The 288358-nt window shown below is 45.7% G+C and overlaps 4 protein-coding genes and 1 pseudogene across 6 annotated transcripts; 1 reads left to right on the plus strand and 4 right to left on the minus strand.

The window, feature by feature from the left end:
• Positions 1 to 42147: 42147 nt before the first annotated feature.
• Positions 42148 to 167180, plus strand: KIAA1549L (KIAA1549 like). Of its 3 annotated transcripts, none has more exons than XM_087854736.1 (20): positions 42148 to 44400; positions 45303 to 45908; positions 47955 to 48070; positions 50894 to 51113; positions 51931 to 52064; positions 58600 to 58762; positions 60317 to 60376; positions 66835 to 66986; positions 72031 to 72202; positions 82164 to 82327; positions 89372 to 89562; positions 96789 to 96916; positions 102091 to 102269; positions 108556 to 108773; positions 115104 to 115233; positions 137005 to 137355; positions 148435 to 148532; positions 151002 to 151150; positions 152203 to 152354; positions 157344 to 167180. In XM_087854736.1, the coding sequence occupies exons 1-20, from the start codon at positions 42240 to 42242 to the stop codon at positions 157623 to 157625; spliced, it is 5826 nt and encodes a 1941-aa protein (XP_087710862.1). In that variant the 5' UTR covers positions 42148 to 42239; the 3' UTR covers positions 157626 to 167180. The 3 variants fall into 3 exon arrangements, with proteins under 3 accessions (XP_087710862.1, XP_087710863.1, XP_087710864.1); XM_087854737.1 differs by having other exon boundaries at positions 96792 to 96916; XM_087854738.1 differs by lacking the exon at positions 157344 to 167180 and having other exon boundaries at positions 152203 to 152608.
• Positions 104003 to 106853, minus strand: LOC123799547 (forkhead box protein H1 pseudogene; annotated as a pseudogene).
• An 8486-nt stretch (positions 167181 to 175666) lies between the features above and the next one.
• C24H11orf91 (chromosome 24 C11orf91 homolog) lies at positions 175667 to 178470 on the minus strand. Its single transcript, XM_045808682.2, has 2 exons — positions 177958 to 178470; positions 175667 to 176651 (listed from the first exon to the last, which is right to left on the minus strand). The coding sequence occupies exons 1-2, from the start codon at positions 178448 to 178450 to the stop codon at positions 176566 to 176568; spliced, it is 579 nt and encodes a 192-aa protein (XP_045664638.1). The 5' UTR covers positions 178451 to 178470; the 3' UTR covers positions 175667 to 176565.
• An 8984-nt stretch (positions 178471 to 187454) lies between these two features.
• On the minus strand, positions 187455 to 208339 carry CD59 (CD59 molecule (CD59 blood group)). Its single transcript, XM_045808527.2, has 4 exons — positions 208187 to 208339; positions 198586 to 198664; positions 195180 to 195278; positions 187455 to 189100 (listed from the first exon to the last, which is right to left on the minus strand). The coding sequence occupies exons 2-4, from the start codon at positions 198644 to 198646 to the stop codon at positions 188898 to 188900; spliced, it is 363 nt and encodes a 120-aa protein (XP_045664483.1). The 5' UTR covers positions 198647 to 198664; positions 208187 to 208339; the 3' UTR covers positions 187455 to 188897.
• A 3877-nt stretch (positions 208340 to 212216) lies between these two features.
• Positions 212217 to 243624, minus strand: FBXO3 (F-box protein 3). The gene is made up of 11 exons (XM_045808526.2): positions 243484 to 243624; positions 239508 to 239597; positions 237451 to 237614; positions 228098 to 228212; positions 226372 to 226576; positions 224738 to 224783; positions 221404 to 221488; positions 220375 to 220497; positions 218759 to 218874; positions 217673 to 217863; positions 212217 to 212539 (listed from the first exon to the last, which is right to left on the minus strand). Exons 1-11 carry the CDS (start codon positions 243585 to 243587, stop codon positions 212366 to 212368), a joined length of 1413 nt encoding a protein of 470 aa, XP_045664482.1. The 5' UTR covers positions 243588 to 243624; the 3' UTR covers positions 212217 to 212365.
• Positions 243625 to 288358: the final 44734 nt, after the last annotated feature.

A 288358-nucleotide genomic window follows, 5' to 3' on the forward strand; every position in this document is an offset into this window, starting at 1 on the left:
AAAAAAAACCAAAACCAAAAACAACCTACCTATATGTTTACTTTATCTGTGAAATTATAATTTGTGTAATTAATTTAGTTAAGTCTCTGTAATAAGTGATATTGTAGTCAGAACAATGTTTTATTAAAGGCTAATGATTTTTGATAGGAGAGGCACCATAACAGCTTTCTATTTTGTCATCTCACGAAGGACAAATTATCTTTTGAATCAGTGCCTATGTCTAGAAATTCTTTTAACATCTTTCAAATGTCAAGGTCTTTCCAGATTAAAAAAGAAGAAGAAGAAGAAGAAGAAGAATCTGTGAATAACTCAACCAAGGAGCTGCCTGTAAGAGTCAATTTCTGACGGTGATTACGTATGTCACAGAAACCTGATTACTGGTGATGGAGCAGGTATTCTCAGCCTTGTTCTAGCTAAGACTTACTTTAGCCCATCAATTCCTAACAGTTTCATTTATTGGAACCACTACATTGCCATCAAATACTTTGTGGACCCATGAAATCAAGTGGCTTTAAACATTTTCAACAAAGCCTCTACATGATGAATATCGAGAAGTATTACACGGATCTCCACAGTAATTGATGATTCACCCAGTCATAAATAAATTGCATTTCTTCACTCTGCCTTGACCTCTAGGAGGCCCACTAATGGGGAAAAGATAACATCTACCAATGAAAAGCCTGGTTGTTTTTCTAGGTGTCGAAGTTTCGAGGTCAGCTTCCAGCAAGGACAGAGTCATTTGAGTATGTTATTAACCATGTCTTTTTCTTGGCTGTGTTTGTAGATCATCATTTAGGACCATGGAGACTAATTTGGAGAGGGCAGGGCTGCCCCTCCAAATGGAAGGTGGGGAGGTGATATGTACTGACCAAAAGGTCCAGTCCACTGGCTGGAAGCAGTTTGCTAGATGGTGAGCCCTAGATATCAGGGACTGTCGTCTATTGCTTTTGTATCCTTAGCAGCATACAGTTCTTGAATGTTTATTGAGTGAAGGCCATGGAGTTTTGGAGGGTAGGATTTTCTAGCATTTCAGTTTTTGAAACTCTTCTTTCCCCCTCACCCCCACTCGTAGCCCTCAAAAGTCCTTGAGCTGAAGCAATGGTTCGTAAGAGCAAATGCATTTTTGAATCACTTGGGAACTTTTAAAAAAGTGGTACTTGGGCCCCATCCTGAAATTCTGATTTATTAATCTGGGATGGGGCTCAGGCACAAGTATTTTTCAAAAGTATTCTCATGTGACACTAATGTACAGTCGAGGTTGAGGACCTCTGCACTAATAGACACGTAGTAGTCTGAAGTTGAAAACCCAAGGTTATGTGTGTTAGAATCCACACTTGATCAGGGCTGGTTGGGAGCCTACAGATGAGTAAGAACTCTATATCTTACAAATAGTAGAAATCTGGGAAATTAAATCTAGAATGATCTTTCAGAACTTTTCCTCCTTTTCATTTCCATTGCTTCTTGTTTTTCTCTTGACTGTCCCTTGGGGAGCAGGATGACAGTACTCCAGGAACTGGGCGTTGAGAAACTTGGATTTTGATCCATCCTCTTATAACTAGCTGTGATCTTGGCCAAAACACCCAACATCTCAGAATCTCAGCTTTCTAACTGGTGAAACAAGGACTTGGAATTTTAGAATCTTTTCGATTCTAAATATGGTTTGGTGAATGTGCATTTTTGTACTGACCCACTCCTGCGGTGGTGAGGCTATGATGTTTGTGGTGCTTAAACCCAGAGGGAACCTTAGGAAAATGAGTTACACTAATGTCATAATTATTTACAGACCGCTGCTCTAGTTTATGGGTAATTCCTAAATTTGAGACAGTCCATCTATAAGTGTATTCCCATCAGTTTTCTTCAAGAACAAATATTAAAGGGTGGCAAAAGGACTAAGTCTACTTATTTTAGTTGTCAAAAAATTTGTATTTGTCAAATACTATAAATTTTAATAGGAAGGGAAACCAAAATGGGCAAAGCAAGAAATTTGGGTAATTGATTTAATATGATGTCTTGTTTAATAGTAATAGCCATCAACATTTGTTAATTGCTTGCCATGTACTAGATGCAGTGTTAGGAGGTCTATGCGTATCTACTTATTCAGGACTCACAACAACCATATAAGGTAGATTCTATTATTTTTCCAATTCTGTGGTTATGGAAATTGAGGCACATAAATGTTAATTAGCTTGCCTAAGGTTACTAACCAGGAAGTAACAGATCAGAGGATTGAATTCAGGAAGACTAGTTCCTAAGCAGTAAGTCAAATTGCCTCTTAGAATAACAACTTTTACTTCTATGATGCATTTACTTAGAAGAGCCCATCTTACCTGCTTCTGCGATGTATTCTTTTTTTTTTTAAATATTTTATTTATTTATTTGACAGAGAGATGACGTATTATTCTTAAGTTCATTTTCTAGATTGGCTCAGAGAGTGTAAATAATTTATGCAAGATCATTCAGTCTGTGTGCAACAGTGCTTGGATTTGAACTTGGTCTAGTTGGCAGGGAAGGTGATTGTAGCATTGTTCCATACAGCCATTCAGGGGCCCAGGCTGATGGAGATGCTGCTGTCTTCAGCCCATGATTTCCAAAGCCACTCCATCCAGCAGCACATGGAGGAAAGAGAGTGGAGGGTCACACAGGAGGTTTTGATGAGCCGGGCCTGGAAGTGGCACCTGTCTCTTCCAGCTACATCCCACTGGCCACTCCAGACAGAACGGAGGTCTGGAAAATGTAGTCTAGATGTGTACTCAGGAATGGCGGTAAGTGGGTTTGGTGGACAGCTGGCCAGATTCTGCTGCAGGAGGTAAAGATAATGAAAATATCAAACATTACTGATTCTTGCTGTATGCCAGGCACTCAGTGATCTAGACAGTTTATAAACATGCATCTCAATAAATTCTCCTAACAATCATTGAGATAAGTACTACTTCTTACAAACACCAAATTTGAGAACATCAAGAGAAATCAAGTGACTGTCCCAGGGTCCTACAGATAGATGATAGGTGGCAAGGCTTGAATTCAAGCCCAGGTCTGTCTGACTCTGGAGTCCATATTCATAACCATTCTGTACATTTTACATCTCCTCGGGGCAAGTCAGTCAGGAGAGTGGGGTTCTAGTCCCACTTTAGCGATTAATAATACAACATAGGACTTGAGTAATGAGGCACCTGAGAATGTGGGGAGCACTGGTTATCGTCCCTCTCTCCTACCCAAGACCCAGGCATGAAGGGTCTGAGTCTGGTACAAGAGCTGGTAGAACTACTTAATGGACTTTTTCTAGCTTTTTCTAAATCCTGCTTCCACATACATTCAAACAAATATAAAATGTTTTTCCCTGATTACTCCTGGCACATTGTCCTTGCAGCCGCAGTCAGGTACATTGGCAGGGATCCAGGTGCCTGCCTTTTCATTGACATTTAGCATAGAGCCTTTCAAACTCTAGCATGCCTATAAATCACGTGGGGTCTTATTAATATGAGGATTCTGCTTCAGTAGGTCTGGGGCAAGCCCTGAGATTCTGCATTTCTAACAAGCCCCCAGGTAATGCCCACCCTTCTCGCCTATCAGCCACACTTTGAATAGCAAGAATCTGGTGCTTATATAACAGAGAATCAGCCTGCTCCCTTCTCAGTTTGTTTTAGCTCATTGTTCCTATCTGCCATTTAATATAGTGCACTGTAGCTAATGAGACAGGTGTCTGTCTTCTCAACTAGATTCTGAATTTCTTGAGGCCTGAGCCCATTGATACTTAAAACTTTTATGTCTAGCTTAGTGCCTGATTCATAATCATTGCTAAATCTATGTGTTCTGAATGAATGACTAGTGACTGCAAAGTATAAAGAGAGGCTTCAGGAGTCCGGCTCTTGAGGAACTGTCTAGGCCATTACTTCTCACCCTGTAGGTGCTGCTAGAGCTGTGGGGCTAAGCCTTTTTGTGGATCACCAAACCTCTCAAAAATCGGATGGGATTTCTGGCCCCTCTGCCCAGGGGGACACATACATGCAAGATTTTGCATTTGACTTCAGTAAGTTCAGGCTGTCTTTGGATTCCAGGTTAAGAAGGCCTGGAATGAAGAAATGAAGAGGGTATGTGCAAGGTGGGATAAGATTTAAAGAGGTTCTCAGGGGTGCCTGGGTGGCACAGTCGTTAAGCGTCTGCCTTCGGCTCAGGGCGTGATCCCGGCGTTATGGGATCAAGCCCCACATCAGGCTCCTCCGCTATGAGCCTGCTTCTTCCTCTCCCACTCCCCCTGCTTGTGTTCCCCCTCTCGCTGGCTGTCTCTATCTCTGTCAGATAAATAAATAAAATCTTAAAAAAAAAAAAAAAAAGATTTAAAGAGGTTCTCTCTCTCCCTCTCATCTGTTCCTAAGTGGAATTTCACACAGGTACTAGTCATGGGCAGGGTTCTATCTTGTGTTATTTCGGCTGCTCAGAGAAAGCTTGACTTCTTTTCAAACACGGAAACAGTCTCAGAGATGACCAGAGATGTCAACAGCCATGATAATTGTGCTGCGTAGGTCACTGTGTTAGTTCTGCTTCTTTAGCAAGATTAGATTTTATTGTCCCAGGCACTGGTATAGTGTTTCCTATCAAAAGCAGTCCCACACACTCTATTCATTATTCTCTCCGCCTGCAGTGCTGTCATCAGATGAATACCAATCATTCTGGTGGATAGTTCTCAGTGCTGTTTGGAGTCACTGTTTTTCAGCTTGGTTAATATTAGTACTTGCAGTAATAATGCAGGAGTGGGGGGAGGGAGTTGCAGCTTATGTTCATCATCAGGAGAACACGGTGTTTTCTTTTAGTGGGAGTCCATGTAGTTGTCATGATTTCTAATGTAAAGAGAGAAAGAACAGGATTCCTCATTGTCTGACTAGCACCTCCAGTTCACGGAAGTGGTGACAGAAGGTCTTGGTCCCTCCCTTGGGGCTTGGCTCATTGCAGCAATGGTGAGTTTTTCATTTGAGCTGCATCTGGGATGGTAAACTTGACTATGTGTATTAGTGAGGTGCTAGGGGGCATCTTACCTCTATCTGAGTTCCCACTCTGTTGGAAAGGATGGTACGAGTAAAACACAAAATTCCAGAATCATGGAGACTGTTTCCCATGTGTTTGTATGTCAATTAAATTATGCCTTCCTATCTGGGGAAAAGGATGGAGAATTGTCATTTTGACATTTTGGCTGCCTAACTTCCATTTGCTCTCCAGGTAGCACTGCAGTGTCCTTTTGGAGAACTTTCTCTTCTCCAGTGTTACAGTCTGGCAGGGCTGGTAACCAGGTGCCCTGTTCTCCCCTAGCCAAGGGGCAGGCGTATGAATCAAACCGAGCCAAGAGTACCCTCCCTGCCCTGCGACTGCAGTCTCAAACAGCATGATTAGGGGACTGAAGATGGTTGAAGAGCAGTCATTTCTAGCAGCAGGTCTTCAACAAGACTAGTCCCATCCCAGGCCAATTATATCAGAATCTCAGAGGACAGGGTCAAGACATCAATATTCTTTAAAAGCTTTAAAATCTCCCCCGATGATTCCAGCATGCATCCAGGATGAGAACCACTGCCAAAGAAATGCTTCTGGAGCCTCCAGACCTGCCTGCTTTCTTGCTGCCCTTCTTGTTCAGTCTGTGAGTTCCTAAAAGCCTCCCTTTAAATCCTTAGAATATTTGCATTAATCAGAGTTGGTTTTGTTTCTTGTAGCAGATAAGCCCTGATATTAAGAGAAAAAATAATTGTATGGATATGTTTTACTCTGAACCCAATGCAAGTAAACCCCCTTGCAAAGAAACCCCAAACTATGGACCTGACAACATAAAGCCAACAAATATTCTTCCTTTCCTAATGGAAAAGCAAGATCGGCTCATGGAAGATAAGCCCATTATTCCACCAACATAAAGACTGGGGATTTGCAAGGTATTAGGAAAAAATTTTAAGAATCCCTGGAAGGCTTAAGTAAAAGAACACTCTAAGTACCAACATGCTCTCTTTTCCTTCTCTAGGTCCACTAGAGATAAATTAACAGGTAGCCAAATAGCTACTTACTGGCAGCAAATATGTGTAAATCAGGGACTTTGCAGACACTCTTCAAAGGTAGTTGGCAACAGGAGGGCTTTCTGGACCTTCAAAGAGTTTCTAAGTGCCTTAGATTTTCCAGTGGGCATCACAGAAGAGGAAATTGTATTTTAGTGAATGAGGGTGGTAAGTGGCCAGTGAAAATGGAAATTTTTCCAAAAGCCAGATTTCATTTCGATTGTGTTGCAAATCCAGACAGGAGCTACTCTGGCCTGATGCTCCTCCCCAGGTGCATGGTTGAATTTCAGGCTTCTGAACGATGAAGGTGCAGAGGCATCTTACACAGCTTTCCTGTGAGAAGTGAGAAGAAGGGATTTGTAATCTGGTAGACCACGCTGTGAGTCATTTACAGTCACGTCACTTTTAATCATAACCAAATATTGAAGCATCGTGATCTTGATAGGAAATAAATGCAGTCTTTATTAAGTGCAAAGAAAGGACAACACTACGTTGTAGAGAGTCACACACAGCTCGTCCTCGGGGATTATTGTCAAGTGTATTAATGGCCGCCTTAGGCCACTTTTAGAGAAGTTAGAATGCAGTTGTCACTTCAAAACTCTCAGGGCTTCTTTCACTCACAGACAAAGGACCTCTGAAGTCACTGGGCTTCTTTATGACATCTGTGAAGGAAGAGTTTAGGATCCCGGGATCTCTGGGTTGGACGGCACCAGAGGGGGCAGTGGTGGCCGTCATTAGTGCGCTGGTAGCATCCCTTCGGCAGTATTGCTTTCTGGGCTGATGTATGTCTTGGCTTAACATGCCCAAAGCACAGCTTTTGAGTTCTACTCCCAGACATGTTCTTAACATCTCAGTATGGATGACTTGCATATCCGCTTCTCAGCATCTCCACTGCCACACCCCGTGTTCAATCACCATAAACTTTACCAGACCATTGTAATAATTTCCTAACAGCTTGTCTTGCTTCCGCTCTTGCCTTTGTCCCCCCCAACACTGCAATTCATTCTTCACAATACAGCCAAAGTAATCATTTAAATACACAGCTCAGATTTTATCACTACCTCATTTAAAAGCCTCTGAGAACATCCCATCTCAATAAAATAAAAGCCAAACTCCTTGTGGTAACCATAAGGGCCTATGATTTTTTTTTTAAGATTTATTTACTTATTTTAGAGAGAGAGAGAGAGAGAGAGAGCGCGAGCAGTGGGGGAGGGGCAGAGGGAGAGGGAGAGAGACTCCTCAAGCAGACTCCCTGCCCAGTGTGGAACCTGACATAGGGCTCAACCCCACAACCCTGAGATCATGACTTGAGCCAAAATTAAAAGTCAGATGCTGAACCAACTGAGCCACCTAGGTGCCCCCATAAGGGCCTATGACTTAATACCTGCCTCCTTTTTAATCGTACCTTGTATATTCCTTCCCTTTGCACATCGTATTCCAGACAGTAGCTTCCCACTTCCCACCCTCCCTGGTCCTTAAAGGACCTCTGGTCCTTTAAACACACTGACCTTATTCCTACCCCAGGACCCTTGTAATTATTGTTCTTTTTGCCTACAGTCTCTTCACCAGATCTTTCCATGATGACTCCTTATAATTCAGATCTTAGCTACAGTGTTACCTCTTTTGAGAAGCTTTCCCTGACTACCCAGTCTAAGGTAGCCTGGCGCTCTCTAGCACATCATCCTACTTTCTCTTCTTGACCACTTTTGTGTCCTGATCAACTGTTTTTTCCCCATTAGAACCTAAATGCTGTAAGAGCAGGGATTTAAAAAAAAATTCATTGGTGTATCTTCAGTGTTTGGAATATTGCCCAGCAAAAAGTGGGTAACAGTAAATCCCAAAGTAAAGCCTAATTTGCAGACCCAGCATTCACCAAGTACTTTAAATTGCCCCACCTAAATACATGTCTTTATTAATAAGCAAGTGACATGTGTTCTGAGAAAACTAAAAGGTCACTATTGCAGCCCATCTAAAACCAGTTTTTGTGGCCACATTTAGGTATGGTGTTACTCTCAAAGACCTATCACTTGATCCTCCAAAGTCTTCAAAAGGAATTAAAATCTTAACTGGAGTTTGAAGTCAAAACTGCAAAGCATTCTAAAACTTTTTAAACATTCTCTTTTTTCATTTTGTTCTTTCTTAGTGTCTCTAAGGGGGGAGGATTGCAATCTATTTGTTAACACTTTCTTTCCATTTACATTACAACAATAAATTTCAAAAATTAAAATATAAGAAAGAACACAACCTAATAAGACCAGTATTCTTTCCATGCAGACACATTTTGTATTTACTTCACCTTTCTCCAAAATTACCAGTGAAGTTTGTGTTGAACAAATACGTGCACACAAACTAAAAGTCCATTCGAACTTAAATATGCAATTAAAGTTAACAGCTATTGCACTCTAGTTGCCAGATCTTGATGTTTATTTGAGCTGTGGTGCCAAACTGACCTGGATTCAAGTCCCAGTTCTGCCATTTGCTGTGATCTTGGACAAGTCATGTAAGCTCTCTGAGCCTTGGTCTCCTCATCTATAAAACAGATACTAATAGTGATGACCTTATGGTATCCTTTGTGAGAATTAAATGAGATCATTTGAAGAGCATGGAAAGAAAACACTTAGCAAAGTTCTCAACTTTTGGTAAATTCTCAACAAAGGTTAATTTCAACACCATGAATTACTCTTGTTAATGGGACAGGGTGTGATATCAGAGAATGTTAGTATTATCTAGGAACTCCCCTGGAAGCTTCCTCACACCCTGTGTCTCTACCACCATCCTACAGGGCCTGCCCAGGACTCACTCTGCCGTTCTTCCCCTTTATAATCTTTTCTGTCAGTCTGAACTTGATGGCTACATTGAGAGGAGGATTTCAGCAGTGCCTGTGCCCTAAGTGGAACATGATGTGTAGTTTGCCTTACTCAGGATCTGGCCAGCTGGGTCTTTAATATACTTCTGATGTATCCTATTCCTTAGGGCATAGTGGAGATGGCTAGTATATGCTTCATCATGTCTGGGATGGCTTAAACAGCTGAGGGCAAGTTGAATAGCTCAACTGGGGCAATATATATGGGTTTTTCTTCTGCATAGTCTTTCCACATTGCTAGCTTAGGCTTCCTCATAGCATGGAGATCTCAGGGTAGCGGGACTTTTTATATGGCAACTGTCTTCCTCCCAGAGAGAAAGAAGAAGCTGCCAGGACTTTAAAGCCTAGGCTTAGAAGTCCTGAAACATTTCTTCCATCACATTCTATTAGTCAAAGTGATTTTAAGTTCAGCCCAGATTCAAGGGGAGGGGAAAAAGACTCCACACCTTGATGGAGAATGTGCATATGGAGAGGGAAGGAATTGTTGGCAGAGTCTTTGGAGGTGATCTGTCACAGTGAGAAAGTGCCCATTTCCTTCCTGCAAAGGAATGATGGGAGGGGATTGACTCTTCATGCGTAGTGCACTCCCTATAAGACCTCCACTCAGAGATTCTAGTCCTTTTCTTACATTAACCTGTGAGAATAGGGAGGTAGCTGATTCTTCACCCTGATGACTCTGAAAGAACACTGTGAAGAAATGTAGATGGTTGAGAGCTAGTAGCTCTTTAAACTTAAATATGAACACTTAAGCCTTTTTCCCTGTTTTTTTTTTCCTTCTGAACCACTGCATTGAGCAATTAAAAGACAAAACTCCTATTTGACATTTTGCTGCATGGAAAAGATCCTGCTCTTTTCCCTCATGTTAGCCTCTTGATGGTCTTCTCTATCCAGCTTACTTTAGCAAATAGACTTCTTTATCCAAACTCAGAAGCCGAATAGATACATTTACTTGTTAAATAAATCCATACCATCTGAACTTTGATTACTCAAGAAAACTTTGGTTACTTTTTTGATGAAGCTCAGAGAGCAGCTAATGCACCAGGTGGCATCCCTTATTATCCAGACTTGTATCCAAACTCTCATAGGTTTAAGTATTTGGATGTTTTTGGGGTGTATATGGGGTCTGTATTCCCCCTCTAGAATATGAGCTTTATTGAAGTCAGGGTCTGTATTCTAGCCCTATGGTTTATTTAGCATAGTGCCTGGCACATAATAGGTGCTCAGTGAATAGTTGTTGATCGAATGAGTGGAGAGAGTGTTATGTGCAGAGGCTTACTGTCCCCCGAAGCCAGAGTGAAGATCCGCATCTTTCTTCCACTCTGGTTTTGTGCAGTCCATTTGTGGACAAACTCCTAGGCCCTCAGGGATATCTCACTTCCGCTTCTTGTTAGATCTAGCCCATGATGGGAGTCCATTGTAATCTTTTTGGATGTCGCTTAGGCCATTAGCTACTATCTAAGCTTCTTCAAAACCATTCATTGTATAAATGTGTATTTATTAAGCACTTACTATGTACCAGCCTAATAGTGGCAACTGTGTGTGTGTGTGTGTGTGTGTGTGTGTGTGTGTGTGTGTGTGTGTGTTGTGAGGGGGTGGTGGTAAGAAAGAAATGGAAAACATAGTCCTGGTCATTAGAGAAGTTCTTTAGGGCTATTGATATGTCTGAATTTTTTGGCTTGACTTTCAAACGCTCTGAAATTTGGCTCTTGTCTTTCCCCACCCATATATTCAGCCACCTGTGTCCTATCTCTCTCCATTCACTGGTATCAGGCTTATCTTCTCACTATCTCAAATTTGGCACATTCATTTATAGCTTAGTGCTTTGTTACCTCCTATCTTCTACTCCACGTATAGCATGCAGTTGTCCCGATTTTACAGATAGGATTACTGAGATTTATTATAAAGAGAAGTTTTAGACTGATTTTCCAGGCCGATAGGAAATACGGTCTCTTATTTTGTTTTATTTTTTATTTTTTTATTTTTTTTTGAGAGAGAGAGAGGGCGAGGGGCAGAGGGAGAAAGAGAGAGAGAATCTCAAGCAGACTCCACACTCAGCACGGAGCCTGACTCCAGGCTCAGCCTCACAACCCTGAGATCATGACCTGAGCCAAAATCAAGAGTTGGACGCTTAACCAACTGAGCCAGCCAGGCGCCCTCTCTCCATTTTATAGATTAGAAAAGAAACTTGGAGGGGTTAAATAACTTTCCAAGGTGGAGTCAAGATTTAAATCCAGAGTTTTATGGCTCTAAGTCCAGTGTTCTCAGAGTGTTAACATGAGAATTAAATGAGATAAGTATATATAAAACGCCCCACACAGTGACTGGCTCGTAGTTTCTTTATACAGAAGTCAAATTCATTCCCCATTAATAAAGCAAACAAAAAACACACATGAATTATTCTCCTTTAAAACTCCATGCATCTCATAGCAAAATAAAGGAATTTATATGGAGTCTTTCTTAACTTTGAACAAGAATATTCATATTCTGAACCATAAAATGGGGTGTTCAAAATGCCTCTGCCCCACATGTTGCTGTCCATAGTGCTGATGCATTGCTATCCCATCTCTGCCAGGAATTTTGCTCTAAATGTCAGGATCAAGAGTGGTAATAGAGGGAGCAGAAACATGGAGACAAAATGGACAGAGCTGTTGGAAGGACCTATTTGTAATTTCCAGGGAGGGGTGCCTGGGTGGCTCAGTCATTAAGCATCTGCCTTCGGCCCAGGGCGTGATCCCGGGGTCCTGGGATCGAGCCCTGCATCGGGCTCCCTCCTCCGCTGGGAGCCTGCTTCTTCCTCTCCCACTCTCCCTGCTTGCGTATCCTCTCTTTCTGGCTGTCTCTCTCTCTGTCAAATAAATAAATAAAAACTTAAAAAAAAAAAAGAAATTTCCAGGGAGAAAAAAGAGAGGGCTTTGTTTGCTTTTCTTTTCAAATACAGACATCCTTTATCATTCAAACAGGAAATCAAATAGCTGCAAATATATTTCCAGATAAATCCCCTGCTCTCCAAACTCTTGCTACCCATGTTATCAGAAAATCAGGAAGCAAACACATTTGTATAACAAAGTATCTCTCACTGTACAAACTTTTCTATTCAATCTCAGAAATTGAAATAATTTTGATAATCTAGGACAGTTGTAATTGTAGTTCATTTATTTTAGTAATGTTTATTGAGCCTTCTATATTCTAGAGACTGTACTTGGCAACCAGACATAGAGTAGTGATCAAGAAGGATAGGGTCATTGTTGTCATGGAAATAGCATTTTTGTGGGAGACTGAAGGTAAATAAATACAACTAATTTGAGGTACTAATAAATACTATGAAGAAAATAATCAAAAGTTATCAAGCAAGAAAATTATCTTTCTTTCTTGGGAATTATACATGTGGAGAATATTGTATATAAGTGATAATACTAACAGCTACTAAGAACTTAGTGCTATACGCCAGGCATTCTGAATATCTTACCTGCATTAGCTCATTTAATAATTCCAACAATTCTAAGAGGTGGCTACTATTATTATCCCCATTTTATAGGTGAGGTGGCCAAGGCACAGGGAAGTTAAGTACTTGCCCAAGGTCACTTGGTAAGTCTGTGGTAGAGCTGAGATTTGCGTCCAGATAGTCTGGTTTCAGAGCCCACCACAGAGTCTGAGATATCCAGAGGCTAGTGGTGAGGGAGAGGAAGATTATATGGGAAGAAAGGGATAAGAGAAGCAACTTCCCCAAGCACACAGGCAGACAAGGAGTTCAGAATCTCAGGAGAGGGAGGGCTTTCAGAGAAGTTCATGCAGAACTTGCAGCTTGCTTTCGCAGAGCTCAACTTTCTGGTAGGAATCAATCTTCATTTTTCCCTCTTGTGACACCAGTGATTCTGTTGCTGAGACCTGATTCCTAATGAGATTCTGCTCCACTAGCTTCTGGATAGGGCTACATCCCATCACTCACAAGAAGTCAGTTTTAATCGGGGATTTTATGACTACCTTCTATCTCTGAGAGGAACTTCAGAGACAGGGAAAGAGGCAGACTGTCAGTGTGCTTTATGGAAAGTTTTGCACTGAACGCTTTAAACACTTCCCTAGATCATCCATTTTTCCTTTGTTTGAAGGAAACTTGGTGATACATGGACCTGATTCTCCCTAATCTGTCCTCAGGCACACTTGCTTTGTAGGCCTTTTCAGTTTCTCAGGCTGACCATGGAGCTTATTTCATTGGGTGCCATTTGTCATGGAGTTTTAGTATTTTATTTTCAATACCAAACAAAAATTACATTGAATGGGAAAATTGATATCTACCAATATAAGTGTTGAAGAAAGCTAACAAACAAATGCTAATATATATATTTCTAAGAAATAATTATCTTTATTACCAAAACATGCTTCATGAAGTATAATGTGGTCTCACTGAAAGAACATAAACTTCTAAGTTAGTGAGACTTGGGTCCAAGCCTCAGATCTACCACTTGTGAGCTCTGTGACCTTGAGAAAATAATAATTTTAGAAACTTGGTCATCTTTTGTCTTAAAATGGGAATAACACTGAACCTCATACAGTTGTCTGTCAAGGTCAAATGAGATTATGCAGATGAAGTTCCTAGCGTAGTGCCTAGCAATAGTAAATGCTAGTTGATCTATCGTTTTTCAATGCAACTTTGTATGAAGTATAACATACATAATAGAAAAGTGCACAAACCGTAGATATACAGCTTCATTTTTGCAAATGAACACATCTATGTGGCCAGCACCTAGATCAAGAAACCAACCCACCTTCACAACCCCCATGTCTCCTTCTAATCACTATCTTACCTTACTGCAGACAAGTTTTAAATGTTTTTGAAATTTATATAAATGGAATTAGAGAGTACATCTTTGGTGTCTGGCTTCTTTTGCTCAAGATTATGTTTATGAGATTCATCTATGTTGATACGTGTAATTGTGATTTGTTCAGCCTCATTCTATGTAATATTCCACTATTTGAATAGATCACAGTTATTCATCCATCCTGCTGTAGTGGCCATTTGGGTGGTTTCCTTTTTATCTATTATGAATATTCTTGTGTATTATCATTCTAGTAAATGTCTATTGGTGAGCATTGGTAGGCATTTCTAGTGTATATGTATAGGCGTATCTCAGAGATACCATGGAATCTATACCAGACCACTACAGTAAAGCAAATATCACAATAAAGTGAGTCAAATGAATTTTTTTGGTTTCCCAGGGCATATAAAGTTTATGTTTACACTCTACTGTAGTCTTTTAAGTGTGCAATAGCATTATGTCTAAAAAAACAATGTACATACCTTAATTAAGAAATACTCTATTGCTAAACATTGCTAATCATCATCCAGGCTCTCAGTGAGTCATAATCTTTTTCCTGGTGGAGAGTCTTGTGTTGATGTTATGGCTGCTGACTGATCAGGGTGATGGTTGCTGAAGGTTGGAATGGCTGTGGACATTTCTTAAAATAAGACAATAATGAAGTTGGCCGCATCAATTGACTCTTCCTTTTACAAATGGTTTCTCTGTAGCGTGCAGTGGTGTTTGATAGCGTTTTACCCGCAGTAAAACTTCTTTCGAAATTGGGGTCAATCCATTCAAGCCCTGCCACTGCTTTATCAACTAAGCTTATGTAATATCCTAAATCCTCTGTTGTCATTTCAACAGGCTTCACAGCATCTTCCCCAGGAGTAGATTTCATCTCAAGAAACCACTTTCTTTGCTCATCCATAAGAAGCAATTGCTCATCCATTAAAGTTTTATCATGAGATTGCAGCAATACAAATGTAACAATAATGAAAAAGTTTGAAATACTGTGAAAATTACCAAAATATGACCCAGACACGAAGTGAGCAAGTGTTGCTGGGAAAATGGCACCAGTAGATTTGTTCAACACGAGGCTGCCACAAACCTTCAATTTGGGGGAAAAAAGTACAGTATCTTTCAGCGTGCCCGGGTGGCTCAGTCGGTTAAGTGTCCAACTCTTGATTTCAGCTTAGGTCATGATCTCAGGGTTCTGAGATTGAGCCCCACGTCGGGCTCAGAGCTCAGCACGGAGTTTGCTTGTCTCTCTCCCTCTGCTCCCCCCACCTCAAATAAATAAAGTCTTTTAAAAGTGCAATATCTTCGAAGTGCAATAAAATAAGGTATGCCTGTATGCCTTTTTGAGCATATTTCTAGGGGTGGAGTTTTTGGGTCATAGGATGTGTATGTATGCTCAGCTTTGGTAGACACTGCCAAATAGTTTTCCAAAGTTGTTCTATTTCTTTCCTTTGCTTTCTCTCCTACTTTTTTTCTGATTTTTTTTTTTTACAAAGGAATATAGAATGTACCTTAAAGTTCTTTTCAATAAGTGGGTTAGTACATTTATCACATGAATCTATTTGTCAGAATTATATTGATGACTTATACCTTCAGTAAGATTCCCAGATATAAAATGAAGTATGTCTGGGTGTGTTTATAACTTTATTCCTGAGAGCTCCTTTTCCTTGGGATTTCTGCTCTCCGTCATCAAAAAGTCGTTTGACAGTTTCAAATACAGTGGGGCTTAAACTGGTCAAATTTCAATAGTGGTTTCAGGGTTTATTCCAAGCTCTTCTCACCTCTCAATTATATGAATATAACCATCCAATTACTCACTTGTTCTCACCGAGTCTTGGCTTGCTATTCTAATATGCAGCAGGGACGGTCGAAAGTACAGAGTGGATAAACTTCTAGAAAACTATAAATCCAGGCTACTTCCCACCCCTGCTGAACCGCCTCCCCATTTCCCTCTGATGATCCCTCTATAGTCCCCACTGTCATCAGATTGAGCCTTCACCTATAATGTCTGCTGGTCCTCCTGTTATTTCAGGTCTGAGCAGAGCAATGGGGACAGTTTCTTTCTTTCACCATCTGTGCGCTCTAGGAGGTTAATGTAGCAATATTTGTAACAATTAGTGAAAAGGAGACTTCTCTTGGATCCCTCCCACCAGTAGCTGCAGTTCTGGGTTTGTTTTTTATGGACAGAATTTTGGCATCTGAGAGTATGATTCCAAGACTACCAAATATTTCAGAGGCAAAGTGAAAGATTCTAATGTTCGACCTCCATAATAATAATAATAATAATAATAATAATAATAATGGCAGCTTATATTTATTGAGCACCGACTGCATGCTAGGCATTCTTCAGGGTAAATTATGTATGGCATATGACATATTAATTTGTCAACACAACAACCTTGAGAGGTTGGTTATTGTCCTCATTTTATAGGTGAGGAAACTGAGGCAGAGAGAGTTAAGAAATTTACCCATGGCTGTCAGCTTAAAAGTGGCAGCACCAGAATTTGAACCCAGGCAGTCTGACTCTAATAACGTTTACTTACTCTGCTCCGCTGCCCAACCATGGATGTGTTCTGGAAAGAGCTCAGCATTATGAATATTATCTTCTCGTATTACTCCTTGAGATGCAGCCTCAGTTCATTGAGATTCTATGCAAACACATGATGGGGCGACAAGGAGCTAATATTAGAAACCATTTGATATTTTGTCAGAAAGATGCATTGCTTCATCACCATTTCTGCTATAGTCAAACTATGAAAACATGCTGATTTGGGCCCATTGGAAGAACATAAAAATATTTGAAGGGTTTCTGCAATTAGACTTCACTTGATATTGGAGTTCTGCTTTCTTAGATCTGCTGATGGCAAAGTCCAGTTTGCTGCAGGAGCTCACCTCCCTCTAAACCAGGGCCCAGAGGTGGGGCAGATGGAGCACAGAGAGCATGATGCCTAGGAAGAGCCTCCCAAAGGTTGGGGGCCCTTGGAAGGAATGAGGTCCAGCCCCACTCAGCTTTCTATGTCAAACTCCTGAGCAGCTTGATCTCCAGGGAAAACCCCTAATTGCTTCTGTGGCAGTACATTAAGTGGGAAACAGCAAGGAAGAGTGGAAAGAACACAAGGAGATCTGGGTCTTGTTGAATACTGGCTCCCCAAAGCCCATCGGATTACCTGCAACGAGGACATGGTTGAGTTTATTGCCTGCTTCAGTCAGGCAAAGCATCTCAGGGTGAGGAAAGTACAGTTGGGGTGTATACGATGTTTTGAGGGTTCTGAATTAGGATTGGGTGAGGATTAAGGTATAATAGTTTCAGATTAGTGGACACAGCAAGGCAAGAGTTTCAAAGGGTCTTGGAATATCAAAAGTCATTTGATGCTATACACTGAAAAATCAGGCAGCCTACTCAAGGTTTTGGGGAAGTTAGGTGCAACTTTTGTCTTCCTGGCCAAGAGTTTCCTGGAAGAATAAAGTCATGTTGATGAAGGCAGTGGAGTAGTAAAATCCTACCAGGGAAGTCAGCTGAATCGTCACATCACTGTAGACGGTGAGCTGTGTGGGTGTAGACAGTTTTCAGTTCTCATTCCAACTCCTGGCAGTAGCTTACCAACTGTGTGATCTGTTGTTACCTGTGAAATGGAGATATCTATACCTACTTTACAAGATATTTTTGAGGATTGAATCATATGATATGTATAAAATACCTTGAACAGAGTAACTCTGAGTGAGTTTCTGAATTTTCCTAAATAGCTTCCAAAACTATCTAGAAGAACGCGGCCTTTGCATAATCATGGAGCTGCTTCCAGAGCTGGTGGCTGGAGAATCGTGCTGCTGTAGGCACAGCCCAGGGCCCCAGCGTGGATGTGCTGCCCCCTGCTTTCTCTGCAGGTAACCTAGCTTCAGACCAAAATCTTGTGTGACGCATCTCCTTGATGGAACCTAATTTGCACTCAAAACCCCAGCAGCAAGGGCATTCTGGGAAGTATACTTTTTGGTTTTTCAGCCCCTATGTGCTAGAAACAGGTTGGATTGGGTGTTGAGCAAGGCAGTTCACGTTATCCAACACAGCATGCTATTAAAACTTTGCTGTCAAGAGAGGGTGGCCTCCTGAGTGAGTAGCCCCAGGCACTGTCCTCTGCTCTTCCCCCCCAACCTTATCATTCTCCTGACCATTAGAGTCTTAATCTCCAAAGGGAGTAGAAGCAAGGAGAAGAGAAATAAATTGCTGTACTTTGCTTCTTGCAGATAAAAGAGGAAAGGTTAAAAACCAGTGGCTACTGGTATAATGTACAGATCACCAGAGTTGAAGATTTATACCTGAGTGTCTATCCAGGTTCATTGCCCCCATTCTGCCTACCCTAGGCTTTGACCAAGGTGCCTTCCCCCTAACCCAGATGTAGCTCATCTCCTTCCCCTCCGACCTACCCCTCCACCCTTACTACACCTTGCTCTTAGCCTGCTAAGTACTTAGTCATTCGTGAATTATGCCACATCACACAGTGGCATGAGAAATAGGTGTCTCTATTGTGCACCCCAGCATTTCCCACCACCATCTTGCAAATCCCTATGAGATATGTTCTCTGAATGAGGAAGGGCAAGAGCGGTGTTTGAAGAAAGTGAAAACCTGGGTTTTTGCCTTAGGACTGCCCGTTTCCCTGCTGTGTGTATTGGTCCACGAGGGCTGACATTACAAACTACCAAACTAACACACTGGGTGGCTTTAACAACAGAAATTAATTTTCTCACGGTTCTGGGGGGTGGAAGTCCAAAATCAAGGCTTTGGCAGGTTTGACTTCTCCTGAGGCCCCTCTCCTTGACTTGCCAAAGACTGCTTTCTTGCTGTGTCCTCCTGTGGCCTTTTCTCTGTGTGTATGGATCCCTGGTATCTTTCTCTTCTTATAAGGATAACAGTCCAATTGGATTAGGGCCCCACCCTTATGATATCATTTAGCCTTAATTACCTCTATAAAGGCCCCATCTCCAAATACAGTCACATTGGAGATTAGGGCTTCAACATGAATTTGGGGGGGGTGGGCGCCACAATTTGGTCTATAACACTGTGTGATCTTGGGCAAGTCATCTAACCTCTGGGTGTAGTTCCCTTATGTATAAGATGAAAGGATTGGAGCAGATGGCTTCCTTTCTGCTCTTCGATTCTGTCATCTCTTTGGGAGAGTTTAGCTCTTAAATGATCGTTGAGAGGGTGATTTGTTTTCTGAAGTGAGACCAGTGGGTTATGTCACCTTCTCTGTGACCTTGACTGTGACCTTGACTCCTTGAGGCGTCCCTAACTACTGGGTTTCCATCACTCTTCCAGAACTTTCCATACTCGCTACATTGTATTTGTAATGATTTGCTGGCACATCTGTCTTCCCCACAGTCTTTACAGACAAGGACTCCTTCCTTACCCTAGCTTGAGGAGGAAAGGCCAAGCCTACCCCGCAAGATTTGCAAATGGAAAACACCAAAGCCATATTCTAGGCCCCATTTTAGTTTTTGTTTCTGCATTTTGCCTCTGGTGGGCCTTGCACCTGCTCCCCCTTTAATTTCATCCCTCACTCCATGACCAAAAATGACAGTTCATTTTATTTCCGGTGGTCATGGGACCACATCAGATGACATTTGTGGTTCAGGAAGTACAAATAGGTGAAGGGGATTAAAAGTTACAAACTTCTGGTTATAAAATAAATAAGTCACAGGGGTGTAAGGTACCGCACAGGGAATACAGTCGATTAAAAAAAAAAGTACAAAGTCAAGCAAGCTTACATGTTATTACAAAGGAGAACTATTGCCTTTGTTACGCAGCAGAAAGGGGCCTCTCTGGAAGTGAAGGTTAATGTTCATTTTCACAGTGAACTATAAAAAGGTCAGGGGAGCAATAAAATTTTCATACTGTTTATGCTGTCTCCTCTGGCTTGGCCTGTGTTCTTGATACCATCTAAGGCGGGAGGAATATGATTTAGAGCCTTAGCTGATCTGCATAATCCATTAAAATGTCACTCCTTTAATTGCAGAAGCTATTCCTCTGCAGCACACACCTGCTGCTGCTGCTGCTGCTGGAATTTATAGCCAGGACACAGTGTGATTTGTGTTTGGAATGAATATAGCCATCTCTGCCATCCCGGGCTGCCCTCAATAATGTTGCTCTGACTGTCCCCAGAAACTGGAGGCGAGTAGAAATGACTCCCTCACCAGGAAGTTCTGTGTTCTCCACCTAGCACCTCTGTGGACTCACTTCTCTGCTTCCGAAATTGCTCTGCTGGTGCCCTGTTAATACAGGGGAGAAATGCATGGGCAGCGCCAAGTAAGAAGTGATTTTTGAGGAAGGCTTTGGAAATTGACTGCTTATAGCAAATCGGTGGTCGCGGTTGGACCAAGAAACTGCAGAAGGAGCTTTCAATTGTGTACATCATAGGGAATGGCTTGGACAGCATAGAGTGGCTTGCTTCTAGAATCCCAGGATTGTGTGCCTCTAAAGTAACCAGGTTTTAGGGACACCGATATTGGACTCAGGCTTCTGAGATGTTCACCAGAAAGCCAAGAGCTCCTAGATCAGGGGCAGGCAGCTGTGAAAGCAGAGGCGTGCTGATGCTGGAGAGGATATGAACATAGTCAGAGAGGAGAGGGAGTCTGAGATGCTTCTGAAAATCACCTAAAGCATGGAGTTGTGACGGCTCCGAGCTCCTGGTGGGTAAGAAGCAAACTGAAACAAATGCTGTTCCTCTGAGTCAACTGTGGAGCTTCTTCAAGTGTGGGTAGTCTAGATCCTGGAGAGTCTGACTCAGTAGGTCTGGGATGGCTGTACCCAGAAGCTAAGCTAGGTTTTGGGAACCACCAAGATGAGAAACAGGAAGGAAAGCAATTGGGAGTAGCATGGTGCTGTGTAAAGAGCATGGGCTCTGGAATCACGTGGCCTAAGTTCAAGTCCCACTTAGGCAAATCACCACTAGAAACCCCCTTTACTACTCTCCCTTTCTAAATGTGCTCTCCTAGGCCTCAGAAACTGGAAAACTAAAAATTACTTTTCCAGGGCTTTCATACAGGTAGGGTTCTGAATATGAGCTAGGGTCAGCCAATCAGAGGTACTTCCATGACACCCAGAATCAAAGGCTACACTTCTGCTATGGCTCCTTCTTTAGGAGAGCAAAGGCATGGCTGTGTTGGCTTCTTTTCTACACCATCCTGGCTGTGTTTGGATGTGTTCCTGGAAGCTTCAGCCATTCCTTAAGCCATTTATTTATTATCCTTTGTAAACCCCCTTCCTGCTTATGGTGGCTTGTCTGCAATGAAAGTCTAGCTGATACATGGGGACAGTAATATCTTAGTCAAAGTGTTGTTGGGAGGATTAATGAGATAACATACAAAATGAGATAACATTCAAAAATTAAATACTTTGCAGAAAGAAACAAAACTTCCACTAGAAGACAGTGGAGGAGACATGTGGAGGATTCCCGGTTAATCAGGGAATCAGTCATGCGGTATTACTCAGCATCTGTGTGCACGTCCACCTCAACATTGAAACTCACGGTTTCCCAGGTGAATCCAAGCTATTTGGTCCTTCACACCACAAAACACAAAGCCTTGGCACCCAAGATGGAGGACTATAAAATCTCAGTGCCAAGTACACACTCGTGTTGGAGTGTTCTTTAGAGCCTGTACGTGGAATCTCCTAGCACAGATGGCAGATGTCGAGGATAAAGACTCTGGAGTCAACTGCACACGTTCAAATTCCTTGCTCCCCTCTCTAGCTTAGGTTGGTAACTCTTAGCTACTCTGCTTTCAGCTCTCTGAGCTCGGCTTTCCCACCCATAAGATGAGGGTACTGAGAGTATCTACTTCAGCGTCACTGGGAGACTTGACTGAATCAGTGCATCTGAAAGACTCAGCCTAGCCAGGCTCAGTGCAAGTATGTATATAATAACTCTTAGCTACTGGAAGGGTGAGAATGATCATTTACCTGGAGAACTTCTGAGTAAGAAATTTGCCTTGGGTCATTTCCACAAGCTAGTTAGCTATTTCTCCTGGATAATCTTGATAATGTACTGCTGTAGGTATAGGCCTATCTCAGAATATTCTGATTTTAACAGTGTAGATGATTAGGCAAAATTCCAGGGGCTAGATTGTTTAGTTGATTATATTATTGCAAGAAATCTTCATTAAAAGATGATCGGATTTAGGGGCGCCTGGGTGGCACAGCGGTTAAGCGTCTGCCTTTGGCTCAGGGCGTGATCCCAGCGTTCTGGGATCGAGCCCCACATCAGGCTCCTCCGCTATGAGCCTGCTTCTTCCTCTCCCACTCCCCCTGCTTGTGTTCCCTCTCTCGCTGGCTGTCTCTATCTCTGTCAAATAAATAAATAAAATCTTAAAAAAAAAAAAAAAGATGATCGGATTTAGGTTTAAAAATAGACAAGAAGTGTAGATATCCTGGCATTTTTCTCAGAGTGACTGGATGTTTAACAATTTAGTGGACAGGGATAATAATTATGCTACAGTGGTATCATGATAATTTTTTTATTAACACATTTAGACTTTTGAATTTAGCCAGCATTTTGTTAAAATATTTACCTTTCCATGCTGCAGTGGTGGTAATGATTAATAAATATTATAGCCATTTTTTTTCAGACCATCTGGTTTATTTCTGTCTCATAAATATTCCAAAGAAAGGAGGTACAAGACGACGAGGTGGTTCTGCTTCATGAAGCCATCTAGGGACCCAGGTTCTTTTCTCTTACTGTTCAGCAATTTCCTAAGAGGTGTTCTTTGTTTATACAGTAGAAGCTGGCTTACCAGTTACCTATCTTACGTTCCAGCCCAAAGGAAGGGTAAGCAAGACTACGGGGACAGCATTTTCTTTGTAAGAAAAGAATATTCCATTGGTGAGAACTTAGTCACATGGTCACACCTATCTGCAAAAGAGAGCCAATCTTTTTTTAAAATTATTTATTTATTTTTAATAAATAATTAACATACCATGTTATATTAGTTTCAGGTGTGCAATATAGTGATTCAACAAGTCTATACTGTACTCAGTGCTCATCACAGTGAGTGTACTCTTAATCCCCTTCACCTGTTTCACCTGCCCCCGCTAACCATCAGTTTGTTCTCTATATTGAAGAGTCTGGTTTTTTGTTTGTCTCTTTTTTTTCTTTGTTTGCACATACGAGTGAAATCATATGGTATTTGTCTTTCTCCGAATGACTTTTTTTTTTAAGATTTTGTTCATTTATTTATGAGAGAGAGAGAGAGCACATGCATGTGGGCACTCGAGCAGGGAGAGGGGCAGAGGGGCAGGGAGAGGAGAAGCTGACCCCATGCTGAGCAGGGAGCCAATGTGCAGCTCATTCTTACAACCCTGAAACCGTGACCTGAGCCCAAACTGAGAGTCAGGCACTCAACCAACTGAGCTACCCAGGTGCCCCTCTGAGTGACTTACTTCACTTAGGGTTTCAGGGTAATTACCCTTTAGCTCCATCCATGTTGTTGCAAATGGCAAGATTTCATTCTTTTTTATGGCTGAGTAATATTCCTGTGTGTGTGTGTGTGTGTGTGTGTGTGTGTGTGTGTGTGTGTACCATATCTTCTTTATCTACTCCATGGCAGGCGCTATTCTAAACCCTTTTAATGCTTTGTCTCCTTCACTTCTTACATCAACTATGCGAGGAAGGTAGTTCATAGGTGAGAAAAGTCAGGCATGGAGAGAGGTAAAGTGACTTACCCAAGGTCTCACAGCAAGTAAATGTAGAGTTGGGATTTTCATCTGGTCTGTCAGATCCCAGGGCTCATGTTCATACCCACTGAAACTGAAGAGAAAAAAGAAAGCTAAAAGCACATTGCACAAAGTAGAGAAACCTGAATGTGTAACCTTCATCTGTGTTAAACCTTGGCCCTGGCCCCCTCCCCACAGTGCTCCATTGATGATATGGTGCAGTTGACCTCAAGACATGAGGGACAAAGGACATCAGCCGTGCCTTCTCCCAGGTTCTCCCCACACAGTGGTCAGAAGTGTCAGCTGGTAAGCTTTCCTTTCGGTATCTAAATTTGTAATAAAATCTTATCCAGCATCTTCAAGAAAAAGTGAATTTCAGGTGTTATGAGGTATTTGGGACTACAAAAATGGGTAAAATGCAAATAAAGTATTTTCCAACTCAACAGAAGATTATCTGGTAGAAAAGTGGAATCTAATACTGGAGAGGTAGGAGTTTTTCCTCACGGAGATGGGGGTGGTGGTGATTTGCAATTGTGCATAAGGTTTGGATGGTGAGTCTTTGGTTGCTAGTACCATTTACACAAGCTGAATTAGAGATGGGGATTTTACTGGAAGGCTGCAGAGGGTATCTCCAAGGAGACGGTACATCTGGGTTTGGTGAGAGGAGAACCATCGTATCAAGGGCTGGCCCACTTCCTATTTTGTCTCTGCCCTTCTGTCCCCCTTTCTTTGCCCTGCACATTCTCTCATTTCTGCTTCTCCCTGTGCTTTCCTTTATGTTTCTCTGGGTCCATGGTAGTTTCTCTGGGTCCATGGTACTTTCTCTGGTACAAGTAGCCAACCTGAAATGGCAGCATGGAGCCCAGTGTCCCACACACAACCAACTGAAGACTTCTGTGGTCCAGAGACAGCCTGGCTGCAGCGAGGCCAGAAGTGATTGACTTCCTCTGTGACAGGTGTTCACACTTGGGCCAGTTGGCAATAGAGGATGGTACTGAACCAACTTAAAGTTTTTAAAAGAGAGTATTTTGTAGAGAAGGGGCTTTGTACTGGACAGAAGTTCCAAAGGTGTCTTCCACAGCTGGACAAAATGACCATTTATGGGTCATTTACCTTGTACAAGACCTTCTACTGTCTAAAAGTGGAAATCAGGATTGCCCCAACTCTTCCATATAATTTTATTCATACCCCAGTCTAAAGCATCTGGACAGACAGGTGTCCAACCAAGGAGATAAATAAAAGGAGATGAAGCTACAGCTCTCTCTGCGCCAGTGACAAGGGCACCTTGCTTAGAAAGTGGAGTCCTGTTGCAGTGTGAGTGACGCAGCCGCTCTGCACTGTTCCAGACATCTCTTTTGAGGCATCTGGTTTACTGAAAGACTTACAACCTGGAAAACACCAGAGGTTTCTCTCCTTAGAGGTTAAACATTAAACATGGTTTTGGAGTCAACTGGAAGAAGAATATACTCAGCAAAGCTAGAGTGATAGTTTATGCAAAATTACTGAAAAAATCTGAAACAATGAAAAATTTAGTCTGGAGAATTAGTTTCCCAGAATGTGTGGTGGCAGCCACTGACTGATCAACCCTTCACAAACCACAGTATTTTTATGGGTCTCTGTTGTCAGTGTTGGCCCTCATGACATCTCCAAAGGGTTTTCCCTCACTGTTCTCATTTTCTGTGCCAGATTTGGAGGACTTCACTGAAAATCCAATCCCTACAAAAGTGAATTGTCTTTTAGAAAAGTTGATTTCCCCTGACTTGGTATCATTTTGCTTTCGTTCAAGGGGCCTATGGAGTAGTCTTTCAACAGGCTTTGCCTGAGCACTTGCTGGTGCTTCACTTAATCACAGTTTTATGAACTCTTCGTAAACCACCAGCCAATTTTACGGCCCAGAATCTTGCTCAGGAGACAGACACTGATTTTTCCTGCAGTTGATTTTAAAGGCTTTACCATCTGGGATTTTTAGTAACTTGTGAATAGCAAATGGATGCCATGTTTTCAGGATTTTGTTGCCCAAACTCTAGAGTGGTTGTGCGAGAAATGCGTGGTAATAAATAAGTAGCATAAATTTGTTTGTGGAGCTAATGATCAAAATCGATTTTAATAACTGATATCTTGTTTAATTTGATTTATTGCCTAAATGCCTAACTTAGTGGATAAAAGGCAAATGTTAGTGTATTAATTTGGATTTCCTGAGAACACTTGACCCCTAATAAAATACCATTTCTCATCTTCCCCTCCCCTACAGCAGTGTTACTATGTTCAGAAAATACAAACCAACCAGGGTTTAATTGACTTAATCAGGGGTTATATTTGCTTGCAAGGAGCAGAATGTACCTGAACCAAAAAGCCTTCTATTTTGGAAAGCATGCAAGGGTATCTCATGGAATCTAATGGTTTGGAGTGTGGCTGAGTCTGCCTAAAATGTGGAACCGGAGCAGTTAATCTAAGTTTCTTTTGTTAGGGTCACACTTGCAGATCATTGCATCTTTTCTGTTCTTCTCTCTTTCCAAATCAGTGTTCTTTGTTTTGGCATATACGTGTACCAAACGTGGCTTCCTGTCTTCTGTCACTTCCCTAAGCAAGCACCCAATATGGAATGACAGGGTCTCCAGGTCCCAGTTTCAAATTCCTGGGGAAAAGTTCAATTAGACCAGCTCGGACCAGTTATCCATTCCTGGTCCAAGCATCTGTGGCCGGGAAGCCACAGTCACATGATTAGCAGTCTGCTCAGCTGGAGCTATGAGAACTGATTCTCAAGGGTAGAGGGGGGCAGGTGATACAAAGAGGTTCTCTCAGGTGGGTGGTGAGGAGGAAATCATCCATGTCTTTGATTCACCAGGTGTGGTAAAATCTTATTTGCATACCACCTGCAGCCTGGAAATGATACCTGTTTCCTGGCCCATTTCTATTAATCCTGCTGATTTGTTTCTGTTTTTCATTTGGTCATACTTTCACCTCCTCCCTTTGGTTCTCCTCATTTCATTTTCTCTCCTCCATCTCTCAGCTGATGCTTCAGAAAGGTAACATGATACATCTATCTGGTGGTGGAAAGAGCTCTGTCAGAGGGAACCCAAGAGTAGCCTCTCATTCCAGCTTGCCCAGTGCTAGACCTTGGGCAAGTCACTTAATCACCCTTGGCCCTGGTTTCATTTTCTGAAAATGAATGGACCTAGGCTAGATACTGGGAGAAATCTTAGAGATCACATTTTCCAGGATGCTAAATATCTGTCTACTCAGCTGTCATTCTACAAGTAGAGCACCCATGGCAGACATTACTAATTGATCCCAGCATGCTTCCCTGCTGATCCAGGACTGCGTTTAGAATCCTCCACAACAGTTCAGGCAGTCACTGCCAATCAGATGGAGGCAACCAACCTTTGAGACGTGACCAATTAGCCATCCCCAAGCAAGAAATGGAGGCCTAGATGTCTATAATCTTTTCTTCCTCTTACTTTCCTTAGAGAGATGGGATATGTGCTGCCATTATTCCTAATTCTCTGAAATTTTGAAGAACAAAATAGTAAATGCCCTCCTCTACCCTTTTCTTCCCAATTATTCATTCTTTTATAAAAGCTCTGCTTACTTTTCGACTCCATGCAATCCAGCCTTTAATTTCTCCTGTGGCTGAAGAATCGACCGTCTTTTAGCAAAGATGAATCAGCCATGTTTGTCTGGGAGCCTCAGAATTAGTCTGGCTCCCTTTGCAACTGTGTGGTGGCAGGCAACAGTGAGAGTTATTTTACTTTTTGAAAATATGTTTTCTGCAGTTATATTTGGACTGGAAAAAAGATCCTTGCAGTCTCAGCTCAAATTACATTCAATGTTCCTAATTGCTGTTACCCTCAAATACGATAGTGAGTGAGGTCACATCTTCAGTTTACATTTCTCATCTATATTTACAAATGACACAGCTTTGGAACATCTGCTCTGCCTACGGAGCACTCATTTTTGCAGATGATGCAGCTGTAATGGCTGCTGGCCCCATTGTTTCCTCGACGACGATGCTAGGAGTCATCTTTTCGTTTCTGCCTTTCCTGCTGGTTGCTGTTTTTTAAGTTGCCTTCTGGAGTTCATTTCTCCAGGAGAGATGGGCTTAAACTTCTAAGGCAGCATATTTTTATCATTTCTGCCGAAAGGCTTCTTCCTGGAATAGTTACTGATGGCAGTCTCCCTGGGGCAGGGCCACCTTATTATATAACAGCGCTGTAGGTAGAGAACTATAGGTCTAAAATAAAGGAGACAAATGTAAAACCTTTGCAAAGGTCGGACCTGGGAGAACATCTGTATCTTTAATGCATAGACACCCAGTGCTGGCTTCCCAGTCAAGAGAATCCTTGGTATTCCTAGAGAACGTGGCCATCCATTTTATTCGTCCTTGGAAAGGGGTAGTTCTCTAGATGAATGAGGAAGAGTGGGGGTGTGGTTCATACAGACTACATTTAAATGCTTTCCTGTTGTTGTTATTTACTTCCATTTTAAAATACGATAAGTTAATAAAAGTGAGGACTTAAATACTTTCATTTCTGGAGCCAGCTGTCCATTTGCAGGAAATGCAGAGGACAGAGGAACATGTTGAGTTGCACCATGAGCATGCATCGGCCTGGTCCAGACCGTGGATAATATGGGTTCTTCATCAGATATGTTGTAAGCAAACAAAAGGAAAGGAGGGGAAAATCTAGAGATTAAAAGACACTTAAAAGACATGGCAAAAAAATTTTTTTGTTAGATAGGATTAATCTATGTCTTAAGGGGATAAAACTATTTGAAAATGATATCTTGGCTTAAACTATGCCACAATTAATGGGCTCTTATAGATGACTTGATTTTGCCCTCTTGTGTTACAGACGAGGAACATGGGGCCAAGTCAGGCAAAGTGATTTGCTCCATGGGGGAGGAGGGAGGAGAACCATGGTGGGAATCCAGATCTCCTGGCTCATGCATGATGCTTCTACTATTTCCCCTGAGTATGATCTTTATCATACATTAATTTTATCTTTGAGTTCATTGACATAGATAAAATCACAGCTGAGTTGACTACATGTTGGAGACTCTTTGTGTTAATCTGTTCTGTTAATTGCTTTTCAAGCAGATTGGCTCTAGCTTTGTCCTGTGTAAAGTGGCTGTAAGCCCAGGAGCTGTAACATTCTCTGACTTGTGGATTCACAGAATAAAGTTAGTCTTCTGCTTTCTACTTGCTTTGACATTATAAAGTTAGTTTCATTGTTCAGCACTATTAAAATGCTCTAAGGTTGCAATTAAAGCTATAAAATAATCTTTACTTTTGTTATTAAATCTCATTTTTTCCCCAGTAGTTCTCACACTGACTTAAATTACGTATTTCCACACGCGTAGCACTTTTTCTTGGGGAATATCCATTCTTAGATAGACTGGCTGTTTTGAAAAGGGGGAATTGCCTGATAGAAATCCTCAAGTTTTTGAATAAAGATGTGTATCACTACCAGGCAAGCAAGTCAGCCAACAAATTCACTTTAATGAAATAGATTTCGGGTTCAATTATTCAATATTTCCATCCATTTTGAGAAAAAATAGATTTTAATGAAGGCTATATAATATGCCATATTATGCTCAGTGACATGTTTGCTATTGATTATTTTTAGTTTTGAAAAGAGCCAGGATTTGAGGCTCAATTACAAGTAATTAACAGTCCAACTGAGGTGCCACAAGAACCATCGAATTCCACTTGGTATTTGTAAGAAGTCAACAATACATGCCACTAGTGCACTGGCAGTGGCTCTTACAATTATTTACTGTGAAAATGATAGCACCGACCATTCAGGGTGGAAGATAGAAATGAATGTGACTTATCTGGAGGATAATAATGTATGTTTTAACTTGAAGAAGCTGGTGCATTTAAAATTACACTGGAGCAAGAGGTGTAGACAGTCACAAGCTAGATAAATTAATGACTTGGAGAGCTGTTCTTTTTTTTTTTTTTTTTTAAGATTTTATTCATTTACGTACTCGAGAATGAGAGCCAGAGTAGGAGAAAGAGAGCGCACACAGAGGGAGAGCAGGGAACCCTATATGGGATTCGATCCCAGGACCCTGGGATCATGACCTGAGCCAAAGGCAGATGCTTCACCAGCTGAGCCACCCAGGAGCCCCGAGAGCTCTTCTTCCTTTACGGACAATCAGAGAAGGAGAGAGGTTTCCATCCCTTAAAATGTCATCCTGTTTTCAGTTTTTCCTTGGTCATCCAGATGAGCCCCTCCCAATCCTTAGTGTCACAATGTTCTGTGGAGGCCGCCGCTCCACGTCAGGCCCTCCTCACGTTTCCTCCCTGCCTCCCCAACTCCATGAGTGATGAGTGGGAAATGCCTTTCTCAGTGGTACTCTCACCCATGAAAAGAAACTTCAGGTCTTCTTCAGAAAAGATCCATCATTGATTTGTAGGCTTGGAGAGCTCATGGACTAGTAAAATGAAGAATTTTGAAAGCCCAGTTTAGATTGGCTAATTTTAATTCTGTCAACTAAGGGCATGGCTACACCTGCTGTCATTATCATTTAGAAAAGCAAGGAGGGGCGCCTGGGTGGCACAGCGGTTAAGCGTCTGCCTTCAGCTCAGGGCGTGATCCTGGCGTTATGGGATCGAGCCCCACATCAGGCTCTTCCGCTATGAGCCTGCTTCTTCCTCTCCCACTCCCCCTGCTTGTGTTCCCTCTCTCGCTGGCTGTCTCTATCTCTGTCGAATAAATAAATAAAAAATCTTTAAAAAAAATTTTTAAAAAAGTAAGGAAATGTTGACACTAAAAATAGAGGATTGTCCATTAGACCCAGAAAGGCAGTTGATGAAAACATACATATATGCACACAGTTACAGTTGCATTTCTTGTTTTGTCTTGGTTGGGTGGAAACTGCTTTGGATCAGAGTTTGGACAGGCATTTGGAAACCTTGTGCTGAGTGATTTTTTTTTTAGAGATTTTATTTATTTATTTATTTGACAGAGAGAGAGGCAGCCAGCGAAAGAGAGAACACAAGCAGGGGAAGTGGGAGAAGAAGCAGGCTCCCAGCAGAGAAACCTGATGCGGGGCTCGATCCCAGAACGCCGGGATCATGCCCTGAGCTGAAGGCAGACACTTAACGACTGAGCCACCCAGGCACCCCTGATTTTTTTTTTTTAATGACATCTTTAAAAGGTGGACCATTTTCAAATTCCTTAAATAATGTTTAATACCTTGGGGTAGGGGACTCATTTTATATGCTCCTCTCTATTGAGACAGGGTATAGTTATTATTAAGATATTGACTCTGGAGCTAGAATGCCTGCAATATGTATATATTATACAAGAGGTTTATTATGAGGTTTTGGCTCATATGATTATGGGGGCTGAGAAGTCCCACCATCTGCAGGGGGCAAGCTGGAGACCCAGGAAAGCCCATGCTGTAATTCCAGCCAAATCTGAAGACCTATGAACTGGGGAAATGGATGGTGTAAATCCCAATCCAAGGGCAGAAAATTATTATCCCAACTCAGACTGGCAGGAGAGGAATGAATCTTCCCTTGCTCTGATTTTTGTACTTTTCAGCCCCACCCACATGGGGGAGGGCAATTGACTTTATTGTGCCCACCAGTTCCAATGCTGATCTCATCTAGAAACACCCTCACAGACACACTGAAGTGTGTGGGTAGCCCATGGCCCAACAAATTAAGACATAAAATTAATCATCACAAGCATCTTCCTGATAGTAGTGTTGTGAGGATGAAATGTGTTCATATTTGTAAACAGGACAGAAGTGGACTACAGGAAACATTCAGGAAGTGCTAGTCTCTGGCACACAGTAGGTGCTCAGATTAATGGAATCAGTATAGGGAGGATAAGTTTCACGTCTATGGTAGAATACTTTTATTGTGGACTCTTGTCTTTCAAGTAGATGGCAGTTATACAGACACTCATGGCATGTCCCCTACAACCAAATGGTGTGCAGTCTGTCCTAGGCTCCTCCTGGACAAGTGTTGGGTAGGCCAGGTGGGGAGAGCACCAGCATTCTGGTGCCCTTCTATGGGCACCCCGACTTCTGGCCAGACATCTCATCTGTTGCTAGTCACAGATTGTCCTGGTAACGAGAAGGATGAAGGAAAGTCCATTGCCAATGCTGAACAATTATGTCTAATGATTTGGATTATTACTAGATAAACCAAGGCATTGGGAGATAGAAGTGGAACTTTCCTTGATGGAATAAATTTAAACTTAAAATAGATCTCACCACTTTATACCAAATGAGAGAAAATGTAGTCTCTGAAACTTCTAAATTATAGAATTAAAAAAAATAAATGCTATCTTGATATGACCACATATGTAAACACTAGGGCAAATAAACTATTCCTGAAAATTATTTGCTGTGAACACATTGGCTCTTTTTTTGAGTTTTGGCACTTCTGAAGGGTTTGAAAACTATTTACTTAGAATAAATATTTTCTCTTTTTTACCTTAAAGGCAGTTAGTTTAATTGTTATTCAGTCCTAATAGAGTTGGTCGATAATTTCTTTTTATAAGCATCTGAATTAATAAATCCTGAAGTAGTGGTATTCATTATTTATGAGGCTAGACTTCTGTCGTAAAACTTATGTCTACATCAGTCATCAATGAATATGAATTAAAGATGAATAATATTTGTCATTAATATGGGCAGCATATTCTGCTTCTTGGCCCTCACATAGACACTTGCAGAGTTTCAGAGTTTAGTTGTAAAAAGAACATCAGTATCCATGGGGTATCACACAGCCTTCCCAGTAGAGCATTTTTCTTGTATGTCTCCAGTCGGGGGCGGGGGGGACGATCAACTTATTGACATATTATCATTTTACTTAAATCAACTTCATGCCCCAAGAAGGCATTAGAGCCAGTCAGTATGATGAGGGTCCCTCACGTTTGTTATACAGAACTTTACAAATTTCCTAGTCCTCACCCTTACGCTCTCTCAAGTGATGAATATCGATAGTAGAGTTCATGAATAAGTCTGATAAAATACACGGTGAAACGAGCATACCCGGAGCAGAATTTGCCAACTGTGTAATTTCAAAGAACATGTTTTCAGATTCCATGATGGATTTAGTCCACTCATCAGCTCTTCTTTGGTTTTTCTGTATCTGAAATTGCTCAAGGGCCATGACTTTATACCCTGAAATGATCTTAAGTTAGAATTCCCTCAAGGTGTTCTTCAGAGCGGTGGCTCCTTGGGATATTAGCTGCTATCATGCAAAAAAGAAAAAGAAGAAAGAGTTCCACAGTCAACTAGCTTGGGGATTTTCTAGATGAAATATAACATTTGTTTACCGTAAGACTTTCAGAGACTTTGGTGTACTTGTCTGCACTGTGAATCTCCCGGAAGAGATTTCCTAAGCTCTTTGAATACAAAAACTTTTTGCCCTCAAATTGTCGCATGGGACCAGTATTTATGGGAACAGTTGTTGGGACATGGTTTCCTTTGCTTGTTCTCAGTTTTAGAGGCTGTCAGGTTGTCTGGATGTCCCTAATACAGGACTATTGTCTTTTCAGTCTAATAAAATACTCTGTGAGATGCAAAGTGAACGGGAAGGTCTCTGCTTATCATGAATAACAATGTAGATGATACAGTGTTGGGTTACAAATAATAACCTTTACGAAAACATTTAAGAGTGCAGAGTTTGGCCTAGGATCATACTATTTGAACCTTAAATGCAATGGAAAGTCTTAACAACCTCCTTTTGTGTCTAGTATATTTTGTGCAGTGCTTGTGCATTGTGTTGACTGTCATGGACCTTATAAATTTTTAATTTATTAATTGATAATTTATGCATTAAATCGTTTATTATTATGTATACACATACTTTTTTTTTAATGATTTTTTATTATATTATGTTAGTCACCATACAGTACATCCCCGGTATCCGATGTAAGGCTCGATGATTCATTAGTTTACACTTACTTTTTTTATAGAATTGCATTAAGTGTGATCCTGGAGTACGCCTGGGTTTCTACTTTTTATTTTGATCTTTCCCTCCCCCCACACAGAGTTTTGCTGGGCTGCCCTGCGTTCATTTACATATTTTGATTATTGTTTGTTTACTTCATATATCTGTATTGGATTTTGATATCAAAGCAGTACTGGTTTCATAAAATGAATTGGGAATGTTTTCCTATATGTCAGAGGCCTGAATTCGTTTCATAATGTTAGCATTACCTCGTTTTTTTATTTTTTTTAATTTTTTTTAAAGATTTTTATTTATTTATTTGACAGAGAGAGAGACAGCCAGCGAGAGAGGGAACACAAGCAGGAGGAGTGGGAGAGGAAGAAGCTCCCTCTGCTGGGAGCCCGACGCAGGGTTCTATTCCAAGACCCTGGGATCACGCCCTGGGCCAAAGGCAGACACTTAACGACTGAGCCACCCAGGTGCCCCTACCTCATTTTTTTAAAAGTGAGGTGGAACTCAGACGAATATATCTGGTCCTGGTGTCTTTTTCAATAATGCTTCCTTTTTCCTGCGTTAATTTAAGTTGCTTATTTCTGGGTTAATTTGGGTTATGAAAGTTACTCATTTATATATGTGTATATTTTATTTTATTAATTTATCTCATAATAATATATTTTATTATGAGAACACGCACACGAGAAGCTCTTCTTGTTCTGTCTCTGCCTTCTCCCCTCAGCATCTCAGCTCTGGCTGTAGTGAGATTCGCGCGTCAGGTTTGTAAGGAATCTTACTGGGAAAGGGTTTACTTTGCGACTATGCTGAGTAAGTCATTTCGAAAACCACATGCTTGATTGTGGAAATAAGCAGACTTCAGGGGAGAAATCTAATGCAGAAGCTCAGTGAGGCTTTACTAATGCCGGGAAAGCCAGGTGGATCACCCAGGCACTCACTGGAGAATTACAGCTGGAGACAAGGGATTCATTGTTAAGAAATGTGAACTGTTCCTGAGAAGTTTGAACAAGTTTACCACAAAGTGGGAGTATAATCATTTACTGTTATCATAGTTTAGAAAAAAGGCATGACTCTGAAACCTCTTAGATTTTGTGCTCCTTGATGACCGTCATGATAAGTAACATATGTTACTGACTGCTGTTAATATATGTAACATATATATATGTAACATAATGTATGTTACATGCCTGCTGACCACGTACCAGGACGTGTTCCAAATATTCTACATGCCTGCTGACCACGTACCAGGACGTGTTCTAAATATTCGGCCTCAAGACGACCTGTGAGACAGAGATTATGACTACGCTCACTGTGTGAGGAGCAAACCGGCACAGAGAGGTCTGTAACTTGCCTAAATTGACCCAGCTGGAGCAAAGCAGGTGGACTGTAAATGCAGCTGCTCTGATTCCAGATCCCACACCCTTCACTGGGACACTTAACCACCTTCCCGGTAAGGATTGCAGCTTGTTCACCTGTATAGAGGAGGGACTAGCCGAGAGAGGATTTGGGGGGATATGGCTAAGTGATTGAGCAAATAAGGGAGATAATTGGCCATAATTCTAAGCAGAAAGGGAAAAGTACTCTAATAGAGCTAAAACATGGTGTGTTGTAGAAACAATGACATCTTAATTATGGGACTATCACTTAGAAGCGGTTTACACTTTTCAACATGGTGTGAAGTCCGGCAATATGCCTTTTGCCCAACTTTCTAAAGCCCTATTACTGCTTTTCATTTGGCTCACTTCCTTACATCTCCAGTCTTTCTTGCCTAATGGATTAAAATGGTCTCAACTCCCCTTAGGGCTGTTAGAGTGAAATAGTAAGAATGAATAGGAAGGTTTGGAAAAGTTTGCTGATAGGATTGTCCTGTTCTGGAGGACCAGTTATTGGTGGCTAATCGTGTTTTCTGTGGTTGAGTTTAGGCTGTCTACTGGGGTAAGGTTTGTTTTGTTTTGTTTTTGTTTTTGTTTTTTTGAAAGAAGTAGTGTGCAAGTGGGGAGGGGCAGAGGGAGAAGGAGAGAGAGAATCTGAAGCAGGCTCCACGCTCAGCACGGAGCCCCACACCGTGCTCGGCACAGGGCTCAATCTCACAACCCTGAGACCATGACCTGAGCAGAAATCAAGAGTCGAATCCTTAACTGACTGAGCCACCCAGGCGCCCCGTAGTGGGGTGAAGTTTTTAAACTTATAAATGACCCTATCAGGTCAGGATGATGGCAGAGTAGAGGGGGAGGAGAGATGCCTCACGTCCCATTGATGTACTTCTGATGCAGATGGTGTTAGAGTTAGACGTGTGTGGTGACCTTGTCCATAAGAGGAGGTCATTACGTCTGTCCCACCTACCACGCAGCGGTTATGATGCCAGAATTGGAAGAAGATGAGGCTATTATTTATAACACTGAAAACGTATATATAACCTGTGTCTTAATAGTCGGGGCGGGGAGGTTAAACAAACTATAATACCATGTCTTGGTGGGAACAATATGCAGCCTAATCCAATATGAAAAAATGCTTTAAAATAATGGCAAAAAACCAAAAGCAGGTGCAAAGATGAATGTGCAGTGTGATCACAGGTCTGAAAAGCACGTAAACCAAAGCTCTTCCAAGGCTGAAATCTAGAAGTACAGTTCCCCACAGTGCGAATTTTCTCGATGTGGTGGGGCATGCCTGTGGAGGGGGCAGAGGGATGCGTGGGACTCTTTTCCTTCAACTTTTCCATCGTTTCTAAAGTTTCTGTAATGATCACATAAAGTGAAGCTTTAAAAAATGAAAGAGAAAATGTATTACTGCCATAATGGGGGGAATCAATTTTATTTTTAAACCTGTTCACAAAGGATTTGAAAGCAATAAACTTTTTTTTTTTTTTTAAAGAAAATCGGTCTGAAAGAGCTTTGATAGTTAAAAAGCTTCTGTTGAAGCAGTAAACACAGCCTTCTATTTGCTGGCATCACTTCAAGGAGTGGCAATCTGATTGTGTTTAACTGGCACATTGAAAAAGCCCCAAGAGAAACCATGTCAGGAAGAATGTCCCAGGTGCCAGGCTTCAGAACTGCAGGTCTGGGGGTGGGTGTTTCAGCACAGCAGTGCTGCCTGATTCATCTCCCTTGACCTTCTGGGAGTCGGGGTCTCGGTGATTTAAAGCTACGCTCAGTAATGTTCGTCGAGACTCACCCTCACACTCAGGGGACAGGGTCAGCTACCTTGTGGCCTCCAGTCTGTCGGGGTCCCTCTGGGAGGACGGAGGCCACTCTGACCTGGCGTTGGAGGAAGACCTACTCCTTCCCACACGGAGCAGAGAGCCTTGGGTCTGAAGTCAGAGGGGTCGAGTCATACTTGGCTGTAGAGTAGCTGTCAGTGTGACTCTGGCCAAGCCAGCATTTAACCTCCCTGGGGCATGGTTTGCTCACCTGTAAAATGGGGGTAATAACCTTTATCCTCTACCTCACAGGCACTGGGAGGAACGAGGTGGGCTGAGGGTGTGAAAAGATTCCGCAGACCATAGGGGGATCCACATATGTGTGGGACCGTGACAGTGCCTGATCCACAAGGCATTTCTGAGTTTTGACTAGCATCCGGGGCCTCTGAGGAAGCCTGTCCATGCCTACTCTGGGCTAAACAAATAATGATAACAACAACAATATCAATAGTAGCTAGGGTTTTGGGAGCACTCATCATCTCATTTTAAAGACTTATTTATTTGTTTGAGAGAGAGAGAGAGCGCACAGGGAGGGGCTGAGGAAGAGGGAGGGAGAGAGAAACTTTAGCAGACTTCTCTCTGAGCATGGAGACCGATGCAGGGCTCGATCTCATGACCCTGAGATCAGGTGGCGCCCCTGTATCACCTCATTTTAATACTTAAAACCATTTCATGGTAATGTAGGTACCATGAGGTAGGGACTGGAATAGTCCCCATTTTACAAATGAGAGAGAGGCACAGAGAGGTTAAGTAACTTGTCCAGGGTCACACAGCTAGCAAATGGAGGAGTGGGATTTGAATCCAGGCAGTCTGACTCTAAGGCCTGATAGAAAGCTGCAGATATTTTTCTCTGACAAACAAGGAAGAGGGGTTTGGGATATGTGTTTATTAACTGATGGTCTTAGTTTCTTATGTTCAAGAGCTGCTGTTGATCGGGTTTGCTTTTCTTTAAGTGTTGCAACTAAGAAAACCTGCTGGTGGGCAGTGAACGGGACAAAGTGGATGGCTTCAGACCATGGTGGGAAATGGGTCCCAGGCTGGCTGTGGGAAGGCCTCCTCTTCAGTGTCTCCAGCAGGTGAAGGAAGGAAGCGCTGAGTGGGAAAGGGCCATGACTACGGCCGCGTTCTAGGAGTAGTTTGAGGAAACCAAGAAGCCATCCAGGGCAGCACTGGGAGACCCTTTGATCTTGAGAGGAGAATATTTCTTAAGTAGGAGACTCTGATGACTTTGGAAAGGAGGGTTTCTGCTGGGGTCTGGGATCAAGACAGCCATGAACAGGGGACTGATACAGTCCTAGGGACTGAAGAGAGAGGTTCGAGACAGAGAAAAAGCAGCAGAAGAGCCTGATGCACGTGTGGGCTTTTGCGAGATTTGTAGGCTATGCAGCGGGAACACTGAGCAGCCCTGGGGCCCAGGTCTGGCGTTATGGGCAAGTATTGGGAACGAGGCACTAGCAGGGCTAAGGGCTTCGGGAAGACAGAGGCCCGAACAACCCATCGTTACGCAACTGGCTGTTACCAGCGGGGGCCCAAGGTCTGGGGAGACTAGGGAAGCAGTTCTCACTGTTTCTGACATTCTGTTTCCAAACCTGGCCAAGCACTTCCTAACCCGTTTTATATTTCATTAGTTAATGAATTTCAGTTCAAGGATAAGTTTAGCCCTGGTGGGACTATGCAAACTTGATAAGCAAGTTATTTCCAACATAAATCCATCTCTGCTCCCCATCTTTCTTTATCTAGAACTTCCTTAAATCTCTTACCATTTAAGGTACTTCCTTTTAAAATTCTTTAGATGACCCTTGGTGGGACACACTGTCCAAACACAGGTCATTGTTAGCTTGTTCCTAGAATGAATGATATTTATTTTTTGTTTTTGTGGGGTTTTTTTGTTTTTTTTGTTTTTAGAATGAGTTATATTTTTAATGTTCAGAAAGGATAGCCGGTCAGGGGCTTATGCAGGAAATCATCATTGTCTGCCATCTCTCCCTCTAGTATGTGGGATATATCATTGCATTTTTTAAAGACTGTTACCATATTTATCCACAAAGAATAGTTCATGTCATTCTAAGTAGAAGAAAGGGGTTTGGGACTGGAAGGGGGGGTGGGTGGATTGGAGAGTCAGATTTCATTGAGAGAAAAAGAATTCAGTAATTTGATTAGAATGGTGTGGCTTCTTTTTTTCTTTGAAAAATGGGATTTAAACAGAAGAGTACAACCTGTTTCATAGCAACATTCCGGCATGTCTGCTGCCATTTGCTGCTGTGGCTTTGTTTCTACTCTTGCAAAGCCCAGTGTTCTCTTCGGGTAACTTCCTCTGAGCCCCAGGTGCTATGTGAGGATTGTTGTTTCGCAGCTTTTCTGTGATGTTCCAAATAAATGTATTAACTTGGGCTTCTTTTTTACTGTCTTGATGGCAACTTCTCACCATCCTTTATGCTAGTCTTCCATTGTGGGACCTCATGCTCCACCTCTTTTTCCTACGCTCCCGTTCCCCATCTAACCTCACAGCTCCTTATGGTCCACCTCTGGAGCATAAGTTTTCTATTAGTTTTCTATTGCTGGAAAACAAATTACCACAACCTTCTGGCTCAAAATAACACGCACTTACGATTTCCCAGTTTCCATGGGCACAGCTTCTTCGGCTCCTCCGCACAAGGTCTTACAAGGCTGCAGTTGTCTTGTCCGCTGGGCTGTGTTCCCATCTGGAGGTCTGGCCGGGGAAGGAGCTACTTCCAGGTTCACTGAGGTGGCTGGCAGAATTCATTTCCTTGTGGCTTCCGTATTGAAGGCCCTAGCTTCTTGCTGGCTGTCAATGGGAAAACATCCTCAGCTCTGAGAGGCTGCTCATAGTTCCTGGAGACTGCCTGCAGTTCTAGAAGCTACCCACAGCCCTTTGCCACATGGGCTTTTCCAGTATGGCCTCTTAATTCATCAGGCCACCAAGGACAGCAGGTCTAATAGCAAGACTGAGTCTTAGATATTATAAACACAAGTGTGATATCCCATCACCTTTACCATATTCTGTTGGTTAGAAGGAAGTCACAGGTCCTGCTCATACTCAAGAAGAGGGGTCACACAAAGGCATGACCACCAAGAGAGAGGGATCATGGGAATACTGTAGAGTGTGCCCAATGCACTCTCATATCCAACCTATATCACACTTCTACTTCACTGCCTTTTTTTGAGTGTTTTAAGCTCTCTGTAATTTGGTTTTGCCCTACTTCTCCTAATTTAATTTTCCCTTCTTAATAAATTACCTCTCATTTCCCCCTCAAAATTTTTTCTTCCCTTTCTATCCCTTCCATGATACATTAATTAATACAAATGTATTTTATTTATTAGCATAGACATAATTTTAAAATCTTGTGTATACAGCAGAAGTAGTTTTCATTGAAATGAAGAGTTCTTAGCTGTGCTTTGGCTCCGGAATCCTTTTGAGACTCTCATTAAAGCTATAGAGATTCGTTTTCCAGAAGTGAGGGACACAATCCTGTATTGTTTCAGTTATTATTGCCGCATAGCAAACCACCCCTGGCTTAGTGTGGTAAAATCACAACCATGTTATAATGTTCATGGTTTCAGGAATCCAGACTGAGCAGAGTGAGGATGGCTTGTCTCTGCTTCATGATTCTTGAGGACTTAGTAGGGAAGATTGGAACAGCCAGGGTGACATAAATTGAATGGTTAGGGACTGGAATTACCTGGAGGCTTCTTTATTCACGTGGCTGGTACCTGGGCGGGGATGACTGGGAATCTTGGCTCAGTTGGGACTGTTGACTGGAGTACTTATACATGTCCTCTCCATTTGGCTTGGGCTGCTCACAGAGTGGTGGCTGGTTCCAGGAGGGTGAGTAAGGGAGTATAGAGAGAGCAAGCCTTCCAAGAGGCGAAGTGGAAGTTGCCTGGCCTTTTGTGATGGTAGCCTTGGAAGTCACATGGCATTGCTTCCGCCATACTGTAATTGGTTGAATGGTTTCAAGCCCACTTAGCTTCAGAGTGAGGGGACATAGACCTCACCTCTTAGTGGGAGGCAGATAGGAGAATTTGCAGCCATTAAAAAAAAAAAAGTGTGTATATATATATATATATATATATATATATATACACACACACACACAAACATATTTAACAGACTAGATTATCTGGGAATTGAAAGGGATCATCAAGGATGATCTATTCCAGTCCTCTACCATGGCTCAACTCCTTTTCACAACTTTCCAGTCATCCCATGTCTGGACCGCTGTCGGGGGTGGGGGTGGTTTCCTTCTGGTCTCTCCTGTCATCCACTCCCACCCCTTTTCAGTCTGTTCTGTTCTTCACTCCACAGCCAGAATTCTTCTTCTAAAACACAATTTTGCTTCTGTACTTCACCCATCTTCACCTCCCCACCCCACTCCACTTCAAACCAGATTTCCTAACTTCAACTCCCCTTGGCTTATTTCTGTCAGATAGTTCTAACGTTTTTATGTAATAATGGAGAAAGCTCTAGAAGTACCTTTTCTTTTTTCTTTTTAATTTAAAATATGACTAAAGGGCACTTGACCACCTCTGGGGTCATGAACACCATCAACACAGCAGAACCACGGAAAGGGGGCCCAGACAATCGTCAAGCAGGATTGTTTCTCTTCCCGAGCACATTTCCAGCTCTCTGCCCAGTTATGTTCTTGCCTCCTTTCCTGTGGAGCTCACCATTTTGTGCCCTTCTCTCCCTGCCTTTCTGCCTGCAGCTTTACACAGGAAATGTTGGTGCCGATAGTCTGATTTCTCTGCAGGTGCTTATAGTGACCCTGGGTCTTGTGAGGCGTCTCTAGTCCTTGGTTGCATGTGAATAGTGTATCTTTCAGAGAAAAAGATGTCACTGGCGCTGTCTTTCTAAGCACGGACAACCTCAGTTATCTGCCTGGAGAAGACTTAGGGTCCTAAAAACACATTTCCATCCAGATACAGAGTCCTTTCATTTTGCATTTTGGGTTCTTGCATGAGGTTTATTCCATGGCAGGTGGTCACGCTGATCTTCGATTTTCTAGGTTGTGAGTTTCACAGTCCAACCCTTGTAGGTGGTACAGAAAAAAAGATTTAAGTTACATAGATATCTTCTGTATCTTTGCTCAAATATCACTTCGTCAGAGACCGTTGCTCGCTATCCCTGCCCCACAGGGTAGCTGCAGCATTTGCTTCTGTGTAGTTACGTCATTGTCTGAATACGCTGAGTGAGTCTTCTGTGCTGGGGCTGCAGCTCTGTGAGATGGGAGCGGGGCCTGCCTTGCCCACCCCTTCTCTCCAGGACCTCCCACAGCAGGTGTTGATGATCAGCTGCTGCCTGACCATGTGGTATTTTGTTTCACAGGAATAGACAGTCTACAGATAACAGTCAGCCCGACCCCGGAGTCATTTCCTCATGGGAAAGTGTTACCGGTTTCACCAACATGGCCTTTCTCAGAAGTCCAGTCTTCCTCGGCAGTGGCCAGAATCCAGAATGTGCTAGGACCGTCCCCTGACAACACTAGCGCGCTGCAGTTCCCCCGAACATCTCCGCCCAAGGCACACCGCAGAGCTAGAGCTCACGGGGACTTCTCTTCCTCCCCTTACCAAGGAAGCGGCCATAGCGCCTCCCTCGAGCCTTCCAAGGATTCTACGGAGTCTGTGGTCCAGCCGAGACCTCAAGGGGGAAAAGACGCAGCCTCCGTGTCAGGTTTGCCTCACACCAGCATGCTTCCCTCATTCTCCACGATCCCATCTCAGCCAGCATGGGTAGGGACTCCTTCCATTTCAACACAACATTCCCCAAGACCAGACATGCTCCCGTTTCTCCCTCCACCTTCATCCTCTTCATTGGCTCCTGACTCACCTCATTCCATCATCTTTTCTAAACCAGTCGAACAACCCACCCAAGTGGCTTTCTTCCCCCAAAGAGCTCCACCTGGCTCCTCTTCAAGTCAGAGCATAGCTAATTCCCCAAACCCATTTGCTGATGACATGAACCACACTCCGTCCAAAAATGTCCAGGATTTGATAGGCATCCCTCATCTAGGTTTTTCTGGATCCTCAACAATGCAGCGGCCCAAGCTGCCCCCCACAGCAGGTCCCTACCCTGCAGGCCCCCCCACACCTGAGTTTTTGAGCTCCGTGGCAGAACTGACCCATCTGCCTCCCCTTCCCCTAGTGCGTGGAAGTCTTCCTCGGCTTCCAGATGGACCTCCCTCATGGTCAGTGTCGGAAGTGGCTTTGAGTCCTACGTCCACCCAGCCAGTCGAAGCTGGGGTGGCTGAGGGAGTGCACAGTGGGTCGTCTTTGCCGACTTCGAGGAGTGCAGCAGCGGCAGCAGTGACCCAGGAGGTTGTGTCTTCGCTTTTCCAGACTGCAAAATCAGTGGCAGTGGAAATGACCGGCAGAAAGCTAGCTGCTGCTACTGCAAATGACTTCGCTCACCCAATGCATTCGTCAGCGGCTCCAGAGAATTCCAGAGGGCCCGTCCTTTCCGCAAAACACACGGCTTCCTCGTTGGTACCTTTTCCTCTGCCTCTCCCCACTGCCAGCAGAGGGCAAACCATCCTTTCCGGGGCATGGAAAAGCACAGCAGCAGACTTTCCCTCTGTGCCCACTTTTCCCCAGCTGGCACAGAATCATGCCTCCCCATCCACCTGGCCCCAAATGTCAAGTCCTCAAGAAGGGGGCACCAATGGATCCCCTCCTGCCGCAGCTACAGACCTCCCCCTCTCAAGCAAATCTCCCGATCTTCTTTCTACGACTTGGGCATTTCCCCTGCAGGAAGAAGATAGCGTGACAGCTGTTTTAAAGAAAAACGAAAAGGCAAATTTGACAGTTGCTCCCCAGACCCTTCCAAGTAAAGAGACTCCAAGTCTTCACACTGTAAATGGATTCACCTCTGATTCCAGCACAGATCATACTTCCTCTTTTTTCATTACAACACTAAGAACAAACCTTCCTTTAGAATCAGCTCGCCCTTCCCTGTCCTCCGTACGAAGCACCCAGACTCTTTCGCCACCCCCCAGCTTGTCCAACATCAAACCAGAGGCTCATGCAGCTGTGGTAGACCACGCTGAGTCGCCAGCTTCCCAACAGGTGACAGCATTTCCCTCCTCCGCTGAGGTCTATGATTTCTCAACAACAAGACATGTGAAAAAGCCAGCAACCGCAGATGTTTTCTGGAGTTCTCTTTCCACGGAAACTGGATCCCTCTCCATAGAGCCAATGATATCTGGCTTGCTGCAGCAAACAAATTATGATTTAAATGGGCACGCAATTAACTCCACCAGTTGGGGAACTCATTCAGCTTCAGCTCCTCCTCCCAGTGGTTCCACTTCAGCTGCCAATACAATAAAATCTTCGGATTTCAGAGCTACTGCTGGGCTCTTTGTGACTACAGAAGGCTTTAGCATTCAGCTTCCAGTCCTTCGTACAAGCACCAACCAGCCCATTCAGCAGTCAGAGGTTACCATGGTTGGAAGCCATACAGATGTCGTGTCCATAACCAGTAACTATTCCAGAGACTTCCAAACAGCTGAGGTTGAAGAGAACCCAACCGCAAGCCAACGTGCTGCGTCTCATCCCCATCTGCAGCTGCCTGTGCCTCCAACACGTGCCCTTCTGCCAGCCTCTCCGAGTCTGACTTCCGCGGCCAGCTTGCACCAAGTGCTTGCAGATGGAATGGATACGAGCCTCTCCATTTCCAGGGACGTCTCTCCATCTCCTGTGCTAGGTGCTTCTCCACCATTCCAGAGTCTCTTGAGATATCACTCCACGGCTGAATCTCCTCCTCTGTCACCCAGGGCCATACTCAGGACCCCGTCCAAAGTGCTGCTGGCTTCTCAGCGCCCCGACAAATGGTCGGGTGCAGCCACTCATGCAGGTAGTTTGTTTCCCGGTACCCCCAAAACAGGTATGACTGCTTCTGTGGACAAAGGATCGTCAAGTGCAACACAGATACCCAGCTTTGCTTAGAAGCAGCAGAAGCACACTTTGAGGACAATGAACGAGCTAGCAGCCCCAAGTAGTCATGTCCTTGGTCCTCCGCTGACTTGAGTTGTTTGAAAGTACAGTCGGTCTCCAACTTACAGTGGTTTGACTTACAATTTTCCAGCATTTAATGGCGCAAAAGCAATACGCGTTCAGTAGGACTCATGCTTCAGATTTTGAATTGAGCTCTTCTCCCGGGCTAGAGATAAGTTGGTATGATCCTCTCTGGTGATGCCGGGCAGGGCAGCGAGTCAGAGCTTCCAGCCGGCCAGGCGACCACGAGGGTCAACAAGGGTACAATTACAACCATCCTGTACCCACACAACTATTCTTTCACTTTCAGTATTCAACATATGACATGAGATATTCAACACTTTATTATAAAATAGGCTTGTGTTAGGTGATTTTGCCCAACTGCAGGCTAAGGTGAGTATTGTGAGCAGGGTTAAGGCGGGCTAGGCGGAGCTCTGCTTTCGGTAGGTTAGGCGTATTACGTGCATTTTTGATTTATGATATTTTCAACTTATGACGGGTTTATTAGGACGTAACCCCATCGTAAGGTGAGGAAGATCTTGTATTCAGAATTTAAATGTCCTTACTGCCAAGCATATGTTTCTGTAAGTGGCATTCTCACTATGCGTAATTGACTTAATGAACCTAGAGCCGTTTTGCCTAAATTCCAGAGCACAGAGACTTTTCACGCCAGCAAACCCGTAAGTTACATCCGTCCATCACCACAACAAGTGACACGTGCCCTGTGGACCAATGACAGACTGCTTTTTTTTCTCTTTGCAGCGGACCCCTCAGTGTCGTCCAAGGTGGAACCAACAGCAGCAGCAGCCACGTCGTTCCTGGGGAAATCAAGTCCACTGGCGCTGTCTGCAGCCCTGGTCGCCAAGGGCACGGGCAGCAGCCCTTCAGCCATGGCCTCAGGATTAGTCAAGAGCAGCTGGACCACTGCTCTAGCTAAAAATGCCACAAACAACCCAGCGCCAAAGACGACAGCGGGGGCAGTGCATCCGGCCTTCTCATTCACACCAACCTACATGTTTTCAAGAACAGCACACACCGTGAGTGCTCATACAGCCATGCAAGGGAACACAGGCACCGCCTCTGGCCTGCTGTCCACAACACACCTCCCCAGGAAACCACAAGCCATGCACACGGGCCTCCCGAACCCCACCCACCCGGACATGCCCAGGGCGTCCACCACACGCCCACTGACGATCACAGCAGCCTTGACGTCCATCACCGCCCCAGTGAGGGCCACCCGCTTGCCACCTGTGCCGGCAGGAAATACAGACACTGCTCTTCCCGCTGCGTCGACTGCCGTGGTCACCACCGGCAAAATGGCATCCAACCTGGAATGTCAGATGTCCAGTAAGCTCCTGGTGAAGACAGGTGAGAGTCCGCTGTCCTGGTCTGACTTGAAAGCAGCGAGCACGTCCTGGTCTCAGAGATGTAGCAGAGTTATTGGTTTTCTTTGAGATGAGTGGTTCTCAAGCAGGGACCATTTTGCTCCTTCTCCCCCAGAAGGCATTTGGCCATGTCTGGAGACATTTTGGGGTATCTGTGACTTGGAGGGTAGGGAGGGTGCTACTGGCATGTAATGAGACAGAGACCAGGATACAGCTAAACACCCCCCAGGGCCCAGGACGGTCCTACAGCAAAGGATGATCCAGCCCCAAATGTCACAGTGCTGACGCTGAAAACCCCTGATGCTTATCCTAAGTGACAGAGGAGAGGGGGAGCTTTATGTGACACGGAGTCTAGTCCCAGGATCAGTCCTGATATCAGAGGCCCCCAGGAAACCATTTCTGCCAGGGGGTCTGAGCAAACGAACACGTAGCAAGTCTTGCCTGTAGAACATACCAGTGATGTCTCACATGAATGACAAATGGTTAGTAAAATATTCCATCTTGGAAGCACTACAGAATTCAGAAAGGCTTTTGTTACGTATTTTCTCAGTCGGCAGATAGTAAAAGTACAGCTGCATGATGAGGGTGCCCAGGATTTCTTTTGATGTAGAAAAGGAGGCCTTGAGAAAGTTGGGTGGTGTCTGCTATCTTGGGCCCCCACCTCCCAGCTGCAGCCAAGCAGGGCAGGAAGGCACAGGGTGCTTTTAACAGTGTGGTAGTGTGTGCTATAAAAAGCATTAGACACATTATTTGAAAGAGCATGCCAATGCTGAATGCTCGAGTCCCGCCTTCCTCTTCACCCCACAAAGGATTAAATGAAATTATATCTTGAGACGTACCCTATTCTAAAATGGGAAATTGTGAAACTAGGCATAGCAGAAAGTACAGTATCGCTTTCTATTTCTCAAGAAATTATACCATCTGGTTTTCCACTCCCCCTCCTCTGAGAGGCAGGCCACCCCAACCACCTAGATGCAGAAGTCTGGAACATTCTCCCTCCAGCTTCCGTATCACCCCCGTCACCCCAGCCACACCTGGTCAACTACCGGTGCCCTTCAGTTCTAACTCCTTGAGTACCCCTTCTCTCCACCCCCACTTCCACTTCCACGTCCCTGGTTTCACCCTGTCATCACCCACCTCAATTTCTGCAACAACAACCAAATTTATCTCTCTGCCTTAGACTAGCCCCCCCTCCAATCTGTTCTCCAGTCTGTAGGCAACGGAACTCTGTGAAATGTATGCCTTTGCTTAAAACCCTTCACTTCCCGTCGCCCACAGGACCACGCCTAAACATATAGACCGAGAGGCTTCGCTTCTCACCACTGCGCCTTTGCACTTGGTCTTCTCTCTGCTGGGAGCAAGTGGGGGCGGTCCTTCTCCCTACCTCATTCCCCGTTATCCTTCAGGACTCAGCAGAAGTTTCAGGAAACCTTCCCTGAACCCTACCCCCTTGCCCAAGTCCGGGCTGGCTGTTCCTTCTAAGGCCTTCGACAGCATCAGAGGCTTCCCTTCAAACAGCGCCTGTCACATTCAATCACAGGCGCCTATTGTCCACTCTGGGTCTCCATCTCACTCTCTGTCCCACTTGTGGGGTGGGGGGCACTGCACCTTCCTGATTCAGGGGTGTTTTAGGCTACAGGACCTCACTCAGGGCCTGCACCTCCGCAGGCTGGCAGGGAATGCTGTTGCAGGAATTTTCTTGCATGCATTTTCTTGCAGACCCATCAGGGCCAGGCACTGCTGAACCCAGTTCTCAAACTCAAAGGCAGCGTTGGTCAGAAATGAGGTGCAGCCAGCATATTTGCTCTCTCTCCTCTAGGGTCACACAAATACGAGGGCCTCCCTTCTTGGGACTTGAGTGGGACCAGCAGAGCTACTACCCCTGCCCATGGCTCTCATTGGTTGGTCCTGCACTCCCCAGCTTTATTCAGAACTTGCAGAAGGTGGAGGGTGGAGAGGAGAGGGGAGCTCAGTAATTAGGGGGTCTGCTGCCTTACCCTCACTACCGTGCTTCTGTTTGGTCCTACAGTTCTCTTTCTGACCCAGAGGAGAGCGCAGATCAGTGAAACCTTGAAGTTCAATCTAGCCAAAGGGCTCACCCAAGCATTGCGCAAGGCTTTCCACCAGAATGACATCTCGGCTCACGTAAGCCCCTCGCTTTTGTAATTAGACTAAACCATCCACATCTTCCTCTTGGGCTCAGAGTATGTCTAGATTGTTCTCCTCCTCCCTGGGTACCATAATCATACTCGTCAGAAGTAGCATCTTCCTTCATTTTGGCAAATAGCTAACGTGTGGTGACTGAAGAGAAGAAGGTCAAATTTTGAGATGGAAAAATGGACGTTAATTGCCTTCTGTCTATTTTTTTTTCAAGCCTGGATATACTGTTTTAAAATTGTCCCATTACCCCATCGTTTAGGGAAAGTATTTAATATTGTGAGTCTAATTCTCAAGAAACTGTCCATTGCTTTTCCCTTTATCTTCCTCAGCATTGTGAATAGTGATTTATTTCTGGACATTTAAAAATTATTGTAAATTGAGTCCAACTTTGCTTCAATAGCCAGCAGCAGACAGGGAAATAAACATTTTCCCCCAAGCACTTTAATGCCAAGTACTATTTAACAACTGCCAGCTGATTTCCATGGCATATCCCAGTGATGGAAGCCTTGCTTTACCCTCGCTTGGATTGATTCCAAGTTTTAAAGCCCTAAATGTGATTGGCAGTTGGTGGACAACGCTTTACACCACTTAAAAATATTGCTGTGGCTTTTTTCCTTTGAGGCTTGTCCTGCAGCTGCATTCAGCTTCGTGGTCTCCATGACCACATCGAGGACTAGGAATGAGGTTTGTTACATAGTTTATTGGTCATTGTCAATCTCTTTTTTTGGTGGGGGGGCGGGCGGTAAGAAGGAGCAGAGGGAGAGGGAGAGAATCTCAAGCAGACTCTGTGCTGAGTCTGGAGCTCGACATGGGACTCGAACCCACGACCCTGAGATCATGACCTGCGCTGAAACCAAAAGTCAGATGTTCAACTGACTGAGCCACCCAGGCGTCCCTGTCAATCCCTTTTATATAATTCTGAGAGAAAAAAAGAAAGAAAGAAATGCATTTTGTGAAAAGCATCTGTGGTTTCTGCACCAGAAACTTTACTTGAAAGTTGAAAATGTGAGTATTTCTATTTGGTCACCTGACAGGTAATTTTCACCAAACTTCGGTTGTTCGCAAACTACTTTCAGTGTTGATCTTTTCTGCATATCATCGCAGACCACTGTGATGATTAGTTATGAATTCATTTTTTAAAAATTGGCCCATTTTTTAAAAACTTTTGAAAGGATGTTTGATATTACTGCCATGACTAGAAATCGGGGTCATTTACCACAAATAAAAGGTAATCATAAAAATGAGAATAATGGTAACGACTTGGTAATTTCAAGCTAGACATTGTTGCTTGAGAAAGGCTCTAAGGCTGATGTCCCTGGTGTCTCTTTGTTTAAAAATATGATGAGCCAGCATTAGAGAGGTGCTAAAAATAAATAATCCCCAAACTGAGACTTGCTCCTGGAGATCGTTAGGATTGGAGTGGGAGTCACTTTCTTAGGGGGTGATCTGCTGTTGTTTAACATTGTGTCCTTGTTCCACGCAGAAGTTTCTCTTGTTCCACGTACCGTCTTCTTGAACACCACCTTTAGGTCCCAGAGTGGCCAAGAACACACAGTGTGGAGGGGGCAGAGGCACACGCAGCCTGTTGCTGGTTTCTTTGACAAGTACACATGACATTACCAATAGAAATGCAAGAATTAGATGTGGTGGGGTGGAGGGGCATGTATTAAAAGCACCCTGAACTGTTAATACAAAACACTAAAAAAGCAGGGGCGCCTGGGTGGCTTAGTCAGTTGAGCATCTGACTCTTGGTTTCACCTCAGGTCATGATCTCAGGGTCCTGGGATCCAGCCCCCACCCCCTCAGACTCTGAGCTCAGCAGGGAGTCTGCTTGAGATTCTCTCCCTCTGCCCCTTCCCCCACTTGCATGCTCTCACACTGTCTCTGAAAGAAATAAATCTTTTTAAAAAACCACTAAGAGGGGTGCCTGGGTGGCGCAGTCGTTAAGCGTCTGCCTTTGGCTCAGGGCGTGATCCCGGCATTCCGGGATCGAGTCCCACATTGGGCTCCTCCACTGGGAGCCTGCTTCTTCCTCTCCCACTCCCCTGCTGTGTTCCCTCTCTCGCTGGCTGTCTCTCTGTCACATAAATAAATAAAATCTTTTAAAAAAATAAAAAATAAAAAAACCGCTAAGAAAGGAGAACAAAATAAGAATAAAATCTAAAGCCTCAGAATCTTCCAGTTAGGTCAGAAAGAACTCAGTGTATCAGTGTGTCTGAGGACTCCGTTTTAAGAGAGACTCTTCATAGCCCATCCACATCCTCTCCTCGGTCTTGAACCAATTTACAAGCCAGGAATGGAGTGAAGTCCAAACAGTCCTTCTCTTAGCTTTTAGAAAGAGAAATTCACCTCATTTACTACCTAATCCCTGTCCTGAAGAAGCCCCCACTTCGTCTATCATCTCTGCCTTTTAATTTTCATAAATGATGGGAACTATAATAAAGCTGTTTTTCCCAGCATTCTGTCTCTGGAAATCTCTTTTGCCTGCCATCTCCTCTCTGCCTTCTTGGGTGACATTTGGTGCTCATGGAATTACACTGAGGCATTTGAGGAGTCAAGAAAATCCCCACAGATTTAATTCTATTCCATGTAGGTTGGAAATAAATTGTATTTTGTTGTATTCCGATATTTTGAGACTTGCCAATCCATATATGCTTTATAGGATTATTAGAATATTTGTTGAATGAGAACATCTTATTCCCCAGCCCGGCTAAATAACAGAACAGTTGTGGTTCTAAGAAACACCAAGAAGAACTTAAAGTACCACGGAAATAAACTCTGAGTTCTGTGGGTCTGTTTGTTTTGTAGGTGGACATTCTGGAACATTCTCACAACGTCACAGTTGGTTATTATGCTACCAAAGGGAGGCTGGTGTACTTGCCTGCCGTCGTGATCGAAATGCTGGGCGTCTATGGGGTCAGCAACGTCACGGCAGATCTGAAACAACATACCCCAAACTTGCAGTCGGTGGCGGTACTTGCCTCCCCGTGGAATCCCCAGCCTGCAGGCTACCTCCAGCTGAGAACAGGCAAGTACCTCAGAAAGAAAGGATTCCTGTCCATTCCGGGATCGGGGCAGTATCAAGAGGACACCTGTTTACACACTCCAGGGCTAGCTTCTCTTAAGGTCCTGTGCACCTTCCTCAAAGGCCCTACTAATCAACTGTCCCCGTTCCTTGCTCATAAACCTAAACTCCCAACCCTGGATTTATTAGAAATAGTCCTTTGCGGGAGCCTTCCTTCTCAATTCATTTAATTAGTACTTTATAAGCAACAAGCACTATATTTTTAATTTTTTTTTCTGTATTACCAGTGGATACTGATAAGAGCTACATTCATAAAATCTATGCTTTGGAGCAACACGTCCCCAATGCCCCCGAATCAGAATCTCTGAGCTTAGGCCTTGGAATCTTCCTCTCAAGCTCCCTCGTGATTCTGATCAGGTGGTTGATAGACCACGAGAGTGGAGAAACCATTGAAATTGAAAGACTTGATCAACTTAGTGATGCAGGTCAATTGACTTCTTCCCCCCTCCAAAGAAAGAGAAGGCATGATGATCTCTCTTTGATTGTTTTTTATCATTCTTGGAGGAGATGTCTGCAGAATCCAACCAAATGGTCACACAATCCTTTGCATTAGGGGGAATCTCGGGTTTGATCATGCTTTTAATTCTTCTCTATCACAAATCATTTTAAGAGCCACTTCCAACATTACAGCCAAACCTTGTCTGTCCTTATTTGCCTGATTTCACGGATGTAAAATGCTGTTTTATATGATGACTGCTGTGGAGTCCAAGGAACGAGACACAGAACTTCGGCGAGTGTTGATTTATTACTCTCTTTCTAGTGCTGCAGTTCGTGAGCCAGTCCGACAACATCCAGTCCTGCAAGTTCGCTCAGACGATGGAGCAGAGGCTGCAGAAGGCCTTCCAGGATGCTGAGAGGAAAGTCCTGAATACCAAAAGCAACCTGACGATTCAGGTAACTTTACCTGTGTGGTTGACAGAGGCCAAGCATAATGCAAATGTTGGCAAGAAGTGACTTGGTCTCCTGTTTCGAAGCTGCGGTGTGGCCAGGACGGGAGGGATGCTGTTTTGCTATACCTGCTATGGTTTGGGATTTTATACTTATTTTCCCATGTGAAACTTCCTCTGGCCTTCCCAGTACATTTGCTATTTTGTTTTATTTTGTATTGTTTGTTTGTTTAGACAAAGTCAGGGGGAAAGGGCAGAGGGACAGGGAGAGAAAATCCCAAGCAGGCTCCGGGTCCATTGCGGAACCGGATGCAGGGCTCGATCTCATGACCCTGAGATCTTCACCTGAGCCGAAATCAAGAGTCGGACGTTTAACCGACTGAGCCACCCAGACGCCCCAATATATTTACTATTTTAAAAATTGAACTAGATATACCATATAAGATAGAGTCTCATAAAATGAATCAAATGTCTCATAAAATGAGTCAGTTCTAAACAGCTAACTCATCAAGATTTGCCTACCCTGTGATTTGCTTTGAGTTATTTTTAGACATCCGCATGAACCATCACCTTAGTTTAAACACACACACACACATACATACATGTTTTATATTTGGGGCTCACCGTATGCCAGGAGTGTGCTAGGTGTTTTAGAAATATTTTGCCACATAATACTCAAGACATCCTTTTGAAGTCTTTATCCTTTATTATCACCATTTCACAGAAGATGGAACTGAGAAAGAGGCTAAGAAACTTCCAGAAAGTCACACGGTTGGTAAAGAAGGAAACAAGGACTTGAGCCAAAGCTGATAATCTTATTCACTATGCTATACTATGGAACTTTTGGCAAACACATGAATTTTTCCTGGGAAAATCCCACTCCTGGTTTACTATATTTCGGTTTCCTGGACTTACAGTAGACATGCCACCAAAAGCTTTTCTCAGACCCACTTTTCTGCAATTACATAACTAACATCCCACTAAAAACAGTTGCTTTTATTTTTTTTAAGTAAGCTTCACACCCAGCATGGAGCCCAGCGTGGGGTTTGAACTCAATGCTGAGATCAAGACCCGAGCTAAGATCAAGAGTTGGGATGCTCAATTGACTGAGCTACCCAGGCACCCCAAGACAGATGCTTTTTAATGGTATTCATCCAGCCCCCAAATTTCTCTGATTAACTGTATAACCCAATGTCTCTGTTTTCACTGAACTAAATCTTTTGCAATTAAACCCAGTGGTTTTGAAATTGACATTTAGCGTAAGTGAATTATCAGCAAAGCCAGTATGATGTAGAAAGCACACAATTTAATTTGAACGAGCAGCTTTCCTTTTCTAGATTTATCCAAAGTCTATATGGAAGTATCTCATTATGATTTGGTTCATATTAGATTAAGATCTAAAAACGTGTCACAAACATAAGATTTATGTAAGAAGTATGACTCAGCTCCCTTGTGGGAGATCTTTTTCTTTCTGATTGGATTTGTGATCCTCACAGGTGCATGATTCTAGTTAGGGCTTGGCGGCAGAGCATGCTCTGATTGTATTCAGGAAGCACAGACCCATTGAGCACCTGCCATTCATCAGGCACTGGGAGGGACACCAAGATAAATAAGCTGCTTCTGGCCTTAGGAACACCGTGTTACATGATAGTCATGGGCCAGGAGATGAAACTTTATAAGCAAGTAACAATGTTTCCTTGGAAAAGACTATAACGGACAACCTGAAAACTGCATGTAAATAGATTTTAGATGCTCTTGAACGTTTCCACAGCTCTTTTTTTTTTTTTTTTTTAAGATTTTATTTATCTGACAGACAGAGAGAGAGAGCACAAGCACAGGGAGAGGCAGGCAGAGGGAGAAGGAGAAGCAGGCTCCCCACCGAGCAGGGAGCCCAATGCGGGGCGCGATCCCAGGACCCTGGAACCATGACCTGAGCCGAAGGCAGTCGCTTAACCAACTGAGCCACCCAGGCACCCCTTCAGCAGCTCTTGAAATGAATGGATAATTGGGCTAATTGTTTCATTTACCCTGTTTTGCTTTTTGCCATGGCTGACGGGAAGCCCAGAACCAATTTGTTGCCTGGATTTTGGAACCCTCTAGGCCCCTGTATCATGCATATATGTAACTACGTGCTAACCATCCCTCTGGGCTTGTTGTAGGACCTGGTTTTGTAATTAATAACTTTCTGTTTAATGTATCAAGTATAATTTGGGGGGCACCTTGGATTCTTTCTGGACCACATAAATACCTAATTTGTTCAGAGAGTCATTGAAAAAGTAACTTTTAAAAAAAAACTTGTATAGCATTGGTATTAGGGGATAGATTGCAGTAGACTCAATTAGGACCTTTTTGTTTGTGAATGACAGAATCAAGCAAAAAAAGTAATTGGCTCCTATAACTGAAAGGTTCACAGTATATTTCCTTCAGGCCCAATTTGATTCAAGTACTTATATGATTTCTTCCAGAAATTCTCTTTATCTCTCGGCCTTGCCCTGGGTTTGCATCATCTTCAGGCCCAGTGGGGTGGCCCCTGGCACCTCCAGGTTTGTCTCATCCTTATTGCTCACAGTCTTATGAAACCAAAATGCCTTTTTTGGTGGCCTTCCAGTAAAATCTGGGGATCAGCTCTCATTGGACCCACTTGGCCTGTGTGCCAATTTCTGGAGCAGTAACCGTGGCCAAGGAGATCAAATGTCCCAATCAACTAGGCCTGACTATCCCCACTTCTAGAACTTGGGTGGGGCAGCCCCACCCAAACAAAGCACATGAACCCAGTTGGAGAGAAGAGGTGTTTACCTGAGGAAATTGTGGTGCTGTCATAGAAGAAAGGAGAATAGATTCTGGGTAGGTAGAACAACAGCCTTCCATTCTACCAGTCTTTTTTAGGTCTAATCAGCTAAATGAATTGTGGCGTGAGCGAGTGGGAAGTAAGAGATAAGGTCAGAAGCCACAGGAGCCTAAGAGTAAAGGGGAAGTGGTAAAGTACCCCCTTTAGGGGCTGCTTCTACTGGGAACAGGGCAGGATTTTCAGGGAACGCCGAGATGACCTTGGTCTCAGGCCTTTGAACCTCTTATTGATGAAGCTAGTGTTAAGTAGCCACCAAGATTGGTCACACTCTTCTTAGCTATAAAAAAAAATGAGAATATTAAAGAAAACCAAAAAAAAAAAAAAAAAGGACAGTCTATGCTCATGAACTGGAAGACTTGATTTTGTTAAGAGGTCAGTACTGCCAAGAGCAATCTACAGATTCTGTGCAATCCCTATCAAAATCTCAGTGAATTTTTTTCACAGAAATAGGAAAATCTATCCTAGACTTCGTATGGAATCTCAAGGAACCATGAATAGCCAAAACAATCTTGAAAAAGAAAAGCACAGTTGGAGGTTTCTTGCTTTCTGATTTCAAAACTTACTACAGAGCTACAATAATAAGACTGTGTGGTACTGGCATAAACACAGACATATAGATGAATGAAACAGAAGAGAGAATGCAAAAATAGACCTTTGCATATGTGGTCAAATGATTTTTGGCAAGGGTGCCAAGAGCACTCAATGGGGAAGGACAGTCTTTTCAGCCAATGGTATTGGTAAACTGGATATCCACAAACAAAAGAATGAAATTGGACCTTTTCTAACACCATATACACAAATTACCTTCAAAGTGGTTCAAAGACCTAAACATGAGAGCCAGAACCATAGGACTCTTACAAGAAAATAGAGGAGAAAACTTCATGGTATTGAGTTTGGCTATGATTTTTCCTGGCTAGAACACCAAAAGTATAGGCAACAAAAGAAAACATAGATAAATTGGACTTCACCAAAATTAAACACTTCTTTGGATCAAAGGACACAATTAATGATCAAAAGGCAACCCATGGAACGGGAGAAAATATTTGCCAATCATATATAGGATAGGGGGTTATAATCTAGAATATATAAAGAAGTGGTACAACTTAAAAACATAAAAACAACCCCATAAAGAAATGAACAAAGAGCATAAATAGACATTTCTCCAAAGAAGATCTAGGGATGATCAATAAGATAGATGATCAATAAGCACATGAAAAAGATGCTGTCCGTGACTCATCGTGAGGGAAATGCAAACCAAAACCACTTCGCATCTATCAGGATGGCTTTTATAAAAAAGAGACTAACAAGTGTTGGTAAGAATGTGGACAAACCGGAACCCTGTGCACTGCTGGTGAACTTCTCAAATGGTGTAGCCCTGTGCAAGATGGTATGATGGTTCCTTAAAAAATTAAACACGATGTAGCAATTCTGTTGCTGAGTATATACCCCAAAGAATTGAAAGCAGGGTCTTGAAAAGATATCTGTACACTCATGTTCATAGCAACATTATTCACATTAGCCAAAAGGTGGAAGCAACCCCAGTGGGTTGGACAAGATGAGTGGACAAGAAATGTGCTGTGTGCATAACAATGGAACGTTCTTCACGTCTAAAAAGGAAGGAAATGCTGACCCAGGCTACAACATGGACGAACCTGGAGGGCATTATGCGGAGAGAAATAAGCCAGTCACAAAGGGACAAATACTATAGGATTCCACTTACAAAAGGTGTTTAGTTTTGTCGAATTAATAGAGACACAAAATAGAATGGTGGTTTTCAGGGGCTGGGGAGAGGAAGAAATGGAGAGTTGTTTAATAGGTACAGAGTTTCAGTTCGGGAAGATGACAAAGTTCTGGAGATGGTGGTGGCGATGGTTGCACAACACCGTGAATGTGCTTCGTGCCGCTGAGCGAACGCTTCAAGTGGTTAACGCGATAAAATTTATGTGTATTTTGCCACAATTTACCTGATCGAGTGCAGTATGTGTAGAAATATCCATACCTATATCCATATAGGCTTCTTTGGGATCCAGTGAGATTCCGTTTTATTGAAAAGCAAAAAAGAGAATGTTCACACTAGAGGTAATGGTTGAAAAGCTATTGTAGTTACTGTTTTTTTAGGTGGCAGTATGGAGAGGTCTTTTGGATCATTCAGAAAGAAGCACCTTTCTTTTTGGTACTCTGGGAAGGAGGCATGAAAACCTGTGGCTCAACCCCATTCCCAAAAATTCTTTCAGAGAGGAGAGAACAAGTTGACTAGCAGTGTTGACGTGGTGTACCCTAAATCATGGGACTATAGGCTCTGTGTTAAAGAATTAACTAGCAACTTCCACTTATGGGGGAAAGTGCGAAATAATGTGAAGAAGCTATTCTTGACAGTCTTCTTCAAAATAACGTTTAAAAGGAAAGCTACAGGGATATTTATGTCTGAATGCACAAAGTCCAGGAAAGACAGGACAGCTCTCTACAGGAAGAAAGGGCACACTCAGATGAAGGTAATTTGAAGAAAGTCTAATAAAAGGGACCCTTTGCAGCAGTGTGGGCAGGCTCTTGGGAAACCACAGGGCGAGTCCAGTACCCTTGGCTGTTAAGTGTTGGGGCCTGATGGGGCGAGGGGAGGGAGCAGTTACAGGAAGCCAGAGCTGCCCTACGGGAGCCATGCTGTGGGGAGGGAGTCCCCGACACCAATTCTCGGACCTCACTCTCCTCCCACTGTCCCACAACTTCCCGAGCTCCTTTTAGCCGAAGCGGGAGGGAAAGGAGCCCACTGAGGTGGTCCACAAGGGTCTGCCTCGGGGGTTGCGGAACAAAACGAGGGTGGGTGGGTGGCGGGTGAATCTGGAAGGGGGAGGTGTAGACGCCAGTACAGAGGCCCACACTGTCGCACCCAGTCGAATGACTTCCTACTGCATCTGTTTTTCAAATCTCATCTGTGGGATATTTTTGTCCATACATTGACCCAGAAAGCCGCATTTTCCAGTAACTAAAAAACTGCGACAAAATTCGAGAAGAAAACCACACCATCTCATAGTAATAGTTACATATTCTATATTGAATTTAATAGGTCACAGGAAATGTAATCACTCTCTAAAAAGACTATTTTATATTTCTGAATTCCTTTTGGAATCAGGTTTAATCACTGTCTGTTCACTAAGTATGGTGATCAGCCGTGTAGAAACTTAAAGATGCCCCCAGAATTTAACTCAGGCTTTCTCTGAGCAGTTGAGCCCTCTCAGATGTAACATTTCTATGCTCTGTTTTGTATTTTCAGAACCATAAAAGTAACCTGAGGCTATTTAGGCCTTGGAAAAGATACACACACCTGCTTAAAACCTAAACTCAGACTGCCTAGGTTCGAATCCTGGCTACATCACTTATTATCTGTGTGATCGTGAACAAGTCTCTTGATCATTCTGGGCCTCAGTTTCCTCCTCTGTAAAATGGAGTCCTAACTGGATACACCTCATAGGGCTGTGCTGAGGACTGAATGAGACCACATGCCCTTAGCACGATGCCCGGCACGCAGCGAGCAATCCGTCAATGACGAGGGTTGTTATTCTTGTCTCTTTCTTGCTCTTTTTCACCTCCCTTTCATTTCCCCCCTCAACTTCTGCTTGAACTTCTCCCATGGCCTCCACGAAACAGACCCTCATCTGATGTGGCATGTCTCGCTCCCCTTTCCTCCTGTTCGATTCAGATTGTGAGCACATCCAGCGCCTCCCAGACGGTCACCCTGGTGTACGTGGTGGGCAACCGGAGCTCCTTCCTCAACGGCACGGTCGCCAGCAGCCTCCTCCGCCAGCTGTCGGCTGAGCTGGTTGGGTTCTACCTCACGTACCCGCCGCTCACCATTGCCGAACGTGAGTATGTCACACCACGCGGGGACGCTGCCTTTCCCCACTGCCCCCGGGTCCTTTCCCCATTTAAGGAACATCTATGGTTCTGGGCACAGACTAACCCTTTTATCATAAAATAACTGGAATTGGTGATAAATGGGGGTTGAATTGATGACAAGTTTATTGCACAGCGGAAGCAAGCACTCGCTTGGTGCCTTTAGCCTTCAGGTATCTTACGTCATCGAATCCTCACAAAGCGCCCTGTAAGGTAGGACAAGATGAGCCCCACCTCGCAAAGGAGAAAACTGAAGTTCCAGGAGGTTCACAAGACGCTCACTCTCACATAGCTAATGAGATATGGAACCTGGGGTTGAACCCAAGCAGTCTGCTTTTGAACTTACAGTAACTGCCCCGTAGGGCATCAGTCCTCGTGGCAATCTGGGTTGCAATCGTTTCCCCCACTTGTGCCATCACCACATAGTCTTCGGCCCTGGCCCTGGCTGTAGATGTCATAATGCAACTCATATGCAGTCAGCACTGTGACTTCACTGGATCAAGTCCCCGTAGTCAGTCGTGCGGCCTCTCTTCCTCTGATGCTTCAGTTACGTGATCCTCATTACCATGCAGCGGGCATAGCCTCCGAAGACAATGCAGCCTACGTTTTGTGCCCAAACACTTACTCGGTAGCCAAAGGAAGTCAAGATGGGTGCTGTTAAATTTAATTGTTAATACATTTCTCAAGGTCACTGGTCAAGTTTTCATTTAAACACACATTAGCAAGATCGCTTCTGTTTCCTTCTGTGGTTACATTTGATACTGTAAATTAATAAAATGGTGTGTGTGGATGTACCTAGCACACAGTAGCCACTAAGACTTTTTTTTTTTTTTTGAATGTTTAATGGCAGGCTTTTGTGAATTTCCACGTAGTAAGGAAAGATGACTCTGGATTTTACGGAAAAGATGATCTCATGAAAGATGGCTTTCATTATGTCACATGGCAGCATGTGAAGAATTTATTTTCTTTCCTCTTGATACTCTGATAATAACAGCAACTAAGATTTATCGAGCACTTACTATGTGTCAGGCATTGCACTAAACCCTTCCTATCAATGAACTCTTATGGTCACCATACCTGCAAAAATATGAGACTGTTTGTCACAAACATTTGGCTAATAATACACTTAGTCCTCAACATTGGAAAAATCCATTCAAGAGATGATCTTTCCTAAAAACATTAGTGATGGTTGGATAATTTTCACAAAGAAAGCTAGAGTTAAGATAGGTTCTAGCTGTGAGCCTTGATAGTGAAGACATTCCACTTAGGAATCTTTTGATGGAAAAAAATAGAACAGAAATTCACAAACCCTAGAATACTCTTCATCTGAAAGTTAGCCCTTTACTGAGTATTTCACTTTTCAGAACAGCAAGATAGTTTTGGCCTATATGCCCTGGAATTCCCCGAGAATGTTAAAGCCAAATTTAGCTGTTCGATGTTTTGTCACCTGTGTCCATTTTCCTTAATAATATTTGCATATAAAGCTTGCGAAAGTAACTTGGTGTGTTTCTTGTTTGTTTTAGCGCTGGAATATCCTAACCTTGATATATCAGAAACAACCAGAGACTATTGGGTAATTACAGGTAATCTCTTATTTTACTCCCTCTTTCCCCCTATCAGGTTGGTTTGTTTTTTTTACAACTGCATGTCAAAAGAAGACCCCAAAACTAAAAAATAATTATAATAATTAAAACTGCATGCCATTCAGTGATAGGATCAGCATCTTTTCCTTGGTCCTGCCTTATAGGTCAGGGAGTTACTTCCATAGGACCAGAATGGATAAAGTAAGCTAAGAAAAGATAGCCCTGAAGGTGAATCTTAGATAACCATTCAAAACAGCAACCTGTAAAGTCCACTGGCCTCCTCTTTGCAAAACGTGGACCACTCAGAAGGTACGGCAGTAACCTGTGGGTGTCTAGGGGATGTCCATGGGATGGTTGTTTATTTAAAGATGATAGGCCTTTCTGCTCTGCCCTACAAAACCCCAGTGAAAGGCAGAGGAATGCTGGGCGTGCACTTTTCTCTCTCCCCTGGCACACGCCCCACACCTACACTAATCCTGGTGGAGCCCAGGCGTGTCCTGACAGTGAGGGCGGATGGAAGTAGAAGGGTGTTTTGGTGACATTTTCTTTTTTTCTTTGACATTTCCCAGCTGAGCTTTATGAAACAGCAAAAAAGTTCTTGTTTGTGTTTTTCCAAAGCCAGACAGTTGCTTTGGAAATCGTACAGAAGCAAGGGTTGGGAGCAAAGAGAGAAGACATGTTTGTGGGGGAAGTGACCAGCCCAGCTGTCCCTGGGGGGGGGGGGGGAAGGGGGAAGGGAAGGTATTAGGTTGGTAGGGCTGCCATAATGAAGTACCACAGACTTCTGGGGCTTCCGCAACTAGTTTATTTTCTCACAAGTCTAGAGGCTGGGAGGCTGACATCAAAGTGTCAGCAGTGTTGGTTTCTTCTGGAGCTTCTCTCCTTGGCTCGTAGATGGCCGCCTTTCCTTTACGTCTTCCCTCTGTGTGCGTCTGTGTCCGAACCTCTTCTTAAAAGGACACCCAACATATTGGATTGGGGCCCACCCATACGACCTTATTTTGCCCTAGTCACCTCTTTAAAGGCTTCATCTCCAAAAATAGTCCCATTCTGAGGTATAGGGGGTCAGAACACGAACATACAATTTTGGGGAGGGCACAATTCAGCCCATAACAAAGAGGGAGGAAGATCTTACAAGTCATGGAAGATGTGCCTGGGCAGGCCTGTCTGAAACCTCCCTCCCTTCGTCCCTGCCCCATCCCCTCCCTCACGTGCTGTCCCAAACATGCAATCGCTAGGCTAGACTGCTGCCTAGAACCCTAACAAAGGAGCACACCCCCTGCTCGAGGAGGTCTGCTCAAGACCTCTGTGAAATCGCAGAAAATTGCATTTCTTTCTCCCCCACGGAGCCATGGCTCTGTAGAGATTATTTTACCTGCCAAGAAGGCAAACTAAAGAAATGTATTTTAAAAGGAAAAAAGGGGCACCTGGGTGGGTCAGTCAATTACGTGTCCGTCTAACTCTTGGTTTCAGCACAGGTCATGATCTCAGGGTTGCAGGATCAAGTCCTGCATCGGGCTCTGGCCTGGGCCTGGAGTCTGCTTGAGATTCTCTCTCTCCCGCTGTCTCTGTTCCTCCCCCCCACCAACTCTCCTGGTACTCTCGCTCTAAAAAAAAAAAAAAAAAAGAAAGAAAGAAAGGAAGAAAACAAACAAACAAACCCAGAGTTTATGCCCAAGAGGGAGACGCCTTTTTGAGCCAGCAGGTTATGCAACACGTCCAGCATCATGTTTCCTCCAGCAGGAATGCTGCTTTTTAACTTGCAGCCGGCTCTCCTTCGATTAACTGTGAGGTTTACATCTGCCCTTAAACACGGGCTGTCCTTGACAACCTCCCCATGTACATGGGTCTCGCCCCGCCTCTGTTTTAGTGGCATAACCTTCACAAAATCACGCTGGGACGTCACCCGTTGCCCACCCGCCGAGGTAACCCTCATTTGCTTACGTTGTTGCTGTTACTGCTGTTGGTAATCAGAGTACACGGTGGCCCCTGCCGCTGTGTTTGGGGCTAGCTGAGTCAGGTAGTACCAGTGGGAGGGGTGAGGACCAGTGTCAGCATGTCCCTCCTTCCTTCCCTTTGGATTAGGACCCACTTTCTACACTCCTGTGCAGCCACCACCGGCCTTTGGCCATCATTTACAGAAGGGGTAGGGGAGTGGACACTGAGATGAAGACAGCTTTGTTTATCCGGCTCAGAGGCACAGCTCCTTGAAACCGCTCTACTCTTCGCCCCCAGATATCCGACTCGGGCACTCTGTCTTTTCCTCATGCCAACAGCTCAGCGAATGGGGAGTACCTTTCCTTTTTAGTGTTGGTATTATGAAACCCTGACATGTTTCCATCTGCTTTCCTGCTAAACTTACATTAAATATGTTCTGAGCACCTAGGCGGCTCAGGTGGGTAAGCATCTGACTCTTGGTTTTGGCTCAGGTCATGATCTCAAGGCCATGAGATCGACCCCCGCATCCAGCTCCATGCTCAGCATGAGTCTGCTTGGGATTCTCTGTCTCTCCCTCTGCCCCTTCTCTGCTCGTGCTCTTTCTCTTTCTCTCAAATAAATAAGTAAAATCTTCAAAAATATATGTCTTTGCACTCTTCTCCCCTTCCTGAGCGTGGGTCCTTCGCTGGTGGAAAAACAGTGGCTTAGTTAGGGTGCTTCCTGCAGCCCCCTCTGCTGTCCATGGGTCCCATGGTCAGGGTTGTAGGGATGAGGCCAGATAGAGACACTGACTTAATACTGCTGCCTCACAGAGGTCAGAGCTCATCTTAGGTTTATCTGCTTGTCTTTATTGTACCGCCAGAGTCAGAGTATCCCAGACCCAGCAGTCTCAGGATTTCTTCCGGTCTCAGCCCAGCTGCTGCTAACCTAGTGTGTCCTTCAGCAGGTCACTCAGGCCCTCTGGGTGTCCTGCTGTCACCTGTGGAATGAGAAGAGAGGAGCTGATCCTTCCAGTTCTTTTGACTCTGAATGTATGGGATTCAACAACACATAAAACGGCTCAGCTTCAATATAGGAAGCTGAACCAGGCTGAGCTGATTGTTGGAATTTTAGAGCCCAGTGCAGTTGTAAATAAAGAAGGACTAAGAGACCAGCGATGTAACAGCCACGGAATCTTCTGGAGAGCTCCTAGGAACACAGCCAGGGACTTGCCCGCCTCCTATAAGCTGAGTCAGCACCAAGGGTGGGTGGCCAGGGCCCTGGCTGATGTGCTCACGGGCTCCTGTCTTCCTGGGCACCTGTGCCAGGGTCCGAGCTCCCCTCCTGCTTCACGGCGGCTCTGAGAGTTGCACGCCCCTTTCCAGTCCCTTCTAGGTGGGCAGAGAGGGCTGGGAGCCTGAGGCCTGCTGCACCTCTCCAGGGAAAGGAAAGGAGCCGCGGGAGCCACCATCCTGGAACACAGTTATTTCTTCCTCTGGGAAAAATGTGGCTAACAAGAAGGGGCACATTTGAGCAACAGCCACAGCTAGCATTTATGGGACCCTCTCAAGTGCCTGCAGCACTCTGCTCAAAGCATTTATTTTAAATAAAGTATCTGTTCTCCACAATGACACAGTCAGGAGTAGATTATGATGCCTGTGTTTTCAGATGACGAACCGGGGTACAAAGGAACTAAGCGACTTGCCCAAAAGTACTCACTAAGGGGGAGCCAGGATGCAAAGCCAGACCCCTGGCTCCAACCCTCAGTTCTTCTCCAGCTGCCTCCTAGAGGGGACGCGTTCTCTTTGCAAACGGAGCGGTGAGGCATGTGGGAACTGTCCGGCTGTAGGTTCCATGTAACTCTGTGGGAGGTTCCCACGGCCTCCTGCACCTCCCTGAAGGCTGTGGTTTGGTTTGGTTTTTGTGTTCCCTCAATTTAAAAAATTGGGGTAAAATACATATAACATGCAATTTACTATTTTAACCATTTATCAGCATACAATTCAGTGGTATTAAGTACATTCACAGTGCTGTGTAGCTGTCACCACTCCCTATTTCTGAAACTTTTTCATCATGTGGGGGCTTTGACTGTCCCTTTCTTTGATGTCGGCCCTTGAGTCATCACTGGGATTCCCTTAGAGTAACCCATGATGATGCCCTTTGACTGTCCTGTGGCCCCACTCTTCCTCTTGCCTGGGAGTCAGGAGAGGCCAACTGAGAAGTCATCTTTCAAGGGGCGCCTGGGCGACTCAGTTGGTGAAGCGTCTAACTCTTGACCTCAGCTCAGGTCTTGATCTCAGGGTTGTGAGTTCAAGTCCTGTGTTGGGCTCCATGCTGGGCATGGAGCCGAATTTAAAAAGAAAAAAAGAAGAAATCTTTCAGCAGTGGTTCTGTAATTTTACCAGAGGCACATCTTTGAAGCAGCAAGAACGTGCCTCTCCTCTTTGGGGCCAGGAGGTAGGCTGGCCCTACCTCAGCCTGACGGCTGTGTCAAGGGAAATTCTGAGGGGCCTCTCTGGGACCTGCCACGGAGGGAGGGAGCAGTGCCAACGTGTCTTATCTTTGTTTGCAGGAATTCTGCTGACAGATGAGCTGGTAGTCCCTCACAAGGGCTCTAGGAAGGGAGCTGCTTTATGTCCTCCATGGGGATTATTTGGCAATTGTGGCTTTGAAGAAGCAATTTCGGAGGCTCAGCTGTGGGTTGTATTTTTCTCTTGATCGGTTTCAGCGTCGTCCTCTGCATCGCGCTGCCCTCCGTTGCTCATTGTGGCCCTGTTCAGAATGCGCTCACAGTAACAACACGTGCTCTTTCTTTGGGCTATTCTCATATCCCTGTAGGTGGGTGGTGGTAATGGCCCTTGGCTGGACTATGGTCAAACAAATTCTGTTGAACGAAAAATCTTGGGGCACCTGGGTGGCTCATTCGTTAAGTGTCTGTCTTCAGCTCAGGTCGTGATCCCAGGGTCCTGGGGTAGAGGCCCACATCAGGGTCCCTGCTCGGCGGGGAGTCTGTTTCTCCTTCTCCCTCTGCCTGCTGCTCCCCCTACTTGTGCTCTCTCTCTCTCTCTCTCTCTCTCTGTCAAATAAATAAATAACTTAAAAAATTAAAAAAAAAGAAAAATCTGGGGGCGCCTGGGTGGCTCAGTCCTTAAGCATCTGCCTTCGGCTCAGGGTGTGATCCCAGCATTCTGGGATCGAGCCCCACATCAGGCTCCTCCGCTGGGAGCCTGCGTCTTCCTCTCCCACTCCCCCTGCTTGTGTTCCCTCTCTCGCTGGCTCTCTCTGTCAAATAAATAAAAAGATCTTTAAAAAAAAAAAAAAAGAAAAAAGAAAAATCTTGTATTACCTCCAGAGCCCATTGTAAGTTTTTGTCTCTTTAAAAAAAGTTTTTAGCATCTTTTTATTTCAGGGCTGACTGTGTTTAGAGGCAGTGTTGGCGTGTTTGGGGTGATGTGTGTTCCTCAAGGGATTTGGAGGAAGGACTGGGCTTTGGGGGTAGACAGCAAAAGGAAGTTGTTCCCCTAGTGAGTGACCTTTCAGTCCTAGGATAGCCCTGCTGTTCATGGCGGTCTCCTCCGTGCATGCACTAGCCATTGCCTGGAGGTCCATCATTAGTGCCTTACCTACCCAGATAGCCCAGGGTATAGAAGAAACACAACTGCGAGCAGGGCTGGAAAGAGGAATTTCATTCACCTTCTACGCACCAGGCACTGTGCTAAGCTGCTTCGTATGTCTTGTCTCATTTCAACCTTATAGCCCATGAGGAATAGATTTGCTGTGATGTAGACTTTCTTATTCCCTTTCTACAGAGGACTCAGACTCAGAAAGGGCCAGTGGTTTGCCTGAAGCCCCACAACTGGCAAGTGCCAGCCCACTCTTTCTATTACACTGTCCTTCTCGTATAGGGGAGTACCTGAGAGGCTGTGGGCCACTTGAGAGATGGGTCCCAAAACGACCCCATAGAGGAGGGAGAGATGAGGACACTGAACAGGACACTGGCTTGTCTAGGCATTAGGAGCTGAGTTGCAGGAGGGAGCTCCGATTCCTTAGCAAAGCTGCTGAGAGGGGGAAATGCACTAAGGGTAGCCCTGAGCCAGGCCTTCCGAGTGGGAACCAGCGAAGGATCCAATTAGTCATACCTGCAGCTATGCTGTATTCCCACATGGTCTCTAACAACACATAACATCTTAAATAAGGTTGGGATTAAATACAACAGCATTAGGCATGTCACAGCTTCTGGAGGAGAGCCTAGGTTTTGGAGTTACATAAGCATGAGTTCAAACCCTGACGGTGCCAGTTACTAGGTGCATGACCTTGGATAAGTCACATAACTTTTCAGCATCTATAACATGAGGACAGTGATTCCTACCCCCTGGGGCTGTTCTGAGGGTGAAATGAGGTAAGAACTGCCAAACCCTAACATGAGATAGGGCGCACGGCCCTTTGTGCCTGGTGCAGGGCTGGCGGGTGGGGGGGGTTGTGTTCTCTGAGTCAGCAGGGAGTCTGTCCTCTGAGCAGCCCCCTGCCTTCTGCCTCCACAGTGCTACAGGGCGTGGACAATTCGCTGGTGGGCCTGCACAACCAGAGCTTCGCCCGGGTCATGGAGCAGCGCCTGGCCCAGCTCTTCATGATGTCCCAGCAACAAGGCCGGCGGTTTAAACGGGCCACCACCCTGGGAAGCTACACCGTGCAGGTGGGTGTGTGCCAAGGCACTGGGGTCTTCTAATAAATGTGCAGAATGTCATGAAACTAAGGAAACCGTGCTGTGTGCAGAGGAGCATTTCATCAACACGGCTCTTAGGCTTTGGGGGTTCATGGTCAACGACCATCAAAATCATGGAGGAGGGTGAGAGTGAGCTACTCCCCTGCCTGTCTCCCTCCTAGACTGTAAAGTTTCAGAACAAATTCTGTACACGTGCACATATTTATTAAACAAAAGTTATTAGTAAGCAAGCACAGATTGACTGCTCCCAACCTGTTCTGGAGACTGGATGGAGTCCCAGAGCTCGGGGACTTCGGGCCTCTTGCCACCACTACTGTGGATGGCAGACGCACTGATCAATTTTCCAGGGGCAGGATTCTGTGATCCTTAATTAGTCAGTTTCAACAGACAGAGCCCTCCACGTTCATATTGGACAGGGGACCACACAGGGACTTAGGCGAGGGAGCTGTAGCAGACATTACTGGTGCACTGTCCAAATCCCTTCCCATTTCTATCGAATGCCAGTGGACTTCCAGCAGCCACTGCTGTGTCTTTATTGAAGGGCTGCTCTTGAGATGCCAGAACCCACTTGGTCCATGCCGTGGCTGGCTGGAAGTAGCTGGGCTGGAAGTGCCTGGGAATTCATGAGTGATGGGGGTGTGAACATGACAGCCCTCTTGCTCCCTGGCTAGGGGAATTCCGCAATGTATGTGTTCAGTAATTGCCAGAGCTTTCCCGTAGAGTTAAGCTTTAGCTACCCACTGTGGTAACTAGATTAATAACGTACCTCTCGCTAGCTCCCTTCCACCCCCTGGATCACGTCCCGTCAGTCAGTTCCTTGCACCTCCCCGAAAAATCTCCAAGTGCTCAACTCAGAGTCTGCTTCAGAGGGAACCCAACGGACGCCATGGCCATCCCAAGGTAGAGGCTCCAAGGTTCTTTCGATTCTTTATTCAATTCAAGCCAGAGTGGGAGCATCTCCAGCATATTCTAGCCAACCCACATACCTTGAATACCACTAATTTCACCGAAACTGAGAACGGGTGGCTAATGTTTGTTATGCTAATTAACAAAGCTCTGTGGAGCTAGGTATCAAAGTACAGAAGCAGGGCTGGTGGCTGCCTCCAGAGTGTGGGCTTCCTAATTGGAATCTAGCAGACTGCCCCTGGGGTGTGAACCCGTGATCCAATTGCCACATGGAGGGTGTAACTTAACCCAAACACACATGTCTGATATCACCGTGTCTAAGAGGAAGCGTTTGAAAGGAAATTACAGACATTACTCCAATCTGTCTGCAGATCCTGTCCCCAGGCAATTTTGAAAGTACAAACAACCCGTTTTCTGGAACACGCTTCCCTGCCTGAGTCAAGCATCATGGCCCTGAGGGAGACTCACGGTCCTCCCTTCACAGTTGGTGAATTTGGCCCCTTGTCCTGTTAGGTGTTGCTTTGTGGTCTGTGACAGCCTGGGACCAGGTAAAGCCAGGGTTAATGATTTACCCTCTGTGGGGTCCATGTGAGCCCTATAATTCACGCTTCTCCAAATAACAGAAAGGGAATTGTTGGGACTCAGACAGTGAAATGGGATTTGCCTCAGCTGAAGGGGGAGAAACAACGACCCTATAATCCTGGAGTTCTTTGTAAACTTAAGACACCTAACACATTCTACGTGTTGAAACAATGAGCCCAGCGAGGTAGTCTTTCCTCATTTCTTCTGAGTACTCAATGTGCTTGGCCCATAGCTGCCTGGAAAGTCTGAGTGAAGTAAGCAGGGATTTATTTCTGCAAATCCCTAGTTTATAGAAGCTGTGGATCACGTTCTCACATCATCCTTGGAGAAATCTTGGTAAGAAGAATTTGCAATGAAATCGAAATTGAAATTGAGTGAAGTTATTAAATATTTGAATGCCCATTCACCTTCTGCCTCCCTTGTGCCAACACTGTCCTTACCTCCTCTCCCAGGAGGGACAGGAATGACATGCCCGAATTTCCCGAATAAAATTCGCTCTACGGAGCTTACATCATCCTTCCACCCAGAGGCCTTTTTTCTGGGCTCAGAGAGTTTTAAAAGATGAGCCACTTTCATGAGTATGAAAATGTGTATGTCTAGAATGTAACGATATTTCTCTAGTGAACACATCGGAAAAACTGAGTCTGAAGAAGAAATACATATGACCAGTAAACATTTTTTTAAATGTTTAACTCCATTTGCCATCAACGTAATGCAAATTTTAACCACCACAAGTTATCATTTTCACGTACCAAGGATTTATAATGATGTCCTCCAGTGTTGGTGAGGATACAGTGAAATGGGCGCTTTCAAACACAGTAAATGGGTATGACCTCTGTGGAAGGGAGGTGAGTAATTTAGACAAGAACCTCCTTGATAGTCACAAATTTACTCCTGGAAATTCATTTTGAGGACATAGAGGTGAACACAAAGAGAGTGGAACAGTGTTTCTCAGAGAGTGTCCAGAAAAATGGTCCTAAAAGGTGCCCTGGGGCAAAGGGGCTCTGTGGCCACATCATTTTGGGCAAGGCTTCATCCTGTAGCCCCTTCTTGAAGATTCCCAAGGCCTATTGGCATACCAAAGACTCTAGAAAGACCTGCAGTAAAGAAATGCCTTAATTTTGTTCAGCGCGCTGGTCCGTAAATTTAAGGGCCAATAAGAATCTTATTTTTAGTAATACCTATATTTCTCCAACATTTGATTATGAACATTTTTAAACTCACGCAAAAGTGAAAAAATTATCTAGTGAACACCAATAAACTCACTATCTAGGTTCTATAATTAACAGTGTACGGTGTTACTATTTTATAGTCGGTAACATATTCATTTCCATACCATAGATCAGTTTGGACTGTTCCAGAACTTCATATACATAAGTAGATTCTCTTTTGTATAAAGCTTTTTTGACTCAGTGTAACATTTTTTTAGGTCCATCATGTTGTGTTATCGGGGAGTTTACTCCTTTTTATTGCTGAATAACGTTCCCTCGTATGAATATGCTACAGTTCGCTTACCCATTTTTCTGTTGAGAGACCCCCAGACCTTTTCCAGTTTTCAGCTATTATAAACAAAGCTGCTATGCACATTCTTCTTCAAGTCTTTCTATGGCCGTATATTTTCATTTCTCTTGAGTGTGTAGGAGTGGGATTGCTGGTTCCTAGAGTTGGTGTATGTTAGCTCCGTGAGAAACTGCTAGACCTTTTCCCAAAGTTTACCATTTTACCTGCCACCAACCAGATGTAGAGTTCCAGTTACTCCTCACATTCATCAACACTTGATATTGTTGGCCCTTATTTCAGTCATTCTGCTGGGTGATAGTGGTGTCCTGTGGTTTTACTTTTAATTTCCCCATTGAGCATTTTGTATACGTTTGTTGACTATACAGATACCTTCCTTTCTGAAGTGTCTGGTCAGATTTTTTTAAACCCATTTTTTATTGAGTTGTAGTAATATCTGTTTGTAATTGGTATGTATAGTAGACATACACAGGACTATAAAGTCATGTAGACTTCAAAGAACACTAATAAAAGGAAGCCACAACCCAAAGCACAAGAACATTCCCCTTACCTTATCCCAGAAGCCTTTTATGTGTCTTCTCTGATTATACATACTCCTTCCTTTCTATCAGAGTTGAGTGTGCTTCTGAATTTTGCTTTAATTCATGCCTGTATTTCCTATGTAGATTTTACCATCCACGTGTATATCCCTAAACACTACACCACTTGGTTTTGCCTGTGTTTGAATTTTATATTCTGTGATTTGTTTCTTTTGCTTATTATCAGGCTTTTGTATTCACCCGTGTTCATACAAATGGCCATAGTTTATTTATACTAATCTATAGTATTTCATTTTGTGACCGTACCATAGCTTATTAATCCATTCCACTGTTCGTAACTTTTGAATTTTCAGGGTTTTTTGCTATCGTGACCAATATTGCTATGAACATTTCTGTAATATCTTTTAATATCCTATGAAGCTCGTAATCTGTAATATACACTTTGGAAAATACTATACTATAATGTTGGTCAGTTGTTAATTAGAGTAGTGAAAACTTGATAACAAACTAACCGTTCAAAAATGAAGTGTTAGTTGAGTTTATGAGGCATGCATATAGAACATTAGGTCGATATAAAAATTTATGTTTTATGTATTTATAGTGATGATCAATTAGCTACAATACTGAAAAATGAGTAACAATTCAAGTGCTTGACGAAAAGTGATTTGCTAAATAAGTTTATGAGGTGTACATTGGAATGCTGTGTAGAAGTTAACATTTATGATTTGTTACATTTAAGGTCATTTAAGGGTGCAAGTAAAAATAGCAATGTGTGATTCTATGCAGAGAATATGATAACTAATTTTGTAAAATAATAAATAAGTTTGTGTGGAAAAAACATAGAGGCAAATGCTCCAAAATAATATAATTAGCTTGGGGTGAAGGGATTACAGATTATTTTTATTTCATTTCCCGATGCTCTTCTGCTTTCAAAGTTTCTGTGTATCACTTGTACAGGGAGAAAAAGCAACAAAGGTTATTTTAGAAAAAGAACTTTGAGTCTCCACGTCCTGCTTTTATCAGAGATCTTTTGAATTACAGACATATAAGTTCTTTTTTTTTTTTTCTTCTCTGGCAATTGCAGGAGTTTGAAATTAGAAATCTTGTTTGAGAATAACCTAACATGCCCTGAATTAATGTGCAGGCCTATTTCCAAATGAGGCCAGAGTTCTCTGGAGGCTGGAAGACATCACCATTTCAGCGTTTTCTTCTCCAGTCTCAAGCTGTTCTTTCCAGATGTTCGTTTTTTCAAAACCTTTTTCTCCTCCCTGTCTCCCCCTCCAGCAATAGCAGGGCTTCTTGAGATGCTGGCGATAGGGAGGTACACAAAGGTCGATGTCTAAAATATACGTTGTGGGTCCTGTTAGCCACGGAAGGCTTTGGCAAGCGGGAGAGAGCCTGCAGTCGCCCAGGTGATTGCAAGGCTGGTGCAAGATGCCCTGTAAACATGGCCTCTCTTTTTCTGAAAGATGGTAAAGATGCAGCGGGTGCCGGGACCCAAGGACCCAGCGGAGCTGACTTACTACACCCTGTACAACGGGAAGCCTTTGCTGGGGACTGCAGCAGCCAAGATCCTGAGCACCATTGACTCCCAAAGGATGGCCTTGACCCTGCATCATGTTGTCCTCCTGCAAGCTGACCGTAAGGGGATAGTCTTTCCATTCATTATTTTTAATGTCATTAAATGTTTCCTGCAAATTAAAGTGATGCCCCAAACTCACGTTAATGGACCCAGAGCTAAACGTATTTGTGTTCTAGAAGGTTCTTAAATCAGTCGGCTATTTTCTGTGTTGTTTGAAGCTATAGGATTGGGGTAAGGGATATGTTTTGGATGTCTGGATGATGATAACGATATTGCTTTGCCCCAAGTCCTACCCACTCTTATCTCCTCAGTATAGTCTAGTGAAAAGCTAGAAAAATCACCGTGGCTGAAATGATATTGTCTGCTGGGGAATTAAAGATAATTTGATTCAAGAAGCATTTACGGAGTCCTGCATGAACTGTGCTCGGTGCTGGCGGACATACAGAAATGGGCAAGACCTGGTCCGTGTCTTTAAGGAGTGGAGAAGGAGTTAATGCGGATATAAAGGAGCAGACTGCGGGAAAGCGGAGTGAGGAGGCAGAGCGATCCAGGGCTCAGGGGAGGGACAGTCCGCGCTGAAGGGTCACCCAGAAAGAACGAACGGAGAAAGGGCAGGAAAACAACAGTTACCTTCTGTGCGGCAGGCCCTATGCTTGCTGCCCTACATCGCTTTCCTGCCTTCCTCTTCTCACTGGGGCAGCTTTCTGCAGCTCCAAATTCCAGATGTGGAAACACAGGCTCAGGAAAGTGAACTCACTGGCTCAACATCAGAGAACTGGTACTTGGGTCACCAGGATATGAATCGGCATCTATCTGACCTCAAATGTGTGTTTTCAACTGTGTTACGTGCTAAGATTTCAGCAGGAGGAGAAGAAGGGTGTGTATTCCAGAAAGAGGGAACAACATGAGCAAAGGAAGGGAGGTGAGAAGTGCCAGGCACGCTCGAAAAACAAGGGCTCCGAGTTGCCTGAAGAGCAGAAACGTGAGGAAGAGCTGATGAGCTCAGAAAGGTGTATTGCTTGAGAGACTGGGGCCTTGGGTGGCGGGAGGAGATCGTGCATAATATGATGGGCTGTGGGAAGCTATTGAGGATTTCTGTGCGGGGGAGTAGTGTCATTAGAACCACCCAATATTTAGGGAGGTTAACCTGTCAGCAGTGTCCCAGATGAGAGGAACAGGACTAGTGAGGAGGCTCTGTGGTGACGCAGGTGTTGGGGACCCAAACAAAGCCTATAAAGAAAGCAAGGTGGGGGGCGGTGATGACGGTGAGAGACCATGTGGTAGACATTTTAGATTTGGCAGCCTGCTGAGCATCCGGGCATGGAAGATCATCGTCCCTCATTGATTTCCTGGCTGGTGTCCACACTCCTTAAGGATTTGACTCTTGGCTCATGGTTTTCCTCTCATGCTCATCTCTTGCCTTCATCCGGGTTGAGAGTGGCTTCCATGCTGATGCAGAGTCACTTCTTGGCCTGCACGTCCTCACAGACACACTTTTGCCTAGAAATGATGGCCACCCTGTGCAGTCTCGGCTTTGAAATGACGTTTCTAACCCAGAGTCTCTTCTGTGCCTCTCTCTCTCCTTCCCTCCCTGTGGGCTCCGTCCCCGTGTCTGGTCAGGTCAGCTACTTGCTCCATCGGTTTTGCTGCCTCCTCTTTATGTGAGTTCCCCACAGTTCCATCCTCAGCTCTTTCTCCCTCTCCAGCTAGAGAATGAATTGGAAGGGACAGGAGTGCAAACCATGGCAGGTGCCCAGGAGAGAGGCGAAGGTGTTAAGGTAGAGACCAAGGAAGTGGATGGATTTGGGATCTTTGGGTAACAGAACTGATGGGGCAAGATAACGGATTCTGTGTGTGGTAAGCGGAGGTAAGGGTCAGAGGAATCAAGCCTAACTCCTACATGTTTGCTTGAGTGCTGCTTGTGGTGTCATTTGTTGAGAGGCAGGAGAGAAAGAAGTTTATTGGAGCTGGAGCAAGAGAGGGGAGATGGAATTGAGAGTTTGGTTTGGACACATCAGGGTTGAGATCTCTATCAGACATCCACGCAGAGCTCAGGAGCTAGAACCCTGGAGTCGTCAACACAAGTGATGGACAGAGCTAAGGGAGCAGGCGAGATGAACCAGGTTAGCCATGACTATAGCTGGAGAATCCACAGGAGGAAAGAGCTAGAGCCAGCAAAGGGCACAAGAAGGAGCAGCCGGGGAGATTGGAGGAAGCCCAGGAGAGAGGAGGGTTCAGAAATAAGCAAAGAAAGGAATGACCTGGGAGGAAATGAGCTACGGTGTCAACTTCTTTTTTTTTTTTTTAAGATTTTATTTATTTATTCGACAGAGATAGAGACAGCCAGCGAGAGAGGGAACACAAGCAGGGGGAGTGGGAGAGGAAGAAGCAGGCTCATAGCAGAGGAGCCTGATGTGGGGCTCGATCCCAGAACGCGGGGATCACACCCTGAGCCGAAGGCAGACGCTTAACCACTGTGCCACCCAGGCGCCCCTATGGTGTCAACTTCTATTCTTGAGAAGCAACATGCTATAAGGACAGAGGTTAACTGGAAATGCTAAAATTGGCGATGGTTGGTGACCTTGGCAAGGAGGGGTTTCTGGGAAGAGGTGGTGGAAACGCCTGGCTAGAGTGGATTGAGGAGAGGACGGGGGTGGGGAAGTAGTGACAGCAAAAGGGAGAAGATTGGGTGCACTTGCTGGAGAGAAACATGGGAGATATTGGGGTATGGTTGAATATTGATGTGTTACTGTAATAGAGAGAAATAGTGAAGAAGAGAGACAAGAACTGTCTTGGAGTGAAGTCCTTAAGGGGACAAAGTGGCTCAAGTGAAAACGGTCAGACTCTGTAAGGAGCAGCAACAGCCCATCCTTTGCACTGGGAGGGAAAGCGAAGACCTGGGGTGTGGGTGCTGGTCAGGGGTCTTTGGTCATGGCCACCCAAGGACATTTTCTGTGATTGTTTCTGCTCTCTTGGGACAGAATGAGGTGAGGTTGGCAGCTGAGGCTGACGTTGTGTGTGGGGAGTTTGAGCAAGGGTGCAACAGTGCACACTGAGAATCTGCAAACTGATGAGACAAATACCGTAAGGTTGGCAGGGCTTCTGTCCTCCTCGGGCTTCACTGCCATGTCCAAACCATTTCTTCTACTCTCTCAAAATCCCAGAACTTCTGAAGCTGCCTCCCCCTTGCTGCAGTCCCCACTAGACCCCCAGATCTATCCCCCCATAAGTCACTGGAGATGTAAACCCAGTTCATTGTCTCTTCCTCCCCATCATTTCTCCTGTCCCCAATCCATCTTCGATGCTGAGTGATTAATCAGTCCTGGGACCTCCTCACTTCCAGGCCTTTTGGTACTTTGGGAAGGGGTAGGAAAGGGGAGCTGGCTTTACTTAGAGCAAGAAGTGAATGGAGCATCAGGAGGAGAGGTTGAGGCTGTGGGGACTTCGCCGATGGTGGTTGATGGGGAGCAGTGGAAAGTTGGAGAGCATGGGGCAGGAGAGAAAGATCACATGAGATTAGGACATGCATAGAGCATCTTGGAATGAGAGTCTGGATCATCTGGGGATGACACAGAGGCTCGATTCCACCTGCCTGCAAAGCTGCCGTCCCTCCATCACTCCTTGTTGCCTTCACGGCCACTTGGTCCTCCGCGTTCCCTTCTGTAATAACTCACACGTGTTTCCTTCTCTCCACTTTATCGTTGTCTCTTCTCGGACTTCGTGGGTCCTTCCCAAATGACTCAGCCTCAGTCGCTGTGCCATGCATGTACTGTCATCATAACACACGATTCTGATCTCACATCTACTCCATTCAGAAAATATTGGGGGCTCTCCATTGTCCACAGAATAAAATCTGAACTTCTTAAAGTAGGCCTTCCAAGCCCTTCAGCACAGGTACTTAAGAGAGTTCGGGTCCCTTCACAACCTGGTCCCATACCGCCTGTTGCAGCCATACAGCCCCTTTTCCTCTCCTTCCTCCCTTGTGCTTCAGCCACACAGGAGGATCCATTCTTCATGTCCCTCGGTCCTCTGAAGCCATCCCTGACCCCATCTCCCTTAGTTCCATACGCTTCCACTGCCCTGACGACATGTGCAGATGAGTTGTTTTCGCTCTCTGTCCCTCATGAGCTCTCTGAAAGCGGGTACCACATCTCATTCACCTTTGACTGTCCAGCCCCAGCTACTGCCTGGCTCCATTCTTGTGAGGGCAAAGGACTGACCTTTGCTAATGTCTCTGCCAGGCCTTGTGTGAGGCACGTGGTTGGAAGACACCACAGCAGAGCAGTTGAGAGCAGAGCCTTTGCAATATGACAGACCTGGATTTATGCCTCTGCTCTTCCACTTGGTGGCTATGGAGCTCTAGGACAATAAATAAATAAATAAATAAATAAATAAATAAATAAATAACCCTCTCTGACCTTCATTTTCCTCACCTGCAAAATGGGAATATAAAGAACACTGAGCTTAGAGAGCTACTTGGAGGATGAAGCAAGATAATTATTGCATGTGAAGGGCTTAGTACACTCCTGGGGGACCTGCTGAGGGCTTAATAAGTGGTCACTGAATGTCCCATGGATCCGTATGGTAGAAGGGCTAAAGGAGAGAGGGAATGAAGAAGGAAAGGTGACTTAAAGTTTAGGAACCCATATAATTCAGAGACCAGTGTGCTAGTAATGAAAATAGGAAGGGGATTGGAGAGGAGAAGCATTTTTTAGAAGGGAGAACGTAATTTATTCAGTTTCAGCCATGCTGAGTTTAAGGTGATGAGATATTAAGAGCCGCTGTTCAGATATCAAGGGGCAGTGTTGGGATATTAAGGGGGTGTTGTGGGATATCTAGGTGGTGCTGTTGGGACATTGAGGGGGTGCTTTTGGGATATCAGGGATGTGTTACAGTATATTGAGTGGGTGCTTTTGAGATATCGGGGGTGTGCTGTTGGGACATCGAGGGGATGCTGTTGGCATATTGAGGTCTGAGTTTAGGAAAGTTGCAGGAATTCAAGCCTAGATCTGAGGAGAGAGGTTAAAGTAAACACTATAGGTTTTGAAAATGTTGTAGATACAGGTTAGAAATAAATTCCCAGAGAAAATTCGAGTGTCTGGGGATGGTATAGAGCTGGAGGACAAACCCTGGGAAACGTCTCCATACTCAGGATCAGATGAGGAGGAAGCTAAGACCAATGAAGAAGAAGAGGGGCAGAGATGTTTTAAATCTCATTTTCTCTTAATAGTTTTGAAATCAACCAGCAATGTGAACCTGAGGTCAGCACCTTAAATGGAGAATGGTGTTGAACGAACACCTTGTCCCTCTGACAGGAGAATGTTAAAGTTCTATGCGTTCTAGTGTCTTCTAAATCACTAGGGCCAGGGTATAATGCCCTGCGTGCAGTGCCCTATGATGGAGCATGCAATGTTCCCTCACCCCCCCATCACCTCTGAGTAATGGGCAGCAGTGACCGCTACGGAAGCGGCCATGTTTCTGATGGAGGTTTTCACCTGCTCCGTTTGTGGAATCTGGAGTGAGGGGCCCTTCCCAGCAGTGATCCAGCTGCTGGAGTAGGGAAGATTCTTGCCACACTGAGTCGGACCAGCGCAGGGATTGGTTTACCTTACCTGGCCATCAGACTTTATTGCAAAAAATGTCACTTTAAAAAGGGGATAGATCGATCCTTTGGCAAAGGGGATTTTGTTCATTCAGTCTTTCGACAAACATTTTTCAAAATTTTGAGAACCTGTTATGTGCTGGCACTCTCCTGGCACTGGAGATAGAGCAGTGAAGGAAGCAGACAAAACCCCTGCCCCCTGGAGCTGCCGTTCCTGAGTGGGCAGATCAAAGAAGCAAAATGGATAAGATGTTAGCTGCTCATAAGCGCCATGGGAAAAAATGAAGCGGGGAAGGCCAGGGGGTGTCGAGGAGATAAGAGTCATGATTTTCAATGGTTGAGGGGGTAAGAAGACGATCCATGAGTGACTACCTGAGGCTACCAAGGGACAAGGCAGAGGGGGAGGGTTTGAGGCCCAGCGAGGATGTCGCTGATGGAGGAGAATAATAGCCATGAGGTCAGGGTGCAGGGGAGGGACCACAACCACTAAAGCCCCGAGGGCCACACCCCGGTGGAATGACAGCCACGGGAGTGTTTGGGCAGGAGAGTGACATGGACTAACTGCTCACGAGGGGCTGGGCCCCGGGCCAGACCCTCCCTGCGTGGGTGCGCGCGCGCGCACGCACACACACACACACACACACACACCCCTCCATTCCAACTTAGAACTGACAAACTGTGTATTTCGGAGAGATGACTTTTCATAAAACCCTCTCTCCTCCCTGGGGTTCAGTTTCCTCATCTGCAAATTGAGGATAAGAATAGCACCTGAGCAAAGAACCTATCACAGTGCCTCACACACAGCAGAAGCTCAGAACATAATGTCCCCCTTTCTTATCCTTTCTCTACCCACGTTCTTGCAAATTAAATAGCCGTTCATGCCTCTTCACTTCTGTACATGACTTTGCAGTTTTAGATTCCAATGCCAATGAATGCATTGGGTTTGAATGATTTCAGTTGACCTAACTTTCCTATCTCTTTGACCGTTAAATGAATTTACTAGTGTACATAAGAGAAGTGTATTCTCTTTCCATTTAAATAGAGGTGAAAGGATTTTACATACTGCACCAAGAAGGAACATAGACACAAAAATGACAAGGCCAAGTAAAAGCAAGACTCATGTAAATATTAACTCTTGCTAATGAAATATATATTTAGGGTATCATGTTCTGATACACTGTACATCTTTCTTCATCAGGATAGAATAGCATAGCCAAAAGAGGCATATTGTTATTTTTCATGGAAACCCCAAGCTTTAAAAATGTTAATGGCATCAAAACTCACTTGTAAATACCAAATTACTAAAAGCAGTAGCAATTAAATGTTTGATGTCAACAGAAGCACATTATCTAATGAGCTGTTTTCAGAAGTTAATAATGTGATTAATCACCGATTGATAAAAACTATGGAAAAGAAGTTTTTTGTACTCAAAAACTCGAGATCCAAGTGCTGCTGGATGAGAGGCAGATCTTGGCTACTGAGGTACCAGTCAACGTCGGAGAGGGTGGTTGAAGTCAGAGAGACCAGCTGACTCTGTGTCACTTACCAGTGGGGTCTCTAAAGTATTCCAGAGTCTTGTCCTCAGCTTTGTGGGTCTAGAACCCCTCAGAGTTCAGCAGGATCCGGAGGACCAACATATGCTAGGCAGACTTATGAAAGACTGGTATATAAACCAGATTGGTAGTGTATTCATTTAAAATACAGACTAGAACTACCAAAGAGATAGGACTTCTCCTTTAACTGGCCCTTATTCTTTGCCATATGAAAACCTGTATGGGGAGCCAAATTGCAACAGGGATAATGGTAGTTCATTTATATATGCCTTCAATTTTTAATTGAGCACCTACTATGTGCAAGGCCCTGATCTAGGCCCTGGGATTGTAGCAGTGAACAAGAGACCAAAAAACTCCCTGTCTCTCTTAGAGTGTACATTTTAATGGAGAGGCAGAGACAGGTGATGAGCAAATACATATGTTTCTGTTAGATAGTAATGCATGCTTGAGAACCTTACCATTCCACATGTGGCCTGAGGCCTGCTGCGTGGGCACCACCTGGGAGCTTGTTAGAAACGCAGAATCTCAAGCCTCGCCCCAATTCACAGAATCGGAATTGTACATTTGAACAAGATTAAGTAGGATGCGGGGGATGGAGAATGCCAGGGGCAGGGATCGCTATCTGATAGAGAGTAGATGTAGTGACACTTGTCTAGAGCCCTGGAAGAAGTGAGGGAGGGAGGGAGCCATGGATGTCTAGGTGAAAAGCACTCTAGGTGGAAGAATAAGCTGGTGCAAAGGTCCTGAGACAGGAGCATGTCCAGCACATTCGAGGAACAATAGGAGGCTGGTAGGCTGGAGCAAAGTGAGTTAAGGGAAGAGTAGTGGGCTGTAAGGCCAGAGAAGTAACCAGGGTGGTTGGAAAAGCAGATCACTTAGGGTCTTCTAGAAATTATAAGGACTCTGACCCTAGTAAGGGGAGGGGAGTGGGAGCCTCTGGAAGGTTCTGAGCAGAGGAATGTTGTGATCTGGGTTTCTAAAGGATCCCTCCACTGCTGTGTTGCAAATAGACTCTAGAGGACAGGAGACAAGGTGGGAGCCATTGCAGTAATTCAGTGAGAGATGTTGGTAGCTTAGACTACAGTGGGAGCAGCAATAGAAAGAAGTGAACAGATGGTGGATTTATTTAGAAGGTGGAGATGACAAGGTTTTTTGATGCATAGAATGTTGGGTGAGAATAAAAGGGAAGGGTCAACATTGATGGCAAAGGTATTGACCAGAGCAACTGAAAGGAAGGAATTGCAATTTATTGGGTTGGAGACTATCACAAGAAGAACGGGTTTGGGGGAGAAATTGAGAGTTGGGTTCTAGACATAATAAATTTGAGATATCTCTTAAGTGTCCAATTAGAGATTGAGCTGGCAGTTAGATGTAGGAATCTAGAGTTCAGGGTAGTGGTCCTGAATGGGGATCTGTCTCTGAACATCATCACCATAGGTGGCATTTAAAGCCATGAGTCTCAGATCATCTAGGGTGTAGGAGAGCAGAGAACTTGAGTGGGATTAGGGGACAGTATCAGCAAGTTGAAACAGCCAGTTGCAGCCATCTTGTTCACCAGGATAGACCTGTCCCAGCTGGATTTCCCACATCTGCCAGTTGGGGCACATTCCTATGGCATGGACAAGTTCTTTCCTGCCCTTTGGCTCTCTTTTCTAGATTTCCTATAGACCCACTCCCTTCCAAAGCCCTTTCTTTTTCTACATGATTGTTTTGGTTACTGTTTTCTTTACTCAAGTTCTAAGAACATATTGGTCTTTTTGATTGGATCAAAGTATCGCCCAAGCTTCCCCACCAGTGATCATGGGGGAGACTCATCCACCACATGCCAAGGACTTTTTCACATTTTCCTAACCTACCTTATGAAAATGTTGAAAGAACCGTACAGTGAACACCCGTATTCCCACCACCTAGATTCCACAATTAGCATTTTACTATTCTTTCACTATCACATATTTATCTATCTGTCCTTTCATCCAGCCATTAATCCATCTTATTTTTTCTTGATGCATTTCAGAGTAGGTTGCAAACATCAGCAGACTTCAGCCCTAAACACTTGAGCATGCATAGCATTGCCTAGAATTCAATCCTTGTTTATGATGTTCAGGTAAAATTCACATAGAGTAAAATGTACACATCTGAAGTATATCGTTTGATGAGTTTTGACAGATGTTTACACCTGCGTGACCCTAACCCCGATCCTGATACAGAGCGTGACCATCACCCTGTGGCCCTTTGCAGGTCAATTAATTCCAACCCCACCTCCAAAGAGGCACCTCCTGTTCTAATAACTTTCTTCCTGCTGACAATAGCTTTGGTTACTCTTTACTTTGGCTTGGAGAGCAACCTGATCCTTGTGATTAGACCAAGGCATTTCCAAGCTTCCCCAGCCGACTCTTGCTGGGGGTAGGTCCATCTACTCAGCTACGTTTATTTACTGCTCTCTCAGAGGTGGCTTCACTACAGTATTTAGAGACATCTCTCTGTGGCCTTTGCCTCCTGCCTCCAGTCCAAACTATGACCCTCCGATGTCTTCTCTCTTCTCTTTGGATTCATGGACATCCCTGTAGGGAAAATTGATACAATCCATCTTCCTCTCTCTTAATAATAGCGAAGGCTAGTGTTTTATTGAGCATCTACTAGGGACCACACCAGCGCTCCATCTCTCTGATGCCTCACAAAGGGATAGCCCCATTTTACAGAGGACGAAACAGAGGCTCCAAGTAACTTGGAGTAACTTGGCCAAGGCAGGAGACTTTCTGATCCCAAACCCTGTTCACCATCTCATGACTTGGGCCCGGGGGTGTGGGGGCTACTCTCCCCCTCCCAGTGCCCCTTGTCACGTGCTTCCCTCTGCTTTTCCCACAGCCGTGGTGAAGAACCCACCCAACAACCTGTGGATCATCGCCGCGGTGCTGGCGCCCATCGCCGTGGTCACGGTCATCATCATCATCATCACTGCTGTGCTCTGCCGGAAGAACAAGAACGACTTCAAGCCGGACACCATGATGAGCCTGCCTCAGAGAGCAAAGGTGCGCGACGTGCTGACGAGGGGCTCTGCCTGCCTTTTTTCTCTTGGCTTTTGAGGCCATTGCAAAAATACCTTCAGAGACATTCTAGCAAGCTGTCATTTTGAAGGAGACCCTTTATTTATTTGAATCTTTTAAAAAATTTTGCTAAATTATAGATAACATAAAATTTACCATCTTAACCCTTTTCAAGTGTATAATTCAGTGTTCAGTATATTCACATCGTTGTACACCTTTTATGTTTATAACCAGGACACAATAGCGAATGCATATCTAATGCTCTCTCTTTGCCACAGTGCTTCTGATGGCTTTAGAGATGGCAACTCAATCCTCCCAGCAATTCTTTAAGGAAGGGCCATTATTTTGCAGGTGAGGAAACTGAGGCACAGAAAATTAGGAGCTAGGTAGACCTGAAAGGGGCCTTGGAGGTCATCTAATCTGACACCCTCCTTTTATAGAGAGGTGACTTAAGATCACACAGTTAGTAAGTAGCAGAGTTAATGGTAGAACCAGGTCTTTTGGCTCCTAATGCAGGGCTCTTTGGGCACATTAGACTCTCAAAATGTTCCTTCCTCCATTGGCTAGAGTGGCTTATCACCAAATGCCGCCATGATGGGCAAGCTGCAGAGCCTTGGCCCAGTGGTCATCAAACACCAGTTCAGTGGCTCCACTGAAGCCTGGCTGGGAGCCCGTCCACCCTGCACTGCCTCCACACCTCTGGTGACAGGGAGGGAAGTGGACTCAGAAAATTCCAAAGGTTGCTTTTCCAGTCACATAGCTCCCTTCATGATACTTCCTGAAGGAAATATAATAATCTCTAACACCTGATGTTTAAATAACGCCTTACCATTTGCCGGGTTCTTCTGGGTCTATCGCCTCGTTGGCTCATCACAGTAGCCCTATGAGGTGGGTCATATCAGGACAGGTTTTATTATTTTCACATTACTGTTGAGAAACCCAAAGGAAAGAGCGACTGTAGGGATTTGTCCGAAGTCACATAACTAGCAGCAGAGGAGCGACTCTGGCCTATACCCGTGTATCTGGCTCTTTCCACATTACATACCTTCCTGAACCCTGAGATTTGGCAGGTAGACTCCTCTTTCAGCATGGGATTGCCGAGCGCTGCCCACCTGTGCAGGAATGAAATGAAAGAGCGAAAGGAATTTCATTCCGTTGGAATGAATGTCATAGAGATGGTCCTTCCCAGGTGTCACGCATGCCTTGTCCTTTCTGGATGGTCACACCTCGCTTCAGCAAAAGAAATCAAATGGGTTTTATTGTTTATTAAACTAATTCACCTGTTGCAAAGCTGCAGTTTGATCTATGAAAGAGCCAAACTCCAAATAATGTTGTTCTGTTTTTGTTGACCCAAAGGCACCCGCTTTCCAGAAGCAGCGCAGTGTTGGTAATGGTCCAAGCAGTGAGACATGAAACTGTTCCAAGAAGGGGTATTTCATTTCCATCTTAGCTTAGTTACAACCTGAGCCTTTCAGACATGACAGTAATTACCAGACTTTAATTGCAGCCGAGTCCGGGAATGCAAAACCTGTCACACGGAGGTTGTAAATGCCAACTTTGTGTTACAGATTAAGCCAAAATTTTATTAATTTGCCAAGGTGAGGTGGGCAGCCCACGATTTCAACATACCTTCTGGCTTTGAAAGCTGTTCGAAGTTGGAAGAGAGTCACATTTGTGGGTTTTCATCGCCCCTCTTATGTTCCTACCCGGTGCATCGTGCTTGAAGAGATACCTGGCCGATGTTGACCATCAAGCCAATTGACGTCCCAAGAGCAGCCTGGCTTCACTTGTGTGCGCTGGTGCTGGTGGTTTCCTCCCTCCATGAGGCTGGGCTGTGCACGTTGATTTGCAAAGCCCTTTTATCACAGGAAGCCAGTGGGAAGGAACTGCCTCTTTCTGACCACAGTCCTTCTGCTGTGGCAACCCAGGGACGCTGCGGTGTTTGAGAGGAGAGAGCCGCCTGCATCACTTCCCACCACCCGTGTGTGTGAGCAGAATTCATTTAATGCCAAGTGATGAGGCGGAATGAAAAAGTTAGCCTTCATGATCAATCCATAGAGCGGGAGGCTGGTCTCCTAGTCTCCAGGGACATCACTGTATCTTTGGAATGCAGGCTGCAGGGTCAGGCGACATTCCTGGGGATCCCTGCTGAGACTCAGTAATAGACTTGACAGGCTAAGAGGAGGTGAGTGTACACGCCTGTCCTGGGAACTGAGGTCAGGGCGTGCACGCCCCCTACCCTTCTGCAGAGACAAGGTACCATAGACGGAACCCTGTTAACCATGGTGGTCAGCTGGGAGGGCCAGGCATCAGGGCTTTTGTGACCTTCTTTCTTCCCGGTTCATTTCTCTTTACTCTTTGTCATTGGATTCACAGCCTTTGCCCAGTGGTTCCCTTCATATAATTGATGAGAACATGGCTCCCTGGAACAGGCAGCCTTACGGGAAAGTAGTTAGGGCCACATCCAGATGCAGGATGGAACTTGGAGGGCCCGCAATGGTTGGCATGACCATCTGCTCGGGACAGGTCAGTCACCCCCTAAAGATGCCCAGCTGTTTCCTCTCTTTCACATACTATCTGTATGACCTGTACTTAACCTCTTTGTGCCTCAGTTTTCCCATCTGTGAAATGGGGATGATAACAGTATTTATTTATTTATTTATTTATTTTTAGGCTGTTGTGAAGATTAAGTGAGCTATGAAAGTTACTTTGAGCTGTGCCTAGCACATAAATATTACATACACATTGGCCTTTATTTTTTTCTTTTTTTAAGTTTGAACTCAATTAACATAGTGTATTATTAGTCTCAGAAGTAGAGTCAGTGATTCATCAGTTGCATATAACACCCAGTGCTCATTCCATCCAGCGCCCTCCGTAATGCGCATCACCCAGTTACCCCATCCCTCCCACCCACCTCCCCTCCAGCAACCCTCAGTTTGTTTTCTATGATCAAGAGTCTCTTATGGTTTATCTCCCTCTGATTTCATCTTATTTTATTTTTCCTTCCCTTCCTCCTTGTTCATGTGTTTTGTTTCTTTTTTTTTTTAAAGATTTTTTATTTATTTATTCGACAGAGATAGAGACAGCCAGCGAGAGAGGGAACACAAGCAGGGGGAGTGGGAGAGGAAGAAGCAGGCTCATAGCGGAGGAGCCTGATGTGGGGCTCGATCCCACAACGCCGGGATCACGCCCTGAGCCGAAGGCAGATGCTTAACCGCTGTGCCACCCAGGCGCCCCATGTGTTTTATTTCTTAAATTCCACATATGAGTGAAATCATACGATATTTGTCTTTCTCTGACTGACTGATTTTGCTTAGCATAATAGTCTCTAGTTCGGTCCATGTCGTTGCAAATGGCAAGATTTCTTCCTTTTTGATGGCTGAGTAATATTCCACTGTGTGTGTGTGTGTGTGTGTGTGTGTGTGTGTGTGTGTGTGTACCACATCATCTTTATTCATTCATTGGTCAGTTGGCCTTTATTATTATACATGCTTTTTTCTTAAAAGGTCTTAACGTGTCTATGTTTGAAATTGTGGGGGATTATTTTGATCTGATAATTTTATAAAACTCATTGAAGCAACTATAGATACTTCATGATGTCTCAGTGGTGTCAGGGGTCCCTAATGTGTGTCCAAGGGCAACTAATGAATCGCAGGTGATTTTCAAATTGAAGGTTGAAAGACCACTACCCATCAGTCAGAAGAGTAAGGGACTTGAGTCTTGAGACTTTCACCACTTAGCTGTGTGATCTTAGGCAAGTCACTGAACCTCTCTGAGCTTTGTGTTCTTACCTGCAAAATGAAGGCTGTGATGTTTGCCCTGCTTCCCCAGGGGGTGGTTGTGAGCATGAAATGAGGTGTCAGTGTTTTGCAGGCTCTGAGTACTGAACATATGTGAGAACTGTTATTATTAACCTAATAACAGTGGCCACCCTTGAACTTGTCATCCCTTAATGTCTCTCTTTCTGCTCACTCATTGTCAACCCAGTCCCCTGAAGTATCTAGCAGATAACTTCAACCCAGTGTGAGGGATGAGGGGCCAAATCCAGGGAGACTGGGGGCAAGAGAGAGAAGGCCACAGCCCCCTTGTTGTCCTCACTAGGTTCTTGGAAAGTCTTAGCTGCCATTGGAGACTCGCAGTTCCTCACCGACAGGCCAGGAGTCTCAGCACAGGAGCCAGGCCAAGTATGGTAGCAGATGCCCAACCAAGATGGCAGGCTGCAGAAGGAGAGAAGAGGCCACGGGAAGAATCATCAGGCAGCGGTCAGATGTTTTGGTTCTGTAGCACGCAGAACTGGGTGCAAATCCTGACCCCACCACAGACCCTCTGCGTGAGCCTGGGGAAGTGGCTTAACCTCTCCAAACCTCAGTTTCTTTATCTTTAAAATGTGGAATGATAATCATAATACCCACCTCCTTGACTACAGTGGGGCTGAAGTGTCATAACTGATGTCATGCGTTTGGCACGGTCCCAGTGGTACGAAAAGCTCCTTGAGGCAGGGGGCCGGCTCTTACTCATCTTCATATCTCCAGCACCAGGCACGGTCCCTGGCACAAGCCACTGCCCAAGAACTATAGTCAGCACCACGCTAGATTGGATCATGGGGGGCCTGGGGTATTACGGAAAAGGGGCCAACAGGAGGTGCGGCTGGCGGGTGGGTCCCACCAGGCTGGGAAGGGCCTGAATGCCTTGCCGAAGAGTTTGGGTGCTGTGGAACATTTTTAGTGGGGGAGTGACATGACCTGAGTGGTTTTCAGGGAGATAGCTTTGGAAGCTTGTCAAGGGTGAGCCTAGAAAGGACCTGAATGGAAGCAACAAGATCAAGCCAGGAGACAATAAAACAGTGGACCTGGGGAGAAAAGGTCAGCTTCTAGAAACATTTCTGTAGAATCCACTCAGTGACCATCAATCCAGTAGTCTAGGAACATGACCAGGTTGTTCAAAGGCTCACTCCATTTCATGCGGGCCCCACAGGAGGGAGGGAAACGAACAGACAAACACTATTTCAGAAGCACGTTGCCAGATCCTGGCACAGAATGTCCCTGGTCACATCTGGGTCAGAGTGTGTGTCTCGGCAAAGAGGGAGGGCTGAGTGCCCTTCCCAGAGTGAGTTTCCCTGGGGATTGGGGGAACTGTCCACAGCAGAACTACAGACAGCTTGACATAAGGAAGCTTTGCTGTTTTTAGCAATAAAACTCCATCCTGTCCTGAGATGCAGTAGGAAGATTTGACGGGTTGGGGCCATTGTCCTAGACTGTTCCATCCAGCTGGATGCTCCCTGCTACATTTCTTAGCAAAATTCATTGCTGAAGGGGCATCTCCTCACCATGTGAGGTTCTGAGGGGACCCACATGGTGGAGGTTGAGTTTCATCCCCAGATTTTCTTTTTTTTTTTTTAAAGATTTTATTTATTTATTTGACAGAGAGAGAGAGAGACAGCCAGCGAGAGAGGGAACACAGGCAGGGGGAGTGGGAGAGGAAGAAGCAGCCTCCCAGCAGAGGAGCCTGATGTGGGGCTCAATCCCAGGACTCTGGGATCATGCCCTGAGCCGAAGGCAGACGCTTAATGACTGAGCCACCCAGGCGCCCCTCATCCCCAGATTTTCTTGAAGACCATCACTGATTTCTTTTTTTTTTTTTAAAGATTTTATTTATTTATGTGAAAGAGAGACAGCCAGCGAGAGAGGGAACAGAGCAGGCGAGTGAGAGAGGAAGAAGCAGGCTCCCAGCAGAGGAGCCCGATGTGGGACTCGATCCCGGAACGCCGGGATCACGCCCTGAGCCGAAGGCAGACGCTTTAACGACTGCGCTACCCAGGCGCCCCCATCACTGATTTCTATTTCACCTGGTCTGTGATTTAATAGGAAGGTGAACAATATTAACTAATATTGACTGACCACTTACTATGTGCAAGGCTCTTCACTAAATGCTGAACTTGCATTTACTACTTAATCCACGCAGCGTGTCTTTGACGGTGGTTCAATCACTTTCAAGACTTACACATTTGATCCTGTTTACCCTCCTCTTATCTCCATTTTGCAGGTGAGAAAACTGACGTGCCGAGAATTTCGGTGTCTAACCCGAGGTCACCTAGCTAATACGTGGTAGAGCCGGGGTTGGGAGCCAGGCAGTCTGTTTCGGAGCTGGTACTCTCCACCACCCCACTGTCCTGCCTCGAATCACTGTTGTGCGGCTCTGGGGCAGAAAGCAGAACAGAGACACTCCCAGGAATTGTTTAAACATGCCTCTTGGTTTTTTATTGCCCCACTAATAGATGTCTGTTGGGCTTTGCTCACAGCTGCCCTATTCACTTGGGGGTTCAGACATAGTGCAATAAAAGCCTTGCTAATTACCCAGTAATGAATCATAGGAGAGCCATAGGTCTGGATTTGAGTGATTCCATAAATCCCATTTTATTATTAATGATGGTACTGCCTCACGTGTGGAAGCATGTTTCTTTCCCTCTATTTTCAGAGCTGTGGTTCCCCTTTAATACTCCGGTGGCGGGGGGAGGGGGAGTGTAGGTAAAGCAGATCTGATTGTCTTCATTTCTCAGGTGAGGAAATTGAGGTTCAGAAGTCAAGTGACTTGGCAAGGTCACACACCTCTTACTACGCCTAAAGCCATGAAAGTGGGGTTCAGGATGACGGGACAGTCAGAGGCAGGAGATTATACAGGACCTGTTTCACATAGCAATTAAGAGTCTCTAATTAGCAGTATCTAGTGACTCAAAATTGGTGGTTTTAAATTCTTGAAAGAAGTTTGTTCTCACATACATATTTGCATCTCGTTTATACTCTTCATTTTTCCAAGTAAGTCTTGTCTAGGGAGATTCTGTGGCTGGGCGGAATGAGCACGGATTCTGATTTTGCAGACAGGAATTACGGGGGAGATTCGAGTTAACTCTTGTTCATCAGAAAGCTGAGTGTGGTCCTGTCACCTGCACCCCCTGGCCTGTCTTCTCTTAAAGCCATCATTGGAGTCACGCTCTGTCAGAAATGTGACCACAAATCCATTTCCTCTTCGCAGCCTGTGCAGGGCTTCGATTATGCCAAGCAGCACCTGGGCCAGCAAGGGGCGGATGAGGAGGTCGTCCCTGTGACTCAGGAAACGGTGGTCCTCCCACTGCCTGTTAGAGATGCTCCTGCCTGTCAGGAGAGAGACATCGCCCAAGACGGAAGCACCATCAAGACGGCCAAGTCCACCGAAACCAGAAAGAGGTAGGCACGGGGCCAACCTCCGCCTCTCGGTCTCAGCTAGGGGAATAATTGATGGTGAGAGCAGCTGAAGCCCCCAAGTTAATACCACTTTTCTCTTTAAAAATTCCCCTTCATCCCTGTTTTGAATATTTGAGATGGAGACAAAGAGAGATGATTAGAATCATAATACTTGCTTCTCACGAGCCACGGTTTGTAAGGTTTTATATCACCGACCAGCAGAGATTTAGCTTTCATATGTACTACAACAAATCTGGCGCTGGTGTCACACTTTATTTTTGAACTTAGAAGCAGTGCCTTTGATTCAGTAGAGTTGGTTTTATCTGGCTGTTTTTAAGAGTTCACAGTTTGACTAGCCAAAAACCATTTTGGGAGGGGGCACCTGGTGGCTGAGTTGGTTAAGCATCTGACTCTTGGTTTCAGCTCAGGTCATGATCTCAGGGTTGTGGGATTGCGGTCATGGGATTGGGCCCTGCATCAGGCTCCACCCTCGGTGGGGAGTCTGCTTGAGATTCTCTCTCTCTCTCTCTCCCTCTACCCCACCCCCTCACACATGCGTGCTCTGTCTGTCTCTAAAATAAATAAATCCTTTAAAAAAAATTTTAGGTGTTTTTACCATGAACAGAGCACTTTGACAGGCATTGGAAAGGCTGCAGAAAGGTTTACAATTGAGTCCTAACCCCAAGGATCTCCTGATGGAGAGACAGAGAGATAAATACCTGGAAACCAAGCATGATGTGCTGGTGCTCACAGGGGAGTCTAAACGAAGTACTGTGGAAAAGAGAGGAGAAAGAGCTTAATTCTGATGAGGGAAAGGGTGGTGGAGGAGCTTCTGTTTTAGCTGGGCCTCTAAGGGTGAGTGGAGTGTCAATAGTTGGGGAGATAAAGGTGTCCAGTCCAAAGGAGCTGGGAGAAAAGAGGGACTGGCACATGTTCCTGCACTTGTGAATGTCCCTAAGGTTTAGAGATCACAGTGGCTGGGGTACAGTGACAGATGAAACCAGATGGATGAAAATTGTGGAGGGGCTCAACTGCCAGGCTAGGGAGTTTGACCTGTATTCTCTGGGCAGTGGGAAGCCACTGAAAGTTCTTTAAGACAGTGATGTCCGGCCTGTATTTCAGAAAGACTACTCCAGTGGCAATGTGGATGATAGATGGGAGAGGTTAGGCTAGAGGCCAGGAGACTTGTTGTAAGGACTTTACAATATTCTTATAAAGAGGTAATGAACTCTGTGGCAAGCCCTGTTGGCTGGCCAAACCGACTCCCATTGCCAAGTCCCTTCTCTCCCTTGCCTGAGACCACAGTGGAGGCTGGGAAAGCTACATCATCCCTGCCTCCTTCCTTCTCTCCCTCCCTGCACCTAACAGATTTCTGTTGAGTGCTATTCACCAGGCGCTGGGGATCCTGCAGTGAACAAGACACAGTCCCTACTCTTGTGGTGCTTACAATCTGGCGGGGGGAGCTAGGCAATAAACAAAGAGAGAAATAGATACACAGTAAGTCAGGTGGTAATGGGCATGAAGAAGAAAGCCAAAGCATGGTAAGAGCATAGAGCAATGGAACGGGGCGGGGGCGTGGTGCTATTTTAGCGAGGGAGTCAGGGAAGGCCTTTCTGATAAAGTGACACTGGAGAAGGACCTGAATGAAATGATGTGTAAGCCTCAAGGCTATCTTGGACAAGAATGTTCCAAGCAGATAGAACAGTATGTGCAAAGCCCAGAGGAGGAAATCTCTTCATATGCTTGGAGAAGAGCAAGAAGGCCAAGGAGGCCAATGTAAGCTGGGAGGAAGTGGTGGCAGATGGGTCAGAGAAGTTGCCTGGAGTTGAACATGTCAGGCGCTGTAGACCAAAGTCAGGACTTGGGATTTTATTGTGAGTAAGGATCAGAAGTCATTGGAGGGTTTTGAGAAGAACAGTGACATGCTGCAACTTGCAGTTGTAAAGCCTCACGCTGGCTGCTGTGTGGAAAACAGAGGGTAGAGAGGCAGAGTGGAAGCAGAGGGACAGTCAGGAGGCTATTACAGTAGTTCAGGTGAGACGTGGCGGTGTGGGCCAAGGCATGGTGCTGTGAGAAGTGATGGGGTTCTAGACACGTTTTGAAGGAAGAGCTGACAAGGCTTGCTTTGCTGATAGATTGCTGCGAGGAATGGAAATAGAGAGGAAGGCATCTGCCACTGGTTGTGTTGGAGAGGACCAGAAGAGAAGACTCTAGAGGACGATCGTGAATTTGAATGTGGGCATGTTAAGTTTGAGATGCCTCTTAGATACACAAGTGGCAGTGTTCAGAACTAAGCTGTCTAAGTGTGCAGTTCAGGGGAGGGGTCCAGGGTAGAAATTTAAATGGAGGAGCTGTCAGCATTTAGTTATTTAAAGCTATGGCACTGGATGAGGTCACCTGGGAGCATATAGATGGAGAAGAGACCCAAGACCCGTCCCCTGGAGCATTGCAGTGATTAGAGGTCTGGTGATGAAGAAAAATCAGCATAGGAGACCGAGAAGCATTGGGGAAAAAAGGCATGAGGAGAACAAAGCAAGAATGGAATCCAAGTAGCCAAGAGAAGGGGGTAATTTGAGGGGGAAGGAAGGATTGTCTGTGTCAAATACACAAATTTTGCACCGGAGTCGTGCAACAGTTCTCTGTGTTTTTCTCTCCAGGGGCTCTTGGTACCTCAGAAAGAGGTACGGAGAAACAGAAGGTTGGATTCCAGCTTGGGTAGGAAAGAAGGTCGAGGAGATGTGGATTAGCAATCTATTGTCCCACCACAAAGTGCTCCAAAGCTTCGCAGCTTAAAACCACCACCACTTCTTTAGCTCATGATTTTTGGTGGGTTGGGAGTTTGGGCTGAGCTCAGGTAGGTGGGTTCTGGGCTGAGCTCGGCTTGGCTGATCTCAGCTGGGCTCACTCATGCATCTGTAGTCAGGCGGTAGGCTGGCCGGGGCCGGCTTGTTGCTGATAGCCTTGTCTGCGGTGGCCCCTAACTGGGGCCCCCTGGCACATGGTCTGTCATCCTCTAGCAGGCTAGCTCTGGCTTTCTCACACGGTGGTTACAGGGTGCCAAGGGCAGCAGGAAAACAAGCCCTCAAGTGCAAACACTTCTCAAATCTTTGCTTGTGTCATGTTTGCTACTGTCCTATGGGCCAAAGCAAGACACGTGGTCTAGCCCAGAGTCCGTGTGGGAGGCCACCAAAGCTTGGTTACGGGGAGGTGGGAATAAACTGGGGTCACAACTGCAGTGGTCTGCCCCAGCATGGACAGCTGAAACAGACAGAGAAGCAATAGACCAATTATCTGTATTGACTGGCAAATAGAATTACCTACAGTAATTATTCTTATTATGATCTTTGCCAAATACAATAAAGGCGCGGTAACAACTTACTTATCACCTATTAGAGGACACCAAAAAGACATAAATAGAATTACTAAAATTAGGATATTAACACAGCACTGCTGGAAAGAATAAAAATTCTTTTCCACCCATTCTAGATGAGTGATTTAAATTGTATAAAGATTAATTAAAAAAAATTTTTAGAACAAGCATTTCTTCTTGAATTAGCAAAGAGTCTACCATTGGTAATCAAATTCAATTACTTACCCTCAGAGTTTTATTAAGAAATTATAGCTTAAAGGGGCGCCTGGGTGACACAGCGGTTGAGCGTCTGCCTTCGGCTCAGGGCGTGATCCCGGCGTTGTGGGATCGAGCCCCACATCGGGCTCCTCCACTAGGAGCCTGCTTCTTCCTCTCCCACTCCCCCTGCTTGTGTTCCCTCTCTCGCTGGCTGTCTCTCTCTCTGTCAAATAAATAAATAAAATCTTTAAAAAAAAAAAAAAGAAATTATAGCTTATGAAACAAATACAAAGAAAACCATGTCTACCCAGCTGAATGATTTCTACATTTGCCTCATAATGTTACCATAAAATAGAATTTTACTAAGGGCTGGTTGTATCATTGCCAAAGCTATGCGAGAAACCTCACCTCTGTTCAAGTTCAGCTGACCACGGGAGTCTCTAATCATTTGGGAAGATATTAAGATGCCAAGACCAACAGCAAACCCGTCATGCATTTATTTTTCTGGCTTTCCCATCTTGCCACATCAGTTCCCTCGTTCCTGCTGGTTGAGGACTACATGACCTCTCAGAATGTGTCTGTTAGGTGATCCAAAAAGTTTTGCGAGTGAGAAACAGGAGAAACCAGTGTTTTGATGGTCGTGAAGATATCTCGATTTTTTTTTTTAAGATTTTATTTATTCTACAGAGAGAGAGACAGCCAGCGAGAGAGGGAACACAAGCAGGGGGAGTGGGAGAGGAAGAAGCAGGCTCATAGCGGAGGAGCCTGATGTGGGGCTCGATCCCATAATGCCGGGATCATGCCCTGAGCTGAAGGCAGACACTCAACCACTGTGCCACCCAGGCGCCCCGATATCTCGATTTTTAAATGTTTTTAAAACTGTTTTAAAACTGTTTTAAGACTGAAATCTGAGGATTCAGCCACTTGCAGACAAACAGACGGGTGTTGCAGGCCCTGTTCCTCTGGCCAAGGCTCTTGGTGATGCTATTTTGTTGGTCTGTGACTGGGATTAATGGGCGAGGATAGCGAATCAACCTCATAGGGAGAGCCGTTCAATTCAGTGATTGGTCATGACTGCTCAACATCTGATTAGTCCCCATCCCCACCCCCATCCCCACCCCCTACCCCTGCCACCCCTTCATCCAGGCCCCATGTACACCCATACCCCCAGAAGGGGGCCTGTTGAGTTGAGTAGCCTGGAACTACAGCTTCACAGGCGGCCCTTCCTTACTTTCAAAAACATCTTTGTTACTGTCATGTGAGTGGACACACACCTACAAATCTCACTTTCTGTTTTTGACCAGATGTTTGAGCTGATGGTCCCATGTAAACATAAGTCTATAAGCTGATCAAAGAGTAAAGCAGAGGTGGGGCTTCTCTCCAGAAATGTGCTCGTTCATACCTTTCCCTGTAGTGAGAGGAGCAGCCAGAAAATTGCTTCAGGAGCAAATGAAGGGAAGAATATGCAAATGCTACAAATACCATTAAATCTTTTATAAACATAAAATAGGTTACAAGAAGCCTTTCCCCTTCCTTCCTCTCTGGACCTCAGTGGAAGTCTTGTTGTCCCAATAAAGCCAGTCGGAAGAGTAGATGCCATTAACTGTGAGGTTCTGAAAACAATCCGAGGGCTTATGTCTTCTCTGTGGATGTGTCTGTTAGAGCCAGGACTCAGTGATCAAGCAGCTGTTGGGTCAATAATATATATTTAATAGGGGCGCCTGGGTGCCTGAGTCATTAAGAGTCTGCCTTCGGCTCAGGGCGTGATCCCGGAGTCCTGGGATCAAGCCCCACATTAGGCTCCTCTGCTGGGAGCCTGCTTCTTCCTCTCCCACTCCCCCTGCTTGTGTTCCCTCTCTCGCTGGCTGTCTCTATCTCTGTCAAATAAATAAATAAATAAAATCTTTTAAAAAATACTACTACTAATAATATATATTTAATAAATTAATACCTTATCCATATTTTCCCAAGCTACATTCTTTGTATTATTGTCTCGTGGTGAAAGAGATCTGGGGCCAAAGAAACTGGAAAATGCTGGATTAAACAAAAGGAGAGGAGTCTTTTTCCGATAGGACTGATGGGGGGCTTTGATATGTGAATGTGCGTTAGGAATATCCAAAGAAGGAATATAATAAACAGCACTTCCCAGGCTTATACTTGTCTGAGACCCTTTGGGCAGGAACGTGGGATTTGGCTCTGTTGTTCTGTGGAACCCTCTGGACAGATGTTGCCTTATCCCATGGATGTGAGCGGGCCATTTCCCTGGCCGTGGTTTTAGGGTGCTGACGTTCCCAGCGCAGGAAGGGGGAGAAGGGAGGGGAAGGAAGAGGAGCACCGTCAGGGACATGCAGCTTTCCCTTTGGAAGCTGCTCACTTACTGGTTAAGGGCCACATTTTACTACAGTCAATTTTTTCTATTGTAGAGGCTGGATGCCTTTAGGCTCTGAATTTGGACAATTGACAATAGAAGAATAAGGGGTTGGAGGAGGCCTCTGGATATCTGCCTTCTGACTGTCTCCACAGAAGGCTAGGCAGTTGGTCTCTATGACGATCAGAGGCCTGAGAAAGCACGAACCTCAGCAGGGGCTCAAAGAGCCTATTTCCTGCAGAGTTCCAGAAAACCAGAATTGGCCCCAAGGGCAGGGGAGAAGGCGCCGTGGCTTGCCCTGTGTACAGGCCTGCGTCATCTGGGACGTTTTAGGAGGCAGTAAGGCAGTAAAGGAGACATGCTCTGGCATGTAGGGAGAGCCCCTACCTGCAGGGGGAGCCCTGGTTTCCAGGACTGATCTGCCACTTCCTAACTCAGCCCTGGACAAAACCCTCCCCCTCCTTGAGCACCCCATTCTTCACTTGTGAAACAAGGGTGACAATCACCAAACCAGTGGATTGTCCTAATGATTCACTAAGAATTTCGAAGGCGTTCGTGTCGTCCTTGGCACTCTGGTGCTTCTAATGGGAGCTCTTGGAGAACGTGGGTGGTGTCTTGTATCTCTCTATACCAGGATACTTGGCACAATGCCCAGCACAGAGCTGGTGCACAGAGAGTATTTCCTGAAGGAATGAATAGCTCAAATGGGTAATTTCAAATGTAAGCAGTTGCCAGTTAGCACAGTTAAAGAACGTGTGTGCGCACGCGCCTGTGCGGGAGACAGAGTGATGAACTCAGTGGGGGGTGACTTCAACTTTAGTGGTCAAGGTCTATTCTGTAAAGAGAATCGCCAAAGAGAACCGTGTCTTATGCGTGTCCCTGCTGATGCCACGTGAGTCACACGCTCTGCAACGCTCCTCAGAGTGCTGTGTTTTAAAAAGAGGGCACACTTACAAACGCCATCACCGCTGTTTCCATAGTCACGGGGGGCGGGGGCGGTTAATGGAACAGAGATGGGACCTCAGGGCCGCGCTCGCTGAACTTCTCTGCGGAGCTAAGCACTCCCCATAAACGACATACTTCACCATGACCAGCTGCTTAACCCCTGCGGTAACGTGGCGCTAGTTTTGTTTTGCTTTTTGTTGTTGTTGTTTTTTTTCCTGTATCATCTCTTCTTTGTGGATAAAAGCAGAATGCAAGGCGACAGACATAAACTGTGCAAATACAATAACCTTGAGAGGAGGCTGCTGGAGTCGGAACTTACCGTCTTCCTGTTGCTATGGTTACTTCCAGCAGGTCGCCCAGTGAGAATGGATCTGTCATCAGCAACGAATCAGGGAAGCCCAGCTCGGGGAGGCGCTCGCCCCAGAATGTCATGGCACAGCAGAAAGTGACAAAGGAGGAGGCACGGAAGAGAAATGGTGAGAAGCCTTCCTTGCCAGCAGCAGCCCCGAGCCCCTCCCACACACACTTGTGCACACACAGGTGCCCACACTCACACGCAGCCACGTGCCTTCACCCTAGATTCTACTCTCTGGTGTGCCCCAGAAAAGGCAGGAGTCTGCTTCCTGCCTCTTGGGACATTACCTGTCCCCCTTCTCTGAATTATCCTGTCGCACGCCCTCTGCTTCCTGATCTTATGGAATTGCCTACTGCTTTAGAAAAGCCCTATGCAGAATGCACCAGTGTTGGCTTTGCGATTTTTCTAAATCTTGGCTGAATCGACAGGATTCCTAGCACCAGGTCCCCGAGGGGGGCAGGTCTCTGAAAGGCTGCTTGTCTTGGAGATCCCTCCCATTTTCTTGCCCTGACTCCCTTGATAAGTTTCAGGGATTCAGTCTCTGCCAGAGAGTCCAGATATTGCCAATCCACCTCTCCCAGGAAGAATAACACGGTGATAAATCTGTCATCATAAAAATCAGCCCATGCTTCTGCCTTTATTCTCCAGGGAAACGTAACTGGTTGGATTCTCCCTCACACAGATCTTTTCCGTCCCTCTAAAGGATGGGGGTTGGAGTTTATTTATAAGTCTTTGGAGCTGCCTTACTGTGTTATGACACCATCTATACATGGCATCCGTCAGACAGGATTGTGTGTCCCCTCCTCCTGGTCCCACCTTTTTCATTCCATGGGCTCTTTCCATGTGTGATGCTGGTTGGCTGGAGCCCAGGTGCAAGCACCCAGTGCTGCCACTCGGATCCGAAGAAATTCCTTTCAGATTTCAATGGGTTGTTAGGTGGAATCCTACAGAAATGCCAGGTGAAGAGCCTGGCCCTCAGGTTAGCTCTGCTTCCCTTTTAAAGGGCTGTGATGGGATAGGATTCAGGGACTCTCTCTTGGAGCCAGTGCCAGAATATTCTTTTGTTTCCAAATGTCACCGATTTCTTTCTTCTGACCCAAAAGAGAAAGAAAGAAAAGGAATAATGACACAATGGATTTGTCTTCTGCAGGGCAAATGTGGTCCCCATTCCCATTTCCAGCCATTCTGTAAAGCACTAGTTAAAATTGTCCTACCCATTTGATTCCTGAATTTCTTCTTCTCCTGAATTCCCCATGCCCTGTAACAGACTGTGCTTTCTACATCTGAATCAGGGTATGGCATGTGGGGTTTTCTTGGAATATCTACCCTACATGAGACCACCACAAATCCTACCGATCAGCTCTCTGCCAAGCCAGCTCACGGAAAGCTTCCCAGAAATAAATGAAGTCCAGTCAAAGTCTGTCCTCCTGCACATGCCCCGTCACCCACCCCGGTCCTCAGATGACCTTGAATAATTCAGCCTGTGTCTTTCTTAGACCTTCTTACTATGCATATGACAGCACACACATATCTGTTGTTGTTGTATTGCTTTTTTTTTTATAAAATGAATCCATGTACCTACTGTTCTGTGCCCTTTTTCTTGCTTAGAAATGTACAATGCTCCTCTGTCAGTAAATCACATTTACGAGATGATGCCTTTCCCTCTCCCTTGCATTTAATCCATAGAAGAGGAGGGAGCAGGGCCTGTTTCCGACCCCATCACTCCCCACCCTGGCTGGTGAGACACTGACCTGCCCAAAATGTTCCTGCCAACCTTCTGTTCCTGTTTTTCCACAGCTCTGCCTGCCTTCTTATTGTTTAGGTCACTTTCATTATTTAAATATCAGGCTCAAAAAATAACATGAGCCAGGTGCATGAATAAAATCCAATTAGGGTACTAAGTTGGGGTTTTAATGTGTGTGTTCTATTAAAAAGCCATCCCTTCTCCAGGTTTATAGTGCTTCATTGCATTTTATTTCTGCCAGAGGTAAACCTAGTGAGTTAGCAGGGGTGGTGGCCTCTCTTTCCCTGCAGGTTCCCATTCAGTGAGGTTCAGCTTGAAATTTTCAAACAGAAACGATGGGACCAATTCGTTTACTATAATATCCAACAGACGCTGAAGCAGGCCAGAATTCTAGGCTGGACCTTCCATGGAACCTTTCCACTTGTCCTTTTTTACCATAGGGCTCCACTTCATCATATCATATCCACAACATCAGAGTTCATCAAAATATCAACAGTGTATTTTATTGGATTGGAAGATGAACCGAAGTGAGGGAGGGAGGGAGGGAGGGAGGGAGGAAAACAGATTGCTGATTTAGGGAAGTTAAAACCAACAGTGCAAATAAGACACAACTAGATTGGGGCCGGTGACAGTTGATGATGATGATATATGGTATATGGGACACTTCCGTGGTTCAACTGTGGCCCTTTCCTTTAGCATTCTCTCACGCTTTTCCCTTTAGGGCCTAGCTATGCATCAAATATTCCCATGAACCTGCTGTGCTCCCTCGCTTTCACAGATCAATATTTAATGTAACGTCTTTTTACGGAAGTCTCCTGAGGAAGGGAGCAGGATAGCTAATTATTTTTCTTTTAAACCTGGAGGGATTACTGTGCAAATCTGAATCTTTTTCGAGAGTAAGGATGGAAAAGAACTATAGTTCGTACAATTTCCAGGGTATCCTTTTTCCATCCCATTATAGTTATGCTCTCTCCTTGCCCTGTCCTCGGGGTGGGAAGCGAGGGTATCACAACCCAGAATCAATAAAAACGCTGAGTACCATCTCTTCACCCTCTGAACGGTTTAGTGATAGCAAAACTTTAACTTCTGCGTGTTCACCTGTTTTGCAGGTACTAACAACTAACAACAATCTCCTTTTCTAAATCAGGAAATTTTCGTCATTCCTTCCTTCATTCATTTATTCAACAAATCCCTTACTAAAAGCCAACTACACGTGAGACATCATTAAAGGCAATAGGCATCAGCCTTTTAAAAGATGGGCCAGAATGGAGCTTCTATTCCAGGGGCCCGGGTGGGGACAGGTTAAATCAATACACATCAGCAGTAATAAGTGCTATGAAGAAAATATAACAGGGTGATGGGCAGGCTATTTTAAATTGGTGGATAAGGAGAGGCTTTTTCAAGCTGCACTTGAAAAATATGAAGGAACCAGGCATGCAAAGATCTGGGGAAAGAGCATTCTGAGCAGAGGGAACACCTAATGCAAAATTCCAGAGGTGAGAACAAGCCTGATGTGTTCCAGAAGGCCATTGTAGCTGGAGCAGAGTGGGTAACGGAAATGTGCTGAGCCAGGTGGTCAGATCGGAGAGACTCTGGGTTTTATTCTAAGACAGATGAAGGCTTCAGAGGGTTCACATCAGGGGAGGACTGTGATCTGGTTACCTTTCGAAGAGATACCCATCCTTGCTGCTGTGAGTATATATCTTGGGTAAGAAGACAAGAGTGGAAGCTCCCAAGGGGAAGGGTGTTTAGGTGTATTCGGTACTATTGCTGAGTAACAAATTGCCCCAACACCTGGCAACCAAAAATGACAATCTATGCTTATTATCTCATATAGTATCTGTGGGTCAGGAATCCAGGAGTAGCTTAATTGGGTGGTTCTGGCTCAGGAGGTCACAGTCAGGGTGCTGACCAGGGCTGTGGTCATCTCAAGACTTGACCGGGACTGCAGAATGCACTTACAAGATGGCTTACTCACATAGTTGTTGGCAGGAGTCTCAGTGTCTTGCCACGTGGACCTCTCCATAAGGCTGCTTGAGTGTCCTCATAACATGGCAGCAGACTTCCCCAGAGTCAGCGATCCAGGAGAGAGCAAGGCCGAAGCCACAAGGTTTTTTATATGACCTAGCCTTGGAAGTAACACACTGTCGTTTCTGCTACTTCCTGTTGGTTACACAGCTCAGTCCTATTCATTGTGGCTGTGAATAGCAGGAGGTGAGAATTATAGGTGCCATCTTGGAGGCTGGCTGCCATGGATGGTTTTCATAGCAGTTGTCCAGGTGGGAGATAATGGTGGTCAGGCAAGAATTGCCCAGCAAAACTCTACTCCAAAAACATGTGTGAGTAGAGATTTTCTTCTCTCATGGGCTGATTGGTGTCCTGCTATTTGCAGATAAGTTCACAGAACCAAAAAATACTCCAATTATAGCCCATTGTTAGACTCTGAGGTGTTTTAGCTACATTGTGCAATGACGATTTACTCAGCTTACTTTGGCAAATCTGTGATTATGATAAGTGACAATATGATACAAACTATGTGTTTCTCAATAATTTAAAGAACATCCCAATGTCTTGAGAAAGCAGTAGGAAAGATGAATACACTTCTATTACATTCATATTTTACAGAACACCTATTTTGCTCCTAAATTGCCCACTGGTCTAGTTGTTTGAACAGGCTTAATTTATCTCTTGCCCAGCCGTGCTCAATAAACTGTCATTCTTAGAGATACCTGATGGGAATGTGCTTTAAGCACAAGTCAATCAGCAAGATCCACTGGCTCTGGGACTTCTTCTGCCAGCTTAGTTATGGACGCACAAGGCAGACTGGTGTCTTTCAGCAATCAGAGCAGAATTATCTGTCAGTGGGGAGAATTAATTTAACAGTGTAGGCGGAATTCACTCTATTTAATTAGGGAAGTTGTCAATAGTGTTAAATTCATTTCTCTGGCGGTTATTTCTTAGCGTTCTTTTGTTTCAACAAATGAAAAAACCCAAACCCAAATCATCGGAGAAGCAGCCCTGAGAAAGAAAAAAACATAGAGTGTCAGCGGCAATTACTATGGACAGTTGACCAGGGAAGACTCATTACTTAACCTCGTGCAAAAATGGGTGGCTTTGGTGCCAGAGACTGAACTGAATGAGGTGACTCCCGTTGACTGTCAGAGTTTAAGAATAGTTGTCGGCTTTGGCCAAATTGTACTTTTTTCATCTCCGACTCAAACATAGAGAAAAAAAATTTACTTTTTTTTGTTTCCAAAAACATTTTGTCACGGTTTTGAAAGAATGGTTTTCAGTGTTTAAATCCAAACCTCTATGATTCTTTCCGACCCATTGAGAATGCCGTGGAGGAATGAATGGTATAGCTCTTAAATTTAAGGGAAATCCTTGAAGTATTAATAGTGAGCCCTTGGCACAGAACCGGATGCTGTCGCTCCTGAGGTCACTTTGAGTAATGTAATGTCCTTAGTCTGGGAGCCTCACACCAATGCCCTGACGGTCGTGCAGCATGTCCCTCCGTGGTAAAAAATCAGTGTGTTTATGTTGTGCTTCAGTGCCAGCGAGTGATGAAGAGGAAGGAGCGGTGCTTTTTGACAACTCGGGCAAGGTGGCTACCGATCCCTTTGACACATCTTCCGGATCTGTGCAGCTCATTGCAATAAAACCCACAGCCCTCCCTGTGGTGCATCCCACGTCGGACAGGAGCCAGGAGTCAGCAGCCCTCAATGGCGAGGTGAGCAGCTGGGGACCAGCACAGCCAGGCCTCTGGGAATTCTGACTAGGGAACACCAGCTGGGCTTACTGGATGCAGGTCACATCCGGGTGTATAAGGCTCTATCGGTCATTTTTACCTCTGGGTGCGCAGGCCGTGATGGGATCGATCAGGACACAAGTCACCCAAAATGAGTTTGTTGGGTGATGCTTTTGAAACATTTTTGCCTTTCTCAGGAAGCCCAGAGGGACTTTTTAAACACAGTAGTTATGGGGGCACTTGGGTGACTCAGTCGGTAGAGCATGTGATGCTTGATCTTGGGGCCGTGAATTCAACCCCTACATTGAGGGTAGAGTTTACTTAAAAATTGTTTGTTTTTTTCTTTAATTGTAGTTATGAAGAGAAACATCAGAAATTCTTCCCCATCCCCTTACACACATACACAACCTTCTACCGTCCTTGGTGACACTCTTAACCTATTCATTATGGGATGCCAGTGGTAGTAGGGTGAAAGGCGAAAGGAGAAGATAATGTCATATGGAAGGGAATGTGGCCTACTTAGAGGCTTCGAAGTGACCTTTAGTCCTTTTCGCCAGTTTGAAACAACCCTTTGCCTTCTTCCGGGAGGATATGAGTACATATCATGATGTTAATCAGTTTTCCTAAGAGTCTGAAAAAAATTTTGTAACATGCTCCAGAGAATGATGATTTGACGAAAGAAAACGGATGGATGGATAGTGGTATGGGCAGCTTAGAGAAGAGCAAGAGAGGAAATCGGTAGAGAATCCCTGCCATTCCTCCGTCTCTTGCAGCAGAATGGCCAGTGGGCTGAAAATGTTTCTGAGCTTTTAAGACCATGCATGTGGAACCCGCATGTGAGCATCTGTCTTACATGTGGGCACACACATGTTCTGGTTTTCTCTCTTGTCCAGCTGCTGCGTTGATTGCTCATTGCATTTGTCTATACTCTGCGATTGTTATCTACAACAGGTGGAAATTTCCAAGGTTTTAAAGTGTTTTTCCCATCACACCTCAAGGAACATGCCAGGCCCCTCCCTATACACCTGGGCATTGTGAACCACATCAGGGGCTCTTCCTCATTCCTCCATCCAGGCCACGTTTAAAACCTGATTCGGGAAGCTCCTCTTGCTTTCAGGACAGGAAGACTGAGCTGGCCTAAAGGTGGGATGGTTGAGGTTCATCAGTCGTTTTTTTGCGGGGGCCGGGGGGTCTGCTCCTTTACTGTTATCTTCCTCAGTACCACCACCAAAGCCAAGTAGAGTCTTGATTTCCATTCCCCAAAAAGGCACTACCTCATTCCCAGGCAGATGTGGGAGGACAGGACTTCAGGCTGGAGCCACCATTAGGTTCTCCCTCCCCCAGCCCAGAGCCAGGAAGGGGGAGCAACACATGGTGATGGATGGATGGAAGGAAGGAAGGATAAACGGACTGAGAGGGCCAGAGAAAGTGGGATCAGGAAGGGGCTACTCCAAGCAAAGCCCCACTCCTTCCAGTCTTGCCTCTGGGGCTAGGCGAGGCGTGACCGACTATCAGGGCCAGGGCGGTGCCTGGGCCGACCCCAACCCTGTGTGGGGTAGTCCAGTAAACATCGTGGATTCTCAGCACTGCTGATGTCTCATGTTTCAAGGCTGCTGTGGCCACAGACACCTCTTGGTCCTCCTGACCTAGGTTTCCCAGCAAGCCAGCGGTGGCAGGAGCAGGTAGGAGATGAAAGCGCCCCTGCCCTGGGGGCCTCACAGGCTGTGCCAGGAGAGTCATCAGCCAGGCGTGGAGGCTGCCAGATCCCGGGGCTGGCTAACCCACACATCACAGATGCCCCCGCTGAGTGGCACCCCTGGAAGAGAGCATCTAGATCCCGAGCAACCCTGGGGGGCCTTGGGCTTCAGGAGCCACCCCCCAGGAGACTGGGCTGGTTGAAGGGGTAAGCACTGGGGGCAGAATGTGGGTAGTAGTGGAGCCAAGGGTGTGGCCACACTGCGAGTGTAGATGGGCACGTAGGAGGTGGGCAGCTGTCCAAAATGAAGCCCTGTGACTGCCCCCACACAGTCCCCCGGGGTCTGGGGTACCCTGCAGTAAGTGGAGGGGCAGGCTCTGGGCTCAGGGGAGAGGGGTGGTTCCCCCCTAGGAAGTCTCCTCCTCTGTTCCTCAGAGGGCAGGGGTGGAGTGGGCACCACTTCCTCCCCACCATGCCCAGGGCCAGCTGCACCTGGGCTGCTCCATGGCACCCCCTCCCAGGGGTTCCCCAGCAAAGACTTGATGCTGAAGCCCTTGCCGCGTGGGGGCTGGGCACTGGGCAGCTGGTAGGGCCAGCTGTGCAGCACACACGGGCCCGGGTCCGTGGCAAAACTCCCCGCACGCCCCCTCTTCCAGCACCAGCACAAGGCCGTGCTCTGCAGTCGCAGCACCTCGGCTGGGAGCAGGCTCACGGTGACCACCCAGAAGCTGCCCTTGGCCTAGGGCTTCGCAAGATCTTTAGGCACCTTGCAGAAGCATCAGTTGGAGGAGAGGTTGCGGTGGATGGAATCCTCCCAGCCCTTCCAGTCATCCCTGAAGAGGGGGATGTGGGCCGGACCTGATGGATGATCCAGGCCTGCCTCAGCCGGGGGAGGGTGCGGTCTGGATCACCAAGGTAATCACGGCCAAGTGGGGGGGGGGGTGCTTGTTATGCCACAGGTATCCCTTCTTCCTCCTCTTGGAGTTCTTTAAAAAGAGCTTCACTGGTTATAGACTTACAGAGCACTTCTGTGCCAACTTCCTCATAGTTTTGTGTTTTTTTTTTCCAACTTCCTCATGTTTTAGACAAAGGAACTGAGGCCATAGGGTCAACTGGCTTGCTCGGAATCACGCTGTGGTTATTGTGATAGCCCTGATAGGATGTTCAGGCCCCTTGGCTCCCTGTCCAGTGCTCCTTCCCTCTCTTTGACTTACTGTGGCCTATCAGTGAAAAATAGCATGGTGTGCTTGAAAGAGTACAGACTCTCAAGCCGTGCTATAAGGATTTGAAGCCAAGTTCTTCTTACTATTTATGTGACCTTAGGCAGGTTAGTTCATTTCTTGATGCCTCCGTATTTCCATGTGTAAAATGGGGCTATTGGGAGGATCAAATGAGATAATATAGGTAATACACTTAGAAAAGTGCTTAGCACACAATCAATACATTATTATTATTATTATTATTATTATTAGTCAACCAATGAGCAAGGATTCATTGATCATTTATCATCCTTAGTTCTATAACTTGGGAGCCTTTATGTCTTCTCAAAGCCCATCATGCCCACTGAACCTTTCCTTAGGCACAGGTCTGCCACCTGACACACAAGCCCAATGATTAGAGGCCTCTGAGGTTGTCACTAATAAACTGGGAACTGCTCTTGATTAGGACATCTGTCCAGTGTGGACCGAGATAATGGCTGCCATGCCTGGATCTTTTCAGCCCAGCTTTGTGATATGAATGTCTTGGGGGCACATTCCAGATCTTAGCTAAATTCAACGTACAACTCTCTCTATCTGCCAGACCCATCACCCTGTCCCAGAAGGAAAACAGATGAGCATTTTGCCTGTCCAGAAATGGATACTTGTTACATTCTGGTAGTTAAAGGAATGGACCTTGCTGGAATTTGGATTGGAAAAGAGCCCTGAACCGTTCTCTGTAATTTGCTGCGTTGCAGCATTTAAGGCAGATTGTCTTATGATTTTCTTCCTTCTTCTCTTATGGTTGGCTTGTTTCAGTGGAGAAACCACAACCCCAAAGCCATAAATTTTCCTTTTATGAATTATAGGTAATTCTTTTAAAGATTATTTTAAAGAAAACATAATAACCACATAGAACGTTCTGAAGAAAAAAGAAAAATCACTATAATCTCACTACCCTAACATATCCTGTTTTCATTTTCTCTACCTCCTCCCCAGACTTTTGATCAAACTCATGTATATTTTAGAATCTCATACAGACAACTTTGTATCTTATATCTTTTTTTTAAGATTTTATTTATTTATTTGAGAGAGAGAAAGTGGCAGAGGAGGGAGAAGGCAGCTCCTCCCCGCTGAGCAGGGAGCCTGATGCAGAGATTGATCCCAGGACTCTGGGATCATGACCTGAGCCGAAGGCAGACACTTAACCAACTGAGCCACCCAGGTGCCCTTATATCTTATATCTTAAACATTTGCAGTTGTTGCTATTGTCTTTGGGATGATCATTGTTAATGACTTTGTGGAGTAGGTATACCATTGATTGGAAAACTGATCGCCCATTGTTCAAATCCTCCAGGTAATTTGTGGTTTTAATTTTGGTTCTGGTTATTATATTTGAGTAATTTCATGCTTGACTTTTAAAACCTTTTTATTCTGAAATAATTTTAGATTTACCCAAGAGTTGCGGTAACAGTACAGAGAACCCCATCGGCTCTTTACCTAGCTACCCTGAGTGTAAACATCTTACATGACCATAGAATAATTATCAAACCCAGGAAATTAACATTTATACTCTATGATTGGCTCATCTACAGATCTCATTTGAATTTCATTGGTTTTCCCACTAATGTCCCTTTCCTGTTCCAGGATCCGGGCCAGGATCCCACATGGCATTTCGTCACGTGTCCTCCAGTCTGGGGCAGTTCTATAGTCCTTCTTTGTGACCATTCTTTGTCTTTCATGACCATTACTCTTTTGAAAAATACCAGCTAGTTATCACGGGCTGTGTCCCTCAGTCTGGGTTTGTCTGATGTTTTCTTATGATTAGATTGCAGTTATGCATTTTTGGCATAACCACGGGAGTGAGGGGCCTTTTGTGGGCATCAAGCACTTGATACTGATATGTCTGATGACTGGTGATGTTAACTTTCATCTCTGACTTTGAAGCTCTCTTGGAATGTTGCTTAAGGAGAGATTCCAGAGATGGGATTCCTGGCTCAGAGGATGTCATGCTAGCTTCTTCTCCTGACTAGTTTTCTTTGTGGCAAGCAGAATGAGGGAACAATTAAGACCTGTGAAATGCTGCCAGCCTAAAAATATCATTAAGGCCAAGGGTTGGGAGATCTTTGCAAAAGTCAGAAAAAATATGCTGTAGACCTAAAACATCTAAGGTGGGGCTTTGTGTTAGTGAACCTTGGGCCTCATCCTGTAGGTTGATCTATATCTTATCACTAGATGAATCTTGTTTATGAATTACAGAAAACCCTTTTAAAGCTTATTTTATTTTATTTTATTTTATTTTTTTAAAGATTTTATTTATTTATTCGACAGAGACAGAGACAGCCAGCGAGAGAGGGAACACAAGCAGGGGAGTGGGAGAGGAAGAAGCAGGCTCATAGCAGAGGAGCCTGATGTGGGGCTCGATCCCAGAACGCCGGGATCACGCCCTGAGCCGAAGGCAGACGCTTAACCGCTGTGCCACCCAGGCGCCCCTTAAAGCTTAGTTTAAAGAGACTATGATAACAGCACCAGACACGGTTGTATTAATATAGTCCAGTCTGATTGCAAACAGCACTAATGGTCCTCTGTATCATCCAGTAGGTGTCAGGCTGATTTCATTGGTCAGCTCCATTCTTGGATGTAACATCCTCATCGTTTGTTATTTATTATTTATTTAGTGTAGCCATCTGCTTGTATCTTTGACGGGTCAGAAGGTGTGCTGGCCGTGTTCCTTTCTATATGACCAGACTGGCTGGCTTCGCCCTCTCCAGTAGGCACTAACTGACATGAGTGGCCATACAAGGCTTCAAAATTACCTGTCTCTCAAGAAAGATACAGACTGACAAAAATAAGCTCTTAAATGCAGTTTGGTAGAGTGGAGAGACCTTGGGAACAGGATGTCTGCTCCACCTTCTCCCTCCATTCAACCCAACTCAGTCTCTTCAAGAACCGGCTGTCTTATCCAGCTGGGCATCAGCTAAATGGCCAGGGAGGCCATTGGGTTCCTCAGGGCTGGAGCTAGAAGTGGGCACCAGGATCCAGCTGGGTTTCCAAGTCAGAAGCTCCCAGACAGGGGAACCAAATGGGTTTAGGTGGGATTAGCCAACACTAAGGCCTGAGCAGACATGGGTAGACTAGGGAGAAGGAGCCCATGATGGAAGGTCCAAGTGGCTTAGGTGAGTGTCAGGTTCCATATTGTTTGTGGCCCACTATTGTGGGCTGGTCTTGGAATGGGACACAGGTGGGTCTGGCTGGCTCAAAGGACAAGAAGTGGAACCTGGGACAGCTTCTGCAGGCATTGTAATCTGATGAAAACCTCCCACCTGTTGGCTGTGCCTGGTCGGATGTGGTCCTGAGACTCTCTCTTTCCCCCCAGGTGAACAAAGCCCTGAAGCAGAAGTCAGACATCGAGCACTATCGGAACAAGCTACGCCTCAAAGCCAAGAGGAAGGGGTATTACGACTTCCCCCCGGTGGAGACGAACAAGGCTCAGACAGAAAGGAAAAAGATGTACGAGAAAACCCAAAAGGAAATCGAGCACGTTTTGGATCCAGACCCAGAACTGTGTGCCCCATTCGCTGAGTCTAAAAACAGGTACAGTGTCTAAGGGATTCTCTGATGGTCCCTGTACCCTCAGTGGGATGAGGGCAGAGGGTGCCTTGGGTAACACGGCCCTGGTCCCTCGATCTGTTACCTTAGACTGTGATCTTGCTGGCTGCTGATCTGGACCATGCTGGTCTGTGCGAGCCGGTGCTCCATAATGAGTTTAGAAAAGCCATTTAAAATTGAAGCCATTAAAAAAAAAAAAATACTTGGGCAAACAACCATAATTGTCCTTTAGCTCAATAATATTTCCAAACCAATAGCCGTTTCAGAGCTGGGTAGAGATACAATTATCACCTAGCTGGTTTTTGCAACTTCCAGATCAAGGGACATTGTATTTTTCAACTAATTCGTGGCTCTTCCATAAGAAATGCAAATTTCATGCCTCGCGTTTTCATGCAGCTGTAGTAAGTACTTACTGCACAGCTACTCAGAGCTCTGTGCTGGGTTCACCTCTTTAATTCATCGATTTGTTCATTTATTTGACATAGATTGTCACCTGCTATGTATGAGGCAGCATGCAAGCTGCTGAATGGTCTCCTGGTCATGTATGCTTCATCTTACACATTCATTTGTCCAGTCCACTCATGCAGCATTTCGTGGTGGGCAAGACAGCCCCGTCACTGCTCTCGTGGGACCTCAGGTCTGATGGCAGAAAAAAGATAACTACCCCAGAAGTTTGTTACTCACAAGTGCAATGGGTGTTTGCAGTGCGATGGTCTCTGGCCTCAGAGGGAGGGTCCGGCCCAGCAGTTTGAATTGATATCATCCCCAAGTTTGTTTGTTTGTTTTTTTTAAAGATGTATTTATTTATTTGAGAGAAAGAGTGCGCAGGGGGAGGGACAGAGGGAGAGAGAGAATCTCAAGCAGACTCCCCACTGAGCGCAGAGCCTGACACGGGGCTTCACACGGGGCTTCACGCGGGGCCCAATCCCACAACCCTGAGACCAAAGCCGAAATTTGGAGTTGGACACTTAACCAACTGATCCCCAGGCACCATGGAATTATCCCAAGCTTTGCTGCTAACTAAGCAGAAGGTGACCTCAGCTACTGGGTAGAAGGGAAGAGGCTAGCAAAGCTAAACCATCTTTCTTCTTTTCCACCCCACCCTAAAGCACGTCCTTGGAAGCACTGTCATGGTTTGAGAACATCCCTTTCGAATACACATGCTCCTTGGCAGCAGCCCCTTGGCTTTGGGCACGCCAGCTCTCCCATCCACCCCGTACATCGTATTGGCAGGGGCACCCTCTGCAAACTGGGTGAGACAAGACAGCTCCTGGCCCGAGCAGCCATTTGTTCCAAGCAAAAAGGATTATGTCACAGGCTTGGATGGAAGCCACAAAATCAAGCTGGGAGGTGGGGCTGAATTTTAATAATGGAATTGACATAATTTATTTTTAATAAAGAGGGAATTCTAAACCAGTGCTTCATTTACCATGCTTCTAATTCGACTCGATGGCTCTGATAAGCTAGTGATCTAAAAATCACACTTTGACTGGGGTCGCAGTGCATGTGTCGCCATGTTGATAACTGTAGAACAAAGAGAAACTGTGGGAAGGCTGGCTGTTTCTTTAGCTTTTATGCCGCTCTTGGGGACTTTTTAGTTCAGCAGTCTTTTATAGACTGGGGCAGGGAGTTGTTTTTCCCGGGTCTCCTGCTTGCACTTGGAAAATGAATCAAAGATCATATGCAAATAAGAGGAACTTATCTTGGAAGTTATTTGGGAAAATAAAATAAAAAATTTCGGCTGAAGCTTTTTATAAGGAGAATGGACACAACTTTCTTTCCCCATAGAGATGCATCCCCACTGCCCATCGGAAGTTCAGGCCGGATCCTCAAGGCCCTTCGCTGGCCCGCGGATGCTGTAAATGTGTAGTCCATTCTCCATGAATGTCTGTGGAAGAAATGATTGAATGACACTAAAAATAAGGTTAAAATTTGCTCAGCCAGTGAAGGGGAAACTATGGAAGACCACAAACTGGGTGAGGTGGGGGTAGCAATGGAGATGAGATCAGCAAGGGACGAGGTTGGGAAGGGAAGGCGTCCCAGAGAAACAGAGGGACCGTGACTTGGTAAGCTCTGAGGTGTCATTCCTGCCACACTCAGCCGTGGACTCCAGAGGCTGCCGCCGAGCGTGTGGTGTCTGTGCGCACACGCTGGAGTTACCCGCTGATTGCTGCTCACGGTTCAGCTCTGCGGAGTTTCTGCTCTCGGTGACCTCGCCACGGCCAGGCACGCGTGTGGGGCTCATTCTCCAGGCCAGGGGCAGCATCAGTAACCAGGACTTTACCCCGAGACCTAAATTCGATCAAATCAAAGACAACGTTTAAGTTCCAAATGTTGACTCATTCCCCACGTCTTTTAAAAGAGTCTTCACAGCTTTTTCTTTAAAGTCAGAAGAACACCCCCATTTTTATGTTATAAACTCTTACCCGGAGGCACAAAGAACGTCGTCATGTAACTGAGGACGATGTGGCAGGAGCTCCTCCCCATAGATTCCCTCGGCTCCCACTGCCCCCGTGCCCCCCGCACCCGGCAGCGTCCTGCTTCCTGCAGGCACTGTGACTGCCCCCCGAGGCTTTTTCTCGGCAGCCCCCACCCGAAGCGAGGCGTCGATAACGTGCTCTGGAGCACCTTCGGTCAATGGCAGGTGGGAGCCGAGGGGTAAACACCCTGGCGGGAGAACTCCGAGATGTAAGCTACGCTGTCATAACAACAACATTTTCTAGCTTCTGTTGGACGCTTTGACATCTGGGGCCTGGCCAACTCTAGAGAAACACCCCTCCCAGGGCCGTCTAGCCAATTCCTGGAGACAGTACGGGGCTCGCCTACAAGCTCACCTTTTATATGTGAACCAAACAAGCCAGAGCCCATGCCCCAACCACCTCCTTCACACAGGGCTCTCCCACTCCAGGCTCCAATTCCTGTGCCTTAATCACCTGCAGGTTGGGACCACACAGCTAGGAACAGCCCCTCTGCCCCAGAGGCTGCTGGACTGATTCCAGCAATCCAAGCTGACGCCTGTTTACCTTGCCTTGCCTGTTCCTTCCCCCAAGAAACCGCAAGAAAGCCTCTTGCCCTCGTTTTCCCCTCACTGCTACTGCCTTGTGATTGACCCTGTTGCTTCCCCATGTGGCGTCCCGGGGCAGGCCCCTTCCTCTTGGAATTGTGAGTGTAACAAGCTATCTCTTCCATGGCAGCTGCCTCCTGATCTGTTGGTCTTGGCCATACTAAATAAAGTAAAACCTACATTCTAACGCCACTATTCCCCATACTTCTCCAGTAAGTTTGAGCCCCAGTTGCCCAAAATACTAATCTGCTCTATCTCATACCCTCTATTGGCCTCCTTCCCTTTTCTCTCTCATTTTTCTGCTTCCTAACCTGTGCTTCCTGGAACCCTTTCCCAGGTAAACCACTTGTACTCAAATCATCACAGAGCCTGCTTCCAGGGAACCCAACCTAAGGCAGTAACTAATAAAGGTGGAGTTGCTTTGATGGAAGCCGAGCTACTCCTCCTCCTCGGTGGCTGCATTTCATCTTTATGGAAGCCTAAGGTTCCGTAGAACACAGTTTGGGAACTACTTTCTTAAACTATCCTGGGGTTAAAAAGCCCCTGAAAGTGAAAATAAAATTTATCGCTATCTACCCAGCAATGTTTTCAGAGGTTAAAAAAAAAAAACTTTTCAAGTTTGCAAATTTCAAAATGTATTAACTTTTAAAGAGTATAGCAAAATGCCCCCAAGAAATGAATATACCTAATGGAACTCTTTTGATTAAAATAAGTAATTCCTCTACCCAAGAGCTTTATTTATTTCTAAGTAGTTGCTTACATACCAGGCACACATGGGTGGTCTGGTCCATTGAGATCCATGTTAAGTAGCAGCCTTTAAGCTGGATATCATAATGGAACATTGTCTTCAATGTAAAAGGAGACTGGAGTGCACCCCAATGTCTAAGTTCTCACCCACGTTCGTGGTTCTTGAAAGGGCACACACAATCTTGCTATTGTATTTCTAATATTTCCAAAATAGCCTACTTAAATGTCAATTGCTAATCCTAGTGTTTACTCCCCCACCACCCTTATTAGTAAATCTTTTCTAAATGGGTTAATTGGCAATCTCAGGACAGTTGTGAAGTCTGCTTTTTCAAAAAGTGATCTGTAATTAGGTCAAGGATGAGAATTCTTTGGGGTCTTCCTCAAAGTGTGAATCACCCTGTTTCACAAGGTTGTGCTCCATTCCTAAAGGAAGTCTCTAATTGCAGATAACCATAGGGCAGAGTTTAAAATGTTAGGCTTAAGCTCCTATATTAGTCAGGATTCTTTGGGTTGCAAATGATAGCAATCCAGAACAAACTGATTAAATAAAATGAGAATTTGTCATTGAACATGAAAGGTCAAGGCTTCAGGCATGACTAGATCTAAGTGTTCATACAATGTTCCCCTTGTTTAGCTTGTTCTCTCATCACTCTGCTGGTTCCTCTTCAGGCTCTTACCTCATAGTGGCAAACCGGCTGCCAGCAACTCTCCGCCTATATCCTATCTTCTCAGAAACTTCAAGGCCAAGAGAATGCCTCCTTCCTGATTGCTCTAGCAAAAGCCCTGAGACTCAGTCTCAATGGGACCAACTCCTGTGCCCATTCTCTGACCAATCATTGTGGCCATGGGTATGTGATGCTTGATTCTCCAGGCCAACTCCTGCAGGAAGGGTAGCCCTCAACGGACATCAGAGTGCTCCTACCAAAAGAAGGTTATCCTGGGTATCAGGCAAACAGAGATCACAGAGGCTGTCTAAACAGCTGTAAGTTCCTCATGGTGAGGGGGTAGGTCTAATAGTGTCTATTTTATTCCCCAGGCTAATTGCAAGGGCAGTGTTTTGCCTTGGGGGTTCTAATGTCTGTTCTAAGCTAACAGCGTGTGACTGTCATGCTATGACTAACCAGGTGTGTGAACATGAAAAGCTGTGTATATGTCTACCTGCCAGGTTTCTGGCTTCCCACATAGTCACTGGGAATAAATAATGTAACCTCTTCACCTTCAACCTATGAATGGATAGAATCTTAGGATGGAGACTTAAAACAGGTGCTGTTTGGGGGGAATTCTCTGAAGACAGATGCTCTGAAATACCAGTTATTCACAGAGAAACATGCTGTTGGACGGGAGGGAAGTAGCCACCTTTGGCGCTCTGCAGTGCCATGTGAAACCACCTCTCCCCACTGGGCCTCACTCCCCACTTGTAAGAGTTGCCTCGTGTGGAAGGAGAAGAGTGCAGCCACAAGCCTCACTATATTCCTGTTTCTTTCTTCCTCCTCAAAAAGATTCCTCTTATGGCAAGTGTAAACAGTGGTGACAAATGTATGTCTTTCCTAAGGGAGCTGAGTGGAGCCTCTCAACGTGCTACTCCCTGGGCTTAGAATGTTCTGTGCAAGATTGACATGTGACTGGCTCTCTTCGAGTCTCAGCTGAACTGTCCCCTCTCTAGAGGGGCCTTCCCGAAGCATCCTATCTGCAGTTGTCCCCCATTTTAGCCATGCTCCGTCACATCTTATTTTTCATACTAGCACTCATCATCCTCTGAAATAATCATGTGAATTGTCTGTCTTCCTCATTGGAATGGGAGCCAGGAGAGCAGGGCCATGTCTGTCTTGTTCACTGTGGATCTTACCATCTTCCACAGTGCCTGGCACATGGTAGGCACTTGGTAAATATTGGATGGATGGATGGATGGATGGATGGATGGATGGATGGATGGACGGACAGATGGACGGATGGGTGGATGAGCTCCAAACTTCCTCTTGGTTCGTGGCTCCTTAGCCCAGAAAGAAATCCCCTGTGGGGAAGGTAGAAAAGAAAATCTATCAACAGTCACAGTATTAAGTGGCCCATTAGCCACAGGGTTTATTAACACGTCATAGAACCCTATGTGTGAAATCAGAAAGATTAACAGGAACAGCAGGCTGCTGAGTCAACAGTCAACAAAAGCAAGTTTAGAGGTCAAGGGAGAGCCCCTGGCCTTCCCAGCAGCAGAATTTCAGAGAAGTTGCAGTGTTGCAATCGATTATCATTACCTGGTTTCCATAAGAAGAGTATTTACAATTAAGCCAAACGGTTGCAGCATCTGGGGGAAAAAAACAAAAACAAAAAAAGCAACCTTTTATTCTACTATTCCTCTGGCCTCTGACGGCCAGAGAAGAAATCTCACGAATCCTCAGATCTGCAAGGCAAATCCAGACCCTTCATTGGTTGCCTGTAGTTTGGATCAGTGGAGAATTCCATCTGTCAGGGCATTTGCTGCATCATAACAGTTGTTGAATTTTCTTCAGGCAACAGATGAAGAACTCTGTGTACCGAAGCCGGCAGTCTCTGAACAGCCCGAGTCCGGGGGAAACAGAGATGGACCTTCTGGTGACTCGGGAGCGACCCCGGCGCGGGATCCGCAACAGCGGATACGACGTAAGTCTCTGCTGGGCTAAGGTGCATACAGGCTTGGCTTTTCCCTGAAAACGAAGGAGAAAGAACATCCCATAATGTTTCACTTTATATTTGTGGAATTTAAAAGTGCACGAAAATGTTTTCTATTTTTATTATTCCTTGTTACCTATTTTGCAGAGTAAGACCACTTGGAATGTGTCAGAGTAGCAAAGTATTGCTAAAAGGGCTTTGATGTCTAAATCCAACCGTTTTATGAATAGGACAGTATTGCTCTTCAGTCAACAGCGATTCTGAATGTCCTTAATTGTTTTTCCCTCTGTCCTTAAGACTCAGTACGAACCGCGGCTGTAGGTTAGAATTCATTTGAACACGGGCTTCTTTTAACCCGTAGCCATGTCGAGCAGTTGGACGGGTTCCTGATTTCTAACTCCTCGGTATGCCATGGAGACAATCAGATGTCCGACAGAGCAATTTGGTGGTTTCATGTGATGAAAACCACGTTTATGTGCAGTCATGTCTCCAAACCGCAAAAATCGTGCTCATCCCACCGAACTTGCCAGCCGGGGAGTTACCAGGCGGTGTCTCGCATCCAGTGGCTCCCATCCTATTACTGTAGTCGCACCCATGAGCTCACGCAGACGCTCCTCCGAGGAGCTGGTCCATCAGGCTTCACCCTGCCCCAGAATTTCAGAGGGCGTAAATCTACTCTTGGGTTTCATGAAAAAGGCTTCTTTCCCATTCTCCTAACACATTTCCCTAGTTACAAACAGAAGTGTTTTGTATCAAGAATTATGATTCAAAATGTCCGGATAAAGTTTTGTTATAATCTCTGAGGTCATTTGAAAATGACGCTCAATTTCTTAAATATACCATGCTCATTGGAAGGCAAGAAGGTTTTTTTTCCCCCCTCGGGATTGGTCACTGTTGGCCACAAAAGTTTAAAATGGGATTTTTAATTGTTCCATTAAAACCAGAGATGTTCTACCTGATTGGAATGTCTAGTCACCTCACACTTACACTTGATGTCTGTGTTGGTGGTGATAACCTTATCTTTTATTTGTTTTCCTTTCTCATATAAAACAAATTGACAGTATAGTTTTATAAAATTCTAGATGCTTCGGGCAAATCTTTTTTTTTCCCTCCAGGTGAAATTACACAACATTCATTGTTCTCATAAAAATATCTTTTATGCTAAACCCGGTCAGCAATTTGATAATCAGCCTGTGGTTAAAAATCAGGTACTTGAATTTTCCAGTTAATCTCTCCCTACCAACAGTGAACGTTCTTCCTATGTGCTCAGAGTTGGCGGGAATTCTTTTGCTCAGACATACCTGAGGTATGTGATAGGATTCTTAATGTATTTGAAGACTGGCATTAATGGGTCTCTTGTGAGATTCTAGGCACAGACATTTTTACAGTTTGAGGAAATAGGACAGTTCCCCTATTAGTCTTGAAAAGAGAACAGTGCAGTGGTTTTTTTTTTAACCGTAGACTATGCCATGACTCGCAGTAGTGACTTCATACTTTTAGAATGCCCTGTTAGTACGTTACTCACGGCAACAGAAGGAGAGAGATGATTTTTTATTTATTTATTCGACAGAGATAGAGACAGCCAGCAAGAGAGGGAACACAAGCAGGGGGAGTGGGAGAGGAAGAAGCAGGCTCATAGCGGAGGAGCCTGATGTGGGGCTCGATCCCGTAACGCCGGGATCACGCCCTGAGCCGAAGGCAGACGCTTAACCGCTGTGCCACCCAGGCGCCCCGAGAGAGATGATTTTTAAAAGGAGGTTGCTCACCCCTGACAAACAGGTGTAAATATTCCAATTATGGGTTTTGCTTTAAGGGACGCCCACTTCATCCTAATAGATTTTTCTTAAATATACATGTCTTGAGAATTGCGTGTAGTCTCAAAAACATAAGCAAAGATAAGTTTCCTTAAGACAAAATGATCATCTAGGGACTAGTTTTAAGAATTTAGACTGTTGTCTGTAAGAATGCAATTGCCTGCTGTTTCTTCTCCCCATGCCATGTGCTGATCACATGAAAAGTAGCTATCCTTTCCTGACTGCACACGATAGACCTGCCTGTGTTCTAGTCTTTTTACGTGAATTATCTAACAGAAGGTAGGTACCTCCCTACACCTGTTGTACAGACAAGGAAACGAAGGCACAGAGCAGTTACATAATTTGTCTACCCAACTCCAGAGCCTCTCCTCTTAACCACCATGCAGTAGGGCTTCCATATAAACCCATCGCACTATATATCTGTCTTCCCATGATTATATATCCTATACTTCTGATCTCACGAAGAGGCTGGATGGCAGGTCTCACAAGAATTCTTGCACAGATAACTCACACAAGCAAAAAAATGGACTCGCAGATAAAGGAGGAAAGAACGAGAGTCATGGCTTTAAACGATGCATTCATTTTCTGAACTCCTGATTTTCCAATAATGCTAGGGCACCTCTGACGAAAGAACCCATTAGCCCAGCAGCGAACAGGTCAGTCAGTTGCAAGTGTGTCATTCTTCCTATTGGGTCTGGGGATCTTGAAGCGAGGCCCAGATTTCCAGTCATTTCTGCCAGATTAGGAAACACCAGGGGGGACCAGCTCCTTGACATGGTAGAAACAGAAGCACTGGGAGACTGATTTAATTTCTCCAAAGCTGACCGCATTAGAATCCCTACAGGAAAGGCTGCATGTAAAAATAAATGAATGAATAAAGAAAGAAAGAAGCAAACACACACACACAAAGCACAGACGAATCTTAGCCCCAGGACTGATGGCAGCCTGGATTGTTTGAAAATGTTTCCATAGAGCGGGATGTGTTGGGACATGCCCAAGAGAGACTCTCAGCTCCAAGGGGGGTGGCAATCACTGTGTTTTGTAACCTCTTGGTCCCCCTAAACAGCTCAGGGATGCAACAGACTCCTGGCAGTTCCTGTGGCTAGTAATTTTCTAGGGGGCGGCACCCCCTTTTAGACGAAGGCATGATTTTTAGAAAGATGGCCAGACCAGCTCTTTAAACTAACTTTGGCATTGAAATGAATTCCTCCCAGTGCGTGAAGCTGGAAGAAAAGATAATGTCAGCCTAATATTTAAAAGCAAAAATACCTCTATTTCAAAGTATTTTTTAAAATGTTATTTTCTGAATAAAAGTCGTATAGAAAATAATGAGCTGGGGAGGAGGGAAAAGAAAATGCCCTACATGTGAATTCTCAGGCAGAGTAAAGACCCAAGTGATTTTCCCTCTATGAGGCAAATGAGTAATCCCTTTATGTCGTTGAGGAATCAACCTTTGCTTCCAAAGGACAAGGAATAATCAAGTCATTCCCCAGAAATAAAAATGTACTTCCTCAACCTCGATTTGTGTTTGGAGTTTTAAAATGTGACAGCAGTGGGGTCAGCTAAGTGCCTTGGCTATGAGGGAGACTCTGAAAATGAATGCTCCCCTCTCAGAACCAGAGACCTTTACAGGCTCCTTCCCTTAGGTTTCTCTCTACACCTTGTCAAAGCTCCACACCTTGGGGGTGCTCACAGAGCCTTCACGGGGAAACCCTAAAATACAGCCAGAAGGTTTAAAAATGTTGAGAAGGATGATTGATCCCTTAACGCCTCTCAGAAGAGGGGATGCCAAAGATTCCACTGTAGTGACCACAATCACCAGTCTCTCCAGAGGCATTCTTCCCGGAAACGTTTGGAAATGTTAGTGGAAAACCAGGTGGTTTCGCAATTGAGAAGTAGACATAAACCTACAAAAAGGGATACGATGTCAGGCATGGTTCTGCTGCAGAAAACAGAAAACCTCAAGCCATTTGAACAGACCAAACATGACTGTGAGGAGTTAGGCACTCACCAAATCATCAGAGGGCTGGCAGAATGTCCTGGGAGGGACTGAGAACAAAACCACAGGATTGGTCCTGACCAGGTGGGGTGGGGGTGGGGGGTTGCCTCTGCCCCAAATAGAATGGAAGGGAAGGAGGGGCCTGTCCAGGAACTGCCAGGGAGCAGAAAGACAGGCCCTGCCTCATTTCCTTAGTCCAGCCTGCACACCAGGGCTCTCACTGACAGAAGCCCAATCTCAGGCACAGTCACTGCCTCACAGAGGGTAGTGAGCAAATGTTGGCTGGTCAGCCTCGGCACTGCAGGAATGCATATGCTGCAAGGAGGCTGCCTAGTGCCAGCCCACCAGCCCTACCACAGGTACAAGAGAGATGAGAGGAGAATTGCCAGGCAGAGCAGTATCTGGGAAGCAGTGGGGAGAGCTAGAGGAGGCAAGTATGGCTACGGGGGAGATTGAAGCATCGCTCGGAGCTTGGTTCCAGTCACTGGCTGAAGGCCTGGGTGCACCGTGTGGTGTGTGATGGGGCGTCTATTTGCTGGCCTCCTTCAGCTTACAAGGCAACCAGCTCCCTTTGTTCCAGGTGAACGGCGGTTACTAGAAGGGCAGGAGGCCAGAGAATCAGAGCGGGTGTTTGATGGGTTCCATCCACAGAGGAATGCAACATGATCTGGAAAGCCCCGGCTGCCTGTGATAGCTTATAGCAAGTGTGGGGCCTTCTAAGTAAATTGTCAGTCCTATATTATTAACGGAAGTCTCTCTTCCCCACTCCCCACCCCCTCCCCAGCATCTTATGGCTTTTGCATGATAGTTGGAGATGATCATCAAGAAAGTACAAGGCTGCCCTGGCGTGGCAGGATGTGGCCAGTCAAGGGTACGACCAACTCTTGGTTTCTTTGGGAGGCAAACGGTTGGATTAGAGGACTTGATCCTTCACCTTGCTCTCTGAACTGGGTGCTCTTTGTTGACCCCACCCTCACCACCATCACCCCCTTAGCATCCCACCCAGAGCTGTCTCGCATGTGTGCTCCCTGCTCAGCTTTTACTCTCTTTCTCTTACCTCTGCCAGCTAGCGTAAGCTATTAATAAACCCAGCTTGATATGTCGTCTCAAGTTAATTTAGGGGCTCTTAATCCTAAGGAAATATCTGATAGTAAGAAGTCAGTCTCCCTGGTTGAGCCCAAGGCAAAGAGGTGGAGGGGTCTGGTGGTGAAGCGGGCCTTGTGGTGCAGGCCAGATCTCACCAGGCTGTGGCTGTCCAGATGATTTGCTAACCCCACAGAGATGGGTGCCACTTGGCAAGTGGGGAGCAGGAAGCGGATTCTGGTTGGCAAGTTTGAGAGGGAGTGGGCCAGGTTTCAGGATGGCCTTGTGACCTCACTGGGAGCCAGGCCTCCCCTGCAGGCCCAGGACTTCCCTCCCATGTGGGCCATTTCCCATGGGGCAGGAAACCAACAGCTTCCCCTCTGTTGTAAGCACACAAGTGCCATCTGCCTGCTCATGCTCTCTGATTCCTGTGCTCTGAGCACTGCCTGCTTCTCCTCATGGTGCCCACCTACCCATCTTGCTTCTCCTGGACTCTTGCAGGCCAGGGTCCCCTGTGTGCTGCTCTGGGTAGGAACACCTGTAGGGGAAGGGAAGGAAGCAGGAAGAGGCAGAGTTAAAAGTTGGGCTATGGTTCAGCTACGACAAGGCCTCAGCTAAGCTCACGTAGCCCTGCAGAGTTGTTCCCAGCGTGTGCGAAGCGTCTGGGCTTTCGTACTCTAGCGCTGACCATCACTGGGTGTCCTTGGGCAAGGCAGCTCTCTTAAGCCAAGGACAGTTGCTACGGAGAGAGTTGACATTGCCGATTCCCACCGACGCCCAAGGCAATTGGGAGCTTGCCTTGGGAGCAAAGGGAGAGCAAAGACAGTGTGCCCAGCAGCTGGAGGGAAAATCCTGTGGTCCTGAGCAGTGCTCTCCACGCTAGTTCCTCCCCACCTTGTGTGCTCCCTAGCCCACCTGTGCCCCCAAACCCTTGCAGGAGCCGGAGCCCAGTGGACTACCGAGAATTCCTTAGGCACTGCCATCCCTTTCATTTCTTCTAGCGAACATTTACCAAGTGCTGGAGCCGTTTAGCATGTGTGAATTCAGCAACATGGGCCCTGAAAGACAAAGGAAAAAACTTAAATGTTGCCCAAAAAATTAGTTTTTGCATGTATTCTATTTGTGTTGTACATTAGAGATGATATGTTGCTTTTCACATATTACTCTGTAAGATTGCATACTCAGGCCACGCATGCTGTACCAACAGGGATAATCTAAAGGCCTTTCAAAGTTTTACTTTCTCTGATTTTTTTTTTTTTTTGTAAGTTTCTCTGATCTCTACTTTCTCTGCTGGCGTTAGCGTGTAAGCCCCACGGGTGATCCCACCGCATTACCTGTGCGGGGCTGGAGAAGAGAAGGATGGAGTCACTCGAGCGCTTGTCCACACCAGTGGAGCAGATGGGCGGAAACAGGCGCAGCAGGCTGGGGGAGTGACCTTGGAGGCCTGTTCCTGTCCGGGCCACAGCTGCTGCCGGTCCAGTTCCCAGTACTCACCACTCAAGAAGCCACCAAACAGCTGCCAGAGGAGTCCTTCCAAAGCACACGCCCTCGCTTCAATCCTTCGGTAGCTCCCCACGGCGCTCAGGTTAAGATTAAACCCTCAGCTCCTGGCTCAGGCTGCATCTGCTCTGGCTGGCCCGGGCTCACCTCCTAGCAGGTGCTCGCCGCTCCCTCACCCACCCTGGGCTCCGGCCCCCTACGCCCTTCCCACATTCGTCATGTGGACTCACATCTCTGTGTCTCTGCCTGTGTTCGTCCCTCTGCTCAAAGACATCCCTTCCCACCCACTTTGTGCAGCCACAGTTTCTCAGCCTCAGCTCTGTTGGTTTTGGGGCTGGATCATCCTTTGTGATGTGTGTTGTAGGCTGTGTAACCGCATCCCTGGCCTCTCCCACGGGCCACCGTAGCACCTCCGAAGTTGTGACAACACATTTCCAGACGTTATCCTGGGGGCAAACCCGCTCTGGCTTGCAGACCAGTGATCCAGGCAATGCTTGCAGAACTTATCTAAACATTTTCACCCCCAGAATCTTCTCCTTGGCCCCAGTATCTGTGAGGCTGAAGGGGGCGCCTGTCCTTGGTGCTGCCTTAGCACGGGGGACTCACTCCCATCAAAGCCCTTACTCCCAGGCCTCCATCTGTAGGTTTACTTGTGTTATTTTCCCCGTTTGACTCCTCAAGGACAGGAATCATGTTTTATTCATCCTGGAAACCTCAGCACTCGGAATAGGAACCGGCACATGGTAGATTGAGTGTCTCTATTTGGTGAGCAAACAAGCAAACAAGCGTGTCAGCTAGAAGAGGTGACTCCTGATGTGACTTGAACATATAGGGTGGATTTAGGATGGATTTAGAACGCCAAGCCATATAAACATTTTATTTGACTGGCTTATCAAATCAGCGTAGACAAATGTATGTTACCGTTTGAAGTTCTGTCTAAGTAGTGGTTATCGGTTAGGACGTTTGGCTAACGTAACAGAAAACCCAACCCGGATGACATGATCTTAAATCATGAAGGGAAGGTATTGGGTACGATAAATCCAGGCGGGGTCCGACTGGGGCTTCCGTTCCACCCCTCTGCTTGTGCGGCGCTGTCCTCCCGTCGGCTTCATCTGCAGGTTGGCTCTGCTAGGAACTGGCAGCAGCAGCTTTGGCCCCATATCTACATACTACATGGACCAGAAAAGAGAGAATTTCTCCTTTCCAGCCATGAAACAAAGTTTACGGGATTGACTCTAACTGAGCCTCCGAAGGTCAGGTGCCCACCCCGTGTATCCATCACTGTAGCAGTGGGGGTGGGAGTCTTACACGGATCCGTTTAACCCAGTCAGACCTCCCCGAGGGAGCTGGGGCAGGCTAGTCGCCCCCCTCGCCGTTGGCTGAGGCCATCATGGTAGCCGCTACTCGAGGATCATTGGTGGTTGGGCCTTTTAAGGAACAACACCAGCCTAACCCTCCAGGTCGCTCATTCCTCCGGTGTCCACCTCTAATCTTTGGTTCACTGTCCGTGAGGGAGAGTTGGGTGCGCTGAAGAGCCACGGACCGCTGTTCCTTATGGGCGCGGGAAGGCCTGGCTACAGGGAGCGGTTGTGTTTTAGGGGAAGATGGAGGGAGAAAAAGGGATTTTGTGAGTCTGGCTGGCTTTTTCAAGACCTGAAAGGAGAAAGAGCAGGTCTGAGTGGGCGGTGGGGAAAGCCTGTTTTGTTACCGTAATCGTGAGGGCTCTCAAAACTAACCTTCCGGGGCGCCTGGGTGGCTCAGTTGTTAAGCGGCTGCCTTCGGCCCAGGGCGTGATCCAGGGTCCTGGGATCGAGCCCTGCAGGGGGCTCCCTGCTGCGCTGTGAGCCTGCTTCTTCCTCTCTCACTCCCCCTGCTTGTGTTCCCTCTCTGCTGGCTTTCTCTCTCTCTCTGTCAAATAAATAAATAAATAAAATATTTTAAAAAACAAAACAAAAAAAACTAACCTTCTGTCCCCTTGCTGCCCACAGCACCAGCTCAGCTAAGAAAATGAGAGAAAGCAGGGGATGGCTCCCCTCAAAAGCGCCCAGTGACATAGCTTCCCATGCTTCCGCCTTCCCTTTGTGCTTACTTTGCAGTTGAATCCTCTTTAAAAGGCACTTGTAATTCATTGGCGGTGGCTCACGCCTCGTTCTCAGCGTTAACACGCGGTGTTGTGTAATGGTCAGGCTCCTGGCCTCTGGAGCTCGGCTGCCCTCAAGTTCCAGCTCAGCTTCTTACCAGCAACATGAATTTGGGTTACTCCACCTCCCCGGGGCTTTAGTTTTCTCATCTAGAAAATGGGGACACAAAGGACACCTGCCTTATAGGGTCGTTGTAAGAATTAAGTGAGACAACGCAAGTAAAAGCACATCGAAAACACCCAGTGAACATGAGCTGTTAGAACTAAGGCTAACAGATTCCATGAGGGAGAGAGGGATCCTATTTTTCGTTTCTCTTCCATCCCAGCACTCTACATCTCGGGACTGCTGGGAATTTTGTCACACATTGTGGTATTGTGATTTATAAGAAGAAATATATATTTGGTTTCCGTCCACTATTCCAGACACAGAGCTCCAAAAACCCTTGGAATTTCCTAAGTGATGAGCAAATTAAAGTGTGTTTTGTTATGTTAATGAGGTGATTTGAAAAGCACCTAAGGATGGGGCTGGTTGCACACAGAGCCAACCACCTACCCGCGATTAGGGGGTTGGAACTTTCAGTGAAATTTGCAATTTTGCAGAGACTTTTAAAAATTCCATTTGCATGCCGATTGCAGAAAAGAAGTCACCAAACCACGGTGCCTGTTCTGAAGGGTACCAGTCTCCCTTCATTGTCAGAGAAGCTCTTGAGAGGTGGGCTCCGGAGGAAGGGGCTGCCTGCACCTGGGCCCCGGATATCGCTTCTCCCCGCAAGGGGAAGTGAAAACTCCCTGGACTTTGGTTTCCAAAAGCAGCTTTGTAAATATGTCTCTGCTTACTTGGTGACAGGCAGCACTTGCACTGGGGCTGGTCAGCCCAGAGCTGGCGTCAGATGGCCAGAAGCAGCCCTAATTTTGTGTTGCCCAAAGGACCCTGTTTGGTAGAGAGAAAAATGGACATGGAGCCAGATCAAGGCGTTGTGGCCAGATGGCCTGAAAAAGGATCTTGCTGAACCCTCCACTTGGTCTCTGGGCTCCTGCTGTGAAGTTGCAGAATTTGTTCAGAACCTGTTCTCCTTGCCGGACGGAGCTGGGATTAGCACGGAGCGGAAAATCAGGGCCTGGGGGCCAACTCTGGTACTCCGTAAGTGGAGAGACTGAGCGAGGCAAAGTGATGTCGTACATACTCGTGTGTCTTGGAAAGTGTGGCCTTGTAAGACATCTATCTGTTGTTAGGAAAATGTCATTTATTATTGTCCAGTAAAACTTTGGTCATGAGACCCTTCAGAGGGCCATATGCTTGGAGGATGATTGCTAACATATATCATGGGAGTTTAGAGATAAAGGAAGTTTCCAAAGGAATGTTTATATGTTAAAGGAAGTGGACTTACGGGATCTTGGGAGGTCGGGATAATGTTGAGCTAAGATTGCCTTTTGCCCTTAGCAAAGTCTTAACATCAAGGCAGTTGAGTTCCTCGAGGAAGGTCACTCTGCCTGTCTCAAGGACTTGTCAGGGGGCTGTAAGTTATAAGGAAATTTAGGTTTTTTTCTCTTGCCTGTGTTCCCACGTCATCAAGAGCCCTTCATCCCTCCTCTTCCACTGCATTCTAAATAAAGCTATCTAATGTGGTGTCTAAATGTGACATCTCTTCCAATGGAGTGGGGGCCCCCAAATGTGGGGCGACAATCAGGTAGAAGCTGGTGGCTTGGGCAGTAAAGGAATTCACCTGAGACAGAACAAAGAAGATAGAATATTGAACACACGGCAAGGGAGCAGGCAAGGAGCAGAGAGCAGGACAGCAGAGGAGAGTTTGTCTGCCACAAGGCAGTGGGTGGGGGCCATTTTTAAAGGGGGAAGACGAAGAGGTATAATGACGTATGGACATACGGAATTTTCCCATTTTTGACAACTGTGCCTAGTTGTAAGTAGCCCATTAGTTAGGGCTGATGGATATTTTGAGGTGAGTCACCTGCTGGGCTTGTCTGGATTCAGCCGGCGGGGGGGGGGGGGGGTCACTGTGAGCCTTTTCTAGGTCCCGTCGCTCAAGCCTGTTTGCCTAAAAGCGGCCTCTACGTCTAATTCATTTTAGACACTTGGCAATGTGTTTTCCTGGTAGAGGCTTTTGAGCAGAAATCCTCCAGGCTCTCATTTAAGATGAATTTCCATTTATTCATTCAACTAGTATGTATTAAAATCCTACTATTTGCCGTGGACACAACGAAGTCCCTGCCTTCAGGGAGCTTATATTCCAGTAGGAAGAACTTGTGATCAACACCTGAGCGCAACCTGTTCAGCACAATGTCAGAAATGCTCCTAATAGGTTGACCCAGGGGAAGGCTCTCAGGGGGAGGTGACTTCTGAGCAAAGACCAGAAATGAGGGAGCTAGCCAGGCTAGCCCTTGGGGGAAGAGCATTTGGGCAGAAGGAACAGCAAGTGGGAGGAGCCAGAGGAAGACATATGCCTGGGGAGCTCAGAGAACATCAAGGAGACCCGAGTAGCAAGATGCCCTTTTTTGGTAAAGGTCTCAGCTTCATCTCCTTCGTTTGTTTCATCCCCACATCTCTTCTCTCAGCAAGCCTTGTCAGCTCTCTTCCAAAACATCTCTCCAGCCTGTCCATACCTCGTTTGTCCACGAGCACTCTAATTCACGCCCCTGCTGTTTCTCCTTACCTGGATGACCACAAGAGCCTTCTCACTCGCCCTCCGTAAATTCCAGTCACATTTCTCCCTTGCTTAAAATTCTTCAAGAGTTTCCCATTGCCCTTTGAAAACACTCCAGCCTTCTTACCGTGGCCTTCAAGACTCTACGTGATCTGGCTCCTGTCTGCCTTTCTAGCCCCTTCTCCTGACAGCTGGGGCTCCAGCCACATGGTTCATGTGTTACAGCTCAGACTGCCCTAACGAAGTGTCACGGACCTGGTAACTTAAAACAACTGAAATTTATTTTCTCACAGTTCCAGAGGCTGGATATCTAAGATCAGGGTGTTGGCAGGATTGGTTCCTTCTGGGGGTCGTGAGAGAAGGATCTGTTCTAGGCTTTTCTCTCTGGATTCTAGAGGGCCATCTTCTCCCTGTCTTCATACCATCTGCCCTCTTCACATCCCTGTGTCCGAATCTCCTCTTCTTATAAGGACACCAGCCCTACTGAACTAGGCCCCGCTCTCATGGCCTCGTTTTAATTTCATTACCCCTGCAAAGACCTTATCTCCAAATACAGTCTCATTCGAAGGTACTAGGGTTAGGACTTCAACATAGGAATTCTAGGGGTTCTCAGTTCAGCCCATAACAGCCCACCTTTCTCTTTCTCAAATACTACCAGCTCTTTCCCATCTCAGGACTTTTTCACAAGCCTCCCTGTCATCATCACATGGCTAACCCCTTCTCCTTCGGGTCTTCAAAAATGTCACCTCTTCAGAGAGGCCTTCCCTGACCATCCCCATAGAACTAGCTATGTTACCCAAGCCATTTTGTTCTGTGTTATAGGATAAAATATATAGGTCTTTAGCGTACCACTGAATGTACCCTTACAATCACCAGTCCAGTCAAAATATAGGACATTTTTATCAGCTTCTGAAGGTCACACTGTCTGTACCATGCCCCCCACAGGCAACCAGTTTTACCTATTCTTGGACTTCATATAAATGACATTATTTGGTATTTACTCTTTGTGTCTGACTTCTTTTGCTCAGAATTCACCTATGTTGGGACACCTGGGTGGCTCACTCAGTTAAGCATCCAACTCTTGGTTTTGGCTCAGGGCATGATCTCAGGGTCCTGATCTCAGGGTCGTGAGATTGAGCCCCACATCAGGCTCCACGCTCAGTGTGGAGTCTGCTTAAGACTCACTCTGGCCCTCCCCTCTGCCCTCTCTCTTTGTCTCTCTTAAATAAATAAATCGTAAAAAAAAAAAAAAAAGAATTCACCTATTTTGTTGCATGTATCTGTCGTTTATTTTTTTATTACTGAGTACTATTCTGTTGTATAAATATACCACTATTTGTCTTCCACCCTGTTGTTGGACATTCGGGTTATTTCCAGTTTGAAGCTACCAGAAAATACTACTATAAATATTTTCATATTTTGTGAACATATGTGCTATGGTCTGAGTGTTTGCATCTCCCCCCCCAATTTTTTTTTAAAGATTTTTATTTATGTGAGAGAGAGAGCAGAGCAAAAGAGAGAGCACAGGGGCGGGGGGCAGAGGGAGAGGGAGAAGCAGGCTCCCCACCAAGCAGGGAGACTGACTTGGGGCTTGATTCCAGGACCCTGGGATCATGACCTGAGCTGAAGGCAGATATGTAACTGACTAAGCCACCCAGGCACCCCCCCACCTTTTTTTTAAAGATTTGCTTCCCCCAAAATTTATATGTTCAAATGCTAACCTCTGATGTGTTGGTATTAGGAGGTGGGGCCCTTGGGAAGTGATGAGCTCATGAGTGTGGAGCCCTCATGAATGGGATTAGTGCCCTTAGATGAGAGACCCCAGAGATCTCCCTGACCCCTTCCTCCATCTGAGGTCTGCAATCCGGAAGAGGACCCTCACCCAACCGTGCTGGCATCCTCAGACTTCCAGCCTCCAGAACTGTGAGAAAGACATTTCTGTTGTTTATAAGCTACCCGGTCCGTTGTTTTTTGTTCTGGCAGCCTGAATGGGCCAGGACAGTATGTTTTCCTTTATCTTGGATAAATCTGTAGGAGTGGAATCTCTGGGTCGTAAGGTGTGTGTTCAACTTTTTAAAAAACTACAAACAGGTCTACGAGGCATGTGTGCTATTGACCCTCCCACCAGCGGGGTGACCCTTCTGATTTCACTCCTCCACCTCACCAACATGTGTTGTTCTCAATCTTCTTAATTTTAGCGGTTCCAGTGAATGTGAAATGATATAACTTCCCTAATTACTACCAGTGTTGAGCGCTTCCTCGTGTGTTTATGGGACATATTATGTATCTTCTTTTATTGATAATGCCTATTCCAGCCATTTGCCAATTTTTAAATTGAGTTGTCTTTTTGTTCTTTATGTGTAGGAATTCCATATATATCCTGGTTACAAATCCTAGTATTTTCTCCTGGTCCATGGCTTGTCCTTTCATTAGGTATCTGATAGAAAAGTACTTTTTGGTTTTGGGTTGGTTTTTTTTTTTTTTTAAGATTTTACTTATTTATTTGAGAGAGAGAGAGAGCACAAGGGGAGTGGGGAGGCAGAGGGAGAGGGAGAAGCAGGTTTGCCACTGAACAGGGGGCCCAATGCAAAGCGATGGGATGCAGGACTCCATCCCAGGACCCAGGGATCATGACCTGAGCCAGAGGCAGACGCTTAACCGACTGAGCCTCCGTGCACCCCAGAAAACTAGTTTGTAGTTTTGATGAAGTCTCAGGGCTATTGAATATGCTCTGGGACCAAGCAGTAGGACTGAGTGTCCTAAGCTGTGTGCTGTGTTGGAATACTTTCTAGAGTAAGGTACTTGAGGGTCCCAGCAGGACTGTCATTTCCTTCAAGTCTGTTCTGCAGTGCTTCAGAGAAGCTGAAATCACGCGGGTACTTAGCCCCTGTGTGAGTCATCTTGGTGCGCTTTTTTGAAAACAACACTGAAAGGGTTACAGGTTCTCCCTCTTTCCAGTAGGCACCTGAGCTCAAGCCCCTCGTGGGGGAGGGGTCATGTGTTCAGGTGTGGAGAAGAAATGGCCTTAGTTTATTCTAAATACCTGTGGCCTTTGCTGCTGAGTGATGATAAACCGTAAGAGTCCAAGGTCTGCAATATGTGCATATCCTCTGACCCCATAATTCCCCTTCTAGGAGTTTCACATAGGGCTGAATCCGTGGTTGTGTGCAGAGCGTCAATCACGAGTATGCTTATTTCAGCTTTGTTTCTGGGGCAAGATACTAAGACACCGCCTACAAGAGGGGTCTGTTCCATACAGCCCGAGAACTCCATGTAGCAGAATGCTATTATTGATGAGGTTGGGGAATATACGGGAGGTTCAGTGGGGTGGAGTCCGGAGCCGACAACCAAGAAAGAATTCTTGAGGCATCTTTGGTGCAAAATTGGTGGTTTATTAAAGCACGGAGACGGGACCCGTGGGCAGAAAGAGCGGCTTCACTGGAGTTGTGAGGGGTGGCTGATTATACACTGTGCGGTTGGGAAAGGTAAGGAAAAAGGGACGTTGAGAAAGGACTTTCGTATGTTAAAGAAGACTTACAGGATACCCGAGGCCTTGCCATTGTCGAGTTAAAGGTTGTTTACCCCCTGGGGCGCCTGGGTGGCACAGCGGTTAAGCGTCTGCCTTCGGCTCAGGGCGTGATCCCGGCGTTACGGGATCGAGCCCCACATCAGGCTCCTCCGCTGGGAGCCTGCTTCTTCCTCTCCCACTCCCCCTGCTGTGTTCCTCTCTCGCTGGCTGTCTCTGTCACATAAATAAATAAAATCTTTAAAAAAAAAAAAAAGGTTGTTTACCCCTCTAGTAAGGCATTAACATGAAGATAGTTGGGAACTTCCTGGATTCCTACAAGTATCTGTCTATGATCTGCAGGCTATAAGACATTTAATTGTATTTACATTCCCTTCTGGAAACTAGGTTAGTGATAGAAATGCTTTGTTCTTGTAAACTGCTAAGACATTTGTAAACTGAGGGAGACTTAAGTCTTGCAGGATTGTGGTATCTACAGGTTAACTGCTTCTTTGTCCTTTAACAGCCAGAAGTGCCTGAGGAATGTCAGGTACATCCCATGGGGGGGGGTGCGGGGTGTCAGTTTCTGCTTTGTCCTCAGCTTGCCTCTGTTCCCTCATCACTATGAAATCATTTAAAGTTATTCTCTATAATACGTATATTTACCGGCAGAGACATTTCACAATATTGTATAAAAAGGGTTCCAAGATATTACATACAACCCCATTTTATAAAAAACCTTATATATGTATATAAGTGCATACATACATGTGTATGAGTGTTTGTGTGTTCTGTTTATAAAAGCATGACCCAGAGGGCTCCGTTTGAGTGTCTGTGTCAACAAAAGTGATTTTTAAATACTTCTATTCCTTTACTCATATTTTTCATATACATGAAGGTGATTATATCTTGCCCAGTAATACTTATAAAATTCCCTAAATTCCTCTCCCGCTCATATGTCATGGCTGCTTCTGCGCCCCTCTCCAAAATCCCATTTAAAAATCCTGTAGCCCACACCCCTTCTGCCTGTTTGTTCTCCCCCGCTTCCTGTTTTCCATCACCATAGCTGGAGAATCTATGTGGCCAGTGCTGGGCCCTCCTTGAAAGGGGGGAGGGGAGGAACTGCAGGGCCCAGCCCGCACTCTTTGTCTTGGCCCAGGATGGGGTAGTGGGGGTGGGGGTTGGTGGAGGGGAGTGATAGCAAGGCTCCAGCATTGATAATCTTCCTTCTATTTCATATGCATAGAAAACATCTGGAGGGATACGCACAAAGGCCAAAATGTTAGCAGTAGTTATTTCTGGCGGTAGGATTAGAGTGGATTTTAATTGTCTTCTTTTTGCTTATCTGTGTTTTCTAATTTCCTGCCATGAACAGACATTCCCTGAATAATTTTTTAGAATTTTTATTGAAGTCCATCTTGATTAACTTATAAAAATAGTTTTAAAAAAAATAGTTCCCCAGTGCTTCGGGAGGTTAGAGAAGCAAGTACAGCAAACTTCAAGTTAAAGAGGTTTAAAAATAAATTCTCTGTCCCAGACACAGCCCCCAACATTGTACCCTAGTCAACCATCAGCCGACACTGGGAGGTTTGTCTTTGCTCCTGTCTCCCTCTTTTTGTCAAATAAAAGCAAAAGGTATTTTCAGAAATGTACAAGTTAGAGAAGGGCTTAGGGCAAGTTAAGTTAAGCCAGTATACACATGATATGCCTTATCTGGAGAATGGATACAATCTCAAGGAGGGGTGAAGTAACACATATGGAAAACCCGGGACAAGGCTGCTCATGACAGGTCCTCAAGTAGATCTGAGCACCTGCCATGTTAAGTTCTGTTGCTCATCAGATGATTCCTGGTTCCAGCTTTGGGCTTAGCCCTGGATTGGAGGCTGTGCATATAAGCCTGAGACACAGGCTTAGCCCTGTCGGCACTCCCAGTCTATGTAACAGTAATGACAGCCGCTGATAACTATTAAATGCTGATGTGCCAGACACTCATACAAGAGGTTTATATGTATAGATTGATGTTTTCCATCTTTCTAGGAATCTATGAGATTATCTCCGTAATTAGTTTATAGTCTGTCCTGGTCACAGAAGTCTGTTTGTCCCTCTGTCAGAGCCCGTATCTGTAGTATGGTAATCTATCTGTTTAGATGTATACAACGGGTAACAGCTTGGGAGTTGGAATCTGACTCTCTGGGTTCGAATTCCAGCTCTGCCAATTATAGGCAACATATTCAATGCCCCAGCTTCTTCATCTATAAAATAAGGACAATCAGAGTTGCTAGCTCATAGGTTATTGAGAGAAAAAGAGTGAGGGGTGCCTGGCTGGCTCAGTCGGTAGAGCACGCAACTCTTTTTTTTTTTTTAAGATTTTATTTATTTATTTGACAGACAGAGAGAAAGCCAGCAAGAGAGGGAACACAAGCAGGGGGAGTGGGAGAGGAAGAAGCAGGCTCATAGCGGAGCAGGGAGCCCGATGAGGGGCTCGATCCCAGGACCCTGGGATCATGCCCTGAGCCGAAGGCAGACGCTTAATGACTGAGCCACCCAGGCGCCCCAAGAGCCCTCCACTCTTGATCTCAGGGTCGTGAGTTTGAGCCCCACGTGGGGTGTAGAGAATATAAATAAATAAACTTAAAAAAAAGAAAAAGAAAAAGAGTGAATATATATAAAGCACTTAGGACAGTGCCTGGCACATAAGCTGTGCATGAATGTGAGCTGCTGTGATTATTGCTGCTGTCTTTGTTGCTTGTCTCCTCCTATAGACTGGGAGCTTCTTGAGGGCGGGCTCACCATCTTATTAATTGCTGTGTCCACAACTCCCAACCCAGGGCCTCGTTGAAATAATAATTGTCTATTAAGTAAAAGAGCAAATGTATCACTGCTCATATGTTTCCAGTTGGGGAAGGAAGTTGGGCAGGGGTATTTCCTTCATGAGTAGACATGAGATTCCCCCAAGAGTGGTGAGAGTAGGAGGAACCCAGGCCTTCTTGGAGAAGGTAGAGTCCAAGAAACAGTAAATGTGAGAACCGGAAGGTCCTTCCCAGATCAAAGCTCATCTCCCCCATTTGACAAACGAGGAGCCTGAGGCTTAGGGAGTTCATGTGACTTGCCTGTGGTCATCCAGCTCGTCAGCATTGGAGTGAATGTGTCAGGGAATGTGGGCCCTTTATCCTAACCTCATGTTCTCCCCATGGGCAATTGGACAGAATTTCTTTTTGGTTTAATTTCACAAAGTTTTTTTGAATATGCCAAGTGCCTTAGGCTAAGCTCATAAGAGACAGAGGTGGAATGGGCTCAAGGAGCATCCAGATTTGGGCAAGACAGACATTAAATAAGGAAAGGCAAGTGTGCTGAGGAGGACGCCCAGCGTATAATGACAGTTTGTCTTGTTTCCATTGGTAGATGTCAAGAGACTGAAAAACCAAGTGAGAACAGTGGGAAAACAGAAGGAGGCTGGAACAAACCTATTGAGGTCACTTGGGGTATAACTCTGGGCCCTCCAGCTAAAGGATGCAGTGGGAGCCTGGAGAAAGTGTCTCTACCTCCTCATCGAAGGTCGTATCTCCCCCACCAACCTTAGTCCGAGAACTCCCGAGCCCAAGCCAGGGCTCCTGGGAGAGTGGCAAAGCAGGCAGTTGTTGCTGAGAAGTGTATTTTTGCCCTGCTTAAGGCACAACTATAAATTCACATAATAGATCCACCAATATGACTGGAAATGCACAGGACAGCTCAGGGTGGGAAAAATCATAGCTCACCGCAGAGCCATTAATCTTCCACGCGGGAGTAGTTTAGCATCAAGCATCCATTATTTATTAGGGAGACAGGGATGTAGGGAGGAAGGGCAGTGTGGGTAGCAAACAGCACTGACAGGGAAATGTAACGGGCAAGGTGCTGCAGCAGGATGTGGGAGGGATGGGAGCTGGGAGAGCCAGGCTCCGCCACAGCCACCCCTGGGTGACTCGGGAGGAGTCACTTAAACCACTCCGGCTTTGATGGCCTCATCTTAAAATGGGGCTTGGATTAAATGGTCTAAAGTCCTTTCAGGGTCTGAAATTCTGTCCAAAATGATTTCTGCATTACGAAGATAATTTTTTTCAGAAGTTGCATTCACTACCCTAGGAAGGTGTCACGAAGCCATCAAGGAGCACATTTCTGGAGAGCCATCTCAAGTCTTTCCCTAAAGATCCCCAACTGATAAGAGCCCCATGGGGGACATGCACCCAGGTGTGAAATGTTTTTGAGTTTGTTTATCAGGGCAAAAGTAATTTTGCATTCTACTCCATAACCTGTTTTTGCTTGTGTTCCTATAAAAACAGTATTCTCAATTCTTACTGTAGATGTTTGTTGATAAACCTAGATTTGAAGGTTGACAGAGAGCCTCATCTTTTGATCTTGAACTATGGCCACGCCTTAACTCTGGGTGATAAGATTACAGGAGATGTCTCATTTCTTCTTGGTGTTTTCCCTATTTTCTATTTCTTCTCTAATGCACTTCTATTAATTTAATACTAAAGGAAAGTGAATACATCTTCAAAACAGGAAAAATAACAAATTTCTGACCTTCCGTGTATAGATTCTGGGGAAGAAAGACTTCCCTTTATGAAGGAATTCCCCAGGGACATTTTCTTTTTTTTTTTTTTTTAAGATTTTATTTATTTATTTGACAGAGACAGACAGCCAGTGAGAGAGGGAACACAAGCAGGGGGAGTGGGAGAGGAAGAAGCAGGCTCCCAGCGGAGGAGCCTGATGTGGGGCTCAATCCCGTAACGCCGGGATCACGCCCTGAGCCGAAGGCAGCCGCCCAACGACTAAGCCACCCAGGCGCCCCCCCCCCCCAGGGACATTTTCTTGTTTTGCTCTATCCCATGTATCCAAGAGACTTACACATAGTAATTACATGAGAAACAGGTGCAGTTGAATACATAAAAGTAATAATAATGACAATTATGGTAACGACTGTGGCCATTGGGTTTCACCGTATGCTACTGTTCTAAACTCTTCGTACATCCTATTTAATCCTCGTAAGACCCCTGGAGGCAGATGCTACTGTCCTCACTTTACAGATGAGGAACTCAAGCAACAGAAAGTGAAATAACTTTCCTGGTTAGAACACCGTTTATGCTCTGTCTTCTATCTTCTCAACACACCTTTTATTTTATTTTTTATTTTATTTTTTAAAGATTTTATTTATTTATTTGACAGAGAGAGAGAGACAGCCAGCGAGAGAGGGAACACAAGCAGGGAGAGTGGGAGAGGAAGAAGCAGGCTCCCAGCAGAGGAGCCTGACGCGGGGCTTGATCCCAGAATGCCGGGATCACGCCCTGAGCCGAAGGCAAACGCTTAACGACTGAGCCACCCAGGCGCCCCTCAACACACCTTTTAGATCTGGCCTTCGCAGCAGCCACTTGACCGTACCATCGTAGCGGTCCCTTAGCTTTTGCTTCTGCCCTGAGGCTTCTTAGTCATTGTTCCATGGGACACCCATGGGAGTCCATTGTGCCCATCTGGCACCTGCACAAATCTCAGAGTTCAAGGACACTTTCAGGAGCAACTCTTGACTAGTGAGGGATGAGAGCTGGTGGACAAAATTTTGTTATACAGTCCTCAGGCATGTTCTGCCTGGTTCCTCGGGGGGTCCCCAGGGGAGTAAGCCTCAATTGCCCACAGCAATCACTAATTTAGTGCCTCCCCTTGATGGGCTTTTTTTCCTTCCCCCAATTTACCCATTCTAGGCCCTGACTCCTATTCCCTAGAATTGTTTTCCAAACGAATGGTCTGTATATAAAGTATGTCTCAGGTCCTGCTTTATGGGAGGACCTCAGCTAAGACATTGCCCCAAGGTCACCCAGCTATTAAATTGTGGCACCCAGGTTCCAGAATATTCATTCTCTGTAAAATAATAAGAAGCACCCAGAACCAGGATTTAAATACCTAATCTTTTTAAATGTGTGTGTGTGTATGGAGAAGGAGTTTACACGCATACCCCAATAGGCTTGGGAGTAGAGTAAGTACACCAAAGGTTAATGGATTTTTAGACTTTTTCCCTCTTACTTACTGTCTAATTTTGCTAAAGTGGCAGTCTGTCACTACATCATAGATGGAGAGCAGGATGGCGAACTGATCTATGCTGATTTGTTCTCACAGAACCCTCAAGTTCTTTTAGCAGACAGTAGTAGCCAGAGACCTGCTTGAGTGAACGTGGACTAACTATGCTCCCACGACCTCACTCTCAGGCTATCACAAAAGCAAGTCTCAGAGCCAGAGACCACGACACAGGCAGACTTATTAAATAAGCATTCATTAGCAAGCGAGCGTGAGACAGTCCGCGCAGCCTGCCCTGGAAACGGATGACGCCCCAGCCTCTGCCCTCTCAGGTACTGCAGCTGCCCCCTACATGAAAGGTTCAATGGAGGAAGGCAGGAGAATATTCTAGAGCTGTGGGTCTCAAACCTGAGCAGGCAGGAGAGTCTCCTGGAGGGCTGGTTAAAGCACAGGTTGCTGGGCCCTGGTCCAGAGCTTCTGACCCAGTGTGTAGCCCACTTTGAGATCAGTGGTCTAGAAGCAGAATTTTGTTGCTCTCTCTGATAAAACTGGCATCGGGCAGCCAGCGATTCCCTACATGGCTGGACACAGGACCATTTAGAGGGTTAGTCCAGAGTCTAGAGCACCAGCCATTGGGGTATAGACTACCAGACACTCTAGATCTTTTACCTAAAAGTCATGAGGGTGGAGAATGTTTCCAAGGAGTTTTAGAGAATACCACTAATGCCGTCAATGAAAAGCCATTTCTCATCATCCTTAAGCCAGTTAGCTAAGCCCGCTGCATCGCTAGAGCTCTGGAAAAGTGAAATGCACATGGATAGCTGGTGGGTGGCCTTCCAAACACAGTGCTAGCTGACCACCCCTGTGGGGGGGATTCCTGGATAGGGCAGCTACATGCTAACATAAATGAGCCCTACACCTAATGTGCAGCGTCCAAGCTGCACATTGTGAAGTGCAGACAGCGTTAATGGGAAGGAAGTTCATTAACAAATCAATGGGCATGTGTTTGATTCCCCCAGACGGAGCCCGAGATCATAGAGGAAACCAACATTGACAGAGTGAATGAGCCTCGGGGCTACGCCAGGTCGAGGCAGGTGAAGGGCCACTCGGAGACGTCCACGCTGAGCTCCCAGCCCTCCATCGACGAGGTCAGGCAGCAGATGCACATGCTGCTGGAGGAGGCCTTCAGCCTGGCGTCCGCGGGCCACGCGGGCCAGAGCCGGCACCAGGAAGCCTATGGCTCCGCGCAGCACCTGCCCTACTCGGAGGTGGTGACCAGCGCTCCGGGGACCATGACGCGGCCCAGGGCAGGGGTGCAGTGGGTGCCCACCTATCGCCCAGAAATGTACCAGTACAGTCTGCCTCGGCCGGTAAGTCAGACGTCCCACCCACCTGCCACCAGCGGGTCAGTGCTGCCCAGTGTGTTCCCACAGGGGTCTCAGGGCGGGGCCTTCTACGGATAAACCACCTGGGGATTTGGAGACAAACTTTCTGGGCTCTCATCCCATCCTCCACCCATGATCCAAGCCTAAGCCCGTGGGCACAGGCACACAGGAAGCCCCTTATATCAAACCATCCATACATTGCAGAATGAATTTCCTTTCTGACTATCCCTCCTGTAAAGGCTTGGCCTCATTCATCATGCACTGGTGGTTTCCTGCATTTCCAAGTGTGAGGACCCATTTTAAATGTCAGAACACATTGCAGAGCTGTGCGTTAGGGGGCCCTGGGCCTGGTGGTTCAGAGCAGAGGCTCAGGAGGCCGGTGGTTTGACTCTGAGTCCCTGTTCCACTACTCACTAGCCTTGGAGACAGCTCTTAAATTCTCTACAGGTGAAATCAACAAGAAAAATAACCTACTTCCTAGGGTTGTTGTAAAGATTAAACGAGTCGATCTGTCTGAGGCACTTAGAATAGAATGCCAGGCGCAGAGTAAATACTACCACAATGTCAGTCTTGCCTGTTTCATTTGCTGGTAAGTGCACTTCAGGATCGAAGAAAGCATCCAGTGACTGAAAGCTTCCATGATTTAAACAAGAATTTTAATTAGCGTGCATTTCACTCATTACCAGAGCATATACAGATATCTTTTTAAAAAGATGGGTAAACCATGGACCATAATGAACAATGCATTGCGCGTGTATAGATTTCATCCTCGTAATAGTCTATGCCCTGTCCCCGAGGGTTACTCATTAATAGAGCTTTATGAATTGTCATTGTGATGTGTAATAACCTAACAAAAGCCAACGGTTGTTGTTTTATTAGGTATTGATCACGTATATGGGTATGCTCTTGATCATGCTAGCTCATTTATTTAGTCCTTACTACAAGCCACTGAGGCAGGTACTCGTTTTATCCCTATTTTACGGATGAGGGAACTGAGGTTACACACGTGTTCAGGTCCCACAGCCAGGAAGGGGCACCGCTGGGACCCAGAGCCAGGCGGTCGGCACCAGGGCCCGTGTTCAGAACCAGCATGCTGTGCCCCCTCGTGCAATGTTACAATACCCCTTCATCCATAGTGTTTCTTTCATCTGCAGTAGACTATCTGGGACACCTGTGGGCTTCTGGACCCTCTGATAATTTCACGCCCCTCCCCTCCCTGGACCACACCACACAGGCACTTAAGAAATTGCTGCTACACTGTGTGACTCCGTAGCCCGCACACTGTCGTGAATTTCCTTATTCTCCTTTGCTCCAGATCCCTCCCTCTCCTCCAAGGCACTGAGGTGTCGCGCCTTGACCCTGTTCCTCATCCCCTCTGTCAGTTCCCTCTCTTTGAATGTCAGTGTCTAGCCTTCCTTTCCCGTTGGCTAAGCTTGAGCAGGAGAGACTGAGGTTGATTTCGAACTGAACCTCTAGGGTGGGATGGCTGTGTATATGTGGGACCATTGTCTGCAAGCATTTGTTCTTAGGTTGGCAGGTGCAGAAATTTCTATCTTACCTATTCACTCCACGGGGATTGGCTCCTGGGAATTTGACTCACGCTCATTAGGCTCCCAACAAGGATTCGAACTTACAACCTGCAGTGAGAAGCTGGCTGACCACATGGGCCAGGATACTTACGTTTGCTGGTCAGTGTGGTCTTTCATTAGGTAGAAGCCAGCTGAGGAAGTAAGACAGTGTCAGAAGGAGAGCTGGTTATTACTGGAGCTGTCCTCTCCGTCTGTGATAGGCAAACCTGGAGAGTACAGACAAGGAAGGACGTGGGGTAAACAGCAGCCATCTTTCTTACATCCCATTTGCTGAGATATGGGTAAATACAATGCAAAATTCTTAAAATAGTCTTTAAGCTAAAATAGAAGACTTTGGGGCAATGCCCAGATCTCAGGAATCTGAGTCTGCCTCCACCGTCAGGGAAGTTTGCTGGTACGTTCAGGAAGCACCACCTTCCGGAAGGGTGTCAGCAACTGTGGGGCCACCACTGGCCATGTTCCCATCACTTGGAGTCCAAACATCCTTTTTTCAGAAAGGGAAAAATTCTCACTGAGCTTTACAAATCCATCACCTGTAAGAGACTTTCCTTTGGGCCTCATGTTATAGTTTGCACAATTACAGTTTTCTAATTGTCCATTAAATCGGTACCCACACTTATGGGCGAAGAAGGGGTTTTGCTCACTGAGATTTAGAAAGCAGCTGAATCTTACCACATTTATACGCAGCTCTGAAGTGTCTGTCCCCTGAGAAGAGTCACCTGTATCCATTCTCTATTGATTCACACTGACTTCAGTTTCTCTGGCTCATCCTTCTTGACCTCCAGACATTGACCCCATCCCTGGACTTGCCCTCGGCCCAGAGTAGAAGGGCACACAGCGGCTGCATGACTGTAGCCTGTGGCTGCAACTCTGAGCCTCGGATTCCTCGGCCGTGAAACGGTGGTGATAAGAGGGCTTCCATGAGGGTGAAGTGGCCATTCATGGAAAATGTTTAGCGCGGTCCCGCCCCCGGGGAGCACCTGCTACTTATATATAGGGCTTCCAATGATGCCTAGCACCTCAGATTGCTCGATCGATGGTAGTCATCATTATAAAAATATTCTGCCCTTTTCACTGAATTGCACTAGTTATACCCCTTCTCCTGACAGTTCTGAGACTACACTTGTTCCTCCTCCTGCTCTGTTCAGTCCCTTTAAGAGCATGCTCCGGGTGCCCCAACCGAGGGTCGCAGAGATGCTTCACTTCTGTTGAAAGATGATTCTGAAGAACAGCAGGGCCCCTCCGGCGGGAGGCCAGACTCTGGGGATCCACAGAGAGATCCGATTTCAGAGAGAAAAACTTAAACAACCAGGACGAGTCTTCCAACCGAGGATGGAATCCGCACCCATGGTGCCTCAGTGTAACAAAACCATCTACAAAATTCATGGTGGAACATATGAAAACCTAGATCATTCTGTTTGTTATAATTTGGGGTTGGCCGCGGTGCCAGGAAGGGCAACAACATCAGCATTCTAGGCTCGAACATTAAGGCCACCGAAAACTGGGAAAGAACTGAGAAATAACACAGCAGAGAGATGGGCCATCAGACCAGAACAATATCAAAGGCAGTTCTCTTGTTGTGAAGGCGTCCTCTTTTTGCCAACACATGTGGTCCCTATTTTCATAAAAGGAAAAAAAAAAAAAACAGCTAACAATACACAGTAGAAATAATGATTCTTAACCCAAGTTCTTGCTGAGCCCCCTCGTGCTATGATAATGTGGAAATCAACAGAAAAGGTGGCAATTTAGAATGATAACTGTGATTACTTTCCAGCGTCCCCAAAGGGAACGCTTGGAGCTCCGCCGGGGATAATTGGAAGCTGGCGGTTTTAAATGGGCTAGGCCAGGCTGATGGCACTCATATCACGGGGAAGGTTACTGCTGGCAGCCTGGGACTTCCGCAGTGCAGTCTGGGAGACTCTCGATCGTATTTCGCCCCTGGAATCTGTGAAGAGATTGGACTTAACACCTAATGACCGATCCAGTTTTGCCGGCAGCCCTAATGGGTCTGTGTCAGGTGGACTGAAAATACCCTTTAGCCTTCCCGTTGGTGTCAGAGGAAGGGGTCAGAGGTGCCCCACTAGAGGTTTCCAGGGGCAACTAACAGTAATAATTATAACCACGTCAGCAGTGGCCCATTACTCACCGGACACGAAGCTAGGTGCTGTGTAGACATTACTTCTTCTACTCTAACAAGCATCCTATGAGGTCAGTATTATTATCCCCATGTACTCAGTGAGGAAGCTGAGGCTCAGAGCCCTGAAGAAACATGCCCAAGGTCACACAGCTGTCAAGGGCAAACATGGGGTTAGAGCCTAGAGCTGTCTGACTTCAAAGCCCACGCACTTTCCACCCTTTGGTGCAGTGAGGCTTGGAGATGTCTTCCAGACTTTGAGGAGACTCAGATCCCCAGAACGTCGGAGTGTGATCTCCTCATCAGGAAGCGGACTCTGAGAGGATTTTGTCCATTCCTATCACTGCCGCTTGGAAGGGAGACATCTCCATTAGAATGAAATCGAGAATTTCACAGCTTTTTTTTCCTGTTCTCCCCTCAAAATCAAAACAAAACCTCTGTCGATGAGATGTGCAGACCTGTCAGGTATGAGTCCGCATCGGCCGCAACACTTGGGTTCAAGAAATAATTATGTTTCTTATGTTTCTCCAAATCTGATTTGAATCTGTCTGAGCTCCCATCTGTTCAGATGGGTGGGAAATTCAATGTCAGTTTTTATTGGGCTCCTTCCACGTCTGGTTGCTCCAAAGTCATTGGTGGTTTGAGGCAGTTGGAACACCAGGAGAGGGTCTGTCCCCGGCACTGTTGGTGGGGCACTCACTGTCCCACTCTCGGGGGTCCTTAAAGGCAGGTCACATTATCACACTGTCCTACAGCCTTGGTGTGGGGATCTTTGCCTCTGGGCTGCCCTGAGGAAGCCCCCTTGAAAACCAGCTGAGTGCCCAACATCCAGCAAAGGCATACCCCTCGAAGCTTAGAAAAATCAAGTGAGTAAAAACCATAGTTTATCCGGGAGGCTGCTTGGGAAGGGAGAAAGGGAGGTAGGAGATGAAGTCTGGAGAATACTTAGCCCACAAAACTCAGGGGGTGCAGGACATATATCTTTCTTTATTTTTCTCTTCTCCATGTGCCAAAAGCTCAATTTCAGTTCAGGGTCTCCCTCCCTACCCCTGGGTTGAGCTGTTGCGGCGTCCTTCATGGTGCAAAGCATGGTGAAGGGATGGGAAGAAGGCATCAGAATCTGATGCCTGATCAGTTTGTCCTCATCGAACTACTCTGGCTGGCATCCTTGAGAAGTCCTTGTTCCCATCTAGTCTCCAGCTGTTAGTCCAGGAGGAGGACAGCTGGATCCTGGGCCTCCTGTTTGCACGCTCTGTCCGACCCCTCCCCCCTTCCTGCCAATGTTGCGTATGCTCATTCCCCCTCTGTCACACACACACATGCGCGCGCACACACACACACACACACACACACACATATCCTATCCCTCTCCCCTCTCTAGCATCTTCCTCATATTAGCCTCTCCCCGCCCCCCTCCAGAGCAGACAGGACCTAGAGCCCCTTCTCCAGACCCATCACATCTAAGCCCTTTGGCTTCCCTCCCACTCTTCTCCCCTTCCCAACCCAAGGGTGTTTACCTATCTAGGGGCAGAGTAGTCTAAATGGACCTCTCTTCTTGCAAATCTCTTCTTTCAGCAACAACTTTAGGCCTTGAGTGCTTTAGCGATTAGGTTTTTGATATTCAGAATCCTAAATTCAATAGTTTTGGCTAGGGAAACTCCAATGACTGGCTCCTCAGTGGCCGTGGCTATGGCCTTCCTTCCCTGGGGCAGGAGGGTGGCATGCCTTTGCTGCTTGGGGTAGGGGAGGGGCCCTGGATTTCAGCAATTGTGGGGAGAAAAAAGTGTCGATTACTACAATTACTATATCAAAAGATTACCCTGTCTCGGAAGGAAGTGAATATTACTTACAGAGGACCCACTGTGTGCCAGATGTTACATTAACATATAAAATGAGCCTTTCAAACAGCCTTCGGCATGGGGGTGTAATACTGTTAACCACCATCACCTGGGAAAGTGAGACAGTGAGAAAGTAGGCACAGACGAGATAAGTTACTCAAGGTCAAGCAGCTGGTAAGGATTAAGCCAGGATTCAACCCTGGTTTTGTCTGATTTCAAAATCATGCCCTCTCTACCACACCACCCTTAGCTCAGAGTTGCAAGACAGCACCCTTAACTGGCTATGGGATTTTGGACAAGTCAGTTTACCTCTCCGGGCTTTAGTATCCCCTTGGTTAAGGTAAGGGGTAGGGTCTCAATGTCTCCTGCTCTCTTTCCAGCCTGAACCTTTTATGATCCCGAGGCCTGCGAAGCCTTAGATATGACTCTATCAGTAAGTAGCTCCTGGTGAACTGACAGATCAAGATAAGCCCTGGGTGTTCCCCATGGCCTTAGTCTCCAATTACCAAGTCCTCTGTTTTCAACTAAATAAGAACTATCCTTCTGGAAGATTTTACTTCCTACGCCAGGATGTAAAGCTATTTACAGCCACACAGAGATGTCTGTTTTGCCTGGAGCGGTATTGTCAGGTCAGCACAATGCACTGGAGGGGGCACCACGCAGGGCAACCCAGCACTGTTAGCAGGTATGGAGAGATTGGTGCGTCCACTCTGACCTGGGGCTGGCTTCCTGGTACTGGATAAAAGCCTCCAATGAGGGTGAGCTGACTGTGGCCTCTCAGTCCTCCTTCCCCCACCAGTGCAAAGCCTGAGACCCTCTGACCTATCCCTCCAGCTGCAGGCTGCCCCCTTTGACCTATCATCCCCATAGCGCTCCCCTTGAGGTTGATCTTGACCACATTCCTGCTTCTGGATGGGTGCATATGCCCAAGGAGGGACCAGCACATAGTGGGTCTCACCTGGGCTTACTCTCTACTAAGATTACTGAGAGGATGGCCTTGACTTCTCCCATCACCTCCCAAGGACATCACAACTGAAACTTTGAGCAGACTACTTAACCACCTTTTCCCTTCGACTCTTACAACCAAACTTCTAAGTCCAAAGAATGGCCTGGTCTAGTCACATCCAGGTTCCTTCCACCTCAGAGACCTCAGGCCTATTTACAAAAACTGCCTTCCATTCTTGAGTCTCTGATCTCCTTCCTAGCCAGAGGGCAGGGATCCCAAAAGATGGTGTCCTTGGGTGCCAGGCTGGATACCTCATGGCCACTGTCATGGAACAGGGAACTTGGGAGCAGGCAACAGTTTCGAGCAGTAGCTTCCAGTGAAATCCCAGTCACAGTGCAGCCAGCAGGAAGCCAAGTTCCCAAATACATAACAAGAGAAACCAGAATGTGAGGGCTTAGAAGTCTGGGGAACCTGCGCAGAGGGAGGGGGAAGACACTAGGAGAGGTCATTCTCTCAGTCCCCAAGCACAGGGCACAGGCTCTACTTTTTATGTGACCCCTGTGCCTACCCCAGGGCCCTGAGGATATAGCCCAAAGGAGACTGTCTGATCTCCTGTGCAGCCTTGCTTGTATCTGGAAAAATCTTCCAAAGAAAGGAATTCCCTTGGTTCTTACCAAAAGTTCAGAATTTTTAATCAATTCTTTGGTGAAGTGCTACAGGCCAGACACAGGCATAGAAAGACTTTTTCTTGGCTGGAAAACTGTGTTGAGCATAGACTAAGCCTTCCAGGAATCAGGGATAAAAATAGGTCGTCTGTCTCCTCTACCGAGTATCGTGAGAGAGGCCAGAAGAGAGAAGAGGGGCTATAAACCCCTTTCTCTATTTTGGGAAACACATGTCCTCGCTTGATGGTTTATTGATAATAATGGAGTACACGCCAGAAGGGACTTCCAAGATAATGATTTTCAAACTCTCTTCTAAACCTTAGAGTTCAGGGAGGTCCCAGGGTGTCATCATGCAGGTAAGTGAAGAGCCAAATTCACCAGCACCCGCCCTCAACAACTTCAACCAGGGAAGCTCTGCTTTAATCTGGTTATGTATTCAGGTTATGTCCTAGTGATTTCATGGCTATAGAAAAGTTTGCTTGGAAGCCCATCAGCTACTCCAATGCCTTATTTCACAAGGAAAATGAAAAACAAACAAAAACTGAGGGGCAGAGAGACTGAATGACGTGACTACAGAAAGTGAACGGCTGAATCAAGAAGAGAATTTGGGTCTCCTGACTCCGGTTCACTCAACATTCATTGAGCAAATACTTACTTGGCACTATTAGGTGCAAAGCATTTTGCTTATGAGGTAGGGGCACCGTGGTTGCTGAAACCCAAGGAGCTTAGGATCTAGTGGTGCTTCAGATTTTGGTTCCCTGAACATGACCTTAGCATACATCATTGATTGATGCTCAAAAAGTCGAAATGCAGTGTGGTAATGTAGCTTTCTAGATTGATCTAGCCAGTACCTTTAGATCTGGGCAAATGTTTTCTTTCATTCTTGTTCTGGAAAGTTAGCGTTGCTGATACACTCCCTGGCCAACAGTTATTTTCTTTGAGCACTTTGCATTCCATGGTCTTCTGGGTGATGTTGAGAAGTCCAATGTCAGTCTAAATGTCATCTCTTGGGGCGCCTGGGTGGCTCAGTTGTTGGGCGTCTGCCTTCGGCTCAGGGCGTGATCCTGGAGTCCTGGGATCGAGCCCCATGTCAGGCTCCTCCGCTGGGAGCCTCCTTCTCCCTCTCCCACTCCCCCTGCTTGTGTTCCCTCTCTCGCTGGCTGTCTCTATCTCTGTCAAATGTATAAATAAAATCTTAAAAAAAAAATGTCATCTCTTTGTAGATGATATGCCTTTTCTCTCTGGCTGCTTTTAAGATGTTCTCTTTGCTTCAGCAGTCTACCGTTTCAGTACAGTGTATCCAGGTGTGTGTTTTATTTATCCTGCTTGGGATCCGTTGTACTTCCTGAACTTAGTAATTCATTGATTTTATCCATTCTGGAAAATTCTTAGGCATTGCTTCTTTAAATATAGCCTCTCTTCCTCTCTGGGACTTTGGGACTTTGATTCACTGCATGTTAGACCTTCTTACTCTGTCCTCCATATTTTTTATTGCTCTTGTATATTTTCTATCTTATCTCTTTGTGCTTCACTCTTGGTAATTTCTTCAATTCCATTTTCTAGTTTATTAATTTTCTCTTCATCTGTGGCACATCAATTACTTCATTCCCCAATGTTTTTTTTTTTTAAAGATTTTATTTATTTATTTATGTGACAGAGAGACAGCCGGCGAGAGAGGGAACAGAGCAGGCGAGTGAGAGAGGAAGAAGCAGGCTCCCAGCAGAGGAGCCCGATGTGGGACTCGATCCCGGAACGCCGGGATCACGCCCTGAGCGGAAGGCAGACGCTTTAACGACTGCGCTACCCAGGCGCCCCCCTTTCCCCAATGTTGAGTGTTTTCTTTCAGTAATTACATTTCACTTCTTAAAGTTCTGTTTGTTCTTTTTCAAATCTTCCTGATCGTTCCTGAGAGTGTCTCTGTCTGGTCATTTATTCTTTACAAACATTTTTTACGCTTCTTTTTTCTGTTTCATAGCTAGAAATTTTAAACTCTTAAGTCCTTAAAGATCTAAATCTGTTGTTTGGTTTTTTTCTCCTGACTTTCACCTATGTTTTCTGGTCTTTGATTATGAGCTCCTGTCTGCTCATCTTAATCTGTGCCTTTCCTGAGAGCCTGGTTTAGGGAGATCGCCTCCAAAGAGGACTTACAATTGCTCCAGCCTGAGTGTGGGAGCACTACCGGCCTCCCTCCATGGAAGGGACCAATATCAGCCCCTTGCAGGTTGGTTGTGAGTATCTCAGTTTCACTAGCCCCACCCCCTTGCTTGATCTCTTAATCATTTGCCAACATGGCACTTGTTTTCCAGGCAACCCCACCTTTCATATTTGCTTACTACTATTTCTATCTTTGGTTTCAGCTCATGGTTTTGTTTCAGTTTGCTGAGGTGTGTGTGGGAGGAGGGAGTGGGTAGTGGTAGGGTCCTTGAGGTTTCCCTTACATCTTGCAGTTCCCGCAGTGCATTAAGAGGAATGTTTCATCTAAGCTCTAGTTGTTAGCTCATGGGTCGGCCCTTCTAAGTATGTAGTCTCCAATAATGCTGCAGGGGAGAAGACCTCATTCAGTTCAAAGAACCCTATTTATGGATTCCCTCTGCTGCTGCTTTTTGTCCTGATGCCTTCAGGCTTAAAGTCTTGTCAGCTTGTTCCTCAAGAGATCTAGCAGGCATGATACCTAAAGAAAAAGATGAATGAGAAGCACAAGTTAAGCTTTGTCTTCCCAGAGAGCATTTCTAGATTCTCTCACTAAAAGAGGCTGTGGCCTGGCTCTCTGATCCTGTCTATCTCTGACTGTTTTCCTTTTATCCCCTCATGTGTTGATTAAACACTTTTGTGACAGTTCCAATCCTTTATCTTTGAATAGTGCTTTACAGATTGTGAAATGCTTACACTGACTTGCCTGATCTTCTTAGCACCCCTCGGAGCCAGCCATCCTTGTCCCCATTTTAGAAGAGGACAGCGAGGCCCAGAGAGGTCCACCTGACTTGCTTAGGGACATAAAGTCTATTTATCAGCAAACTAGGACCTCCACCCATACTTCCTGACTCTAAACCCATTGCTTTCCCCCACTAAACCTGCTTTCCATGAGTGAGAAAGTAAAATGCACTCAATGATTCATTCATCCATCCATCCATCCATCTACTATTTATTGATCGTGTGTGATATACCAGGCACCATTGCAAGCATGAGGATATAGCTAACGGTAAAACTCCCGCCCTCGTTACATTCTAGATGGGGGCAGATAATGAATAAACAAGCAATGATATAATACCAGAGAGTGACAATTGCTATGGCAAAAAATAAAGCAGAATGTGGAGATAGATTAACCGGGGCTCTAGGGGAGTGGGGGGCTGGCTGAATGAGATGAAGGAACCCTGGGAAGAACTGGGAGACAGCATCCCAGGGAGAAGCAGCAGCATGTACAAAAGCCGGAGGCAGGAAAGCATTTGGCTTACTCTAAGCTCAGCTGAAGGATTCCATGACTACCGTGGCCCAAGCACAGGGGAGCATGGCTGGAGACGGGACCGAAGAGCAGGCCGGGCTACATAAGGAAGATCGAAGGGCAGAGTTGGAGGAAGGAAGGAAAATCTGACCTGGAAGCCTGCTTTCCTTTTTTTTTTTTTTTTTTTTTTTTTTAAAGCCTATTTTTTTGAGAGAGAGAGCACAAGGGGGGGGTAGGGTGAGGGGCAGAGGGACAAACAGACTCCCCACTGAGCACAGAGCCTGACACAGGGCTGGATCCCAGGACCCCGAGATCATGACCGAAGCCAAAGTCAGACGCTTAATCGAGTGAGCCACCCAGTCGCCCCTACTTTCCTTTTCAGTAAGAAGAACCTGTGTGCTGATCGACACTGCATTTTAACACATCTTCCTCTCTTGCTTGTCTCTTTCACAGGCATACAGGTTTTCCCAGCTTCCTGAAATGGTCATGGGCTCTCCCCCCCCACCTGTACCTCCCCGGACTGGCCCTGTGGCTGTTGCTTCTCTCAGGCGGTAACACATTCCTTTCTCTGCCTTGTTTGGAATGTCTGGAAAGGGTTTAGTCCCGTGTGCTCTGGCCTGATGGATTTCCTTCGTGCCTGCCCCACTCAGGGCGCATCAGCTGCGCAGACAAGCATGTGCCTGGGGTGTCCCGAGTACCATGAAGGAAGTAGGAACTCAGAGAGGGTTGACTAACTTTCTTACCATTTGAAATGGAAGTCCTGTAGAACCCACAATTGAAGAAACCCAAGGTCAACCAACCCATACCCTGAAAGCCTCATACCCTGACCTTCAACGTCTGAAAATTATTCCAGCTCAGGCCACTACAACGGCCAACTCCAGTCTGGGCAGCTCCTGGCACATGTGTGTGCCCAGAAGTCCCTTTGTCATTTAGGGGTGGTGTCCAAGAGGCCAGGGAGCGGCACGTCTGGGCACCCACTCTCACTCCTGACTCCCAAGACAGGAGGCTGAGAGCACATGAACTCGGATACGCATAAAGAGAGAAATTCAGCTAGAAAGCTATAACGCAGATATAATAAAGATATCGTCTTTGTTCTGTAATAATATGACGAGCCCATGTTTTCAATAAAGATAGGCAAGAAATACAAAAATCCATGAGCACTGGGAGATGCTGGAATAGGCATCAGGTCCAGGATTAAAGAAACAGCTGTGCCCTCGGATAGAGATAGGCCAGTGCCCTGGCCCACCTGCCCCAGCCTCCCACCAACATGCTAGCCACACCCTAGCTGGGGACCACAGGTCTGACCTTTGTGAAAATGGTGAAGAAAAATGAGTTTCCCCCAGAAATGACCCTACCCTCATTTCCAGCGGTTTAGAACGCCAAGTGGTGTGTAGACACCAGCTCTTGACTGCTGTGGAGCTCAGGGCGGGGTGGGAAGCCGCACACCAGGGTTCCAGCCTAACCTGCTGTGTAACCCTAGACAAGTTGTCTCAACTCACTGGCCCCGGTTTCCTTATCTGTAAAATGAGGGCAAGGGCCTAACTGATCGCAGAGACTCTGGAATTCCTTCAAGGGAGCTGAGTGTATGGAGCAGAACCCAGGAATTTTCTGGGAAGGGTTTCCTAAACTAGTAGCGGATGCCTGGAATAGTATGCAGGAAGCCAAGGATGTGGGAGAGAGCAACCAGGAGAAAGAGGGGCGGGATCGAGAAAAGAAGGGAGACCCCACACTACCAAGCCTCCAGCACCCACCCTGATGTTGAGTCAAATCATCCGACCTCTGTGTTTCACTCTCCCTGGGCAATACAGGGGGGGCGGGGGGCTTTAATTACTCCTGAGAGTTCTAATGCAAGGAGCTGCACAGCAGTCATTTGTGGCCAGTTTGCTAAGGGCCAGTATCTGTTTCTTCTCTCTTCTCTCAACCATCCATCTCCTCCCACACCCTTCCACACTGTCTGTCATCTTGCCAGATATCAGCAGGCCCCTGCTTTCCATTTAGACTCAGAGGATTTGGGCAGGGAGGAGCCTTGGAGAGGGGGTCATCCACCCCCTTTTGTTTCATAGACAGGGAAACTGAGGCTCAGCAGGGGGAGGAAGCTAGATCCCAGACCTCTGCCTCTGGGTCCAGCTGCCTTGCTGTGGCTCTGTTCTGCTCTTAACAGTGACAGACACTCCGCTGCTCAGAGGGTGGCCATATGGGCTGGCAGCCTACCACCTGCTGTGGCTGCCTTTGCCTCCTTCCATTTTAATTTTAGGAGAGCCTGAACTGAAGTCCCTCTGTGAAGGGTAGGATAGAGACTGGCTAAAGCACCCTTTTAGAGGGGGAGAGGCTGGCCCCCGTGGCTCCCAGGCAGCCCTCTTCTTACTGGCTTTCTGAGCACTAAGTGGAAATATGATGTGTTTAATGGGCTGGATTCTCTGCTTGCCTGTGGGACCAAAAAAAAAAAAAAAAAGTGTCATTCATAACGCCTAGAAAGTGCTGGGCTCCTGCTTCTGGGAGCAGCCCGAGCTTCCCGGAGTCTTGGGCTTCTTGCCGCCAGCAGCAGCAGCAACAGCAGGGAACGTGGTCCTCCGAGCGCTCGCGGGTCACCAGCCCTGGTGCCTGAAGAGGGGGCGGCCGCGCACTCCAGACGGAGGCTTCTCATTGGCCACTGATGATGTCATCCCCTCCCAGGCCGACCATCCCCCGCTAATACCCAGCGCTAATTGCCTGGCTTATTTTTGTGTGGAAATTAAGTGGGCTACTCCCCAGAGACACAAGAGCCACCCTCGGGGGAACACTGACCTTGAATATCTAAAAATGACTCCAGCTTGGGCCACCACGACGGCTGCTCCGGGTCTGGGTGCCCTGGCCTCCTTTGTAATTCGGGGGCAAATCCTGGCCTGAGGACCCCACCCCCGTGGGGCTTGGAGGCCTTCGCGTCTGCAGAGGTAACCCCAAAGTGACAGGCGGGGGAAACTTCTGGGTGGTGCGGTGGCGGGAGTGGGGAGCGGCTAACGCAGCCCCTCTCCGCCCCCCAGGTCCACGTCGGACGTGGGCAGCAAGACCAGGATGGCCGAGTCCGCGGGGCCCGAGCCGGCCCAGCTGCACGACAGCGCCTCCTTCGCGCAGGTGTCCCGAGGCCCCGTGTCCGTGGCACAGTTGGATCAGTCGGCTTTAAATTACTCAGGTGGGCAAAAGGAGAAACGCCCGGAAAAAAGCCAGCGATGCACCCCAGCCCCACCCCTACCCCGGTGCTGTGTGTGCTCTTTGCACTCCTCCACCCCCCAAATTCACACTCGCCACCTGCTACCTGCCATCCTCAGCCATCGAGGCAGCTGCGTGTTGGACTTCAGTAGCCCTGGCTAGAAGAGCTACTGTTCTATTTCTTTAAAAACTCTGAAATATGACAAAATAGGAAGATACGTGTTATAGTCAGGGTATCTTCTCAAATCCCTACATGGAGGCTTTGAACTTTTTGCTACATATGTATATGCAGTCGTGTATATGAACACTGTTGGCATTTTACACGTACACAAGTGATGTCAAGCTATGCGTCTCCTTCTGCATTTGTTTTCTTGACTCGGCCTTGTGTTCAAGATGGGTAGGTACGTGGAGATCTAGTTCGTTTGTGTAAACTGCCATATGGTGTCAACGATATGATACGCCACAGTTTATCCTTTCCCCTAAGGAAGGACATGTGGGTTGTTTCCAATTTTTGCTACTACAAACAGTGCTGAAATGAACATCAAGATTTATCCATGCCCTAATTGGTTTTTTGAGTCTTTTCAAAGCATACCTTTGAGGCTAAAACTGCAAACACGGGGTTGCCAACACTTACTAAAGCATTCACTGTGTCCAGAAATCCCATCAGTGGAATCCATTCCTTTGGGTTCCTTTTCTTGCCTTTTTAAATATACCTCTTCCCCCTGGGAGAAAAATATCTGTACTCTGAGGTGTCCCTTCTTGCAGGAGGTCAGGGGTGTTGGGACGGGGATGGGGGATTGGGGAGGGGAGTTGGGCCATCATTTCTCTAGAAAACCAGGTCTGCTTCATCACAGCAGAGGACTGTGCAGGTGGGCGGGGCTAGGGCTGCAGGTGAAGGTCTGCACCGCTCATCATCACCCCCTCCCCCCATGCCAGAGTTCCCCCCTGTTTCCCAGCTTCCCCCAGCTTGTGCACATGGCAGCCCAGGAGGTAGGGTGCTGGGCTAATCTTCCCCATCCGTCTCCTCCACGCCAGGTAATACGGTGCCGGCAGTGTTCGCCATTCCAGCTGCCAACAGACCCGGCTTTACCGGCTATTTCATCCCAACGCCTCCCTCGTCCTACAGGAACCAGGCCTGGATGTCCTATGCAGGAGAGAATGAGCTCCCAAGCCAGTGGGCCGATTCGGTGAGACCCTTGCTGATTCCCTCACAATCTTATTCCCTGCTGGACACATTTGAGGGAGAAAATGGGTGAGAGGTTGAGACAGTGTTTTGTTATTGCAGCCCGCTTCCCACCAACCAGGGGGTTAAGGTCGGCCATTCTAGGGGAGACAGTGTGGTCAGGTGGGATATCTTTTGATAGAGGGACCTGAGACCTGCCTCCCAGTCCAGGTTCTACCTCTTCCTAGCGGGGTGACCTTAATCAAATAAATTTTTATTATAACTATCATTTTTTTAGTGTTTTCTATGTCCCAGACACCATGTTCGATGTTTTATTTATATTATTTAATCTTCACAACAATCCTATCTGGTAGGTGTTATGATTCCCATGAAGTGGAAACTAGGACCGAGTCAGGTGACCGAACTGTCTAAAGCCACACCGCTGTAGGAGGGTGCTCAGGCCAAATTTCAAACCTGCTGGCTCCAAAGCCTTTATTAATTTTGTTCCTTTTATTTATTTTTATTTATTTATTTATTTATTTATTTATTTATTTATTTATTTATTTATAGATTTTATTTATTTATTTGAGAGGGAGAGAGAGAGCATGAGCCAGGTGGAGGGGCAGAAGGAGAGGGAGAAGCAGACTCCCCGTTGATCAGGGAGCCCAGTAGGGGGCTCGATCCCAGGACCCTGGGATCATGACCTGAGCCAAAGGCAGATGCTTAACAGACTGAGCCACCCAGGCGCCCTAAATTCTATACAAATTTTAGATGAAATACCAGAAAGTCTAGTTTTAGAAACTCAAGGTTGAGTTACGTGGCATGTGGATCCTTAGGCATTCTGCTGGACCTCCAGCAAAGGACTGTCTTGTCATGATCGCCCGGTTCCATCCTCCATCGGGAGTAGGAATATATGGTGCAGTGGACCTGGCCTAGCCTACACCAAAGGGAGGCAGCAACCAGCTGAACCTGGATAGTCACACCCAAACCTGCCTCTGAGTCACCTGTCAAGGGCTGCTAAGTGAAAAAATCAAGCAAACAAAAATAGCACAATGATGGCCCCTAGTGTGGGTTGGCCCCCTCCCTCTGTGAGACCATCCACCATGGATAAGAAAGGCAGGTTGCCTCCCAGGCTCAACCTGCGGGGCCCTGGGGCTGTGTGTCATTTTAGGGTTTCTCAACATTTGAAATATAGCCTAGATTCAGCAGACATGTTGATGCCCAAGGCCCGGGTCATCTTTCCTCTCTGTCCAAACCCCCGGGGTCCGTACTTTCTACCTCCACAGGTTCAACTTAGCCTTGGCGTTGGTGGATATTATCACAGTGATGCCACCTCTGAACACCACCACTGGGGTAAAGCTATCCTGCATATATTAATTTTCCTGATGAGCAAAGCTTATCCTTTTAATTTTCAAAGCACTTAAAATATATGCTGTCTTGCATTTAAAAGAAAATCTGGAATGAATTATACCCTTCCCTCCTTCTTTAAAAGAGGAACATAATTTAATTTGTCTCTAACAAATGATTCGGCCTCATCGTTACGCCATTCTATAGTAAGATGACATTTGTAAGGTGGGCTCTGGTGTTAGGGTTATTGCCCCTACACCACACTGTATGTTTTAGAGTTACTACAAGGTTCAGTATGGTTTTTCTCTTTTTGTCCTTGCTCCCAACCAGACCTTCTGTGCTGTCAGTGTCCCCACGTCCACAGATACACTCACCCTTACATATGCTTTTCCTAATGGGCTGTTATCCGCAAATGAAGCCTGTCTGAGCTCATTAGAATTGTTTGTCAAGTTGGAGTAAATAAGCTTTAAGAGTAACTGTAGGGATTCCCCATTGTGAAGTCTACAAATCTTAACGTGAGACTTTATGGCATCTGTTTTGGTTGTTTGTGGGCCTTTTTCTGCTTCCTTTGTCGTGCTCGGCTATTTTAAACAGCTGAAATCACTGAGTATGAGTTGATCAGTTTAGAGCTTTCTTGACTCCATAATTCCACTCCCAGTCTAAACACAATGTGTGCTTTTCAGAAAATAGATGATACTTAACTTGCGACAGTTAAGCAGTAGACCTACGGCTTTGTCAGTTCAGCCTCTGCATGGAAAGTTCCCGCTGGGTACTCTGCAGGAGTCCACGGAAGTATTTTCTAAAACTTTGGCCCTTGCCCTCAAGACACAGATGATAGCTTAGCCGGGCTACTGGCCGCTTCCAGATGCCTTTGGGGTTCGTATTGCCTTCAAGATGAGGGAACAGGAACCCAACAAATCAAAACCCAACCTTCCTAACAGGACGATTCAAGCCATTCGGGGCCCACCCCTCTCGGTGTGAGGGGGAGTCCGTTTTCTGTTAGTTGTTTTAAAGACGCATGATCACTGCAGCCTAAGTGGGTCTTTCCTGGGGCCCAGTTACCACCTGCAGTTAAGCGGGGTGGCGTGTCCGTGCATGGAGCGCAGTAGCCAGGAACCACAGCGGGGAGCACAGGGGCTTTCTCACACACGAAAGAAAGTGCTGGAAGCTCAGAGGGACCAGTTGTCAGCCTGAGAAACTGGGGCAGGGGTGGCATACACTTCCACACCCATGTGAGAAGGAGAAAACCCCCACCATCCTTTGGGTTTCTGACCGTCATGGCCCCAGGTGTCCAGACATCAGGGGCTAGCTCAGAGCAAATCACCTCCGCCTACGCTTGACAAGTAGGTGTCATCCTGGTGCTGGCGGGAGAAGGGTTGGGAGCGGTGTGCTGTGATCCATGGGTGACGCCTGCCTTGGGCACTGCCTGGGGAAGGAGTGGTGTTTGCCAGACCTGAATTTTGGCCAACAAGATGGCTCCAGCGTGGATCTACCATTAGGGAGAAAGACTTTCTCATCTCCTCATCGTCTCCACACCCTTGCCTGTACCAGCCACTGGCACCAAGACACTGACCCTGCAGAGTGAGGGGTCTCAAGAGTTGGGCACTGACCCTCCGCTCAGCTGAACTTGAAATGCAGGGTAAGGGGACAGGACAGCTTCCCTCACAAACATATGGCAGCCCCTGGGCATCCTTCAGTGATTTTCAACTGTGTTCCCCAGAACCCCAAGTTCTGAGAGTCTCCCTGCTGTGTACCGTGCATAATGCTGGGCACTGGGGCACAGTGACGAGCAAGCAAGACGCAGTTCTGCCTTACGAAGTTGACGGCCTGAGACAGGTGATGTGATGAGCGCTGACTGACTCTAGAGAAACCGCGTGGAAGCATCTTACAAGGAGCCCTTGGCTAATGTAGGGCAGGGGAGGGTGTCCTGGAAGAAAAGACATTCGAGCTGAGACCTGATATGTCGGTCCCCTGTCCTGGCCTTGGTTCTGGTTCCCCACAATCCCTTGTGCATTCCCAGCACTTGCGGCCCAAGGACACAGACAGTTCGACTCTGGTTTTCCTCTATGATGCAAGGGAAATATGTACAGCCCTTGTGTAGAAAACCCACCATTAGCACCCATTTGCTACTTTGTCTTTGCCAGGTCTTGGGAAACTAAAGCCCCAACCCTTGGGACATCCATCCTCTTACCTCTTCCCTCACTCGGGTCTTCCCCGGCCCTCCCCTAGCCCGTGGACAGAGCCTCAGAACTCTCTCGACCTCCAGTAGGTCTACCTCCAAAGCGTCCTTTCTAAAATACAGGCCCCTCCCCCACCTGACCCCACTGATGCTCCCACAGGCCGGGCATCAGGTGTGCATCTCAGAGAGCTGCCTGCTCGGGAGGGTCGTCAGGACATCTCAGGCGGGGAGTGAGGGAGGCTGCTTTCCTGCCATGCAGTCGCCCATCCGAAATTTCTGACTCATCACCCAACCCCATCCTACTCCATGGGCACATGCCGTATTTCTCAGAAGCGTGCCATAGAAAACTGAACTCCGTAGCCTGGCATTCATTTCTGATCCGGCCTTGCCTGTCTGTCTTCCCTGAGCTTCTCCCACACCCCGTACACCCTCTCTGATCAGTCCGAACTCTTCGAAGCTTCCTGGGTACACCCTCCCCTATGCATCCCCATGCCTCTGCCTTTGCATTTCCTCTGCTGGAAGAACCCTCCCACCTTGTCTTCCTGGCAACAGCCTCTTCATCTTCCAGCCCCCGCTAAGCTGCGTCTCCCGGAAAGCCGCCTGACTCCCCACACGTGTCCCTTCCCCACAGCACCCTGTGCCTTCGTTGTCCACAGGCACCCATCCCGCAGGCTCCAGCTAGCATCGTGGGATATGAAGGCCTCTTGTGGGTTCCTGTGGAACAGCCTCCCCACGTGTAGCACTGTTTCTGTGGGAAAGTTAATTCTGAACTCCAAATCACTGACGTGTCCTTAGTACTAGAAGCGTCCGTATGTGTAAGCATCGAAGTTTGTGTCTTCCACATTTAATAAAAAGAAATTTTTCAAGGAACCCAGATCACATTCCAGATCCAAAACAGTGCAGTGACTAAGTCCCAGCCCTTGGCGCCAGACAGACCTGCTCCAAGCGTGTCTCAGCGGCCTGTTAACCGTGTCACCTAAGACTGTGGCACTCTTTGCTTCAGTGTCCTCTTCTGTAAAATAAGGATGACAGTATCTGCCTGCTGGGTCGTTGCTTTGAGAGTCAAATGAGACAACGTGTGGAAAGCCCTTTAGCACAGGGCTCCTTCACCGTTCGCAGTGACCCGTCGGTAATGAATCCCTGAGTTCTCTGAGTCCGCGAAGAGCAGCACTTCTGTTTGCTGGGTTGTGCTTACATTAAAAAGGTAGCCAGGTAGATTCAGGTGTAGACTCAGGTACGTTCCAGCTGTTTGTAGCAAAGTTCAAAACCCCTATTTCATTCATCCACCCAGCAAGTGAGTCCAAATTACCCGTTTTCTAAACAGATTCCAGGTTTGATGTGTGTACAATGGTGCAAGGTCCGCATTTTCTTCTGAGTCTCTTCCCTCGTCTTCAATCCGCCCCCTGTGTCCAGTATCAAGCGTGTCCCATGACTCGAGCCCCTTCCTAATCCCGGGCCCTTTCCTTTCTCTCCCGACGCCCTGTGCAGGTCCCCCTCCCAGGGTACATCGAGGCTTACCCCCGGTCCCGTTATCAGCAGAGCTCTCCCTCCAGACTCCCTCGGCAGTACAGCCAGCCGGCAGGCATGCACCCCAGCCTGGAGCAGGCCCCGGGGCCGTCCGCCGCGGCCTCGCAGCAGAGCCTGGCCGAGAACGACCCGGCAGACGCGCCCCTGACCAACATCTCCACCGCGGCCCTCGTGAAGGCCATCCGGGAAGAGGTGGCCAAGCTGGCCAAGAAACAGACAGACATGTTTGAGTTCCAGGTCTAACACCTCAGCCCCGTGGAACTTCCAGACTCCGAGGAAACCGTCTTCCGGTGGCTCGGCCTGACCTGCTGGGACTTGAGGCCTGGACCACGTGGGAGTCTCTCTCAGCCTCTGGAAAGGTGAACAGGGGGGCTTCTGGGCGACGGAGGAGACTTTGGACCAACTGGGTTCTGGGCTTCTTCCGCTGACTGCGTCAAGAGGTCCCCGCGTGGGACCCTGTGTTTGCGATCCTGTGACGTTAGCTGTTTGAACTGTGGGTGTTCTTTCCCTGTGGAGCCTTAGTCACGAGAGACCCTCGCGGACCCGCAGATCCCTGTCCAATGCCACACTTCACTAAGTCACCAGAAGGGGGAGGACACTGCCCTGTCTTCGGTGAGTTGCATGTTAACTCTTTCTGCGTTAAAGGCACAGCAGGCGTCGGTCCCGCGCCAGAGCGCGCGCCCGCTCGGTCAGCCGTCACCGCGACCGTTGTGACCGCGACCGTTAAACCCGCGTCGGGCTGCGGAGGAGGCGCGGACTCCAGCCAAGAGACTGGAGCCCTTCGCTTTTAAAGGCTCAGATTCAAAGTCAGATGAATTGGATGAAAATCAGTACTGTCCGTGACTACACCTGTAAATAGTCCTGACTCTTTTTTCCTCCCGTTCATTGAACAAAGGCCGCGGAAGAGAGGACGGAGGGGATGGTGGGTTTGGGCTGACGGGTTTTTGAGAAGGTGTCGTTTTGAGCGCCCGCAAGGTCAGATCGCACTGGAAGAGAATCGGTGCTAAGAGCTTTTAGGATCCTACAAAAGAAAACCAGTCGTCTATTAGAGGCTTTTCTTTGCCTGGCAGTGAAGGTGGCCTGAGAACAAAGCTTCTCTCTTCTTTGAGATACTAGAAACATCAGCGTTTACGGGAAAACCTCTGTCTCTTCAACAGCCACGTCCGGCATGCGCTGCCACGTGACACGGAAGGAAGAAGGAACCGATGCCTGTTCGGAGCAGAAATAGCGAATCCCCGTCTCCCCCAGCTCCAGCCTCTGTTTATAGAAGCTTCTGAATGTAGGAAATCTGTTGATTTACGTTTAAATGTAAATACCATTTTTAAAAGTGTATGGAGTGTGCCAGTTCCCTCCCTCCCCGCCCCACGGTCACTGGACGCGGGAGGACATTTGCTGACTCTAGGACCGCCATGGGGCAAATCACACTACCCGACGGGGCGAGTCGGTCTCCAGAGCTCTGGGTGGACACTGCCTGGCAGCCCTGAGGCTTCAGCTGCTGTCGACGCCTAAGCAAAATGGCCACCTGACTTCAGGGGGCCCCGGGGAGGGAACACTCTGGCTCCCTCACCAACGCTGTTGGGGTCTTCCTTGGTGTCTGTTGGAGAACGAGGTCCTGTCCTGCCTTCACCTATGACCCATGTAGCTTCAGCTGTGTCCATGCCTTCTGAGCCCATCTTGCCATTTTCCTCATGAGTTTCTTTGGTCTTTACTGAGAGAAGGTGGAAATTTAAAAGTTGAGAGAGGAGTAGGAGTGGAACGGATTGGAATGGGAGATTCAAACTGTCAAAGCACAGACTTTTCAAAGAAGCTGTTTTTATTTCCCAATGGCAAATTGCCCTTTCTGGCAAGTTCCAGAGATGATGTGTCACGGAATTCCCCAGACAAGTCTCTCGTTCGGATGATATTAGGTAGTGTCCTTTTGGTATGCTGGTTGATCTTTCATAGTGTTAGTTTTTTGTTACTTAAAAAAAAAAAATCAGCTATAAATAAAATGTATTTTTGTAATTTCCATGTGTATATATGGTATATTTCTACCAATGGCCAGTTGTTGTAGTCCAAAACCTAAATCAGCTTGCAAAACACTGTGGATGGTGCAAGATTTTATTGACAGATTAACACAATGCCTAAGTCTATCCAAATAGGTGTTCAATGCACTTGAATGAACAAAGAGCCAAAGAAACTCAGCCTTTTCATGCAAATGGTATGAGTCTGATAAAGTCAGCCACATTGTCCCGCCTTATCAATAATATTAATATTTCATCAGTGCAATGATATCAACCCAGTACTTTGTCTACTCGGTAAATGCCTGGAAATCCTGTATATGAAAATGAAGTTTCAAGACCTTAATGTGATTAAAATAGATGCTTCAAAGACAGTGTCCGAGCTTTGGATGCTCCAATGACTTACAGAGAAGGAGCCCACAGTTCGCCACGGTGGGGCTCCAGCTTGCTACAAGAACGGAGAAACAAACCATTGCGGTCTTTGCAGAACCCCAGGAAGTATTGAGTTAGTCAACTGAGACGACTAAAAATATAGCATGCTAAATCAGACGCGCTTGTAAACTAGACACCACAGGTTTAAGAAAAGTAGATGGGAGGAAAACCATAAGTTGAAAAGAAATCAGTCTGTTCATGTGTTTTCCAGCACCAGGGAGACAGCCGCCATTGTTAGATTTTCTGTGACTAATATGTGGTCCCTTTTCTGAAGAGTCTCCTGACCTCGTGGAGGGGACAGATGCCTGGACAGCTGACTGAGCAAAAGCAGATGGGCAGAAGTGCCTCATGGAAGTGAAAGTAGAGTTCCATGAGAGCCCAGAGGTTCAACGTTCCTCATGACCCTCCAGACGGTTGAAGAAGCCACAAAGGACCTTGGCAGTCTTGGAGAAGGAATCAGAAGTCCAGAAAAGTGGAGCAACCTGCTCGAGGATTCCTGCTCAAGCCTGCTGATTCATGATTCAACTTGCTTTTCATTTCACCACGCTGCCTGCACGCTTGTCTGTGACGCGTTTCTTGAACTGTGCTAGGAAGTTTAAACAGTAGACCAGGGTCATATGAGGGACGCTCTACATTCTCGTGAAGAAAAAGATGATTGGATATGTAAAGGACTTCAGATAAAGTGTATAGAGGACGATGCGTTTGTGGCATAATAAACATTTTTCAGAACTTGTTTCAATGTGAGTTTTCTGCATTCCTGAAAAGAAATGCATTTGGGCTTTTTCCAGAGAGCACCATCAAGGAAATGGTGTTCTCCTCAACTGCTGTTCAAGACTGCAGGGGTGTATTCCTCTCTCCGTGCCGTGGATCCTAACGAGCAGGCAGGGAGGCCCTGACAGCCTGTCATGACGAGGCAGCAGATTCTGTGCTCTGTGTTGGGGGAGGCAACCCCGTGTGCAGGAGGCTGAAAGTCTACCGTGTGCCCTGGTCCTAGGATCTGAGATGGCAGTGGTTACCCATAGAGCCGGAAGTTCTCTCTTTCAGGGTGTGCTATATAGTTAATGTTGTGTCCTACCCCCATTCATATGTGGAAATCCTACCCCCAGCGTGATGGTATTAGGAGGTGGGGCTTTGGGGGGTAGTTAAGTCATGAGGGCGGGGTCTTCATGAATGGGATTAGTGCCCTCATAAAAGGGATCCCAGAGAGCCCTCTTGCCCTCTTTTTTACCACGTGAGGCTACAGTGGCAAGTCAGTAGTCTTGCAACTCTGAAGAGGGTTCTCGCCAGACCCCGACCCCGCTGGCACCCTGATCTTGGATGTCCAGCCTCTGAAAGTGTGAGAAATACATTTCTGTGGTTTAAAAGCCAGCCAGTCTGTGGTACGTCACTGTGGCCGCCTGGGCCGACTGAGACTGGGCGGGTTAGGTAAGAATCAGTTCTCTGGTCCTGGAAGTTATGTTGCGCATTTGTTAATTTAAGGATTCAGCAGAAGGGCATGTAGTTTCTGAGTAGTCTTGATGGAAAAATGGATAGGAAATTGTTAGATTTGTGACTTAAAAAAAATCAGAGTACAGATGGAGGAAGACAGGCATTTAAATACCTGACGTAAAGAAATACTTCTCTGACAGGCAGAAATTAAAGAAATGATCAAAAATGTAAACATTGTAGATAAATAAGTTTCTTTTTTCTGCATAAGACACCTTTTTCTACTCAGGCGATCCATCTTTAATGAATACAATAACAGATATTATTTATAAAGTTTGAGACCATAATTTAAGCTTAATCTGTTCCTTCTACCAAACACCAGAAAGTAGTTTGGATCTTGCTCACGTAGTACAGCCGAACACTCTTAGGGAAAGGGAGTGATTTAGTTTGGAGCGGTAACTGACTCGGGTCCAAGTGCTGGAGATGAAATTCTCCCATTGAGTCCAGGTATCTAGTCAAAGACCTTTGCAAGGACTAGAAACATATTCAGACTTGCTCTAAAGTGTGGGGGGTGATGGAGAGAACACAGGACCATTTCACAGAAACTAAACACAGCTCCCATATGGGAAAGGGCTGGAGACAGCCAGCTCACTCTTACTTTCTCTCGCGTCCTCTCTCCATAGGGACTTTCCTCTCTGTTTCTCTCTTCATGTCTGCTCAGCTCTCTTGCTTCCCTTGGCCTCCTAGCGTTCTCTGTTTTCTCATTACTGTATGTGCAGCTGAAAATCCATCCCAGGACCCACTCCGCACCATTTTTTCTTTCCTGTGCCCACCCCTCTGTGCCCAAATCTTGAGAGTCTGATTGGTCCAGTTCGTCTGCCTATGGGTCATGTGCCTATCCAATCAGCTGTCACCAAGAAGGCAGAGTCATGTGAGACCGGCCTGGCCCCTGGACTGACCTTTTTGGTAAGAGCCTTTGTTGGGGGCTAGTACCCAGAGGAGGAGTGTAAGTGGGCAGAACCTTCAAAAGGAAGGAATGTTCTTAGGACTGGAGTTGACCGGCGCTCCTGGACACCACGCAGCCAGTGAGCAATCCCTATGGACACTGCCACAGAGAGGAGAGAGGTCAGGCTTGACGGGTACATCAGGTGGGAACGCACGCATTTGAAACCCTGGTGGACGGGCCAGTGCTGCCTCAACCACGTGCTATCCCAGTACCAGTACCATCGATTCTGAGTCTAAGTGCAATTTCTGGCCAAGGTCCAGGTAGCACCACATCTTGCTCAGCAGACAATTAATACTTGTAAATTGACTTGCATGATCTGAGCTCAGGTGCTGTTAATGTCACTCACGGCCACACACTTGCATGGATGAGGAAACTGACGAGCCTCTCTATAGAGTCTTCTGAAGCAAAATTAGTTTCAAGTGAAATTGATATTTTTGTGGCTCCGCCCTTCTGAATATAATAAGTTAATGTCCTGAGAATTGAAAGGTCTCTTGATTTCTTAAGGTGAGTGGTTACAGAATAGAATCCTAGCCTATGGTAATGCTAAAAGGTAGGGGGGTTCTGGAAAGGAATATTTAGGAAATAGAATTAGTGCCAGAAACAAATTCTTTAAGACAATGTTAAGTTGCTTTGATTTTGCAGGTTTCAAAGATAAGGAAATTTGTGATATGGCAGAATTTGTCTCCATAGGTCGAACCCATACTTCAGTGAAAGCCATTATATAATGAAATCTAGAAATTGATTGTTTTCATTCTCTGACCTTGGCCAGACTTTTATAAATTATAGAGGGAGGCCATCAGTGTATTTTCCATAAATTAACTGTGACCTCACCCCACTTCCCCCATCTCTTCCTTATGTCTAAATCACCCCTGCCCACATACAAACTGAGAGAAGGTTTGTATCAAACAGAATCAGAGTATCATTCTCTGGTCTGGAACTTTTGAAAAAGGGGTAAATAGTCAAGGCCTTAGGCAGCTCACTTTGAACCCTTCTCTGACTCCTCATCTATGAAATGAGTACGACATCTGCCCTTCCTCCCTCCCATGGTGGGCGTGAGGAGAACATGGTAGACTGTGTCAGAAAAGGCTTTGAAAAGTATGTTTGAAGGTATTCTTACTAAAGTATTAGCTGCATAATTTGGTCTTTCCTAGTGAAATATTTTAGCTCCTTCTATCCACTGAACTAATTTGTCACATATTCTATAAAATTAAAAAAAAATACTCCATAAAATAAAAAAAGGAAGATGGTCCTAAGTTTGGAACTGCCCACAAAGGCCAGCCCCATCGGAGCCATGTTGTGTTGTTGCTGCTGTTGTTGACGATGCGGAGGCCACGTGAGCACGTGTACATGTGCTGTCCCCCCGAGTGGAAAACCCAGACTCACGCTCCCCCCCGCATCACGCACACGTTAGGCGTTAGGCAGACAAAGACAAGTACCAAACGGGAGCTCTGACTGTAGCTGTTGACACCTAATGCTTGGCTTTCTAATTAACTTCCTACGTCCGCGGCCTTCGCTGGGAACAGAGCTCTTAGAATTTTTTATTGTAAAATAAAAAGCAAAGGTTTTCATACCCCAAAACCTGCCTGCTTCTCATCCTACCTGCTCCCTATGTTGAGATGGAATCCCCCTCATACCCCAACTGAACAGTAGTACCCGCTGTGAGTTATCAAAGCCCTTGTGGTCTCAGAAGCCATCCCAGCCTGAGGCACGAGCTCATGAGCCAAGAAGAACTTCTCCCTGGCCATCCACAGGCCCCAAGGGAGCAGTTCCAGACTATTTATGACTGTGTTCTTGGAGCAGATGGTGCCCCAGGACAGAATAAACCAATGTCTGGTCACAGGCCCTTCTCGGAGCATAAGGAAGTCCTATCCAGGTCAGTGGCTCCCAAAGGGTACAGGATGACATTGGTCATGGATGCAAACTTCCAAGACCACCTACTTTCCCTGCCATTGCTAGTCCCAGCGATCATGATGTCTGCCTTATGTTCAGACCTATTCGTGTGTTATATCCATGCTCTGCCTCTGATGTAAGCTGACTGGACAGGAAACCCATCTGACCCAGGAGCCACAAATTCATAGGCTAACCAGCCACAAAAAATGTAACTCAGCACATGGGGTAGGCCAACTGGATTCTCTCTGTTGGAAATACTAAGACACAGAGTCTATTAGCAAGAGATGTTGAAACTGAACAGTCAAGACTCAGAGGTTATGATGGGTGGGCTGTATGCAAAGCAAAGGTCTAAGAGAACAGAATATTGAGGAAGAGTAGCCTTGAGGCCAAGGAGACTTAGAGTATAGGTAAGAAAGCCTGTCTCCTGTAACAAAAATAGACAAACAAAAACCAACTCTGAATGTTTCGGAGGAGTCCCCACGTCCTAATGGAGAGCCACAACCCTGGGGTTTTGGAGCTCCGTTGAGATTTGGGGGGCTTGGACAATAAGTGTGTTGTTTCTCACAAGAGCCAAGTCTGCTGAAGCCCTCTATAAGTATTCAGAAGTACTTAGACCCTGAAGGAGCAACTTTTACCCCTCTCTCTGCCACTCTGTAAAGAGGGCTCACATACGCACAAAAAACATTCCCCAAAGCCACTGTCTTGCTGTGGTGATGAGGAATAGACTTGGAGCCTCCACAAAATTCTGGGGCACTCACCATGGCAGAGAGCAGGACCAGTGTGCCCCTTTGCTTTTTCTTTCCTCCTGGATTTTGGCTGCTCTTAACCTTCAGGACAAATGAAATGATCAAGTGAAGGGAAGTGGTGGTGCCTGCTTCAGTCCCAGGAATGGCAGACAGACACAGACCCAGGGGCTGGAAAAGACGCATGGCAGTCCCTAGCCTTTCTTTGATGGGGTCCCCTCAGAAAAAGGAGAGCAAACGTATTCCAAAGGACAATCTCTAGACTTCTCTGAGTCACTGTCATGCATCCAACTCATGATCTCTGATGGCCACTGGAAGCCAGAAAGAACGTACCTAGGAAGGAGTGTGGAACCAAGTAATGGTAACATTAGTGAGCGAGTTGTCAATGGTCAATTACCTGTAAAATGTACACAGATGGTTAGCAGGAGGCATAATTGCGTTGAGTCTCCCGATGACCTCTTGGAGTTATGGTTATGGCAAATACTGGTTTGCACAGGTGGGCACCTCATTGTAACAACATTTCAGTGTTCACGTCTGCACGTGGACAAACTCATATTGAAGGAGAGGCCATCCGACTCCTTAGAACTGAAATAAAGTTTCATTAGCAGAACAGTTTCATTGCCAACCCCTCCTCCAAACCAAAGAGCTCTGGCAAACTCTTGAAGGTAAAGGCACTCAGGTTACCTGGTCTGTGAAATGGGCTGTATGAGCTTGCTCTGGATCTGATGGGCCCTCACCGAACATAGAAGAGAGCTTGCTTTTGCCTGTGTGCCCACTCCATCACCCAGCTCCTCAGTCGTGGGAGCTAAGGACTTTGGGAGACCAAGAGGGCCCGTGGGAGCCACACACCTTGAGGCCGTATCTCCAGTGATGTCAACACAACCTAATGAAAACTCAGGCTACCACCCGGATGTCTTGCCTATTTGGGAACAGTTGGATTTTGGACATAGGGTCTACAAGTAAGCCAGATGTTGAATTACGTTATTCATGCTTCACCCTCCTCTGCTAGGGTTCATGATGGCAAAACCAAAAGCTGTTTGAATCCTGCTGGAGAAATCCCTTTCCTAGGTCAAGTTGGGTAACATCAAGAGAAAGGGCCTGGAAAGTCTTAGACTGTGAAAATAAAGGGCTGCCAAATCGCACGAATTTCTTCATATATCGATATTCAGGTGTTTTGGAAACCAAAAGTTGGCTTCTTTTTAGTTTAAGATTATGTCTCCAAAACTGGCAGGTCCCAAACTAGCCTTCGGTGCTTGGGGGACCAGTTCTTTAGAATGAGTCCAGGTGAAAAAACCAAAGGCCAAGACCAGGAATCAGATGCCACAAGTGAGCAGAAACGAAGGTTTTAGGAGGGCTGCTGGGATGCCTTTCTGCCAGGGACGTGCATTATGGGCACAGTTTTATCCTGCGGATCATTAACCTTTCATTTAACTGGAACTGAAGGGGAAGTACTGATAGAACCTTCCACATAGCCATCCATTCAGTCCGTCATTGGCTGAACAAACTTTTCCTGAGTACCTGCTCTGCACGGACTCCGTGCTAAGTGATGAGGATTCAGCTGCGAGCAGGACACAGTGCCTGCCCCTCACAGAGCTCACGGTCAAGGAGGATCGATCCTTGAGACGCAGAGCCCAACAGATGAAGGTCTACCATTCATTCAGCACGTTTTCTACTCATCAGAGGTAGGCGAATTGAAAACCGAAGGCAGCCGCACGAAAACCAAAGTCCCCTTCTTTCTGGAAACATTTACAGTTAGAAAAGACAGACTGCAGTCCTTATCTTCTAATGAAGCTACACAGTTTTTCTTATCAATGACCTTTAGCCAGTTAGTAAGGGGCCCACAATATCCCCATGGGGACTGAGAGCAAATTGCTAACTTTCAAGAATCAACAGTGTTATAAACCCAAATTTCAGAGTTGTCACCATCAAATGAAATCAGGAGCCCAAATTGTAAGCAAAGGAATAACCGATTTGGGGACTATACTATGCAATCCAAATGAAAATTTCAGGAGCCATATATTTTACAAATGAAACCACAGTACGCCGAACACTCTCACTTTGCATTGTTCATATCAATAAAGTGCCGTTCAGAATGCACTGGATTATTAATGAATGGGTTTTGGTTTTTGTTCAGCCTCTGAAATTCAGTGCTCTGTGGAGCAAATCTAAATAGGGGAGCCAGGTAGAGCTTTGCAATGATACCATTTCTTTGCTGCATTTGTCTGTTGAGCTTAGTTGAAATTGTGTTTGTTTTTTTCTTGGCAAATTTGCATATGAAATAAAGCACGTTGTCTTACTGTAATTTTCTTTCCAAGGTGTTAGTGGATATTTGTGCTCACATTTTGTCTTTTCTCTTACTTAATATGTCTTTCTCCATTCCCCATAAGGAAAAGATTTGAAAAGCATTTACAAATTCTCAGATTAGAAATCACCATGTGATGGAAGGATGTACCTTGTTTTTTTTTAAATTGTAGGATCCCAGACTCTTTGAGTTGGAAGATAACTTAGTGGGGAAATTACCCAGCTTTGTACCCTGCAACCAATACAGGATAAAACTCATGCCTTGTACGCATGATGTTATTACTTACCTGATCCAAGATTAAGCAGAATTAGGACTTCAGCAAGGCGGGTACTCAAAACAAGCAGAAGGGGAATGAATAAGAGGTGGGAGGGAGATGGAGAGTGTTAAATAAGACTTGATATTTAGGGCAAAAAAGTAAAGTAGTCACCATGGAGTGGAAGTGGGGGAATTGTTTTGATTTTAAATTACATATGGAGTAAGAGGACACCAAAATCTTTTTTCAAGGTTTTACTCGAGCTCAGAATCTATACCACACCCATTGTTATCACATGGGTAAAGGGATCCCCATTTTAGGATTTGTGATCATCCGGACCTGGATTTGAACCTCACTTTTACCTCATCCTAGTTGTTTGACATGTCACATCCCCTCTCTGAGCCTAAGATCTAGTCTACGGTGTGACCGCAGTGCTGGAGAGTGCCGGGCTCACACCCGCATGACACTCTGTGAGCGTGATGGACTGCTGGTATTTATTTGCCTCCTTGGATAGCGAAAGCATTGGGGGCTCACTATCTTGCCAGAGCCAACACATCACCCAGAAGGGGTGACCCCTATGCTCAGCCACCCACTGTAGACAACCTCTCTTTCCAAAAGCCCAGGACACCCATAAGTCCCCAGAACAGAGATGAGCTCAGGACACCCAGGCAGGGAGCAGTGCTGTGAAAGGAAGCGCCCTTCACCACCTGACCGAGCTGGAGATCAAACACGGATTCCACATGTTCTTTTAATTACGGCCCCACCACTCCTGGGAGTCATTCTTCAGAACAACCAAAAGACCCAGCTCATCCAGGGCGTTTGACACGGGTCCCATCAAGCAACTCCCTGCAAAACGCCTGGACCTGGTGTATTTAAAGATCTGGCAGCAAGGACAGTTAGCTCTGTAGGAAGGACGGGGAACTCATTACCAGCATCATACAGGAAGCCAGTGGAAAATGAGACTGCCCATGAAACCGCTCAGGCACAATGTTGTCCGTGAGGCTCTCCTGCGCTGAGATCAGGAGAAACCTTGCCTGTTCCTGTTTGAGAGTCCGGACTTCGGGCGGTTGTGATATTTGCTCACACAATGTTTTTTGTTTTGGGTTTTTTTTTAAAGATTTTATTTATTTGACATAAACAGAGAGAGAGAGAGCACAAGCAGGGGGAGCAGCAGAGGGAGAGGGAGAAGCAGGCTCTCTGTCAAGCAGGGAGCCCAATGCAGGGCTCGATCCCAGGGCTCTGGAATCATGACCTGAGCCAAAGGCAGACACTACACCGAGTGAGCCACCCAGGTGCCCCGGCTCACACAGTGCTCTTAAGAGCAGCTGGCTGAGGTGGGCCGAAGGGGAGCAGGGAAGATATAATAGTTTGAAACCAGTTACCAAAAAATGAGCTGAAGGTTTAAGGGATTGGACGTTGGAGCAGCTTGGCTACATCCTAGTTGTACATCTTTCAGCGCCTCTGTAAGTGGTAGGGAGGACATCATCCTCACGGGTCGGGGCTGGAAATATTAAAAGACTCCGTGTGTAGGGTGCTGAGCACAAGACCTGGCACAGAGGAACCCCTCTGTACCTGGCGGCTGAGAGTTGGTATTGGTGGGTATGGTATTATGACGGGCCTTGGAAGAAACTCTAAGAGTGTCTCGAAACCCCATCAGCCTGTCTTGTGCTCAGAGCCCAAGACAGCTTTTCCATTGCTAGAACTGGCCCCATCAGAGCACCTTTGCCCTGTTCCTGTAACAGACTATAAAATTACACCAGTCCTCGAAATGCACCTAAAATAAACGGTGTCTGCAGGATGGATGGGGAAGAGTGCCGTGAACAATCCAGGTTTGTTCACCATCCTCTTTCCCGTGCAGAGGGTCACACAACTTCCTTCTGCAAGAGGGCTGCTTGTGCACACAACCGCACACGCAAGTACACGCACACACACCCATGCACAGCGCGTGCACACGCACACACATTCATGCTCACACATCGCACCTTGGGCAAGTGGGCCTGTCCTCATTGCCCTGTGACTCTTCCCACACCACCTCCAGGAGGGACAAGAAGGGAACCTAGATTCCTGGAGGCTTACAGAGTGGAAGGAACTGCCACCTGGAGGTGGTGGGTAGGCTCCGCCGCTGACCCACTGTGTCACTTGACGCTTCACTTCTCTGAGCCTAGGTTTCCTCATGTATAAAGAGCCCATTTTCACCCACTCCATGTCAGTTAATTCTGAAAACCAAGCCTGCATTAAACCCCAGATTTTCCAAACGCAACACAACCCAATCAATTAAATAAAGGGGAAACTGTATATATTACCTCTGTTTAGATCTGGACTGTCCAATACAGTAGCCAATAACCCATGTGGCTATTTAAACTAAAATATAATAATTAAAATGAAATAAAATTTAAAATTCAGTTCCTCAGCTGTACTAGCCACATCTCAAGTCTCAATGGCCACATGTGGCTAATGGTTTCCATATTAAACAGCACAGATTAGAACATTTCTATCAGTGCAGAAAGTTCTATTAGACAACATAGACCTAGACCAACTACCTATTCACGGATAACAAAAATAACAGAGGATAGGCAAATAGACAACCGTCCATGGATAAATATATTTATATATATTTTTGTTTCTTTATATGTAAGTAGGTATAGATATGTGTACTTAAGTTACGGACTCGTGTCTATCTACCTATTTATCTATTGTCATCCATTGGTTGGACATATATATCATTATATATGTCATATATGATATCCTATATCATATATATATATACATATGCATAATAGGAACAGGTGGATAAATGACAGGAGAGAGAGTAATAGCCAAGAATACAGTGTGGATGATGCTACAGACTGACTTGTGCCATCCCCCATCCCAAATCCATATGTCGAAGCCTTAATCCCCAATGTGCTGGTATGTGGAGATGGGGCGTCTGGGAGGTAATTAGGTTTAGATGAGGTCATGAGCTTGGGGTCCTCAAGATGGGATTCACATGCCTCTAAGAAGAGGAGGAGATGCCAGAGCTCTGTCGGCCATGTGAGGACACAGCAAGAATGAGCCAGCTGCGAGCCAGGAAGAGAGCTCTCATCAGGAGCAGGAATTGGTCTGCACCTTGATCTTGGACTTCCCAGCCTGCAGAACCGGGAGAAGTAAATGTCTGCTGTTTAAGCCCCCAGGCTGTGAAATTTTGGTGTAGCCGCCCAAGCAGACCCATACAGGCAATAAATATTAATGAGTTCAGTCCAGCTTCTTTTATTCATGTGAACTGGAGTTTTCACCTTGAAACTGGTTCTGGAAAGAGATTCTCCACGCCCTCCACCCCACAGCCCCCCCATACCCCCCCCCCTTGTCTCTGTGGGAGTAAAATGTGGCTCTCAGCAGCCAGCCACCTGCAGCCTCCAGGAAAGGTCCCGGCTGCACCTGTGTTTATTCTCGCCCTGAACGCTGGCAAAGGCAGCAATGTGTCCTCCTCCCTACAGGTTTCTAAACTGGATTTCCGCCTGATAAAGGTCAGCTCTGGATGTGAGAGGACTGGAAAAGGAAAAGGAAGGCGGTTCCATCAAGCTTCTAAGTTCGGGCTGCCACCTAGTGGATCCCACCATGAGAGAAACACATTTGTGTTCGTGACCAGAAACCTTGATGCCAAACGTGCCCGGCAAACCGTACCAAGCAAAGCGACGGTGCCAGGTCGTGAGCTGAGCGGTCTCACGCACATTATCTCAGTTACTTTGAAGCAACCCCAGGCAGGGGGAATTATTATGCACATTTTCCAGATGAGAAGAGGCTCAGAGAAATTAAGCACCTGCTTCATTGAAAGAGGCTTGGATGAATAAATGAATGAACGAATGAGGCAAATGAACGCCGGCTTAATTTACGGGCAGTGTTTCCAGAGTTATAGAATGTGCTGCATTCAAATAAGCTCTCAGATGACAGAAATTATCCTGGGCGAGTCTGTGAATGGATAGATGGGGTAGCTGATGCTTCCTCCTCCCTCGAGAGGAATCCTCCTTCCGCCCGCGCTGAATCACCCGCGGACTGTGACCTTCACCGCTCGGTCTCTCCTCTCCCCCAGCTGGTGACCTCGCTCCACGCCAGCCATTCCCCCCTCTCTCTCACTCTTCCCTGAGGAACTGGGATAGGAACCGGCTCACTGTGGGCGGCCCTGTGAACGTGGAGCCCGACGTGGCTCCTGGGAGTCACGGAGGAGTGAAGTGAGGAGGAAGGGCAGGGGGAGAGGCGGGAGGGCGGGGGGGGGGGTGTGTGGAGCGGGAGCTCAGAGGGCAGGAGGCCCTGGAGGGGGCTTGAGGCGTCCCGGTATGCAGCGGCTCCCCCACCCCACCCCAGTACGGCCGAGGGGGTTGCCGGCACAGGACCCTGCCTCCCCCTCCCTCCGCGACGTGGCCGGACGTGGACGCGGGTGGGGGTGGAGGCCAATCGCACCGCCTCTCCAAGGGCTGGAGGCCGGCGCGCAGCTGTCCTGCGCGGCACCCTCATTCCTTTCCTTCCAAAGGCCTGATGCCTCCTCTTTTTTTTTTTTTTAACATTTTTCTTATGTTTGTTTCTGTTGCTTGTAACCAGAGAACTTCCTGTCAGCCCCTCTGGTTATTTAAGTAAGCTAGTTTGAGTGGCCCTCCGTTTCCCCGCAACCAGAAGAAACCCAGCCCGCGGGTACATTTCCCGGATTCCCCTCTAGTCCTGTTTCCCCCGGCCGCCCGCCGCACAAATACCTTCGGTGTGAGCTGTCGCCCCGGTGTGGACAGATGAAAGCGCTGGGTGGGGACCACAGCCCTCCCTTGGGGGCCCACCTGCAGAGAGGGCCAGCTCTTGGCTTTGCTGCAGGAGATGTGCTGCTGTCTGGGAGAAACGCGGTTGGCCCTCTCTAGAAACGACTCAGTCCTCCTCCCAAACTGCCCCCCAGCCGGGCTCACCTCCTTGTCACTTTGTAGGGCTGAGCCCTGGGGGCCCTGCAAACTCAAAGCTTCTGCCTCCTGCAGGCCAGGCCTCCTCCCAGCTCAGAGCCCACGGCCACCTCCATCCCTCCATTCCCTGCACCCACAGCCCAACAGGAAGACACTGTTCTAAATGCACCAGAAAATGATACTAATGATTCCCAACTGGGTCGGTTTCACACCTGTCACCTTATTTCTTGTCCCCCACCCAACCATCCTGTGAGAGCAGTGTCTCCATTTTACAGCTGAGGAAACAGGCTCAGAGAGGTTAGGTGACTTTCTCGAGGTCACATATCTGGTTGGAGATGGAATCAAGACACTGTTGAAAATGCCAGTGTCTTGCCAGTGAGGCACCCTGTGGTGTTCACCTCCAGGGAAAGCTGTAGGGCTATGACTGGATCTCTCTTCTCTTCTGAGAAACCAGGTTCCTGCAGGCGCTGGATCCTGTCTGATTCCTTTGGCCATAGAGGGGGCACAAATTACTTGCATAAAGTAGAAGGAGGTTTTCCCATTTCACTTGAATTTTCTGTTTCTCTCAGGACTAAGAGATCTGTGGTGAAGGGGATGTGATATAAACAGTTTCATGTTTAATCGAGTTTCATGTTCCATCTTGCTCAAAACAGTTACCACTGGAGAGGAGGGACTTCCGTCCCCCACCTGCAGGCTGTCACCTCTGTACTCCCTTATACCTTAATTACCCGGAAGTAGAAGTTGCTAATCTGGCCAGAGTCCAGAACATTCCTTGGGCCCCATATTACCAGTGGGCAGGCTTACTACATCTTAAAAGTCAGTACGCATGTGCTCCATGAAAGCCTATTTATTTCAAGGTAAAGCCTGTCTTTGGGGGCAGGCCCGATCGAGTTCTTTCCTGCCTCCTCATGGTCTACAGCAGAGGGGGCAAATAGGGCCAGAGGAAGAAACGGGCCTCATTTGTACCTTCAGCCCAACTTCAAACGCTCCAAAGCAGCTTTCTCTTTTGCTCCGTTACTAATAAAGTGGCATTTTTGTTTCTCGTTTATCTGGTGGTGTGCTAGTAAACGTTTACCAACCAACTTTTTGCAGGCGTGGAGGTGGGCAGGACCAAACGGGATTTGTACATTCGCCAATTTCCATGGTGTAAACAGTCTCACGATGGCCAATATCAAATACCAACGTGACAGTCTTAGGAAGTAATGCCCGTTAGTACACCATTATATAGTATTCCCACCAGCTACAAAGGTGCCATCGACATCACCTCAAGATCACAGGTAATTGTAAAATGTAGCAAAACAGGAAGTGATGGATTTTGAGTATTTCTTAACTTAGTTGTAAATATAGTTTAATTGTGAGTTGTTACAGTTTGATTTTTAATAATGGCTGTATTTAACCACCAGGTGACAAAATTCCTGAGTTCTAGCAGTTGGCGCTCACGGGCTGTCCCAGCCGCTCCGGCACACTGTGCTTTCAGCTACTGTTCTTTGCTTACGCTCTTCTCTCAGTCAGGACTCCTATCATTTTCATCTGTCAACATGCTTTTCTTCGGCAAACAGCCTCTTCCATTCCATTTTGGTCTGGAGGAGCCTCTCTTCCCTCATTTATAAAACACGCCAAGAGCAGGGCCTAGTCCACAAGGTGATGGTGAGGATTAAATGAGATCGTTTCTATCAGTTGTCTCCCTCTGCGCCTGGCGCCGGGTGCACAATCTTGGGTACATGGGGGCTTGGGGGGGGTAGGGGGTTAGCAGGAGGCTGGAGCTATGGGGACTGGGGAGAGAATGGGAAACAGGCCCCCAATGGGTATACTGCCCCTGGTTTTCCCCATCCTCTCATTAAAATTCTCCAGCCCCTCTCACTTGGCCTTGCCAGCCTGAGGTTTTTCAGGGTGAACAAGGGAGCTTCTCCACTAGCAACCAGCCTGGGCACTAGGAATCTGCCTTCTTCCTGGGAAGGGGAGACGGGCCTGGAATCCCTGCCCAGGGTGAGAGAACGCCTATGGGTAGAGCAGAGGCTACGAACTCCACGGGACTGTCGAGCCTTTATTTTATTTGGTCCAAATTGTGTTCTGGAAATATCTGAAACCATTGCTAGGATTTAGAAACCAGGAGCTTTTGCCTGCCAGCGTGCTCCACTCCTGGCTGGGCAACAAGCAGCTAGAAGTGTCAGGGTCAGCTGCCTGGCGGGCTGGCATCGGGCTACAGCTGGCCAGTCTCCACCTGGCTCCCCGAGGCATGCGCATTTGCGGGTCGCTGCACAAACTCTGGGGCATGGGTATGCAACTTCCCGGGGCTCCTGGCACCCATTTCCCCATCTCCCAGCATCTGCACGTTCACACCGCAGACGAACCTCCTGTGATGGCGGAGGAACCGTCTCTGCTCCCACGTAACGCCGATCGCTCCACTGTAAAGTAGGTCCCACCTCTCTTGTCCACTCGAGGACACCAACGAGCCATGCCTCATCGACATCATCCCTTTTTCTCCCTCTGCCCGACCACACACAAGCATTTCTCCCTTGATAAAGACCTCTCAACCCCGTCTGCCCTGCGGGTTGCTGCTCTAGTTCTCTGCTCTGTTTGGCAGCTAAACGCCTCTAAAGAGTCCTCCACCCATGGTCTCCAGTTCACCGCCACCCCACTCTCTCTTAAAACGACTCTAGTCAGGCGTTAAACCCCTCACACGCAACCAAGACTACTCTTGACAAGATCACCCCCGAGTGCAGGAGCGCATCCCAGGCTCGCGGTGCAGGGCCTACCGGTGCTATTGGTCAGAGCTGACCACGCCCCCCCAAACTCCTCCTCCACTTGGATTCTAAGCCGCCTGAGTCACGGGTCACTCCTTTCCGTTCTTTTTTGCAGGAAACGCAAACGTCACAAATTCTTCGGCTATGATCTACAGTGGCTAGTGAGGGCATAGTGAGGGCACAGGAAAATCCAGATGCCCAGCAACAAAATGTTACACTCGATTGAAGACCTGTTTCCTAAAATACTTTCTCCTGTATTTGTGGCCTTGTGTTGCTGAGCTCTTGCTCCGTCTTGCCAGAGAGACAGCACCTGGCGGCAGGGTTGGTGGCAGTGGAGGGGACCCCACAGGCCATAGGCACCTCCGACCCAGCACGCGGGAAAGGGCGGCCGGTCCTGGGCCGTGCTAAGCAGTACCACCGCTTCTCACTCAGCTGGAGTATTAATTATGACGGCCTGCTACCTGCTTTCCCGCCTTCCTTCCTTCGTCTAGTCTCAACTTAGAAGCACAGGTCAGATACTATCACTCGGCTGAAAACCCTGTAACCACTCCATACTCTGCTCAGAGTAAAACCCAGAGTCCCCCCGGGGAAGGACCCTCTGCACTCACCCCTGCCATGCTCCCCTCACTCCTCCTGCTCCAGCCATTTGGGCTCTTGCTGGCCCTCAAACATTCCAGGATGCTCCCACCTTCAGCCTTTGCACTGGCCCCCCTGTGCCTGGAAGTTCCCCAAGGTGCCACATGGCTATCACCCTCAACTTCCTCCACACCTTGTTTACACGTTACCTCTTCCAGGAACCTTCTTTGAAATGCCACCCTGCTTTCCTCTGACCCCCCTGACCAACCCTGCCCTACTGTTTTTGTTTTCCCCTTAGCAGGTCATCTATGATACTGTATTAGGATGCACTTACTTACAGGATTTATTGTCTGGGTCTCCCCCACTCCCAATCCTGAGTCTGGGAGGACACATAACCAGCCCTTGGTATTTCTTGAATACGTGATTTTCTAGGAAGGACCATAGCTTTGATCAGATTATCAAAGAGTTTTTTGGCCCAAAAACTATTAAACAAAACACTTCCCAGGGCTAAAGCTGTTTGAAAACGAACCATTTGTTCCAGTCCTCAAAGAACCTTTCTGAGCAGGGACACAGCAACCAAATAGATATTGTCCTTGGGTTTTCCCAATTCCCTCCACTTGGCAGTATTGGGCGTCCCCTCCTGTGGTCTCAGGAGACCCTGGATGCCAGCTGGGCAGCAGCTTCCAAACCCTGTGAGAGAGCTCCCCCAGCAGCAGCACAGAGAGGAGACAGACCATGAGATTTACCCCACAAGTGGGCACTGTATGTGGAGTACATGCTGGGAGCAATGAGAACAGCAGTAAATACAGAACAGAAAATAACGATCTTTGAAATGACAACAAACTATCTAAGCACTAACACGGAAGGAGGCGGCTGCCCAGGCGCTGGCGGGCAGCTCCTCAGGAGAGAGAGGCCGACTTCTTTCCAGGCTGCCTTGTCTTCAGTCCTTGTAACTTTTCATCTTTCAGTGCCTTCAGGAATTTGTCTGCAGGAGAGCAAAACAAACACAGCTGTAGTGAAGATAAGGGCTTTTCTAACACTTGCAAAGTAAGCTTCTGGGAGGCAATTGTGTGTTCCCTGCATGAACCCAAAACCCAACCTGGTTAGGAGAAAAAACCCTAAAAGCCAAAACCTGTTTATGTGGAGAATATGCAGTAAAGAAATCCAGGACTTAGAAAAGCCTGTCGTCTAGGGATTCTTTCCATGGCGGTGGGGAAAAGGACCTTACAGGGTGTCTGATGAGTTGGGGACCATTCTCACAGCCACATTAACCTAAACATTTAGGTTATTTCATATTCCCCTTCCCTGTGTGGCAGGGGAGCTGATTTAACCTGTTGTTTTTGTTTTGCTTTGTTTTACAATAGTGGGGATGGTCTTTCTAGAACAATGTGCCCTCCTCCACCGGTACACTGCAAGCCTTAGAACAGGTGATGGGAAGACAAAGTCTGCAGAACAGCCAATGGCTACTGAATATTCTACAGTGTGATAGGTCCTTATGGGAGTAGAGTCAGATTTAACTTCACCCTCCAATGGGAAAGATCAGTTTAGCTTGCATGCTAGAGGAATCCTGCCCACAACAGCACACCTGGTCCAGATTCCTAAGACTCTAAACCTAAGATCAGAGGGCAGAGTTCAGGACTCTGAGAGGGCTACTAGGACCAAGGCCAGGGTTCACAGGGAGGTTTCCTTCCAGCAGTGAGAAGTGGAGGGCTCCAAAGCCCCTCAGTGAACTGAACTGTCTTTGGGCTTCCTGAGTCTTACACAATTCCCGCCTACCTACAGACCTACAGACTCCAACTGACGTTTGCTTCCCCTTCCTCCCATTCAGGACCGCAGTTGAAGAGAAACACTAAAGCTCAGGTCTGTAGAGGTAGGGGTCGTGTGTGGTGGGTGATAGTAATATTACTACCACAGGGGTGGGGGTGGGGGTGTCACGGTGTCGGAAGTTTAAAGTGCAGATTTGGGGCTGGGGTGGATGAAGTTCTAGGTTTGGAGGCTCAGAGTCCAGATTACCGGGCTCAGGATGGAGGGAGGGTGGAGTTTGGGCCAAAAGTGTTCATGAAATCCTGACTGTGGAAGGCGTCGCTTGAAATCCAGAATGGGGGAGTCGGGGGTGCTGGGAGGTGTGACTGGGTGCTGGAGGGGTTGATCTGGGGTGTAGGATTCCTGGGGGCTGGATTTTGAACCCCAGGCCACACTGCGGAGGACGGGATTAGGAAGGCATGGAGCCAAGGAAGGAGCCAAGGAGCGAGCCAAGGCGGGCTAAGGGGGGACTCGGGCAAGTCACGCACAGCGCTGGGAGTCGAAGCCATCCCCAGTGATGGTGAGCAGCTCCAGCTCCTTAATCCGGATCTCCAGCTCGCATAACTCCTCGGGGTGGGAGCCGGAGGCGAGCCGGGGGGTCGTGGGGCCGGGGGCCAGGGGCGAGGCAGCCACCTCTGGCCCCGGCGGTGGCGAGTAGAAGAAGCGCAGAGGCTCGTAGGGGATGGAGGCCAGGCCGGAGGGCCAGGGCGGGGGCCAGGGGCGCTCGCTGGGAGGCCCCAGGCCGGGTGGCGGCGGCGGGGGCGCCGGAACCTGGGGCTCCTGGGGCAGGGGCCGCCCCGCCACCGCCCCGCCCGCCGCCGCCCCGCCCGCCTTCAGCGGCACGAAGAGCTTCTTCCAGATGTTGAAGTCGCTGAGCGGGGACGAGGAGATGCCGCGGTCATAGAGGGAAGGGAAGTAGAGGGGCGGGGCCGGCCGCTGGCTCATGGTGGGGCTCTGGCTGCCGCGCCGCCCCTTCGGCATCTTTTGAATGGGAGGCTGCGTGGGAGGATCCCCGCGCCGGGAGACGCGCGCCTCAGCCCCGAGTCTCCGGGATTCTGAGGTTCCACAGGCCACGCCCCGAAGGAGCGCGGTCCCGCCCCTTCGGCCAGCCCCGCCCGGAACCGGCGGTATTCTATGGTCCCCCCGGCCACGCCCCAGAACGTGCCCCGCCCATTGACGTCAGGCAGTGTCCCCGCAGTGGGAGAGGCTGGGGGAGCGGCAGGGACGGGAAGTGTCGCAGGCGCGCCCTCGTCCTCCCTGTCGGCACTCATGGTTTTCCGCGACGCCCGGCGATCGCCTTACATACACTGTCCTCCAGCCTCCGATCCGGTCCCACCCCTCGACTCTTCCCACCGCCCCTACATTTCCTCTAACCTCGCTCCGCCGCTGTTGCGCCCCTGGCCCCAAGCTTCCATCTCACATCTCCCATCCCAGAAGAACCTCAGACAAAAACAGGAAGCAGGGAGCTGGCCAGAACTGCAAGAATACATTTTTCAGTCTTCCTCTCCTTTCACAGGGAGAAAAATATTTCCTAGACACCTGCCCCCTGCCACAGCCAACTTCCCTTAGCACCTCTCGCCGCAAAGTATCTGGGGGAAATGAGTTTTCATTCTCTACAACGGGAGGCAAAGGAGAAGAGGGTTGATTAGGATCGGCTGTTAGAGCCAACCCATGTTTCTGCCAAATTTCCCAGTGTTGTGGAAGAGTCTGGAAAACGGGACCCTGGTATGGATTTGTAATAGATCTGAAGTAGAAGTCTTCAATGACATGCAGTTTACTTTAGTTCATTTCCAGACACATTATTAGGCGCTAACAGGAAAACAAGCCACTATAAAGAAATCCTGCTGAACCCACCTGGAAGAGCTCACCCATTCTTTAAGAGGGACCTATACATACTGCCCCAGGGGCTTGTCCAGCTCATTTTAAATGAGTAGCCTGTATTAGCCACAGACTGAGGGGGAGTAAATTTCCTTGAAGGCCTCTCCCCCAGTGACTGTTGGTGTGAATGGACAAAGGTGGGTAGGGGCCAGTTTAGGCTGTTGGCCAGCCAAGATCCAAGTCAGTACCAGCTCCATTGGCAAATGCTACATATATGTATATACATATGCTTCATATAGGGGTCTGTGTGTGTGTACATGTATGTATATGTGTGTGTATAGATGTTAGGCATGAGCTGGACAGTTAGGTAGTCAGGACCAGGGTCCCCACAAGAAAATATGGAGCCAGGATAGCTAAAATGAAACAGCACTAACATCCTGTTTTGAAGCTTAGAAAGGACCACACTAACATTTTGCTTTGCAGCCTTTGAGGAAATGACTTCTGCAAAACGTCCTACAATAAGACAATCAACCACAAAGCACTTGTCAATATCACAGGCAAGAGATAGTTAAGACATAAGCCCCCAGATGTCAGCAAAAAAAGATCATCAGCACAGAGACATTAACCTAATAGGTAGGCAGATACATGACCAAAGCCCTGATTGGCATGACTCAGCACACTCTGATTACTTAAGATAGCTCCACAAAAGAGCTCATAGGAACCCCTAAACTGGGGCACCTGGGTGGCTCAGTCAGTTAAGCATCTGCCTTCGGCTCAGGTCACGACCCCGGGGTCCTGGGATCGAGCCCCGCATCCGGCTCCCTGCTCAGCGAGAAGTCTGTTCCTCCCTTTCCCTCTGCCAGCTGCTTCCCCTGCTTATACTCCTTCTGTGTCAAATAAATAAATAAAATCTTAAAAATAAAATAAAATAAAATAAATGTTGTGTGTTTGGGGAATTGAAGGGGACCAGAATACAGCACATCAAAATATGCCACTTTGGGATAAGGATTATTATAAGCTGATGGCAACTGAGAAATGGCAGATACAGGAGAAGTTCTGTCCTCTCCCTTTCTGCCTAAAAGCATGGTATAAATTTCCCTTTGTGAAGGTATCCTTCTCCCCTCTCCCATGCCAGGAAGAAGAGATGATAGTTCTCACTGGAGATGGCACTGACTTGCCTCTGCTTAAACAAATCTTACTACACGACCCTTATCTTCAGTGAGTTTCCCCCATGTATCTACCTTCCCACAATTTATGATTTCTAGAAGCCCAACCCCCTTTTTCTTTGTCTTGTCCCTTGTCCACAATTTATCACCCTTCGTTAAAAAGGCTTATAAGCTTTCAAGCCTAAATGCTTCTTTAGGTTTTCATATCTTTTCTGTGAGGCCCCATGTGCAGGGATAATAAATCTTTTTTACTGTTAATCTGTCTTTTGTCAGTTTAATTCACATGACCCAGCTACTGAACCTAAGAGAGTAGAGGAAAAGATTTTTTCCCACCTCTACAAAACCACAGAAGTGGTAAGAACCAGAGTTTTGGACCCAGACCTGAGGCCAACCCCCGGATCTACTATGTACTCAGCTGTGTGGATAAACCTTTCTGAACCTTGTTTTTTTCAATCTATATAATGGGAATAGCAACGGTACTTCCTCACGAAATTGGCAAGATCAAATGAGACCATCTAAGTACCTGGCCATAGAACACGCTCCGTAATGTTAACTCTTATTATTATATATTGAAGAGCCTTAGAAGCGAAAGAGATTTTACATTATGTTTTTTAAATGATGTAATCTAATCACATTTTTATTCATATATATCCATTCAAAGGGAAAAAGCTTACAGACCTTTTGCCTTCACTTCAAGGTAATCTGAATAGATGTTTATACCGGGCGGCTTAATTATAAGATAATCGTGATGTTACGAGTGTAGATTAAAAGAAAGGTAGTTTCCTCTAACAACCACACAACTACGACAAACACGCCCTGAGGTGAATCCCAGGGAGGCGAAGTCCATATGGCTACTAACAAACCACAGTGGTTAAGGCAAAACGCTCCAAATTCGTTCTGTAGACAGTGTCTGGTAAAGTCAAGCCGGCGATGAAGAGACAGCGAGGCTCATGTCCATTTTAAACAGAAACTTTCCTCCTGGGCTCGAAAGCTCTTACAGCACTTGCTTTGCTACTCAAATTCCCCATGAAGTGCCATCCTCTTGGGGCTGGAGGGATTCAATTTCTGACACCCAAGCTCGGCGCCGGCACTTGGAACCAACCAAGAGAGACGTTCACCCAGGTCCCCCTTTGCAGATAAAGGTCTGTTGGAGGACGTGGCTTTAGGTCTGGAAACCAGGTGGGTTTGCCAGGACCGCACCTCTGAGCTGAGCTCACCTACCCAGCGCCACGCCCGGCGGGAACACCACAGGCCACATCCGCAGGGGAAGGGCCTTTACTGGCACAGAGGAGAGCGGGCCAAAGACAGGCCTGGTCCTTTCTCCAGACTTCTCTACCAGGGAAGGTGTTCTCCCGTCTCAGGAGAAGGGCCGCAGGAGTGTCACCCTTAAGACACGTGACACAGTGGGGTGGGGGTTCCTCCCAACACTCTGACTTAAACTCTCTCACCTAGGCCGTCGCACTGCGGTTGGGGTCTATGATTTCCCCTCGCCCACGCCCTGTTCAGCCAGGAGCTCCCGGGAGTACGGGCTTGCTGGTCCCCTCGTCCTAGCCTGCTGGAGGTAAGAAAGCTTCTTCTGGGTTTGCTCCCCTGCGAGTCCTGCTGCCCTTCAGCACCTTAGCTCTGCGTCTAGGCACGCCGCCGGCGGTCACATCCTATCCGGGTTCCCAGCCTCATTAGGGGCACATCTCCATTTGCCATGCCTGCCTTGGCTCGCAGGTGGCTTTTAGGGACGTGTAGTGCCTGTGGCTTGGAATACAGCAGGGTTGTTATGGAGTACATGTTTGTGTCCCCCCAAATTCCTATTTTGGTATCCTACCCCCCAGAGGAAGGTGTCAGGAGGTGGGGTCCTTGGGAGGTGATGAGCTCATGAGGATGGAGGCGCCACGAATGGGATTAGTGCCCTTAGAAAAGAGACCCCAGGGATCTCCTTTGCCCCGTTCGCCACGTGAGGACACAGGAAGAAGATGGGTGTCTGTGAACCAGGCAGTGAGTTGTCATCAGACACTCTAGAATATGCTAGAGACTTGATCTTACACTTTCCACCCTCCAGACCTGTGAGAAACAAGGTTGCTCAAGTCCCCCAGGCTACGGTATTTCGTTATCGGAGCCTGAACGGATGTTTGAACCCAGGACTCTGGAAGTTGGTGAAAATCATGTCAGCTCTCTGAACTTCAGTTCTCTGGTTGATAAAATGAAGACAATCTCTATGCCCCAGGATTGGTGTAGTTGATGAAAATATGTATGAGCATATGTCCCCTACCTGGGACACACAGTGGGCGCTTAATAGAGAGCGGCTATGATTATACAGTCATAGGTGGATTCCTTAGTTCACCACTAGGCCCTGGTAAACTGGTGAGGAAAATGGAGTGGGGAAGGGAGGATGTCACTTCTAGAAAACCAAACCCACTCTGGATAATTTAGCAAGGCCTAAACCCTGGAAACCACTTCCTGGCTGTCCTGCTGAGGACAGTAACAGCAAACTGACGGAGAGAGGCTACTGCATGCCACGCACTTGTCTGAACTCCACTGATCTTCCTAACGACCCAATCAATAGGTGTTATTATCCCCATTTTCCAGATGAGAAACTGAGGCATGTAAGGTTAAGCACCTTGCTTGAGGTCCCATGGCTGGTTAGCATCAGAGCTGGCATTCCGAACAGGGGGGCGGGCCCCACTGCCGCCGCCTCCAGCCTCCCACGCACCCCCAGCCCTCAGGGCGGCCCACAGCCGGTCGTCTGGCCCCCTGTCCTCTTCCTGGCAGGGGCCTGGCTCCACTGGGAAGTTGTCCGTGCCACAATTCAAGCGCCCAGCTATTCTGGGAACAGCCTTTCCTTTATTACTCATCTGAATTAACCATTGTGTTGGTCTTGACCTGGGGGCCCAGGCATGCCCACTTGCCTTCACAACGCCCACTATTTATAAAAGTTTCTAGAAAATACAGTTCAGCCCTTATTCTTTTTCCCTGGGTCGATGTGTTCCTCTGTACTTTGCAGGGTAAGCAAATCGTTTAATAAACTGGAGTCTGAGAGGCGTTTTAGTGGAATGGAACGTGCAGGGGCTCGGAAGGCCAACCAGCTTCAGCTAGCTGTGCGACCGTGGGTCACATAATTGCGGCTAACACTTATTGACCACTTACTATTACACGTTCTCATGTTATCCTGACAGCAACACTTAGAGGGTAGGTCTGTCAGAATTTTCTGAGCACAAGCAGCGGAAGTTGACGCTGAGAATTTACACGGACTGCGAGACAGCTCATGGATGTGAAAGCTTGCGAATTAGGTGTAGGAAGAGCAAAAAGCAGGACAACGTCAGGATCCAGGTAGCTGGGAGGAATCATTAGCCTGTTCAGTGGGGCCACTGGGGGTGAAGGGCGGGCGGGGAACAGAGGCTGGGAGGCTGAAAGTCAAACCCAGTCATTGGGATAGGTACCATTGTTACAGCTGGTGATGACACAGAGGCTCAGGGTGGGGATGTCGTAAGCTCAAAGCCTCCCAGCTAGTCAGTCTCAGAGGCACGGAAACGGACCCTGGATGACTGTGCTGCAACTGGACTGTATTTACACAAAGGACTGTCACAGTGGGATTTTATCATAAACCCGCCTCTTAAAAAAGGGTCAAAGCTACACCATTTACCTTATATACATGTTATTTCCATCCCAAGCAGTTCTTTTAACTGCTTCCCATAGCTCAGGGAAGAGGGTGGTTTAGTTAGCAACGGTCAGTTAACCCTTTTCACTAGTAGATGTCTGGGTGAGGGATATTTGGCTGCAAAGGACAGAAACTTTCTCAAACTAATTCAAGCACCCAAAAAGGACAGAGGGAGCTATGGTGTGCAGAGACCTGACTTTGGGTACAGACAGTAAATACTATTCATAGTTACTGAGGAAAATTCAGTAAGCTCGTACACAGAGTGCTTGGAATAATGCCCAGCACATGGTAAGCCTTCAAGTGGGGACCACGACACTCCAGGGCTAAGCACTTAGTGCCAGGTCCCATTTTGTCTACGGCAGTAGAGTATATGAACTGTAACACCAAGTTCCAGCTCTGGCCGTAACACCACGTCTCACCAACACACGAGAGCTGTTTACTTTGCCGTGAGGCCACCCCATCTTATCAGCACCGACATTATAGGTTGCCTGACTTATATCTAAAACCCACAGCCAGATTGGGTGGTGTTAGTTGAGCCAGCATGAGTACGGTCTGTATATGGCCTCGGCATAGTGGGGGCGGCTAACTTGTATAGAGCCGATGATGGCGAGGATGGGGACAGCAGCCCCTCGGGGAAGCTGATTGCAGAAATGAAGGTCCTCGCTCCACGATATAGGAATTGTGTCTCCCAGTTCTGTGCACCTGCCCCGTGCAGGGTCTGTGCTGTCCCTGCACCCCCTGCCCCGCCCCACGTCTCCCAGAGGCTATGAACCTACATGGCTGCTGGGGAAAAGGACAGCAGCCTTACCTACAATGGAGCCTTGTAGGCACGCACCTAGAAGTACTGTGGTCATCTCCCTTACTCCAAAATAATGTGTGTATAAATAGGAAGCTTGAGCTTAAACAAAAATCTTACGGTGAACAAACCTGTAACAAGCAATATGAAAAAATCATCTCTGGTCAATTTCTACTTACGCCAAGGCCAGTGGAGAGAAGCAACAACGCGGCTCACGGGAGGTTCTCAGATCGCTTTCGTTTAACCGCCCTGGACTCCGTGTAACCTGCGTTTTATTCCTACCTGCCAGACACTTTACAAATGCACCTTACAAATGTGAGATCACAAGCCTCACAGCAATTCTTTGGGCTAGGGGCAGGAAGCCAGGTTCAGAGAGGGTCCGAAAACTTGTCTAGAGACATAGCCAATTCGTGGCGGAGACAGGATCGGAACCCGGGCCTCCAACCACAAAATCCACCCACTCAGCTGCCACTATCTGGAAACAAAATAATTACTAGAGGCAGTGGGCCTTGGAAACAGACTGTGGCGAACACAATATTTTGGAAGTATATCACGTTTCCAGGCCTATCTGGGTCCTATAAAACACCCCGTTGGCTAACCTAACTGTTCAGTGAAAAACAACTGTACTTCATGTTTTTGTTTCTAAGAAGAGGCAGGAATCAATCGCTTCAAAGCAAAAAAAGCACCCGGCTCTCCTTCCAGGCTTTTCCCCAAAGTCACGCTGGTGGTCGGTGTCCTAAAGGCCATGTGCGAAGGGTGCAGGGCAGTGGGGTGGCTGACTTAGGGAGCTGAGCATGAACCCCAGACTTGCCAATGTGTTACCTGGGTGACGGGAAGCAATTCACCTAATTTGTCCAAATGTAGTTTCCTCTTAAGCAAAGTGAGAGGATGCAGCACTGATGGAAATACATGTAAAACACGGAGCAGAGAACCCCATACCATCAAGTTCCCCTCGTCAGAGGGGATGTCGGGTCCGTACTACTTCCGGTCAGCTCTGTGCCTTCCCAGCACACCGCGAATCTCTTAGAAATGTTAGCATCAGTTCAGATCTGTTTGCAAGCAAACAGACCCAACATGAGCTAGCGAACTTTGACTGCCGATGAGGGAATAAACAATGTGCAAGATGAATCATCTGGTCCCAAGCAGGATTCAGACATATAAAGCAAGGTTCATGCCCTCAGGAAGCTCAAAGTCCAAAACGTGGGCTAGACAGGCTCTTATCAGGACACACACTACATGTTAAGTTGTGGAGCCCACTACATGGACACAGGGGAAATATACCCATACCTTGAGGCTCAGTACCTTCAAGACTAAGTTGGATGAAGGGTTAGCATCCTTGGGACACACTAGGCGTTCTGCTTACTACCCCCTTGGTGCATCTTGCATCCATACCTCATTGCCCAAGAGAGAAGATCCGATGGGTTATCACCACCCAATGCTAAACCCAATATGAAAGTTCCTGTAAAGCCATACAAAGGCTATTGACTCTCCACTCCCCTGGTCTTTGCAGGACTGCCTTTGGGTCAGGACACCCAATGCTCAATCCATGGCATGAGTCACAGTAACTTCCTGCAGAACGAAACCTCAAAGCTTAAGGCCAAACTTGACCCTGGCTGATTTCAACTCCCTGGAGCCCTCTCCCCATCTCCCCACGTGGCAACACTCAGATTCTGCTTTAGAGAATTATCCCTTTCTTTGTGCGCTCTGGCCCCAATGGGGCACATGACCCAAGACAGCAGTCAGGTAGTCACACCCTGGAATCCGAATGTTGAGAGAACATTCTGGAATTGCCCAAATCCTGGCTTTTTGTAGTCTAATTGGAGTCTCCCTCAAGAGTTCCCCCAGATTTTCTGCATAAGTGAGTCAAAACTGGTTGTTTCCTAAAGGCCTATATGAACGGAGCTACTCTGCTCAGCCAGCGGCCGTGGGCACGGTCAGTACTTCCTTGGGCAGAAAAAGGCCTACTGAGGAGAGTTACACGTGGTATTTTGTCTTGGACAAGAGAATGGATGACGATGTGAGGGAAGACACTGAGCCACTGAGGACCCCAGGGCACCAAAAGGCAATGCTAGTCTTTGACGAGGAAGCCGCGATGTGTCTCTGTTCGAGCAATGGCATCAGTAGGACAGCTGACACCGCGCAGGCTCTCTTTTTCCTCCCAACAGGGTGGACGGAGAAGGGGGTGCTGATTAAAATACACTCCCCCTGAGAAGGGGAAGGGGGAGTGTGAGACTTCCCTTCCATGTTCAAGTGAAAATAAATCATGTACCCTGCAGCCCCTTCCCCTTGGCTTGCTTCTGGCTTGGGCAAAGGGCAACACAGGTGAAAGTGGAGTCATTCAGTATCACCTCCTGTCTTCTCTTTCCTTCCCCATTCTCTACCCCACTCCTGCTCCCACGCTTCGAGGCGTGCGGCTGGGACATGCACTGAGTGCTGCACTTTATTTGGGTAGGGAGGCATGTCGAATGAGCCAGGAGGCCTAGAGCTGGAGCCTAGTCCAGCTGGTACACCACCACCTCCCCTTTCAGCTCCCAAAGGAGATGTCCAGACACAGACTTTATGATGATTATATATTTTTTCAATGCCAGTGCTGCTCAGCCGTCAGTATAACTTCAGTTTTCATGAAATAAACAGTGACTATATAAAATTTAAAAAAAAAAGAACTGGGCCAATAACCACAACTCATGCACTTGATTACATTTGATTTTTGGAAAGGCATCAGTCATTCCAGTTTGTCCCACAGATTATATGATCAAGGGGTTTAAAAAAATGTTAATCATGAAATCCCACCTTCATCTGCAAGAAGTCAAGCTATGCTGTAAAGACAGTCAAGATGATAAGAAAACAAGTGTCCTTATGTCTACTGGATCTTGAGAATTATTCAGCAACACCCACAAGAAAAACGCAAAACTCTGCCCTCCTAAAAAGGTATATCACTTTTTAGGAAACCGGGAGAACCTCCAAAAGCCTCAACATTTGTGATTATGTTAATAACCCTGACGAATGTCTTCTCTGCAAACTGTGTTAGGTCAGCCAGGGCTCAACAGGCCGGGGGTGGGCAGGTAAAACACACCCCCGATGCTGTTCATGAGGACATCTGGAGGCCCCAAGCTGCAGCCCCAGAGGCTCTTCCCTTTGGGTTCACACGGCATACAGACACAGATAAAGAGATCTGCTACCAGTACTACTTAAAATAACAAACGTTCAGTCTTTAACTGTGCGTGACAAATTCAAGATACCCCACCAACCCAATACAAAAGTTGGGGGGATAGCTTTAACATGTCATTAATATATGATGTTAAATTTTTCTAGTGAAGACAGCAAAGCCCATTCACAACTGAGGGACAGAGGAAAACTCGGATTTTAGCCAAGCCACCTCTCGGAAGACAGACCTGGGGGCTCCACGCCTTGCCATGTGGGAAGCTCCCCTCCTTCCCTGCCAAACACCCGCTCGTTGAGAATACAAAGGCCATTGCGATCGCCCTGCGCGGAGAGTCTCACGGCCCCTGGCAGCCCACACGTGGGCGCTTGGTCGGGCCTGCGCAGCAGCATGGGGGCCATAAAGGGAGAGGATGGAAGCATCCCCTGGGAGAGGCTGTTGAAAAGAATCCCCTGCCCCGAACCCCAAAAAGCACTGATTAGAGTATTTAATAACTACATCCAAGCAATCGGAGGGGAAATGACCAGGCATGCCGAGAATGTAGGGTGCTCAAGCTGTCACCGCAAAGCGGCTCCTGCAGAAAGCCGGGGAAGAAGCACGTGATCTAGCTCCCGTCGCACGTGCTGCGCGTCTGCGTTCTGTCCCTCCGACGGGTCTTCACTGCCGACAGGACTGGTCTTCAAAGTGTCTCAGAGTCTCTCTCTTAACCAAGTTGCTTGAGCTAGTTTTAGTCTTTCCCAGCAGGACCCAGGGGAAAAATAGCCTTTGGAATGCAGCAGGCACGGAAATAAGGAAGATACAGAAGCGGAAAGGTTAGGAGAAGGCCTCCCGCTGTCGCTTCAGAGACCAAGGGTCCAGGCTGCCGCCAGCAGAGGGGCCAGCAGCAGAGCCGTCTTCCCGGAGACGCTCGCCGCCGCGTTCCTGTTACACAGGTCCTGCTGACAGCAGTGGTACTCCAGCTTCCTCAGCCCGAGGGCCTTTGAAATGTAGTTGTAATTGCAATCATCAAACTTCCAACACTGGTGTTGAAAAATTTCTGGCTCTGTGAGGGAAACACACACACAAGGGTGAGCGAGCAAGCGGGTTCAGTGCTGTACCTGCCTCTGACCCCTCAATTCTATTTCCTGGAACTTAGCTACACACGGCAGGAGAGACATCTGGGCAAGACTAGTGTCCTAGTTGGGCTGTAAAAGGGAACGAGTAAGCAAATGATGACACGGCTCAGGATGGACCTTGTCTCTAGAACCAAAGTTTCACCAGAGCCCGCAGAGCTCATGCTGCAGCAGCCAGTCACACCGATGTTTTAGAGGTTTGCTAAGATTTTTAAAACCATATTCCCTTTCATCCAACACTCTTCTAGAATTTACTCTATGGAGTTACTTGTGAAAAAGGTTAAGATAGATGCTCAGGAATGGTCACTGCATCACCATCTGTCACAGCAAGAAACTAAAAGACAAAAAGCAGTTCATTACTAAAGAAACATCTGAAGAAACCGGGGTAGAGTTCCATACAATGGAAGTCCAGGTAGATAAGGAAGGACACAGGCCTGCACGTGTTGAAGTGGAGTCTGAGTTTTAAAAAATGTAGAGGGGTGACTGGGTGGCTCAGTTGTTAAGCGTCTGCCTTCAGCTCGGGTCATGATCCCGGGGTCCTGGGATCAAGCCCCGTATCGGGCTCCCTGCCCAGCAGGAAGCCTGCTTCTCCCTCTCCCACTCCCCCTGCTTGTGTTCCCTCTCTCGCTGTGTCTCTCTCTGTCAAATAAATAAAATCTTTAAAAAAAAATGTAGAAAAATGGATAAATTGGACTCCATCAAAATTAAAAACTTTTGGGCGTCAATGGGCACTATAAAAAAACATAAGGCAACTCACAAAAAGGGGGAAAATGTTTGCAAATCATATATCTGATGAGTCTAGTATCCAGAATATAGAAAACATTCTTACAACTCAATAATAAAAATACAAACATGAGCAAAGAATGCAGAGATTTCCTCAAAAAAGATACACAAATGGCCAATTAACACATGAAAAAATGTTCGATATCATTAGTCATGAGGAAAATAGAAAATAAAACCACAGTGAGCTTCCCTTCACACCCAGTAGGATGGCTATAACCAAGAAACCGGAAAAGAACAAGTGTTGACAAGGAAGTGGAGAAACTGGAAACCTCCGTTCCCACCACAGGCAGGAAGGCAAAATGGTGTTGATACTCTGGAAAAGTCTGGCAATTACTCAAAAAGTTAAAAATAGAGTAATAAATACCATATGATCCAGTAATTCCACCGCTGGGTATTTACCCAAAGAAAACAAAAACACTAATTCGAAAAGATACATGCACCCCTATGTTTATAGCAGCGTTATTTACAATAGCCAAGAAACGGAAGCAGCACAAATGTCCACTGACAGATGAGTGAATAAAGATGTACACACACGTGTACGTACACACACACACACACACACACACACACACACACACACACTGGAATATTATGTGACCATAAAAAAGGATGAGTCCATGCCCCTTGAGACAACATGGATAGACTTAGAGGGTACTACGCTGAGTGAAATAAGTCAGACTGAAAAAGACAAATCCTATATGATTCCACTCATAAGTGGAATCTAAAAAACAAACAAACAAATAAACAAATAGAAAGCAGAATCAGACTTATCAATACGGAGACTAAACTGGTGGTTACCAGGAGGGGGGCGTTGGGAAAATACAGGGAAACACAGGCCTCTAGTTACGGAACGCGTGTCACGGGAAGACGAGACGGTGCGGGGAATACAGTCAATGCTACTGTAACAGCGGAATGACGGGACACGTGATAGGTACACTGCGAACACAGCATCGCGCACACACTTATCAAATCCCTAAGTTTTATGCCTGAAACTACTGTAACATTGGTGTCAACCAAACTCCAAAAAAAAAGCTACCTTATGACCTAGCAATTCCACTTCTAGGTATGTACACCCAGGAGAACTGAAAACTACGTTCACACAAAAGCTTGTACACGAATGTTCAGAGCAGCATTATTCAGAACAGCTAGGACGTGGGAAACCAGATGTCCACTGACGGGTGAACGGATCCACAAAACGTGGCCTCTCCATGCAACCGAGTGTGATTCAGCCACAAAAGGGTCCGGAGGTACTGACATATGCCATGCCACGGGTGAACCTTAAAAGTACCCTGCTCGGTGGAAGAAGCCAGTCACAGGGGCCACGCCCACTGTATGATTCAGGTCACAATGTCCGGAACAGGCAAATCCGTGGAGACCGCAAGCAGATTGATAACTGCTAAGCTATGTGGGAGGAAGGGGTGGGGAGTGACTGCTAAGGGGTACGGGCTTTCTTTCTGGGATAAAAATATTCTGGAGTTAGACAGTGACTCAACCCTGTGAATATACCAAAAGCCACTGAATTGTACATTGTAAAATATACATTTTCTGGTATGTGAACTTTATCCCAATAGAATGGATGCAGACCAGAATGTAGAATGGGGGCCATATGCATAAATGAAGTGTATGTCTGTGGGTAAATGCATTCATTTTCTCTGGAAAGATTCCCAAGGAGTTTAACAGTGTTGCCTTCCCAGAAGACTATCCTTCATTTATACATTTCTGTACGGATTGAGTTTTTTTTTTAAGTCATTGGATGGATTTACTTTCAAAATAGTTTAAACTTCATTTAAAAATCATTAGACTATTCACTAATGCAGGGAGAGTTTAAAAAAAAACAAAACAAAAAAACACCATGCCATTATGGTCCCAATTTTTGTACACATAGAAAAATAAAGGCCCAAAATATCTATGCCAAGTATCTTATTATGGTTTTTGAATATTCAGAAAAATTATGTTAAGGGAAAAACTATGCTGGTTGAGAGGCATTATGGTCGATTTTCCTATCCAAAAATCACTGTGCCAAGACTGCAGGCTAGCTGCTGGAGACACCCCGACAGAGAAGGTATGGTTCTGGCCCTGGGGTCAAGTCACTCTCTTATCCTCCCTGCTGGAAAGAAAAAAACCCCATACAGATGCCTATTTCCTTATTAAGGGCTTGTTGTAACTAACTTATTCATTCATAGCTGGGAACAAAACTACATTTATAACTGCGGGTGTAACTGTTCCATCCTCCCCCTCAGGGGGGATGAGTGCGAGGGCTGGCGTTTAATGAGGTTTGGTCAAGTGGCAGAGGCCACAGACTGTTCTAGTGACTCTACTTTCTTGGGTCATGAGTATTGAAGTCGATGCTTCTAATACTGAACTAGAGGATGCTTTATGGAATCCTAAAAGTTACCAGAATTTTAATTGGGGGAGCCTAACAGCCTGGAGAAAGCAGATAGTAGTTTATTAACAATTGCTACCAATTAATCATTTCCTACGTGGCCTGCAGTGAGCCAAGCGCTCTACTTAGTGATCTCATTTGCATAACCACCTAAGATGGTGAGCTTCTCACCCAGCCACTAGCAGAATTACCCAAATAAAGGGGATTATCTGCGTCCCAGTTGGTTAGAGTGTCTCTCTGCTTGGCCCATCATCCCTGATCTCTTTGAAGACTTAATTGGAGTCTAACTTCGCCAAGCAGCAGTCCCTCATTGTCCCTGGCACCTCCGAGTGTGCCCCTTATGCAGAGGGTCATTACGGCACCAATCACTTGGTGCTGTCACCGAAGGCTTATGCCAGAGTCTAAGTACATGGTTTCTAGTTCTGGGACTGGTAGCTGAATGAACACCCAGCACGTCCCTCCTCTCTTCTAGACCCCACCTGTACAGCCCCAACATACCCACTTTCTCCTCTATCTGTCCCACTGACCCTGGGAGAGAAATATTCCTACTGGACAGCGAGGGAGGGGGTAGGATGTAGCTAGAGTCACTGAATGACTTCTCCACTGGAGCACCTGACCTTTGACTCATGTTTATGACAGCGTGTTCTGCCTCTCCCAGGAGACGTCCGTCCGAGCTGGAGGGGGATTGAGGTGCTCTGGTGGTTATCTGTCCGACTGTAAGGTCAGAATTTCTATATTTCAAGAACTGCTATCATCACATGTCAAGCTGAAGTTTTGGGACTTAAGTTCGTAAGAAGAAAAATATTTAAGATTCAAATTATCCTTTAAAAAATAGATTTTATTCTTTAGAGGAGTTTGCGATTCACAGCAAAATTGAGCAGAAAGTACAGAGTTCTCATTTCGCCCCCCTGGAACCCCCAGCCCTAACCTGAAGACCTGTTCTTAGCGTCCCCACCAGAGTGGTCCACTTGTTACAACTGATGAACCTACGTGGATTCGCCATGACCATTCAAAGGCCGTGATTTACACTGGGCTCGCTCTGGGTGTCGTATGGGGTTTGACAAATGCAGGACAAATATCTGCCAATATAGTATCATACAGAGTAGTTTCATTGCCCTAAAACCCTCTGTTCCACCTTTTCATCCCTCCCTCTTTCCTGCTAATCCCTGGCAACCACTGACCTCTTTATGGTCTCCTTAGTTTTGCCTCTTCCAAAGTGTTCTATAGCTGGAATGATCCACAATGTAGCCTTTTCAGATTGGCTTGTTTCACTTAGTATTTAAATTTCCTTCATGTCTTTTCACGGCTTAATAGCTCATTTCTTTTTAATCCATTATCTGGATGCACTATAATGTACAGGTGATTTGTCCATTCACTTACTGAAGGACATCCTGGTTGCTTCCAAATGTTGGCAACTATAAATAAGGCTGCTACAAACATCGGTGTGCAGGTTTTTGTGTGGACATAGGTTTTCAATCCCTTCGGGTAAATATTCAGTGACTGCTGAATCATATGGTGAGAGTATGTTCAGCTTATTAAGAAACTTCCAAGCTGTACCATTTTGCATTCCCAGGAGCAATGAACAAGAGCTCCCGTTGCTCCACAACCTTGCCAGCATTTGCTGCTGCCAGCATTTGGGATTTTGGCCACTCCTAATAGGTGTGTCTTGTTATTTGCCACTTATAAAAGCTGCACAATTCATCATAAGATGATAAGTTTTGGGTATCTAATCTATAGCGTGGTGAGTCTGGTTACTAATACTGTATTACATTCTTGAAATTTGCTAGGAGAGGAGACCTTAGCGATCTCATCACACACAAAAGGGGTAACTATGTGAGCTGTCGGATGTGTTCGTTAGACCACTGCGGTAATCATCTCCCAATGTATACAAATATCAGATCATCACACTATATGCCTCAAGTAGACCCGCGTTTGAGCTGTCACTTATACTTCAATAAAGCTGGGACATTTTTCAATAAAAGTTTAACAATCTGATAAGAAACAGTGGGATTCGAGAGCTGGAAAAAAGATTCTGGCTCTACTCTCCTTCCCTCTCCTCCTCACCTCTACCATCCAACACACACATTTCATAAACCCAAAAACACAGGCAGAGAGCACTTACTGGAGGCAGGACAAAGACCGGCTCTCAGAACTCCTAAATGCGAATCTGATCTGATTCTTACTCTACACATAATATTGCCTTCATTCTCTCATTTGGAAATTACACTTTTTGTAGTGGGGGGGGTCCAAGAGACACAGATGATCAAAGTTAACTTGACGTATGTGCTCACACATAATTGGTCTTCAAATATTTATGGAATAAATGGCTACATTCTCTCCAGGGGCCTTACTGTGTTTTCCACATTAACAATGAATGATCGTGGTCTCCTGGAGGCAGAGGACCTGTCCCCCTACAGAATCAAGGACCTCGCATGTAGGGCTCGGAATCTTACCCACATTCCAGGGCTTTACTTCAAAATGATCAGATCATCCAGTCTGACAGGATAATTCCGATGTGTCCTTACTTATTGAGGGATTTCTCCTTTCTGGGGAAATGAATTTTCTCCTTCTTTCTATCAGGTTTTTCTGAACCTGTGCGTCTCCCAAGCCTTTTATGAGTTTACCGGACACGTTCAGCATTCCGGGACGATGCCACCGGAAGGACTTTGTGGTAGAGGGCAGAAAAACAGAATAACCTTGAAGGAGGCTTTTATTTTTATTTCTTAGATGGTAACCATTACTTGTTGAATACAAGTCTCAGGAGAATGAGCATGGCACACATTTCCTCCCAGGCCCTCCTCATCCCAGCACCTTGAGGAGACAGGGCAAGGGCAGGCTCTTACCAGCTTTGACCCAAAGACATGTATCGAAATTAACCGAGCACACGGTGGTCTTATTGCAGGCTTTGTTGTCAACACAGGTGTAGCAGGTCAGGCTCCCACCTAGAATCAGGAAGAAACCCTGTCAGTACTTGTAAGATCACCACTGACGTGTCCTCCTAGCTGCAGAAGGGAGCCCACCACCGCCACTGGTATGGCGCCAAGGTCGGCGACTCAGAGCGGGCTTCCGTTCCCACACATGCCTGCAGCGGACGTATTTTCCCAACCTCAAACTACAATCCCAGCAACATTTTTTGGACCCTGATACAAGTGCAAAAGAAATTTCCATATTTCAAAATCCACATAACTGGGACGCCTGGGTGGTTCAGTTGGTTAAGTGTCTGCCTTCGGCTCAGGTCATGATCCTGGGGTCCTGGGATCAAGTCCCACGTCGGGCTCCCTGCTCAGCAAACAGCCTGCTGCCCCCCTTGTGGTGCCCCCTCTCTCTGACAAATAAATGAATAAAGTTTTTAAAAAACCCAAAAAACAAAATCCACATAACCAAGCAATTGAGAAGTTTCCTCTTACTTTCAATTAGAAGTGATTTAAAAAAAAAAGCGCTTAATCTGCAATGTAATGACATATTGAAAGGAAACTATCAAGAGAAAAAACTACCAGAATTCTATAAATGCCTTCCAGGCCACGACAACACTCTGTTTGCTCGCATTCTCGTAGACTGATATTCAGTTATTTCGCAGTACCTGTCTGTGTGAAAAGACATTTTCAAAGATGAAATATGTAAAATCTCATAAAAGAATGTTGTGGTTAAACCCAGACCAAGTGTGGGTTTTAGAACCCAAGAGCTCACTTGTAGTTCTAAGGCCAAAGCCTACATTCATCATACAGGGAAGGGGAATTTTCCAGAAGGCCAGAAGAAGGTGGCTCCTCACTATCTGAGCACCATAGGAGTCAAGCTTTCTATAACATATAAAATGGCTGTGCTTGCCTTCACTGGTGTGAAACCCCACCCAGAAGTGGACCCTCTGCTTTGTGAAGGTTCCAGATTAACCTTTAAAATGTCAGTCCAAAAAAATGCCCCCCCAACCCTGCCACCATCCACTTTGTTGCAGATGACAAGACAGATACCTGGAGAAGTGAAGGGGCTCACCCAAGGACACCCAAAGCAGCAGGTCTGGAGCCAGCCCCCACACCCAGGGGTTGGGGTCCATTAGCCCACTCTGCCTTCCCCCTCCCAATGTTAGCGTTAGTCATGCCTGTGTGAGAGGGGAGCCCCCATGAGAAGGGACAACGATGTAGCTTTCCTGCAGTCCCCTCCCTGTTCCAGATGTGTACACATGCGTGGGAGGGGAGGATGTAAGAGGGAAGAATGTTCTAGCCTGGATACTTGGGAGGGCCATCTGGAAAGGCTCTTCTCCTGGCTATAGCCAGACCTCATTTGGCTTCTAGACAAATCATTAAACAGAGGAACCAAAGCTCACACTTAGAACTTGTATGGGGCAGAAATACAGCTAACGTGTTCATTGGGTGTGCAGAGATCCCGTGTACCTCCATGCTAAGCTCTTGACCTTTGTAGAATTGTTAGGAGAGGTAGGCGCGGTGACCTCTGGCCCCGATGGTTGACTAACTTGTCCGAAGTCCCATGTTACAAAGTGAGAGCCGGGACTCAAATCCAGGCCATGGGTTCTGAAACCCAAGCTTGCTTAACAATGATGTTGTTCTAATGGCCCAGAGCGGGAAAGAGAAGGAAAGAGCACAGACTAGGGAGGGGGATCCGATTCTGGGCTAACGAGGTGAGAGGAAGGCTCCCCTGCATCTCCCTCCAAGCCTGGGCAGCAGCCAAGGAAGCGTCTCCCCTGGGTGCTCGTGCTCCGGACGGACCCTGACTCTCTGTGGAAGGGCCGGGGACCTGTCTCAGAACAGCTGCCGGCCCCAAACCCAAGCCTGCTCCGTAAACGGACGCCGACGGCTGGCGATCGGGCATAACCAGGCGATTCCAATCACAGGAAATACACCAGGCAGCACAGAGACGATCGCGTCGCGCTGCCACAGCGGTGAGCCGCATCACCACCTGCCGCGGCTGGCAGTCAGAGGTGCGGAGGGAGACTCACGACGGCTTTCTTTTCTCAGAAAGCGAGAGCGTCTTCAAATGTGTCCTTGGGCTAGTTCCTTCTTTGCCTCAGTTCCCTCAACTATAAAATGGGAATAACAACAACGATCCCTCAGGGGGTGGTCGGAAGGGCTAAGTGAGACTGGGCTCGGCCCGGTCCCTAGGACACAGAAAGAATTCAGTATGTGGTAGCTGCGAAAGCTAATAGGATGTAAGACACGCTCTGACCCGGCAGAGATCTCTTCATTGCTCCCTGCATTGCTACTTCCCTTTCTGCCTCTCCCCCACGAAAACAACCCTGAAAAACTGGCAGAACTAACCGGACAGAGGCAGAAAATAACCTCTGATCCTTATCATGAAGCAAAGCAAGTAACGCAAGTGTTTTTCTTCTTCTTCTTTTTTTTTTAATTTATTTATTTGAGAGAGAGTGAGTGAGCAGAAGTGGGGTGGAGGGGGAGGGAGAAGCAGACTCCCCACTGCGTGTGGAGCTCTATGCAGGGCTTGATCCCACAACCCTAAGGTCATGACTTGAGCCAAAATCAAGAGTTGAACGTCTAACTGACTGAGCCACCCAGGCGCCCCAGTAACAGAGGAGTTTCTACTGTGACAGAACTAAGACTCAGGAACACACAACCACTTGCAGGAACCAGGGAGGGGTGGCTGGGGAAGGAGTTCAGAGCAGACACCCTGGTGCGAGTCCGTTTGGGCTCAAATTCTGGCTGCACCACTCCTGTGTGACATTTTACAAATTAGTCCATCTCTTTGCGCCTTAGTCTGATCGTTTATAAAATGATGGCAAACACAGGACCTACTCCATAGAGCTGACATGAGGGTTCAGTACGTGCGTGCACACAAAATGCTGAGAACAGCGGTCGGCACACGAATGCCGTGAGCTAGCTGCTGCGGCTCCTGGGATCGTCATCGTCACCGTCACAAAGCGGACGCCCCCACGCAGAACGACGGAGCTCAGCACTTTAAAGCTGGCGACCCCTGGGGTCCCCAACAGCTGGGGACCACTTCAGCTGCTGCGTGTACCCCCGCCCCCGTGCCCTGCTCCCCCCCCAAAGCTACTCTGTCATCCAGGACGGGTGTCACTCAGGAAGGTGCTCCAAGGAGGGCAAGGCTGTAATGCAGGAAGGAGCTGTCACATGGCCCTGGACCTATAATACCGGAAGGCAAAAGCAGCCAAGCCAGGTCCGAGGCCAGTGGCATCGCCTCCGTCTTTCTGAGGCCTAAGAAAAAGGAAGCTTACGATCACGGTGACCTCGATGGTCTAGATCCAAGTCCCCTTTGACCACTCACCTGAACGGCAGAGGACAGCCAGGACGAGCAGGAGCAGGGTGAAGCCTCCTTTGCTCCCCATTGTGATTGTCCACAGAATCTGGAAGGAAGGGACACAGAGGGTCGTCATGCACCAGCAAAGGACTGCTGGTTATTTCAGAAGCCAACAGGTGGAAGGCCTGGAGCCTTCAGGAAACATGGGGAAGGAGTCAGCGGAGCAAGAAATGGCCTGGGGTGCCAGGAACCCAGGTACTCTCCTGGTCCCTCCTCTTGCCCCCAGACCTCAGGTTACTGAAGGAATGCTCCCCGTCCTGGTGAGAGGGGCAGCTATGGGGAGTCAATGCCCACCGGGCCAAGTGTCGGCAACCCCCGGGCCCTGCCCAGCTCTCACCTACAGTGGCCAGGAATAAACAGTTACGTCTGACTAAACCTCAGTCCCTCCAAGCCGCAGTGGTCATGATCGTGCAGTGGGGATAGCACTCTCTTCCCCAGAAGGGTTGTTGAGTCAAATGAGAACGTGAGAAAAATACTTAATACAGCAATTACATTTCTACTCTGCTGGCCCCGCCCCAAGCTGCTGGCTGAGCCGGGGACCCCTAGCAAGGGCCGTGTCTCCAGGCCATGCCACTAAGTGTGTCAGACCAAAGGAGCGAGTGTGGAGGGTTCCGGCAGGCCTTGTCCCTCCGGGGAAGAGAAGAGGGGTCCCGGTAACTTTGAAGACTAGTCCCCTTACATTACTGCCTACGTGTGTAGCAGGGAGCAACAGGGGAGGAAACGGCAGGGCTGACATGCCTCAAACCCTCCTTCACCTGACGAGGAAGCCAAAACACAGAGAAGTTTCTCATTGTCTAAGTCTAAACCATGAGCAGCAGGTCTAAGAAGTCTCCCAATCCCGCCGCTACTTCGCAGACCCCACCCTGAGACAAGGAGGCAAGAGCGCCCCTGAACCAGGGTGCTCCACGCTCTCCTCCTCTCAGCCCCACAGGCCGGGACTTGCACCCGCAGAGGGCCGGGGCTCATGCTGGGCGAGCCCCCACCCTCCTCTCAGTGAGGAAGGTCATCCCTATGCCTCTGAAGGTCATCTGCTGCTGAGAAATGGACTGTTCAAGGTCAGGGGAGGGTTGAGAAGCAGAAAGAACAGGTTCTGGCACTGCCCAAAGACGAAAACACCCAGTAGGCCATGCCCTTCTGATGCGTGGGGAACCAGAAAGAAAATCACACAGAGCCTGGCCTTTCTTTACAAGTTGAGCAACCCCCACTTCCCTTGGCGTCTTCAAAATCTACAACAGCCTACGAATGACCACCCCCCCCCCCCCACGCTGACCTTGCAGGGCGTGAGCTGCTCTCAGCAACTCCTGCCCAGGGAGGACGGGAGGTGCCCAAGGGCAGCGGTGGCGAGCCGGCGGGGCAGGGGCCTGGCCGTCAAGTTGGCTCGGTCACTGCCCCGGCCATATTTCCCTCATCTGTAACCAGAGGCCACATTCCCCTCATCTGTAACCAGAGGCCACGTTCCCCTCATCTGTAACCAGAGGCCACATTCCCTTCATCTGTAACCAGAGGCCACGTTCCCCTCATCTGTAACCAGAGGCCGGCGAGGCGCTTCCCAACACCGTGAGGATTCACTGAGATGAAACAAGTGAACCGAGCACAGGCCAGTGGCGGATGTGACCCAAGCACACGCACAGCCCTCCCGCCCTGACTCAGCCAGGCACGGCTCCCACACCTCCTGCCCCGAGGGTCGGCGTGTCCCTGGATCTCTCTTCCTGGCCCCTGACCCTGAGAGGTGGGGGCCCTGAGCTCTCTGTACCGTAAAGGATGAGGAAGAGGCCTCAGTGCCTCCTGCCGGCACCCCGTGCCCTCTGTCTGGAGCCAGATGAGGGACCCCACGAGCCCCATCCACTCTCCCTTGGCCAGAGAGTGGCCCGGGCCTCGGTGCCCTGCCAGCTCCCTGCCTGGCTTCTCGGGGCTCGGGAGTTTCTGGGTAGAGAGAATGATTCACACACGCCAATGAGCCCGGCTCAGGCCTGTGAAGAACAGCTGCCCTCGAGTGAGCAAGGAGAGGAAGGTATCCATGAGAGAGCCTCCCACCCCCCACCCCAGGGGCAGGAGCTACCAGACAAGAACGGCTGCCACATCCAGTGTCCCCACCGGCGGAGACGGGAGGGAGCTGCTGAGCCGGCTCAGGAACCGGCAAGACATGGAGCTGGCAGGAACTGCTGGCTCCAGGATTCCCCGGGAATGGCCCTTAGCATAACTGACACCAGGACAAACAGGGTGCCACACGGAGAAGGGTTCCCGCCCGGAGTGCATGAGAAAGAACCTCTCCTAAGAAAGGCTCATCTCTTAACAAAAGCAAGAAAGAAGCCCGAACTGGGGACGGGCTTCCTGGTCTGGTCTGGAGAGTTCAAACAAGGCCTCGGGCAGCTCTGGCTCCACCACTGCCACTTCCGCAGTAAACTCAACCTCTGAGCTTCACTCTTCCTTCAGCCAGCGTGGGCATAATGACACAGACCACAGGGGACAATGCCTGGCACTCCAGAAGGTACTCAAAAAGCCATTGCCACTGCAGTCTCACTGAAAAGTTGTGAGGTTACCAGGAGGAAGCAACTGGGTAGGGAGGAGGTGTTGGGGGGGGTGAGAGTGGGGAGTACGGAGCTGTAGGTGAAGAAGCCAGACAAACACCTCGAAATGGATGAGCTGGGGACATCTCAGAACCCAAACGTAGAGCAGCCTCCAGCTTTTTGGGTTGGAAGGGAAGTGTCAGGTCTTGGTTTCAACATGTCACCCAGCTGGCTGGGGGTCACAGTAGCCACTTCTGTGACTTGGCTGTGGGAAGGCAAGGATCGCAGAGGAAGGAACCGGCCAGCGTGCATGCGGATGCCAAGGTGAAGCTGTTCAAACTGAGGCAAGACCAGGTCTTCACCGATAACCACGACTAAAATACACGTTTTGAAGGGCAAAATGTCGTTATGGAGTAGGGGGCTAGGGAGCATGGGAAAGACCTGGTTGTTTTCAAGCGATTTTATAAATGCCCCCAAGATGCTGACAGTAATGAATGCTAAGCAGGTTTCTTTACGATTTATTTCTCTTCCCGACCCTTTGCTTTCTGCCACACTTTCCTCAACTGTTCTCCAATGAACCAGGCATTACCTTCATAATCAGAAATATTGGGGAAATCCACACATAACAAATGTATCTATCACCTGCCTTTTGGCAAATCTTTTTCTGAATGAAAACACAAACTAACTGAGCCTGATGATTTCAAACGCTTCTTCCGGTTTCAAAGAGCCTCCACCGGGCACTTGAAAATGATGCCCATAAGCAAGTGTACATCGGAGGGTGGCTGAGACAGAAGAGCCGGCACGACCCCTCCAATGCACCCAAGCCGAACGCTTCCGTGCAAGCTGCACCCAGAGCGCCTCCACACTCTCTTTTCCAGACCTCCGAACTCATTTGAACAGCCGATGGTGAAATTAACGACTGGAAACAGACCAAAGTCACTGTGAATAAGGTCCACAGAATAAAGATGGGTGAGTCTATTGGAAAACGTCATTCTGGAGTTGTAAAAGGCACTCGAAGCCAGCCTTAGGGAGTTCGGACAGGTTTTCCTGGGAGGTTCTAACTTGACTCAGAGGTTCAGGGGTGCTCCAAACAGGCTTTTCATCAGGATGAGGTAAATACTTATTACTCACTCAAGGATACATACCCACTGTTTAAAATAGCAAAAATCTGGCAACAGACGTGGCTAGAAGTAAATGAGCCCGCGATTCCATGGGGTGGGGGGGGAGTGCGCAGCCATGAGGAAAGCCAGCCAGGGAAGGCTGCTCACAGTGTATTAAGGAAAAAGCCAGTCTAAAAATAGCTATAATCTTATTCCTTTTTCTTAAAGATACAGTGCTTGGAATACCGTATCAACTTTTCTGAACATCTGTGGAACCCGTGGTTGACAGAATGGTAGAATTATCCGTAGCTTATTCATGCTGAGATATATTCTCTTAACAATAAACATTTTTATAGAAAGAGGCCTCAACACGCTAGCAGGATACTTTAATGTACTTATGAACCACTTCACTTATAGCTTAACTTTTTATTTTTCTGCTACTGAACCTTATGATGTATAAGACATATATACCACCTTTCAAAACTGGCTTCTTTGACGTAAAAAAGGTTTCATGTACATATGCTCTCCTGTGTCTGTCTGATAGCAATAATTTGAGTCATACTCGGTATTTGTAAAATATGACACTTGCGTGATTTTCTAGCAGTCCTGAGACAGAGACCCATATTCTAATCCCATATTGCTGCCAACTCACACAACCTTAAAACAGTCAATTCCACGGGGCGCCTGGGTGGCAGAGCGGTTAAAAAAGTGTCTGCCTTCGGCTCAGGGCGTGATCCCGGCGTGATGGGATCGAGCCCCACATCAGGCTCCTCCGCTATGAGCCTGCTTCTTCCTCTCCCACTCCCCCTGCTTGTGTTCCCTCTCTCGCTGGCTGTCTCTCTCTCTGTCGAATAAATAAATAAAATCTTTAAAAAAAAATAAAATAAAAAAATAAAACAGTCAATTCCTTTACTTCCATTCCTCACTTGTGAAGGGGTAATAATGATTTTATATAATGATAAAACATAAGAATAAGACTTGAGACGTTTATAGCTCAATATGGACTAAAACACGGCAGGATAAGGAAGCAGCAAGCAGACAAATACACACCAACCTGACCACTGTTTATTCATTCACGTCCCCCTGAGACGTTACAAGGGAGCTAAAACATCGCAAGGTGATTCACAAACACAGGCATTCCCGATCCAGTTCCTGAAAATGTTCTGGGTAGCAAATTTATGGACTGTGTGAGCCTATATTCCATGTTTCCCCCCTAGATTCCATTACTTTAAAAGGAAAACAAAACCATGTTACTGTCCATCCAAAAACCCCAGCCAGTCCTTCCAAGGACCTATGTATCTGAACGATGCACAGGAATTTACACATGAAGCATTTAACACCCCCACTATTTAATGACATAACTGTGAAGTCGGTTCAGGCTCGACACCTACGCCCCATTCAGCCCGCGACAATTGTCTGTGAACCTGCTGTGAGCAGGTGTCCTGCCAGGCGTGACGTTACAGTGACCGCCGAGCCAGGCAAGGCCCCGCTCTTAACAACCTAGCAGAGGCAGACAGCAGCTCGTGCTAAAGACTAGGAAGAAACTAAAATAAGGGCACTGGTTCTAAAACATGAGTGGCCGAAGAATCATCTGGGGGCGGTGAAGCACAGATGCTGAGCCCCATCTAGAGATTCTGGGTCTCCAGGTCTCAGGGGCCCAAGACTCTGCATTTCTAACCAGGCACACACTGAGAACCACTGGGTTAGCGAGTGACCTGGGAGGAGGGTGAGGCTACTTTAGATAGGGCTGGAAGTGTCTCTAACAATGCTGTGAGAGAAGCTGTCCCTTCTGATTAAATAATTAAAGGCCTCTCCTGTTACGGGCCGTGTGATTACACTGGGTCGGATGTCACCGAATGCCAGCCGTAAGCAAACACTTCTTTCTTTCAGTGAGCAAAAGTTATGGCCAGTTGCTATGCTGCTGCCTGACGTGTTAACTGCATTGAAACCTCACACAATGCTGTGAAGTAAATTTAATCCCTGCCTCCGTTTATCAAAGGAGGGAACTGAGGGTTGAGGAGGGGAAGGAACTAAGGCAACAGCGGTAGGTAGGATAAATAACGCCTCTCCCCTGAGAGATGTCCACATCCTAATTCCGGGTGCCTGTGAATACCGGCAACCTTAGGTGGCAAGTGACTTTGTAGAGGAGATTAAGGTCACAGATGGTTCTGGAATATCCAGAATCACAAGGGCGATTACAATGAAGAGGATGAGGAAGGCAGCAGCGTGTCAAAGATGTGAAAACAGAAGCAGCAAGAGGGGCGCCTGGCTGCCTCAGTCTGTGGAGCACGTGACTCTTGACCTCAGGGTTGTAAGTTCGAGTCCCGTGCTGGGTGTAGAGATTACTTAAAAATAAAATCTTGGGGTGTCTGTCTGGGTGGCTCAGTTGGTTAAGCATCTGACTCTTGATTTCGACTCGCATTGGGCTCCACGCTGGGCATGAAGCCTGCTTAAGATTCTCTCTCCTTCTCCCTCTGCCCCTACCCACCCTGCTCACGCACTCTCTCTCTAAAAAAGAAAAAAAAAATCTTAAAAAAAAAAAAGAAGAGACAAGAGATTCAAGGAGGAGGATGGAACTCTCCTCCTCCTACTGATTTTGCAGATGAATGAAGGGAGTCCACCGCCGAGGCACACAGGTGGCCTCTGGAACAGTCCTCAACTGACACGGGGCCAGGAAACGGGACCTCAGTCCTCCTACCACAAGGATTCTATTGTGCCAATAACCTGAATGAGCAAGAAATGGATTCTCCCACAGAGCCTCCAGAAAGGAACGCAGCCCTGGAGAGGCCCGTGACAGACTTCGGACACACAAAACTGTAAACCCATAAATCTGTGTGAAGCCACTACCTTTGTGGTGATCTGTTTCAGCAGCAGAACACTGGTACATAGGGCAGCATTTAAACCCAGACCGGAGGTCTTAAACACAGTTCAGTTCTCTGGAGGAGAGACTTCCTGTGAATTCAGCTTCTGAAATAAATTAGTTAAGCTGAGGCCACAGAGAAGAGGCTTTACATCAGCACTAGTTCCAAGAGATTCACAGAGACCCGCCAGTTCATAGTCACTGCTCCGAGGAGCGTGGCGCCTTAGAGGCTGATGAACTTGAAGGCTAGATGTGTCCTCCAAAATAAAACCCAATGAGCTCACTTTATAGGAAATTCTTGGAGGCCCAGGGAATGAAGTTACCTGTCCCAAGGCAACACGCTGCTGCAGAGCCACACTGGGGGGATCCACTTCCATCCACCAGGGGCTGGTAACTCACACGTGGCTCAGCATTACTGTGGGAGGCCTGAAGCTTTGCCTCCTTATGACCCTGGACACACACCGCCCCTGCTGCGGCCATGCGTGCAGAGACGCCTCGACAGAAATCAGTTACTCAGTTCAGGGAAGTCATTACATCAGAAGGTAGAGACAAACAGAAAGCCACCATCATAATGGCCAGCCCCTGCCAGCCACCCTGAGGTCCTGCTGCCAGAGACAACCACCCCAAAACTCTCTAAACCACATTAAGTCGGCAGCTTCCCTTACCAGGGCCTTCTCTGCCCTTTGTTCCAGGACCCCAAGAGCTGGGGAGCTTTCCAAAGAGAGCCTCTTCTGAGAGATCCTCTTCATGGCCCTGCCCTTTGAGATGATGCATGCACAGCCGATGGTTCCGGGAAGACTTTCACAAAGATCTGGGGCTTGGGTAAAAATACGTCTTCCCCTTTGGAAAACCTCAAGCGCCTCCAGGCTTGGCTTTGTTTGTGGCAGCCTGGCCAAATTCAAGAGCTGGCCCCGAATTTTTAATCTGCTTCTTTTCAAGAGCTTGTGTCTGTAGCTGTGAAGGATGAATTCCATGACACACCTGCTCCCCTCATTCTAAAGCCCTTCGTATGTCGGCTTCTATCTTCCAAACCACTCAGCATAATGGACGGTTTTCCTTACATCAAGGTTCAGCAAAAGGTTTCCTGTTATTGTTTTGAAAATACAGAAGTGGCAAGTTGCGGGCATGGGTGGTCCTCCCGGAGGCTACTTCCTACCTACCCTGGGCTTACACATTTTCCACCAGAGTAAATAACCAGTTTGAGAAATGTTGCCACCCCCCTCAATGAACATTCTGAGCTCTGTGTGGCTTCCTTGGAGGCCTGGGAGTGAGATGCTCCCATGGAGAACAGAACAGCTGCTGTGGGGTCACACTAACGGTATGCAAAACATTAAGAGCCACCATTGTTCTCCACAAACAGGTGTCAAACTGATTTCCACGAATTATCTCCATTAGTTCTTATAACACCCTATGAAGTAAGGCCTATTATTTTACTGATAAGAAGGTGAGGTTAAATAGCTCATTCAGGATTACCCAGCCAGTAAACAGCAGAGCCAAGGTTCCAACCCTGGTCTGTTGCCAGGGCCCCTGACCACGACACTGGGGCACATGAACTTGGTAGGGAAGTGCAAATTCACTTCTCCTCACGCACACCAGGCTTCAAACTGTACCTGATTCCAGGTGGATCCTTGAGCCAACAGATTAAGCCAGACAAGGCAGGGCACAGTGGTAGAAAAGAGGAGTTTCCCTGAGACCTGAACACCAAGTCCTCTCTGGGTTAACTACCGTGTTTGAAGTCTCTCCCTCCATTTCAAAAATTGGTTATTATCACAAGCTAACGTGACCGGGTCTCTAGATCTGTAAAATGTATGGGCTGATTTGTTTAGAATGAAGTTGAAGTACTGCACTGCGAGGCGTGGGGAGCCAGGTCTCCGCTGGGGCCCCCTAACCCCTTTAGGAAAGTCACCACCAAGAAAGAAGGCGATGTTTAAAAGAATCAGCTGGTCACAGCAGGCGGCGCCTTCAAAATGGACACAGCGGGGAACAGAAGAGTAGGGAAACACCCTCGAAAAGGAAAGGCGGAGAAAGCCGCGGGGCCAGCGCCTTCACAGGGAGGCCGGCAGAGAAGCGCGCTATTGCCCTAACCGGGCCCGGCGCGGGCGGACGCGCAGGAGCCAGCGTGGGTCCCAGGTGCCCGCGCTCTCCGTGCGCGCTGCCGCCGGCCGGACGCCACTGCCCGGACACCTGCATGTGCGTCGCCAGCGGAGAAACGGCACGTCGGCACATTGCTAGGATCCGGGGAGGGCCTGCTTCTCACTAACAACCACACAAATCACCACTCAACATTTCTTTAAAATCCCGCTGCCACGGCGCCTGCGTGGCTCAGTAGTTTAGCGTCTGCCTTTGGCTCAGGTCATGATCCCAGAGTCCTGGCATCGAGCCCCGCCTCGGGCTCCCTCTCCAGCTGCCCCCCCCTTGTGTTCCCTCTCTCGCTGTCTCTCTCTGCCAAATAAATAAATAAAATCTTTTTAAAAAATAAATAAAATAAAAATCCCACCATCCGACTCCGAGAGGTGTGCAGCCCCTGCAAACGAAACGTCACACCAGACTTGGATTTAAAATGTCTACCTTTCGGCCCCCCCTTTTCCCCAATTCCAAATTGGTACGTCCACACCGGGTCCATTACCGCTCGGCGGGAAAGGGGGAAGCGGGCTAACCTCCTTTCAAGGCGCGATTTCTCTTCCCTAAGTTCCAACAGCTTCCCTTCAGAGTGAGGCGAGGGCAAGTGGTGGGGGCTCCGGGAAGATACTCCCGACGCAATGGAGGGCTCGGCGCGCGGAATTTGGGGTGTTTCGGAAAGAGCGCCCTCTCCCGCCGCCCCCCACCCCCGCCTTCTCTTTTTGTTAACAAAGGAAGCCAGCGTTCCCCCGGGCTCCCCGGGGAGTCCCAGGCAGGCCACCAGGGGCCTCCGGCTCCGGGATGGTGCGGGCCGCGGGCGGCACGGAGGGGCCTGGGGAGGACGTCCGCAGCACCTCCCTCCGTCCGGGATCTCCGCCGGCCGCTCCGGAGCCCAGACGCCGATGAGCGCACAAGCCGGCCTAAGCTCGCGGCGGCCGCAGGCCCGGGGTGCGGCTCGGCCCCTGCCCAGCCACGGACCTTACCTGCCCGCACCCAGGGTCCCGCTGCTAACACCGCGCGGCTCGCGTGCTCCGCCCCGCGCGTCTTTATAGCCTGGGTGGGCCGGGCTCCGCCCCCTCCCGCAGGCCCCACCTCCGCCAAGGCTCCGGCCCAGACCCGAGGGCCGCGGTCTCGGAGTCCAAGGTCACCGCCGTCCTAGCTCGGTGTGCAGACCCTTGGCACTCACCGCACGCTCCCAGAACACCCGAGCGACGGCCAGGCAACCAGAGCTGGCCAGGCAGCCGGGCAGCCACTCCTCGCAGGGTGACTCAGGCTCCCCGCCCAGGTTCAGAAAAAGACCGTGACCAAGAATAGATTAAGACCTTTAAAATCCCTCAAACGGAAAATTTACAGTGTCTTCCTCCGATTTGCCACACGAAACAAAAATATGAAACCCCATGACTTCTGATTTTCCCTGCGTTAAAAAAATACATATATCAAAATATTTCAAAAAACTTTCTCGAGCCCCTGCCAAACTGGAACTTGAAGGGGCTGTCCGGTTCTCCAACCCTGCTTGGAGCCAGAGTCTCCTTTTTTTTGCATGAATGCATGAGATACATTTTATGCAGGGAAATCATATGATAACCGATTATGACATGTGCCTTGTACCATGATCCTCTGGTGGCTTTGGGATGTCAGAGAATGAGTTTCAGTTGGTGGTGCCCAAATCTTGGTTTTCCTCTGTAGAAATGGGAGTCTCAAATCAGGACTTGCTTTGATATTTAAAATGTATCTGCTTAACATTATGCTAAGCGAAATAAGTCAAACAGAGAAAGACAATTATCATATGGTTTCACTCATTTATTGAACTTAAGAAATAGGAAGATCGGTTGTAGAAGAAAGGGAAGAATGAAGGGGGGTAAACAGAAGGGGGAATGAACCACGAGAGACTATGGACTCTGGGAAAAAAACTCTGGGGGCTTCAGAGGCGGGGCGGGATTGGGATAGGCGGGTGATGGGTATTAAAGAGGGCATATATCGCATGGAGCACTGGGTGTTGTACACAAATAATGAATCATGGAACACTACATCAAAAACTAAGGATGTACTGTATGGTGACTAACATAACATAATAAAAATTATTATAAAAAAATAAAAATAAATAAAAATGAAAAATGAAAAAAAAATAAAATGTATCTGCTTGAAACAGTGAATACATGTATTCCCTCGTTTACAAAACTCTTTCACATGCATTAGCTCATACACATCCTATTAGCTCTTCCCTCCATGGAGCTCTTGGTTCTGAGATGCCACCCTCTCCTAGTTTTGCTTCCAGCTTCTTCATCTTTCAGTCTTAAGTCTTTTCCACTACCTCTGATAAATCCAGTGTTGCCTGTGTTGGACTGAGACCGTTACCGTGCGCTCCCTGGGAGAGGACACTGTATCCGCTTAGTTTTGCCTTGGGGATATTTATGTTCGCAGATAATTTGCAAATCTTTATTCTCCATCCCTGACCTCTCTCTCAATCTTCATATTCATACCCAATTGATTGCTGGAACCTGTATGTCCTACAGGCATCTTGAGTTCAAAATGTGTCCAAATCTCATCTCCAATGTCCAACTGTAGTTCCTGCATTTTTTTCCATAAATGAAGCCAGAAACCTGGGAATCACCTTTGATTTCTTTTACTCTCTCGCATCTAATCACCAACTCCTATGCACTTTCTCTTATAGATAACTGTTTCATCCTCTTTTCACTCCACTCCCACTGCTACTGCCCTAAGGCCCATAAGCGTGTCTTACTTGCAGAATTACAAGTCCTTTACACCAGGTCTCCATGCTGCCTGTGTTAATTCCTGCATCAACCTCCCCCCCATCCCTGTCTCCATTTATCCTCCACATGACTGCTGGAGACCTGGTTGGTTTACCCTTCCAGCCATGTTTGACTTTACTTTCCATTTAATTTATCAGTTTTCTCATTATCCTTTCTCATCCATCTATTCCTGGAATAGAATATGACTGCAGCTGCCATCTTGTAGCCACAAGGTAACCTTTATGATTAAAGCCTTGTGCTAAGGATGGCAGAACAGAAATTTGGAAGGAATCTGGAATGAAGACACCACTGGGCCACTGTATCAGTCCTCAACTAGTTACCTTTGGCTTTGCACAAGAGAAAAATAACCCTTGGCTATTTGCTATTTAGGTATCTGTCTCATCCTAACTGATACATCAAGCTTTAGACCAATGAGTCAAAGATCGGAGGTGGTCTCAAGGGACCTCAGAACCAGAAATGGCCTTCACTTTACAAAAGCATAGCCTGGCAAACTGTTAGATCTCTTCTATGTGTGAATATGCATTCTTACTGATGAAATAACATTTGAGCGTGTTATCAACTAACCAATCACACCTTGGTACGAACGACAGGTCATTCAACATACTAAAAGAATGTGAATTTAGATGAGAGGATACATAAGCCTGAAGTTATTCTAAGGAGCAAGAATTGGATGGGGTTGCAGGGGAGATTTGGGGCATCAGGAGTACTCTGGGAAGTGAGAGGAGAGGTCAACCAGAAAAAACAAAGAAGCAAAAACGGCAAGGGATCCTGGGAATAGCTTTAACTTTCAACATTAGCTAGTTTCAAATTATTGTTTTATTGGGAAAGATTATTTTTTAAAAATTCAGGTGTTTTTTTTTTTTTTTAAAGGCGAGAGAAGCAATAATAGAAGGATTTGGTAGCCTGATGATAAAATAAAATAAAAAATAAACAGGAAAAACTACTTACTCCATTTCAGAACATTTTGACATGTGCCAATAGGAAAGGGTCTTCATGGTCCCTGGGGGCAGCTGCTTGACCCCATATACCCTTCCCTCTTCCTACAGTTTTCCCTACAAAAGCGTATTCTTGGGGCGCCTGAGTGGCTCAGTTGGTTGGGCGTCTGCCTTTGGCTCAAGTCGTGATCCCAGTGTCCTGGGATGAAGCCCCATGTCGGGCATTACTTACTGCAATAAGTAAATAAAATCTCAAAAAAAAAAAGTATTCTTGGGGAAAATGGAAGGTAAAGCATATGACAGGATATAGTCAAAGCCAGGAAATAACTTTGAATGGGCCTCTTGTAACAGGACAGTGAATTTCAATTTCATCTTCCAACCTAACAACAAAGGCTGATTAATATTAGTTTATGGAAAATAGGCAATTACACAAAATACAGGACCAGAACCAAAATTCGTTTTTAAAATGTGAGTTTTTTGCCACTTGGAGGATTTCATTCCAAACTCTCAATTATATAATTACAAAAAAATCCATGTTTCAGGAAAACATACTTAATCTTAACATAAAATTCATGTCACTTATCACAAAGTTAGACAGTCAAGTGTATAAAGGAGAAACAAAACTGAAGCAGTATTTACAAATTTAGACTACATGAGACATTGTGAAGACTTGTTAATAAACAATACAATACATACTTTTACACACTACATTTCAAAAATGATGCATCTGTGAACAATACGATAAAGGTCATAGCGTTAAAGACTTTAAATTAAATTCAAGGTTGTCATGTTGAAGATTTTAAATTACAGGTTGGTAGAGTTGAAGGCTAAATGCAAGGCCAAGGTCATAGTGATGAAGTCCAAGGTTGTAGTGATGAAAACTTTAAATTCAAGGATAGATTGTCTAAGAAAGGACAAACAACTAGCATTCAAGCTATTTAATCAGTTAGTTTCCTGTGAGTACAAAATATATAGGAATCACTAAATGGATTAGCCTAATTACAAATTCTGTTAATTTCTAAATACTTCGCAACTGCAAGAAGTCTTTTCACAGAATCATTCAGTCACGTAGTTGCTCTCTATCCTTCTGTAGGTATTTCTGCTACAGTTTTCAATCCTTATTCAAAACAATTCCCTCCCATTTCCATATTTGTGTAAGTATAAAATATTTTGAAACAAAGAAATGTCTGTTCTTTAGCTAGAGAACTATTCTCCCACTGACTTCTAGAAGAGAGAGAAAGAAAAAAAAGATTCCCATTTCCTCCTCTACCTCAAAAACACAAAGCAAACCAAAACAATCCAATTCGTAACGAGGTGTCGCATAGAACCCAGGGCCCGGAACAATATTTCATGCTAGCTTTCCTGCTATATGCGGAGAACAATTTCGTTATTTACATTATTGGGAAATCTATTTAACAACTGGATTCATGCCAGCGCTTCCATCAGCATGGCCTCCCTAAAAAAGGCGAGAGCAGCGGCGTCTGCGAATGGGGACATCAAAGACTCTCCTCCGTCTCTCTTCCTCATCGTCTTCGTCAGACTCGTCCATATCCGCCGAGTCATCATCGTCTTCTTCCTCCTCCTCCTCTTCTTCCTCTTCCATCTCTTCATACTCATCAGGACCCATCTCCTTGAAAGAGAAAACAATCTTTTGATAAGAACTTCCATCAGTTTTTTTATACTTATTTTATGCAAATTCTCATTTACCTAGAATATAACAACTGGACATGCCAAATAGGAATTTTTATACAGTTGAACCGTGTATTTTCCTAAATCCACATGCTGATGCAAGATTCTACAGTGTATATAACATATATCACATTTTAAAAGGCTCAATGTGGTTTTAATGGTAAATCTATTTCATTAATACCGTACTTCTATTTTACATGGTAGTTGGTAATTTGTACAAGGCAGCCTACAGACCACTTCTAACAACCCGAGATAAAATTTTACTGGATTTATTTTAGGGTATTAAGTATCAATTCTTTATTAATCTACACGCCAACAGAAAAGAGGACTCAAAAATATTACTAAGGTATGACCTCTACTGGTAACTTTTATGTACTGTCTGGAGGTCTAATAGACTTCTACTGAACTCCTATAAAGACACATCATTTCAATTCAACCACCAGGGGCAGCCTCTACTTGGAAGTTACGTTGCTGAAGGCTCTCAGAATTAGGGCACCAGGGAGGTGCAACGTGCAGTATCTCAACGTCTCGTGGGAACTTCAATTCTGCTTAAGCAGTGTCTCTAAGTCTTGACTTACACTGCTGTCAATTCTTCTCTCTCATACATTTGAAGACTCAATGAGAGGAGTCGCTATATTGGAGAGAGTTCTGAGCAGCAAGGAGCGCCTAGCTGGTGATGTGGGAACTACTGGGAAACATGGGATATGTTTGTCAGCACAAGTCCTTTTCTGGAGGCCTTTACAGCATCCCGTATCCAGCACTCACTACCCCTCTGATCTCATCTCTAACCACTCTCCCCTGGCTGCTGCACTCCAGCTACCCTGGCCTCCTCGCTGCTCTTCACACATGCCAAGCATTAGCATGTTTATGTAATGTTAAGTGTTTCAGGGCCTTCGCACCTGCTGTTCTTCTGTGTGGAATATCCTTCTGCCACATATATCCACCTGGCTCCCTCTACTTCTTTCAAGTCTCAACTCAAATGTCGCCGAGGCCTTTCCCGACACATCTTTATATTAGAACAACCCAACAGGACACTCCTTACATATCCTTTACTCTGATTTTTCTCCAGAGCACTTACTACTACTTGGTGTAACTAGGTAGTGTTTACTTGCTACCCTTGTCTCTTCCAACTAGAATGTAAATTTCAAGGCAGAGGTTTTTTTTGTTTTGTTTTGTTTTTTAATTTCCTCAACTTTCTTCTTTTCTTTTATTGAGGTATAATTGACATACAACATTACATTCATTCATTCCAGGTGTACAACATAATTATTTGATATTCGTATATATTACAAAATGATCACCACAGTAAGTCCACTTAATATCTGTCACCGCACATAGTTACAGAATGTTTTTTCGTGATGAGAACTTTTAACATTTATTCTCTTAGCAACTTTCACATATGCAGTGCAGTCGTCACTATACTCAGCACGCTGTACGGTACGTCCCCGAAGGCAGACTCTGGCTGTACTGTTCACTGCGTTTCCCCCAGCACCTCGCAGGGACTCAATAAATATTTGTTGAGCAAGCAAATTAATTAATGTGGGAGAAAAAAATTGTTCTTTAGGAGCTGTCAAAGGATTGTCACTTAGGATTTATTTTAACACTAATAACAACAACATTAACAACAATCAGAGAAAATATACATAAATATGACATGATATTCCATTATTTTTATTGTTTGATTTTTTTTAATCTAGGGAATGAAGACTTTAAAATTCAGTAGAAGGCTCAAAAGGGGCAAGGGGGAAGGCTCAGGAAATCCTAAAACATTAAATTCAGGTAGTATGATCATTAGCCATCTTATTGAAGAAGAAAACAGAAAAAAATGTTAAAGAAGTCAGTGTGGCTCAAAAGCAAGACCGCTGATGATCTCAGATAAAAGTGTACATACAGAAGCAGCGGACGGAAAGAGGCACACACAGAGAAGAACGGAAATAAATAAGCAGCAGGAACCTCTGAAGTGTCCACGAGCAAACAATGAACCACCTAGAGCAACAAAAGGCTTGCGACCAACCAAAGCATACCTTGTAGTGACATTCAAAGTATAAAGTAGAAGGAAGTATTAAGTACAATGATTCTCATACCATTAGGGCACAAAAAAGGAGAACAATTCAGTTTCCATATCAAGAAAACTAATATTTCAACAGGAAAGGTACAATACAAATACAACACCATACAAATACAATCCCCACTGCCTCTTTCATGTTGATTAGAAGTAAGTCCAGAATTCTCATTTCTTTTTATTGATATCTCATCCTTGAGAGGGAGAAACATTTTCCACAAGGCAGGTCAAGATTTTATATGCTTATTTGTGGTTGGGAGGAAATTAAAACTCTAAATAAGTAAGAACATAGTTAAGAGGGTTGAACATGTCATGAGTTTATTATTATAATTTAAAATTATAAATTTAAAAATTGTAAACTTTAAAAAAAGAGTAAGTAAATACTATAAAATTTCTCAGTTTTCATCTCTAACGTGATAAATATTGATATAACCCACATCAACAAGAGTTCTTTGGAGTCCTCAATAACTTTTAAAAGCTTAAGGGAGCCATGAGACCAAAAAGTTTGAGAACTGCTGTCCTAAATTAAAGACTACTTTATACCCACCCTAACAAACATTAAAAACAAGTCTCAACGGATCAAGCTGACCCCATTGTAACTTAACTGCCTGCCCAAACAAACCTCAACATTCTTCACACTTTAGGTCAGGAATATTAGCAATTTTAGGACAAGAAATATTATCAAAGAGAGAGACTTCATAATAATAAAAGAAAGCACTTCATTAAAAAGACATAATCATCCTAAGCATATCTGCATATAATTAGAGAGCTTCAAAATACATGAAGCACATCTGATAAAATTAAAAAGAGAAATAAACAAAACTGTAATTATGGCTGGAGATTTCAACAATCATCTTTCAGAGAACAAGGACAAAAAAAAAAAGTCAGTTAATATATAGAAGACTTGGAAAACAGTCAACCAATTTGAACTTTCATTTATAGGATAATATTCCCACAATTGGCAGAGTATACATTCTTTTCAAATACACAGGGATTAGTTACCAAGATAGACCATAATGCTGGGACATAAAACCTTTAAAAGGATTGAAATTACACAGTGAGTTCTCTAACCATAACAAAATTAGAAATCAGTAAACAAAAGTTAACTGGAAAAGCTCCAAATGTTTGAAAATTAACACATTTCTAGAAAAGTTACAGATCGAAATTAAATTACAAGGGAAATTCCAGAATATCCTGAATTAAATGTTAATGAAAACAACATATCAAAATTTATAAAATACAGCTAAAACAGTGCTTTAGAGAAAAGAAAGGCCTAAAATCAATAACCTAAACTTCTACCTTAAGAAGCTTGATAAAAAAGCAAATGAACCCCAAAGTAAGTAGGAGGAGAGAAATAAAGAAAACCGCAGAAATCAATGAAATAGAAAATGAGCAAACAATAGAGAAAACCAGTGAAACCCCAAGTTGTTCTTTCAAATGACTAACAAAAGAGATAACCCCTTAGGTAAACTCATCAATGGAAGATATAAATTACCATTATTAGGAGCAAAAAAGGACATATGACTATAGTTCTTGCGGCCATTAAAAGGATATCAAGGGAAAATTATAAATAATTTTATGCTAATAAATTCAACATTTAGACAAAATGGACAAATTCCTTGAAAGACATAAATGACCAAAAGTGAAATAAGTCGAAGTAGGAAATACATTAAACTCCTATTCAAACTTTCCCACAGAGAACTCTAGTCCCAGATGGCTTCACTAATGAGCTGTATCAAACATTCATGGATGATACCAATCTCAGACAGAAACTGGACCGGTCAAAAACAGGAGACTGTTACAAGAAGTACAAATTCCTGGTACTGGAAATACACAGTAGAAAGCATTCCTGCACTGGGAGGGAAGCTAAACTTCACTTCCAAACCCAGACCGTAGATCCTTTTTACTAGACATGCAAGCAAAGTGGCCTAAAGTCTCGTATCATTCTTCTCTTTCCAAACGGGGGTTGGGAATGTGTCAGCTCTGGGTCAGACTAATCCTATGTCCATCTTCCCAGGAGCCAGAGGGCCCTTTCTGAACATTCAACACCTACCACTCAGTCACACTCTGGGTATACGAGCCATATTTTATTCCTATTGAATAGCTGGAGCCTCATAAGTCTCTTGTAATCATTTTATAATCCGTAAGACTGGGGGACTGACACTATCATAAAGCAATCCTCAAAGTGAGATTTAAAAATTATACCTAAGTTGCCTTAGGAAATGATCCCAAAGAGAGATGACTACAAAGAGGATTTAAAGGGTAGACTTGCACTTTTAGTAGTCTCTTTCTAGGATAGTTATATTATTCTACAAAATTGGGATTTTTAGCAAAAACACTGCAAAGAAATTGCTTTTCTAATCTTAATGAAATAAAATAAAGCCTATTCTAACTGGTCTAGTGTTTCTCATTAGGCCACAGAACTTTTTTTGGAAATGGTGGAAAAGAGGCTGAACCTTTAAAACCAATACCTTTCTACATGATACTATGATGGTGGATACGTGGCATTATACACTTGTCCAAACCAAAAAAACATACAACACCAAGAGTGAACCCTAATGCTATAGGGTGATTATAGCTATAGATATGGGGTGATTATGATGTCCCAATGTAGGTTCATCAACCGTAACAAAAACACCACTCTGGTGGGAGATTGATGAAGAGGAAGTCTGTGTGTGCAGGGGGCGGGGGGTATTTGGAAAATTTCTGTACCTTCTGCTCAATTTTCTGTGAATCTAAAACTGCTCAAAAAAAAATGACATCTATTAGAAACAAAACAAACAAAAACAGCTAATAGTAGAGTTACTCTGATTGAAGTGTATGGAGTCTAGCTTACTTATTATCCACCACTCCCACATATTCACATGGCCCCCCCACGATATTTCCTCAGAATCTCTAGGGTTCTCTGGAACACCATTTATAAACCATTTGTCTGGCTAATCAACAAAATCCCTCTGTGGAGTTAATTCTACAAAGTCATGGAAATCAGTCCCAGAGGAAAATTTAACTCACCAATCGGGCTATAGACACCCTGAATGTTGGACAAGCCATATGGAATCGGGGAATAGCAACATTAAAGATCTTGTCTTTAAAGTAAAGAAAATGGAAGGTATAATATCCTTCCATATATCCTGATGTTGTAGAAAATGTGGTACAACTTGTGTATTCATATACCCGACCTGGGCTGATGATTGGAAATTCACCTGCAGAGAAAACAGTAATAAGAAACCAAGGTATAAAATTCAGTTCTTCATTACAGTAAATAAGGAATGTCCTCTATGAGATTACGTAAACTATGTTAAAGTAAATGCACAATTAGAAAAAAAATCTAAAGTGCCCTGATAATCAAAATCTTTTAAAAAGCTGATGGTCAATGACAATCAGAGCTAATGATGATTGAAATCCACAAGTAAGAATCTGTGCCACTGATTTTAACATTTCCCCCAAATTTCAAAAACATGACCAATATGAAATTTATTTTCCCTTTCTGCCCTATGCCTGCTAACCCTGCAGAGTACGACAGTGAATAATTATCCAGCTAAAAAAGATGACGAACTTAAGAAGCGAACAAGGAACTCAGGTGATCCACAGAACGGAAAATCGATCCCTGAATAACTGTTTGCGATAATTTTAGAAAAGTTCATGTTTAAGGTACTAAACTAATAGAATAACGATCTTTACACATTATATTTATGAAGCAAAGTATTGGAGTTACAAGAAGCCCAGAATCTATGATATTTCTCGCACTGTAAACACAGCTATTAAAAGACACAGTCTTGGAGCGCCTGGGTGGCTCAGGGGGTTAAGCATCCAACTCATGATTTCGGCTCAGGTCACGATCTCACAGGTGGTGAAATCGAGCCCTGTGTCAGGCTCCAGACTCAGCGGGACGTCTGCTTGAGATTCTCTCTCTCCCTCTCCCACTGCCCCTCACCCCACTCATGCTCTAATAAATAAATAGATCTTAAAAAAAAAAAAAATACAGTCTCATCCACTAACTACGTCGTGCCTTTTCCCAGCAGAAGGTCACATACATGCGCTCCAAAATGTCTTAGAGGCGACTGCCCTATAAACACAAACCCTGAGTTACATACATACCAACTACTCCAGGTCCTTGAACTTCTTCTACATCACCTTTAGCATTTGTTATTCTCCAATAGCGACTGTCCAGCTGACAAGCCTTCTCAGGAAGCGCATCCTTTGACATTTCAATCCTGGAGAAGGAATGGGGTGGCAGAGACACAAATCTGGCCTGAGTTGGTTTCTTTTGCTTAAGAGCTATAATATTTGGACTAAAGACTGTGTTAACCATCTATTTCTGTAAGTTCTCAAAGATATGGGCCTGATTAGCTTGACTCTTGCACAGAAATGCCTTACTCAATTGTACACCTGACTTGCCGTGAGAATCAACAATAGAATGGGGAACATAAAAATTTATGAACACATTGGTGATAATAATTTTTTGCTCTTCAAGTAAAGATCAACGTACGAAATGCTTTCTAGAATACAGTGCAATAAAAAATTCTGTTTTGGGGTCCCTGGGTGGCTCAGATGGTTGGGCATCAGGTCATGATCTCTAGGTCCTGGGATCAAGCCCTGCATTGGGCTCCCAGCTCAGCAGGGAGTCTGCTTCTCCCTCTCCCTCTGTCTCTGCCTCTCCCCCTGCTCATGCTCTCTGTAACTTTCTGTCTCAAATGAATAAATAAAATCTTTAAAAATAAAATTCTGGTTTTTTTAATTTGTTATTAAAAAACTGACTCTGAAGACATTTCCCTTTTTTCCATTAACTTCTAGAAAGCTCAGAGAAAAATGTCACCAGTCAGTTACTAGAATTATACCTTGACTCTTTCCCAGTACTGTTATTTCCCCCTTTCTCTAGGAATCTGCTGTCTTGTTTTCATTTGGAGTACCCTATAAGCAAGTGTCGGTGTTACTACTCTAAGCATGTGTCACTCTTAGACAGGACCTGAATTAAACAATTAAAATAACAAAATCTGCACGTGTGTAACTGGACATATCAAAGGCAGCATATAATACCGAATTCCTAGGATGCTCCATGGTTAGAATACACAGCAAAAATATTTGCAGTATGTACATATGCATGTATACGTATTTCTAAAATGTCTGTAATATATCATAAAATACATAAAAATATATCTAAAAACAAAGTATCCTTAATTCCTTAAAGGAATGAGTTATCTTTATGTCACAGCACAGAGTACTTCTAATTAAAGCAAATTTAATATCTGTTTTTTATTTAACCAAATCCAATGCTGATACAAAGGCAGCACCTGACAAATATTTACTAGAGCTTTTATTGAATCCAGGCAGCCTAAATGAAATTGAAAATGCATGGTTTTAGCTTGAACAATTTGATAGCTTCTAAATACAACTCTCACAGAGAGCTTTCCTGATGATTCTAACTTACTGTCCACCTCACAAAGTACCAGGCACAATTCTTTAAACACAGTACATTTGCAAGACATAACTTAAGTAACTTGGAGGTTACTATAAACTCAAGGTACCAGATTATACTAGATCATAAAATTACACTTTATAAAAGTATATATTATTATACTAGATGATAAAAAATTTTGTTATCCACCTTCCTCCACACCTCAGCAAAAAGCTGTTTTTCAAAACGTGTTTGATGACCATGTCAAAGGGGGCAATAATGACACAGCCACAGGCTGTACCCCGTTTACATCTCTCACCTGATTCGGTATGTGAAGAAGTAGTGGGGAGGATGGACAGAGCTGAGTTCCGGCAGAAACGATGTAGAAACTGAAACCGTGATGTCCCCAGTTGTTGCCACACACTCTGGATCATGAACATATCTAGGTAATTTTAAAACATTAAACATTTTTTAATCAACTAACTTCAAGCCTGTAAGAGATTTCAAGAGACAATGCAAAATAGCTTATACTTCACCTTACAATCAAAAATTTAAACCATATTTGGGAACTTAAAGATAAAGTCCTAGGAAGCTTAGAAGAAAATTATAAATTACAAGAAAACTAGAAAAGCTTGAAGACTTCAGATCAGTAATGATAGCATTAATGATCAGTGGTTCAAATAATGATTCAACAATTAAACTGGAAACTAAAAAGAGCTTATCTCAGTTTTCAGAGATCAGTGGTTCAAATAATGATTCAACAATTAAACTGGAAACTAAAAAGAGCTTATCTCAGTTTTCAGAGCCAGGAAACTTTTGGGACATCTGAGAGTCCTATCGACAGTGGCACTGACAATAAAGTGTGTTGGTATGTTATTCTAGAGACCTCTAATTTATAGTTAATCTATCATTTTTGCCAACCAGGCTACTATGAACCAATATTACCTCTAGTACTATCTATAATACCAGGATGTTTCATTTACAGATGATAAATAATATCTGCCAAGAGTTCACAGTTACTGACTTGCTATCCATGATAAATCCATTAACTGGCAAACAGCCTGTCGTCCCCCCCCACAAAAGAAACTATGTATAAAAAGAAACTGTACCATAAAGCTGTAACTTCGAAATCAAAACCAGTTTTTCCTCTGGATCCTTCAAGATAAGAAAAATACCGGCTATTCAAGTATTTGAATGTGGCTTTAAAGTGGGAATAACACAGTGGCATTTAAGATAACGAGAGGTTCCTGTTATTTGCCTTCTTTTGAAACTTCATCTCAAGATGTGTAACTAATGGTTTTTTTCTGACTTACAATCATTTTAATTAAAAAAGTCCTGAGTGAAATACCTGAAAATTTGGTCTCTGATGATTGGGAAGCCACCCGATACAACGTTGTTGACATAAGAAGTAAACCAGTCAGTAAAAGTAGCACCTATAAACCAGGGGAGGAAGAAAAGGACAAATAATTTTTGTAAAATCTATATTGGAAACAATGGTAATTTCTCTATGCTTAAGATATGAGTTCAAAACTAGAAACACTTACAATTGTACTAGTCCATTATCAGGTCAATTTCTATTCTCAATTCTATCCATCTCATTCCCACCTGCCTTGCTAGGGAACCCTCCATCTACCTTCAAACTACCTTTTTTTTTTTTTTTAAAGATTTTATTTATTTATTTGACAGAGATAGAGACAGCCAGCGAGAGAGGGAACACAAGCAGGGGGAGTGGGAGAGGAAGAAGCAGGCTCATAGCAGAGAAGCCTGATGTGGGGCTCGATCTCATAACGCCGGGATCACGCCCTCAGCCGAAGGCAGACGCTTAACCGCTGTGCCACCCAGGCGCCCCTCAAACTACTTTTTACACTTACAATTAAATAACAGATTTTTAAACTTTATCTTGTGTTGGTACAAGAATGAAAAGCCTTCTTCTGTCTATAATTTCTAGAGCATATGGAACAGAGAAAATAGAGATACAGCTATGTCTAGGAAGAAACTACAGGAAAAATATCAGCACCAACCCTCAGACGATCAAGGTATATACCTTTGGCCCAGGTACCTCCTGACTCATGCACAAACTTCTGGCAGAAGCCAGGCTCAGCCCAGGCATCTAACAGGGGTATGGCACTGTACAGTTCTGGGCATCAGACCAATCCCAAAGTAGTCTAGCTGTACCACTACAGATTCCGATGCATAGTGGTCCTCCATATTCCCAGTGACCAGCTCAAAGTCCAGTCCAGACCAGACCACACATCCATGATCTAGTGAGCGGATCAATGACAAGTATTTACATGAATTATGTTTGCCCCTTCTATGTAATACAACGTAACTTTCTCAGACCCCCACATCTATTACTAATACATCTCAGTGCCCAGCAATATTAGTCCCTGAATCAATGTTATTCAATGAATTTCTCTGTAATCTTGTTTCTATTAAGACAGTTCTCACACTCTGCCATGCTGAACATCGGAGCTAAACTTATAGTATTTACTTACTACTCTATTTAGGGAATAAAAGAAAGATACAGTTTAAGCTTGGGTCTCAGGGTTTATAGCTTTAAAATTCTAAAGGCATCAATTGAGAAAAGGTAAGCTATAATAGTTGGCTCTTTTCTCAACATCCACTAATGAATGGCCAATTCTAACCCTTTAATTACTGAATGTTCTATTTAAATGATCACCTACCATCGAAGCCCTCTGAACAAGATACTAAGGAGGCATATGAATAACGTCATTAAAATTCATTGAAGCTATAATTTCGTTTTTAGAACTAGTGATTTCCCTATAAAGTTTAAAACATCATTTTGTATATTTCATGGAATAAAATGTTACAGTAAAAAAACACCAATTTTTCATGGTCTACATAAAAATGAAATTGGCATGATATGTTTTAAGGTACCTTAATTTATAGTAATACACACCCAGGTGTGTTCTTTAAAATGAGGACAGTCTTTTCTATGCGGTCTTCACCACTCAACTTACCTGAACACAGAGTCTAGTTTTTTTGAAATATCTATTAATAATTCACTGAACACCAGGAGAGTCCATCTTGTGTGTGTGTGTGGTTTTTCTGTTTGTTTGTTTAAGATTTTATTTATTTATTTGACAGAGAGAGAGAGACAGCCAGCGAGAGAGGGAACACAAGCAGGGGGAGTGGGAGAGGAAGAAGCAGGTTTCCCCAGCAGAGCAGGGAGCCTGGTGCGGGGCTCGATCCCAGGACCCTGGGATCACGCCCTGAGCCAAAGGCAGACGCTTAACGACCGAGCCACCCAGGCGCCCCATCCACCTTGTGTTTTACCAAAAATTCCAAGAGTGTCAAACTTAGTTGAATCAAGATGTATTTTTATACATTCCAAGGTAGTTTACCTTTTCAAGTAAGCCTATATCTTGGCATCTCTTTGGTAGCACTGGGGTTTTATCAAGGCAGCTTAAAGGAAGCCGCTTTCTTGTCTCTCCTCCCAGCACTAACATCCCATCTCATCTCTCCTCCCTCAGCACATTCTCAAATCTTTTGCTTTGCTCTTATTCCAGGAGAAACCCCAGCTACCAGCACAGTATTCAGATCTTAGTACTCTGCTGTAGTGGCGGGGCCTTCCGCACCATCAGAGACCAGCACCAAAGCAAGAGTGAGAAACTCACAGAGCTTAGCTGGCACTTACCTCGGAGCTCAAGCAGCCTTTAGTTTGTAAACGAGTAGCACCACTGTTCTAGAGCCATGGTGATCATCTCTGAAGGCATGTGCAAAGATGCCAAAGAGGGCAGTAAGCAGGGCCATAACCCCCAGGGGGCACTTAATTTGGAAACCATAGACCAACACGAATCGGGGAGCTAAAAGCTAGAGGCTACGTTAAACAGCTTTTTATAACTTACTACGTAGGGAGAGCTTCCCGATATTGTGAAATATACCATAAACTTGGAACGTGTCACAGTATGGAACGAATGGAGACTAATATTCTGTTCAAGGTTCCAATTAGGAGATACAATTAAATGCAGACACCCCCGCCTACAAGGCCCCTTTACTATTAATATATAGGGATGTTTAAAGTGTGCCTTCGAAAAACAGAATGCATAGTCAGGAAGCATCTCTTGAGCAAAATCTAAGCAAAACAGGACTAGATGAACAGCAAAGGGGTGAGCTGCAATTGCATACAAACCGATTGTTCTCAAAATCCTATGAGAAATACCTTTGAAGGCCAAGAAAAAGTAGCTGTGCCAAAGAGTCTATGGAACCCAGTTTATACTGGTCTCTGAGGACTGCTGTTCTGAGATCTCTAGGGTGATTTATCAGTATTTTACCATAATTGGCACCACAAACTGCATAGGTATAAAGTTGTTTTATCTATCTGTCTCCAATTATGTATTAACACGTTTGATGGAAAATGCATGCATGTGTAAGGTAACTACATACATACTCGTAGTAATTCTATTCATTTCCCTGTTCTACAGCAGAGTCCTAAGAGCACAAGATTATATAGAGTATGGCTTTTCTCCAAATAGAAAACAAATTCACACAAAGTACAAGGGCTCTTCGAATGAGAGCCTAGATAAAGTACTTTATAAACCAGAAAGCTTTAAGAAAGACAAGTATAAACTGCCAGCTGATCAAGTAACTGCAAAGTTTTTACCAACTTCGTTTTTTTGAGCAGGAAGAAGAAGGAAACGGAAGACTATTTTTACACCTACCTATGATAAACATGTCAATAGCAGCTGGGTTCCGAGCCATTTGGTCCTAGGTGAGAAAAAGAACATTATAATTGAGAAAATGACATTTTACTTAATTTCTCATTGTTCATTATCTGTATCTTTCCCTGGAGACAAGCCACAATAGATAAAAATAACAAGTGCTCTAACCAACATCAGACGTTACTCATACTTTTCAGTCCCTGCTCTTACGATTTCTATATTTAGGTCCTTTCTCGAAAGTCCTTAGAAGAGTGCCAGGCACTTCTCAATAACAGTTAAAATGCTTATGTACTGCCATGACTGTTACAGCAAACTAAAAAATTATCCTTTAAGTTAGGAAGTTAAGGTAAGAAGATATACAGCCTATGAAGAAAGGGCTTTAGATTCAGAGTCAAGAGACCTGAACAGTTAGTTCTAGATTGGTCACTGGTGTCAGTAAATGGAGGGACCAAGCCATCATCCTACAACATACAGAGGTAACAAGTCAAAAATGAGATAATACATGAAAATATTTAGGAAAGAAATAAAACTATGAAAGCTCTTTAAATACGGTCAATGTTATATGGAGTCACATGTCTCAGGTATCTATAATTTTCTTTTTTATTTTTTTTTATTTTTTTAAAGATTTTATTTATTTATTTGACACACAGAGAGAGACAGCCAGCGAGAGAGGGAACACAAGCAGAGGGAGTGGGAGAGGAAGAAGCAGGCTCCCAGCAGAGCAGGGAGCCTGATGCGGGGCTCGATCCCAGGACCCTGGGATCAGGCCCTGGGCCAAAGGCAGATGCCCTACGATTAAGCCACCCAGGCGCCCCTATAATTTTCTATTTTAAATTCTTCTTTTAAGTTAAAAGTCCATAGTTTGGCAAAAATGAAGCCAGAAGATCTGAGAAATTACAAAGAACTGAAGAAATAAGAATGAAACCAAATACCACACTTTCTGTGATCGTATTTAAATCATAACAAAAGCCTTCTAAAAAAGAATCCACACTTCTCAACAACTCACCTATCTAATGAAGAGTTCAAAAAGTTTCTATTAAACTCAGAACTTGAGTCAAATGATGTTCAAAAGCTAAATTTTTTAAGTTAGAAATTAAGTTTGAGGGGCGCCTGAGTGGCACAGCGGTTAAGCGTCTGCCTTTGGCTCAGGGCGTGATCCCAGAGTTCTGGGATCGAGCCCCACGTCAGGCTCTTCCGCTGTGAGCCTGCTTCTTCCTCTCCCACTCCCCCTGCTTGTGTTCCCTCTCTCGCTGGCTGTCTCTCTCACTCTGTCAAATAAATAAATAAAATCTTTAAAAAAAAAAAAAAAAAGAAATTAAGTTTGAAATGTATATTATAATTACTTCAACAAATTGCATTAGTTTTTCTTAAACTTAAATTGCCTTAACATGTATCACGGCCTTCTCTCTATATGCACAATGGTTTGCACTGTTTGTCCACAGCTAAAATTTTCCTTGGCATTCCATAATGTCAGAATATTATGGCCGAATATTAGCCCTTTAATTACATGGGCCTAAAATCAAATTGTATAATGCTCTGTACCCATTCTACAGCCCTGGAAACTCCTACTGCACACACCTGGACACTCATCAGAACACATCTTACAGCTGCACTTAAACACACGTCCTACTTACTGGACATTGGTAGAAAACTTCATTTTTGTTTCGGCCCTCCGCAGCTTCCACTGCTATGTACTGACTCAAACCAGTATGTATGCAAAAAGTTAAAGGGAGACAGTATTTCAGTCCCTGTCTCTGCTGGAAGCCTCCGGCGGCTGTATCAACGTCTAACAGATCCTCCGAACGATAGTGATTGGACAGCGCCATACTTCCCAACAATCTGAGAGCACAGACAAAAATTTAATCAATTCCAGTGCGAAACAAACAGCTGTGCTTCATCTTTTTGATGTATGATAATTTCCTATCGACAGCTTTGTAAGAACTGACGTGTCAATCACCAAAAACTTTGCAATTTCTTTACATTCAAACTCCTGAGTGGAAAGATTCTGATTTAAAGTAAAAGTCTAAAATGTCTAAAAAGCCTTTTTAAAAGAAAAATAGTTTTATTGCTTTCAAGACTATCTTGCTGTGATATACTGATTTGCTAGTGTTTTGCTATATATGCGTGTGTGACGACTTTAAAGTTGAAAGGGGGAAAACCCTAATACCTTTATCTTGATACAACTTTTAGCTTATCCTATCCTCTCAGGCAATATCAATGTAAATCAATCTAAACCTTGCCCAAATTTTCATAAACTTGGGATGCCTGGGGTCTAAACTGATCTCACTGCATATTCATGAGAATAGATGTATTGGCCCTTGATGGAAGGAATCCTCGATGATAGGATTCCTATCCTAAGTCTCACTGTTTGGACTGTGGGTAGATAGAAATCTCTGTGTAGAAATTATGATCCGTTTGTCATGTCAATTCTGGGCAACTCTTTTAATAAAGTTCTCTCTTATTTGCTCTTAAAATATGACAATTTTTCAATTTTTGTCAAGTTTCAGTTCAATAGAGAAAAAAGACTAGAAAAAAATAGCCAGTAATTTAGGCTTATTTCATCCTAACTGCCCAATATTTGATTTCTGCACACGACCTTCTGATCTCAGTATGATCACCGCGTAGTCACTCAACTCTGATCTAAAATGGTAACAGGGCCTCATATGATTCTTTGCACACAAAGAGACGCCACGTTCCGTTAGGAACAATACAAAGTTCTCCCTAAATTCTTAGGAACATAAGTGCAACGTCTCTGATATAGCTTAATTTCATAAAAGAACAAAAGGAGTAGGCCCAAAGCATATAGCTTTTAACACTGTGAATAAATTTGACACCTACTGCATGTCTGCTTTCGCCAGAAGGTTCGACAATGATTATTTCCTCTTAAAAATAGGTCACTCAATTATAGGCTATGCCTGAATAGGACAAAATTATTTTCTTTAGTGTATGTAGCCCTGAATAAATAATTGCTTTTTACATGGATGGCATACAGAATTTACATCAAGCTCTCCAAAACAATTTACCTGACCTATAATAGGATAAAGACCTCAAGTGTTCTGAACAGATTTAGTTAATATATACTCTCACGCACATCCACTCTATGTACCACAGCACCCACCCTAACCTCAACTTCATTTTGAGTATAAGGATGCACTGATAGAAACGTTGTTTTTATGAGACTTATTTTGGGAAAATCAAATTCAAGCAATAGATTCTGTCCTTTGGATTCTTACAAGGAAGAAGAGGAAATTCCTATACTCCTTTAATCTGTTAAGAGTAACTACAAATTGTATTTGTTTATTTTCATTCTAGGAAATGACGTGTGTCATTAAAAATAACCCGAATGCCAAACACTCTTACCCGGGAACCACTAGCTTCTGCCCATTGTGGATACGATACGAACATCGATAATCATCAGGAAGCTTGCAACCAATCTGAGCTTCCACGGCATCTAGGTCTTCCTCTCGAGCACCCTCTGCAAATGCACAAAAAAAGCAAATTATGAAGAAACAATAAGCTTTATATCTAAGGAGAAACACAATCAATCTGCTGCTAGCCAGTGGAACAATCTTAGAGCAAGCGAACTCTGTCCAAACTGCACTGCTGAAATACAGGGAAATAAACTGAAAATCAGAGCAACATTATTTCACTTTGGCTTGGCTCTGACATTTGAAGCACTGAGAAGGAAATTCCTCAGTTTCCTCTCAACAGGGAAAACACTGGGGGCGCCTGGGTGGCTCAGTCGTTGTTAAGCGTCTGCCTTCGGCTCAGGGGATGATCCCGGAGTCCCAGGATGGAGCCCCACATCGGGCTCCCTGCTCCGCTGGGAGCCTGCTTTTTCCTCTCCCACTCTCCCTGCTTGTGTTCTCTCTCTCGCTGGCTCTCTCTCTCTCTGTCAAATAAATAAATAAATAATCTTAAAATAAAAACAGGGAAAACACTGGCACTCAGTGAAATACGGAAAGGTATGCAGCAGGGAGATCCATTTTAATTATTTCACATTACAATGCAAACTTTAGGGTATACCTCATTTTTCTTAATCTAAACACTCACATTTAAAACACACTCTCTATTTGAAAAAAAAAAAAACAAAGAAACAAAAAACAAACCTCTCCAGAAGTTCTCTAAACTGATGTTGTTCAAGAGCCTTGACATTGTCTCTTAATGAGAAATATAGGACACAGGTAGGTATAGGTTCATACTGTGGGGAAGCCACTAACTTAAATACAATTTTGCACATTTGTCAGCTTGCTTCCAGCTTTAAAAAGCAGGACGTGATTACAAATAACAAAAGAAGAGATTCACTCCTACTCAGTAATAGTTTACCTGGTGGTTGGAGCAAATCTCTTGCTGAGAACTAGAAAAGCGGAACAACAGAAAATTGGTTTCAAGGCTTTCGGAGAACCTCAAAAACAGTGAGAACCAGAGAGAGAGGCAGTCAGAAGAACAGGGAAACTGAAAGGTGAGCCCAGCCTTTGGAGCAAGCCTGTTTTGGAGGCAATTGCCAATTCTGAAAGTGGACCCGTGCCTGAGAAGCAGAGCAAACTTAAAGCAGCAGTATGGACAGAATTTTCCACAACTGATGAAAACATCAAACCATAGACTCAAGAAGCACTATAAACCCCATGGAGAACAGTAATAAAGAAAATCCTATCTAGGCACATTACTGGGAAACTGCTGAAAATCAAAGACAAAGAGAAATCTTAAAAGCAGCCAAAGAAGGGGAAAAGCCATACTGTCACTTTAAAAGGAACAACAATAAGACTAATAGCTACATTCTCAACAGAAACCATAGAAGCCAGAAGAATGATCGCTTCAAAGTGGTAAAAAAAAAACAAAAAACCAACCAAACCTGTTGACTAGAATTCTATATCCACTGAATATATACTTCAAAAGAGTAGATAAAATAAATATATTTTTGAACAAAACACAAAGTCTGAAAAAACTCAGCAGTAGTAATCCCTCATTTAAAAAAAATACTATAAGGAATTCTTCAGGTAGAAGAAAAATGATCCCAGATGAAAGCATGAAGATGCAGGAAGAAATGAAGAACAACGAGAAAAGGTAAAAATGGAGGTAAATCTAAAATAAAATTGAATATATAAAATAACAATGTTTTCAGGGATAGAAAGTATGTTCAAAATTAAAATCACAAAAACTATAGTATGAAAGGCAAGGGGTATCGTGATAACTGGAGTTAGAGTCTTCTAAGGTTTTTTTACTGACAGGAAGTGGTAAAAATACTAATTTACTTCATTAAGTCAGAGATGCACCCTTTAATCTCTAGGGTAAATCACTAAAAATGATAAACAAGGAAGAATAAAAGATAATTAAGAACAGAAAAAAAGGAACACTTGCTCAGGAGCACAAATAAAAAAACAGGAACACAGTATACTTAAACTCAAATACATAAGTAATTACATTAAATATAAATAAATGAAATAATCTAATAATTAAAAGACTGACAGACCAGATAAAAAACACAATCATGTATAAGAGGCCCATCTTAGAGATGTAGATACACAAAGGAAAGTTAAAATGGCTGTACTAAAATCACACAAAATAAGCCTTAAGGCACACGGCATTATCAGAGGTAATGGAAGGCTTTCTGAAATGGCAGAAAAGGTGCACCTAATAACCCAACTTCAAAATTTTATTTTTTAAAACAGAATTAAAATGGAAAAAAGAGATATCCACAGCCATAGTTATTCGTTTTCTATTGCTATACTATTAGCAGCTTCAAACAACATGCATTCATTATCCCATAGTTTCTGAAGGTAAGAAGTCTGGGCATGACTGAATTGGATCCTCTGCTCAGGTCCCACAGGCTGAAATCATCATGTCAACTGTGGCTGCTATCTTAGGTTATATGCTTGGGTCCTCATCCAAGTTCACTGATCATTGTCCAAATTCATTTCCTTGCAGTCGCATGACTGGGGCCCTCAGCATCTAGAGGCTACCTGCCATTCTCTATCACCTGGCCCTCATCACAACATGCCAGCTTGCTTACTCAAAGCCAACAGGAGATACCTATGCTTCAAATCCCTCTGCCTTCGGGAAGGGCCAGTTTTTAAGGGCTCACCTGATTAGGTCAGGCCTGTTGAGGATAATTTCCCTTTTGACTAACGATTAACTCAAATTCAACTAATTTGGGACCTTAACTACATCTGCAAAGCCCATTCACCTTTGTCATCTATTACCTAATAACAGGACTGAAATCAATTATATCCACAGTACCACTCACATTCAAAGGGAGGCCATTATTATACCAGGAATGTACAGCAGGGGTAGGAATCTTTAGAGACATCTCAGAATTCTGCCCACCACACTGATAAATTCTAAAATACCTCTCTCAGTAACTAAAAGAACAAGCAGACAACAACAAATAAATTAAATAAAATCAGTAAGAGTGCCAAAGATTTTAACAAGATTAACATTTTTTGTCTATTATATACATAGCATTGAATCCAACAATTGCAAAATATACATTCTTTTCAAGTGTATATGGAACATTTACCAAGAGAGATTACATGCTGGACCAGAGAACAAATCACAACAAATATCGAATGACTGAACTCATATGAGCATATTCCCTGATCAGAACAGAACTAAATTATATTAAGAAAATTATTAAAAAAAAAAAAAACAAAACAAAACACCCAAATTTTGGAAATCAAGCAATACATCTCCATATAAACCTGTGGGTCAAAGAAGAAATCAAAAGAAATCAGAAAAGATTGTGAACTGCATATTAATGAAAATATAACATATTAAAACTTATGAGATGAAGCTAAAGCTATGCTTAGCAGGAAATTTATAGCAAAAGTATTTGAAGAAAACAAGAAAGCCTGAAATTTTATGATTTAATCATCTCAAGGAAAATGCCACAGTAAACTCAGAAAGGAATCAGAGAAATTAATGAAATAATAAGAAGTGAATATAGAAAGAACTGACAAAGGCTAAAGCCAGTTCTTTGAAAAGGCTAATAAGATTAACCCCTACCTAGTAAGACTGATAAAAAAATAACAGAAAAAGCACAAACAATATCAGAAATGGAAAGGTGAAATCACTACAGATCCAACAAGCACTGAAAAGGTAAAAGGATATTATAAAAAACTTTATAGCAATTAATTGGAATACGTAAATGAAGTGGACAATCTCCTAGAAAAATACCCAAGACTGACATAAGAATAAGTAAAAAATCTGAACAGTCCTATATCTAATAAAGAAATTTCATCTTTGGGGTGCCTGGGTGGCTCAGTCGTTAAGCGTCTGCTTTCGGCTCAGGTCATGATCCCAGGGTCCTGGGATAGAACCCCGTTAGCGGGAAGCCAGCTTCTCCCTCTCCCATTCCCTCTGCTGGTGTTCCCTCTTTCGCTGTGTCTCTTTCTGTCAAATAAATAAATAAAATCTTAAAAAAAAAATGCATCTTTAACTTACAACCTTCCCACAATGAAAACTCCAGGATTGAATGGCTTCACTGGTGCAGTCTACGAATAATTTAAGCAAGAAATAATACCAAGCTTACATAAACTCTTCCAGAGAACAGAAAAAGAAGTAAAACTTCCTGACTTGTTTTATAAGGCCAGCATCATCTTGATAGCAAAAGCTGACAAGAACATTTCAAGAAGGAAAAATTACAGGCCAAAGTTTCTCATGAACATAGATGTAAAAATCCCAATCAAATACTAGCATATCAAATCCAACATTCAAAAAGGATATTACAGCCAAAGTAAGTTTATTCCAGAAATGCAAAGTTGCTTTGATATTCAGAAAATCAATTAATGCAATTCAGTACATTAAAAGAATGAAGTAGGAAAATCATGTGATAATCACAAGGTTGAGAAGTTACTTGACAAAAATTCGAGTATCCATTTAAAACACAAAAACAAAAATCCTCTCCACAAACTAGGATCAAAAGCATCATTTTTAAAGGAGAAATGTTGAAAGCTTTTTCTCTGTGATCAGAAAGATAAGGACACTCATTATAATCACTTCTATCCAACACTGTACTGAAGGCCCTAGCCACTGCAATAACGCAGGAAAAAAAATGACATGAAGATTGGAAAGCTAGAAATAAAACTGTCATTATTCAATATCCTTAGGGAAATGCAAATTAAAACCACCACTACATATCCACTGGAAAGGCTTTAAAAAAAATAAAAGAATGACAACATTAAAGTGCTGGTGGGAATGTAAAGTTTTAGAACCACTTTGGAAAATGAAGAGTATCTTTCGAAGTTTAATATAAGCACACTCTACAACCCAGGAAACTCAATCCTAGATATTTACCTGATGTAAGTATGCTCATATGTACATCAAAAATTATTTGCAACATTATTTATAATAGCCAAAAAACTAGAAATAACCCAATATCCATCAACAGTAGAATGAATCTATAAATTATGATCGACCCATAGAATGGTAAACTTTCAAGCTACTGCTATACACAACAGAGCTGAATCTCACAAACAAAATAGAAAAAATTCACACAAAATATATACTTAATCATGCAAATTAGATAAAGTTCAAAAAGAGAAAACTACTCAGCAGCATTAGCAATCAGGACAGTGGTTACTTCTGAGAAAGAAGGAAGATTCTAGGTACAGAAAATTATTCTACTTCTTGACTTGGAGGGTGTTACAACGGTCATGTTTATGTTGTAATAATTTATCAAGTTGTATACTTAGAATCCACACACATTTCTTTTTTTTTTTTTTAAAGATTTTATTTATTTATTTATTTGACATAGAGAGAGACAGCCAGCGAGAGACGGAACACAAGCAGGGGGAGTGGGAGAGGAAGAAGCAGACTCCCAGCGGAGGAGCCTGATGTGGGGCTCGATCCCAGGACCCTGGGATCACACCCTGAGCCGAAGGCAGACGCTTAACAACTGAGCCACCCAGGCGCCCCCACACACATTTCTGTATGTTAGTTAACATCACTAACGATACATGTGAATATCACGTGTCCCTAGGTATAAGGTGATAAGAGGGGCACTTCACCTCTGTGGTAATCTTTCTAAAAACCCATTACTCCAATGTAATCATAAGTAATACTTCAGACAAAGCCAACTAGAGAATATTCTACAAAATATGTGAGGAGTACTCCTTCAAACTGTCAAGATCATGAAAGACAAGGAAAGACTGAGAAACTGCCACACACCAGAAGACACTATGGAGACATGACAATTAAATGCAATGTGGTATTCTGGATTGAATTCTGGAATCCAAAAAGGATATTAATGGAAAATGTGGTGAAATCCAAACGAAGTCTGGGGTTTCATTAATAGTAATGTGCCAATAAAGACTGCAGCTTTGACAAACGTCCCACAGGGAGATATGTTAGGGGAAACTGAAACTGGGTGAGGGGTGTACAAGAACTCTCTGTACCGTCTTTGCAACTTTTCTGTAATCTATCATTACTCCAAAATAAAAAGTTTATGTATAAAAAAGTTTAGGACAGGGGCGCCTGGGTGGCACAGCAGTTAAGCGTCTGCCTTCGGCTCAGGGCGTGATCCCGGCGTTCTGGGATCGAGCCCCACATCAGGCTCCTCCGCTATGAGCCTGCTTCTTCCTCTCCCACTCCCCCTGCTTGTGTTCCCTCTCTCGCTGGCTGTCTTTATCTCTGTCAAATAAATAAAATCTTAAAAAAAATAAAAAATAAAAAATAAAAAAAATAAAAAATAAAAAAGTTTAGGACAAAAGAAAACAAGCTGAATAGCTGCCTGAGCCAGATATCGATGAGGAAAGAATTAATATTGGTATGGTTAGTGCTACATGTTGGACATTTAACATATAACACTAAGAAACTAAGAATTTCTTGAAGAGATAGCTGGACAGAAAAAAGTAAAACAACAAGAGAAAAATATAAGGAAATCCATGTTTACAATACAGCAAAATCAAGGTTTAGAGGGACATCCTGTTATAGGAGAACTTGGGAGCCAATCAGACCACGTTCAAATCTCAGCTCTACCACTTACTAGCTCTGTGACCTCTGGCAAGTTATTTCACCTCTTTAACCCTGTTTCATCTGCAAAATAGGGGATAATACTACCTACTTGAGATAATTATCGTGAGGATTAAATAAGCTCCCTCTGCTTAATAAAGTGCTTTCCTGGCACTCAATAAATATTCATTTACTTTCCTTGCCCCTTAACAAAGTTCTGTGAAAAAGTAGGGAAGAGGTTACCAGGAGCCAAGAAACCTAGATTAAAGTTCTATCTCTGTCATTTACTAGTTACGGGACCTTGTGTAAGTCACCTAAAACTCTCTGAGCCTGTTCCTTCACCCATAAGACAAGGGAACTGGTATAAATCAGGGATTGGCAAACTACAGCCTGCAGATCAAATCCTGGCCTGCCACCCGTTTCTGTAAATAAAGTTTTCCTGGAATACTGCCATGCCCATTTGTTTAGGTATTGTCTATGGCTGCTTCCCCACAATAACAGGAGAGTTGAACAGTTGTGACGGAGACAATCTCTCTCTCTCAAAGATAAAGTATTTACTATCCGGCCATTTAAAGAAAAAGTTTGCCAACCCTTGGTCGAAATGGTTTCAAAGGCTCCTTTCAACTCTAAAGTTCACACGTAAGGTAAATATGAAATTCGAAGACATGTGATATATACCATTAGATAATTCCAAGGTACTCTGTAAAACTTTCCCCAAGTCCAATGCCTATTTGCTTTCCAAGTTTCCTTTCTAACTCTGCCATCTTCCTAACCTTGAGATTGAGTCAGCGACTGTGGCCCCTGAGGTGGGCAGCTAGTTCCTGACTCAGCCCTGCAACTCAGAGGCCTCGCATCCCTCAAGTCCCCAGCATTCTAGATATCGAACAGTTTTACCCCGTTCCAACTCACGGCAAAACCCCCAGAGAACTGGCACCTGGGAGCAAAACAGGGGCTATCAGGGAAGTCTCTGACAACCTCACCTCCAACTACCAGATACAGAACAGTGAGCAGAGAACCTGGGAATGCCAAATGGAGGGGGGGAGGAAAGGAGGAAGAAAGAAAAAGAAGCTGCTATGTATCTTTAGTTTCTTCCTTTCTTGGTAGCTCTGTGCCTAAAAGGGGAACCATGCCTACATTTTCATATTCTTTTTTTTTTTTTTTAAAGATTTTATTTATTTATTCGACAGAGATAGAGACAGCCAGAGAGAGAGGGAACACAAGCAGGGGGAGTGGGAGAGGAAGAAGCAGGCTCATAGCGGAGGAGCCTGATGTGGGGCTCGATCCCATAACGCCGGGATCACGCCCTGAGCCGAAGGCAGACGCTTTAACCTCTGTGCCACCCAGGCGCCCCTACATTTTCATATTCTAAATGTCCTAATATTAGACTAGCTCTCTAAGAGTCCTAAGGCACTCTGGAAAAACAGAATAGGTCCTCTCTCCCTTCAATTGTTGAGACCATAGCTCTGGTGACAGCTCTGTATTCAAATCCCGGCTCTGCCTTTTATTCTGTGATGGCAAATGACTTAGTTTATTACGTCTTAGATACTTCACCTATATAATGAGAATAATAATTGTCTACACCTCCTAAGATTTTGGCAAATTAAATGGAATAATATGAAGTACTTCGCTTCGTGCCCTGCTTTGTGTCTAATAAAAAATAATAGCTATTACAAACCCTCACCTATTTTACTTATCACCACCAAATACCTATTTTTGGAATTACTTTCCTCTTGAAATTATTTAACCCCACATACCAAGTGGATAGTATTCTTTTCCGAGAAAAAAAAAAACTATTAAAGGTATTAATCAAGGATACTTTCCTTCAAAGCTCTACTCTCTCTGCCAAATCACTCTTTCCTCTACCTCCCAGCAATTCAGTTTGAAGTACCTAGTCATGCGATCCTGGTCTGTATGAAATTCATATTTGTATGGGAAGTTATAGTGGAAATATGAAATGCAAAAGGAATACTGTTTCCAAAGAGACCTTGGTTCAAAAGAATACATGTGAGAAGAACTGATTCTAGTTTCAGCGCAGCAAAACCAAAACGTGTTAAAATTCCTTTTAGTGGAGAAATGTGAAAACACTTGGAGGCTAAAGCAGGTAAGTAGCAATATATCTGCAATCTGTTTATGTACTTTCTTGGGCATAAATTAACAACTCAAATTAATGGGAAATAGCTTGTTAATATTTCTTGCCAGAGTTGGACAATAACAGTATAGTAGTAAGACCACAAATTCTGGGGTCAAACAGACCTTAGTTCAAATCTTAGTTTTCACTAGTCTGTAAATGTCAAAATAGAGATGAAAGTTTTCCTTACTTTATTATGCTGCTCTTATACTCTGAAAGACCCTGATCTTTAATATTTGGTCTTTCTAAATCATCAGACTATCAAACAAAACTTTACTTGCACTAAAAATAAGAGGGTTAATAAAGCAAGCCATTTTCCAATTAAGAAATCACAATAGGTATCCTCAAGCAATCTTAGCATTAGTGAGCTCATTATAAAACAAATATAAGGATACAAGGAGTTCAGCTTTCCCTTCTAATGTATCAGGTAGGTCCCAAGGCAGGCAAAAATGGGGCAAGCAGTAGAGCAAGGGTCCTTTTAGAAATATAGGCTTCTGATCTCCTTGGCCAAATGTGAATGGAGAATTACAGATAATGTTGGTGAATCACAGATTAGCACAGATGATAGAAACCCAACTTATTTAACCTATTTATACTACAGTTACTAAAATGAAGGGAGACCCTGCAATGCCAGTACCTTTCAGAGATAAAACCATCCGAGGACATCTGGGCTCCAAATATTTCTTGAGATCATCCCAGGCCTTTTTAATAGCAGCATAATGGTCAATGTATCTTCCTACATCAGAGTAAGTATCTATGAAGAGAGATTTCCAACACTGATTCTTCTGTGTTTTCTCTTCCCTAAATAGATTTTAAAAAATGAGATTAAAAATCTTTTGAAATGAAATTAAACACTTACCAACGTACTTTATTGGGGATTTGTGCTTACTTTTGCCTTCCTGTTCATTTATTTTAGCTACAAATGAAGACTAGATAGCAAAAGTGATACATACATCAAAAAACTTAACAGGAGTTACTGCTGCCATAGGGGGATTATGAGTCACATATTTTCTTACTTTCTACTTGTTCTTTTCCTTAAGTTTTCAAATCCTCAATAAAATAGAATATGAATTGTATAGGAGGTATGAAATTTCAACTTATTCCTTAAAGCACACCAATTATAAAGTTTTAAAATACATATGTAATTGTTCTATTTTAAGAAATTATTTGGAATTTAATGATATAATACTACTAATCTACTTTATCTACATTGGATTAGCCAGGAAATCATAAAGCATTCAAAGTAATCCCATGATTTAGTGTCTCTATTTGGTACAATTCCACAAACATTTATTGAGTGTCTAATCATCCAATGAGGACATTAAAAATGAGGCACATTTTTTGCCCTCAAAAATATATATATATTCTAATCAGGGAGAAAGAATGAAGTGTCAATTTAAGAGTCAGAAGTGGTATAGGATAGAGGGCCTTCTGGTATCCTCCTAATGAGGTTGGACCTTACCTGTAGGGAATGGAGAGCTACTGAAGGGTTTTAACAGGGGAGCTGAAAAAGCAGAATTGTGGCTGTGGTTTGGGAGGTGTGTAAACTAGAGGCACAAGAGATGAGTCAAGAGGGTTTTGAGTAGTCCAGGTAAGAGATGATGAACTGAACTAAAACTGGTAGCTAGATGAAATGAGAAGGAAAACACAAGAAATATACAGAGGCTAAAGTCAGAAAGGCTTGGTAACTGAATGAATGTCGGGACAGAAAGAGAAGAGATCTAGGATGATTCGTGTTTCTGGCTTGAATGCCCAGGTGGATGGTACTGCCATGAAGATTATGAATGCAGGAGGATCAGGTTTAGGGATGGTGTAAAGAACAATTCAGGGTGTTGTTTTGGCTGGGAGGTGGGGGGTGGCAGGAGCTGGAAGGCAAGCATCTTTTTATTAATTAAAATAATACATATATGTATTATCAAAACCAAAAAGTACCAAAGAACTTATGATGAACAACTAGTCTGCTAGTCTAAGCCCAACCCCTCAAAGGAAACTTTAGTTATTTCTGCAAGTTATCTCTGTAATTCTAGACGTTCATGCCTCTAGACTTGATTTACCAATTTTACATCTATCTACTGATACCCCAAAGTAAAAGATCAGTTCACGGCAATACTTAAAATGTCTTCTTCCCCATTGTTCCTCCTCCCAGTGTTTGATGGCCCTGTTATATTTAGTTCTGTTAGGTAGCTGGCAGCTTTAAATAATATACTTAGACCTCTACTTCTTGCCCTGCCAACTTGTCACTACTTGACTCCCCTCGACCTAAGAAAAAGATATTGGCAACCCTACCTTTCCTTTCATCTTTCCCAACTGCCACCTTCTGTCAACGACACTTTGATTCCGTCAAATTTATTAACATTTACTGAACTCAGAAAGCCCTTATGGGTCATCCAATGGAAAGGTCCAGCAGGAGGCTGTAAGATCTCGGTGGGGATGCCAGGGACGGACATTCAGGTTTGGGAGTTTGGAGCACACAAGCAGCCACCATAAATGGCAACAGTGCATGCAGAATTCATAGAGGGAGAAGAGCAGTGGCCCAAGGACAGAAGCTTGGAGAACACCAGCATTTATTGGCAGGCACAAGAAGAACCATCAAAGGAGATAAAGAGAGAAGATGAGAGAGGAGAATCAGGACAGAGTAGTGTTATGGAAGCCAAGGGCCGAATTTCAAAATTACATTATTTCCTGAATACTCACTCAGATATCAGCCAGTATTTTTTGCAATGTCTTCTCCACAGCGGATCATGACTTGATAGCTGGCTAAGTCTTCGACTGACATAGCAACAACTGGCAATAACCAGATTCGTGGTTAGTATAAAAGAAAATAAGAAAACAATTTAGAAATAAAGATGAAAATATTCAATGTTGTTTTCTTTCATTCCTTTTGCTTTTCTTATTTCCCACTATCTACTCTTGTAATTGTAAAACAGTATTTTCTAAAACCTGTTTAGCATGTTAGCTAGTATAATTACCTTGTGAGTGGTGAAATCTTAACTATTTGAGTTCACAAATAAACCCCAAACCCTCTGCAACTGTAACTTTCATATGAAAGTCTATAAAACACATAAACCACTGCAGTTAATTTCAAATTGGGACAGTATTTCTACATATAGGAAGAAATGTTAATCAGGTATAAACAAAACAGTTTTCTTTTTAAGATCTGTGACACATTTGATATTAAATACATAAGCCTTTGTCTCTTGTCCCAATTTTTTCTTAAAGGAAAGAAAATATTGCAGCCAAAATCAATCTTAATTATAGCAACTACTGGAGAGCCCATTTATAAAATACATCAGATTCATAAAAGTTCTAATTCAATATCCATAGTAATCCAAGTTGCTCAAAATCATGGAACGCTGGAAAGAAATAATTTTCTTTGTATATAGAGATTTCAAATACAATAGTGCTCCAGTCCTGTAAAGCCTACCCTACCTAATTAATTTGCAAAAAGAACGAACCTACGATTAGGAAAATGGATTTCTATCCTCTCAGAAGAGGAATCACAAGTTATAGAAATTCAATACTCAAAGATTTCAGTTGGGCAATAGGTAGTCAATTAAGTGGATCTTAAATTAATGGGGTTTGTCAAGGCCACGATTGGGGCATGTTAAAAACCAATTGATGGTAAACAAAATAGCCTTCATTCGATTTTCAGATTTCACACAAACATCATCCTCATCCTTTCCCGCCAAGCTCAGGAGGTGCCCAGACAAACACCTGCAAACATAGGAATCCCTCCAGTTTTGTCAATTCAGAGTCCATTCTCTCTTTGCTTGATCCTTCTCTCTCCACTGTCCCAAGAGGTAAACAACAAAAAAGAATCTCTGGAATATGGACCAAAGGAGATTTTGATGCACATGAAGGATGAGAACAACTGTTCTAGACATTCTGACTCTGTTGGCTTGGGGTAAGATCTGTATCTCAAGCATGTATACGTTTAAAAAAGTGTCACATTTAATTCTGATACACAGTAAGGGTTAAGAATGAATACACAATAAATCACCCTACAATGGGTGAGAGCCATGCTGTGCAGCTGATTAATTACACAATGATCCCAATAGACTACTCCAACCCAACCTGATCCAGGTCAGTAAATATGTATCAAAAACTTTGGAGGGGCGCCTGGGTGGCTCAGTCGTTAAGCGTCTGCCTTTGGCCCAGGGTGTGATCCTGGAGTCCTGGGATTGAGTCCCACATCAGGCTCCTCCGCTGGGAGCCTGCTTCTTCCTCTCCCACTCCCCCTGCTTGTGTTCCCTCTCTCGCTGGCTGCCTCTCTATCAATAAATAAATAAAATCTTAAAAAAAAAAAACAAAAACTTTGGAGCTCAGCAATGGGCAGGACCCTTGGCAAAGTGGAGCTGTTCAGTGCAGGAAAGAAGTTGTGGTCCACTGGAAACTTTTTTGTAGATAAAATCTGATGATGTTTGTGATGGTTAATTTTATGTGTCAACTTGCCTGGGCCAAGGGATACCCAGACAGCGGGTTAAATATTATTTCTGTGTGTGTCTGTGAAGGTGTTTCTGGAAAGGATTAGCATTTGAAATGGTGGACAATATCTAATCCATTGAGGGCCTGAACAGAACAAAAAAGTTCCTACCCAAAGCATTTAAAATAAAATCTGATCCCCCTCATCTTGGCTCACAGGGTCCTGCATGATCTCACCAGTCTCTTCTCAAGGCACTCTGCCTGTGAGTCACTCCCTACCCTCCCGCAACATTCTAGCACCCGTCCTGGCTATGCTACTGTCCAATCAGCTTCTGAACACACTATTCCCTCTGCCAGGACTGTTCTATGCCAACCTTCATAGATGGGGACTCCTTCCAATTTGAATTGATCATCCCTCCCTCTCATTTCTTTACAGAGCAACTGGTTTATTTCCTTCATAGCACACAGCATCTCTTGCAATTATGCACTTTGTTTTCCCATCTTGCCCACAAGACTGTAAGCTTCCTAAGAGGGGCCTTATCTGTCTTGTTCACTGCTGTATCCCCAACATCTAAGCAGCTGGCACACAGCAGGCACTGAAAAAAAAATCTGTTGACTAAATGATGAATACTAAGATAAACAAGACAGTCTTTACTTTTAAGAAGTGCACAATCTATCTGGTAAGGCAAATACACTCTGCAGAGGAAGGAAGAAGGCAGAAGAATCAGGAGAAGGGTCTTAAATAAATTCCATCCTGCCAGAGTGAGAAAAGGTGGGCAAGGATTCCAGACAGGGTCAAGAGCTTAAGCCATAGAACAAAAAAACTAAGTGTGTGGTATGCTGGCAGAGGTCTGATTTGGCTAGAATGGACTGTGCCAAATTGATAAGAACCTTAAATGCTCCTGGAAGTTTAGGTTATAGTTTATAAACAAGGAGCATCCTAAGTTTTTAAGGGTACTGACAGCCAGATCTGTCTTAGAAAAATCACCCTGGTGGCAATGTATGTGTGTATATGTGTGTGTTAGACCCCTAAGAGGCCACTGCAAGGAAATATTTCAGAAGAAAAGCCTGCTTTTGGAACAGCCTTTTCCAAAGAAAAGACGAACGTTATTTCTCTGCTTTATGTACAAGCCTGGGCAGAGAAAAATTTACTTTCTTGGAAAAAAAAAAAAAAAGTTACAGGTACTATATAGACAGCAGCCAGAAACTGGAGTTATCCCTCTGTCACCACTTAGCTAGGCCAACCAACAAATATCAATAAATCTAAGAATACTGTATTTCTAAAAGAATTTCTGGTAACACAGGGCACAGTCACCAAAGGGTTAAAATCCAATTGGTCATCCAAAAAACAAAAGGAAACGAATCTTGCCTACAGATCCTTAAGCGGGCGATTTTGCCTCCTCTGCAAATATATATGGTGGCACAAGATAGAGCCATGCCACCAGCTGTCATGGGTGTAAACAGCGCCATTTCTTCCACCATACAGTCCCAAGCGCTGAAGGAACTGGGCATTTAACCACCCTTACCAGCAACCGGTGTTTATTTTTGGAACGGATGCTGGTAATGTGGGAAACGCAAAGCGTACAGGAGAGAAGACAGTCACCTGTATCGCACCACCGGAAGTCACTACCAAAACACAAAATCCAACATGCAACCATGAGGAGGAAGGCTGGCAGCAAAACAATTATCAAGCATGGATGTCCGAAAGTGAGCCCTGCTAGATATTAGGGTGCCATGGAAGTCGCACCTGAGGGTCAGGGGGTCGCCTGGCTCCTTCTCTCGGGCGCCCCACCTGCCCACTCTGGCACCCGATTCCGCGGGCCCGGGCCCAAGCAGAAAAGAGCGCTTGGTCTGGACCGGGGCTTTCCAAAGCGTCCAGGGCTGGGCCAGATTCGGCGGAGACGAGCGGGACGGCGTGTGGTGGGCACGGGGGTCGGCGGGGCGGCAGCGGGGAGCAGTACCTCCCCACCTTACAACTGGGCCTCGCCAAGGCCTGGGAGAGAGGATTCTCGTCGCTCCTTCGGCCTGGGCCTTGGACCGGAGGAAGACCCAAAGGCGGGGGGGCCCTTTCCGCCCCCGTCTCGCCCAGGCCCTAGGGTGGCTCGGCAGGATCAGGGCGGCCCTGGCGTCACCTTCTGGCTGATGGGGGAGTCTGGGTCCTGTCGGTGAACCGGGCCTCCGTCCCTCCTGCCTTACTGTCTCCCCCCGCCCCGTGATCCCACCCCTGCCATGCGAGTCGTCCCATTACTTGATTAGGTCCCGGTAGTCCAAGAAGGATAAGATGAGGAGCAGGGGATCGGTAGGCAGCGATTCTAGGGTCAGCGGCGCTGACTGGGTCTCCATGGCCGCCATCTTGCCTGGCCCGGTGCAGGCCTGGCCCCGCCCTGGCCCCGCCCAGACCCCGCCCCCTCCGCCACCGCCCGAGCCGCTCCCCAGCCGCTCGTACAGGTTTGTTATGTAACCGCCGGGACAGCACCGCCCACGGGGCGGGCAGAGGGGGCGGCTCCCGGCAAGGCTCCGCCCCCGCCCCGGGCTCTGTGCCGGTGCGTTGGGAGTCCGGTGCAGCTGGAAGCCCTGTTCTGGCGCGCTGCGCGAGCTCCGCAGGATGATCCCATGCTCCCCATCACATCTCTCGCACTCTCTCCTCCCATTCTGATCCTTAAACTTGCCCAGCCCGTACCCCTTTCAGTCTTTGTTCCCAAATCTGCCTGGCTCTCTCTAACCCCGAATGCGAAATTTTACACCCGGTATGCTTGAAGCCAGGCCCCAAATCTCACCCTAAATCCTCTCCGCCCTTGGCTCCCAGATCCTTCACTGCTCTTCTCTTCGTTTTTCCCCTCAGCCTCCCTTGTCCCGCCTGTCCCTAGCACACAGGTCAAAGTGGCTCTCAGCCTTGTCCACTCAGTAGGGGCAGAGTTGGGAATCAGCCAGAGGTGCAAGGCTTCACTCCCAAACTGGGGAAATCGTCGAGGGCATAATTTGAACCCCTTCCCCGAGTGAAAGGTGCACAGGGACTGGATCTAAAGGTCAGCTCCTCTCACTTAATTTGGTCTTCACGGTGATTTTTCAGCCTATTAGGGCAATGCAAAGTATTTAGTAAATGGATTCTCCCCCACCCCCAGGTTAAGTAACCTGGTTGTGAAGAGATGAGCAGAGCCTGCCAGTGGGCGTCCTTGAGGCACAGTGATGGCCCATCCTTAGCTTTGCGGGTGGGAGAAGTGTCATGGATCGGGAGCTAAGGAATACACACTTACCTGAATCCTTCTTTTTCCCTTGCTTTTCCAAAGGCAGTCTGGTGTAAGGGACTTTGGGGAGCCCAGTGAGACCTGGACGTCACATATCTGTCATTTACTCTACTTAGAAGTGAAATGGTGGACTAACTATGCCTAAATTCTATGAGCCTGTGGACTCATCTCTAAAGACCATCCCTCCCCTAAAGTGGTTTATGGATGGTAATGAAGCCTTGTTTGTGTAAAGTACCTGGCTAGATATTCAACAAATATTAATTTCCCAAGCCTATGCATAAATCCATTACTAAGTTTTCCAAACGTTTCCATATCTTGGAGAGGGTTTCCTCCCAACTATTCAGAAAAGTGTAAATAATTCCACCAACCACCCCAAACCACTCCATTTCCTCAATTCACCATACCATTAATGCTTTATATTTATGATTTTGTCTAATATTTGTAACTCTTCTCCCCACCACACACATAATGTATTAATCATGTTTTTTATTTTCTGTATGTTATGATGTTTTGATCCTAAAAATCTTGCTCTCAGGGGAAAGTCTGCCCTCCAAGGGCTAGCTAATTCCTAAAGATAGTAAACAACTTGGTTGGGAGATGGCCTCTCATCTGCAAGCCAACCACTCCTTTTATCTAACTCTCACACACCAAGCCAGTATTTCCCCTGCCCTAAATCATCTAAGGGCCAGGTGCCAGGCAGCTAGAGAACACCCTTAGAGCCCAAAGCCCACCAAGTATTGTTCAAACTAACCAGTCCTAAGCTGTTTATTCTGCCCTGCCACCTTCCCAGTGGAAACCCCAATAAAGTCCCTATGATATAGGAAAGAACGTTAGGGTTGGAAGCCAGATGGCCAAGAAAGAGTTCTTGAGATGTCTTTGGTGCAAAAAGGTGATTTTATCAAAGCGAAGGGACAGGACCCGTGGGCAGAAAGAGCTGTACCAGGGTCATGAAGAGTGGCCCGTTATATACTTTCTAGATGGGAAGGGGTTAGGGATAGCCTAAGTCCCTAAGGAATTTGGAAGCAAGGTTTCCAGGACCTTGAGGGGGCTAGCTATTGTTGGGAAAAGGTCATTTACTACTGTCTACTAAAATCTTAGTCATGAGACCATTCAGATGTACATTGGTGGACCATATGCTTGGAGGATGATTGCCAACATGTATCTTGGGGGGTTTAGAGATAAAGGAAATTTCCAAAGGAATTTTTATATGTTAAAGTAGACTTACAGGATCCTAGGGGTGCGGGGGTGGTCAGGCCAGGACTGTCTTTTGTCCTTAGCAAAGTATTAACATTGAGGCAGTTGAGTCCCTAGAGGAACGTCACTCTGTTTCAAGGACTAGTCAGTAGGCTGTAGGTAGGAAGGAAATTTAATATTTTTCTTCTGCCTTTGTTTCCCACATCGCCTCGCCTTAACTTTCCCCTAGCTTCTGGTTCTGCATCCTGAGAAAACCTGAGGCTTCCACGGTGGCCCTGTATGGTGTAGTGCGCCCCCTTCTCTAAGGAAATGTAATAAAAATCTTCTTTCAATGGCAATGGCCTTGCCTGTGTTGTCACTCACTTTCATAAATTCAAATCCCACCGATACGAACGAGACACTCACCTAGGAAAAACCACAAAAACGAAAACAAAAGAATCTCTGCTCACATCTCTGTAATTGCAAACTATTCACAAATTTAGAGCATTTATTGAGTTGGATTCAGGTCCGTTGTTCCGTATTTGTCTCCCTCACCAGACAGTAAGCTCTCCGTTTTGTTAATCCTTGTAACTCCAGGGCCTAGCAGGGCATTCAAGTAGAAAGTTTAAATTCAGGCTGAGTGGATGAAGACAGAACAACATTTCAGTTTGTCAGGGAGCCATACCTGTGTCTATAGGTAAATGCTTACAAAGGCACTTGATTCTGATTCATGTTTGTCTCTATTTCTCCTTCAGATATGCTATTTAACTTGGTTTAAGTTCAAAAGTTGGGGGAAGTTTTAAGTACACTGCATTTGCTTCTGCTGCCCTATTGTTTTTTCCTTTTGGACTTGCTCCAGTTATGACCTAATGAGGAGACCACAAGTATGACGTTCCCCTACTGCCACGGCCGAGATTAAGGGGAGATGAGAGACGTACTCACCTGGGGCACAACATTTAAAGGAGTGCCAAAAAAAAACCTTCAGTAATCAAAGTGAGTAATATTTTAATGCAGTATTTTTTTAAACCAAAATTAATGCAAAAATCCATGATGAACAAAACACCAAAATTTAAAATAAAAACAGGATTCCGCGGTGCTGTTCAAGCTACATTGTAGCCTCATGTTTTGGGAGAGCTACGTTCTTGTCTCAAGAAGTCGAAGAAAGAATCTCTCAGACAAAGGAGAGTGAGTAAAGCAATAGAAGCTCATTAAGTGAAGATACAGAAAAAGCTCGGAAGAGTGAGAAGGGTCCCGACTGAAGATACAGAAAGAGCTCGGAAGAGTGAGAAGGGTCCCGACTGAAGATACAGAAAGAGCTCGGAAGAGTGAGAAGGGTCCCGACTGAAGATACAGAAAGAGCTCGGAAGAGTGAGAAGGGTCTCGACTGAAGATACAGAAAGAGCTCGGAAGAGTGAGAAGGGTCCCGACTGAAGATACAGAAAGAGCTCGGAAGAGTGAGAAGGGTCCCGACTGAAGATACAGAAAGAGCTCGAAGACTGAGAAGGGTCCCAACGGGGTTGCCACTGAGGGCGTTTAGAATTGGTCTTTTATAGAAAGCTAACCAGGGAACTTAAATCCTTTTAACATCTCTATTGATATCACCATTGAGTAAGGACTAGTGATAACACCTTCAATGGCTTACTTCCTTTTTAGGGTCTGGTTATTCTCTGTTGGTCACAGGTGATTATCATAAAAAAGACACCCACCCCCACGCCTAGGCCAGGGTGGTCCAGTTTGTTCCCTCATCTCTGGTTTCCCCACACCGCTACATTTTGGGGATTTCTATCTCTCCCCACCTCGCCCTGCCTGTCCCTTACTCACTAAGGCCAAAGGAAAGAATGTATACTGAAATACGTGTTTTTAGGTGTTTTTAAAGGGTTATTTTTTTCCCCAGAAGGCAGAAGAGGTGTTCAGGTGGAGGGTTTGCCTCTCCCAAGTAGTGGGGTTCAGAACTCCTGCTATCCTCCCTAACCCCTCTTTCCCAGGCTGCTAATTATTTTGAATACTACTCTTTAAATGGAACAGAAGGATTTCACTAAAATAGGATTGGCTTGCCATTCATATTCCTATGGTAGGTCAGAAGGCACAAGGTGGGGGCACCTGGGTGGCTCAGTCAGTTAAGTGTCCGATTCTTGGTTTCGGCTCAGGTTGATCTCAGGGTCCTGGGATGAGCCCCACATCCTGCTCAGGACTCTGGAGAGTCGGCCTGTCTCTATCCTCCTCTGCTCCTCCCCTTCCCCCCTTGCCCCTATAAATAAATAAATAAATAAATAAATAAATAAATAAATAAATAAATAGATAGATAGATAAATAAATAAATAAAATATTTTTAAAAAAGAAAGCACGAGGTTCTGAAAGAAGAGTTCATCCACGGAATTTTTTAAGAAAAGTTTTCTCTACTCTCAGGAATAGATAGCACTTGAAAAATAAATACACTTACATGTTTTGGGGCGCCTGGGTGGTTCAGTTGGTTAAGCACTGCCTTCGGCTCAGGTCATGATCCTGGAGTCCCGGGGTGGAGTCCCTGCATTGGGCTCCCTGCTCAGCAGGGAGTCTGCTTCTTCCTCCGACCCTGCCCCCTCTCATGCTCGCTCTCTTTCTCTTTTTTTAAAATTATTTTTTAAAAAAATTTATTATGTTATATTAGTCACCATACACAGTACATTAGTTTTTGACGTAGTGTTCCATGATTCATTGTTTCTCTCTCATTCTCTCTCAAATAAATAATATAAAATCTTTTGAAAAAATAAACAGATACACTTAACGTGTTTTTTCAGAACCCCAGTGTCACTTGGGTCTATAGTGTATAGTTTTAGTGCTCAATGCCCTACCTATAGACAATTACAATTATAGTTGCGTTGGCTTCCCGGTTCCCATCCGCTAACCCAGTAAATCCCTCAAACACTCATTCACATCTTATCAGGGGCAAAGGTTGGGCTCAGGCCTGTAAGGGGTCAAGATGAGCACAGTGCTTGCTGCTCCAAACTTTGATGCCCTTACTCTCTAGAGGGTGAGAGACACACCCCCTAACTGTTGGGTGGGGGAGAGACAATCCACAGGGCTCTGGAGGCTTGTTCTCTCCCACATTGTCAGGGTTTAGCAGCTAGCTGGGTCAGCAGATGGGCGTTTGCTGGGAGGCAGGACTGTGGTCACCAGATACTGAGTTCTAGAGGCTTCTGCTGAATGGTGGCCTAGCTGTGCTCCACCCCCCATATGTGAAACACCAGAGTTTAGGGGCCCTCTCTACTGAGCACTTTCTGGGATGTGTCCAGTCTTCCGCCCAGCCCAGCCCAGCCCAGCCCAGCGCACGGCTCAGTGGGATAATGAAAGCCCGGAGCTGGGATAGGGAATGAGATGGGTGGAGGGGTCTGTGCTCTCTCCTCCTTCTCCGCTTGTAGCCCCCCCCCAACCTTTTGTATTTATACTGCATGGCCTTAGTAGTGTGTCCTGGGTCCCTGAAAGATAGCCGCGTGAAGGGGTGCCTGGGTGGCTCAGTCCTTAAGCATCTGGCTTCCCAGGACCCTGGGATCGAGCCAGCATCGTGCTCCCTGCTCAGCGGGAGGCCTACTTCTCTCTCCCACTCCCCCTGCTTGTGTTCCCTCTCTAGCTGTCTGTCAAATACATAAAATCTTAAGGGAAAAAAAAGCCGCATAAAGGTCACACTCCACTTTGTCTCTTGCTAAGTGTTTTTGGAAATGGCCTTGTCCAGTTGGGCTTCCCAGGGGCAGGAAACCTCAGGTGATTCTCAGGGGGTCCTGTCAAGTCACAGAGCGGGCCTTGGAGAGGACAGCACGAACTCTGTATCAGCTCTCCTCTGGTGGTAAGGCAGTCTGGGCATCTGGGAGCCCGGCAGGTGAGGAGGCAGGAGGACCGGGTTAAAACCCGCCAGACCCCGACTGACCCGAACAATGTGGCACCCAAAAAAAAACACCTTGGCTCAAAGGCTGCTGGCGATTGGTCAAAAGGAGGCCTGCCTTTGTAGAGCCCAGAAGAATTCAAGAGTATGCCGACGCTTTAGGCTGAAAGCAGGGAGGATAAAATTACAGGGATGTGTGGAAATTAGGGGCTGCCACTGCGCTCAGAGAGGCAACCAGCCTGATGGGTTGATGCAAAATCTGGAATGGATTTCGCTGCTCCGGGGCAGCAAAGTCACAGACAAACCCCTGGCGTCTGAGAAGTCTAGAATGGATGCGAGAGATTTAAAGGCACCGTTGCCGCGGTCAAATAAACTAGCTCTGGGACTTGGGCCCCTCTTCCCCTCCCTTAAGTGAGACTTTAAATGTTCCTGAATCTGCTAAACAAATGTCTTTTGTTCTATCTGGTAGACGCTTCTAGTTTTCCTGCAGTCTCTATAGTTGATAGGAAACTTCTGGGTGCAGGGTGATTGGATACATTCATCCAACCCCTATTGGTGGACTCTAAAATGGTGAATACTGAAGGTGTGGCTAAGAATGGTTTGTAATCCCATCATTGAAACACCGTCTCCTACTCCGGGCAAAGGAAGTGCAGTATTCTCATACAGCACCGGCCAGGGTGCCCAGTAATGCTATCCACCAATTCGCTAGCCTGCAGGTCTGGGGAAGCTCCTAGTAGCCGCTAGAATTTGGAGACCAACTGTGTCCTTTTGACACTTAACCAGGTCCTCCTGTTGGCTGTTGTTCCTGTGGTGCCTGACAGATAACGTAAGAGTGATCCAGGATGTGCTCGGTAGGTAGGCTTACTTTTTTGGTGTGTGTGTGGGGGGTAGGGCGTGGATGATCTCCGGAAAGAAGGGAAAAAAATCAGTCTCTGACCTGAGCTCTGTTCTGTGCCCCTGGAGGCTGATCTCTATGAACTTCTTCACCTGCACTCCCTGGTCATCTGGCTTCTGGTTGGGTTCCGCCACTGGGAAGCATCGGTAGGAGACTGGGGATGAGGGGAGAAAAGAGAAAGTGGGGTATTGAATGTCAGCCCGGCTGTGTTTCTCTGTGGGAACCACTCCTTCTGCTGCCCTCTTTCAAATCTTCGGCCCATCCAGTAACCCTGTTCTTTCCCCGTTACTCTTCCAGGATTGGAAACAGCTCTCCTCTGTTCACTAACCCCCAGGCACCTCACACCCCGTGTGGATTCCTTCATCCTGCTCGCACCTCTGCAAGCCATCTCCTCACTGAGTTCTCTTCAGTTATTTCCTTTTGGAAAATGTGTCTGTTTCCTTATAGGACCCTGCCTGATGTCATTGGCCTCCCCCTGCCTACCCAGGCAAACAGTGCTGTAATAGGGTGCCCAGGAGAGCTTTATCAGGGAGCTGAGCTAACAGCGAGAACTGCTGCTTGGGGCCGAACATTCCACTGCAGCGATGGCGCAGTCCTGAATATACCGCGTGCATCTGTTGTATCCCATCTTGGAGAAGTTGACCAGAGATGGATGGGCTTGGAAACTTCTGGAGGTGCTGGCTATGTTTGCTTACCTTGATTGTGGTGATGGTATCACGGGAGTATGCCTATATCCAAAATCATCAAAATGTACACATTAAATATATGCAAATTTTGTATATCAATAATACCTCAATAAAGCTGTAAGAGAAAAGAAGAAATGCTTCTGCCATTCATGGGACCTCTTGGCGGCTTCCTGCGAAGCCACCAGCTAGCAGTGGGAACGGACGCCCATCCTCTGCTTGGCCTATTTTGGAAATAAGACTCTTCGTACCTAGGAATTCTACTACAGCCTTTATATACCAGACAAGCCACCACATCTGAGAAGGGGCCACCTTCTAAGGCAAGAAGCGTTCAAAGCAAGCCAGTCATCAGGAAAGGAAACCGGGTCCTGGGTTTCCTATCCCCACCAGACTCCCAGAATTACAGGTTTGGGCGTTCAATCTCACAGCAGATTGGAGGATTTGGAAACGAGACACCCCACTTTCTTGTCAGCCAAGCCTACGAGGACTTCCTTCTGTCGCCCAGCCTGAAACTAGCCCACTCTGGAAAAAGAGAATGTCACTGAAAGAAAAGGACTTTTCTTTGTGAATGACTCTGCCACCTGACCGTCCTGCCTTGCATTGAGTCCTGAGCTGTCCCATGAGTCCTAAGCTTCTGAAATTGAGCCGGTCAGTCACAGCCACGACACGGCAGCATGGTGGCTCGCCACGCAATTGTTGAGCATATTTCCTCACTGATGAATGTTCAGTGGACAAAAGAACAAAGTCGGTTGGATGTGACCACTGTAGAAACTGTTAACAGTGTTAGACAAAACAGAGAGTGTAAATGCCAGGACTTTTGTCAGCAAATTCTGCAAAACAAGAAAACATGAGGGAGGCCCAAATCACCAGGGAAATATAATTAAAGAAAGAGGTAGGTGATTTATGTAGTTAAAATTTATTGCAGGGAAAGAATGAATAATTTTTTAGTATAGATACATCCCAGACATGGATCCACCTTGAGGGAATTGTGCTAAATGAAATAAGCCAGACAGAGAAAGACAAGTACTGCACCGTATCACTGATACGTGGAATCTTTTTAAAAAATCATTGAATTCATAGAAACAGAGTAGAATAGGAGCTGCCAGAGGCTTGGGGGATGGGAAGAGGTTAGCAGAAGAATTCAAACTTTCAGTTATAAAATGAATGTGTCTGAGGATCTAATATATAACATAACTAGGGGCACCTGGGTAGCTCAGTCTGTTAAGGGCTTGGGCTCGATCCCAGGACAGTGGGATCATGACCTGAGCCGATTGCAGATGCTTAACTGACTGAGCCACCCAGGTGGCCCAAGGCCTGACTCTTGATTTCGGCTCAGGTCATGATCTCAGAAAGGGGGGCACGTGCACGCTCTCTCTCTCTCTTAAAAAAAAAAAGAAAAAAAAGAAAACCCATGATAACTATAGTTGATAATACTGTGCTATATACTTGGAATTTACTAAACAGCCAAACTTAAGTGTTCTCAGCACCCCCAAAAAGATACATATGTGAGGCGACAGATATGTTAATGAACTTAATTATGAGAATCCTTTTACAATGTATATGTATAGCAAATCAGCATGTTGTACACTTTATTTTTTTTTTTTAAGATTTTATTTATTTATTTGACAGAGAGAGAGACAGCCAGCGAGAGAGGGAACACAAGCAGGGGGAGTGGGAGAGGAAGAAGCAGGCTCATAGCGGAGGAGCCTGATGTGGGACTCGATCCCACAACGCCGGGATCACGCCCTGAGCCGAAGGCAGACGCTTAACCGCTGTGCCACCCAGGCGCCCCCATGTTGTACACTTTAAATATATTACAATTTTATTTGTCAATTATACCTCAGTAAAGGTGAAAAAATAAAAAAACTAAAAGGAGAGATAATAAATAAAATACTAATACAGTTTAAAAAGATTATACTTTTACTTTTGTAGAACTTGTGCTTTTTAAACAAATTGTAAACTCTTTTCCTTCTTGGCAAGTACTCATCTACATTATCATTATTAATGACTGCATTTATGCTCCTTAATAGGAGTACACCATATTTTAGGTAACCTGTCTCCTATTGGGAGATATTTAGAAAATTTCCAATTTTATCATAATAAACAGCATTGGGACAAATACCCACGTATATTCATTTTTGTGAATTGTTTCACTTACATTCGTAGCATAAATTTTAGGTGTGGAACTGCTGGGTCAAATTTGCAAAGTTTTTTTAGTTTGTCCCCTATTTCTAAATGGCTCTCAAAATAGGCTACAGACAAAACACTGAGTTCTAGGTATAGAACTAGTACAGACCACATTCTCTGACCCAAATACGGTAAAATCACAAGTGAATAATAATCTCATAAGCCCCACCATTTTGACCTCAAAAAGCAAATAAATAAAAGTATCCTCTAAAAACCTCTTTGGTCAAAGAAGAACTGAAAACTGATTTAGAGAATGGTTTGACAGTAATGCCAATAAAACGTTTAAGTTTTCTGCCAAAACTTTACCAAGAAGCAAATTTAAAACCTTAAATATTTTCTCTTTTTTAAAAAGATTTTATGTATTTATTTGACAGAGAGACAGCCAGTGAGAGAGGGAACACAAGCAGGGGGAGAGGGGGAGGAAGAAGCAGGCTCCCAGTAGAGCAGGGAGCCCGATGCGGGGTTCGATCTGAGGACCCTGGGATCAGGCCCTGAGCCCAAGGCAGACGCTTAACAACTGAGCCACCCAGGTGTCCCTAAATATTTTCTCTTTTAAACAAGGAAGACAAATAGGCACACAAAACATTCTGCTCAAGTTATAAAAGACCAAATACACTAAGGGGAAGCCCGATATAGATAAATTCAGGGAAAGACATAATGGAAAGAATGAGGGATAGAAATAGTGGAATTGACCAGAAGTTCCCCATCTTGCTCTATGTGCGTATAAGTGTTTATGCATTTGTGTGTGTGTGTGTGTGTGTGTGTGTGTGTGTGTGTGTGTGTATTTCTGTGTGCTCAAAGGAGCAGGGACCACAGGGAAACTTCCCACATTTTGCTGATGGGTTTAGGAGGCAAGGCAAACTCAACCCAACTGACAGTCACAGCGGGATTAACTGGGATAATGTCAATGTCAGTAAAGAGCCCTGAGAGCACAAACGTGGAAGTGACTAATTTAATGATGGGCAGGTCAGTGAAGGAAAGAATCTTACAGAATTTGACAGCTGAATTGACAGTCGTAGGATGGGTAGGATTCTGCCAAATAAAATGCTTGTAGAGAGAAAGTGAGGACTAGGTGTGGGGGGTTGTTTTCAAGGCACGAGAATTTTTTTCCATGCCTGATCAGTTCCTGACATCTACGCGACGTTTAACTATGCAGCCTTATCATTTTTAATTGTGTGCTTTCCTTTAGAGCTGGTATTCTTTTGATTCAGGTAACCTATTTTTAGATCCTGCTTTATATTATTAATAATTACAGCAGAAAATGAACTTCATAGATATTAAATGTCTTTTTATTTCTTATCTGTAATTAGCTATGATGTGAGCATGCAAGATATATTCAAAATCTACTTTATTCTATCAAAAGGTTATGTTGCATGGATCTAAGTGTATTCAAGGAAAAGAGATCTGTAAAACCATATGGAAATCTTTCCATTAATTTAAAATTTTTAGGGATGCCTGAGTGGCTCAGTTGGTTAAGCATTTGCTTTCTTTCAGCTCAGGTCATGATCCCAGGGTCTTGGGATGGAGTCCCACATAAGGGTCCTTGTTCAGCGCGGAGCCTGCTTCTCCCCCTGCCTGCGGCACCCTGCTCGTGCGTGCGCTCTCTGATAAATAAATAAATAAATAAATAAATAAATAAAATCTTAAAAATTTTTTTTAAATTTTTAGAAATTTATCTGTTGGGTGTCCAGTGACTCAGTTATTTATCTTATATACTAAGTATGTAATAGGAAGAATGAAGTATATAGAAGCTCTTTCTCCAGAAAGATATACTTTTATTGTTTTTCTTGTTATGAGTATTTTCAAAATGCAAACTTCTGAATTCAGTATTATTCCTTTTTTGGGGAAAAGAAATGTTAGCGTGTGTGTGTGTGATGTATGTTTGTTAAGCATAGAGAAAGGTGTGGAAAGCACAGAGAAACTTTTATATATATGTATATATATGTATATATTCATATATATGTGTATATATATATATAAACGTTTATATATATATAAACTTATATATGAAGTTTCCCTGGTTCCCTGAGGTTGGAGAGGGGAATATTGTGAAAAAGGTGAGTGAGGAGAGGAAGGAATGAAAGGAGATGATTTGTTTCTTTTTATACGTTTGTATTGTTTTGTTACAGGGATAACTGATGTGATGGTTAATTTTATATATCAACTTGACTGGACCATGAAGTGTCCAGACATTTGGTTAATAGTCTGGATGTGTCTGTTGAGGGTGTTTCTGGATAAGGTTAACATTTGAGGCATCTGTGAAAACCCTGCAGCTAAAATCATACAACAGCAAGTGACTAAAAGCTTGCATCTCTAGAATCAGGAACAAGACAAAGATACCTGCTCTCATCACTGTTATTCAGTATTACAGTGGGGACTCCAATCAGGGAAATTAAACTAGAAAAGGAATAAAAGTCATCCAGATTGGAGAAGAAGCAGCAAAACTATATTTGCATATGACATGATCTTGTATATAGAAAATCCTAAGGAATCCAGACACACAAAAGTTATAGCTAATAAACAAGTTCAGTGAAGTGGCAGGGCACGACAATATACAAAAATCTATTCTATTCCTATACGTTGACAATGGACAATCCAAAACTGAAAATTAACAAAACGGTTCCATTCAAAGAGCATCAAAAATAATAAAAACAGGGGCGCCTGGGTGGCGCAGTCGTTAAGCGTCTGCCTTCTGCTCAGGGCGTGATCCCGGAATCCCAGGATCGAGCCCCACGTCAGGCTCTTCCGCTATGAGCCTGCTTCTTCCTCTCCCACTCCCCCTGCTTGTGTTCCCTCTCTCACTGGCTGTCTCTCTCTGTCAAATAAATAAATGAAATCTTAAAAAAAAAATAATAAAAACACTCAGGAATAAATTTAACAGAAGTAGTACAAGATGTATACACTGAAAACTATAAAATGTCATTAAAAGATATTTAAAAAGACCTTATACATGGAAAAGCATACCATATTCATGAATTAGGAGACTTATTGTTAAGATGGCAACATTTCCCAGGCTGCCCTACAGATTCAGTGCAATTTCTGTCAAAATCCCAGATAGTTTCTTCAGAGAAATTGGTAAGCTGATCCTAAAATTCATATGAAAGTGCAAGTGACCCAGAATACCAACATAATCTTGAAAAAGAACAATAAAGTTGTAGGACTCATATATCCTGATTTCAAAATTACAAGAAAGTTACACCAATGAAGCAAGTGTGCTTTGGCATGAGAATTATATAGATCAGTGGGAAAAAAATAAGAGTCTAGAAATAAACCCATACATTTAAGTCAATTGATTTTCAACAAAGATGTTAAGATATTTCAATGAAGAAAGAATAATATCTTCAATGAACAGGGCTTGGACAACTGGAGAGTCACGTGCAAAAAAAATGAAGTTGGATCTTTACTTCACCCCATATACAAAAATTAACTCAAAAGGGGTGAATGACTTAAATATTAGAGCTAAAACCATAAAACTTTCAGAAGAAAGTGTACAAGTAAATCTTCATGACCTTGGCAATGGATCCTTAAATAGGACATCAAACCTATGAGCAACAAAAGAAAATATAGATAAATTGGACTTCATCAAAATTAAAAACTTTTGTGTTTTAATGGATTCTATACAGAAAGCGAAAACACACCCCGTATAATGGGAGAAAATATTTGCAAAACATATTAATTATGTATGTATGAATGTATCTATCTATATCTCACTCAATAATAAAAAGACAACCCAACTAAAAACTGAGTAAAATATATAAATAGACATTTCTCCAAAGAAGATATGTAAGTGGCCAATAAGCACATGAAAAGTTGTTTAACATCATTGGGCGTTAGGAAAATGCAAATCAAAAACCATATCACAGGACGCCTGCCTGGCTCAGTTGGTGGGGTGTGGGACTTTTGATCTTGGGGTTGTGAATTCAAGCCCCACGTTGGGTGTAGAGATTTCTTAAAAAGAAAAAAACCCATAATATCACTTTCCATCTACTAGGAGGGCTATAATTTAAAAAGATAGCTAATCACAGGTGTTGATGGAGATGTGAAGAAATTGGAAACCCATATACTGCTGGTGAGAATGTGAAATTGCTTAGTCACTTTTTTTGATAAAAGAAATTCTTTAATCAAAACTAGTTTATATGTTGGCACTTAAGGCTTAACTAGAATAAATCTGTGCAAATTAAAATTGTATTAAGGACCAAGCAGATAACGACTGGTTTATATAACATAATAGCAAGAGTTCCTGCAAAATAGTGGGTCCAGCTTCCATTGGAAGACCTCTCAAACCGTTTGGCAGTTCCTCAAGAAGTTAAATACAGAGTTATCATCTTGGTGTGATCTAGTGATCCCATGCCTAAGTATAGATCCAAGAAAGTTGAAAATGTATGTCCACGCCAAAACTTACACATGAATGTTCATAGCAGCATTATTCATAAGAGCCAAAAGGTAGAAACAACCCAAATTTCCATCAACTGATGGATAAACAAAATGTGGTATGTCCATACAATGGATTATTACTTGGTGAAAAAAAGAAAAAGAAAGGAAAGAAAGAAAGAAGATGAAATGAAGAACTGTTCTACAGGTGGATGAACCTTGAGAAACAAAATGCTAAGTGAAAGATACCAATCACAAAAGACCACGTCCTGAAATGTCCAGCATAGGCAAATCGGCGGGGGCAGAAAGCAGATGAGTGGTTGTCCCAGAACGTGGGGAGGGAGGGAGTGGAGACTGATTGCTAACAGGTACCCGGTTTCTTTGGGGGTGATGAAAATATTTTGGACTTAGGTTATAACCGCATAATTCTGTGACCATACTAAAAACCACCGAACAGTGCACTTTAAAAACAAAAGGATCATTTGCTCATACAGTTTTCTCGGGAAAAATAATATACGGCACTCACTCAGCGTAATGAAAACTGCCCACTTCTGTATGATGACACAACACCTTCATCTTCGTCACAGTCCGCAGTGACTGTCGAGCGGCTCATTAGCAGTGTCCCCCGCTGTACGCAAGTCCCCATGCTGGGTACTGTCACAGCCCAGTCAGGCTAAGACCACCAGGGACAAACGGGTAGTTTGACAAAGGCAAGTGTATTGGCCCATTGCAATGAGAAAAACCACGTGTAGAGTTACTCTGGAGCTTCTCCAAACAGGGAAAAGTAGAGTTATTACAGAGTTTGGGGGAAGAATGGGAATCTGGGTGAAATTCAAATGAAGTAGTATTTCTGTGCACTTACGGCAACACGGTGAGGGTAAAAGGGCCATCATCAGGTCCGGACTGTGACATGGACACAGGATCCTATTTCCTTGCAAACCACTAAATTAAGATAAACGTGGACGCTTGAGTCCAGACACCTTTATCGGAACCGCTGCACCTGGGTTGTACCCCCAGATCGCCTCTCTGGGTCAGGCTGTCTCCGTTCCTCCAGGCAAGACTGGGATATTTTACTCTTACTGAATTAATTTCCAACAGCAACGTAACTGGGAGTCTGATTTTAGAGGACAGGTTTTTTCTGTGAGCAAGAACGCGGTAGTCCCTCTAGGGAGGGGGTCCGATAGTACTTTGCAGCGGCTGTGTGTCCTTGGGAGAAATCATGTGTGCGGGGAACTTTGAGCCGTCTCTCTGTGTGTCTGTTTTCCCAGCCTGGTGAATGGCAGGCCTGGTTTTTCCTTCCTCAGTATTGAGGGGGTTCTAAGGATTGATGCAGTGATGTTTGTGCACCTAAGACCCCAGAGGTAAGAAAGGCAATGCTTTAAATAAGGAGGGACCAATGCAGCTAGCCCGGGAGGTTCATTCCCTCTGCCTTTTAGTGGTTTTCAAGGTCCTGGTTCCGCCGGTCTGAGTTAGCTCAGAGGAAGGACAGGCTGGGCTCCAGAGGGGCCTCCTTTCTAACAAGGCCATTCCCCAGGCAGGAAACACTGCTGTTACTGGGTTCCTGCATGTCCCTTAGGGGCAGACACAACACCAGCAAGCTCCCACTGCAGTGACCAGGCCAGCGAGGCCCAGCCTGGACACACGCTCGGTCGGGAGCTGAGGGGCGAACAGGTGATCCGGCTCCTCCGCTCCTAGGTGTTGTGCGAACCACATTTATACTTCTGAGTGGCCCGAGTGAGCTGTGTATCCTTGTCCTCTTGCGTGACCTTTCTGACCACAAAGGCACACACCCATTTGTCTCTAATTGTTAGAAGCGGTCATTGCAAGCTGGGCCACCTTAGGGGTGGGAAACGTTTCTTCTTAGGACCTGTGCCGGGTCTCAGGAAGGGCTGAAGGCTAGGGACGGGGGCCTCAGGAATCTGCAAACCCAGGAGTGGGTGGAGCGGCCTCCTAGTGCAGGAATCTAGCTGCCTGGGGGTCTGCTCTGAGGTTCGGGAGGGAGGTGGAGGGGTAGCAGGAACTCGGCCAGCCCCTGAAGACCAAAGCAAGGGTGGCGTTTTGAAAATGAGTAAATTGACTGCAGAAGGGAAAACCTGGTCTCGAGGCTGCTCGTTGCTAGGAAAAGAGAGGAGGGTGGTTGAAGCAAAGAGAATGGAGACAGCGGTGGGGTTGGAGGGAACAGGCAGACGGGGCAGTCAGACTTGCAGCCCGGCAGATGTGCTGATAGAAAAATCTGGTGTGGAGTTCAGGACTCCTTGCCAAAACGCCTGACAGGCTTACGGGCCAGTGGGAAAACGTGGCCCGGCTCTCGGACAATGACAGAGACCTCACCAGCAGGAATCAGGGCTGGGTCCGAGATTTAGTCCCTAACCCCTCCCTCCCCTGCGAGAGCAGGCTCCAAAGGTCTTGAATTTTGTGGAGCCCCGAGCTTACGTGGCTAGTATTAGCAACAGTCTGTTCTTTTGTCTTCATTATAATTGTACGTGAACTTGGGACGGGATAACTGGACGGGATCTTGAACGTCCTGATAGTGACCCCTGTTGGTGACTTCTAACCCAAGTGGGCCAAGGGCTCCGCCAAGAATGACCTGTACTAAAACTTGGTGAGGACGAATCATTAATTTTTTTTTCTTGTAGCAAACAAAGGGGGAAAATAACCCGCCTCGGTTTGTAGGACTCCTGTATTAGGGGCGTTCTGCAGCACGGAGCAGCTCCGTCTTCTCTTAGGGACATTAGAACTGCCTCCTTTCCCAGGGGAGATCTGGCTCCCATTTTTTGTAGTACACCTGTCCCTACCTCAGGGTAGGGTTTGCGCTTATGTTTCAATAGTGCAGGGATTGCCTTGTTTTCCTCTTCTCTCCCAGGAGACCGAAGGCCCACTTTTGTTGTCTTATTTCCAAAGGTAGGGGCTAATCTTAGACAAGGCGGTTCAGGGAAGCAGAGAAGGTCCAATCATCACCCTCAAGGGTCAACCACTAGTATTTATTCAAAACGTAGCGTGTATGTAAATGTTTCTTTGTGGAGAGGGTTGATAATTTTCAAAGATGACCGCAACATGACCAACAAGCTTAGACTCAGTAACTGAGGGATCTTCCTCTGGAAAGGTTGGTTTTGCTGGTTTTGACGTTCCCTCCTGGAGTCCCTTTCAGGGCAGCCCTCTTCTGCGTCCTACACTCAGATATACTCATTCTCTCTCCCCATGCCTTTCTCTTGTCCTTACTGCCAACATCCATGTTGATTTATTACTATTGTATTATCAGTACTTATTAGCATTGTATTAGAATTCGGTCTCATATGCTGCTGATTTTTTTTTTTTAACGTTTTACGTTTGTCTTAGGAGAAAAACTTGAAAACTATTCTTGGTAACTGACTAGACCGGAAAAGACCAAGCGAGGTGCTTTGTCATCCAGAAAAGAAGTTCAGTGCTGGAGGGCAGGAGTTCAGAAGTGATTTCTTTGGCATCTGGGGAGAATCAGTGGATACGGTAGATCCGCGGGGACCCATATATAGATACTGGGAAAATCCTCCAAAATGGTGCAGAAGGCTTGGAACAACCATGACAACGGTAACGGGGAGATAGGGCGGTGGGGATGGTAACTGCTAGCTTTCTCCACCATTCACCACGCGCCAGGGGCCCCTGGAACCAACAGTGAGGGGCAGGGCCCCAACAGCCCCGGAGTTCTGTCTTGCTCTGTCTTACACACTCTTTCATTTAGAGTTTTAGCAGGTAGAAGGCTTCAACGGGAAACGTGAAATTTAACAAGAAATCAAGAGATGTCTATGGTAGGAGTTTTTTCTGTATCTCTTGCCTAGGACAGGCCTAAACTGCAACGGAAGACCGTCCTCTCCCCAAGTGGCTATTTTTGAAGGATGTTAGACATTAACCGCCATTCTTTTTTATGTCTTCCAAATCATGTATTCCTATGTCTACCTGTCTCTTGATTGTTTCATGAAAAAAGGGAGAGGAAAAAAGGAACTGGTAAGTACTAACTCCGGATAAGACTGAAAACCTAGCCATCAAAGTACTCATGGTCTGTGTCCCTTCGCTTCATGCCTATGATAGCAACCTTCCTCTGGGGATTGTGTAAGCTGGGGCAAAATTCAGGGATAACATTCCCTCTAAAAATGTATTTAGTGAAACAAGACAATTGTTGATAAACTCCAGAAATTGTCGATTTTCAAGTTACTTCTAAGGTGAACCCTGCTTTCTACAGGTTCCAAGAAATACCATTGACTCATTTCCAGCACGTTTCTTTTCTTCTCTCCCAAGCGAGAGAAAATCGTGACGCTCTATCTTTACCTTATGAGTGAACTGTCTACAACTTTGCTGATAATAACAGTAATGGTGATAATAAGTGGCATAGAATGAAGGTAATAATGCGCCCATGTACGGCCTAGCTAATCGTAGGTCGCTCCCTACATGCTTACTAAATCGTCATCTGTTGCAACTCATTCAATAAATATTTATCGAGTGCTATGATTACATGATTTTTTAAAAAGATTTTATTTATTTTTTTGACAGAGAGAGAGACAGTGAGAGAAGGGAACCCAAGCAGGGGGAGTGGGAGAGGGAGAAGCAGGGTTCCTGCTGAGCAAGGAGCCCAACATTGGGCTCCATCCCAGGACGCTGGGATCATGACCTGAGTTTGGACAGTCTGGAGTCTGTTAAAGTTCCAGGCCGTTGACAGAATAGAATAGTGTTGTGAGGTGGGCAGTCATCACCAAGGCTCAGAGAAATGATCTTGCCCAAAGTTACAGTGACCAGTAAATAATGATAAAGCTAACATTGAGCATGCCCTTTCCATACAATGTCTTATCATCTCAGGTCTCCTGCTTGCCTTTGCTGTCTCAGGAACTCCTCGAACCTTCCTCCTTCTGAATCCTCCTTACACCCAGCCTGCAGACCCAGAGGGACAGCTTTCACATTTAATGCAGATATGACTGTCTCCAGAACTCAGTCTCTGGGGGCACTTTGTTGTAGGGAAAAGCGGGGAGGGAAATCTCTGTGAGCCTGTGTACCTTGGGTCATGGAGAAGCTAGGTCTTTTTCTCCTCCTTCCTCTTCCTCTTCTCTTCCTAATTACATTTTTCCTGCCCCAGGTTCAAAAACCTAGACGCTGCGGAAATCTGCCTGTAGTGAGCGATCTGGCCACCAGGGGGCAGCACGAGACCAGAGCTTTGTCCGAGGATTAAGCAAGTCCTAATCAGCGGGCTCCCCCGCTAAAGGAGGATCTCGGGTTTCCAATGAAGTCTGCACATTAGAGTCATCTGACGACCTTTTATAAAATCCTGGGGGCCTGGGCTGCATCTGAAGCCAGTTGCATCTTATATCCCTGGGAGAGGGGCACAGCCTTTCAGTTTCTCTGGTGATTCGGATCTACAAAGAGAGTTGACAACCACTAATGGAGAACACTGAATCCTGAAAACTGTGAAGGCTGTTAGGAATCGCCCAGCCTAGCCTGATTGCTCCATTTCACAGCTGCAGGAACTGAGGCCAGAAATCAATGGCTTAGGAATCATCGGAAAACAGTACCCAGGATCCTGACATTCAGCCAGGTCTGGTTCCGCCACAGCACGTAGCTGCCCCTGCTTTGGCTAGGCACGGGCATCGGGGGGGCACCAAGGACCACTCTTTCCCTCCTCTTTGATCTCAGGGCTGTGTGGTCCCTGGTTCAAGGAGCTTCTGTTGATGGAAGCTTTCAGAACCCATCTACAGAAACCAACTGGAGAGCAGCCCCAACTCTGTGTGGGCTGAGGTTCAAGGCTTATGGGCTCTTGGAAACCAGGGGAGTAAGAGAGAGGGACATGAGGGCAGCTACAGTCAAGGAGAGCTTCCTGGAGATGAGGCAGGAGTAGGGGATGGGCTGGATTTTAATGACCCGTGGATGGTAGGGGCCCAGGGCAAATAATGGGCATTACTGGGGCCATATGAGCCAGTATGCATGAGGCAAAGGCGAGGCCGGCAGAGAGTGGGAGTTACCACTACAGAGAGAGAGGGAGGCACAGCCTACGGAGAGAGGAGCATCCAGACAGAGGAACCGAGGAGACAAGGCCTTTCATGCAATGTTCTAGATCTCAGTCTAGGAGCAGTGGGTAAACTAGGACGGTGTCTGAGTCTGAGAGGGTCACAGGTGAGCTGAGCCTCAGAAAGATGCCACCGGGGGGTGAAGGGATAGAGGCCCAAAGACAGAGGTAGCACGTGTAGGTGCCCCGTCCAGGGCCTCCCTTAGGATCATCCTTTTCCAGGCCCTCAGAACTTAGGCAAGATGTGACTTTTGGAAGCTGTCCTAGCAGTACTGGCTGAATAGAGTGTTTGGCAGAATGCCCTCAGCAGAGGGTTGTGGCAGGAAAGAAGCAGACTGAACAAACAGTCGCTTGGAGGGTAGCAGGGGCTGCGTATCCAGAGGCTTCTCAGACAGTTTCTGGGTCAGAACTGCCATCACCCCAGAGGTGCAAGACAGTGGTGTTCAGACTGAGGGAACCCCTGGCTCCTCTCCTCTTTTCTAGTCGGGATATTCTTGGGGATCCCTAGAAACTCCACCTCGAGAAAGCCCTAGAAGTTCAGGATTAACCTTCCACCCCAACCTCATGTATCTTTAGAGCTTTATGATATGAGGGGCCCTCTTGACCACGGTGTTGTCCAGCCCACTTCCACCCAGCCTGGCCCACCTCTCTGGGGGATTCAGGGCAGCTCAGGAGTCACGTACACTACACTTCTCTGCTTGTCAGATTCCCCCCCCCCCCAGGAAACCCCATTCTGTATTTATACCACATGGCACTGGTGGGGTGCGCCCTTGTCCTCCTTCCACGACATCTGGTTGCCACGCAGGTGCACGCTCCGTCTTTCCCAATGCTGGGTGTCTTTGGAAGAGGCCTTGTTAAACCAGGCCTCTCCAGGGATGCGTGGGTAATATTTTGCTTCAAGGCATCCATGTTTTTATGTAGGGGGTGGGGAGGAGCCAAATAATACTGTCTTCTATTTGCAAAGCAAGACAAACCTTTCAAAACATTCTTTCACCATTCCCTGGAGCTCTCCAAAGTAAAGAGTTTCCTAAGGAAACTGCTACCCAGGGATGACCCCATCTCACTGTCCGGCCAACCCAATAGGGAAAGGGTGTTCTTTTCTCTAAAGAAGTGCCCAGAGGGTAAGTTGTTTTGTCACACTGGAACCTGGCAATAGGATGAGACAGGAACACTGAAACTATTAAGTAGGAGGGAGTTATTCCAATAATCATGCAGGTTTGAGGCTTTACTGACACCAGCACACTTTGTGCACTCTGGGGTGCTGTAAACAATCAGCTGGTGCTTGAAGATTCTGGATCGTTTCCCTTTGGTGTCTACCTTTCCGTGTCTATTTTCCTGTTGAGGAAGATTTGGCAGCTCTTGAAAAAGTCACCTTCTCAAGGTGGCATCATGGCTTTCTCCTTCCTTAAGGGAGATTTGATCCCCGAGTCTTCCAAATGACACCTGTCTTTCCCTTGGCTTGGGGCCCACGCACTGCCATCTTCCTAGAATTGGGTGCAGACGTTCGCCCACCCTAGCCGCTAGTCGGGAGGTTTGGTCATAACTCTCGGGGGTTGAGGAATCCCCTTTGTTTTCCATTTCTTTCACAATAGCCAGATGTCTGCTTTTATCTTCCTCTTATTATAAGATTTATTAAATTGGGGTCTGTGGAATCAAATAAAATACACCTATGACCTCCAAGGGGGTCAACCCACTGAAATTGATACAAAATTTTATGCGTATGTGCGTGCTTCACGGAGGGAAATAATGATTAAGAACTTATGGCTGAGAATTCGAAACTGTTGGATAATGCTCAGGAAAGGCTGGCTTTTCTCTATAGTAATGACAAGGCGACAACGTCTGGTGTCTCCAGCTTTATTTAACATTGTGCAAAAAGGCATACAGATTGGAAAAGAACCAAAACTTTATTTGCATATGACATGACTATGTATATAGAAAAATCCTAAGGAATCTCGAAAAGAGATCTACTAAACTATTAAGTGAATTTAGCTAAGTCACAAAATACAGGGTCAATATACATCTATCAGTATGATTTCTATACACTAGCGATGAACAACTGGAAAAGGAAATGTAAAAATACCATTTCTAATAGCATCTACAATATGGTATATACTGAGGGAAATCTTTAATTATATGCACAACATGTACATGGAAAACTCTAAAAATGCCGAGAGGAAATAAGAGGAGATATGTACCAGGGTTTATGAATGGGAGGCTCAATATTGTTAGACGGCATTCCTCCCCAAGTTGAGTTACATATTTGAAGTGATCCCGATCAAAATCCTAGCAGGGTCATTTTTGGTTTGTGGTTTTTTTTTTTTTAGAAGTTGGCAAGCTGAAACTTATGTACAAATTCAAAGGTCATAGAATAGCCAAAAAAATTGTAGAAAAGAACAAAGCTGAGGGATGTAATCTGCCCAATTTTAGGACTTAATGTAAATACATAGTAATCCAAGAGATTACTGTACACTTATTTTTTTTTTAAAGATTTTATGTATTTGACAGAGAGACAGCCTGAGAGGGAACACAAGCAGGGAGAGGGAGAAGGAGAAGCAGGCTTCCTGCCGAGCAGGGAGCCCTATGCGGGGCTCAATCCCAGAACCCTGGGATCATGACCTGAGCCAAAGGCAGACGCTTAACGACTGAGCCACCCAGGCGCCCCTACTGTACACTTAAGTACAGAAATAGAAATCAATGGAATAGTCTAGAAACATATTGTGTATATAATACATACTATACATATAATACACTGCACACACACACATTATTGATTTTCAGTTAAAGTACCAAAGTAATTATATGGGGGAAATAGTGTTTTCAGAAGATACTGCTGGCAAAATGGTATATCTGCTTGGAAAAACAATCCTTTGTTTTTTAAAGACTTATTTATTTTAGAGAGAGCATGAGTGGGAGGGGCAGAGGGAGAGGGAGAGAGAATCTCAAGCAGACTCCATGCTGAGCAGAGCCCAACCCAGGGCTCAATCCCAGCACCCCGAGATCATGGCCTGAGCCGAAACCAAGGAGTGGGACACCTGACTGCGCCACCCACGCACTCTGTGAATCTCAACTCTTAACCCACATCACACAAAAGTTGACTTAGAGTCACAGAACTAAATATGAGAGTTAAAACCCCAAAACTTCTAAAGAAAACTTAGGAGAAAATACTTTTGCGTAAGCAAAGATTTCTCATGGAGGAATAAAAGGCATGAACTATGAAAGCTGACCATTGGGCTTCATCAAAATAAAAAATTTCTGTTCTACCAAAAACATTAAATGAGGAACCAGGGCACCTGGGTGGCTCAGCCAGTTAAGATGCCAACTCTTGGTTTTGGTTCAGGCCATGATCTCAGGGTCCTGCGATCGAGCCCCGTGTTGGGCTCCGTGCTCACTGTGGAGTCTGCTTGAGATTCTCTCTCCCTTTCCCTCTGCCCCGCCCCCACCCCCACCGCCAAATAAATCTTAAAAAAATGAGAAGGCAAACTCAGGGACTGGGAGAAAATATCTGCAATGCACAGATCTGCGTAGGGCTTGTACCCAAAATTTATAAAGTTCTCATATAACTCAATAAGGAGGTAAACCACCCAATGAAAAATGGGTGTGGTAAGGAGGAGTCTATGACGACCCCAAGGACCGACCCATGCCCTCATCTCTTCCTTGAGTATGGGTGGGATCTGTGAATATTAAGGATGTCATTCCCCTGATCAGGTCACATCAGATTATATGAAGGCATTTTGACGGATGTGATTAAGGCCAATCAAAAGGGAGATCATCCCCGGTGGGCCTGAGATAATCAGGCGAACCTTTAAATGAGGCTCATGAGGCAGCAGCAAATCTTTCCTGTTGGCCTCGGAGCAAAGCACCATGAGTTCTCCAGCCGCAGGGAAACGCACTGTGCCAACAACCACGCGTGCTTGGAAGGAGACCTGGGCCCCAGGTGGGACCCCGGCGCTGCCCGACACCTCGGCCGCAGCCCGGGAGACCAGAAGGTAAGGCCCAGCTCAGCTGTGCCTGGCCCACGGTAACTGTGAGGCAATAAACACACGGTTTTCCAGTTTAGTCTGACGAGCTCGTGGTGATACGTAGAAAGCTAATACGGTAGGCAAATGATGAACACACACTTCACAAAAGAAGACATGCGAATGGCCGGTGGGGACAGGAAAAGATGGTCAACCACAGAGAAATCACCAGAGAAAAACGAATGGCAAACAAAATGATCACACCTTTGCGTGTGCGTGTATGTGCACACGCACGGACACGAGTGGCTAAATTTAGGCGGAGGGGGACCCCGGCAGTACTAAAGACAGCATCTGGAACTTTCATGGGCCGCTATGGAAATGCCAAATGTTAACAACCACGGTGAAAACAGTTTGGTCGTTTCTAGTAAAACGAAACGTACATTATCACGTGGCCCAGCGATTCCACTTGATAGTTACTCAGGACAAATGACGTGTGTTTCCACACAAAGACTTTTACAGGAAGTCACTGCCCTTTTTATTCATAATAGCCAAAAAGTGGAAACCGCCCAGTTGCACGTCACCAGGCCAATGTGTGAGCGAATCGTGCTGTATCCATACAAGGGAAAACGCTGCTCAGCCATGGGATACCTTTTTTTGGGGAGGGGGGTGATGGCGATGTTTTAGAACTTGACCGTGGTGGTGGTGGTGGTGGTTACAGGGGTGTCTACATTTGTCAAAACTCGTCTAACCTCGCACTTCTCATGGGTGCATTCTATCTACAAATTATACCTCAGTAGGGCTGACTTTGAACCGCTGACTCTCCCGGCATGATTTTACTTGCGTGAAAATGATCCCCCAGAGAGGGAGCAGCCAATGGTGCAGGTGGATAGAGGTCAATTGCAGGAGGGATGTCCTTGACTAGGAAGTAGGGGAGGGTCCAGGGCTTAAGTGGAACGGCTACTGATAAAATCGGGGGTAGTTTATCTGTTTACTTGGTTAAACAGGAAGCAGTGTAGCCGCTGAGAGGGAGGAGAGGTGGGGCGTTCGAGATTAGGGGGAGTGATGAAAGGGTGTAAAAGTCATTTCAGAGAAAAAAATGGACCTCGGGCCTGCCTTCCCCCACCCCCCACCCCATTTACCTTGGGACTCCTTTCCCACATTCTTCTTCCCCATCATTGTCTTTTTGAAGCAGCATGAAGGGGCAGCAGTTTTAGCTTAGAATCTTAGACTTGTGACCACCATTATGGAAACTCCAGGCCAAGCAGCCCAACTGAGACTTCGCGGGAGCCAGCCAGGACTCTGCAGGGGGTGCTCCCCACATAGTGCTCATAGTATCCAGAGAAAGCAGCCTGGGGGTGGTGCTGGGGAAGCCCGGGAGAGGGGCTTCCATGAGTGGAGGGACAAGGGCAGCCACAGGGACGTGTAAGGGTCCCTCGAGACTAGAATTAAGAGGCCACAACTAAGAGGCAGGAATCAGCATAGTAGCCACAGGGATAAGAAGGCCACACAAGGCCAAGCTGCAGGGGCCCAGGACCTAAAGGAGAAGTCTTGGTGGCGAGACACGGCTCTCCCCCTGCTCCTTCTAGACCTTTCTTCCCATCACCTTCAACAGTGACTCTGCAGAGGGGGGCGCTCTCACCTGGGCACTATTTCCTAGCTCTCAGAAACACGTTCAGGGCATAAGTCTCCCAGCACATCTTGGCTTCTCTCCCCTTCCCCACCCAGGCCTACCAGCTCCTGCACTTGAATCTTCCTGCAAACCCACCTGTGGCTCAGGGCCCGTGGACTTGGGTTTTTCCAGGGCTGCCAAGCATAGAGGTAGCGAGGAAATCTAACAGGTCCACTTCCAGCAAAATACCCAGCCTGGTCTCCCTCTTAGAAGGGTGCCAACTCCAACCTTGTCCATTGGAACCAGCCCCTCCGCTGAGGGGACTATGGACATCTGTCACTTCTTCAACTTTGTTTGCTGTTGTGTCTCACCCAGAAGGGACTCTTATTTGGGGTAAGAGACAGAGGTCATCTGTTTCTGGGGGACATGTCTGTAGACACTCAACCTGCCAGAGTCAACTCTGAAATCTGTGGTTTTAAAAAACAGTATTCACCCCTAAAGAGGGTCACCTCAACTTACAGCCCAAGAAGGAAATGCCTGGGGATGCCTGGGGGGCTCAGTCGGTTATGCGTCTGCCTTTGGCTCAGGTCATGATCCCAGCGTTCTGTGATCGAGTCCTGCATCGGGCTCCCTGTTCAGCGGGGAGTCTGCTTCTCCTTCTCCCTCAGCTGCTCCCCCTGCTTGTGTTCTCATGCTCTCTTTCTCTCCCCCTTGCCAACAAATAAATAGAATCTCAAAAAAAAAAAAAAAAAAAAGGAAGGAAATGGCTGTTTCCAGCAGCCACTTGATAGTTACAGAGCTAGACTTATTAGAAATCAAATGTTTTAAATAATTTTTTTCTAATATTTTTTAAAACTACCTAAATAATTACTGGCTCAAAGAGGCTTGGGAAGCTAAGGACCGTGGCCCTGGGGCAAGGAGAGACTAAAACCTGGTTGGACCGCTCTTAACAAGGCTGGGCCAGAGCACTGAGGCTCTGAGAGGTTACTTTGCCCGAATGACACCGTGTTTCTTCCTGGTGCCTGGTGCCAGGCCTGGTGTGCTCCGGGAGAAGTTGGAGTTGCAATGAACCTCCCCACGTGCCCCCCCGCCCCGAGGCACCTCAGCCCTCCCAGGTGAGATGCAGCCAGCTTGTGCATTCAGGGCCTGTGTTGCTGCGTTTTCTTCCCTCTGCAGACAGAGAGACAGGACAGGACAGAGCTGCACCGGTTTCGCCGTGGAGGGCAGTTGTCATGGTTCCCACAACCTGGCACATTCAGAGAAAAAGGCAGTATTAATGGAACGTCTATTCAAAACACCTTCTCATCCAAAAGCATATTAAATATGGTAGTGTCCGTGTAGCTATTGCCAAACTGTGGGGAATCTGCTTATTGAGTCGATCCCAATGGGTGGGGCAGGGTAGTGGGACGTGCAGAGACGGACCCAGCACTTCATTGACTCAAGGTGGGAGGGTCTGTAGCACAGCTCTGCCTCGGTCTCCCATCATCAACCGGGGAGCTCACTGAGCCCTAGGCTGCTCCCAGGAGGTGTGAGGCCAGAGGAAAAGAAGGTATGAAATAGTCCTGCAGAAGAGTGGGCCAGACAGCACCCCCCCCCATGCCTACTTGAGGTTAAAGATCGTGAACTCCATCATCGGGTTGGGGAACTTTTCCCCAGATGTCACCAGCGACACGCCTGTAGGCGTTGAGCAGGCTAAGAGCTGACCTCGACTGGCCTTGTCACTTGCCAGATGAACCCCGGGAAGGGAACAACCGTGGAACTTAAGCTGGTTGTGAAAAGACAGTAGGAGGAATTGAGATTGGATTCCACCCCAGGAAAAATATCTCTCTACTTGCCCCATCTGCTCTTTCCTCATTCACAAAGTCTGTATTAAGGCCCCCCTTCCAGGACGTTGTGAGCATTACGGGATGTACTCTGGGGGCAATTGTTTCCCGCCTACACGAAGCCCTGGACACGATGGGTATTGCTGAGGGGTGTGACTGGGGCATGAAGGGCAGTTTGTGGGCACGCTGTTGACAGAGCACCCCCAGACAGCACCAGCTGGGGTGGGAAAGCAGAGCCAAGCACCTGCGGCCACTCCACTTTCCCCAGCTCCTCTGCAAAGCCACCTGGGGTCCCTCCTCCCCTGGGCATGAGCATCTCGGATGTTCTCACAGAACTTCTCTGGCTGAGCTTGGCTGCTGCCCCGTGGGACCCTCTAGGTAGGTTTCCGCTCTTCTAGTCAAAGGACCAGTGAGCAGGAGCTGGCTTTGTTGAAGTCTCTCCCAGGAGACTCTTTACGCCCCCAAGTCCCTCCGTCCCAGGCGCTGCACCATTTCTGCAGCGCACCTCTCTGTCCATGCCTTTGGAATGCAGCGTGGATGCTGTGGCCCCTCCTTTGTATGGGGCCAGCCGCGCCCAGCTTCCTGTCCATCTCCCCTGTGCCTGAGCTGCAGGGTCCTGTCGACAAGAACGGACCAAGATCATCCTCATCTGCCCCGGTGGGAGTGCTGGTCTCCAAGCCCAGCCCTGCCTTCCGTGCTGACTGGGGCTCCCTCCCAAGTTTCTCAGCTCAGTTCTCTCTCCTGGCGTTTAGAGCACCTCTGTCAACCTGTCTCCCCTCCCCTCGGACCTGCGGTCCCTGCACTTGGCCCTCTTCTGCCCAGGGCAGATCCTGGCACTCCACTCAACTCCAGACTTCTCAGCGACAGCGGTACATTCCCTGTCCCCTCCCTCCTGCGATCCCACCTGCTCCTGCTCAACTGGCCCCTCCCCACTGGTGTCTAAACCAGCTCGCGTGTCATCCATCTTAAAAAACAAAACCAAACCTTGACCTCATTTCTCCCAGGCTGAGCCTTTTTTTTTTTTCTTCTTTTTTTCCTTGGGTTTTTATTTATATTTCAGTAAGTTAACATACAATGTAACATTAGTTTCAGGTGTAAGATCTAGTGATTTATCACTTACATACGACACCTGGTGGTCATCACAACCCCTACCCTCCTTAACCTGTCACCCATTTGACCCTTCCTCCCCAACCTCCCCTCCAGCAACCCTCAGTTTGTTCCCTATAGCTAAGAGTCTGTTTCCTGGTTTGGCTGTATTTTTTTCCCATATGTTCATCTGTTGTTTCTTATGAACTATCTTTTTATTCCCACACACTGTACCCAGACTCGGGACTTCATTTTTGTGCTGACAGCTCTCAAGCATCACCTCCTTCCCAGAGCCCTTCTAAAGCACCGCTCCCCAACTGCAGCTCCTGCTGGACATGACCACCCAGATGTCCCACGGGCGCATCAAAGCCCGGCTTCAAAACTGTGCTCTCTCCCCTGAACACACAAACCCCATCCCTCCCCCCACGCGCCCCTTGCACTGAGGTATACACACTGTCCTCACAGTTGCCAAGACTCCTGGGTCCCTCCGTGGACGATTTCTTCAGTGTGCCGGTCTGCTTCAGGACACTGTCAGGTCATCTGTCCCCTGCACGACCACCGCAGTGTCCTGGTTTCCCACCTTCGGTCGTGTGCACGCTCGAGTCACATCCCACAGAGGAAGTAGAGGCAGCTCTCAAAATAACTTCTATCACGACTCTCCCTACTGAAAAGACATTAATGGCTCCAAATAAAGTGCAAGGTGCTGCCTGCCCTGAAGCTTCTCCCCACACCCACAGCCCCGCCCCACGCTGCGCTGAACGCCCTGCTCTCTCCCACCCCGCCCACGGCCCCGCCCACACCGTCAATCTCCCCGCCCTCCCGCAGGCTCCCGGAGGGCAGTGTGGGCGCCTGGGCTTTCAAATCCCAGCTGCACGTCTGTCTCGCTCTGGGCCCTTGTGCCACTCACTTCCCGTCTATGAGCCTCAGTCTCCTCACAGTTCCTCGCATGTTGCTGCACGAAAATTAGTGCAATAAGGCACTCAGGTGCTCAGTAGATGTTCCTTGCTGCGGTCCTGACCCCACGCTCCTTAAAGCCCTGTCCTCCCCGGAACGTCGGTGATGTTGCACTACCATGGTGCTGCTGGGAGCCTCTCTGGCTGCTCTTGTTCCGCCTCTAATGCACTCGGAGCCGCCTAGCATCGATTGAGCCCTTACCTGGTACCACGCTATCATCTCTCCATTTTACTTCATCCCTGGATGTTGTTTTCACCATGGGTAGCCAGTCAACAGATGGACGTGTTAAAACCCAGAGTAGATAATAACCACCCAAGAAGACACAACCAACCAGGGGCAGAAATGGTGCTCAAATTCAAGCCGTCTGGCTCCAGGCCCCTTGCTTGAAACCCCTCCACCATTCTGTCTCCAGCTCTCCAAGTGCTCCAGGCTGAGCCGTGGACTCCTTGTTCCTCCTCCAGCGACTCTCCCTTTCCCTGATTGATTTATTCAAAAAGTTTTGTGTATTTATTTCCCCCAGTCTCAGTCCTATCCCAGCCCCACGTCTGAGCTTGCCAGACACCGCCCTCCTGATGGCCCGCCTTCATCTCAGCCCCAGACTTACTTCAAACCCCTTCTTCTGCTATTGAGTGACTTGATTTTGCAGGTTTCTGGGCAAATTTCTTTCATTCAGCCTTGCAGGCTAGTTTCTTGTGGCATGCCTGCCTCCTTCACCAGGCTGTGAGCTCCCAGAAGGCAGGACCCTGTCCTTGTGGTGCCTCTCTCTGCCTCGAGTACAATGAAGACAGATGAAACTCTCTCTCAGATCGTATTCTGTCCCGACTTCCCTCTCTCCCTGCAGAGAACTATTCCTTATCCTTTCTTCCTGCCTCTGGAATTTTTTGCTTGCCTCATCCCTTCCCTCTGTCTCCCACATCCCTCCACCCTGGTCAGAGCCACCTTCCAACTGTCTCAGATTCTCCCTGGCCTCTTCATTCCAACTGCCCAACTGTCATCCAGCCCCGCTCTTCACCACCAAGCCGTCGCCTTGGCATCCTTGCCCTTCCCTTATTTTGAAATGTTGCCCCTAATAACCTAAAACATAGTAATAATTTTTGCTTTTTTTTTAAAAAAAAACACACATGTGCCCTGGGGCACTTGGTAGCTCCGTTGGTTAAGTATCTGCCTTTGGCTGAGGTCATGATCTCAGGGTCCTGGGATCAAGACCCGCGTTGGGCTCCCTTGGGGAGCCTGCTTCTCCCTCTCCCTCTGCCTGCTGCTCCCCCTGCTTGTGCTCTGTCTCTGTCTCTCTCTCTGTCAAATAAATAAAATCTTTAAAACACACACACGTGCTCTGAATATAGCTGTGGGTCACCAGTTTGCTGCCTATGATCAGCTGGAGCCGGGAGGAGAAAGGTCTTGATAAAAAGGAGCGTTGTGTTCAGCCTCCGAGATGGGCCTCCCGATCGCTGCCTTCTGGTATTTACGCCTCTGCGTGGTTTCCTTCCACGTTGTCTCAAGGCTGGTCCGAGTGACTGGAGAATATGGCAGAAGTGATCATATGTCACTTTTGAAGGGAGGTTATAAAAGCCAATGGGGTGCCTCTCTCTCTCCCCCATAACTTGCTCTGAGGCAAGTAAGAACACTCAGACAGAAATGAGGCCTTCTGCCAAAAGCCACACCCTGTGAGTGATCCATGTCTGAAGCAGGTCCTCCCGCCCCAGTCAAGCCTCCCGATGACAGCAGTGCTGACTGACTGCTTGACGGCAGCCTCACGAGAGGCTCGGAGTCAGACTGTCTCGTTAGGCTGCTCCTCAGATTTTGGCCCTCAGAAACTGTGTTACTGTAAGCTCCTGGACTTGGGGATAGTTTGTTACGCAGAAGTAGGCAACTAACACAGAAAATGAGATCTACTCATTCACTCCATCATTTGACACATCACTTTTGAGCTGCTACTACAGGTCGGGTTGGGTACTATCCTGAATGCAGGAATGTAGCAGTGAACAAAGGACACAGAGTCTTTACTATCACAGAGCTTTTACTCTGTTCAGGGGAGGGAGATAATTAAGGGGAAAAAAGAGATATGCCAGATGGTGATAAATGCTATGGAGAAAAGCCAGTATAAAGATGGGATGAAGGGTATAGATAGGCATGATATTGACACAGTACACAGGTTGGTCAAAGGAGGCCCCTCTAGTCAAGTGCTATTTGAGCAGAGAGCTGAATGAGATGAGAAAACAGATATGCAGGGAAGAGCACACAAGGCAAAGGGAACAGTAGATGGGATGGCTCAGTACCCACTCACTTCTTACCATTCCTTTGCTCATCCTCAGGACAGGCTACCTCATGTCTGGCCTCAATTGCTAGCCCGCCTTCCACGTACCTCCAGCTTGTGCTTTCTTCTACCACGGTCTCTTCCCAACAAAACTGCCAAAGTGATCATACTACAACATAAATGAGATCAAGTCACTGCTCTATGTAAACCCTATAAGGATTCCTCATTTCATTCAGAATAAAACCTGAAATCTTCCTCATGGCCTACCAGGCCTTACACGATGTGGTCCGTCACTGACATTTTGGCCCCCTCTCCTCCTAGTCTCTCACTCACTCAGTCCCTCCGGTATTCCACTCCAGCCACAATGGCTTCCCTGTTGTCCCGACAAGTTCCCAGCAAACTCTTGCCTTAGGGCCTTTGCTCTGGTGGTCCTTTCTGCCTGGAATATTCTTCCCTCTTCCTCACTTCCTTTAGTCTTTGCTCAGATCCCATCATGTCCGTGAGGCTTACCTTGACCATATCATTTAATTGTGCAAACTGTCTCTCCCCACCTACAGGCCCACCGCCCCTAAACGTGATCAACTTTTGCTTTTCTCCATAGCACTTACCCCTGTGAATATTAAGTGATTTATATTTTTAGTTTGCTATGTATTTCTGCCCACTAGAATGTAAGTGCAAAAAGATAGGAATGCCATTCTTTTGACCCCCTGAGGCTTTCCAGGTACCTATGTTCCTGGCACACAGTTGATACTCTATTAATATTTGTTAAGTTAATTAATAAATGATTGGATGAATATTCCTCTTTTTCCAGTGACTGATTTCCGACCTCAAGCAAGAAACTTCTCCTCCCTGGGCGTGTTTCTTCTTGATAAAAGGAAGAGATTGGTCCCTTCTAGGCTGTTCTGGGTTGCATGGTGTCCCACAAAATCCACCTGGACTGTGGACAAAAGACACAGAAAACGAGAGCTCAATTCTGGGTGTCTGCCATTCCAAATGCACTTGGGGGACAAAAATCAAGAAAAAAAAGGGTTTTGGTCTGCAATAAGTCACCGACCTAGTTATCGACCACATCCTTTCCCTCATGCCCATGTTTGCAACAATTTAGGAATAGATATCCAGACAAGTGAAGGAGCCTAGGGTTCATTAAGAAGATATTCTGAAAAGGATATCTATAGTATGATGCCCTTTATGAAAATTAAAATACAGGAAGCCATATGACACATTTCTGTTGGTTTCACATCTGTATAGGGTAGTACAATATATTGGATATATTGGGGCACCTGGGTGGCTCAGTCGGTTGGGTGTCTGCCTTTAGCTCAGGTCATGATCCTGGGGTCCTGGGATAAGCCCCGCATCGGGCTTCTGCTCAGCGGGGAGCCTGCTTCTCCCTCTCCCTCTGCCCATCCCCTCACCGCCCCTGCTCATGCTTGCTCTCTCTTTCAAATAAATAAATAAAATCTTAAAAAAAAAAAAAAAAGAAAGTACAACAGTCAGTCACCAACTCCACTGAAGTGGTTTCCTCTCAGGAGAAGTCGTAGCTCTTTGGGACAGACCTAGCTGTAGCTGTGTCTGCGATGCGATTTCTGAGAGAGAAAGAATTCTGAAGCAAATATTTCAAAATATCAACATTGGTTATATCCAACTGACTCCTGTTTTTTGTTTGTTCTCTATGTGACATAATGTATCATTTAGAGAGACGATTTTTTTAAAAGATTTTGTTTATTTGTTTGACAGAGACAGTGAGAGAGGGAACACAAGCAGGGGGAGTGCGAGAGGAAGAAGCAGGCTCCCTACTGAGCAGGGAGCCAATGTGGGGCTCGATCCCAGGACCCTGGGATCATGATCCGAGCTGAAGGCAGACGCTTCACTGACTGAACTCTCCAGGCACCCCAAGAGTTTCGTTTTAACTTCCAGCTTCCCCAGGAGCATCTCTGGCTAGTCTAGTTGCACCCGGTGGCCAGCCTGGTCTTACCTAGCTCTTTTGATTAAAAAGCATGTGGCATCAAAGAGAAGTGATAATTTGTCCCAGTCTCTGCCAGGGCCAGCTAATACTTTCCCCTTGTCACTGTCCTTGCCAGAGCAGGGGAAGTGAGACAGTGCATGCCCTGGGCAGGAGAAGGGGTGCCACTGGGCTGGGGGGCATGTGCATCCATAGCACGAGCCTGAGGCCCAGGATTGATTGACAGCTCTACGTCATAAGGCTGGGCCACCTTGGGCAAGGTACTTCCAACTAATGCTTCGGCTTCCCCCTCTGTATAATACATCCCTCTTAGGTTTATTCTGATATTTGAGCGAGAAAAAAAAATTCACGAAAATAGCTTGCAATAGCGCCTGATTTGGGGAGGGTCACTGCAGATACGGCTAGAGGTTTGCAGACATAGGTAAGAAAAGATATGATAAATATAAATTTCTTCCTCTCAGCTGCCAATCTTCTTGAACACTTCAAACACCACTGACCTCTGTGTACGTCTCATCTGGGACTAACCCAACAGACCTACATGTAATTAAGAGGCAAGTAGGTGGATCCATGGGTTCCTCTCCCAAAAGGGAGGCAGCTTGTACTGCAGGATCCGGTTTCCCTGTCAGTTTTCTCCTCAGATGACTTCTGCTTCCCCAGCTGACTCCAAATATTCCAGATATGTTAGCCTGATCATATACACCCGGCTGCCTCCCCACCTGAGACAACGGGAAGCTGAGCTCTAAGCAGGGGTTTCCATAGTCATTATGAAATACCAACCAACCAAATATACATATTATTATATATTATATAATAATTAGTAAGTAATATTATATGTAAATATTATATGTGTAATAAAAAATTCTCAAAGTCCCAGAATAAATCTTACAGGGATATTTTACGGGTTCAGGGAGAAGATAAGTGTTCGCGTTTGGTAAGGGCTTAACATGACCATTTGCTCACATTAAGTCCCCCATAAAGTGGAGCTGTTCTAAACTATTATTAATAACTATTATTAATCATCTTTTCCATCATCATTATCAAACCAGGGCTCAGAGACTTCAGCTATAACCTCAGCAGCCTCCCCTCCAGTTGGGGGATCCCCAAGCAGCCCCCAGGCGAACCGCGGTCCCTGGGATCCGGCGAGGTACTGGACAGGCGTCCGAAAAGCACCCGGAGCGCGCCGCCCCGGCGACAAGAGGAGGAAAAGAGGAGGAGCTGCTCCCCGGGCTTGAGTCCTGGCTCCTGGGCACATGTGATATCACCACCCCTCTCCCGGGCCCTCTCAGATGACAAGCCAGGCTCCCTTGTCGCTGCCCCCACCCTGCGCCCTCTGGTCCCTGTTTCTTTCTCCCTTTCGCCGGGACTAAGGGACGGGCGACATCCGGCAGGTGGCGCTGGCCGCGCTCGGACTCCCGGCGCCGTCTCGGCTGGTCCAGGGCGGGCTGCACGCCGGGGGCCGCCGAGGGGGCCGCAGTTCAGGGCGCAGGGCGCCGGCGCCTCCCGCCCCCCCCGCAGCGCCACGCTGCGGGGAGCCTGCAGTGCCAGGGCCGCAGGCAGGAGTCCCCACCGCGCACCCCCAAGAGCCCGGCGCGGGGCTGCCTTACCTCCGGGGCGTCCTCGCTGATCCGCGCGGCTCACCGCAGGAAGCCGCGAAGCTGGGAGTTTTACCAGGTGGGAGCGGCGGCCTGGCCTTCCGACGCGGGGGTGGGGTGGGTGCTGCAAAGGGGGCCCCAGCCTCCCCCGCCAACACCCCGGGATGCCCTGACGCCCCGCCCCGCAGACACCTGCGCGCAAACCCGAGCCTCCGGGAGAAACTGCGCCCCGGAAATCAGGTGTGCTTGGATTCTGGTTTCCCCGCTGTCATTTCCCTTAGTTTCCCAGCTCTACAGAAAGACCCCGGCCGGGTTTCGTGGCGCCACTGGTCTGAGTGATTCCGGACGCGTCCGACGGGGCGCATTGACAGGGAACAAGCACCGGCTCTCCGTCAGCGCGAAAGTTATCAGAAAGACCTCAGAGGAAGGGCAAGGGACATTATCCCCGCACTGCGAGACCCCTCCCTTCCTCAGGGACACCTCACCCCTGCCCCCAGCTTCATCCACCACCATAAGGGCCCCCCAAGCGCACACACGACAGACACCTTAGCTCCTGCGTTAAAGCTTGGTCCATACCCTCTTGCAAATAGCTACCCCTAGGCCACCTGTGAGCCTAGGGGTGTGCTCACGTGGGGGGAGTCTGTATCCTGGAGATGATGTGGCTAGAAGAAGGCAGAGCCTGGCAATAGGTTAGTGCAGTTTGGACAGGGAATTCCAGAGTCTAAGCAGCCAGAAGGGATGACACAGGCTAGGGGAACTCACTCTTTTGCCCTCAGGATTTCTTACCCATTGGGAAGGATGGCGAGTCTAGAGGACAGCCAAGCTCTGGAAAGCGTGGGTCTCTTGCTGGGTTTCCCATCTCAGTCTTACTTAACCTGAATGTCTCCTCTACCGCCCCGCCCCCAACCCATCCCACCCTGGATTTCATTTTTCTCTCCTTCCTCCATCATTCCTGGTAGCCACCATCTCCTGGGTCTCATTCCTGCCTCCTTGCCTAACTACCAGCTGGGTTCCACTTCTTCTCTTCCCTTAATCACATTGAGCATGTCCATAATAACAATAATAAAATTCCAAGCTTACTTAATACCTGCTGAGAGACAAAGACTGTCCTAAGTGCTTCACACAGATTAATTTACTTAATCCCGATAAAAAACTCTATGCTCTAGGCACAAGTACACCTTTGTTTCTAAGATGGGGAAACTGAGGCTGTCAGGGATTAGATCTTTCCCAAAGGTCACCCAATTGTCGGAGCTGGAGGATGAACCCAGGCCATCTGGCTCTGGGGTCTCGCCCCTTAACCACCACATTCTGCTCTTTCTCTGCTGGGTTTCTTCTTTAACTTTTGGATTTAACCGAGGCAGTAGAAACTTCATGTGGATTCCAGAGATCTTGAAGCAAGTTTCACCTCCTCTCTGGATGCTGTGATCTCTGTAACATTGTGGCCCTATTGATAACCCACATTGCTTCCTGTTTATATTTTATGCCAGCCTTTGCTAAGGTCCTGTTTGAACTTTCCAGTCTTGTCTCAGATGCCTTACAAGGAATTAAGAGAGCAGTAATGCTGAGCAGTGCCCCTATGAAGCCAGAACATCAGTGGCAGGAAAACCAGTAAGTGGTTGGTTACCCGAAGAGAGGGGAACCTGTGGCCCCCAGGGTCTGCTCGTGGTCTGGCCTTCCTTCCACAGTCTGTCCTTCAGTCCCCACCTTAGAGAGTCTGGCTTTGATTTTGTTGCAGTGGTGGCTATTTATGTTCACTTTCTTTCTTTCTTTCTTTTTTTTTTTTAGATTTTATTTATTTATTCGACAGAGATAGAGACAGCCAGCGAGAGAGGGAACACAAGCAGGGGGAGTGGGAGAGGAAGAAGCAGGCTCATAGCGGAGGAGCCCGATGTGGGGCTCGATCCCATAACGCCGGGATCACTCCCTGAGCCGAAGGCAGATGCTTAACCGCTGTGCCACCCAGGCGCCCCTATGTTCACTTTCTATCCAGTGTTCTCTCACTCCTTGTGGGTTAGAGCCCCAGATGTGCCCAGCCTCATCTATAAGTCTTTCCTAACCATAAAACACCAGTTTCTTTAGGGAGAGAGTTTCTCAGGCAAGATCAGGACCAACAGGAGGTCAGAGTTCAGGGACTGTTTGATGAAGTCAAAGATATTCTTAACCCAATCCTATCTCTATGGGAAACATATGACCCCTGGAAGAAGTTGGTGTGGGCCTTGGAAAGGGGGTTTGGCAACATACATTGGCTGGCCACATTCTGCTCTGGTTATCTCAACATGGATGATAGGTTCTGTCTTTGGACCAACTGAGTTCTGCTGTCCTCTCCCTCCAGCATCACCCATTAGTGAATGTAATCTTCAGGGAGGCCCTGGAGGCCGAGGTCCCCTTAAGTACTGGGATTTCAGCTTCTATCCTTAGAACACCAGACTGACTTGACTTTAGAATATCTTTTGGAATTCCAGAGGCTGGCACAATGCTTCCTGAGATTCTGAGGGTAACCAGAAGTGGGCTGGTAAGATTATGGCACAGGGTGAATATCAGGATAGAAGTCTAGGGAGCTTGGCTGAGGCTGATATGAAATCAGGTCCCATTTCAGGGTGGTCCTAGGTATATTAGACTCCAACGGGGGGGGGTCACTGCTATTTTTGTTGCTGTTATATTCGTTATCCTGATGATTCAAGTTTAGAAAAGGAGCTAGAATAACCTTTAACTGTCTATGTTCATGGTAGATCTGAGATGGAACCAGGACACTCTGGCCCCCGGGGCCACACGCCCAACCACTGACCCCTCTGCTTCTGTCTTGCTGCCCCAGAGTGAGGTTTCTTCTTTACTTTCAATATCAACTGCATCCATTACCTTGAGCCTACGCCCTTCATGTCCATTAGCACCCTCTTCCTCTGAAATATCGAATCTCTCCCTCTTACCTGGTTCCCCTTGGTGTCAAGATAATGATCCTTTAGTCTAAAAAAATCTCTTTCCATTGACACTACCACTCAAGCTACCATCCCATTTCTCTCGTTTTACCATCTCCTTTTACTTCTTAAAAAAAAAAAAAGTAACTCTAAAAACTCATCAATGCTGTTAAGAGTCAGGAAAGCAGCTTTTTGCCAATGTATCCTATGTACACTTTGCTGTATATAGATATACATATGAGATATATATCACAGCAGGAAACATTTTATTATAAACATTATACATATAAAAGAGCATAGTATCTTATACTAAGTGTATATATATTTGTATAATATACATAAATATTTATATATAGTTGTATAATACATATTTATTTGTACAATGTATATATATATTTGTGTATATATTTGTACTATATATATGTTTGTGTATTCATATTATTTGTATTTGTGTATATTTGTGTATTTGTATTATACATATAAAAGAGCATAGTAACTTATACTAAGTATATATATATTTGTACAATATAAATATATATAGTATAATATATATTTGTACTATATATTTGTGTATATATTTGTATGTATATTTGTATATATATTTGTACTATACATATGTACATACTATATAAGTATTTGTACAATAAATATGCAATATTTATACATTTTACATATACATATTTATACATGTATACATATACAATACTTACTATATATGTATTTGTACTATATATATATATATATATATATATATATATATATATTTGTAAAATAAAATGTTAACGGAAGAAGAGCGGGAGGGTAGCCTAATTAACTTCCTCGTCTATTCCCTCCCCTCCCTCCTCTTCCACTCGCTCACCATCCTCCCTTGCAATCTGGCTTTCACGCCCACCCTCAGAGGTCACCAGACCCAGTGGTCCCTGCCAGACTCTCCTTCCTCACTAGACACTGTCGCCATGCTCTCCTGACAATCCCTCCCGGGCTGGATGCCCTCCTCATGTTCCTGCTTCTCTGCTGCTCTAATCTCTACCTGGAATGCCTTTTCTCTCATCTCTGCCTGCTAACAATCTGCATCCTTGTCAAGACCCAACTCAGTTATTACCTCCTCCTGGAATCCTTCCTCATGCCCCCCCCCCCCCGTTCTGCACGCTCTGTGCTCACTTGGCCCATTTTGGGTAATTTTGGAGTAGAACTTTTCTTACTCATTCAACATATAAATGCTCCTCATGGGCCAGGTACTGGGGCTACTTGCTGCTTTGTATCAGTTATTGGTAATATTAAATTTTTCTGTTTGAGTTGCAAGGAACGTAGACTCACTCAGTATTTTACTTTAAGAGCATAGGATTGTGTAATGGGGGTTTCTTATCACCTTGTCATTTAGCAATTGTCTTCTTCGGAGAATAGAAAATATTAATGGATTTATGACCATTGTTTCTTTTTTTTTTTAAGATTTTATTTATTTATTTGACAGAGACAGCCAGCGAGAGAGGGAACACAAGCAGGGGGAGTAGGAGAGAAAGAAGCAGGCTCCTAGCAGAGAAGCCCTATGTGGGGCTTGGTCCCAGAATGCCGGGATCATGCCCTGAGCATGCCCTGAGCCGAAGGCAGACGCCTAACGACTGCTGCACCCCATGACCATTGTCTCTAAGCAAAGCATGCCAAAGGTCCTGTTACCCTTTTCTAGCAAGATGCTTGTGAGTTCGTACTGAAGACTTACAACTAATACGTGTAAAGCTCCCTCCCCACCCTCACCCCCACCTAAAGTTCTTTTGTTCAGGGATCCTGCTGGCTCATCCCTTATTTTAGGAAGAGGATTTTCCCTTTGATGTTTTGCCTGGGCTCAGCCCTTCTTCTACTCCCACTCCCTACAGGGTCAAATGGTTTTAGCCACAAGGAGACCAAGTACAACTCTGTCGTCTGTTCTAGGGCTAGTGACGGAAACCCTGAACTCCTAGCCTAACTTGCTGGAGTGAGTGGTCATTCTGTAGAAGTCAGATTGTAAGTTGTATCCCTTTCCAGTGTTTTTCAGCCCATAGTACAAACAAGCAACACCAGCTCGGGCCCCAAGAATGTTTTTACAATTGGAATTTTTCTCCTTTGGCAGAAGTTGGAAAGCAAAAAGAATAAAATCTAGGTGGACTGGGGTTTGGGGCAGCCACGTAGGATTCTTACCATTGGGCACCACACACGTACTCATCCAAGGGGACACCATTCACATCAGACGTCTTTATTATCCTGAAAATTTCTGTGTGTTTATTAATATTGCTTATTGCCAAGATTGGCGACTTGTATGTTTATTACAACTTCCCGGCAGATGGCAGTAAAGTGTCTGTTTTAAGAGGATTAATGTATTTTGTTCTGCTTCCGTGCACAAAGGAGAAATGAGTCAGTAATCAAAACCAACAACAGATCTAACGTCATCTGAAAAGGTTTCTGCTTCTAAACAAGAAAATGCTTTTCTAATTGATATGCTGATAGCCGAGGGTTTAAAAACAAATCCCATTGTTACTAGCACACCCGCTAATTTAATGTTTCACATTTGCATCACGTCCTCTGCTGTTTATCTGCTGTACTCAAAAGGTATTGCTGAGTTCCCAGTGTAAATCTACAAGGACTTTCATTACATATGAATCACCAGCAAACTACATATGCTCAAATAATCCACAAAATAAATTAATGCACATAAATCAGAGATATCTATTTAACGATCTGGTAATTACATAATAGCAATTGCTTACTGTTATGGATATTCTGTTAATAAGAATGTTAACACTTGACAATACTTAGCAGCTTGTTAGATATGTATTTTGTATGTTACATACATAAAAGTTCTAAAATAAAATACTCATTGCTGATTTTTTGCTCAGACACTATGGAAGAGTTTTGAAAATTAGTTTCAGAATCAGAAAACAGAAGAAAATGACAAACAATAATTTAGATCATTGGATACATTTTTGGAAAAGACTGATGGGGGTGGGGGCAAAGGCTGCTGGATTAGGATGTGAGTTTACCATGAATATTTATGCCAAGCATAACTGGTTAATTTTGGGGAAAAGTGGAAGGGAAAAAGAAAACATTAAACTGGATGTTGCCTATCCAGGTACCTGGCTACATAATTTGAACATTTTAACAATTTGAATATTAACATCAATCTGGTTGAATTTTGTCTGTCTTGTGTAAGAAACTTAATTTTTCATTTAAATTTATTTTCATTAAATTTCATCAAGGTTTCACCACATTTTGTCAAATTTAACTGTCATCAGCACATGTAGGAATTTTTCAGAAATTATTTATAAATTCTAACTAATGATCAAAAACTCCATATGATTCTATCTCAGTGATTTCTGTGATTTATCTGTATGGCAAATTCTTCAGAGATGGGGAAAAAATCAACTGAGGAATGAAAACGTGTGCTAGGATTGGCAGTATATATATCACCTATTACTAATGAACAGAAGGTAAAATGCATTTCAGCAATAGTGTTAAGAATTCAAAGTTGAAATACGATTTTTTTTTAAAGATTTTATTTATTCGACAGAGATAGAGACAGCCAGCGAGAGAGGGAACACAAGCAGGGGGAGTGGGAGAGGAAGAAGCAGGCTCATAGCGGAGGAGCCTGATGTGGGGCTCGATCCCAGAATGCCGGGATCACGCCCTGAGCCGAAGGCAGACGCTTAACCGCTGTGCCACCCAGGCGCCCCTGAAATATGATTTGAGAGACAGTATAGTGACAGGGATGCAGACGAAGATATATGCAAATGAGAAACCACATCGAGAGCACACACTTTTGGCAGGGCAACACCAGGGGGAAGATTATCCAGGAAACTACAAATACAATGATGAGAATTGTCTTCCTTTGGCAGAAATGATACAAAATCTAGTAACATAAGGGCACATCGATTAACGAATCGTATTATACATTTTTAGGGCATGAAACATAAAACCAAGTAATTAAAATTATGGCAGATGCAATGAATGAATTACTTTTGAAAAAGGTATGAAATGCAAATATTATTTGATTATTTTAGATACAGCTCCTGGCATGAGCCACTTAGAACATATAATGTGATTAGGTCTGTGGACTTCCAAAAAGTAAACATATGAATATTTGGACAAAGGAGTTATAGAGTAACGAGATGACAAGACAAAAGAAAGCATATATGTATTTTCAGAAGACTACTTATAAAACCTGATTCCAAAGAAAAATTGGATACAACAATGCCACAAGCATGTGTAGAGAACACAATGGGTCGCTACAGAAGATCCTCAATATTTTCTAGGGCATTCTAGATTTTTTGTTTTGCATCCTCTTTACATGTGGTATTAAATGATGCAGCAAAAATCTATTTTGACAGCACTGAATTTTTTATATCATCCAAGAAATTATATAACTACTCTTTTTGCTTCAACCAAATGTTGAAGTATATCGAAAATGCATTTACGGAACATAAAATTTAAAATCATTGTTGAATATGAGATGGGAAAATTGAGTAGATGCCATCTTGCTACTAAAACTTAATTAGGGGGAGTATGCAGTGCATATTGATGATATGAATAAAAACATAGATTCTAAAAATACAAGTCAAAAGTGTACTTTTGAAAATATCCTCTTTAACATGCACTGCTCAGGACTAATTTGGAGTGAAGGTAAGATTAACGTTACAGTAGGGGCACCTGGGTGGCTCAGTCGTTAAGCGTCTGCCTTTGGCTCAGGTCGTGATCCCAGGGTCCTGGGATCGAGCCCCGCATGGGGCTCTCTGCTCAGCGGGAAGCCTGCTTCTCCCTCTCCCACTCCCCCTGCTTGTGTTCCCTCTCTCGCTGCCTCTCTCTCTAATAAATAAAAATCTTAAAAAAAAAAAGTTACAGTAGTCCCTCCTTATCCGTGGTTTTATTTTCTGTGTTTCAGTTACCCATAGTCAACTGCCATCTGGAAGCAAATGATCCTTCTGACTCATCACCAGGTCAACAGTAGCCTAACTCTGATGTGTCACAATACCTTCATCACTCCCTTCACTTCACCTCATCACTCCCTTCACTTCACCTCATCACTAGGCATTTTATCATCGGAAGGTTGAGTCCGGTATAGTAAGACGTTTAGAGAGAGAGAGACCACCGTTCTATAACTTTTATTATAGTACATTGTTATAATTGTTCTATTATTAGTCATTGTTATTAATCTCTTAACTGTGCTTAATTAATAAATTAAACTTTATCATAAGCATATATGTATAGGAAAAAATAGTGTATATAGGGTTCAGTCCTATCCACGGTTTCAGGCATCCCCTGGGAGGTCTTGGAACATATCCCTCTGCGGATAAGGGGAACTACTTACTACATTAGCAAAATTAGACAGGAACCCAAAGTCAATGAATATCATTGCCTTAAAAGCATATAATGGACAAAATCACTCAAGAAAAATTAATTTATAGAAAGATAATTACAGAAAGATATTATTGATACTAAACAAATTGCAATTTCTTCACATTGACCCCAACTTCTCCAAAGTAAAAATATCAGAGAGGGGAGGAAGATTCATTTCAAATGCTATTTCCACAATCAATCCACCTATGATCCAAAATCTGTTTCTTTTTTTTTTTCTATATTGGTAACAAAAACTATCTAAAAGAAAGGCTTATATAGCTGAAAGAATATCATGTTTCTTTCAGAATCCTAGATCAGTACTTCTCAAATTTTCATGTGCTTACAAACCATCCAGGGATCTTATAAACATGCAAATTCTGATTCAGTAATTTTGGGGTAGGAACTGAGATTCTGCGTCCTTAACAAGCTCCTGGTGATGCCCTGATCCTAGGTGCTTGCAGTAGCAAGGGTCTAGATTTCTTCTATGATTTGGAGAATTACTATAAATATGAAGTACCAAAGCTGGGTGAAAATGTGTAATTGAAATTGACTGATGAGCATTATTAAAGAATTTTAGACATTCTTCATCAATGTATAAAAACTAACAATCTAAAATTACCTTTTTAAAAGCTACTACCTCCCACCAAAATATTGCAATGTTTTGTGACAATAATTTACTGGATCCATTTTCAAATAACTGAAATTTTCAAGGTACAATTAATTTTGCCAATATCAATATCGGTGAAGAAAGTGGCATCTCGAAATTAAATGTGTTAAAACCAAGGTGAAGTCCACAATTCCATAAGAATGACTACCCATCTGATCATTTCTATAAAATATGAGCTATAAAAAAATAATCATTGGAACTGTCAAAAACAGTTATTTCTTCCAAGGCAAGATGTCTATTTTATGACAGATTATTAGATCCAAGTGACTTTAAGCTTCAATCATTTACTTGTGTAATTTACATAGAATAACTTTCTCTTTAGTAATTGTTACTGTTGAGAAATAATTAATATAACTTTTTTTAAAAAGTTAACTCTACCTTCAACGTGGGGATCGAACTCATGACCCTGAGATCAAGAGTGGCATGCTCTACCAACTAAGACAGCCAGGTGCCCCTTAATATAACTTTTTTGAACTTGAAGAAGGGGTAGCTTTTTCGAACTTGTACAAAATGCCGT

This window comes from Ursus americanus, chromosome 24, assembly GCF_024610735.1.
Source record: "Ursus americanus isolate L20-20 chromosome 24, mUrsAme1.1.p, whole genome shotgun sequence".
Taxonomy (NCBI): domain Eukaryota; kingdom Metazoa; phylum Chordata; class Mammalia; order Carnivora; family Ursidae; genus Ursus; species Ursus americanus.

Excerpts from the sequence above, each read along its gene's own strand:
- FBXO3 (XM_045808526.2), bottom strand. The coding sequence starts at position 243,587 with ATGGCGGCCATGGAGACCCAGTCAGCGCCGCTGACCCTAGAATCGCTG. Across the intron at positions 237,615-239,507 it reads AAATACTGGCTGATATCTGA|GGAAGAGAAAACACAGAAGA; the intron begins GTGAGTATTCAG and ends AAATCTATTTAG. Across the intron at positions 228,213-237,450 it reads GATGGTTTTATCTCTGAAAG|AGGGTGCTCGAGAGGAAGAC; the intron begins GTACTGGCATTG and ends GTGCATTTGCAG.
- KIAA1549L (XM_087854736.1), top strand. The coding sequence starts at position 42,240 with ATGCTTCCCTCATTCTCCACGATCCCATCTCAGCCAGCATGGGTAGGG. Across the intron at positions 82,328-89,371 it reads GCCTGCCTCAGAGAGCAAAG|CCTGTGCAGGGCTTCGATTA; the intron begins GTGCGCGACGTG and ends TCCTCTTCGCAG. Across the intron at positions 137,356-148,434 it reads AGTACAGTCTGCCTCGGCCG|GCATACAGGTTTTCCCAGCT; the intron begins GTAAGTCAGACG and ends TCTCTTTCACAG.
- CD59 (XM_045808527.2), bottom strand. The coding sequence starts at position 198,646 with ATGGGGAGCAAAGGAGGCTTCACCCTGCTCCTGCTCGTCCTGGCTGTC. Across the intron at positions 195,279-198,585 it reads GGCTGTCCTCTGCCGTTCAG|GTGGGAGCCTGACCTGCTAC; the intron begins GTGAGTGGTCAA and ends TCCTGATTCTAG. Across the intron at positions 189,101-195,179 it reads ATGTCTTTGGGTCAAAGCTG|AGCCAGAAATTTTTCAACAC; the intron begins GTAAGAGCCTGC and ends TTTCCCTCACAG.
- C24H11orf91 (XM_045808682.2), bottom strand. The coding sequence starts at position 178,450 with ATGCCGAAGGGGCGGCGCGGCAGCCAGAGCCCCACCATGAGCCAGCGG. Across the intron at positions 176,652-177,957 it reads TGGCTTCGACTCCCAGCGCT|ACAAATTCCTGAAGGCACTG; the intron begins GTGCGTGACTTG and ends GCTCTCCTGCAG.